Source organism: Phacochoerus africanus, chromosome 3 (genome assembly GCF_016906955.1).
Source record: "Phacochoerus africanus isolate WHEZ1 chromosome 3, ROS_Pafr_v1, whole genome shotgun sequence".
Classification (NCBI taxonomy): Eukaryota; Metazoa; Chordata; class Mammalia; order Artiodactyla; family Suidae; genus Phacochoerus; species Phacochoerus africanus.
Window position 1 is genome coordinate 144,639,793 of NC_062546.1, and position 288,358 is coordinate 144,928,150.

General features: G+C 41.9%; 2 protein-coding genes and 1 pseudogene across 6 annotated transcripts; 2 read left to right on the top strand and 1 right to left on the bottom strand.

Moving 5' to 3' along the window:
* Nucleotides 1–307: 307 nt before the first annotated feature.
* MAP3K20 (mitogen-activated protein kinase kinase kinase 20) lies at nt 308–205,286 on the top strand. Of its 4 annotated transcripts, none has more exons than XM_047772900.1 (20): nt 308–440; nt 14,294–14,486; nt 95,521–95,608; nt 110,075–110,176; nt 114,901–114,966; nt 118,466–118,494; nt 118,871–119,008; nt 128,772–128,858; nt 134,455–134,529; nt 141,759–141,865; nt 150,366–150,501; nt 163,572–163,616; nt 166,162–166,192; nt 166,299–166,438; nt 170,773–170,835; nt 172,189–172,281; nt 192,677–192,793; nt 196,736–196,810; nt 197,592–197,742; nt 204,554–205,286. In XM_047772900.1, exons 2-20 carry the CDS (start codon nt 14,328–14,330, stop codon nt 205,249–205,251), a joined length of 2,400 nt encoding a protein of 799 aa, XP_047628856.1. In that variant the 5' UTR covers nt 308–440; nt 14,294–14,327; the 3' UTR covers nt 205,252–205,286. The 4 variants fall into 4 exon arrangements, with proteins under 4 accessions (XP_047628856.1, XP_047628858.1, XP_047628855.1 ...); XM_047772899.1 differs by lacking the exon at nt 308–440 and adding an exon at nt 13,874–14,123; XM_047772902.1 differs by lacking the exons at nt 163,572–163,616; nt 166,162–166,192; nt 166,299–166,438; ... (4 more) ...; nt 197,592–197,742; nt 204,554–205,286 and adding an exon at nt 154,909–158,152.
* LOC125122337 (heterogeneous nuclear ribonucleoprotein A1-like) lies at nt 120,795–126,275 on the bottom strand (annotated as a pseudogene).
* A 56,514-nt stretch (nt 205,287–261,800) lies between the features above and the next one.
* On the top strand, nt 261,801–276,075 carry CDCA7 (cell division cycle associated 7). 2 transcript variants are annotated; one of them, XM_047772903.1, is made up of 10 exons: nt 261,801–261,917; nt 264,748–264,873; nt 265,292–265,528; nt 268,991–269,227; nt 269,997–270,074; nt 271,157–271,360; nt 271,997–272,134; nt 272,906–273,055; nt 273,926–274,062; nt 275,155–276,075. In XM_047772903.1, the coding sequence occupies exons 1-10, from the start codon at nt 261,897–261,899 to the stop codon at nt 275,183–275,185; spliced, it is 1,359 nt and encodes a 452-aa protein (XP_047628859.1). In that variant the 5' UTR covers nt 261,801–261,896; the 3' UTR covers nt 275,186–276,075. The 2 variants fall into 2 exon arrangements, with proteins under 2 accessions (XP_047628859.1, XP_047628860.1); XM_047772904.1 differs by lacking the exon at nt 265,292–265,528 and having other exon boundaries at nt 275,155–276,074.
* Nucleotides 276,076–288,358: the final 12,283 nt, after the last annotated feature.

Below are 288,358 nucleotides of genomic sequence, written 5' to 3' on the forward strand. Positions count from 1 at the left end.
ACATATGAGTGTTATGTTGTTTAAAAGATGTGAAGACATAAAGGGGCGCAGAGGCACAGCCCTCCCCCCGCTTCCCCACGATAGGGGTGCCATCTGAGGGCGGCAGCAAGCTGTCCTCAGGATGCAGCCGGGGAGCCCAAGCGCCCGCCCCCGCCCGGCTGGCTTTCGGGCGCCTCTGCTCTGCGGCCCGGCCGGCGGGTGTGCGGGGCACCGGCAGGAAGGCCCGGCCTTTCCTCGCTGGGAGGTAGGTGGTGCTGTTGCCGTGACTGTCTCCCTCATTGGCGCCGGGCGGAGAGGCGGAATGTTCAACTCCTGACTCGGGCGGAAGCGTGGAAGCCGCGCCGGCCGCCGTCCTCTCGATCCCGGTCGCCTCCCGTGCCCTGGCCGCGTGCGGGGCCTCGGCGCCCCCGGCTGCTGCTCGCGTCCGGCCCGGGAGCCAGGTAGGGGACCAGGCCGGAGGCTGTGGGGGAGCGGGTGCAGGGCAGGCCCGCCGCGATCGCGACTCGTCCCGGCGTCGCGGGCCCAGGCCTTGTCGGGATCGGGGCCCCCACCGGACACCCCTGCCCGACCTGGAGCCGGCGTCCCCTGCTCCCCCGGCGTTGCGCGGCTAGGAGCAGATCGGGAACTTTGCGCGGGTCCCACGCAGAAGTTGACGCCCGGAAGAGCAAGGCGCAGCGGGAGCGTCCGGGGCGGTCTTGGCCCCCGGAGCGCGGCGCGGGCGTGGGGCGCCCTTCGGACGCCGGGACGCTAGTGTCGCTGGCGGTGACCCGGGCGTCTCTCCGGAGGTGAGGCGAGAGTCTCCCAAATCAGAGCAGGGCGCAGGCCGCTTCCCAGCAGAGGTTCTTGCGTGCGATGCGAGCCCACTAACTTCAGTTTTCCTGCGGGTCGGCCGGGAGCCCGCGTCCCTCCGAGAGCGGCCGCGCCGGCTCTGCTCGGGGCACCGTGGTGCTCGTGCCCTCCCGCACCTCAAGCGTCCCCTGTTCCTTCGGCGGGCGCGAGGGCGGCTCATTTGCCGACCCGATGGCGTTCCCGGGTTCCTGGGCTTGGAGACATGCACCAGGCCCGGAGGTGCAGGCTGAGGCGGCCGCCACGCCTCGCTGGCTCCTGACAGCTTGCAGGAAAACTTTAATCCAAAACTGGTCGGAAGGCATCGAATTGCCTACAAAATGGGGCAGTCGTTGTTAGATTGCTGAAAATGTATGTTTCTGATGCGCCTCCAGGTCTTGCATAAGCACTGTTTATGGGGAAACTTAATTACTATTTTTGTTGGTTTCTTTAATAATGAAAGCAGCACCATTTAGTGGTCTATTCCAATGATATTACAATACGCAGCTTCTCTTGAATGGTAGTGTATTAGAATCAACTTACAGAACTAATTCAACGATTTTTGAGCTAAGGTGGTTGTTAAAGTATAGTCATATTTTAACCCTAAAGCCGTTTTATGCTTTCCTGATGTCAGTTGAACAGCCAGGATTCAGTGGGACCAAACCTGCAGACACATTTAGACAGAAAGTAAACAAGTGATTCAAGACGTTAATGTCTTCTTTGTGATAGGCCCATCTCCACAATGAAATTTCATGTCGTTTTTTGTTTTTCAAAAAATATGGGATGGCTGCGTTTTAATTATAGTTTTAGTCATTTGTGGAGCCTTTGTTTTACGTTCCTGCTGCAATAGTGAGAGATTTGGGAGATTGTAAATGAATGTGAATTTAGTTTGGAAAGAGAATGAAGATAAAGAAATATGGTCTTTTAGAGCAATATGCACTGTTTATTTTAATCTTTCACAATCGAGTTTCTATTATAACTTTTTTGAGATTATTTTGGGAATTTTTTTAACTGAAAAGTACTGTTTATATCAAAAGTTTATGTGACAGTAATTACAAAGTAAATGACCATAATTGCAAGAATTATTTTTTCCTGTCTAGGAAACCAAGTAGATGATTGATCTCTTTTTCTTTCTTTCTTTTTTTTTTTCTTTTTTTTGGGGGGGGGGGAAACACATAAGAACAAATTAAAAAAAGAGAGAGAGATCCAAATATTAAGCACTAAGGATTTGGATCTAAAAATGGATGGTCAAAGATCTTGGGAACTAAGGGACCTTCTTGCCAAATAAGGAAACTTGGCAGGCTGCACTGTGTATTTTAAGTTAGCACAAGAGTGAGTGTTATTGGCAATATATTGGCTGAGTGCCTATCTGGAAGGAGCAGTGAAACTGACTTTGATAGGGTGACAGAATTATAAACAGGAGTTAAGAGGGTGTGTAGTGAATAATCTAGTCATCACAGAAAACACTGGAGAAATTGAAGTTATGTTTCATGAAAAGGTGTCAGCCATGGAGTGAAACTGTTAGTGTGGAGTGAAAGAAAAATGGACAGTTGATTTTAGAAATTGGCAGATTCAGAGAAAAGAGAGAATCAATGATTTAAAAAAAAACAACAGAAAAAAGTGTTTGTGGTGATATAGTACTTCTTGGGATAAGATAGCCCTATGTCTGTATCCAGAGATGTGGGAAATAAAAATCAATTTGGATCATTTGTTTTCCATTTTATTCTACCCAGGACAGATTGACAGGGAGGATGTCTTGTCTATCTAAATGTAATAGGAATAGCAAAGGCACCTTTTGGCTGTACTGCAGGGAAGATTTAGGCTCCTTCTTTGGTGGCTATTAACCTTGTCCCGCTTACACACAAATAAGCAGAGTTCCAGCTGTGACCAGAAAACTGTACCTGTTAAAGAAAGAGAGCTATGAATGCTAGAGCTTAGATTGGTTTGACTGATACACGGGTGCTTTTGTGTCAGACCCTCCTGCGGACAGCTGAAGCATCGATTATGCCCTAATAGCAGTTAAGTAATCCCAACACAGGAGAAGACTGTGAGAACAAAGCAGCTGCTCATTTGACACCCTAACCCCAGCATCACAATGGCTAATAGGACATTAAAGCCTCAAATTGAACTTTAGGTGGATGGTAAGCAATCTAGTAATTACAACAACAACAGTAATAATAATAAAAAGAATTGGTTTAAAGGAAAAAAAAAAGGCAAATTAGAAGGAGGAGGCTGAATGATATAGTGGAAAAAAGGCATGATGTGCTGAAAAAAATGATTTGACCTTGAAGTCAGACCTGAGTTTGAATCTCAATTGTGTCACTTTTAGTTGGGTAGTTGGCTTGGGCAGCTTCTACACCCTGGATCCTCATTCTCCTCACATGCAAATCAGGGACAGTAATCCCTGCTTCATAAGCGTAAGGATATGAGACAGCACATGGAAATGCTTGAACCAGTACCTGAAACTTTAGCTGCCATCACTGAGGGGTAGAGAAGGGGTTTTCCACATTCTCAAGTTATACAGGGAGAAGAAGCCTGCCAGTCTCATCTCTTCCCAGCTAAGGCTTGCCCTTGGTGGCCTGCCCTGTTTCCAAATTGTACTTAGGTGTGTACATAGGGCTAGCAGGTTTTCATAGCTACTCTCCTGCTTTGAGTATAAGGATTTCTAATGCAGCTTTGAGTGTACCTCTGTGTTTATACACAGCTTTGTAATAGTCTTGGGGAAGAATCGGAAATTCGTGCATTTAAATTTGAAGAATTTGGGAGTTGTAGGAATAGTGGAAGATGATGACCTAGAAGACCTACAGTGCAGTTACCTGGAACCATTCTTATAGCACAGATTATCGATAGCACGATTTTGAGCACAGATTATCTTCAGGGACCAACATCCTTCTTTGTGGACTCATCTCTGGACTTGTGTAGAGGAAAACCAAAAAGAAGGCAAGGATTGCTGCCTAAAAGTCATGGAATAAATCTTTGCTTATTAAACTTTTCTACCAAAGTGTCCTGTTGTTGGGGAAGCAGATATTCCTTCAGGGATCTGTAGGTATAGCCATAAATACCCCCGGTGTGAGTGAGCACTTTCTTGAAAATCTTGCATTTAATTTAAAAAAATTCATGGGGGGAGTTCCCGTTGTGTTGCAGTGGAAATGAATCCAACTAGGAACCATGAGGTTGCGGGTTCGATCCCTGGCCTTGCTCAGTGGGTTAAGGATCCGGCATTGCCATGAGCTGTAGTGTAGCTTGCAGATTCGGTTCGGATCCGGCATTGCTATGGCTCTGGTGTAGGCCGGCAGCTGTAGCTCTGATTAGACCCTTAGCCTGGGAACCTCCCCCATATGCCGCAGGTGCGGCCCTAAAAGGCCAAATAGACCAAAAAAAAAAAAAAATTCATGTGATTTTGCATTCTCTTCGATACTGGTTGACTTTGTTGACTTCATTGAACAAGCCACTCCAAACAGATTTGTTTATTCCTCCAAATCTCACAGTAAAATCAATGCTCTAAGATGTGTGTTTATTCACACAACTCCTGCATGGTACTGGGTGCTCCACCTGTGGGAGTACTCATGTTTGAGGAGCCTGGACCTGGTGCTGATAAATGGTACGGCACCGTTAAGCTCCATAGCCCTGCCCACTGTATAGAGTAATGCAACTTCATTAGGCTGAGAAAAGGATCAGGGTCGATCATCATCCAAAGGTTTGTTTTTTTTTTTTTTTTGCTATTTCCTTGGGCCGCTCCTGCAGCACATGGAGGTTCCCAGGCTAGGGGTCGAATCGGAGCTGTAGCCACCAGCCTATGCCAGAGCCACAGCAACGCGGGATCCGCCGCGTCTGCAACCTACACCACAGCTCATGGCAACGCCGGATCATTAACCCACTGAGCAAGGGCAGGGACCGAACCCGCAACCTCATGGTTCCTAGTCGGATTCGTTAACCACTGAACCACGGCGGGAACTCCCCAAAGGGTTTTTATTTTCTGTGGTCATCCTTTGACGTGACCCAAGCACTTTGCGGTGGAAGTAGAGGAGAAGGGAGCGGATGGTTGTAAGGTAGAAATCTGAAATATGCCTCTCACCTTCTCTCAGCCAGCTTGGGAGGAGAAATTTAGGAGGATGCTCCAATCACCTCCCTATCCCCTTCGAGGACTGGGTTCCTCCTCAGGGGAGGGGGCTGTCAATGTCAGGTTCATGACTGTATCCCTGAGAAGGGAAGGGAGAGGTCAGTTAGTCACGGCATATTCATAGGGTGGGAGTGGATCTTTGAAAAGTTATTCATTCTTCTCTCCTAGTCGCTGCCTACATGCCACCTCCCATTGAACACTCAGTGATGGGGAACTCACTGAGGTGGTATGTTTTCTGGTTAGGCAGCTCTGATAACCAGGGATTCTTTCTGTAACTTTGGTCCACAGATAGCATGGCCCCTGGGTCAGTGATACACACTCTAGGGTCTTTCCTTGGTCTTATCTTGTTTTCACACCTCCATTTTTTTTTTTTCTGTCTTCCATCAGAGGTACCAGGTTTTAACTCTTATATTTACCCTTCTTAGGGAACCTTCATTCTAGGTTAATCCAAAAATTGTACGGTTTGTTAGCGGCCAGGAAGGTGCAACACTTTCTGTTTGACAGAAAATGATTCAAGAGTAGACACCAGAGCTGAGTAACAGCAGGATCTAGGGGTGGGTGGGCCTGTGGGTTGAATAAGTCTTGTTCACTTACTAGCAACTGCTCTCCCCCCTCCCCCCGAACTCCACAGCACCCCCAAACACCTGTGAATTCCTCTTCCTTCCAACCCACAGAAATGTGTCCTCCCTGCGCTCCTTTGCCTTAACCAAGCTCTGACCCTTTTCCCTTCTTCATACCTCCAATCATTCGACCCAAGAAGCCTCCAGTTACTCAACACAAAAAGGCCCCTGCAGTGACCCATGTCACAGATTGCACCTTCTTTGTGCTTCCTCTTTGGGCTTCTATTTAAGCACGGACACATTTCCACATAGCATTTCCGTGGCATAAGTGCTCTTGCACCCTGCATTCCCATCTCTCCTGTATTTTGCTTCCAGTAACACCATTTCTGGCAAGAACATGTGTCCTGGAAGTCTGTTTTCATTAACTGAAATAGTAAAGCACAAATAATGTCTCCTCTAATGAGTTCATTTTCATTTTAACCTATGCTTTAGCTGGAGAGTTATGTGTGGTAAAGCAGAAAAGGGAAAAAAAGGGAAACAATAGCTGTTCTATATTTTAGACTCTTCAAGTGGGCTTCTCGCAGTTACCCATGACTGAAGATCTTCTTCCCTGAGTCCAGCAACCTGTTCTGGACACGATAGGCTACTTTCCAGCAGCAGCCTTGGAGGAAGGAAAGAAATAGCACTGGTGGACACAGTACTAGGTAGTTCTATTCATACCTGGTCTTTAGCTAGTCTTACAGATCTTATCTGTCCTGGTCGAACAGCAGTCCTGTTCAGGAATAGAATCTGAATCTTTGACCTTGGTGTTGTGAACAAATACATCAAACCAAAGTTTTCCCCATTTTTTTTTTTGAAGATAAGACTTGAAGGGGGAAAAAAAATTGTAGAACTGTAATCCAAGTGGTATTGTTTTTATACACATGATGATAAAGCACATTTTTATTGGTTTATTCACTAATCTGTGTTAAGGAGGCTAAAATAATACTAGCCTAAATAAATATTAGGGCAGCAAGCTTGGCAGAGGAATTTGTTGAGAGCTGTTTTCTGAAAGTCTTTTTTTTTAAATCATATTCAGCTCATGATAAAACAAATTAATTTTTCCTTCTATATTGCATGAGAAAATAAACTTTTGTGAAGAGAGGAAGAAGGATAGTATAAATTAGGGATAGGAAAACAAGAAGGCTCTGAATTTAGAAATAATAGACCCACATAAACCTAACAGATAGAAAAGCCAGAAAAAAATCTGGTTTATTTTTTAATAAAGTTAGTAATTTTTTATAAAATATAAAAATGATAGTGAAAAGTCTCCTTTCCATCTGTGTCCTCCAGCCATTCAGTTTCTTTCCCCAGATTCTGGTGCAAATATATTTTATGCACAGAAGTATACCCATATATTCTATTTTTCCTCATTGCTTTTTTTCCTTAACAATGTATATTGTTGATCATGCCATATCAGTACATAATACAGATTTCAATTCCCCATGTATAGGTTGAATTCCTAGAAGTGGAATTGCTGGATTAAACATTGTATCTTTTTTTTTTTTTGTCCTTTTTTTGCCATTTCTTGGGCCGCTCCCCGTGGCATTTGGAAGTTCCCAGGCTAGGGGTCTAATTGGAGCTGTAGCCGCTGACCTATACCATAGCCACAGCAATGCGGGATCCAAGCCTACACCACAGCTCAGGGCAATGCCGGATCCTTAACCCACTGAGCAAGGCCAGGGATGGAACCCGCAACCCCATGGTTCCTAGTCGGATTCGTTAACCACTGCGCCATGACGGGAATTCCTTAATGTTATATCTTTTTTAATTTTGGTGGATAATGCTGAGTCATCCTCCGTAGGACAATTTACACTTCTACCGTCATTGTATGAGAGTCTGGTTTTCTCACATTCTCACCATCACATTTTGATCTTTTGCAGGTAAAATAATTGTGATGTGTAATGAAAAATTCTTTTATTGTAAACAAGTTAATCATTTTATAAGTAGAGTTAATTTTTTAGAATTAAGATTGAAAGAAGACAGTGGCGACCACAAAAAGTAGGCATACTCTAGGACCCTTCCAAAGTGAGGGCTATAATTGAATAAAGAAAAAGGTCCTAGAAATCCAAGTATCTTAAAAGTGTCAAATAATAAAAGTATTGTCTTTTGATAACTTAAATATTCTTATGAGCAAATGTTTAAAAGAAAATTAGAATTAACTTACTGGGAAGATAAATCTTGCAAACATGGCCAGAAATGAAACCAGCAAATAGAGGAGTGAGGGGAAAAAAAAAAAAAAGCGGCATGCACAAAGAAACTCAGATAATAAGGATTTAGGGATCAATAGTACATTAATTTATTAATAGTTGCTCTGCCAAAGTAATGGAGATAATAAGACAAAACAGTTCTGAAAACTGAGAGGAAAACTATTGAGGAAAGTATTCCTAACTACAAAGCTGAAAAGGTAGATGGCTGAATGTGCTATCAAGACTTATTAGGAGTTCCCTGTTGGCTCCGAGGGTTGGGGATCCAGTGTTGTCACTGCAGTGGCTTGGGTCACTATCGTGGCATGGGTTTTCCCTGGCCCCCGGAACTTCTGCATGCTAGGGATGCAGTCAAAACAGAAACAACAACAACAATGAAAAGACTTGAAAATAATTAGAAAACCATAGTTTCCATCTATTGAGTATTCTATACTGTGTGCTGGGGGCAGTTCGAGGTCTTTCACAGCATCTCCCACTTCCCAACATCTCCCCTGCATAGGTATTGCTGCCAGTGAGAAAACTGAGGCTGGAGAGGCTCAGTGCCCTGCTCAAGGTCTAACAGCTAGTCAGTTTGGATTTGCTTCTAAAACTCCCTTTTTGCTATTAAAGCTGGGATCTTTCCCCTGGACCATGCTGCTTCTGTGTTGGAATACCTGCTACTTGGAAGTAAGATTTAAATCAAAGGAGTCTGATAATACTATGCAAACATGATAGCTTTTGGACTATCGATTTTGAGACATTTGGTAACAGAATGGCTATTTCACTTATTGGGTCTGGAAAGGCCATGATCTGAGAAAAAGGATTGATTCAAGGTTACTGAGGGATTGAGGCAGAGTTCTAACTCACATCTAGTTCTCAACTTTGTGTGTATTTTTTTAAATGTTAAAACTTTAGCAGGTTTTTTTTCCCCCCTTTTTTAAAAAAAATCTAGGGCAAAATTCCATTTTCTTGTCATTCCACTTTTGCTAATTCGCTGATGGTACTGTAAATGCCTTTAGTAATGTAGTTAATAGTGTTAAAGTCTTTTTAAATTTTAATTTTAAGGAAATTTTTTAAAATTATGAAAATTAGTCCTATTCAGGTACTCATGATTGGATTCAGCCACTGAGTTAGTGATTTTCAACATTTTTGGAATTGTGACACCTTCTTATGCTTTCATTTTTGTGATATCCCTGTTCTAACTGACCCTTCAGTGCTCTTTAATTGATACTTACTAACGTTTAAAACAGCCCTGAGAGGACTTCCAGTCCTGGTGCAGCAGAAACGAGAATCTGACTAGAAACCATGAGGTTGAAGGTTCGATCCCTGGCCTTGCTCAGTGGTTAAGGATCCAGTGTTGCTGAGAGCTGTGGTGTAGGTTGGCAGCTATAGCTCCAATTAGACCCCTAGCCTGGGAACCTCCATATGCTGCAGGTGCAGCTCTAAAAAGACAAGACAAAAAATAAAACAGTTCTGAGAGTTTACAGAACAAAAGTTAGGATGCTATAAAGTTAGGACTGGGAATTGTTGCATGGAGAAAAGTTGCCTTTCTTGTGTAAAAGCTATTGTTTTAACATGGTGGGATGAAAGCATTGTTTGATTGGGTATACTATGTTAATACATTTATATAGATGATTCTTATTAAAATCTAGTGCATTCACTGGAGACCATATCTAAAAAATTAGAACATAATTTGATCAGGTAGCAGTCTTCCCCAAGATGCTCCAAGTATGACTAATCAGCAGCTCAGATGATCCATTCTTCTGGTCATAAGTTAATCCTATTAAAATGATGATTTCAAGGAGAGAAAGCTCAAAGGGAAAAATTAATGTACGTGGTCCCACAGTCACAGAGATGACAATAGGCATCTCAGTTAGGTTTCTCGGCTCAGTCCATGTTGCTTTGCCAAGCTCACTGGAGTTAAAACCTGTATTCATACACACCAGAATTGTTAGTCTCTTCGATAATCAGACAGGACTTAATTTTTTATGGTCTCAATAAAACACTCAAGTAATTATATAGTTCTATTCATACATAGCCAGTTTCCAAATGGCAGGATGTATCACAAAGTGAGTAACAGTGATTCTGGAAAAAGCAGACTGCTTGCCTCATCTCAGCATGAAGATCCTGGAGAATTATATGTCTCAGAGATCAGCCTCCCTCAGGCACCCGTGGGTCAGTTTCGAATGGGACTGATCTTGCCTCAGTTCACCCACCTTCCCTGGACTTGCTCTGCACCTGAGGGTTCTGACTTATTCATACTGATTTCATCCTGATTCAGAGCTCTGTACTTGTTCTACAAGGATTTCCTCCTTCCTTCTCCTCTTCCCCCATGTCCTCCACCCCTTCCCCTTCCCCTCCTCCTGCTCCTCTTCCTTCTCCTTTGGACATAGGGACACCCAATCCTGGAGGTCCCAAACATGTTCTTTTCAGTGTCCCAAGAAGCCTAGGCAAGGAGTTTCCAAATCAGGATTTGCTTCAGAATCCTCTGGGGGGCACTTACTTAAAAAAAAAAAAAAAATTCTCAGATTTTACTCAATCTAATTGGAGTCTTTCCAGCTGCAAAAGATATAACAAAGGAATAGCCTGAAATAATGTATTCGCTTATTTGTTCACGTATTCATTCAACATATATTTTTTAATGGAAAATGTGTGGTGTGCCTGGTTTTGCAGTAGGTGCTGAAGACCCAGGTGTGAATAGACATGCATTTCGCCTTTAGAGAATTTATAGTCTGGTGGAAAGTGAGTGAGAAAGATGAAAGGGTGAAGAAGGGTGCTGTGGCACAGGAGAGGGAGAGAGAGTTTTGTTTGCAAGGCTCAGAAGAGTTGCTCAGGGATTTGCTTGCGTTTGCTGGGCCTGGAAAGGCTTTGGAAGCAGAGACGTTAGCCTGTGCAGTGCAAAGATATGGGGATGTGAGAGCCCATTCTGGGAACTGCACGTCATTTCTCGTGTGTGCCTGGGGAGGGGGGAGACAAGAAGTCGAAGTGCTATAAGCGGTGAAGGTAGAGCACAAGAAAATTTCCCAGAATTAAAAGACATGTCAGCCCGAGAGTGTACCACCAATGAATGAAGAAGGCTCACCTCTTAATGTATCCCATTAATTTCAGGATTCCAAGGATGAGGACAATGTCCTAAGAGCTTTCAGAAAGGAAAAAATAATGTAAAAAGAATGAGTAATCAGAGTAGCTCCAGACGGCTGTACAGACACATTAGAAACTAGATGATGAGGTAATACTTTTGAAATTGGAAGGAAATTATTTCCGACCTAGAATTGCATACTTAGCCAGGCTGCCAATCATGACATTTTAAGACACACAGATTCTCCCAAAAAAGTGCATCCTGGGCTAACAAGAGATGTGCAGGTAGCTAGCAAGAGATATGCATTGTCAAAGTAAGAGAATAACCCAAGAACGAGAAGCCAGGGGATCCAAGGACCGGAGTTCCCACAGAGGAAAAGGGGAAGGCAATTCTGAGGGTGGTGGGGAAGGGAAGGCCCCATCAGGTCAGGCCTAGAGAGCAACCATTCCAGCGTTGACTCAGGGAGAAGGGTGTAGGAGGAATGTCTCCAAGAGAAAATAGAACTCCCCCCTCCCCCCACCAAAAAATTACCTGATTCTTTTAGTTTATTGAGAGGAGTTTTGTGGTTCTCGGAGGAGTCCAATGAGGTGAATAAGTTTTGGATGTATAAAAACCCTAGCGGGAGTTTCCGTCGTAGCGTAGCAGACATGAATCTGACTAAGAACCATGAGGTTGTGGGTTCAATCCCTGGCCTCGCTCCTGGTTAAGGATCCATCGTTGCCATGAGCCGTGGTGTAGGTAGGTTGCAGACGCGGCTCAGATCTGGCGTGGCAGTAGGTGTAGGCCCGCAGCTGTAGCTCTGATTAGACCCCGAGTCAGGGAACCTCCATATGCTGCTGGTGCAGCCCTAAAAAGATAAAACAAAACAAAACAAAAAAACAAACCTTAGTGAACAGCAACAACAAAAACAGAACAACTAGTAACTCTGGGAGAAACAAAAAAATTATCCAAGAAAGGGAAAGTCATTGGGTCCTGCACAGCACTCTTGGGGATAATGTTAATTTCGTCAGCGTATGGTCCACAGTGGCTATTGACTTAACCAAATGTTACAGTGTAGTTGGATGCTTGGAGGACTGGGCAAGTGTGAGGTATTTATTTGTCTGTAAGGAGGTAAAGGATGGGATCTGAGAACTAAGTCCTTATCTTCCACAGGGAGATGATTATAGGTAATTGCTGAAAATGGAACAATCAGGAAATAGCAACATAAACACATTCCTTAAGAAAGATGGATATAAAAATATCATATGAAATACAAATATCAGAATAAAACCCTAAGAGAGTTGAAATTAATTCCTTCTGAAGAGAGAATTGAATGTGGGGAGAGATGAGGCAAGGGAGTTCTATTTTTTATTATAGGCTTTGTAGTCCTATTTTATTTTTTATTCTTTTTATTCTTATTGCTTATTCTTATTATTCATTATTATTTATTATTTCATTATGTATTCTTATTTATTGTTTTTATTCTTATTTTTTATTAAAAATAATGAATAATAAAAATATAGACCTAGCATCAGTAACATGGAGAGACTCATGCGAGTAGTGTTTTGCATTTCATTGAACAAACCTTCTGCCTTTAGGAACAAACTTGCATTATTCTGTGTAGCTACCTTTGGCACATTTTTTAATCTTACCTTTTTTTTGTTAGTTTGTTTCCAATAATGGAATATGAATTGAAGGCAAAGCTAGTAAGGTAAATTGTTGACTCAAATGTGTACAGACTGTATCTGGGTACTGTGTTTATTTATGTAGACTCTAAGCTGTCTCTTAAACCTCAGAGGATAAACAGTCCTCTCTCTTGCCTTCTTCTCAAAGTAGTGCTGAGTTTGACTTCACTTAAGAAATCAGCATTCTTCAGTGACCTGATGTTCCTAAAATGGGATGGCTAGTCAGCTGCACATGAAGATCTTTGAGCTGACTGGGTACATCATTCAGCAAAGTTTTAGGTTGTTTATGAAGAAATGTTGTCAATTTATATTGCTGCAAACTGCTCCCTCCACCATGGTATTTTGAAAATCATCACACCCCACAAAACAATGGAAAGAGTAGCAAGACTTTCACCTAGGTTCACCAGTTCTTAACATTTTTCCTCATTTGCTTCCTTCCTTTCTTTCCCCATTCACTTTTTGGAGGATGAGGGGGCGTTGAACCCTTCTGGCTTGAATTGGAGATCTCATATTTTAATACATCTCCCAGTGTCCCAGTTCTAAGAACAAGGACATCCTTCTACAAAACCAAAATACCATGATTTGCCATTGATAAAATAATAGTATCTAACATATAGTTAATCATCAAATTTCCCTAAAATCCTAGTAATACCTTATATAGTATTGGTGGGGGGGGCAGAATCTATTCAGCGATCATGCATTGCATTTAGTCATGGTATTTCTTTAACTCCTCCCTGCAGTAGAAGCTTCTCAGCTTGTTAAAAAAAACTTTCGTGACATTGACAATTATGAGGAGCCCAGGGGAGTTGTTTCATAGACTGTCCTATACACATGGATTCATCTTTTTGCTTCCTCATTATAAGATTCTGGTCTACAATTTGGGAAGAATATGTACACAAACTTTTATTCATCTGCTTCTCATGCAGGTTCAGAATTTTAGACCTTTGTGTTCTGGTTTGTATGTTTTTGTTTTGCTTTGTTTTTCCTGCTGATCTATGGTTCGGCATAGGGTGTGAAGAATGACGACCCCCCCCCACACACACACACCTGGAGAGCAGGAAAACTCCTTAGACTGCAGAAAATATCACTGTAATAATCTTTGAGAGGTAATCTGTTCCTCTGGAAACAAGCATAATATTTTTTCAAAAAAATTCCTGGCAGAGTTCTCTGGATGACTTAATGTATTGTAATCAGGGGCAAATTTTCTGCTCTTTAATTAAGTTCGGCTCCAGGATACAATCCCGGGAGCCACTTCTGGAAAACACTTGGCCAGCCCTTCTCTCATCCCTTGCTTTTGGAATCCTAGCACCCAGTGCACGTCGAGGTTGCAGCCTTTGGGCCCTCCTGTGCCAGCATGCTCCGATGCTTAGGTTATGTATATTTTGTGGGAAGTGAGCACAAGACGGAGAGATGGCATGCCCCGGATGCCAGAAGGGCTGTGCAAGCCTGCTGCTGAGAGCACATCCTGTTTGTCAGGGCTTTGGGGTAGGAGACCTGGTGACACAGTAGCCTTCAGGCAGAGCTGCTCGGGATGTGCAGGAAGTGTGGCTGCAGGTTTTGTCCGGGGGGGACATCTGAGCTATTTCTCCGGGGCCGGCTGTGTTTCAGAGCCTGGACAAGTGGCTGTTGAATTTTGCACGGGCTGCCAGGGTAAGTGTTTTCATGTTGGTTTGTTTATACTCTTGCTTTTCTTCCTCCTAAGTCACCCAGGCTCTCTCTGGAAGCATTGAGGGGCTTGGCATACCTTAGCCAATGTGGAATTCAGAGGTTTCCTTCTAACAGGTTTATAATCCAACTCTTCTCTTCCTTTCCCTCTGCAGATTTTGTGGAAGTATAATACTTTGTCATTATGAGATGTCGTCTCTCGGTACCTCCTTTGTGCAAATTAAATTTGATGACTTGCAGTTTTTCGAAAACTGCGGCGGAGGAAGTTTTGGGAGTGTCTATCGAGCCAAATGGATATCACAGGACAAGGAGGTGGCTGTGAAGAAGCTACTCAAAATAGAGAAAGAGGTAAGGTCTTTCCCTGCCATCAGAAGGGGTCATGATCGCACTTATGTAAGTTTTTCAACCTGGAGTCAGAGGTCATAAGCTGCCTCGGACCTAGCAAAACCTTTGGGGCTGATCCATGAGGCCGGTTCCCAATTTCCTTTCTGGGAGCCCCATAAATAGCAGTCGGTGCCACGTGTGCTTTAGGGTTGAGTTTTACCAGGAGTCATCTGAACCGAGAGGGTTTCTTTCCATGGCGTGAAAGACCTGAATGTTCTCTGAGCTCTCATCCTGGGGAGGTGAGCTTTCAGGCCTTCCCAGGCTTCAGGCTGTTCCCGGGTCAGCCAAGAGGGGTCAGTAAAGAGTAACATGTAAGGTTTTCATCCTTCTGTTTTCTGTTCATGAATTTGTGGTCTGCAGTTGTCTTTTGAAAAACCGAAAAGCATTATTTTTCTGCTGACAGATAAGCAATACCAGCTTCTTGTATTTCACCTCTCCTTGAAGCCCAACGTGATAGCCTGTTTAATAAAGGTGCTGGACAGAGAGCTGCCCTACTTGTAAAATCAGGAAAAAAAAAAAAAAGTCTTGACTTTCAGAGTCTGGGATTTGTGCTGCTCCTAGTTGAGCTCAAAACTCAAACACAGGCCCTTCATCTTTCTTTGGAAAGTGACACAGCATCGTCCCCACATTCGGTGTTGTACCTAAACCCACAATAAAGCTAATATTGCTCAGCTGACCTGCAGGGGCTCAGGGCATTGATAACTTTTAATAGCCACCCTTTGGAGTTTGTTTTGGTCATTTCTAATGATGTCCTGTCTTGGCTAATTATTGCTCTTTTCAATATCTTTGAAAAGTGAACTTTTCCATAAATATCTTTTCGAAGGGAGGGAAGGAGGTGAGGAGGGGAGGGATGGGCAGGAAGGGGCGCGGAGGGGGCGGGAGGGAGGGCGGAGGGCGGGAGGGAGGCGGGCGGGCAGGGAGCAGGGAGGGACAGTGAATGCTAGGTCACGACGGAAGGACTGGACCAGGGGGAGGCGGTAAGGCGGGAGGGAGGGGTATAAGGGGAACGGGGAAAGAAAGAGAGGGGGAAGGGAGCAGGGAGGAGGGCGGGAAGGGGCGGCGATGTCTTGAGGGAGGGAGGGGCTTCGAGGGAGGGGCGGTATGGCCGGAGACGGAAGGAAGGAAGTGACAGGAAGGAAGAAGACTACGACAAGATGGAAGGAGGCTCGGAGTTATTTGATTCATTCCTTCTTTCTTCTTTCTTTCTCTTCTTTCTTTCTTTTCTTTCTTTCTTTCTTTCTTTCTTTCTTTTTCCTTTTCTTTTTTCATTAACTGCTGCCAGGGAGCCATAGCAACCGATTTGAGAAGGAAACCCACATGGAAAGCACTTTGTGGCATTTCCTCCCAGCACTGCTGTGTGACTGTGTGGTCACCAGCTGTGTTTCCGATTATTGAAGCCAAGTCAGAAGGACTAAGATATCTCTGCCCTGAAGTCTCTGTCACTTGTGGAAAGCTGTAAGAAGTGACAGCTTTGAAAGCCAGTGTCCCCCAAACAGAGGGCATGATGTAGAAAACGTTTCCTCCCCCATTTCTTATTCAACGCATTTTTAAATAGCAGCCGAATAATAAAACCATTTCTTATTCTGGGCTGAGCCTAACTTTTCTGTATCTAGTGAACTCTGAAGCCGTGTATAGGCGAGCATGACTGTGCTTGTTTTATAGATTGGGAAATAGAGCTTTGAGAAATGTATTAAGCAGCCCCCATCAGAATTCCTGTCCTTCAGTTTTTAACTCTGGAACCTCTAGCTGCCCAGGTAAGAATAGAAAAGCTAGCAAATTCCATCAAATTTATATTCCAAGAAGTGTGTAAGTATATTAACATTTTTAAGGCCCAGGCAGTTTCAGTGCAGGGAACATGTTCTTATGTGATGGTTGGATTTGAGAAAGACTGTGAGACATGCAACAGATTTTGATAGGAAAACAGTAGTAGTTGCAACCCATTCACTCCATGCCCCCATTCATTCCCGCTGCGTTTTTTCATTGTGTTTGAGAGAGGCAGGGAAATGACAGGAAAGCACAAGGTTGAAAGCAGGAACTGGTGGCGTTCCCTTCGTGGCTCAGCAGAAGTGAATCTGACTAGTATCCAGGAGGACGAAGTTACGATCCCTGGCCTCACTCAGTGGGTTAAAGAGCGTTGCCGTGAGCTGTGATGTAAGTTGCAGGTGTGGCTAGATCTGGCGTTTCTGTAGCTGTGGTGTAGGCCGGCGGCTACAGCTCTTGATTCCACCCCTAACCTGGGAACCTCCATATGCTGTGGGTGTGGCCCTAAAAAGACAAAAAGACAAAAAAAAAAGAAAGAAAGAAAGAAAGAAAGCAGGAACTGAAAACTGCCAAGTCCTGCTCTTGTGTAGATATTTAACCTGAGTGTCATTCAGAATTGGAGTTGATTACAGCAAACTGCAGGAGCATAACTCATAAACTTGTAAGCAGGAAAAACAGAAACTCAATATCAGCTTTGGGGCTCAGTCAGTCAGTGCCTGTGAGTGAATAAAAGACATGGTAAGTTATTTACTGCAAAGCGTCCCCACACTTACTGATTTAACATGCATTTAAGATGTGAACATTTTGACTAGGGGTTGGCAATTATTGGAAAGGAAATATGCATTTCTTATGTAAATGTTTGTCATATTTTATGAACTGTATATTAGCCTGGTGGCTAGATGTTTTCTCAGTGATAAGATAAAGGTAATAAGCTCTGGATTTTTTCCAATAAATTGACTCGGTTCTGTGTCACTTGGTCATTTTTGCCAGATGAGTTTTAGAAGAGTGGAACATTTAATAATATGTTTGTAGCTTACTCATGAAACTCCTTAAGAATGACCTGAGGAGTTCCTGTTATGGCTCAGTGGTAATGAACCCAGCTAGCATCCATCCCTGGCCTCGCTCAGTAGTTTTAAGATCCAGCATTGCCTCGAGCTGCGGTGTAGGTCACAGACGAGGCTCCGATCTGGCGTTGCTGTGGCTGTGGTGTAGGCTAGCACCTGTAGCTCCAATTCGACCCCTAGCCTGGAAACTTTCATATGCCACTGGTGTGGCCCTAAAAGGACCAAAAAAAAGCAAAAAGCGCCCTGATATTTGATTAAATAAATGTTTTATGAAACGTGGATAAAATATATGCAAAAGTCTTTAACTTTGCTTAGGTGAGAGGATAGAAAATGCTATTTATTTTCACTTTAATTGTAGATTCTCATTTAGTGAGTTTGTGTCACTTTCTTCTGCTTTGGGGGTATATATTACTTTTCTGATTTAGGAAAACAGAAAGAAAAATGGCAGTCACTTAAAATCTCGGTAGTTCTTTAAAACTCACTTTTTAAAATATTCATCCATTTGTTTCATTGTTTTGAGTCCCCGTATAAGTAATATACAGTATTTGTCTTTCTCTAACTTATGACACTAAGCATAGTACCCTCTGGACCCAACCATGTTGTTGCAAATGGCAAGACTTCATTCTTTTTTATGGCTGAGTAGTATTCCATTGTAAATATATATCATCTTCTTTATCAGTTCATCTGTTGATGGACATGTAGATTGTTTCCATATCTTATAAAACTTCATTTTTTAAAAACTTTACACTTGGAGTTCCTGTTGTGACTGGTATCCATGAGGATACAGGTTTGATCCCTGGTCTTGCTCAGAGGGTTAATAAGGATTCGATGTTGCCATGAGCTGTGGTGTAGGTTGCAGACATGGCTCAGATCCCTTGTTGGTGTGGCTGTGGGATAGGCAAGCAGCTACAGCTCTGATTCAACCTCTAGCCTAGGAACTTCCGTATGCTGTGAGTGTGGCTCTAAAAAGACAAAAAAGTAAAAACAAAAACAAACAGCTATATATTTTGTGAAAGAAACTGTAAGGATGGCACCAAGAACTTTAGAATCCCACTAATTAACATTTTGCAACATTTGCTTTCTCTCTATATGTATTATTAATTTATATATATTCATACATATTTTTTACTGAACATGAGAATAACTTGCAGATGCTATGTGCTTTTATTCCTGAATACTTTAGCTTTTCCCAAGAATAAAACCGTAATACAACTGTCAAAAATTTAGCATCAGGAGTTCCCGTTGTGGCTCAGTGGTTAACGAATCTGACTAGGAGCCATGAGGTTGCAGCTTCGATCCCTGGCCTTGCTCAATGGGTTACGAATCCGGTGTTGCCCTGAGCTGTGGTGTAGGTTGCAGATGCGGCTCGGATCCCGCGTTGCTGTGGCTGTGGCGTAGGCCGTCAGCTACAGCTCTGATTCAACCCCTAGCCTGGGAACCTCCATATGCTGCAAGAGCAGCCCTAGAAATGGCAAAAAGACCAAAAAAAAAAAATCAATAGAGTAATATTGCCTATTATACAGGTCCATTTTTCAGATTTTGCCAGTTGTCCCAATAATGGCTTTTTATGGCATTTTTCTCTCAACCCAGGATCCAATCCAGGATACCATACTGCATTTAATTGATACATCTTTTTGGTCTGCTTTGTCTGTAACAGTTTGTCTGCCTTTGTCTTTTAAACTGTGACAGTTTTGAAGCATGCTGGAAAGTTTTGTAAAATGTCTCTCATTTGGGATTTATCTGATTTTCCCTCTCTCTTGCCTAGGTTAAGGGTATGTAGTTTCTGTAGGAAGCCTTCCTTCATAGGGCATGTGTCCTTGGTGCATCTTAATGGAAGACCTACGATGTCAGTTTGTCCCATTATTGGTAATAGTAATTTTGGACCATTGGTTAAGAGGGGATCACCCAGTTTCTCACTGTAAAAATGCCTATTTGCTCATCCTAATTAATAATTAAGCTGTTGGTAGATCCTCGAAATTATATAAATATCTTCCCTCAACTAACATTACCCCAGTGTCTTTTGCATCCATTGGTAATTCTTGTTGGAATTAAGTATTATTATGGCAGTTACTGTGTAGAAAGCAATAAGTTCTAGCATAAATGAGAGCCTTTCTCCCATCTTTCCTTCCTTTCTTATTTATTCATCCATTCATTCATTTATTTATTGTTGCATTGTAGACCTACGATACAGATTCTTTTTCAAATTCAAAATGTTATAGTTCATTACTGTTGTCATTCACTGTCACGCTTAAATTTCCCCAATTTAGTAAGTTAAGAATCCCTTCAGGTTGCCTCCTGTGTCCTTTTGATAGGTCCCCATAATTTTTTTTAGCCTTTCCTTACTACCTGGCACAGAAGGATGTTCCAGGCTCAATTAGTTCCTGCCCATTCCAGCCCATTCAGCCGTTTCTTCAAGAAGCCCTGATTCAGGGGATCTGATTTAGCATATGGTATTTAGAACCAAGATTTGGGTACCAGGTTTCACTTAAAAAAAAAAGCCTTTGTTCTTTGGGGAGAAAGAATGGTTATAGATAAATCTGAGTCTCTAAAGCATTTAATTTAAAATCATACACCTGGATAGCTCTGATCGTTGATACACACTTCTTAGAAATGTAAAGTGATACGCTTTTTAGAGACGAGTTTAGCAAACATATTTTTAAAAATCTTAAAATGTTTACTTCCTTTGAGCCAGAAATTTTACTTTTAGGATTTTATCTGAAGGAAATAAGCAGAGATATACAGGAAGAAGGATGCAATAGGTTGTTCACCTCAGATAAACGACGGTGAAGAATTGGAAACAACTCAAGTGTCCTACAACAAATTATTGTTTAAAGTATGCTACATTTCACTCCCCACCCCCCAAAAAAGTAAATGAGAGAGGTGGTGAATGGGTTTGTTAACTGGATTGTAGGATTCCTTTCACAATATATATACGTATATTGAAATCATCATATCGGATACTTTACATATATTATAATTCTACTTGTCAGTTATACATCAATAAAGATGAAAACATATGCTACATCTGTATCACGGAATTCCATTGTATTTGGAAGAATACTTAAAGAACTAGGAAAATGCTCACAGTAAATAAGGTGTATAATATCATCCCAAAGTGTCTGCTTGGTGTCTGGTGTTTATTTTTCTTATACTTTCTTTTGTTTTTTTGTTAATTTTCTATTATGCTCCCATATTTCTTTTTTCTTTCAACTTTTTATTATGAAAAATTCCAAGCGTAAAAGTTGAAAGGGTTTTATACTGAACATCTGTATGTCTACCATCTCAGATCTGTTATTTACATAAACACTGCTTTATCACATGTATGTCTATGTATTCTTCCATCCATCCATCCATCCATTTTGATGTATCTCGAGATAAGTTGCAGGCGTCAGTACGTTTCCCCTTAAATACTTTAGTGTGCGTATTATTACCAAAGTTCATTATGTATTTGCAGTTTTGTTTTCTTTAGAAGTAAAATGTACATACAGTGAAATACACATATCACTAAGTTTTGATGAACGTAAACACAGTGTAACTCATATGTTTTGCTTTTATGTTCAGAAAAAAAACTCGAAAAAAAAATCACGGACAACCTTTGTCACTTTCTAGGGCTGTTCAAGTGAACTGAGTTTTATAAACCTCCTCAATATGTCACAGATCACACATTTTCCATTCTCAGTATGTGGTTTGAAAATGTTTAATGTTTCCTTTTACACTGCTTTCTCATAGCAGTGCTACAGGATTTTCAGTGGTCATTTAGCTTATGTTAGTTGCAGATTTACTTACAGAGCACTGTTTATTTTTGTTAAATGCTTTCTCACCAGGGGAAAAAAAAATCTGATCTTCAAGGTATATACCAAAGGTAAGAAAAGAAGCCATTATTGTATCTTTTTGGTAAATTCCAGGTGAGCTGAGATAAAACCAAACTTCTTAGAAATTGAAGCAGGGAGAGGTCAGAGAAAGACATGTGGATCCCAGCGTCCTTTCTAACCTCTGACCCACACGAGTGCTTCATCATCTTCACAGCATGAACCAGGCATGTCTGTGCCTGGTGCTTTTTCCTGTGGGGGAGGTGGAAGCTCATGAGCATTTGTGTTAACTTGAAATCTGTTGATCTTGAGCTAATAGTAGGAAACCAGATTTAAGTATGAGATAGGAAGGAAATATGCTGCCTTTTTATTTCCTCAAAAAGATGAAAAGGAAACAGAATCCTCAAAAGGGGAAAGATGAGGCCCTTACTTCATTTGCCTTGCCTTTAGGAAGACATCACTCCCTTTATGTAAAAAAAATTTTTTGGAGTTCCCGTCATGGCTCAGTGGTTAACGAACCCGACTAGCATCCATGAGGTTGAGGGTTTGATCCCTGGCCTTGCTCAGTGGGTTAAGGATCCAGTATTGCCGTGATCTGTGGTGTAGGTCACAGACGTGGCTCGAATCCTGTGTTGCTGTGGTATAGGCTGGCAGCTGTAGCTCCAATTAGACCCCTAGCCTGGGAACCTCCATATGCCACAGGTGCGGCACTAAAGAGACAAAAAAAAAAATTTTTTTTTTCCTACCAAATTTGACTTCTGTAGAAATGTTGAAAGCCAGATAAATTCAGGTTTCGAAATTTTCCCACAAAGTAAATATTTATAGCTAAAGAGAGAAGATCAGAATATCAAAATTGGAGTTACCTGGTGGCTCAGTGGGTTAAGAATCTGGTGTTGTCACTGCTGTGGTGCGGGTTCAACCCCTGGCCTGGAACTTCCACATGCAGTGACGTGGTCAAAGAACAAAACAAAATGGAAAACCCCACAAAAACAAAATATCAAAATTGGTCCTAAGAATAGGAACGGTTAACTTTTTATGTGAAGGGGGAAATGCCCATGTGAGAGAGAAAATACAGTCTTGAAATTGACACACAACTCAGAACCAAAAATAGAGCTTTTAGCAGACAGACTTTATCACCAGGACAGAGGTTAGTGCTTTATAGAATGCGAGTTACTGTTGTCGCTTATTAAGTTGTGGGAGACCCTTTTTCCTCTTCTTTGCAGTTCTCTAGCTGACTTTTTATTCACATATTATTTGCATTTGCTTTAGTTGTAAGAGAGCTATTTTAGTATTTTCCCCCTGTCCCTGAAAACAATAGCGAAGAATAATACTACATTTACTTTCTTTGTAAATCCTTTCTGCATTTGAACGTATCGATGGGACCATGACAAACAAAAATTAAGTATCTTGGATACTTGATGGCTACTGTTGAGTTATGGCAAAGTTTCTGTGATAATTTGTCCAAAATGGTGCTCAAGAATGACCACTTGGTATTTTTAAGCATCATGAGGTTGGACTTAACTCTGCCAGAGCTGAGAGTTCCTGTTGTGGCTCAGCAGTAATGAACCCAAGTAGTATCCATGAGGATGCGGGTTTGATCCCTGACCTTCCTCAGTGGGTTAAGGATCCAGCTTTGCTGTGAGCTGTGGTGTAGGTTGCAGATGTGGCTTGGAGCCCCTGTTGTTGTGGCTGTGGTGTAGGCTGGCAGCTACCAATCTGATTTGACCCCTAGCTTGGGAATTTCCATGTGCCATGGGTGCAGGTGCGGCCCTAAAAAGGCAAAAGGGACAAAAAAAAAAAAAGAAATAATTAACTATGCCAGAGCCCACATTTTAAGTTCTCTTTTCAAGTCCCTGTATTCTCAATACCTAATTTGTCTCTTATAGCATCTCCACGTACCTAGCCTTTCCCTTTTCTCTCAGGAGTCCCTTCATGAGTTATTATTTAAGAAAACTCCATGCAGAATTTTTCTGTCTCCAGTCACAATGGGCTCATTCTGGACTCTATTCTTTAAGGTCAGTGGTTCTCTAGACCAAAAGCATCAAGCATCACCTGGGAATTTATTTAAAAAGCAAAATTCTTGGGCCTCACCCAACTCCTACTGAGTCAGGAGCTCTGGTGTGTGAGGCCTGGCAGTCTGTGCTGTAGCAAGCTCTCCAGATGTTGTACCTAGAATGCAGGCAATTAGTATGTTAACTCCAGTTTGGAGTTTTAGGTACCTTGTGAATGTGGAGAATTTTGTTGTTAGAGGCATTTATTTAGTTAGTTAGTAATCTATCTTTTTAGGGCTGCACCTGCAGCATATGGAGGTTCCCAGGCTAGGGGTCGAATCAGAGCTGTAGCCGCCGGCCTACACCACAGCCACAGCAATGCAGGATGTGAGCCATGTCTGCAACCTACACCACAGTTCTTGGCAATGCTGGATCTTTAACCCACTGAGCGAGGCCAGGGACGGACTCTGTGTCCTCGTGGATCCTGGTGGAGTTTGTTCACTGCTGAGCCATGACAGGAACTCCTGTTAGAGGTTTTTGAGACCTGTGAATTCACCACGTTCAGGTGACCACCTGTGCCCAGGCTCTGCCTGGCACCATCACAAGGCATTGCCTTGAACATCTCCTGGGTGCAGTGAACTCGAGGCAGACTCTGGCCTGGCAAGCATGCAAATCATCAGGCCTGGTGCCTTCAGATTCCAAACCTCCACTCAGGTGGAGATGCAAACTTTCTAGCTTTGTCTTTCATATTCTGACCTGAACGCCACCATCCTATCTAGCCTTTTTTTTTTTTTTTTTTGGTCTTTTTGCCTTTTCTAGGGCCACTTCCCGAACCACATGGAGGTTCCCAGGCTAGGGGTCAAATCAGAGCTGTAGCCACTGGCCTATGCCAGAGCCACAGCAACTTGGGATCCAAGCCGCGTCTGTGACCTACACCACAGCTCATGGCAACAAGGGATCCTCGACCCACTGAGCAAGGCCGGGGATCGAACCCACCGTCTCGTGGTTCCTAGTTGGATTTGTTAACCACTGAGCCACGACAGGAACTCCCTGTCTAGCCATTCTTCCGTCTTGCTTTCCTTCCATTTCTATCACCTTGTCTACATTCTTTCCTTCACCTATAATACCTCTGTCTTCTCTGCCTGGGAGGTCCTACTCCTTCTTCAGCTCAGATTTCTTTCTTCCTTCTCTGTGAAACATCCTCAGGCCCCACCAGCATAATTTTTCTCTTTTTCTTCTGAATCTATACCAGTTAACAACACCCCCACCTCTAATTTGACCTGTGATTAAAGTTGCCTTGTGACCTAGAATTATTGTAATTGCCACTTAACTTTTCACATGAACACAGGGGAAGACTTGAGTAACTATCAGCTGGATTTTCACACCCATACTCTAAAATCAGGATAGCAGATAATGTCCTAGTTTGTGAACATTTCAATTTGTGGGTTCTTGGAACTTAGGTTGAAAAGGAAGGCCACACTTACAATCTGCAGGCAAGAACCATGACAAGGCTCAGCGTGGATGTGGAAGGGCAAGCACGTATGTGCAGTGACATCCACATCCCTGATGTGAGCTCCCTGAGGGCAAGAACAGCCATTGCTTTTGTCACTGATGCTGTCACCATCCTGGTCATCATCATGGGATCAAGTACAGCTGCCATAATGAGCTGATCGAAAGGTTAGGGGATTTCCATCACTGCCCTCTTCGTCTTCACAGTTGTCTTGTAAGATTATAATCTCCATTTGATGGATCAGAAAGTAAGGCTCAAAAAGGGAAACCGGAGTTCCTGTTGTGGCTCAGTGGTTAACAAAGCCAACTAGCATCCATGAGGACGCAGGTTCATTTCCTGGCCCCGCTCAGTGGGTTAAGGATCCAGTGTTGGTTGTGAGCTATGGTGTAGGTTGCAGATGTGGCTCAGATCCTGTGTTTCTGTGGCTGTGGTGTAGGCTGGCATCTTCAGCTCCAATTAGCCCCTACCCTGGGAACCTCCATATGCCATGGATGCAGCCCTAAAAAGACAAAAGACTAAAAAAAAAAAAAAAAAAAAAAGGAGGGGGGAATCCCTGGTACAGCAGGTTAAGGATCTGGCATTGTCACTGCTGTGGCTTGGGTTGCTACTATGGCATGGGTTCGATCCCTGGCCCAGGAGCTTCTACATGCTGAAGGCTTGGCCAAAAAAAGAAAAAAAAAATTTAGGCTCAAAGAGGTTAAGTAACCTGGCTAATAGCACCCTTCTTGCCTGCGTCACAGCACCCAGCACTGTGCTTGCTCACAGTAAAGTGTTTGTTCCATGACACTTGGAATCATATCACAGTAGACTTCCCTCTCATTCAGCAAAGATATCCTGAATTGATGTATCTACATTTACTTCATTTGCTCCTTTTGAGCTGTGAAGAGAATAGAGCACATCTGTATTTACTGTATCACTTGCTTTCAGCTACATAGTAACGGAATTCTTTGTTTGATTGTTATAAATGCCTTTACTTTTATATCTTTTTTAGACTGGCATGCCATTTCTACTTAAGGAGTTTTAAACATTTCTCTGTGCCATGCTTTGACTGCACTACATACATAAATCATCACTTTAAATTAGAAAATAAACAATGTAAAACAATAAAATAACGAATCATTTTACTTAATCATTAATGGAGTCACCATCCAGAGATGTGTGTGTGTGTGTGTGTGTCTCTGTTTGTCTGTCTGTCTAGGAGACATGTTTGTTTTTTTGTTTTTTTGGTTTTTTTTTTTTTGCTTTTTAAGGCTGCACCTGAGGCATATGGAGGTTGCCAGGTTAGAGGCTAAATTGGAGGTGAAGCTGCCAGCCTGCACCACAGCCACAGCAGTGCAGGATCTGAGTCATGTCTGCAACCTACACCACAGCTCACGGCAACATCAGATCCTTAACCCACTGATCAAGGCCAGGGATTGAACCCACAACCTCATGGTTCCTAGTCAGACTTGTTTCGACTGCTCCACAAGGGGAACTCCGAGACATGCTGTTACTGTGAATGTGTAATCGAAGACACCTTAAAGTGAAGGGCTATAAAGAGATATAGAAAATTGGACACATTGAACAAATATGTAAATTAAAAGAGTAAGTATGTACTACGGTGATACTTAAGGTGATACAAACCTTGTGGAAAAGGTGTAAACTTAGACTGAGGAAAAGATATAAGAATGTCTTCCCCCGGGATAAAAGAGAAGTTTAGAAAGTAACTTATAATTATTAATAATTATAAATAATTTTCTTATCATGTTATATGAAATGCAGTTACATTAAGAAAAACATCACTCTGATGTTTCCATATCATAGGTGTGATTATAAAAATGTTTTATTTATAAGAAAAAGCCCCTGTCCTTCTTATTTTTGTTTCTTAGTCATTTAAAAATTTTTGAATCCTTTCAAAACTTTGTTAGATTACATATTTACTTACATGTGGGGATTATTTTTGATTTGCCATATGAGGAACATTATTACAATGGCTATCTCAGCTTTTCATTAGTTATTGTTGATCTCAGTATATTAAGCAATAAACATTTCAGTTAGCTAATCATTTTTCTCCAGCCATGCTCTGAGTATTGTACGGAAATCAAACTAATAAATGTATTCCAGTAAGCTCTTATACCCTGACTAACAGGTGTTATACAAAGCTAGGCTCTTGCTGCAGGAAGAAAAATAGTATGAAGCATGAACTGAATTTATGAGAAACACAAAGCCTAATGTAGAGAGAACAATTAAACTGAAAAGTGGGAGGAGAGCCACTCATGAATATTTCAGAAAGTTTTAAAATAGATATGATTAGTTCTTAGTCTTTAGAATAGAATTATATTATTTAAGTATTAAAAAGGTGCCTAGTATTTTCTTCTCTGCTTTCTAGTGAAGAATGTTACTCACATGAAATTATCTAAGAGAGGCCTCTTATCAGGGTGTGTGTGTGTGTGTGTGTGTGTGTGTATGCTTTGTTCCTACTCCTGGTTAGTTTGAACACTGTTTGAACACTGTCCAGTTTCTGTTTGAACACTGTCATTGATGACCTGTAAGATGCATGTTGTTCAACTTTGGAACAATTTAATTCTTAGAAACTTCTGAATAATACAATGTCCAGTCATGGATACTGGTCTCTTCCTTTTGGGCCACACAGAACAGATCTTACCCTCCTCCTTCCCATGTGTCAATCAATAAATGCATAGGGCATAAGTAAAATAATACACATAATGACCACATCTTAGCTTTCTCTTCTTGTGTAAGATCTTCCAAAAGGTGTTGCTCTTCCTGAATCTGCAGAGGAGAAGAGCCTGCCATTCCTAGTCTACTTCATTCCTAGCCTTTTTTTCCCTCCATGTTTGGCTGATCTTTTGAGCTCTTAATAAACTAGTTTGTCTTTGAATAAAAGATTTTGTTTTGTGGCAGCTAGGCAGGATTTTCCTGGCCGTGGTTCTTATGTAGTTGGTTTTTTGGGGTTTTGTTTGTTTGTTTGTTTGTTTTTGAACATGTTTACATGAAAGGAATTCAAGATGCTTTTTCTTTGCTGCATTAATATCAGATGTTCAGTGATTCATGACCTGAGAGGAAGGTGTCCCGAATGAAATGAGACTGCCAGAATCTTAATGACTTGAAAATATAACTCCTACCCCTGATACTGGTCTTCAGGAAAACAGTGCTTGGTAAAATTAGCTCTATCACAGCAGCCGCACTGATAAGGATGAACATGTCTGGCAAGTGTTTGTGCAGGCTCTGTTAAAGGAGGAGGGGACAGTACAACTGATCTGCCTTTGTAGACATGATATTAATCAGTAAATGAGCAAAATCAGTGTAACTCGCCCAATTTTAAAAACATGCAGGATGGTGCCTCCTTTAGTGGGAACCAGTTGCTTCTGTTACTGGAACTATAGACATGGAGTCCACCTTAAGAAGTAGGTACTCATTTTAGGAGTTCCCGTCATGACTCAGTGGTTAACAAATCCGACTAGGAACCATGAGGTTGCGGGTTTGATCCCTGGCCTCGCTCAGGGGGTTAAGGATCCGGCGTTGCTGTGAGCGGTGGTGTAGGTTGAAGATGCAGCTCATTGCTGTGGCTCTGGCTTAGGCTGGTGGCTACAGCTTCAATTAGACCCCTAACCTGGGAACCTCCATGTGCCATGGGTGTGGCCCTAGAAAAGAAAAAAAAGAAAGTATGTGTTAATTTTAGTTTGCCTCATTGGATGGGTATTTTAAAATATAATACATAGTTGAGTTAACATCTAAACTAACTTCTCCTAAACTAATGAGCTGCCTACCAAATCTTTAAAGTTCTGAAACTGGAGACTCTTTTTTCCCCTTAAAAATCTCAGGAGAGTTTCTTAACTTCAAAATAAGTCCCTAAGTGTAACCTACATTCTTCCTTGGGAAATACTTTATACCCAAAGAAACCTGGGAATTGGGGTTAAGGCCCTGGAATCTGTCTCCGAACAGTGAAGATACATGGGAAATTCTGATTCTAGACAGACTTACCCTAAGTGCTAATCAGACCAAGAACAGACCTTAGTAAGAGAGCAAAGCATTAATAGTAACTGGATTTGAGAATTCCCTGGTAGCTCAGTGGGTTAAGGATCTGGTGTTGTCACTGCTGTGGTGTGGGTTTGATCCTTGGCCTGTGAACTTCTGCATGCTGTGGGCATGGCCAAAAAAAATAGTAACTGGATTTGGGGGTGCGGAGCATTAAAAATTTATACTCTGCCTTTTCTTTTCAAAACAAAGATTGTTGGCAGGTAGAATAAGCATGTTTTTGAGGTTTCAAGGAAGATGCTTTGTACCCAAGAATCTCCTTCACCTGAATGTAGCATAAGGAAATACAAGAAAATGAACATTTCTTGAGTTCTTGTCATTGACGGACTCTGTTCCATTCCATTTATATATGTTCTCTATTTAGTCCTATTGCTGATGCCTCAAATTTTAGTATTGTAATTTCATCCTTTAAGATAGTTTTCCCTCGGAGTTCCCTTCGTGGCACAGTGGAATCTGATTAGGAACCATGAGGTTTTAGGTTCTATCCCTGGCCTCTCTCAGTGGGTTAAGGATCCGGCATTGCCATGAGCTGTGATGAAGATTGCAGGCTCGGCTCAGATCCTGCGTTGCTGTGCTGTGGTGTAGGCTGGCAGGTGTAGCTCTGATTGGACCCCTAGCCTGGGAACCTCCATATGCCATGGGTGCAGCCCTAAAAAGGCAAAAAAATTTAAAAAAATTTTTTTAAAAGATAGTTTCCTTTAATAAAATTGCAAATACCACTGAGAAAGGAAATAAGTTAGTAACACCTCAGAGTAAGTGACATTTGTGATTTTTTTTTTCCTGAGTACACAGCTTTCTAGGAGAGCAGACACATAATTGATGTTGCAGGAAACTGTGTCCTGAACAGATCACAGATTACTAGGAAATCTCCTTTTCTTTCTTTTTCTTTCTTTCCTTCCTTTTTTTTTTTTTTTTTTTTTTGGTCCCTTTGGCCATGCCCATGGCATGTGGTAGTTCCCAGACCAGGGATTGAACCTTCACCACAGCAGCAGCCCGGGCTGCTGCAGTGCCAGTGCCAGATCCTCCTTAACCCATAGTGCCTTGAGGGAACCTCCAGAAACCTACTTTTCTCTGTTTCTGTCATCCAGCAAATATTGAGTATTTATTACATGCCGGGTACTATTCCATATACTCGAGTCACATCATTAATAAAATAGACAAATATTCATGTCCTTTTAGAGGTTACCTTTAAATGTGGGAGATAAAAAAATAAACTCAAGTTTATATTAAAACACTACAAAGGCCTTTACCCCTCTTAAATATGGGCTGAACTTAGTCACTCACTTCCAAAGATGAGAGTATAGAAAAAGAAAAATTATTAACTTTACAGTGGACAAAGCTGGTAAACACTGCCTGAACCAAGTGATCAGTGTTTATATCCCTCATGTTAAGTCATGCTGGGAACCTGTAACCCCAGGATGATGTGATGAGGAAACTGCCTCCTCTCTGTGGTCCTCTTCCCCCAAACTCATAACCCCAGACTAGTCATGAGGAAAACATCAGATAAACTCAAATTGATGGACCTTCTACAGAATACCTCAAAGTTAGTAGGTCTTGAGAAACAATGAAAGACTGAGAAAGAATCACAGGCCAGAAGAGATTAAGGAGGCATGAGGACCAAACATAATATGCAGTATCCTGAATTGGATTCTAGACCATGGTGGGGGGATATCCATGTTGAAAATGGTGCCATCCAGATAAAACCTGGAGGTTAGTTAATAGTAGTGGACTAATATTGGCTTCTTAAAAATGCACCCTGGTGATGCAGCATGTTCAAACTAGGGGAAACAGGGTGAGAGGAATGATCTGTATTATCTTTGCCACTTTTCTGTAAATCTAACGTCATTCCAAAATAAAAATTTTATATTAAAACAGTGAGGAAAGACAGAGCAACGTGAAGCAGATCATGAGGTCCAGTGTGGGGCTGGTGTTGCAAATTTAAATGGGCTGGTCTGGGTAGACCAAGTTGAAAAGGTGGTATTTGAGTAAAAGTTTCAAGTAAGAGAGGGAGCCATATGCTTATGTGGGGATAAAACAGTCCACACGGGGGGAAGTCACAAATGCCAGGTGGGAGCATACCTAGTGTGTTGGAGAAATAGTGAGAAGGCCATTGTGGCAGGAGTGGAATAAGGGAAGGAATGAGAAACAGGAAATGGGACCAGAGAGCTACCATTGCAAAGTGGTGCGGCACTTGTAGGCAGTGATAAGAGCTTCTGATTTATTTATTTTTTATTTTTTTGTCTTTTAGGGCCACACCCACAGCATTTGGAGGGTCCCAGGCTAGGGGTCCATTTGGAGCTGTAGCCACCACCCATGCCAGAGCCACAGCAGTGCAGGATCTGAGCTGCATCTGCAACCTACACCACAGCTCATGGCAGGGTCAGGGATTGAACCCTCATCTTCATGGATGCTAGTCGGGTTTGTTGACTGGAACTCCCAGCTTCTGATTTAAATTGGAAGAAAATGCTGATAGTTTGGAGTAGGGAAGTGGAATTATTTGACTTAGGTTTTAATATGACCACTCTAGATACTCTATTGAGAAGAGACTATATGGGGCAGAGACAGGAGCAGAATGGCCAGTTACGGTTATAACCCAGATGCGGAGATGTTTGTGGCTGGGCCCAAGAAGGTTACATTGGAGGCAGTCAGAAGTAGTGGAATTCAGGGTGTATCTTAGAGGTAGATTTAATGAAATTTGCTCACTGGTTGGATGTGGTGGGTGAAAGTGGAGTCAAGGAAGTCACAAAGATACTGCACTGAGGAGATAGAAGGATGTATTTGCCATTGTGGGAGATGGGGATGAGCAGGTTTGTGGGAGCAGATCAAGAATTCATTTTTGATACAAGCAATGAACAATTGGAATTAGCCATCTTTAAAAAAAATACCATCTACAGTGCAACAAAAATATGAAATAGTTGGAAATAACCCAAATGTCCATCAACAGATGAATGGAAAAAGAAAATATGGTGTATGTATACAATTAAACAGTATTCATTCCTTAAGAAAGAAATTCTGACACGTGCTACAACATGGATGAATCATGAAAACAGTATGCTAAGTGAAACAAGCCAAACACAAAAGGACAAATATTGTGTGGTTTTACTTATATGAGAATAGGCAAATTCAGATACCGAAAATAGAATAGTGGTTACTAGGGGCTGTGAGGAGGGATGAGTTGTTTAATTGGTGCAAGGTTTCTGGTTGGGATGATGAGCAAATTCTGGAAATGGATTAGTGATGATGGCTGTGCAACAATGTGAATACACTTAATGTGTTGTACACTTAAATGGTTAAAATGGTAAGTTTTATATTATGTACCACACGAAAAAATAAATACTATTTCAGAAAACAATATAAAATACTAAATGATACATTTAACAAAAGAATTGTGCAGGATCTTTACACTGAAAACTATAACGCATTGCTGAGAGAAATGGAAGATGACAAAGTAAATGGAGAGATATTACTATGTTTATAGGTCAGAATATATGCTACCAAAATGTCAGTTCTCCTCACAGACTCACAGACTCCAAAAACAGACTTTTGGTTACCAAAGGAGAAATGTGGTGGGGAGGGATAAATTAGGAGTTTGGGATTAACATATACACACCACTGTATATAAAATAGATAATCAACAAGACCTACTGTATAGCACAGGGATCTCTATTCAGTATTCTGTAATAACCTATATGGGAAAAGAATCTGAAAAAGAATGGATATATATGTCTATATAACTGATTCCCTATGCTGTACCCCTGATGCTAACACAACATTGTGTATCAACTATATTCCAATATAAGGTACAAGTTAAATAAAAAGAAAAAAAAAATTGAAGGAGACACAAAGAAATGGAGATATTCTGTGCTTGTGGATGTCATATGGCCTACAACAATCTGCAGATTCAATGCAATCCCTATCAAAATCCCAAGGATATTTTTCGCACAAATAGAACAAAAAATTTAAAAATTTATTTCAAACCACAGAAAACCCCCAAGAGCCAAAGCAAGGCTGGGGAAAAAAGAACAAAGCTGGTTTCACACTCTCTGACTTTATATTATAAAGCTGTAGTAATCAAAACAGCATGGTATTGGCAGGAAGCAATGGAACAGAACCGAGAGCCCAGAAATAAACTCACAAACATGGTCAGTTAATCTATGAAAATGGAACAAAGAACAAACAATGGAGAAAGGATAGTCTCAAAAAAAAAAAAAATGGTGTTAGGGAGTTCCGTCGTGGTGCAGTAGAAGCGAATCCAACTAGGAACCATGAGGTTGTGGGTTCGATCCCTGGCCTCCCTCAGTGGGTTAAGGATCCAGCATTGCCATGAGAAGTGATGTGGGTTACAGACACAGTTCAGATCTAATGTTGCTGTGGCTGTGGCATAAGCTGGCAGTGTAGCTCCAATTTGACCCCTAGCCTGGGAACTTCCATATGCCTGGGTGCGGCCCTAAAAAGCAAAAACAAAAACAAAAATGTTGGGAAAACTGGACAGCCATGTGCCAAAAAAAAAAAAAATTTCATTATATGCTTGGATTACAGTTTGACAGTATCTATATAATTCATTATATACTTTGAGTATAGATTTTTATAAACTCAAGATCCAGTCATTTGTATTTTGTATGCCTTAAATGTATGCAATTTTTATTTGTCAATTATGCCTTAACAGATCTGGAGGCACAAAGTCAGAGGGGAGGATTAAGTAAGGTCCTAAAAATAATCAAGATGTACACCTTAAATCTACATAATTTTTGTCAAATATATTTCAACAAACATTTTTTTTTTGTAAAAAAAAGATGACAGTTCTCCTGAAGTTGATTTGTATATTCATTACAATCCCAGTCATAACACCAGCCAGTTTTGGGTAGAAATTGATAAGCAGGTGGTAAAACATATATGGAAATGCGAAGGACTTGGAATAGCCAAAACAAGTTTAGAAAAGAAGAACCGTTTTGGAGGACTTATACCACTGCCTTGTGTCAGTACTTAATATAAAGCTACAGTTCCCCCATACTGTGTGGTATCATGCTGTTTAGACAGAACTATAAAACAGAAGAGAGTCTAAACGTAGACCCATAGAGATTTGGTCAGTAGATTTTTGAAAAAGGTACAGAGTCAATTCGGATGTGGATGAAACGATGAGGAAAAGATCAACAGATAGGGCTTGAACAGTTAGTGTCTCTATGCAAAAACAGCAACAAAAAAATCGAGAACCACTGAACTAGGGAACAGTGGTTGACTGCTGAGCAGCCATAATGGTGTTTTCTCCGGCTCTATTCAGCTCAACAGGTTCAGGAGTGGACAGAGAATTGGGTAGGAGTCTATGATTTGCCATGGGATTCAAGGGAGATGAAGAGGAGAAGCAGACATCTGGGAAGGGGGTTGCACTGAGAAGGCGTAGGACCTGGTGACTTAGAGGCTTGGGGATTGTTGGAGTCCAGGGAGTAGAGACAGCGAGCTGGAAGTCTAAGAAGTGAGATGGGTGGATTTTGGATGAAGGAGGACGTAGTTACTGGTCCTGCAGGGTCTAGGGTGTGACCAAAGGAATGCATGACTTGGGTGTGATGAAGGATTAGGTTGTTGCCAGACAGTTCGGGGACTTGAGAGGACAAGTGTTAGAGGCTCCTACGTGTGCGTGTGAACATTCCCACACTGTGACATAGGAATCATAATTGGAGAAAATGACAGTGAGCTAGGAGCTGAAATCATCAAGCAATGAAGGGGAGCTCTCTGGAATTGGTGTCTGTTGATGCCTGTGAAGGATGATGGGTGATGCAATCTAATGACGGATTCAACTTGTAGGGAGGGGAAGGGAGGGCTGTCTGGAAGCCGTGATGAGGAGCCAGGAGGACGCTTTGTTCCCTTCCAGGCCTCTTGGAGCGAGTGCTGAAAGAGACAGACTGGCTGCCAATGGGGACGCCTGCAGAGGAGAGCCAGCTCCTGTCAGAAGATGTAGGAAAGTAAACTTTCCTGCATCTTCTAACTGGTGATGGCGTGTGAGGGCATGGTGACAGGGAGGGCTTCAGGGTTGGGGAAAGGTGGGCAGTGGGGTCCAGCTGGAATGTGCGAAGTCCCTTAAGAAGAGATGAGGGCAACCTGGGGCCTGGATTGTCTTGTGGTGATGACATAAACAGATGAGGGGACAGTGAGAGTGCTGGAGTTCTCAAGACACATAGCAGTGGTGGCCGTGGGAGTAGGTGTTAGGGCTCTCCTGGCCTTAGGAGTTTGACAGGAGAGGCTTCAGGAAGATTTTTTGACTATGAACATCTGTCCAGCATCCCAAGAGATTTTTCTTAACTCTAGGTTTTGTGATTAGTGGTATCTGGCATTTGGCAGTGACTCTCTGAGCAGATAACTGAGAACAAAGCCATTCTAGAGGAAGAAACTAGGAAGCCAAAAACCAGGAGCAACTTCTTGCCAGTGTGTCCTTAAGGAAGAATCAATCTAGGGCATCCCCTTTGTGGCCCAACAGTGACAAACCTGGCTGGTATCCATGAGAACACAGGTTCGATCCCTGGCCTTGCACAGTGGGTTAGGGATACGGTGCTGCTGTGAGCTGTGGTGTAGGTTGCAGACGTGACTTGGATCCTGAGTTGCTGTGGCTGTGGTATAGGCGGGCAGCTACAGCTCCAGTTCAACCCCTAGACTGGTAACTTCCATGTGCCAAGGGTGCAGTCCTAAAAAGACACACATACACATACACACACTCAGACAGCGCTTAGGGCCAGATAGATGGAGGGGCACACCACTTGTGTCTACAAAAACCTTTCCTGAATTTCTCATTTCTCATTTCAGGCCCATCTGTACAGTTTCTCCAACTCACCTAGCTGAATTGTCTACCTTCACAAGATACTTCTAGAATTCACTTTCAGAAACACACTTCAGATTTTAGATTTTTGTTTTTCTTCATGAAAAGTATCTTTCAGTTTGGGGCCTCATTTGATACAAGAGTAGCTCTCCTGTCCTTGTAGAATGGGAAACCTAGATGTGGGTGTGAGGTGTGATATATATTTGTCTCCTCTAAAAGAATTTTTTTTTTTAACAGCTGCACCTGTGGCATATGGAAGCTCCTCGGCTAGGAGTCATGTCGGAGCTGCAGCTGCTGGCCTACGCCACAGCCACAACACTGGATCTGAGCCACATCTGTGACCCATGCCTCACCTTGTGGCAATGCTGGATCTCTAACCCACTGAGCAAGGCCAGGGATCAAACCCGCATCCTCAGGGATACTAGTCGGTTCTTATCGTGCTGAGCCACAATGGGAACTCCTAAAGGAATGTTTGATGAGCCTCTTCCTTTTAAGATATTAATTCAATCATAAGACATGATAAGTAAAATCGGTAACCTTTTTAACTTTAAAAAGAAAGCCCCCCCCCCCCTTTTTTTTTTTTTTGTCATTTCCAGGGCCGTACCTGCGGCATATGGAGGTTCCCAGGCTAGGGGTCAAATCAGAGCTATAGCCGCTGGCCTACACCACAGCCACAGCAACGCGGGATCCGAGCCATGTCTGCGATCTACACCACAGCTCACGGCAACGCTGGATCCTTAATCCACTGAGCAAGGCGAGGGATCAAACCCGCAACCTCATGGTTCCTAGTCGGATTCGTTAACCACTGTGCCACGACGAGAACTCCAAGAAAGTCCTTTTTAATACAACTTTTCAATCAAAGTAAGTGGTGTCCCCTTTGACCACATCAGTTCATAAGCCACATAGGATTATGAAGTCTGTTTTTTCCTTTGCTACCACCCCTCAGCACTGTTTTTCACACACCTGCTTAAACCGCTTCATCTTGCATCCGTTCCTCCCTTCCTTGATTTCTGTACCTGCCTCAGTTATTGTCTCTGTCCTGCCTTTGACCATCAACCATCCTGAATGAATAAGGACCCCTGAGCCGACTGCTGACTTTCGCCACTGCTGTTTTCATGACTTTCAGCTCCACTTCCCTTTTGCCACTTATGGGTAAAACCTCATAGCTTAGAACCAACCACCCCACCTTCAGAACAGCAATCTGAGCTTCTCCTCTCTGCCCATAATTTATTTTACCCTGTCTTCCAGCAGCTCTGCTTTTCTTCATCCTTATCATGACATCCAGCCTTTATTCTCGGAGCTCAGCCCTCCGTTTTGGATACACTTGCCTCCAGGCCTGCTGGTTTCCCACCATGGGCTAATTTCAGTGTTCACCTCTTTAATCCTGCTTAATCCCTTTCTTCTTATCTCCTTGACCTGTCCCTTGAAGACAAATGCAATGGCTTTGTGCCTCTCTGCATCCCCTTGCATAAGGTTCATTCTTTTCTCAACAGGCAAACGCATGTTAACATAGCTTGTCAACAGGCTTAGTTTTAATAACCTTTGGCTGCGTTAAAAACTAAACCTGCCGTCACAGGACAAATGTTTACAACACTGAGGAACTCAACTAATGGAATTGTAGGCTCTATAGTTTTAAATCAGGCCTGCAAACTCCAGAGTCTACTTAGAGTAATTTAAAGGAGGAAAGTCAGCCAGATGTCCTCGTACCATGGGAAGGAGAGGGCACTAGGGAAGTGGTGAGTTTGTGCCCCTGCCACTGTGTGTGGCTGTGTGCTAGTCCATCAGGGTTGTCGCTGGTGACCATGGAACAGTCTGGTAGTTCATGGGTGTATCTGTCCTGGAAGTATGTTGCGTGTGGTCCACATGGTATTTTAATTTTAAAAATTGCACTGTCAACATGTAAAACTTAGATAATTTTGTATGAAAATCCAGATTTCTAGCCTCCTTGAAAAAGAGGCATTCTGAGTCCTTGTTGAGTAATGACACTGCTGACTTAATTGAGGGCACGACTCATTCGGGAGTATCAGTTCTAAACGATTTAGTAAAGATCAGTACTATAATTTTATAATTATGCACCATGTAGTAAGATGCAGTTTTTGTTAGCTTTTAACAATGCAATCAATTAAAATACATCAAAGAGTTGGTCTTTTAAAAAACAATTCTCTGTGAAGTATATGTGAAGGACTGAAGACTGTTAAGCCAAATCTCTTAAGAATGCCAAAGGAGTTCCTCTTACGAAGAAGGGCTATGTTCTGGTAAACTTTAAACTTCCTCGTTGTTTTTCTTATTAGAACATCCTGCATGGCATTCTTGGAATGAACTTTTCGCACAGAAACTTAAAGTATCAATACAAAAACAAAATGTAAAACCATGAGCTGAAATGTATGTTTAAGCAAGAAGCAGCTTTGCAGACTACAAATATCATGTCCATGTTTACTGAATTCTTTCTTTCTTTCTTTTTTCTTTTCGGTCTTTTTAGGCTTACACCTGTGGCATGTGGAAGTTCCCAGGCTAGGGGTCTTGTCAGAGCTATAACTACCGGCCTTTGCCACAGCCACAGCAATGCCAGATCCAAGCCATATCTATAACCTACTCCACGGCTCGCAGCAATGCCCTGAGCGAGGCATTAACCCACCGAGTGAGGCCAGGGATCAAACCCACATCCTCATGGATACTAGTCAGGCTTGTTAGCACTGAGCCACGATGGGAACTCCTCCTGAATTATTTCTGATTTGATAGTAGTACCCTTCTAACCTCTATTCATTTTCCCAGACTTTTGACATGGATGATCTTTCTTATGTGACAAAGTGTTAAGACAGTGACTCTTTTGTTTCCCTCCTACATGGCAATAAAGGAATGAGACAAAAAAAAAAAAAAAAAGAACAGTGGTAATGAAAAGATCATTGTCTCTTTTCCATTTTCTTTTTCTGCACGAAGTTCTCTGTTCTGTCCTCAATTATCTCTGTGAGGAAAGCTACTCCAAAAAAAAAAAAAAAAATCTTCCTTTGAAGTTTTTGGAATGATCAGGCTGTGCATATTCCTCTTGTCTTTACTTCTTTTGCTTCTGTGATATCGAAAAGAAGTAAAACATGTAACATTTTATACATAGCAGAATATTATATTTGCAGACATTCCTGTTCCATTGAAAGGTTTTTCCCACCCCCACCTGTTCTGGAAGTTTTTCCCAAAATATAAGGAGTGTTAAGTCCATTGGTCTATTTAATTTTTTATTTCATTGAAGAGAGATTTTTTTTAAAAAATGATGATGTTTGTAACAATAAAAAGATAAAATTTTATATGAGTTGGCTCCTGGGTGATTTACCCATAAATGAAAATAATACCAAGGCTCTTACATGCCTCAACTCTTCTGCTATTTATTTTCTTAGTAAAATTTTTGCCTTTTAGATTATAACCTAAATATCCTTAATTGCACAAGAATTGGTTGATAATTTCCAAGATTGCACAATACAGAAGAGAACAAATGTTAGGGTAGTCTAGAGGAATGCTCATCTACAAAACAGCTCCTAATGAGACAAACAGACATAAATCATTTTTGGCTATGGAAAGTTTTGTTAATCTCTTCTGGCATCTAATGCCAGAGACACTCTCCTCTTTTCCCCTGAGGTATGCTAGGAAAACACCTATGTTATGTAAAGGCCTTCTCTGTTCAGGTAGAATGATGGACCTGCCACTTGTGTCCAGGTAAAGAGAGTGGTCAGGGAGCTGTGGATGCTTTGGGGAGTGGTCAGTGGAGAGATGTGACAACAGGACAGTGTCTAAGTCTCTGGTACACAAGATACTTACCCCAAGGGGGTTTCTGTTCTCTGTAGAGTTATAATCAGAAAATTGGGGAGTTCCCATCGTGGTGCAGTGGTTAACCAATCTGACTAGGAACTGTGGGGTTTGGGTTTGATCCCTGGCCTTGCTCAGTGGGTTAAGGATCTGGCGTTGCCGTGAGCTATGGTGTAGGTCACAGACTCAGCTTGGATCTGGCATTGCTGTGGCTGTGGTGTAGGCCAGCAGCTCTAGCTCTGATTAGACCCCTAGCCTGGGAACCTCAATATGCCAAGCATGCGGCCCTAAAAAAAAAAAAAAAAGCAAAATAAAATAAAATAAAGGTGCCCAAAAGAATGAAATCTGATATTAGTCAGTAGCATTAATACGTCTGGTTGGAAGAGCAGGAACTAACCACGGAGTGTTATGGACCTGTTAATTTTTGGAAATTATTTCCAGATCTTGTCTTTGTGTTATAGTTTTGTGGTAGGGAAGCAATTTAGAAAAGCAACAAGTAAAATAAAGATTTTATTTGTTAGTTCCTTGGATTGTCTTCGCGTCTAGTCTTGATTCCTGGGGCCTTGAATACTCAGGAGACACAAGCATGCACATATACACACAAACACATGCACACAGCTTCCACCTTAAGTTTTCACAAGACGTTGTTCTGGATACGGTGATTCTACAGTTTGAGGCAGGGAATAGAGACTGTGTTTGACAGAGACTGGAATCCATAACGGGGAGGAACTCCTTAATGGGAAGCCTTGACCTGGCAGTTGGTAGTAGTTATGTCTGTTCACCATAATTTTTTGCATCTACATCATGGTATACGGGGCTCGATTTCAAACTTTATTCTTTAACTCAAGAAATTCCAACTTCTTCCTGTTATATACTTAAAATATTATCAAAATAGTGGCAATTAAGCTATAAAAGTGTACCTCTCATTGAGCAGGATCTACTAACCTTACAAATGGTATAATAGAGGAGATGCCTCAGTACAAAACAATAGATTATATCAATTAGGGACCAATCAGGAAAGAGAAACCACACCAGTAATTTGAAAACTTGGTGTTAGAGTTCCCGTTGTGGCATAGTTGTTAACGAATCCGACTAGGAACCATGAGGTTGTGGGTTCGGTCCCTGGCTTGCTCAGTGGGTTAAGGATCTGGCGTTGCCCTGAGCTGTGATGTAGGTTGCAGACGCAGTTTGGATCCTGCGTTGCTGTGGCTGTGGTGTAGGCTGGCAGCTACAGCTCCGATTAGACCCCTAGCCTGAAACCTCCATATGCTGCGGGAATGGCCCTAGAAAAGGCAAAAAGACAAAAAAAAAAAAAAAACAAAAAACTTGGTGTTAAAATTACTTTTTGTATGGAGTTCCCACTGTGGCACAGTGAGTTAAGAACCCAAGTGTAGCATCTCGGGTGGCTGTGGAGGCTCAGGTTCAATCCTTGACCTGCTAAGCGGGTTGAGGATCCTGCATTGCCTCAGCTGTGGGTCAGGTTGCAGCTGCAGCTCAGATTTGATCCCTGGCCTGGGAACTTACATATGTCGCGAGTATGGCCATTAAAAAAAAATTACTTATTATTCAACATGTTACTGGAAATATTAACCAATGTGAGAAAACAAGGAAAAAAAATTTCCAAAATGGTTGGAAATGAAGAAGGCACCATTTACAATATTATCATGTGCAACTAAGTATCCAGTAATAAATTTAAAATTTTTATTGTTGGGGTTCCCTTCATGGCTCAGTGGTAAACGAACCCGACCAGTATCCATGAGGATACAGGTTCGATCCCTGGTCCTGTTCAGTGGGTTAAGGATCCGGTGTTGGCTAGAGCTGCAGCATAGGTCACAGACGTGGCTCAGATCCTGCATTGCTGTGGCTGTGGTGTAGGCCAGCAACTGTAGCTTCAATTCACCCTCTGGCCTGGGAACCGCCATATGCCATGAGTGCGGCCCTAAAAAGACAAATAAATAATAAATTTTTTATTGTTAAATGAAAAAATTAAAAATTAAGAGAAATTGAACTAAAACATACTTTGTTCATTGACTGAAAGAAGTGAAATCACTAACTAGCTCAAGGTAAACTGCTGTTAAAGAGTGAAAGTCTCCAAAGAGTGTCAAAATAGCAAAGATGGGGGCAGGTACCCCCTCTGGACCTAGGGAGAATACCAAAGGAAGGGACAGACTTGGGAGAGAAATTGAGACCTCCTTGGAGTACTAGTAGCTGCAGCCTCCTGGGTGGTGCAGGAGTTTGCTGTGATGTCACAGTCTAGAGCTGGCTCACAGGAAGCCATCTGCTGGGGTTCCAGTGAGGTTCTCAGGGCTACCACAGCTGGTACGCAGGAAGCTACCTGCTGGGGAACCGGTAGGCCTAAGCTGGTCCACTGAGGCGCCCATGAAACGCTTGAGGGTGAGTGACATTGGGTGTCACACATGCTGCTGGCAGCCACAGCCACTGAAAGAAAATCACGTAGGAAACAGGAAGGGACGTACCCTCCTCTGCTGTGTCTTGCAGGGTCTCTCCAGTGCCCTTTATTCAAAGTCTAACATTATGCCCGCTGACCACAGAAAAGTGTTTTTAGAGTCTGTCTCCAGTATCATAAGGCAAGGCAAAACAGTAACTTTTGAACCACCATATAATAAGGAAACAATCTCATTGTTTAGCAACAACACAATTTTTTTTTTTTTTGTAATTGGGATCAATCACTCCCATCAATAAAGGAACCTCTTTTTTTTTTTTTGCACTTTTTTTTTTTGGCTTTTTATGGTCACACCTGTGGCATATGGAAGTTCTCAGACTAGAAGTAGAACTGGAGCTGTAGCCACCAGCTTTCATCACCGCCACAGCAACAAAGGATCCAAGCTGTGTCTTCAACCTTACCCCACAGCTCATGGCAACGCTGGATCCTTCAGCCACTGAGCAAGGCCAGGGATTGAGCCCACATCCTCATGGTTCCTAGTCGGGTTCATTACCGCTGAGCCACAGTAGGAACCCTGAGCCACTCCTACTTCTGGCTTTTGATTCCCAGGTCCATGTATTCTATTTTAGGGGAGTCAGTGGTCTCTGATTCAAAGCATATACTTCATCTTCTGAGTCAGAAATGCTCTTAGGATGTTGTCTCTTAACTGATGACATAGCTGAGACTTCATTAGGCCATTTCACCTCTCTGTTGGAACAGCTGCTTCTGAGTGAAGGGCTGTGTGGTGAGACTAGTCAATTCCATGGCGGCGAGCCCATGGCCCCACTTCTTTTGCTGTGAAGTGGGTTCCTTCCTCAGAAGCAATGTGGTACAGTAAGGGGATACCATAATGGTGAATAAGGCATGCCGTGAGGCAGCTGAGGAAATGTTGAAGGCATTAGTTCTCCTCTGCAGAGGTAGCAGGCCATCCAGACTTAACATGGGAGGTCCATGTTGCTGAGTCTCCATCCCTGCCGCCAGGACCACTCTGTCCATGGGCCCATGGAGCTGGCACGGCAATGGCTGCGAAAGAGGCGGAACACCCTCTGCAGAGCACATGGTCTCATCCATCTGATTATGGAGCACCTCGTCTGCAGTCACTGCCCTTTTTTGAGCATCATATGGGACACAGTCTGTGGCCAGTCTGAGAGGTCCATCCGCATACCTCTTCCCCCAGATTCTTTGTCATCAGTTTACTAATCTCGTTGCTTTTATGTCCCTGATCATTCAAACTGTAAACAGTCACCCATGAGTTAGTATAAATTCATAGTTCTGGCCATCTCTCATTCCAAAGTGGGTCACTAGGGCTACTGCCCGGGTTCTGCCACTGGAAAGATTTTCCTTAAAAGCCCTTCCTTGGGGACCACCCCTGCCTGGGGCTGCAGACGTCTGCTTTGAACACCTCACCCAGACCATTTATAAACTGAGCTCATGCATTTTCTTCCGCAGTCAGCCTGCCGTAGGGAATTTAGCAGTGAGTCAGAGCTAGTGTTTAGTAATCCCTAAAACTACCGGGCAATCCCTTTTCCCCAGTGTACTGTCCATCTAGTAAATGGCAGCAGGTCCCTTTGGTCAACACTCCGAGAAGGATTTTCTATGCCTGTGACAATACAACAGGGCTCGCACAAGGGCACCTGGCCTTCCCTTCAACAGAGGGCTCTGGTCTATAAAGCAGCCTAGACCTGGAAACCAGGTGTGATGTTTGACTCCCGGGTGATGACTTAGAATAGATCATGTAATATTCTAATAGACTCCATGCTGATTTCATTCCTAGGGACACTAGTATCCCTAAGCATTTAGGTTATCTGTACATCCACATCCCTGCTGCCTTATTATGCTAAATGCACCAGTCTTGTCTTTGGCATTAGGTGCAGCTGCTTGGTCTCTGCTACTCCTGTATGTCTTCCTGCCCAAGGCAATCAGAAAGCCTGTCTTGGTGGTGGCCTCTTCTGTCATCAGACCTGGTCTACAGATGTGGTCTACTAAAACCACAGAGGGGTTCAGAGATGCAGTGCTCCTCTCACGAATGTGTTTTTCAGTGTCTTAGTGAAGGGAGTGCCTCTGGCCTTCCTCAGGAGATGGAGCTGGGGTGGGTTGGTATGCAATTTGCTCCTGATAAATCCACTCCAACATTCCTTCCTCCCTAAGCCTTTGGATTCCTTCCTCTGCGTCATGCCAGGGAAGTTCTGGCATCTCAGCCTCATGACATGTTGGCTACCATTGGGTTCAAGTTTTAGTCAACCAATCAAATAAACTGTTAGAGACACTTCCAGCTTCGTAGGCTAACGCATTAAATCTGTAATCTGCAGTAAATGCATCCATATCTCTGAAATCAGCCTTCTCCATATGTTCCCATCCCCCTTTAACACCTTTGATATTTTCTCCTACACACATTCCCTGGGTTTTTTCAATACACATTAACAGAAATATTGCATGTTTTTTGGCCTAAAACACATTTCCTTCTGGATGATACTGTGTCCCCAAGCCCCTGGAGCATGTTGAGATTTGAGGACGGTGAGTGGTTAAGGTAGATGTTGAGGAGAATGGGCATCCCTTTGCAAGGCATGTGCTCCAGGTAAGGCAATCCAGTGAAAGTTTACCAGGAAAAGAAGCCTGGTCTCTTGTGACCTAGGAGGGCAAGCAGGAAAGCCGAAGAGTGATTTTGGGGTTTGAAATTGTCCGTTTCATCTTTTTTTTTTTTTTTTGGTCTTTTTAGGGTCGCACCTGCAGACTATGGAAGTTCCCAGTCTAGGGGTTGAATCTGTAGCCACCAGCCTACCCCACAGCCACAACAATGCAGGACCCAAGCCACATCTGCGACCTACACCACAGCTCACGGCAACACCAGATCCTTAATCCACTGAGCAAGGCCAGGGATTGAACTTGCGTCCTCATGGATGCTAGGCACATTCATTCCGCTGAGCCACAACAGGAAGTCCCAGTTTCATCTTGAATCTAACCACTTACACTGCATTCTTGGCTTCAGGTCCCATTCTTTCCCAATCAGGACACTAACTTCCACATGAGGAACTTGGCCAAGTTGTGAAATCAACTGATGTTGTAATTCAGCAAACACACAATAAACTTTGGTTTTAATTTCCAGAAATATTAGTCCTGCGGCTACTGGAAATAAAACATCCTTTTAGAGGTGATATGGTTCTTTGGTTCTTAGACCAGCAAACTTAGGTCTAAGGCTAAGGCTGGGGATGAAAGGATCTGAGCTGGTCATTTTCTCTTGGTAATGCCTTCAAAAGAATCCATCCTACCCTACAATCCTTATGTTTATCATTACTGCCATAAGGATCAAGGACAGCAACCACTTTGACTTCCAACTATTTCAGTGGCACCTCACCTCAATTAATCACAAACGACAACTTAGTTTTGATGCCACTTTATGCCTTGGATCACTAACATCCTCTTTCTCCTTGATGGGGAACTTAGCACTGCAGTCCAAGTTCATGATTAAACTAACCCTAAAATCCTATTTTTGAAGGTCTGTAACCTGGGATCATACCCAGTGCCAATTCTGTACCAGTCAGAAAAATTAATATAGGTAAATTATTTGCTAGTAAAAGGTGGTTAACTACCCAACAGGGTTAAAGAGACTCAAGAGTAGAAAAATAACAAACATAGGGAGCAGTCACTAATCCTGGATTTGAGGGAGGGAACAGACTTGGAAGAGGTCCCATGCCCCAGGCTGTGGTTGTGACGCATTGAGTAGGCTTCGTGAACGGGGATAGAGTCCATTGTGGCTCCACGGGCTGGAGCTGGTTCACGAGAAGTCGCCTGTGGAGGTGCTAGCAACCATTCACATGGTGCCCTAGCTTGGACTTGTTCTACTCATTGCCCCTCTATGGGTCACCTGTGGGCCAGAGTCGATGAACGTAAAGCCACTTAGTTGGGTGCCAGTACGTCAGAGCTGGCAGGCAGGAAGCTGCCCTTTACGGTGTGGTATCCAGAGCTTATTACAGGAATCCAACTGCCGGGGTTCCAGAGCTGAAGGATGAGCGCCCCTGGAGCCATGGTGTCAGAGGAAGACAGAGCACCAAGGAGCGAGAAAGAGATGTCCCTTGCTTTGCCGTGCCTGCAGCGGCCCTGCAACACCTCCATTCACAAAGCCTGAGGCCACACCCACTGAGGAAAATGGTCCAGCTCAAAGGAGTGTGAGTGCACAACCCCACGAGGCAATTAATTCATAACTGGCACCTATTTATCCAGTTCCAGGTCATTCTGAGAAGAAATGGATATACTATATTTTCTTCCTATAGTGAAAAGCAACCGCCTCATCATTAGTTTGTGGACTATGTGCATTGTAATCCGCCTTTAAATACATCCCTTGTAGAATTGTTCGTATATTACCTTCTAAAAGAAAGCACATTCTCAGTGCAATAAATTCTTGCCTGTGTATGTCAGCCTTCCATCCGTGAGTCCTGAGACCACAACTAAAGAAAGGCTTTTGTTTTATGGCTTTTTAGCTTGGTGAGAGCGCTCATCATAGCAATACAAGGATCTCAGATTACCTTTAGAGCAATCTCACTTGTGTTTTTCTTCCTAGAAACCTTTTTTTTTTTTTTTACCTCATAGTATAAAAATAGGGAGCAAAGTTAAATTTCAGATATGTTCTTTGAAAATAAAACTTTGCGCTATATGCTAGTGTTTCTTGCCTCACCTAAAAATGTGAATACATTGGGGAGGGAAAGAAAGGATGCATTTCTTCATCCCAGAGAGGCGTTTTCTTCAGAAAGCTTTCTTTTCTTTATTTCCTTTTAATTTTCTAGGTTGAAGGATGTACGCTTTCCAATTCTCTTTCTCAGGAAGCTGTACATTATAGACGAACAGAAGATTGTGCTCTAGAATGATTAAAAACAAATGCTTTGAAGCAATATAATTGCATTTCTTTTTTTTTTTTTGTCTTTTTGCTATTTCTTGGGCCGCCCCTGTGGCATATGGAGGTTCCCAGGCTAGGGGTTGAATCGGAGCTGTAGCCACTGGCCTACGCCAGAGCCACAGCAACGCGGGATCCGAGCCATGTCTGCGATCTACACCACAGCTCAAGGCAACGCTGGATCGTAAACCCACTGAGCAAGGGCAGGGACCGAACCCGAAACCTCATGGTTCCTAGTCGGATTCGTTAACCACTGCGCCACGCCGGGAACTCCCTAATTGCATTTCTTTATGGGAGTTTCATATGTTTAATCCAGAGAATGAGGCATTGTCTCTAAATATATATATTTTAAAAGTGCTTTGTGTGATGCTCTTGCCTGTGGCACTTTTATCAGGTTTATATAAATTAGAGAGGGTTGTGGAATTTGGGGTTTCATACTTTATAGTTGGGGCAGGGAAAAGAAAGACCAGCATGGGCAAGAAAGAGATAATGTTGTCATATTCCGGCGGTGATATGGAAGGAAGGGTGGTGCCCAAAGTAACAAAGCAGGCTTCTTTACAAAGAGAATATTCATTTCCTAGTTTGTCAGTCCAGAAGGAAGGAGGACGAGACTGCTCAGATCGCAGACTGCTCTTCTAGGCTATTTGGGGCACTACGTTTGCTTAGACAAACAGGATGCGTATGCAGATACGCAGCATCCACATATTGGACTCTGAGGTTAGCCACTGCAACAAGTAGGAGGTTTGTGTTTTCTGGATTTTAGAAAATGAAATTGAGCCAGTAAGGATCGTTTTCCTAGGTGACAGCCCTGTGGTTTGGGAGTGGACGTTGATTTTCTTGCCAAACCACGATTCTAGCCGGGGTGGTTTTGTGGTTTTCTTCAAACATGCGACAGGAAGTAGGCATTAGCTTTATGACCGACCACTCAGCAAACAGGATTTTGATCACGAAATGAATAAAACAGGAAATTAAAAAAAGCAAGTTTAGGCGTTCCCATCATGGCTCAGTGGTTAACGAATCCAACTAGGAACCATGAGGTTGCAGGTTCGATCCCTGGCCTCGCTCAGTGGGTTAAGGATCTGGCATTGCTGTGAGCTGTGGTGTAGGTCGCAGACGCAGCTCGGATCTCGTGTTGCTGTGGCTGTGGTGTAGGCCGGCGGCTACATCTCCAATTAGACCCCTAGCCTGGGAAACTCCATATGCCGCAGGTGCAGCCCTAGAAAAGACCAATAAATAAATAAATAAATAAAAGCGAGTTTCCATTGCACAGGAACTGCCCAGTGGTCATATTCTTCTCATTACTTCAGCAAGTTTAAGAAAGAAAGAAAAGGAGTTCCCATCCTGGCTCAGCAGAAACAAATCAGACTAGGAACCATGAGGTGGAGGGTTTGATCCCTGGCCTTGTTCAGTGGGTTAAGGATCCGGCGTTGCCCTGCGCTGTGGTGTAGGTCGCAGACGAAGCTTGAATCTGGTGTTGCTGTGGCTCTGGTGTAGGCAAGTGGCTACAGCTCCAATTTTGTCCCCTAGCCTGGGAACCTCCATATGCCGCAGGTGCGGCCCTAAAAAGAGAAAAAGAGAAAGAAAGAGAGAGAGAGAGAGAGAGAGAAAGAAAGAAAAGAAAGAGAAAGAAAGAAAGGAGGGGAGGGGAGGGGAGGGAAAAGAAAGAAAAAGAAAGAAAGAAAAGAAAGAAAGAAAGAAAGAAAGAAAGGATGGGTCCACACTTATGGCAAACTCTGGAGTTGGGTTCTTTCTCCTTCATTCCATTTCCTACCTCATTTAAACATTCTGTTCATATTTAAATAATATAAATAATGATTTTACTGTTCTCTTACCCCTTCTCTTAAGACCCACTCTGCTACTCACAGTGGGGGAAGAGAAGAAAATACTTGAATAAATAATTTGTTTAGGATTTTACATTTGAGGATTCATTTTAAAAGGTGACCTTTAGAATAATAGGCAGCATCTTTCAGATTTAGGAGCCCACCTAAAAACAAGCATGTTTACATTTTGGAGTGTTTTGGGTGGGTTAGAAAGATGATGGGAAGTGGTATGAATGTGGAAAAGCTAGTATGTGCTACTTTTTTTGTAAAAAAATCTGCCAAATTCTGAAGTGAGGTGGGCATGGGAATTCAAAAATGTGGATGTTAGTTTGGAGTATAATGTTAGTAAGATTTATCCTAAATTAGGGCAAAGGCATTAAGAGATAAAGTCAGAAGCCCCATAATTTAGACAAACCAACTAATAATAATATCCACAGTCCTTTATTGAACTCTTTCTTCCTGCCTTTGCTCTATGTGCACAGGTAACACTCCTATGTATTAGAGGTTATTACCAATATGCAGGTGAAGCCTTGAGAAAGGTGAATTTATATTCCCAAAGACATAGTAGGAGGTAGAACTAGAACTTGAAGCCAGACCTTCCTGGCTCCCACATATGCATTCTTCCCACATACACGCTCTTTTCTTCCCACATACACGCTCTTTTCACCTGTACCTCTGTTAACTGAAACGTAGCTGTTTGAAGACCTTCCACATCTAGTTAATAATTTTTTTTTTTTAATCTAACAAGGGAAATATAATGAATTAATTTGGAGGCAAAAAATATGAAAACTCTTGAAATAACGAAAGAAAGAAAGTTATTTTTTTCCTCAAATACTAGGTTTGTCTCACAGGCTGCCTGATACCCTCTTCCACTTGTTTCTTATGGTAGTTTTCTAATTGCAACTCCCAAGAAGCATCCTTGGTTTGGGTTGATGCATTTGCAAATGATCCTTTGACAGAGCAGCAGATGGAAAACATTATGGTTACGTTGACTTTAATTAAAAGTTTCCATGCTGTTCTTTGCATTATTTCTCCCATAGCTATTTGGAGACAGCTTAAGACCATGATTGTAGGATGCCGGGGAGCTGATTCTTGCCTGAAAGTGCAAAATGGTCGATCATTTCCTGCTTGAATAGAATTTCCTTTACGTTCCATTAAACAAGAACCTGTTTTATCTGTGACTGTTTTAAACTGAAAAGTTTTCAACTGTTTTATAATAAAATATGCTTCAGGCAATGTAAACATTCTTCAACTCAATTTCAGAAATCTTAAACATTGAAAACAAAATTATAGAAATAGGTAACGCTGTATCAATGATTAGTAACATTCCTGGTGTGTTTATTAGGGTCAGCTCACACATGTGTTACTTCATTTCATTCTCACCACAACTCTGTGAGGTGGGCACTCCATATTTCATCAAATCTAAGGTGCTTTCAGTTTAAAATGAGCCCTTATTTTATGCACCACTAAGAAAGAAAAGATGCTGCCAATAAAAATGTAAGATGACACCCGTTGTAATACAACTTTGATTTCAGTGATACCCGAATAAATGTACATCTTAAAAATCCATGAGGAGTTCCCGTCGTGGCGCAGTGGTTAACAAATCCGACTAGGAACCATGAGATTGTGGGTTCGATCCCTGGCCTTGCTTAGTGGATTGAAGATCCAGCATTGCTGCGATCCTCTGTATTCCGTGGGAAGTGGCCCTAGAAAAGGCAAAAAGACCAAAAAATAAAAAATAAAAATAAAGATAATCCATGAAATATGTCATTATGAGGAAACTGAGACACAGAGAGTTAAATAACTTTTCTAAGATCATCTAGCTTATAGGTAGCCTACTGGCATCGGAGCCCAGGTCTGTGACTGCGTTTTATGTTCAAACTATTACCCTTTGTGCTCCCACAAATGCTTTCATGAAGGGATTGGGGAGTATTGAGAAGCGAAACTTTACTAGATGATTTATCTATATTGACATTAAAATTAAGTTGAAATTGCCTTTTCAAAATGTATACATAGTCAGAAATTAGAATTGAAACCCACTTAACTAAGCAGGGTAGAGAACTAAAGCAGGGCCAAACACACTAATGTAAAAAAGACATAAAGAGACATTTCACCAGAAACAGACTATTTACTATTGATAAAACTTATGCAAATTTTCACTTCCCTTGAGGGCTGGGGAAATGGATCCTCTCCTGAATTGTTGGTAAAAGTGTAAGTTGACACAGTTCTAAAGTGCATCTTTGTATTCTTTATCAAAATGGGCATACTTTGGGGAGTTCCCATTGTGGCGCAGTGGAAACGAATCCAGCTAGGAACCATGAGGTGGTGGGTTCGATCCGTGGCCTCGCTCAGTGGGTTAAGGATCTGGCATTGCCATGAGCTGTGGTGTACGTCACAGATGTGGCTCAGATCCTGCATCGATGTGGCTGTGGTGTAGACCAGCAGCTGTAGCTCCAATTAGACCCCTAGCCTGGGAACCTCCATATGCCTTGAGTGTGGTCCTAAAAAGCAAAAAAAAAAGGGGGGGGGAGGCATACTTTTTAACTCAGCATTTCCCAACTAAAAATATATGCCGAGCTTATGGGCAAACGAGTGCATCCGATAAGTGTGCAGTGATATTTTTATAGTCATGAAAAGTTATGAACAACATTAATGTTTAACAGTAGAGAACTGGGTAAATGAGTTCTGGTATTCCTGTTCAATGAAAATTAAGCTGCTGTGGAGAACAGTATTCTTGATCGATAATTACTGACATGGAAATTTATTTTAATTTCAATTTTCCAACTTATAGACAGTATATATTTTTCTTAATGAAGAACCATTTTGAGATGATATCCATTGAATTTCCATCACTATCCACAAAAGAAAAGGGATTATGAGACTACATTGGTGTTTTTTATGCTGTCAAGGAGAAAGTAGGATTCACATTTTTTATCCTAGACTCTGAAATGATCCCTTTCACCTTTCTGGGTGAAATAAAAGAGAAGGTTAAAAAATAAAATGGTTAGAATCTTTAAATGCACATTCGCTAAAAAGCAGAATTAAATGTGACACGAGAACATGTGAGTCCCATCCAGAATGTGCTGGTTAACCAAAGTACCAAGTTCAGGTGTGATAGGGCTAGGACATTGCCCAGCACCTCACTAGGTAGGTGTCCTTGTGGGATGGGCTTTGCATTTTTGTTCCCTGCTGCCCACTATCTGGAAGATAAAATGAGATCATCAGTGAGAGAGAGGGAAAGTCAGGTTGATGATTGTTACTGCTATTTGGAGTATCGTCACATCAGTGTAAAACAAAAACTTTTAACTACACTGGGATTCAGAGTTTAACAACATTTTAGAACCTACCAAAACTCTACTGAGACATGAGGCTGTGTCTAAAACAAATAAGATACTTTCAAACACCGAATTTGACTTGTCTATCAGCACCTTTGAAAACAATGCACATGTGGTTTCTTAGGCACTACAATTGCCTCGCATAGTAGTGGCATTTGTGCAGAATTTTGCCTGCCTGGGTCAAACCCTTGGTTGTGTGTGTTAACTTGGTAGAAGTAGCAGAACCAGTGGCAGCCCAGAAGAGCTTAAATCGCCCTTATGTGTACACTCATTTTGTTTTTCTACTCTGGCTTTTATTTAGGAGAGAGGATAATCTATTGTCGCCAGGGAATTTAGAGACTATCCTATATGGCTTAGAATCTAAAGGAGATTGAATAATAGGCACACATGTAAAGTTACATGTATAGCAATTGACATTAGGTGCTCCATTAAACAATGAAATGTCACAGTGTACCAGTTCTTCAGGACATGTTGCCATGGATACCCAGTGTGATGGAGGTGGGGAAAGAGTTGCTTAGGAAATTCAATGATTCCATTTTGAGGTGAAGTGAAAAATAAGCTGTTTAGAGATAGGAATCATTAAACTAGTTTATATATACAAATAGTTGTTTACAAAATTATCGGTCTTTCAAAATGAGTATTAATTAATGACAGTTAATTTATATTGTCTGCTGTGTTGTAAGCCAAAAGTTTGGACAGAATTCTTCATTTCAACTAGGAAACTGTGTGGCATAAAGATAATCTTAAGAGGAAATATTTCAGTCATGGATGGATAAAACAACAAAAAAATCAAGTGTAGAAATAAGAGGGATGGCAGGAGGCTGGTAGGAGGCAAATTCTCCTAGGGTCTTCTCATTGATGCACACAATACTGTGATGAACTCTCAGGCAGCGTTTGGATGGATTACAAAGCAACAGTTTGGGAACGGAACAAGTTTGAAGAATTAATAAGATTCAGAGTTCCCTTTGTGGCTCAGCAGATTAAGAACCCAACATGGTCTCAGTGAGGATTCAGGTTCCATCCCTGGCCTCACTCGGTGGGTTGAGGATCGAGAGATGCCACAAGTTGTGGTGTAGGTTGCAGATGTGGCTCCAATTTGGTGTTGCCAGGGCTGTAGCATAGGCTTGTAGCTGCAGCGCTGATTCGACCCCTAGCCCAGGAACTTCCCTATGCTGCGGGCCATAAACAGCACAAAGAAGGAAAAAAGAAAGGAAGGGGGAAGGGGTGGAGGGAGGGGGGAATGGAGGATAAGATGGAACAGAAACAATAGTAAGGATGGCAGCTGACTAGTTTGATGTGATTTCATGTCCTCCCCTGTGTCTTAAGAGCAGTTTGCAACCAGGATTAATTCTGATTCTTCAATTTCCTGGAGATAGCCCTGTCCCCCTCCCCCAACTCTCCCCAATGGAATTCTCATCTCTAATTAAATAGATTCCAAAACAAGCTCCCTGGAATGGAAGGATGGGGCTCTTGAGGAAATTGGTGTTCATCTTGCTGTATCCTCAATCAAGTATATTTTGTTGACAAAAAGAAGATTTTTCAGAATTGCTGCTCCCTTAATCTAGCTCTTTTTCCCTCAGTACAAGTCATTATTCTCTCTCCTTCCAGCATCTATTTTCCCTTTCTGAGCCATCTGCCATATGGATACACAAACAAACCAACCAAAAGACCCCACCAGCTCAGGTCATGTCATTTTCCCACCAGAATCGTTTGATGGTTCTCTGCTACCTATGGAATAAATCCTCACCCCTTGGTGTGACGTTAGCCCCTTTTTTAAAAATTCACCCTCAGTAAAGCTCTTCAACATCTTCTCCTACTGCTTCCCACCCCCCCACCCCGCCCCCTGGCCCCCTCCCCCACAGGCTGTGTATCAGCTTCATGAGAGGATAGGACATTCTCCAAATGGGCATTGCACTTTCCTGCCTGCAGCTGAAATGCATTTCTACCTGCTCCCAGCCTGTCCTGTTGTCCTTAAACTATCCCTCTTTGAAAGCTCTTTTTGCCTTCTCCTCCTATTAGGGGAGTTAAAGCCTCCCTCTATTTTCATAGAGGTCTATTTACACCTCTACCAAGCCCTTATCTTAGGTTTCCCCTACCCCATCAGGATGTGCGATGCAGTGGTTAGAAGTACAAGCTCAGCATCCTGTCGTGGCTGGAAGTACAGCTTGGAAGTGGTCACCCTGAGTTTGAACCTATCTTAGCTGTTCTACTTATTAGCTTTGTGACCTAGGGCAAGTGACTTAACCATTAAATTCACTTTCTTCATTTGCACACTGTAGGTAAATAACATTGGTAGCTCTCTCATAGGCCTGTTTAGGGAATTAGATAACGCACTGGAAGCATTTAACACAGTGTCTGGCACACAGTAAGCATTGTTTAATTGTGTTAAACAATTGGGGTTTTTTTTGTTTTTTTCTTTTTATTTATTTTATGTTAAATACTTGTTTAACTGGCATTGTTTAACCTTTGTTTAAATGTTAGAAATCTCCACAGTGTATCTTTTTATCTCTTCCACCTCCCGGCTCCCAGAAATATTTTACTTAGAGAGACTCAAAAATATTTATTGATTGAAAACCGTGCCTCGGAGTTCCCGTTGTGGCGCAGTGGTTAACGAATCCGACTAGGAACCATGAGGTTGCGGGTTCGGTCCCTGCCCTTGCTCAGTGGGTTAACGATCCGGCGTTGCCGTGAGCTGTGGTGTAGGTTGCAGACGCGGCTCGGATCCCGAGTTGCTGTGGCTCTGGCGTAGGCCGGTGGCTACAGCTCCGATTCGACCCCTAGCCTGGGAACCTCCATATGCCGCGGGTGCGGCCCAAGAAATAACAACAACAACAACAACAACAACAAAAAGAAAACCGTGCCTCATTTCTATGGAGTCCTCAGTAAGTGTTTCTCTACTGAGCAAGTGATGGAGCTATATAAAAATTAAGTGGCAATATTTTGAAAGGCTTTACCTAAATATTTGAAGAAGGAAGGTATGGTAAAGAATACATATTTTATATGTAAATCCTGAATCTTAGAAGTAAAGCAGTGAAAGCTTTCAAAAGTCCTTTACCCATAGAGCTGATGTCATTGTTTTTATCCACGGTAATAAAAGTGGATATGATCTTGAAACCAGATGGGGTAACATGTAGAGAAATGACACACAATTTGGAAATTCCAAATCGATGCTGACTTCATGGAAGAAGCTCTCTCACTGTAACGGTAACAGAAAGGACTTAGTGGAAGGAGAGACTAGGTCAGAGTTTGATGTAGGGGGAGGACATTCGGGGACTGTCACTTCTGCAGGCTTTAGAATGTTAAATATGGTCATAAAATGAAGAGACAGTTGAGAGCATATACCTTCATGAAATTATAGAATCTTAAGAGTGGAAAGGGATCTCACAAGTCCAGTTTTCCTGATTTGGGCTGCACATCAGAATAACCTGGCAGGTTAGTTAACTTACATATAACTTGGCCCCACTTCCAAAGAGTCTGATTTAGTAGTTCTAGCATAGAACCTAGGTCGCATGCGGGCGTGTGTGTGTGTGTGTGTGTGTGTGCACCCGCGCATGTGTGCACGCACTTAAACATTTATCCTGGAGTTCCTGTTGTGGTGCAGCGGAAACAAATCCGACTAGGAACCATGAGGTTGCGGGTTCAATCCTTGGCCTCGCTCAGTGGGTTAAGGATCTGGCATTGCCATGAGCGGTGGTACAGGTCGAAGACGTGGCTCAGATCCCGTGTTGCTGTGGCTGTGGCTGGCGGCTACAGCTCCTATTCTACCCTTAGCCTGGGAACCTCCATATGCCGCGGGCGTGGCCCTAAAATGACAAAAGACACACACATACACACACACACATACACACACAAGTTTATCCCTGATGTGGAATAGAAGGTCAGTGGTCTGGCATTGGCTTTTATGAACCACTGATCTTCTCTAACCTGAGATTCTTATTATGGATGCTTTTCTTCATCATCTGGTTATCTGGATACTTTAAATGCCACTGGTAATAGAAACACAACAAGACAACCTTTTTTCGGAGTTGCCGTCATGGCTCAGTGGAAACAAATCTGACGAGCATCCATGAGGACGAAGGTTTGATCCCTGGCTTCGCTCAGTGAGTTAAAGATCCAGCGTTGCCATGAGCTGTGGTGAAGGTGGCAGACGTGGCTCGGGATCCCGAGTTGCTGTGGTTGTAGTGTAGGCGAGTGGCTACAGCTCTGATTTGACCCCTAGCCTGGGAACCTCCATATGCCGTGGGGGTGGCCCTTAAAAAAAAAAAAAAGACAACCTTTCTTCTTTTGCACTGTTCTCTTTTAAAAGGCCTTTGTGAATTTGCTACCTTTTAACTCTGCCTGTTGGTTCTGGTACTATCCGCGGGAGCCACATAAATTGACACCTCCTCCATCTGGCAGCCTTCAGATATTTGGAAACAGTTATGATGCCCTTTATAAACCTTCTTTTATTTAGGCTGCAGAGCCATCTCCATCCTTACTATGCTGTGGCCTCAATTCAGAAGCTGTATAGCTATACATTAAGGACTTAATATATGCCAGAACTGTGCTGGATGTTGGAGAAGCCACGAGGATCTTACAGTTGAACTGAAAGAGGCGAACTTGTAAAGGGATACCTTCAGTACAGAGGGAGTGGTTAAAAGTGTGGGTTCTGGGTCAGACTCGTGCTGGAACCCCTAGTTCAGCCACTTGACTAGCTTAGCAGGAAAGCTCTTTGTGGCCTAATTTCCTCATTTCTACAGTGAAGTTACTAATTGGACCTAGCTCAGAGAAGCTTTGAGGGAATTAAAGGATTTCAGTACAATGCTTGGCATCCAGAAAGTGCTCGATACATTTTGGCTAATAGATATGCTAAGAGCAATAATAGTGATAGGAACAAAGAGGAGGGGTTACTACCTGGAAGGCAAAGTTTATCTGGTCCTGAAATAAAGATATTGAAATAAAGTTACCATGTACAAATTAGGTGAATGTGTACATGCTTTTACAAGTATCTAAAAAGCACTTAATTCTTGTGGAATTAAATATACTTACTCATGTCCTTTTTAGCACTTACTTTGATAATTTAAGTAGCATCTGACTCAGATAATAGGATAGTAGGAAAAGTGATTGATGTATAAAAAGTCTCAGTAAGAACAAGAACCTGAGGGAGTTCCCATTGTGGCTCAGTGGGAACGAATCCGACTAGTATCTGGAGGATGCAGGTTCGATCCCTGGCCTCACTCAGTGGGTCAGTGAACTGGCATTGCCGTGAGCTGCAGTGTAGGTCACAGACTCAGCTTGGATACCACATTGCTGTGGCTGGGGTATAGGCTGGCAGCTGTAGCTCTGATTCCTGTTCCCTGAAGCTTGGGAACTTCCATATGCTGAGGGTTCGGTCCTAAAAAGAAAAAAAAAAAAGAACCTGAAAAAAATTTTAACAGCTGACAACAGCAATGAGCTGACAGAAATGAAAGATCTTATACGTGGACTCTGGAAAGCTAGGTGTGGATCGGAAAATATGGCTTAACCGAAGGACATTTTATATTTTGCTTATTATGAGTTAAAATGTGATGTATTTGCGAGAAAACTTAATGTGATTTTCAAACCATGATAAAAGAAGTTTGGGATTTCTGAATGATTAAAGATTATGCCCTGTTCTCTTTAAAAGTTCGAGATCTGCTTTTAATTTGTTCTTATTAACTGAGATGTTGGGCAAGTCGGCTAACTTCTCTGGACTTAGTTTCTTCACCTATAAAATGGGGATAATTCCTACCCAGTTGTATTTCCCTTTGAATTGTAAAGATCAGCTATAATGAATACAAGTGGGATTTTTGTCATTTTAGAGAATTTTGTCATATTTTACTCATGCGGTTCAAAACTTTTTTCCTTGACAGAACTGACAATATCACTATTAACCATCCAGAATTTTAACTAAAATTTCAATTAACTGAAATCTTAGAGATTGTGCCATATACATTATTGTTCATCTTCACATTCAGTAGAAATATGGACATCAAGGTGATTGTTAAATGGTAATTTTTTTTTTTTTGGCCTTTTTAGGGCCACACCTGCAGCATATGGAAGTCCCCAGGCTAGGGGTCGAATAGGAGCTGTAGCTGTTGGCCTACACCACAGCCACAGCAACGCCAGATCTGAGCCGCATCTGTGACCACAGCTCATGGCAACACTGGATCCTTAATCCACTGGGCAAGGCCAGGGATGGAACCTGCATCCTCATGGATGCTAGTCAGATTTGTTTCCACTGAGCCACAATGGGAACGTCAGTAAATTATTTTTTACCTCTTTCAGTTGGTATCTTCACTGGCAAACCTAACTGCACTAAACTGACCAAGGTATTTCAGAATAAGTCATAGTGAAAACCTCCACGGCATCAGGGCTAAGATTTCCTGTGGCAAAAGCAGCACAAACCACCTCACTGAATATCTTGTGTTCTACTTTTAGGGGAAAAGAATACTCCAGGAATATAGGAAAAGAACAGACTCTTTGCTGCTGGTGGTTTGTGTTTTGGGGGGAGGGGGGAGGCGTCCTTGGTTCTCTATCTCTTTCAGCTGTTATAACAACAAAAATACATCATACGGCGATCAAAATCCTGCAGATTACAGTCCTTTCTAATTAGGTTTGAAACCCAAACATGAAAATTAGAATCCTTTTACACACACTATGACAGCTTTCCATCAGCCTTACCGTGACATTTTGTATTGTGTTCTCTGCAGCCACCGAAGAGCCTTGATAGAGAAGGAAAGAGACAGAGGGTGAGAAAGAAAGGGATATGCCAAATGACAGTCTTTTGAATAGTGTAAGTTCAATCCCTAAAACAAAAAGCTCGGTCTTTTTTTCCCCTAAATAATGTGCTCTCCAGCTTCACCTCTCATCCTGCGAAACATGAAAGGGAAAGTAAAAGAGGTGACCCAAATCACAGAGAGCCTTTGATAGGAGAAATTCAGCTGTTTTGAACACTTACAATCAAAGGAAGTGGTTTCCCTAATTACATGAACTATGTGAAATCTCTCAGAATAGCTCTTCCACCCCAGGATTCCTTGCACTTTAGAAGTTTGCATAAAAAGCTCACATGGAGAATCAGATGCAAAGTGTTTGATTCAGATTTTATTAGGCAGAAGAGTGCCCACATCCATCCTGCAGTTTGCCAGCTGCTCGGATTGGGACCACTGTACCTGGTTTTGATGTGGCTGTCTTTCAGACCTGCAACATTAAGATCTTTGTTCTATCCTTTGCTTGCAAGGAGCACCACTTTTCAGGCGCAGTAGCTATGTAAATTTTCCAAAGATGGATCTTCCCAATTTCTCTCTCCACCTAAAGTGGATCCATGGCTGTGTTTGTGAACTTAGCGCAGGAAAAACATGATTCCCTAGGTTCATTGCTGGGTCGTCTTAAAAAATGTTCAATTTATTAAACTCTTCATTGTATTTTACTATTTTAAATATAATCATGTACCATAAAAATTTATTTGCAAAATTCCCCATTTACTATCAGAATCTAGACTAGGAATCTGCAAAAACACTTGGCCTAAAGAATAATAGTGATTATGGCTGTATTAAATCTTTTGTATTTTGATAGTCACCTTGTAATCGAAACATACAGGGTAGTGGAGGTATGTAAAGAAGAGAATTATAGATATCCTGAGTTTTCGGTTTGGTAAGGCAGGCATCAGTATGAAGGTACAAGAAGACAGAAGCATCTGTCTTAATTAAAATGTCAGCTCGAGAAGATTTTGTGTGTATGCAAGGGAGATTGTCTAGTAATCTTACATAACAGTAAAAAAGATGTGTTTTTGTCTTTCCTTTCTTCCTTTCATTGAGTAAGTATGTTGCTATTACTGTATTTTATATTCTGTTGAAAATTTGTGGTTCCAAAGAAAGAAACGGGAGTCCAGGAGCAGAAACAACAGGAAATTTTATTTTGTCTAGTGTTTCAAGTACTGTCTTAATTTGTAACCCACATAGAATTTCCTAATGCTAGGACTCTTGATTCTTGGGCAGCAAGATTTTGTAAAAGAAAAGTACCCTTCAACCAACCAAGCTACGAAAATCTATTTAAACCGTTACATGGGAATTTCTCTGTACTTTAAAAATCCTCATTTATTTCAGATAAACAGCTTGTTGAAAAAATATATACATTGATACATATTTGTCATTTTCAAGAGAATATTTAAAATCTGCAAGCATGCATGACTAGAACCATGGGACTTTTTTCTTTTTTTGTGTGTTACGGACTCCTGGTTATAGACTCATAAGGATTGCACTATTTTGTATGTAGTCTCATCAATATAAGAGATGGGAGATTAGAAAGATGACAAAGGACTGATTCTGTGGTAGGTGTTCTGCTTATTAGGTAGGTTTGCACATAATTGTGAAAACGTTTATCTTAAAAATCTAACCTGATACTCAAGCTAAAATGTTCATAGCTATTTTAGTCCAACAATCCCTAACCCCTACTTCAAAAATCAGTCATTTGAAATTCAGAACCATTTTGTTGGGTAGCAATAAATTCAGTTGTAGGGTCCAGGCCTTCAGTTTGCTAGTTTGGAGCTCTTGTCAGCACACTGTCAAGTTCCTAACTGCGTCTGTTATTTTTAAAACATCATTAAACTGCCTACCCTACGCTTGTTATAAGAGAGAAAGTTAAATATGCTTGAATAATGGGAGTTTGATAATGCTTTAACATTAGCTGTAAAAGGTCATTTTGCTTTTCTTCTTCATAGTATTTCTAGCAACTAAGAAATCGTACCGCAGAAATCATAATTCACCTTGTTGTTCATGATCAAGATTTATCTAAATCCTCCCAGATACTGAGAATTAGGTATGTCATGTTAAAATTCCACAGCTTCTCTGGAAAATCGGTTCTGTGATCCTTACCATTCAGAAATCTGCTTAATGGCTGACTTAAATAACTTCTGTTAAGGTTTTACCTGAGTATTCCTTGAATTATCCTCAACTGATAATAAATAATATGATTCAGATGGTGCCTTTACCATTCACAAAGCACTGTTATATTATTTCCTTTACAAATGTTGAAACAGGTTCAGTATGACTGCCAAAATTACACCATAAAAAACCAGAGCTTAATCTTAGGTTTTTTGGCTTTCTTTACCCATAATAGAATCTCAGCTTTGGAAAAGGCCTTAATTTCCCATGTTTCTTTAAAAATTTTTTTTTGTTATAGTTAATTTACAATGTTCTATCAATTTCTGCTGTACAGCAAAGTGAACTAGTCATATATATAAATATATATACTCTTTCTCATGTTGTCTTTTATCATGTTCTCTCACAAGTGATTGGAAATAGTTCCCTGCACTAGACCATATTTCTGATGCCTGAATTTCCTCTGCAAAATTCCTGCCAAAAATGGGCATTTAGCATCTGTTTGAATTCTGGTTAATAATGATGGAGAATTTACTAACCTCCCAGGACTTTTTGAAAACTGACCATAACGAAATTCTTCTCTGAGTTATTCTGAGTCTATACCACATATTAACAGTATATCTTTGGCCAGTCATAAAAGGAATAATGTAATACTGTAATGTGACTTTTAAAAACAACATTAAAATTATATTCCTCAGAAAAAAACTTACCAAATGACATTTATTAAGTACCTGATTGTCCCCTAACTCTTAATAATAAATAATATATAACTCCATTTATTGTAGCTTTTTCATATTCTGTGAATTCCTTTTCTTTCTTTCTTTCTTTTTTTTTTTTTTTTTTCTTTTTGGTCTTTTTAGAGCCTCACCCGCAGTATATGGAGGTTCCCAGGCCAGGGGTCGAATCAGAGCTGTAGCTGCCGGTCTATACCGCAGCTACAGCAACGTGGCATCCGAGCCACATCTTCTATCTACACCACAGCTCTTGGCAATGCTGGATCCTTAACCTCCTGAGTGAGATCAGGGATCGAACCCGTGTCCTCACGAGTACTAGTTGGATAGTAGTATGAGCCACTATGGGAACTTCTGTTTTCTGTGAATTTCTTAAAGTTTTTTTTCTTGCTTTTTTGGAATCTCTTTCTAGTATTAAAGTGACACAGTTCTTACTTAAGTGAGGAAACCAATTTGGATGTAGTAAACTAATAATAGAAAAGTAGAGTCCTAAATATTATATTTTATTTTATATGCTTCAGTATCATGCCTCCTTTTAAAGTTTATACTTTTATCTGCTTGTTCACTGTGAGCCTGCTATACCTAAAACCAGGTATGTCCATATTATACTTATTTTCATATTTTATTTTTTATATTAAAAAGGTGATACAGGTACATTGTAAAAGAAATCAAACATTACAGCAATGCAGAAAGTAAAAAAGCAGGGAGTTCCCCTCGTGGTGCAGCGGTTAATGAATCCGACTAGGAGCCATGAGGTTTCAGGTTCAATCCCTGGCCTTGCTCAGTGGGTTAAGGATCCAGCGTTGCCGTGAGCTGTGGTGTAGGTTGCAGACATGGCTCGGATCTGACATTGCTGTGGCTCTGGCGTAGGCCGGTTGCTACACCTCCGATTAGACCCCTAGCCTGTGAACCTCCATATGCCGCGGGAGAGGCCCAAGAAATGGAAAAAAAAAAAAAAAAAGCAAAAAATTTCTCCTGCCTACAATCCTGTTCTCTAAAATTTAATCAGTTTGTACATAACTTAGCAGATCAATTTTTTTCTCTGTGTTTATAACTATACTAATATCTGCCTCCCTGCCCATAAAAGATTGATCATCCAAAAAAGAGTAGCATGAGGGAAATTGGTAATATACCTGCCTGTATCTTGTCTGGGTGGTGATCACTCAAATACATGTATGATAAAATTGTGTAGAATTAAACATACACACACGTGTGTAGAAAATTGGTAAAATTTGACTCAAGTATGTGGATGGTATCAATGTCAGTTTCCTGGCTATGATATTTTACTGTAGTTATGCAAGATGTTACCATTAGGGTTGAATTAAATCCATAGCTGAGGCCTATGCCCCGGCCTTGGCAACCCTGGATCTGAGCTGCATCTGTGACCTATGGGGCAGGTTGCTGCAACATGAGATCCTTAACCCACATCCTCATGGAGACTGTCTGGTCCTTAACCTGCTGATCCACAATGGGAACTCCAAAACTTGAATTTTTAACGTGTGACTATTCATAGAGCTACCTCATTCTTTTTAATAAACTTTATACCTTGTGTTTAAATAGTATTTATTTGTTTACATTTTCTTTACTGTACTAAATTATATTTTTGGCCAGTGTGCAATAAAAATTTACTAAGCATGGAAATGTTTCAATGGAAACAAACTGTGAAATAACCCAAATGTTGTAATTAGTAGACAAAGACTTCACTCTTTTTTTTTTTTTTTTGGCCTTTTTTTTAGGGCCATACCTGCGGTATATGAAGGTTTCCAGGCTAGGAGTCAAATCAGAGCTACAGCTGTGGCCTCTGAATGCTAGTTGGGTAGTAGTATGAGCCGCGTCTGCAGCCTACACCACAGCTCATGGCAATGCCAGATCCTTAACTCCCTGAGCAAGGCCAGGGATTGAACCTGAATCCTCATGGATACTAGTCGGATTTGTTTCCGCTGCGCCATGATAGGAACTCCCACACTTTTTTTTTTTTAATTATACTTGATTTACAATGTTGTGCCAGTTTCTGGAATGGCCTACAGCAAAGTGACCCAGTCATACATATACATACATTCTTTTTCTCATATTATTTTCCATCATGTTCTATCACAGAAGATTGGCTATGGTTCCCTGTGCTGTACTATAGGACTTCCTTGCTTATCCATTCTAAACATAATAGTTTGCCTCTGCCAACCCCAAACTCCCGTTCCATCCCATTCCCCTCCCCCTTCCCCTTGGCAACCACAAGTCTGTTCTCCGTGAGCAGACGAAGACTTTAAAGTGGCTTCTATAAACATGTTCAAGAACTTAAAGGAAAACATGGCCAAATTGAGATAATGGAATGGGAAATTTGGCATAGAGAGGGAGACTTAAAATTCTAAACCTGCAAAGCTGCATCCTCTGAAATATAACTTTTACTATAGGAGGCTTAACGTAGATTGGGAAAGACAAAAAGAAGAGCCAGCATGTATAAAGACAGATTAATAGAGTTTGTCAAATCTGACAAACATAAGACTGAAAAAATTGAACCCTCAGTAATATGAAACAATATCAATCAGTCTAATATACATAGAATTGGAATTTATGCATGCAATTGGAATTCTAGGAGAGAAAGGAATTAATAGAAAAAAACTGAAGAAATGATCACTTAAAATTTATCCAACTTTGATGGAGAACATAGCTCCAAAAAGCTCAGCACACCCTAAAAAGGATAAATTAGAAACCATAATCAAAACTTAAAACACTATATTCATTTCATAGCTAAACTAATAAAAATCAAGGTAAAAGAAAACTAGCAAAAATACCCAGAGAAAAATGACACACAAATAAAGGGGAACAACAATACAAATTTCTGATAACTTATCAGAAACAATGAAAAAAAATAATGGAGGCATTTTTAAAGTGCTGGGGGAAAAAAGTACCATCAATTTAGAATGTCTGTATCCAGTTAAAATATTCTTTAAAACTAAAGGTGGAAAGTTCCCATGTGGCTCAGAGGTAACGAGCCGGACCAGCATCCGTGAGGTTGCAGGTTCACTCAGCTGATTGAGGATCCCTCGTTGCTGTGAGCTGTGGTGTAGGTTGCAGACATGGCTCAGACCTGGTGTTGCTGTAGCTATGGTGTAGGCCAGCAGCTGTAGCTCTGATTTGACCCCCAGCCAGGGAACTTCCATATACTGCAGATGTGGCCCTAAAAAGCAAAAACAAAACAAAACAAAACAACAACAACAACCCTAAAGGTGAAATAGACAGACTTTTAGATAACTGAAAATTGGGACAGTTTGTTGCCAGCAGATCTGCCCTATAAGAAATGGTAATTTTTAATATGAGGGTAAATATAAAAGACTATCTTTTTATTCTGTTAATTTCTCTAAAAGTGAACTCTTTTTTTTTTTTTTGGTCATTCCTACGGTGTTTCAAAGTTCCCAGGCCAGGGATTAAACTCATGCCACAGCAGGGACCCCAGCTGCTGCAGTGACAACACCTGATCCTTAACCTGCAACACCAGAAGAGAACTTCCAGAAGCCAGCTCTTAGTAAAAGTTATACTGTCATATTATGGATTTTATAAAATATGTACATTAAATTGTGTAATACAAATGACAAAGGATGGAGGCATAAGAAAATTTCTTACATTTTATATGTGGCACAAAACTAAATCTAAGTAGACTGTGATAAAGATACAGATTGAATTCCTAGAGCAAGAAAAAAAAGTATAGCAAAAAAGCCAATGGAAAAATAAAAATTAAATACTCCCTCCCCAAAAATTATTAATCACAAAAAAGACAGCAAAAGAGAAAAAGACGACCTAAAGAGCAAATAGAACAAATGGAAGAGGTAACAGTACAGTAAACTTTAGCCCACAACGTATTTAATAACATTACGTATAGAAGATTTAAGTACCCCAATTAAGTGGCAGTGATTGTCAGGCTAGATTAAGAAAGCAAGACCCAACTGTAAACTATATGCAAGAGATGTATTTTGTTTTTTAACTTTTAAAAATTATTTATTTATTTATTTTCATGTTTTTAGGGCTGCGGCCACAGCATATGGAAGTTCCCAAGCTAGGAGTCAATCCGAGCTGTAGCTGCTGGTCTACACCACAGCCACAGTAACTTGAGCTGCATCAGCAACCTACATCAGAGCTCACGGTGACGCCGGATCCTTAACCAGTGAGCTAGGCCAGGGATCGAACCCGCAACCTCATGGATACTAGTCGGGTTTGTAACTGCTGATCCACGATGGGAACGCCAAGAGATGTATTTTATTTCATTTATTTATTTTTTCCATTCCATTGGTTTACAGTGTTCTGTCAGTTTTCTACTGTACAGCAAGGTGACTCAGTCACACATACATGTGTATGTTCTTTTTTCTCACATTATCATGTTCTATCATAAGTGACTAGGTATAGTTTCCAGTGCTATAGAGCAGGATCTCATTGCCTATCCATTCCAAAGGCAATAGTCTACATCTATTAACTCCAAATACCTCGTCCCTCCCACTCCTTCCCCCTTGGCAACCACAAGTCTGTTCTCCATGTCCATGAGTTTCTTTTCTGTGGAAAGGTTCATTTGTGCTGTATATTAGATTCCAGATGTAAGTGACATCATATGGTATTTGTCTTTCTCTTTCTGACTTACTTCACGTAGTATGAGAGTCTCTAGTTCCATCCATGTTGCTGCTTATGTCGTTCTTTTTTATGGCTGAGTAGTATTCCATTGTGTACATATACCACGTCTTCTTAATCCAATCATCTGTCTATGGACATTTAGGTTGTTTCCATGTCTTGGCTATTGTGAATAGTGCTGAAATGAACATGCGGGTGCATGTGTCTTTTTCAAGGATAGTTTTGTCTGGATATATGCCCAAGAGTGGGATTGCTGGGTCATATGGTAGTTCTATATATCATTTTCTGAGATACCTCTCCATACTGTTTTCCATAGAGGTTGTACCAATTTACATTCCTGCCAACAGTGTAGGAGGGTTCCCTTTTCTCCACACCCTCTCCAGCATTTGCTAGTTGTGGACTTATTAATGATGGTCATTCTGACTGATGTGAGGTGGTACCTCACAGTAGTTTTGATTTGCATTTAAGAGATGCATTTTAAATATAAAACCTAGATCTGTCGTAAGTAAAAAGATGCAGATATTTTACATAACTGGAAAGCATTTAATGGTGGTATGGTTATACTGATATCTGACAATATTTTTTATTTTTAAAATTTTATTGAAGTATAGTTGATTTCCAATGTGTTAATTTCTGCTGTATAGCAAAGTGACTCATTTATACACATATATATTCTTTTTCACATTCTTTTCCATTATGGTTTTTCACAAGATATTGAATATAGTTTCCTGTGCTGTGTAATAGGATTTTTTTGTTTATCCATCCTGTATGTAGTAGTTTGCCTCTTCTAATCCCAAACTTCCAATCCTTCCCTCCCCTCCCTCCACCCCACTGGCAACCACAAGTCTGTTCTTTGTATCTTACATATCTGTATCAAAATATTTCAAAATACATGAAAGAAAACCAATAGAACAAAAGACAGAAATAGACACATGCATCATTCTGTTTGTAAATTTTAAGCATTCGCCTCTCAGCAAATGAGAGCAAAGGACAAGGGATGTGGGAAGCGATGCAGAGCTTCCATATTCCGTCCACACATCCCACTTTCCAGCACCTCCACGTGTTCCTCTACCCAGAAGCTCTCTGAACCCTGTTCTTTTGATTATATAGACAGGATTGACTAAATCATTGGCATTCAGCCTTCAGCCCCGCTGCCCTCCCTGAAGGTCAGGGGGATGAGACTGGAAGTTCTAAACCTCTAATCAAGTGGCCAGGGCTCCTGGGGACCAGCCCCCATGCCTAGAGTTTTTTTAAGAGACGTTCATTAACGTAACAAAAGACACCTTTGTTGCTCTAAGTATTTAGGAAATTCCAAGCCTTTTTAGGAGCTCTGTACCAGAAATGGGAAAGGAGACCAAATATATCTTTTTTTGTAAATCCCAATATCACATACTTTATTCCTTTTGTTGCCAAATAGTATTCCATTGTATGAATATAGTACATTTCATTTATCCATTCATTGGTTGATAGACATGTGGATTTTTTCTGCTTTCTGCCTATTATGAATAATGCTGTTGTGAACATGTGTGCATGGATTTTTTTTTAATCTCCTTGGGTATATACTTAGGAACAGAATTGCTGAGTCACACTACCGTATGCTTATTATTTGAATAAATGTCTAGCGGTTTTCCAAAGTGGCTGTACCATTTTACATTCCCAACAGAAGGGAATGAGGGTTCTAATTTCTCCACATCTTCACCAACACTTGTTCTTCTTTTCTTTAATTATAGGCATCCTAGTGAGTGTGAAATGGCATATATGGTTTTGATTTGCATTTTTCTAATAAATAATGATGCTGAACATTTTTTCTTTTCTTTTTTTTTTAGGGCCACACCTGTGGCATGTTTAGGTTCCCAGGCTAGGGGTCGAATTGGAGCTACAGCCGCCAGCCACAGCCACAGCCACAGCAATGCCAAATCTGAGACACCTCTGCAAATTACACCACAGTGCCTGGCAATGCCGGATCCTTAACCCACTGAGGGAGGCCAGGGATTGAACCTGCATCCGCATGGATACTAGTCGGATTTGTTACCACTGCACCACAATGGGAACTCCTACTCCTATATTTTCTTCTGAGTTGTTTGTTTGTTTATTTGTTTGTTTGTTTGTTTTTTTAGGGCCGCACCCTTGGCATATGGAGGTTCCCAGACTAGGGGTCAAATCAGAGCTGTAGCCGCTGGCCTACGCCATAGACACAGCAACACAGGATCTAAGCCACATCTGTGACCTAGACCACAGCTCACAGCAATGCTAGATCCTTAACCCACTGAGCAAGGCCAGGGATTGAACCTGTGTCCTCATGGATGCTAGTCATATTTGTTTCCTCTGAGCCATGACGGGAACTCCTCTTCTAAGAGTTTTATAGTTTTAGCTCATTTGTGTCTGTGATCCATTTTGAGTTACTTTTTCTATGTGTGTGAGAAAGGAGTCCAACCTCATTTTTCTTTTGTATGTGCATAATATCTTGTTACATCTTATTAGTCAGAATTTTGTTATATGGCCACATTTACCTATAAGGGAGTTTGAGGCATAAAAGTTGTGGTTGGGGACATTGCTACCCTAAACAAAATAGAATGCAACCAACAGCAACTGCTGCAGTATTTACTTTTGACCCCAAGTAATATTCCACCAAACTACATGAAGAATTATCCTAATCTCTCTGAAATATGAATTTGATCAAGAGACATTCTATAACTGGCTTAAAAAACACTTACGTTTTTCTGGATTATATGTTCGTTAATAGTTTTCCAGAAGGAAATGTTGAAAACTGAAAAGAAATGCTATTTATTACAATTGAAGAATTTATTTCACTCTGCTTTATGCCTCCACTCAGCTATCTGCTCACTATTACTTGCAAGCATGCACATGCGCACACACGCACACACTGTAGTTTTTGCCTGCTAACATTGCAGTGCATAATGAGTTTAACAAACATACCCTTAAGAACATGTTGGCCTCTCTACTAAAAAACAACTCAGAATATCTCCCTGGTTCTTGGGTCATAAAAATTTCTGAACACTTCTTAGTAAAATGTTACGCTGTGAGAGGCAGAATGTTCAGTGGCTTTTGGTACCAGTTCAGCTCCAGAGCTTTTCCTTTGTTTTCTACGTTGCAAGGAACCTGGACTTTATTCACCATTTCCTGATGTTGTTGCCATGAGTTGTATGTGTAACATGGATCCTGGTGGTTTTCTCCTAGGTGCATTAACAAGCTCATTGCACTGAGGGGTGAAGAAAGTTTCACTCTCCTGCGTGCACACAACCCCCCACCCCCCACCCCCCCACCTCAAGTCATCTTATCGTACTTCCTAATGTTTAAAAGCTGTGTGCAGACTCTTTGACAGGAAGAGTATACGTGTTGGTCACTCTCCTGATTCCTGTGGAATGGTCCCTCTTGAATTTCATGGCTTCTTTGGCGGTGGAGCTCTAGGACCCAAAATTGACATTTGATGATGAAGTAAAACCAAGGTGGCTTCTGAGCTTCCATGGATGCCTCTGCCTTCTGTCTGTCTCTTGTCTTTCCTGCTCTCCTAATCTGAGCTGCGTCTGCTGAGTCAGTTGGTTAGAGCAAGGTGGTTTTGAAGATTTGGTCAAGGGCTAACTCTATAAAGCTGACTTCTAACAGAGAAAATTGTAGTTTTTTGTAGAGGAATTCTGAACCCCAAGCAACTCTTGAAGACATGTAGAACTGGTCACATTGTAGGAGAGGCATAAATGTTTATTTATTTATTTATTTGTCTGTTGTCTTTTTAGGGCCATACCCATGGCATATGGAGGTTCCCAGGCTAGGGGTCGAATTGGAGCCATAGCCGCTGGCCTACGCCACAATGCAACGTGGGATCTGAGCTGTTTCTGTGACCTATACCACAGCTCACGGCAATGCCAGATCCTTAACCCACTGAGTGAAGCTGGGGATTAAACTTGTGTCCTCATGGTTTCTAGTCAAATTTGTTTCTGCTGAACCCCGACGGGAACTCCGTATAAATATTTATAATGACAATGTTCATAACTCACATTTGGAGCTTAATACTTCTCCGTTTTCTTGGTGCTTTATATGCATAGACTCATTTAATGGATAAAATACTAGATTGTATTCTAATACTTCTTTTCATTTTACAATGTGTTTTCACATTAATCTGATTTTTATTAAAACCCTGTTATATAAGGCCAGGGGAGACCAGGGGGACGTAACCGCTCAATGAGATGTGGTCTCTGGAGTGGATCCTAACACCCCAAGAGGACATGAATGGAGAAACTGGTGAAAGCTAAAAACGTCTGGAGTTTGCTTAATAGTAATGTACTATCGTAACAGAAGATGTTAAGTGAGTGAGGGCTCTACAGGGCCTCTGTTATTGTCTATGACTTTAGCTGCAATCCAAAACACAGCTTTTTTCTGAATCCAAAAATTACTCCAAAATAAAAAATTCATTTTTAAAGTTTTTATCGTCTCTCATTCCACAGATCTCTCACGTTGAAAGGCCACGGAACTTACTGTGTAGCACACAGGGAAGTTAATTGGTGGAAAACCAGGACTTAAAACCCTAGTCCTGGCGTTCCTGGTGCAGTGCCTAGTTTCTGCTCCAGGCTGCCTCTGTAAGCATGGGCTTGATCCCTGTGTCATCCTCCCAACAGCCTTTTAGAGCTGGGGACTGATAGCCTCGGTTTACAGGTCATAGATCATTTGGTGATCCATCTTCACTCCTGGCAAACTAAGTCAAAAATATTTTTCCCATTGACCTTGAGCCAGTAGTCTTTCCATATTCGAATGGAGGATGCACTATATCTATTGGGCTCATTTGGTTAACACAACAGAAACCTCATGATAATGAATGACAGCCAGGGCCACGGGCAGCTGTTACGAAAAAGACTAATGGTATACTGTGCTCTTCTGTGACCCCTGACACAGAGATCTGAGAATGGGCAGAAAATAGAAACAGAAGAGCTGCCCCACCAAATCCACATTCCTTCTGCAAATGCAGTAATTGTGAGGCTAATGATGGGACGTCAGATTCCTTACCCTGTGCGTGGAAAAGAGAAGTAATGTTCACGTTCTTTCAGCCGGGCACTTTATTTTTAAAATCGTAAGGGACTTTGAGAGATTTATTAAGAACTTGTAAGAACCGGGCTTAACAGCTTATCTTGGTATGTTTGGGTCTTTGGATTTAGAGAGTCTTCTGCCAGCTGTGGGGTTATCTGAATAGGCAGGATGACATGTACCTTCTCTCTCTTCCTGTCTGTATTCACCAGACTCTCTGTGGTCTGTGGTCACTGTCCTGCCCACTCCTCTGTTTTGGCCTCTTCTCTCCTTTGTGAGTTTCACTGCGCTGGTGCAGTCAGTCTTTGGATCTGTTTTCCAGCAGCTCATAGTTCTAGCCAATGTTCTGTTATGAGCTAGTTCTGTATATTTTTTGGCGTGTGGAAATTCCCAGGCCAGGGATCAGACCCGAGGCACAGCAGTGACAATGCCAGATCCTTAATCACTAGGCCACCAGGGAACTTGGGAACTCCTACATATCTTTTTAAAAACGTGTCTTTGTGGAGTTCCTGTTGTGGCTCAGCAGTTAACGAATCAGAGCAGGAACCATGAGGTTGCGGGTTTGATCCCTGGCCTTGCTCAGTGGGTTAAGGATCTGGCATTGCCGTGAGCTGTGGTATAGGTTGCAGACGCGGCTCGGATCCCACGTTGCTGTGGCTGTGGTGTAGGCCAGTGGCTACAGCTCCAATTAGACCCCTAGCCTGAGAACCTCCATATGCCACGGGAGCGGTGCTAGAAAAGGCAAAAAGACCAAAAAAAAAAAATGTGTCTTTGTTCATTCTAGGTACGTTTTCTAGGAGCCTAGCATTTATTGAGGAAAACCATATACCTAGCCTGTACTTTCCATGTATGTTTGTCCTTTAATACTTTTTTTTAATGATTTTTATTTTTTCCATTATAGCTGTTTTACAGTGTTCTGTCAATTTTCTACCATACAGCAAGGAGACCCAGTCACACATACATATATACATTCTTTTTTCTCACATTATCATGCTCCATCATAAGTGACTAGATAGAGTTCCCAGTGCTAATATACAGCACAAATGAGCCTTTCCACAGAAAAGAAAATCATGAACTTGGAGAACAGACTTGTGGTTGCCGAGGGGGAGGGGGAGGGAGTGGGATGGGCTGGGAATTTGGGGTTAATAGATGGAAACTGTTGCCTTTAGAATGGATCAGCAATGAGATCCATGAATGTTCAGCCTCAGAGCTGTGAAAGAAGATACTAGTTTTTCTATTTTATAGATGGAGAGCAAGCTCAGTGACATTACGAGACTTGCAAGGCCAAACAGCTCATACATGATGAAGCTGCAGTTTAGCCCCAGGGGTTCTGCCTCCGGAGTAATGAGGCTACCACTTAGCTTGCCACAGAGCCACTCTCTAGGCCAGTGGATCTAAATCCTGGCTGTACATTGAACTCACCTGGAAAGCTTCTGAGCTGCCCATGTCCGGGGCCTCACTTCATATCAGTTAAATCAGACTTAAGTCAAAGTGTTAAAAAGGACTTTAGAGCCTGTCCATTTTACTTCCACATACTGACATTTTATCAGTAGGTAAGCTGAGGCCCCAAATCACACAGGCATCAAGTGTCAGAATCAAGACTAAATGTAGGTCTCTTGATTCTGATTCTAGAGTTCTTCCCATCCTCAGATCAAATAAGTATGTTAGAATATTTTACTATACTAGGCATATGGATAGTCACAGATGAGTTTATTTATCCGTATGTAATATATAGAACTATGTATCCTTGTACATGTATGTGATTTTAAAAATTGACATTCATCGTGTACGTAAATGTATGACTGGGTCACTTTGCTGTACAGCAGAAATTGGCACAACATTGTAAATCACCTCTAATTTAAAAAAATTCAAGGAGTTCCCGTCATGGCGCAGTGGTTAACGAATCCGACTAGGAACCATGAGGTTGCGGGTTCGGTCCCTGCCCTTGCTCAGTGGGTTAACGATCCGGCGTTGCCGTGAACTGTGGTGTAGGTTGCAGACGCGGCTTGGATCCCGCGTTGCTGTGGCTCTGGCGTAGGCTGGTGGCTACAGCTCCGATTGGATCCCTAGCCTGGGAACCTCCATATGCCGCGGGAGCGGCCCAAGAAATAGCAAAAAGACAAAAAATAAATAAATAAATTCAAAAAAAGAATAACAATCCTCCTTCCAAATTAAAATTTTGATTACTCTTATTATGTGTAAACAAAATAAAATTAGTTATATGAAAAAAATTGGGGGAAAAAATGACATTCATTTGTGAGAGAGGCAGTACTGAGATATGGTCTAAGTCATGGGCTTTATAGCCAGCCTGCCTAATCCAAATCTTGGCCTCACTGCTTCTTAGCTCTCTGACCATGAGCAAGTTACTCAGGCCCCTGCTCTTTAGTTTCTCAGAGATAAACTGGAGATAAAAACTAGTACTTCCTACTTCATGGATTAAATACATTGATGTCTGTGGAGAAATGAGGCAGTGTTGAAACACAAAATGTCCTCTGTAAGTGTTAGAGGAATGTTGAGAGATGGTGTACTCAGCTTACAACATGCGCAACTCAATAGTTATTACAGTCATTGACAGCAAAATGAATTATAATAATGATAATATCTATATGATCTTGTTCATCTATATCAAATCCCTTTCTCCCAGACTTAATGAAATTTATATAACTTTCTGTAGGCTCTTAACAAGTTTCATAACTATAATCGTCTGTTCACCTCCTGGAAAACATGTTCTTTTTTTTAAATTATTTTTATTATAGTTGATTTACAATGTTCTGTCAATGTCAAGTGACCCAGTTATACATATATGTGCATTCTTTTTCTTACAATATCCTCCATCATGTTCCATTTTAGGGGATTAGATATAATTTCCTGTGCTATACAGCCAGATCTCATTGCTTACCCACTCCAAATGCTGTAGTTTGCATCTACTAACTTCAAACTCCCAGTCCATCCCACTCCCTCCCTCTCCCCACAAGTCTGCTCTCCATGTCTGTGAGTTTGTTTCTTTTTTGTAGATAGGTCCATTTGTGCCATATATTAGATTCCAGATATAAGTGACATCATATGGTATTTGTCTTTCTCTTTCTGACTTACGTCACTTAGTGTGAGAGTCTCTAGTTCCATCCATGTTGCTGAAAATGGCATTATTTTGTTCTTTTTATGGCTGAGTATATATACCATTGAGTATATATACCACATTTTTTTTTGTCTTTTTGTTGTTGTTGTTGTTGTTGTTGCTATTTCTGGGGCCGCTCCCGTGGCATATGGAGGTTCCCAGGCTAGGGGTTGAATCGGAGCTGTAGCCACCGGCCTACACCAGAGCCACAGCAACGCGGGATCCGAGCCACGTCTGCAACCTACACCACAGCTCACGGCAACGCCGGATCGTTAACCCACTGAGCAAGGGCAGGGACCGAACCTGCAACCTCATGGTTCCTGGTCGGATTCATTAACCACTGCGCCACGACGGGAACTCCATATACCACATTTTCTTAATCCATTCATCTGTCGATAGACATTTAGGTTGTTTCTATGTCTTGGCTATTGTGAATAGTACTGCAGTGAACATAGGGGTGCATGTATCTTTTTCAATGAAAGTTTTGTCCAGATATATGCCCAAGAGTGGGATTGCTGGGTCATATGGTACTTGAGGTACCTCCATACTGTTCTCCGTAGTGGTTGTACCAATTTACATTCCCACCAACAGTGTATAATGGTTCCCTTTTCTCCACACCCTCTCCAGCGTTTGTTATTTGTAGCCTTGCTAATGATGGCCATTCTGACTGATGTGAGGTGGTACCTCATGGTAGTTTTGACTTGCATTTCTCTAATAACCAGTGATATTGAGCATTTTTTCATCTGCCTTTGGCCATCTGTATGTCTTCTTTGGAGAAAAGTCCATTCAGTTCTTCTGCCTTTTTTTTTTTTTTTTTTTTTTGGAAAACATGTTCTGATGCATTTTCTTCTTTCTTCTGTACCCATTGTTGGACCTCACTACTCAGTGAGGCCCCTTATCTCTGGGCTCACTATTCCATCACAGCTACATTCAGCAATGACATTGTCCATGAATGTCTTGGGCTACCAGAGTGTTGCTGTGCTCGGTACATGGCATCCATCATCTCCAGGTTTATATTTTTTACACGTAAAATGATTCTTGTCTCTTGAGGGTCATTTGCAGTTGAGAAACATTATATATACAGAAGATTTTGAATTATTTTCTCTGAGACTTTTAGTATTGTTGCATGAGAAGAGTCACACCTCGGGAACTCAGAATACTAACTGAGGCCTGTGTTTGATCTCTCCAGGGTTCCAAGTATTGTTTCATGAAATAAAAGGAATCAGTTACACAAACACTGCTTTGGTCAATAGGCATGGAAGAATGGATCCGGTTACAGTATTGAATGCCGTTAAAGGGGCTCTTTTTCTTTCTACTCGGAGGTATCAAGGTATTAAGTACAGACACAGTCAGATGAAGGACACCAGCTGACTCTTCATGCAAAGAGAAAAATCAGAATTGGGGGTGAAGTGGTGTTTGGAAATGAGATAAAACTGAGAGCAAGCAAGTTCAAGGAACACAGGAAGTTATATAGGTCAACTCAAGTAATTCGAGACAATAGAATCGGCTACCTTGAAAGGTAGTTTCCTACTGTAAGAGATCTAAGGCTCCCAAGGATGTAGTGAAGGCACCTCCTAGGGCAGACCGGTAGCTGCCTAGTAGGGGAGCGTCTGCTTTATGGGTTTAGAAATTTCGCAGTTGAGTGGATGTGGGGCACTAAATCATATTGGACTGCAACTGAAGAGTAAAATCAACTTGCTAATTTTAAAACTTTCCATTTGTAGGTGAGTTCCATGACAGACATTGACAAGGACATTGCTTTATGAGTGTGGTTTCAGAAGGAGAGGGGTTAGTAATGGGCTTTGACTCTGTTCTACTGCTACGTTCTGCTGATACTCTGATAATTGGCCCTTCAGCAGGAGGATCCGCCACATTGGGGAAGTGATTATGCCTAACCAGCCTCCCTCCCTGTGCTTAGTATCTCTAACTATTTTCTAGGCCATTACGGCTGACCGTCCCTCACTAAGTAGACACATATGTGCATATGCCACACACATGTATCTTTACTTAGTATGTTAATACTTTCAGTGAAGTTACCTCCCACACTCTTGGCTTGGAAGGATCTTTCCTTTCACAGTGACTGTGTGTCTCTGCTTTCACCTGTTTAGGTCAATCATTGCCCAATCCCCAGCGATATATCACTGCTTTCCTGGGGTTAACCTGACCTTGGGAGTGTTCAGTCTGAGGTGGGATGTCTGTTTCTTAGAATATCACTCAGGGGGTTCCTTCATTAGAAAGACAATTGGAACAGATGACCTTTCAGTTCCAACTGGTGGCAAACTCATAATTCTTTTACCTCTGCAGGCCTTGCTGAAAGGTCTGTTTAAATGTTAATATGTTTTCTTACTTTTTAGGAGGTGCTGAAATTCAACCCGAACATCAGCTTGGCATGTCTTGTCGTGTTGCTGTAGATTTGCAGGTCCATCACTTCTCTCTCTTGTACATATACTCCACGTTCCAATCGAACAAAAGTGCTCCTGTTTCTCAGACACGCTGCCCCATGCTGTCTCTTCTACCAAAGCTCTTGCTATGTCCTTTGCTTGCTTGGAATGTCAAGCCTCCCCAGCTATTGATCAAAATCTAATTCATTCTTCATTGTCGAATTGAAGCTTTCCATTATCCCCCAACTTCACCTAATCTCCACATGGATGCTCCACAATACTGTGTACTTCTTGTGGTGGGTTTGTGTTGCATCTTGTTATAATGCACTTTTATTTTCCCCCTGATATCATGTAAGTCTTGATGATAGGGCTTTATTTTTATATAACTTAATGCCTGTAACTCATCCCTGTTTTCATTCATACCAGGATAGAGCACAAGTATAGATGCTAAAGTTAGTATCAGAATGTTGGGGGGGGTATATTTAACAAACACGCAGACCAAAACCTATAAAGTGTATTTAAAAGAAAAGATCAGGGAGTTCCCGTCGTGGCACAGCAGAAACGAATCCAACTAGGAACCATGACGTTGCAGGTTCGACCCCTGGCCTTGCTCAGTGGATTAAGGATCCCGCATTGCTGTGGCTCTGGTGTAGGCCAGCAGCTGTAGCTCTGATTGGACCCCTAGCCTGGAAAACTCCATATGCCACGAGTGCGGCCCTAAAAAAAAAAATGAAAAGAAAAGATCAGAATTGAGAGTTACTTAGGGAAACTTTAACAATAGAATAAAAATCCAGCCCAATATAATGGGATTAAGAATTCCTTTCTAGCAAGGAAACAGAACTTAGTGTCAAGTATTATTTCCATTATTATTTTGATATTCAGGAAAGTGGTTTGAGAAGGAGATGAGGGTCAAGGAAAGTTTTTTGTCTCTTGGAGAGATGAAACTCGAGCATTTTTTAGGCCTAGAGGACAGGACTAGAAAGAGATTTAAAGACACTGGAAAGGTTATAATTAACAGATCATAATGTCCTGAAGGACGAAGCGGAGATAATAAGGAGCACAGGTGTCAGGGTAAGGTCTGCGGGGAGGAAGGATACCTTTCTCTCTGAAGCAGGAAGAAAGGCAAGACGTTCCAGGAAGGAATGCTGAGGGCAGTTATGCCTCCTTCCCCAGTGTAGCATATTCAGAGTAACCTGAGCCCGAAAAGGCAAGTGGAGCCAGAGCCGAAGCACATGAGAAGAGTTTATTGTAGCTAACTCATAAAAACGATCTTGTTTATTATGTGAAATCATCATTGTCTGTCTTCCTCTTCTAGATTGTAAGCTCCATGAAGGCAAGAGTTTTGCTATCTCATTCATCACTATCCTCAGCACAAAAAAATAATGCCTGGCGCAGAGTTAGGCTCTCAGTAAATATGTGTTGGGTTAATGGAGGATGTAGAAGGGAAGTAACTGGAGATACTCAAAATTACTGCTACCAACTTTTAGCTTTCAATAAATGAGGATATAAGCAGAAGTCATTGCACAAAATTGCTGACCTGAAAGGACACTCTTAGGCACTTTTCTCCTTCCTGCTCCCTGGAGTCTGAATATAATGGCTGGGAACCTCAGTGGTTGTGTTGTGACCATCAGGTACCTCAAGGCTGCAGACCAGTGCTCAGGATGGTGGGACACAGTGTAATTGTGGAGCTGCTGTGTTGGGCTTTGTGCAGCCTTCATATTTTGAAACAATATAAACTATTTAACCTATTGTTATTTTGGATCTCTGTTGCTTTCAGTGGAATCTAGTTGATTAGAAAGGAATTAAGGGAGCAGAGACCCAATATGGTCAACTGAAGAGCAGGTTTAAGAGGACTAAGGCCAAGAGGTTGAGGTCAAAGAGGGGCTTTTGAGTTTGAGATGGATGCATAATGAAATGACCTAAAGGAGGGTCATAAATTGCTAAAGCTGAATGCTGGTGAAGGCTCATGGAGGAGAAAAAGCCAAGGAAATAGTATCTGTGTGCCCAGATAAATAACCAACAGGTAACCCTTTGATTAGAGCGTTTGAGTTTTCACTTGATGGACCACCAAGGATCTATCTGTGGACCCCTGAAAGTTTATCTTGAAGACTCCAATTTGAGATATACCATAGAAGACTGTTTTATTATATGACCTTGCCAAAATGACTTAAGGCAGCTAATAATTGTGAGGTCTTTAAAAATTAAAATAGGAAAATGGGGCAAAAGCGAAACATGGTAGAAAGACAGAATGGAAGCAGGAATGAAGTAAGGGTGATAAAAACATGCTCATGAGGGTCTTTATACTTTCTAGATGTAGGCAGCAAATTTGGGTCTCAATGTTCTAAGCAGTCAACTTGAAAAATGTAACATGGTAGATTGTTGAGCAAAGGGATAAAAACAAACCAGTTGTTCAGAAAAATACTCCTTTTGCTAAGACCATTTTACTTAAATTATAACCTTATATGATTAACTAAAGAACATCAAACAATTTCTTTTTGATGGAAGGAATACAAAGATGATTTTGAGGAGAGCCACAATAACCAGGCTTACACCATACCCCTGTGTCAGGCTCACAGTGGATACATTCAGTCAGGTGGTTTTACCAAATACCAATTACTTAAATACGTTTTCAGAATGACTGATGTCTTTGAATACACTTAGGTAAAATAACTCCCAAACTTGAAAAATAAGACGTATGAAGAAAATTGAGTCGTTCTCGTTGTGGCTCAGCAAGTTAAGAACACAACTAGTATCCATGAGAATGCAAGTTCAAACCCTGGCCCCACTTGGTGGGTTAAGGATCCAGCATTGCCATGAGCGGTGGTGTAGGTCACAGATACAGCTCGGATCTGGTATTGCTGTGGCTGTGGCTGTGGCTGGCAGCCTTAGCTCTGATTTGACCCCTAGCCTGAGAACTTCCCTCTGCCACAGGTGTGGCTATAAAAAGAATTTTTAGGCTTAAGAAAACCTATAACGTAAACTTTAACCTTCAGATGTTATCTTTCACTATCTCCACCAAACACAAATAAAGGCTTACATTCCAGCATGAAGGTTAGTAGAAAAAAAAAGATCATCTCGGAGTTCCCGTCGTGGCGCAGTGGTTAACGAATCCGACTAGGAACCATGAGGTTGAGGGTTCGATCCCTGCCCTTGCTCAGTGGGTTAAGGATCTGGCGTTGCCGTGAGCTGTGGTGTAGGTTGCAGACGTGGCTTGGATCCCGCGTTGCTGTGGCTCTGGCGTAGGCCAGTGGCTACGGCTCCGATTCAACCCCTAGCCTGGGAACCTCCATATGCCGCGGGAGCAGCCCAAAGAAATAGCAAAAAGACCAAAAAAAAAAAAAAAAAGATTATCTTGGTTGGTGGGGATGGTTAGTAATATTGGAGGATTCGCTTCAGTGGAGGTTACTCTTTTCATCAGACCTTGAGGGGAGAAATGATCTTAAGAATCTGTGAATCCATATTATTTTTACTGTGTATTTGTTGGAGTTTGGTACTTTTTTTTCCCACTCAGAGTCTGGGAGATCACACACATGCCTTTGTCATTAGTTATTGTTTGCGTATGCTGACAGCATCCAGAAATAGTGAAATCATTGATTTAGCTGAAGAATCCAGATATGTTAGATACTGTCTACAAGATATGAAAGGACTTTTCAGACTGTTTAAAAATTAAATTTGCCTGAGTTCCTCTAAATGATTTTGCAGATTTCCATAATAAATGTAGCAAACATTTCTCTTATGGGATGTAAATAATCAAACTCTGTTGCACTGTAGAGTAATATTATAAAGCACTTAGCTAATCAGATTGTGAGAGTCGCTCCAAATTCCTAACCATGTAATTTTTGCCTAGAGAGAGGGTGCTTCATGCTGTGCAATTAACTGGTTTTATTAGCTATAAATTTGGTCGTTGCCGGCTGGCCTGATGGTCTAGTGCCTGTGGAGAATTAGATCTTCGTTCTTGACTCGATCTGGCACAGTTGAGTGTCAGGAAGGCATGGAAATCTGGCAGTGGGGGCAGCGGCTGAAGCCCTAAGAGGGAGTTGACGAGTTGTTTCTCACGCTTCTGTAAGTAACTGTTGCCGGAATTCAGCCTCTGTCTCCTGGTGCTGAATTGAAATGCAGAGACAGAGTTTTGGGTAAAGGAGAAAAAAAATAGCTTTATTTCTTTGCCAGGCAAAGGAGGGTCACAGCAGGCTAATGCCTTGAAGACTGTGTCCTCCCTAAAAAAGAATTGCAGGAGTTCCCGTTGTGGTTCAGTGGTTAATGAATCCGACAAGGAACCATGAGGTTTCGGGTTTGATCCCTGGCCTTGCTCAGTGGGGTTAAGGATCCGGTGTTGCCGTGAGCTGTGGTCTAGGTTGCAGATGCGGCTCGGATCCCGTGTTGCTGTGCCTCTGGTGTAGGCCAGTGGCTGCAGCTCCGATTAGACCCCTAGCCTGGGAACCTCCATGTGCCTCGGCATCAGCCCAAGAAATGGCAAAAAGACAAAAAAAGAAAGAAAAAGAAAGAAAGAAAGAAAGAAGAAAGAGAGAGAGAGAGAGAGAGAGAGAAAGAAAGAAAGAATTGCAAGGAGTTTTATAGTAAAAAGGAGAAAAACAGGTTTTGAGATAGGAATCAGGATTGGGACAACATGCATTCTTCTTTCTTTGTCATCAAAGCTGGGGTCAGGAGATGTTCATGATGGTGTCTTCTAGGTCATTGTCTAGAATAACAGTACTTGGGAAACATATTGATCAGAGATTAGAACAAACTAGGAAAGTTCCTGAAAAACATCGTATGCTAATCACCTTTAACCCACAGGCAATTATGCTCAGAGTACCTGATCTTTAGCTAATGGGCGATTGTGTTCAGGGTGCAATTAAGTCAAGGAGAAGGACAAGGAAGGACTCTCAGCTGTTCAATTTCAAAGTATTCCTTTCAAAAAGATGTATAAGGAATATAACTTTCCTTTCAGGGGTATGAGGCACCTGCATCATAACCAAAGAGAGAGCGTTGGAATTTCCTGTTGTGATTTTGGGATGTTCTATAAATTAACATTCCATTCTATATTCAAATTAGGCTTGTAAAGTAAAATGGGTGATTATAACCGGGGCTTTGACTTAAGACGACCTGTGTTTAAACTACCCGGCTTTGCCATTTTCTGGGCCCTTGGGCAAGTTTTTAAAGTTCTCTGAGCCTAGTGAAGGGCAGAGTAGAAGACCCTCACTCATAGTTTGCTATGAAGATTAGAAATCTCAGTCTACCAGTGGCGTATATATATACGCATCGGGCAGAACGATCTTTACGTCAGTCACCTTTCAAAAATATGATTATTTTCAGCAACTTCCACCCCTTCCATTTCTTCCTTTAATTTCTTCATCCTATATGTATTCGAAATAAAGATAAATAAGGTTATTTTGTGGTGCAGCAGGTTAAGTATCTGGTGTTGTCATTGCAGCAGGTTAGGTCACTGCTGTGGCACAGGTTCCATTCCTGGCCCTGGAGCTTCCACATGCCTCAGGCACGGCCAAAACAAACAAACAAAAAAGACAAATAAGTACTTGTGCTCCAAAAAGTATGCAAGTGATTTAGAATTATTTTATGTTATGCTTTAGTTCTCCAGATGGATTCCGTCACTAAATAACATTAGCGAATGTATTCACAACAAATATAAAACATTTCAGAATAAATGAGCAAGAACACAAACTGAAAAACAAACAGAAACATTTAAAAAAAAATTCAGGCTTTCCCGTCATGGCTCAGTGGAAACGAATCTGACTAGTATCTACAAGGACATGGGTTTGACTCCTGGCCTTGCTCAGTGGGTTAAGGATCCAGCGTTGCTGTGGCTGTGGTTGTAGGCCAATGGCTACTGCTCTGATTGGACCCCTAGCTTGGGAACCTCCATATGCTGAGGGTGCGGCCCTAAAAAGACCAAAAAAAAAGAAAGAAAGAAAGAAAGAAATTTAGACTATATGAAGTGCTTGGCATAGCAGGATTCAGTACATACTAGCTATTATTATAGAGGAATCTACAAATTGGAATCTCCTTGAGCAGAGGCAGCTTTTAATTAAAAAAATACTTAGCTGAAAGGACTCATATTTTTATTGGATTTTTTTTTGAAGACAGAAAGGGGGAAATATATAAAAAGAGGCAAAGTAGAAGACCTAGATTCCAACTTTATTACAACATTTACTGGACTTCTGGAGAAATGGGAGCCTGAACAAATCAAATCAATGACCCAGTTTTCTTAACTCTTAAATATGATAAAATACTTAATTTGTGAGAATCAAATAATGTAAGAAAGTGCTTTGGGGATGTTAAAGTGCTATGTTTAGGTAAAAACATAGATAAACATGAGAAGTTGAATTTGATAAATATATGACACTAACTAAAACAAGCCAATTATGAAGTTAGAATTATTAAAAAAATTTTTTGAGTCATCCACTGCTGAAAGAGATTTGAATCTTTGTCCATAAGCTTGACTTGACTCTGAATGATAAATTGATTATAAAGGAAGGGGAAAGCTGTCAGAGAAAAGAATTTGCATTGGTTAAGCACCTGGTATTTGCTAGATACTGGGGTAGGGTTACTGTTCCCATTTTACAAATGAGGAGACTGGGGCCCAGAGAGGTTAAATAACTTACTCAAAGTCACCCAGCTTAGAGGTGGCAGAGCCACAATTCATGCTCCAGCCTGTTTGACTCCAGAGGATGTCTTAGCACACCATGGTTAATTACCTCAGTTCACATTACCAAATATTTGTTGAGTACCCACTCTGCATAAAGCACTGTTAATATTACATCAGTTTGTAGAGTTCCCATCATGGCTCAGCTCAGCAGAAACGAATCTGACTAGCATCCATGAGGACGCGGTCCAATCCCTGGCCTCGCTCAGTGGGTTAAGGATCCGGTGTTGCCATGAGCTGTGGTATTGGTCACAGATGCAGCTTGGATCCGGTGTTACTGTGGCTGCAGTGTAGGCTGGCAGCTGTAGCTCCAGTTCGACCCCTAGCCTAGGAACCTCCTTATGCTGGAGGTGCAGCCCCCCCCCCCAAAAAAAAAATACACACACACACACACACATATATATGTATGTATGTATGTATGCATATACACTCACACACACATTTGGGGGGTTTATTTTTCATAGAAATGGATAGAAATTTAGAGAACGAAGGCATCTGGAAGAGAATTTTGTCCAACCAAGTAATTTTCTAGGAACTAAAAACAAGGTCCGGAGTGACCAGGTGGCTCCAGGGCCATCCATTTCTGAATTTGAATTTAAATTTCCACTCACCTTAGTATTTGATTAAATTATATTGCTTTTCTTTCTTTCTTTCTTTCTTTCTTTCTTTCTTTCTTCTTTCTTTCTTTCTTTCTTTCTTTCTTCTTTTTCTGTCTTTTTAAAAGCATAATCCTTCATTAGTTCATACTTCAAGTCTTATTCAAGGGCTTAGTTCTGAGGGGTTTTCTGTGTAATTTTATTTTATTTTATTTTATTTTTTTGGTCATGACTCTTAGTTTATTTTTTTTTCAGGTTATCCTTACATGTATACATTACAATTACATTTTTTCCCCCACCCTCTGTGTAATTTTAGTTCCAAGTGATCTCTTTGACCAAGTTACATAAATTGCTTTGTTTTGTTTTGGTTTGTTTGTTTGTCTTTTTGCCATTTCTTGGGCCGCTCCCGAGGCATATGGAGATTCCCAGGATAGGGTTCTAATCAGAGCTGTAGCTACCAGCCTACACCAGAGCCACAGCAACACGGGATCCGAGCTGCGTCTTCGACCTAGACCACAGCTCACGGCAACGCCCGATCCTTAACCCACTGAGCAAGGGCAGGGATCGAACCCGAAACCTCATGGTTCCTAGTCGGATTCGTTAACCACTGTGCCATGATGGGAACGCCCATAAATTGTTTAGTAGAAAGTTGGGTGTTTGAATGTGCTTTTGTCACTCAAACTGAATACAGGTTGCTTACAATATATTTGACTTTTTCATGTCATCGCAGTGACCTTCTATTGTGAACAGAGAGAATGTAAAATCTCCTAGCCTTTTCATGCCTTGGAGATAGCTCTTAATCCCTGTTCATAAATCTTCACTATTTATTTCATTCAGTTTTAGCCACCCTTCCATCCTGCCGGGTTAGTCTGTCCTTAGTTGGGGATGTACTTATCTAGAGAGCAGCAGCCTGATCGCTGGAGGGGAGCCCAAGCTGCTGGCTGTCCCAGCAGCTGCACGTGGTGACGTGGTGAGTCTGCTGCAATCCACCAGGAAAACCATTGAGCAAGAGACTTCCCAGCACCAGTGGCATGGGGAATGCATCCTGTATGACTCCCTCTTGGCTCTTCATGAAGAGTGAGCAGTATAACTGGTGCATTTTTCCTTCTTAGTATTTCTAGCCTTTCCCCCACAAAAGAAAAGTCTTTGTGATATCAAACACCATGAGGAATGTAGGATGTATTAAATTATGGAACCTAAATTCAGTTCATTTATCCTTTCTTTTTGTCTTTTTAGGGCCACACCCATGGCATATGGAGGTTCCCAGGCTAGGGGTCTAATCAGAGCTATAGCTGTTGGTCTACACCACAGCCACAGCAATGCCCAGATCCAAGCCGCATCTGCGATGCTGGAACCTTCACCCGCTGAGCAAGGCCAGGGATTGAACCTGCATCCTCACGGATGGTAGTCAGCTTCATTTCTGTTGGGCCACAATGTGAATTCTCATTTATCCTTCTTTATTTCCCTGAATACCTAAAAAGCCACATTTAACCTACAGAACTGTGAGCTTTGCTGCTTGTCATGTGACTGTGTGGTTGAATGGGTCTCATTAAGCCTAAAGTGATTCCAAGAGCACAACGTGGGTATGACTCTTGATTAAATAAATACAGGACTGAAAATCATCTAAGCCTACTTTTGAAATTGTTCTATAGCACTGAGCTTTTAGGAGTGGCCGCTGGTTTTTTCATCTTGCCATACATGTAAGAATCGCATTTTTATTTTAGGAAAACGCCCCTGGCCATGATATTCTTGGAGTAAAAATGCAGGGAATGAAACAGTATTTTCTTGTTTTTGACCCTGGTTCCCGTGATGTGATACATATAAATCTGATTACTGAGGGTGAGCATTCTGCCTCAGTTATCTTTATAATCAGAGCCTGAAATAGTCAGAAGGGGAGGGACAGTCTGCCCACTTCTTGCCTGAGAGAGCTGGGTGTTTTGCCTCATAGATTTGTAAGTACTGTTTTAGGAGGGTTGGTTGGTTTGTTTGTTTGTCTTTTTGCCATTTCTTGGGCCGCTCCCGAGGCATATGGAGGTTCCCAGGCTAGGGGTCCAGTCAGAGCTGTAGCTGCTGGCCTACACCAGAGCCACAGCAAGGCGGGATCCGAGCCACGTCTGCAACCTACACCACAGCTCACGGCAACACCAGATTGTTAACCCACTGAGCAAGGGCAGGGATCGAACCCGCAACCTCATGGTTCCTAGTCGGATTCGTTAACCACTGCGCCATGACGGAAACTCCTAGGAGTTGGTGTTTTTTGTTTTTTTTTTTTAATTACTCAAATGAATTTATCCCATCTGTAGTTATATCCTAGGAGTTTTTAAACCAAGAATTTCCCCTTGTCCCTAACATCCCACTGTTAAATACAGTAGTCCTGAGCTCTGGGGGATAAAGATAAGAGGTATGCTCTACTGGGAAGATTGGTGTGCCTTGTCTTTTCAAGCCCGTCCTGTTCCTAAGAGGCCTGGTTCATTCACTGCACACTTTTGTGATACCAGCCCAAGCCTAGGAAGAGGGCCGTCTTAGTCTGTTCAGGTGCTGTAACAGAATGCCAAAGATGGAATGGCTTGTAAACAACATTTATTCCTCACGGTTCTGGAGGCTGGGAAGTCGAAGATCAAGTCATTAGCAGATTCGGTTTCTGGTGAGAACCCACTTTCTGGTTCACAGATGGCCGTGTTCTTGCTGTATCCGCACATGGCAGGAGGAGGGGGTGAGAGAGCTCTCTGGGTCACTTTTATAAGGGCACTAATCCCATTCAGGACGGCTCCACCCTCATGACCTGATGAACTCCTACAGGGTCCACCTCCAAATACCGGCACATGGAGGGTTAAGTTTCAACATCTGAATTTGGGGGGAATGTAGTCAGTCCGTAGTAGGGAGCCTGCGTGAAATGTAGCCCCACTACTGAGCATCAGGGCTCCCATTTCTCAGGGTGTGGTAGTGGAGCATCTTGCATGGTGAGTATGGGAAGTGTGGGCTTGACAAGAGGTTGGCTTACTTGCACCTGTGATTTGGGGAATGTATATGGTAAAATGCAGGAGTTGCCATTATGGCTCAGCAGGTTAAGAACCTGACATAGCCTCTGTGACCTCACTCAGTGGGTGAAGGATCCAGTGTTGCCACCAGCTCAGATCTGGTGTGGCTGTGGCTGTGGCTGTGGCCCACAGCTGCAGTTCCAATCAGCCCCCAGCCTGGGAACTTCCATATGCCGTAAGTGTAAGACCAAAAAAAAAAAAAAAAAAAAGGAAGGAAGGAAGGAAACTGTACAATGCATTGGGTAGAAAATTGGAACTTCGGAACTGGAAAGTTTAAAACTAAGCAAGCTTCTGCATTTGGAATCTGAAAAAGTACAATGAGGGTATGCTTGAGAGTAGCCAAGCAGGGAAGGGCTTTCAAGAAACTGTGCCCATTTGATTGTTGCAAGCTATAGAACCTGCAAGAGGCAACTTGTAGCCATCATTCTGAAAGTTTAAGTCAACAATGAGCTGGTGAACATAATTTCGGTGTGGCTTCTCCTGTGGTTATGTAATGTATTGACTTTCATTCTTATGAAATAGTAGCCTTAACTCTTATGGGTGTGAAAAGAACAGAAAGAATATTGGAGCAAATCCACACCCATGGGCATTTTACTCTTCTCGCTGTCCTGTTCAGAATAAACATTTACCTACCATGAACTCTCAGTGGCAGTTATTTAAACACAATGTTACTGTCGTCAAATGCTATTTTTTTATCCACTCTTTGAATATTATTGCGTGCTGCCCACATACGTAAGGTATCTTCCTCCCTCATGCGATATTGTATTAGATATTTTGCAGGATGAGCACAGTAGGAAAGCCTTCTCTCAAGAGCAGCAGGCCACAGGAGCAAATGGCAGAAAGGAGAGGAAGATCATTTAATAAAACACTGAGCCAGACTCTGAAGCCGTGTACTCAGTGTCCAGCACCTTTGTCTCATGGTCTCAGAACACATGGCTTTCTTCAAGAATAACCCAAGTGAACACTAGTTTGTTCTGGAGCCATGTCAAGAGAAACTCATATCTCAGAGGTTAACTAAACTAGTTTTTATATGCCTAGGGTAGTTCTGGGAAGGTTCCTGATCCAATCCTAGGGAAAAATCAGAATTTCCACGCAAATCAGTATTTTAAATGTTATATTTATATGCTCTGGTCTTTACACAACATGCTTTATTGCTTTTTTTTTTTTTAAGAGTAGTTGATTTACAGTGTTGTGCCAGTTTCTGCTGTACAGCATAGTGATCCAGTCATTCACATACGTACATTCTCTTTCTCATGTTATCTTCCATCATGTTCTGTCCCTGGAGATTGGATATAGCTCCCTGTGCGGTGCAGTAGGACCTCATTGCTTATGCGTTCTAAATGGAATAGTTGTCATCCACTAACCCCAGACTCCCAGCTGATCCCACTCCCTGTTCCCTCCCCTTTGGTAACCACAAGTCTGTTCTCTATGTCTGTGACTCTGTTTCTCTTTTGTAGATAGGTTCATTTGTGCCATGTTTTTGCTTTTTTCTGATTAAAAAATTACATAGGTTATTATAAAGAATTTGGGGAATATGTAAAAACTTTAAATCATTTGTGATTCTTTTTGCTACCTAGAGATAACCACAATTCATATGTCATTTTATTTCTTCCCCATCTCTCTCGTTATACATATAATTCTTTTTTTTTTTTTTAATCATGTCTTCTTGAACTTTGAGGGACTGTACTGACCCTGGATCAGATTGATATTCTGGAGACAGAGCTGTCTTTGGAGAGAGACTTTGACCTTGAGTGCACAGTGTAGTAAGGAGACTGCTTCCTCTGAATGATGGGATGAACCACTTTTCTTTCTTTGACTATCATACTCTGATGGAATCAGAATCTTGGAATTGCTGAGGACCTCAGAGATCAGGGTCCATGGGGATCGGGGTCACGGACTCTGGGAGACACAGTTCTGCAGCTACATAGAGGCTGTTAACCAGGGAGAAAAGCCTATTCCTAATATAAGACGTAAATGGAATCTACTAGCCTCATGATATGAGTCTTCATAACCTACTGGTTCATTTTACAGTAATCAATAGAGTGATGTAGGTATGTTTGCTTTGTTTCACAAAAAGAAGTGAACTCCTTTTATTCATTTTCTTTTTTTTAGCCACACCTGCGGCATGCGGAAGTTCTCGGGCCAGGGATCAAACCCAAGCCACAGCAGTGACCCAAGGCACAACAGTGACAACACCAGATCCTTCACCTGCTAGGGAACCAGGGAACGCCTCAACTTTATTTTAAATATGTTATCACATAAATACATATAGACTGAATCAATGGAATATTTTTAAATGTAAAGCAAGCTTTACTTATTTTATTTTTACTTCAATTAAAAGAAACAAAAACCACAGAATTTTTAATGATTCTGTCGCAGCTCTCCAGGATCAAAGAAACAAATTAAAAATCGGGGATTAGGTTGAAAAAAGTTTTGAATTGAGGGAAAGGGATTGTTCAGAAGAAGAAGACACTAATTAATTTTAAATCTTATTATAAAACTGTTGAAAATAGTTTAAGGGAAGGGAATTAAAACTTAACTTCCCCTGAACTTAAATTTAGTTAAATTATGATATTCAGCTTCTCTTATTCTCTCTGATTGGATTAGCCATTTACAACCTGCTGGTCAGCTTCTGGAACCATAGCCAACTGAACTAATGACTCATCTCCCCACATAAATGCATAGAATTGCCAGTTAAAATAAAACTAACAGGAGTTCCCATCATAGCTCAGTGGTAATGAACCCGGCTAGTATCCATGAGAATGCAGGTTTGATCCCTGGCCTCACTCAGTGGATTAAGGATCCAGCATTGCTGTGAGCTGTGTGGTGTAGGTCGCATACGTGGCTCAAATATGGCATTGCTGTGGTTGTGGTTTAGGCTGGCAGCTGCAGCTCGATTGGCCCTGACTAGAAACAATGGGAGCAGACACATACCTTGTTGCAAACACAATATCTGTATAGACATTTTTGTGCTCTAATAAGGACATTACTGTTAGACATTCTTATGAATGTCTACTTTTCTGTCACATTAGGATTCTTTATTTAATGGAGAGTCTTTGAGCCTGAGTTAAAATTGCTATAGTCTGTCCCATTCTTTCTTGAAATCCTCAGGTCCTACCTAAATAAACTACTTATGTATCCCAAGGATATTTAGACCTTGGGTTCTGTAACTTTGGGATGATTAGTAAATAGGCTGTGATCATTCATCTCTGCAAAAGTCTAGAATAACTTTTTAAAAACATTTTTAATGATGGTTGTGGTAAAATACATATAGCATAATGTTTGTCATTTTAAGCATATTTAAGTATACAATTCAGTTGTCATTAATTATATTCACAGTGTTGTAACCAGCCATGACCACTGTCTATTTCCAACATTGTTCATCAGTCCAAACAGAAACTCTCCACATAAGAGATAACTCCCCATTCCTTCCTCTTCCAGGCCCTGGTAACCTCTAATCTCCATTCTTTCTAATCTCTGAATTTGCCAATTGGAGATATGTCCTATGAGTGGAATCATCCAATATTTATCCTTTTGTGTCTGGCTTACTCCACTTAGCATAATGCTTTCAAGGGTTCATCTATGTTGTAGCAAGTATCAGAACTTAATTACTTTTTATGACTGAATAATATTCTATCTATATATTACATTTTATTTATCTCTTCAACACTTGATGAGCACTTGAGCTGTCTCTACCTTTTGACTGCTGTGAATAATGCAGCTATGAGTGTTGACATACAAGTATATGTTAGAGTCCCTACAATAGCATTTTGCAAATTGAGAAATAAATGTAAATTCTTTGTGTGTGTGTGTGTGTGTGTGTTTTAGGGCTGCATTCAAGGCATATGGAGGTTCCCAGGCTAGGGGTCTAATCGGAGCTACAGTTGCCAGCCTACACCACAGCCACAGCAATGTAGGATCCGAGCCACGTCTGCAACCTACACCATAGCTTATGGCAACGCTGGATCCTTAACTCCTGAGTGAGGCCAGGGATCAAACCCACAACCTCACAGTTACTAGTCGGATTCATTTTCGCTGCACCACAACAGGAACTCCCTAAATGTAAATTCTTTACACAGAAAAATTAAGTCATCTGGATTTCCAGTGTTGACTAAAATTATTAGTTCAATGTAATTTAAGTATACATAAATACAAATCTAAGTATCTCTTTATTGTGTATCGCTCTTATAAAATCAAAATCAATTTTTCAGTTAAATAAAAATGCAACCATAAAATCAATACAATAGAAATGAACAATTTTCATCAAATTATATGTACTAAAAATTAATGTTTTGTTGATTTTAATAGTGTAAAAATATATTTACATTTTTTGGCGCAATAGAGTGTTATTTTAGCCTTCATCATTAATGGCGAACTTTTTTGAACCACTAATCCATTATATTGATAGGCAGTCCATTTGCTAGAGTACCCCAGAATTTCAATCAGGAAAACAACAATTAAAGAAAAAATTATTTGGTGCATATTTACTATAACAGTTTTCATTAATGAATTGTTGGCAAGCAGGTAATTATAAAGGCAAGTCTAGCTAAATACATCGCCTTGCCATCAGATAGTGGCTGCTATAGTGCAGGTTTTAGTATCTCAGTTAATTCCAGGTATTTCTGTTGAGCGTGTTTGAATTGCTAACATGGTATCACTTGACCTTCAGTTACTGCAGATACCACTTACTTATTTAATCTACCTCTGCTTGTTATTAGCCCATTTCCATGAAACAAGTACAGCACTCTAAAGTAGCATGTCGTTTTCATGATGTTAAATCAAATTCTTAGTAAAAAATTGGAATGTAAAGTCTTATAAAGTATCTTTTACTTGTAAATTATTTGGAAGAGTTTTTCATAACTGTAAAAAATTAAAATATGAGCACAACAAAAGGACACAAGGTAATGGTTGTTATTTTGTCATTAGCATATGCCTACTCAAGAGCTGCTAGACATGTTTACCAATACTTGGAGAGATAAATTCTCTCTCCAGGGTATCATTTGGCAATATCTCTAATGTAAACACAAAAACTAGCTGGAACACTGAAAATCCCATGTGCTGAATTATGAAATGGTCATCCAAGGATTCAGAATATTCTTTTTGTTGTTGTTGTTGTTGTTGCTTTTTTTAGGGCCACACCTGCAGCTTAAGGAAGTTCCCAGGCTAGGGGTTGAATCACAGCTACAGCTGCTGGCCCACGCCACAGCCACAGCAATGCAGGACCCAAGCTGCGTCTGTGACCAACACCACAGTTCACAGCAACACCGGGTCCTTAACCCACTGAGCAAGGCCAGAGATTGAACCCACATCCTCCTGGATACTAGCTGGATTCATTTTCACTGAGCCACAGTGGGAACTCCCAGAGTATTCTTGAATTTATTTTTTATTGATACAAACACTTTTAAAGGTCGCAGGATTTTGATACCCCAAAGAATATACAAAATATGCCGAAGGCTAGCACTCCCCTATTTTGACCAATACTAGCCCCAATATTATTGCTTCCTCACATTGAACTCTCATGCTTTATTCACAAAGATTTGATCTGCCACTTATTACTATTTACAATAGCCAAGACATGGAAGCAACCTAAACGTCCAATGACAGATCAATGGATAAAGATGTGGTGTATACACACACACACACACACACACACACACACACACACACAACGGAATACTACTCAACCATAAAAATGAATGAAATGATGCCACTTGCAGCAACATGGATGGACCTGGAGATTATCATTTTAAGTGAAGTAAATCAGATGAAGACAAATACCATGTATCACTTGTAAATGGAATCTGAAACTTGATACTTATTTGCAAAACAGAAACAGAGTCACAAATATAGAAAGCAAACTTCTGGTTACCAAAGGGGAAAGATGGGAGAGAGGGTTAAATTAGGAGTTTGAGATTAGCAGATACAAACTACTGTATATAAAAGATATAACAAGGTCCTACAGAGAGCTATACTCAATATCTTATAATATGTCATAGTGGAAAAGCATCTGAAAAAAAGGTGTGTGTGTGTATATATATGAATCACTTTGCTGTGTACCAGGAACTAATACACATTATAAATCAACTATGTTCCAATAAAAAAAAATAGAGGGCTTGTGATTTGCAAACTTCCCATGAACCGTATTTTTACAATAAAATTCATTTATGATTATTTAATGAGAAATAAAATTGCCATATGGATGAATAATTGTATTTATTGCCCAACTAATACATTTTCTCCCTACTTGGAAAAATAAACTATGAAAAGTTTGATGAAGACAGAACCTCTACACACAGTGGACACTCAGAGAATCTTAAGGAATCATTTTGATAGCCCCCTTCAATCCTTATAAGAAAAACTATCAAATCCACCTTGATAAATGTCTCATTTAATCACTGATAATGTTCCGTCCTCATTTTCCCGTATTGACCCCATGTCAGCCCTCAAACTTCTGTTTTCTACCTAGTCACACCACCTTCAAAACAGATTTCACAATATTTTTAAAGAAACCCCAACTCTTACAATGAAAAAAAAAAAAGGTATAATAAATAACACTAATTCAGTATGCAGAGTCCCAAAGGGGAGTCTCCTTTCTGACCAAGACACCTCCATTTTCATTAATTGCTGACATTCCTTCACTGTACTTATAACTCTTGATTGGCCATATTTTATCTCCACAAAAGTAATAAAAAATTTTTTGTCTTTTTAGGGCCACACCTGCAGCATATGGAAGTTCCCAGGCTAGGGGTTGAATCGGAGCTATAGCCACAGCCACAGCAATGCCAGATCTGGGCCAAGTCTGCAACATACACTACATCTCACAGCAAAGCTGGATCCTTAACCTGCTGAGCAAGGTCAGGGATTGAATCCACATGCTCATGGATGCTAGTCAGGTTCGTTAACCACTGAGCCACGATGGGAATCCCAAAAGTAATAAAATTTTAATGACTACATGTGATTTAGTTAATCTAGAGAATGATATCTCTATTTTTTTGCATTTTCTTTTTTTTTTTTTTTGGTCTTTTTAGGGCCACACCCACATCATATGCAGGTTCCCAGGCTAGAGGTCAAATCAGAGCTGTAGCCCCTGGCCTACACCACAGCCACAGCAACGCCGGATCCTTAACCCACTAAGCGGGTCCAGGGATCAAACCCGCAACCTCATGGATGCTAGTCATATTTGCTTCCGCTGAACTCCTTTTTTTTTTTTTTTCATTTTAAGAATTAAGTTTAATATCAAAACCAAACTAGCAGTTACCAGAGGGGAACATTGGGAGGATAGATTAAGAGGTTGGAATTAACATATACACACTGCTATATATAAAATAGATAAGTAACAAGGACCTACTGTATATCACAGGGAAATCTACTCAATATTTTGTACTAACCTATATGGGAAAAGAATCTGAAAAAGAACAGATAGATATATATATATATATATAATTGATTTACCTTGCTGTACGCCTGAAACTAACACAACATTGTAGTCAACCATACTCCAATAAAAATTTAAAAATTAAGTTTAATAAACACTTTTGTGTGTGTGTGTGTGTGTCTTTTTAGGGCCTCACCCTTGGCATATGGAGGTTCCCAGGCTAAGGGTCGAATTGGAGCTGTAGCTGCTGGCCTATGCCACAGCCACAGCCACTTGGGATCTGAGCTGCGTCTGCGACCTACCCCACCTCTTATGGCAGTGCTGGATCCTTAACCCACTGAGAGAGGCCAGGGATCGAACCCGCCACCTCATGGTTCCTAGTCGGATTTGTTTCCTCTGCGCCACAATGGGAACTCCAATAAACACTATTTTTTACCATGACACTCTGCAGCACAGTTTTCTAACATATAATCCATTTCAAAGTATAAGTATAGCTTCTCTATCAAATCACCACCAAAGGTCAAGAATCTACCTGTCTATCCTTTACAATACCTTGCATACACACAGTGTAAGAGCAATAATCTATTTTAAATGAATGATTAGATAAATAATATAATTGGGTATTACCTGAATCTATTCCAGTAATAGTTAAGAAGCCCTACCTCAATTTTTTTGTTTTTTGTTTTTTGTTTTTTGTTTTGCTTTTTAGGGCCGCCCGAGGCATATGGAGGTGTCCAGACTAGGGGTCCAATCAGAACTACAGCTGCTGGCCTATACCACAGCCACAGCAACACAGGATCCTTGCCGCATCTGTGATCTACACCACAGCTCACAGCAGTGCTGGATCCTTAACCCAGTGAGCGAGGCCAGGGATCAAATGCACAACCTTTCTGCTGCACCACGAGGGCAACTCTCCTACCTCAATTTTTTGTGACTGTTCAGTAGAAGTTCAGTCTTGTTGCAGACTCCCGGAGGAGACATTATGCAGAGAAAATGGACTTGACTCTTAGGAAGAGGGCTTTGACTGTAAATAAATATGGTATCTTCCCTTAGTCATCCTCCTCTGCTGTCAGTCTTGCTAACTTGCTGATGGGTAACCTCTTCTATTGCCAATTCACCCCAACTTCTTTTTTAAGTTTTTCAGGAAGCCTCAATATAAATGCTTAATTTGTCAAGAATGCTGCCAAAGACAGTTTTATCAGCATCACATACTTGCTGAACACATATACATCTTTATAAATGTATGTAAAAGAAAATCGAATAGGAAACCTAATTTGTGAGACTTTTATAAATTTTATGCAATTTTGTGTTTGTTTTTTTTGTACAGGCAGAAATACTCAGTGTCCTCAGTCACAGAAACATCATCCAGTTTTATGGAGTAATTCTTGAACCTCCCAACTATGGTATCGTCACAGGTAGGAACTCGTTTGACTTCTTTCTTTCCCTGGTTACCTAGCTTTAGATTCTTTAATATGCTAAAATGCTTAATATTAGGTTCAGTCATGAATTGTGTGCTACTGTCAGGTGTCACTTTTGTTGCTATAAAGCATTAATAAAACTGATTATATCAATATAATTAAGAATGGTGTTTCCACTTCTACCCATGTTTAATTGTGGTAATTATATCTGCGTAAATGCTATTTAAATGCACTTGCAGCTGCAATACCAATATTTAAAGGTGCCGTTTAACTAAAATTTCATTTAATTAGTTGAAATGAGCGATGTTTTTTGTAACTCTGTGACCTTTTACAAATTAAGATTTCTTGAGCTCTTCATGTTGTAATTCTTTGCAAGACATTTTAATCCCATTAGAGTATTCTTTCTTCAAGGTCTCTGACATGAGAATAATATTTTTCAGGTTTGGTCATCTGGGTTGGTAATGACCTTCATCTAAATTATCACACAATTTGGAGCAGCAGTTTATAACTGATGGAAATACCCTTTCTAAAAAGGGGCACGCATAAAATTCTGCCATATAAAAATACACTGAAAGGCACATATTTTTAGTACTTTATACCTTCACCTGTATAATCCAGTGAACAACTTCACATCTATGATAAGTATAATGTTCAGTTTTACCATAAATAACTTTGATCAAGTTCTTTATCATGGCAGTTCTTTGATTCAAACAAAACACACAAGAAAACCTTGAAAGATGAGCCCTATTTTCTACTCTAGTGGTAAGAACCTGGATTGTCTTTGTATAAAATAACAAAGACACCCTTAATAAAAAGGACTCACAATTATCTCATCTAATATTTAGAATAATCCTATGAGATAGATAAAATAATTTCTATTTCATATAAGAAACTAAAACTCGACTGGGTCACTCTGCTGTATGGCAGAAATTGCTGCAACATTGTAAATCACCTATACTTTAGTAAAAAGAAAAAAATTTTTAAAAAGAACCTAAAAACACTAAGTATTTTTTCAAGGTTACCCAGCTAGGGGTAGAATCACAGTGGTATAAATTTCTTGATTGATTTTGTGCAGAATCTCTTTGTGTGTACAAACTAGATTCTGGAAGACTTGAGCAGAGCATAGATCCAGCAGATATGGAGGGGGCTGACTGTACTGCTCCATTTTATATAAGTTACTTGAGCATCCGTGGATTTTGGTATCTGCAAGCGGTCCTGGAGCCAGTCCCCCACAGATACTGAAGGAAACATGGGCAAACTGAGTCAAGTTCGGAAGATCAGATGGATTAGGGATGATAAATAACACTTGCCCTGCTTCTTGAAATGAACACAAAGAAGTCTTCATATGGGGAGGTTAAGACAGAAAGAGAGACAGACAGGCACGCAGATCTTGATCACTCAGCCTGGCCAGCTCCCCCTCTTTAGAACCTCATCGTCTTTCTCAGATGTTGGGGTTCTGAATATATTCCAACTTGAATGTACTTGTTAGTAGAAAAGGTTATTGTGGCAGGCAGCTGTTGTCACTCATACTGAGGACTTGAAAGAATAATTTATCAGGGTGATGGAATGGAATGAACACCGGGATAGGAATTGAGACATGTGAGATCTTGTCTTGATTCTCCCGAAGCTGCACATATGGGTCACTGAAGATCTATGGCTCAGTTTTCTCATATGTGAATGATGGGAGTAGAATTGATGACTTCTGGATGAGAGGATGTATGTGTTATGTGTGCACCTGTGTGTGTGTGTTTGCTGAAACTTCACATCACAGAGAAGATTTTATAAAACCGGCTTATGAGAAGACCTGGGACAGAGTCCAAGAGGCAGCCGCCACTTTATTTCCCTTGAAAGGAAGTGAACTTCTTTCCTCCAGGTCTACAAAGAAATGGGGTGACTAGACTCTCAGACTCCAAAGTCAAAAAAAAAAAAAAGATGTAAGAGTGGATTATCTTTTCTTTGATCTTTGGAAACCTCTTAATTGTGTACTACTCTCAGTCTTTTAACTTTTTTTTTTTCTTTACTAACTAAATACTTCAGAGCTAGGAATGCGATGGTAAGATAACCCCTGGGGGGGGTGGGGGGGTGGCTATAAATGGGAAACTCTTAGGATGGCCTCCTTGGATTTGATTAAATGCTGGAGCAGCTCACAGAACTCAGGAAAATAGTTTGCTTACTAGATTACTGGTTTTACAAAGGATATTAAAGGATAAAAGTGAGCAGCCAGCTGAAGAGATACATAAGGTGAAGTCCAGAAGGGCCCTGAGCACAGAGATGTCTGCCTTTGGAGTGAGCCACCCCCTCTAGCATGTGGATGTGTTTTGCCCACCAATATAGAACCTGTCTGAACCCCATCCTTTTGGATTTTTATAGAGATTTCACTGTGTAAGCATGATTGATTCAATCACTGACCATTGGTCATTTTTAGCCTCCTGTCCTCTCCTCCCTCCTCAGAGGTGTGTGTATTTGTTGGGGGGGGCACGGAGGGGCAGGTCGGGGGTGGGGGTGGGGGGAGTAGGCTGAAAGTTTCAACCCTCTGATTGCTTGCTTTCTTCCCCTGGCAACCAGCCCCCATCCTTAGGGGCTTTCTAAAAGTTACTTCATTAATGCAAACTCAAATGTGGTTTTGTTGTGAGTAAAAAGATTCCCCTTTCACCTTTATGGCTCGGGAGCTATTTCAGGAACCAAGGAACAAAGACCAAATATTATAACAAAAGATGTTCTCATTGCTCTTTTTGCTTATTAGTAAATTACAAGGATTTTAGAAGACTAGTGCCAGAAACAGGAAAAAAACAAATATATATATATGTATATCACAGTATCACAAATCATCTTTCCTGTAGTCTAAGATGTTCAAAATATAGTAGTTTTTGCTGCTCTGTAAGATGCTGTCTTTGGATATTTATCTCAATACAAGTGCCCAATGGCATAACACTAGGATTTTGGCTATTTTAGTCCCATGAAGTATGTTTACAACCCTAACTATCACTTTTTAAAGCGAACTTTAGAAGACCTATTTTTAAGGACATCCCACACTTGGCAATTGAGAGCTCACAGGTCCATAAATAATCACTCTGTGTTAAATTTGGTTGTCTCTTTTGTAGTTGTAGTTTCTTATTCATACAGGTGACCTCTGTAAGCCTTTAAAAACTAGCTTTGATGTAATCTCAGGCTTAGAGATTTTTTTTTCCGCAAATATGTTTTGTTCTTCCAAATAAAGTGATTGAGGAGTTCCCTGGTGGTCTAATGGTTAAAGATCCAGTTGGTACTGCTGTGATTCAGGTCACTGCTGTGGGGTGAGTTCAGTCCCTAGAACTTGCGCATGATGCCAGTGTGGCCAAAAAAACAAAACAAAACAAAACAAAGCCCAAAAGACCTAAAATAAAGTAATTGAGAGGGCACCCTATAATATGAGAAAATTTAGAAGTATCTGAATATGAAGTTTCCCACTTTTTTCTGAGGGATAATTTTTTGGTGATGAAGGTGAATTTTGCTTTATATTTGGCATCCACAGTACCTCTTAAAGGATATGAAGCAGTCGTCTACCAAGTGCTATTTTAGTAATGCAGAACTATTTGGTATATCACCAGAGATTTTTTTTTTATTTATAGAAAGCAGCTTAATTGTCTAGAGTATTTGGTTGTATACTACCTATTAACCTATTAGTATAGACTACCAATGCATTTATTGTTACATTGGACCGAACTACTTTATAGTAAAATTTTATTTATTTATTTATTTATTTATTTATTTTTGTCTTTTGTCTTTTTTAGGGCCGCACCCATGGCATACGGAGGTTCCCAAGCCAGGGGTCTAATCGGAGTTGTTGCTGCCGGCCTACGCCAGAGCCACAGCAACTGGGGATCCGAGCCGAGTCTTCGACCTACACCACAGCTCATGGCAGTGCCAGATCCTTAACCTACTGAGAGAGGCCAGGGATAGGACCTGCAACCTCATAGTTCCTAGTCGGATTTGTTAACCACTGCACCATGACGGGAACTCCTATTTTATAGTAAAATTCAAACTCTTCACTTGCTTGCCATTCCTTTACTCACGTAAGATTATTTTTGTAGTTTTATGCTATTTGGCTGATTCTTCTTACATAACTTTGATGTCAAGATAAAAATTAAATAAGAACAAAAAAATGGGAATGTGAGTCTTATCACTGAGGTAATTCATGTTTTGTTATAAGCACTACTATTTTTCTCAAGGAATAAATTCTCATAAATACATTTAATTGCATGAATTGACTGTAGTTTCAGAATATTATTCCTGCCTTATGTTTTCAGAAAGAGGAGAAATTCTTAAAAGCTATTTGTTGAAAATGTGGACATTATCATTATGGCACTGAAATTATAAATCATTAAACTTGAGTGGGTTAATTCTCAGCCTTCTAAAATGAGGCTCATCCTTTCTCCAAACTGGCCTTTAATATAAAAGGGAGTTTTCTGGGAGGGACTTCCAGCTATAGATGAATTACGAGGTCAGCAAATCCTCTCTCCAAAAGCACCTATAAATCTGGATAAAATTTTGGCCCTCTGGAAATTGGCCAAAGGCTAACAACAATCTGAGACGTGTTTGTGTGTGAAAAACTGCTGACTTTGGGTAATGGTAGTGGGAGTCAGCAGTGCTCTTGGCAGGGGTTGTTCTCGTTCTTTTTACCTGCCCCCCATCCCAGCTCAGTCAGAACCAAAGGCAGGCCATAGCTGAAGGGTGCTCACCAGATTGGGAACAATGGGTAATGCCTGCATCCAGCAGCCTTGTCAGTGGAAGTGATAATCCTGGTGGCAGGTGAGCAGGGAGAGCCAACAGTTCTACTAGCCTGAATAAAGGGTTGTGACTGGGGCAAATGCATTCCTGGCTGAGGCTGCACACATATGCAGACTGGAGAGGGCCCAAGCCATCTCCATGCTCACTGTTAGCCCTGAGGCTGTATGAAAAGGAGGCAAAAAAGGCCTAGTGGAAAGTAAAGACTAGGGTGAATTTCGAATGTGCTCTCACTACTTAGCACACAAATCTTTCAGCCCAGGGTATTTAAGCACTTCTTGTGTATAATTATTGGTTGATCATTTACTTATACAGATATAAGACAGGTCCTATAAAAGTCCAGGCTTAGAAATAAAAACAAGATTTAAAAACAGCAACAAAAATAAATATATGATCAACAATAAATAAATAAATAAATAAACACAAACAACAACAACTGAGCATGGACATCACTAGGGGAACACTGTAGGGTAGATAGATTTCATAAATTTAGCCCAAGCAAATTATTAAACAAACAAAATATAAAGTACAACTTCTGGAGTAGGGGGAGTCAGAATCTAGAGGTGCTACAATCCGTTATCCAAACTGCTCAATTTTTTAAAAAAATTATAAGACATGTAAAGAAACAAAAATATTTGATCTATATTCAGGAAGGAAAGCCATCAGTGGAAGTCGTTTCTAAGTGTCCCCAGATATTGGAGTTAACATACAGAGATTTCAAAGTATCAATCTGTTTAGAGAAGTAAAGGGAACTAAAGAAGCAAGGAAAAGTATGAAAACAATGAATAAAAATAGAGAGTCTCATCAAGTAAGTGGGGAAAAAAAAGGTTTTAAAGATCCCATGGAAATTCTGGAGTTGAAAAAGACAGTAATTGAAGTGATAAAATCTCTAGAAATATAACATCAGATTTGAGATAGCAGAAAAAAAAATCAGTGAACTTAAAACTGGATCAGTAGAATCTATTCAATCTCAAAAGAAAAAAAAAATTTAAGAGATGTACAGAAACTATGTACTAATATCAGGTATACCAGTTAACAGCAGAGAAAGGAGAAAAGAAGGGTAGAAAAATATAACAATAGAAAATAGAAAAATACTTGAAAAAATAATGGCCAAAAAAACCAACTTGAATTTGATAAAAATACATTCATCTACATAATTGAGAAACTTGACCAACTCTATGTGGGATAAATGCAAAAGAACCCACACCTAGATACATCATGGTCAAACTGTTGATAAAGATAAAGTGAAAATCTTGAAAGTAGTAAGAGAAAAACAACTTCTCAGATACAAGGGAACAAGATGTAGGAAGTGACTAACAACAGAGGCCAAAAGGCAATAGACTTTTTTTTTTTTTTTGCTTTTTTTGAGGGCCGCACCCGCAGCATATGGAGATTCCCAGGCTAGGGGTCAAATGAGAGCTACAGCTGCCAGCCTATACCACAGCCACAGCAACGCAGGATCCAAGCTGAGTCTGTGACCTAACCAAAGCTCACAGCAACACCAGATCCTTAACCCACTGAGCAAGACCAGGGATCAAACCCGCAACCTCATGGTTCCTAGTTGGATTCATTTCCGATGCACCACGATGGGAACTCCAGCAATAGACATTTAAAGTGCTAAAAGAAACAAACCGTGTCCAGCACAATTACCTTTATAAATGAAAGCAAAGCAAAGACCTTCTTGAATAAAGGACGAGAGAATTTGTTGCTAGTAGTCCTTCCTTGTGAGAAATAGTAAAAGAAGCCCTTCAGGCAGAAAGAAAATGATACGAAATAATAATTCAAACCCATAGGGAGAAATAAAGGTGCTGGAAACGATAAATGTGTGGGTTAACAGAAAAGAATCCATATATATTTTTGTTCTCATTTCTTCTTTTTTTTTTGTCTTTTTGCTATTTCTTGGGCCGCTCCTGCGGAATATGGAGGTTCCCAGGCTAGGGGTCGAATCGGAGCTGTAGCCACCGGCCTACGCCAGGGCCACAGCAACTCGGGATCCGAGCCGCATCTGCAACCTACGCCACAGCTCACGGCAACGCCGGATCGTTAACCCACTGAGCAAGGCCAGGGACCGAACCCGCAACCTCATGGTTCCTAGTCGGATTCGTTAACCACTGCGCCACGACGGGAACTCATTTCTTCTTAACATCTCCAAAAATATAAGATTGTGAAAAGCAACAATCGTAACAGTGTTTTGCTGACTTTAAAAATATAAATACAGGAGTTCCCGTCATGGCGCACTGGTTAACGACTCTGACCAGGAACCACGAGGTTGCGGGTTCGATCCCTGGCCTTGCTCAGTGGGTTGGGGAGCTGGCGTTACCATGAGCTGTGGTGCAGGTTGCAGACGCGGCTTGGATCCTGCATTGCTGTGGCTCTGGTGTAGGCCGGTGGCTACAGCTCCAATTAGACCCCTAGCCTGGGAACCTCCATGTGCCGCGGGAGTGGCCTAAGAAATGGCAAAAAGACTATGTGTATATATATATATATATATATATATATATATATATATATATATATATATACACACTGTGGTCATAGCATAGTCATAGCATGGTCATAGCATAGTGATGAAGGAGGAAATAGAGCTATGTTAGAGAAAAGTTTTTATATTTTACTATAATTAAAGTTGTATTAATCTGAAGTACATTGTGCTAAATTATTATACTCCCTTGTGCTGCCACTAAAAAAGTTGACTCAAGAAATATAGAAAAAAGGAGTTCCCGTCATGGCGCAGTGGTTAACGAATCCGACTAGGAACCAGGAGGTTGTAGGTTCGGTCCCTGCCCCTGCTCAGTGGGTTAAGGATCTGGCATTGCCGTGAGCTGTGGTGTAGGTCGCAGACTCGGCTCGGATCCTGCGTTGCTGTGGCTCCGGTGTAGGCTGGTGGCTATGGCTCCGATTGGACCCCTAGCCTGGGAACCTCCATATGCGTGGGAGCAGCCCAAGAAATGGCATAAAGAAAAAAAAAGAAAGAAAGAAATATAGAAAAAAATCAACTGAGGACTTAAAAAAAGATAAATAAAAAATATTAACACAGAAGAGGGTAGCAAAGGAGAAACCAAAGACTATGAAAGACAGGAGACTTGCAGAAAATAAGGTGGCGAAAATAAATCCAGCCATATCAGTAAACACGTTTATTGTGAATGGTCTAAACACCCTAGTCAAAAGATGGATATTGTCAGATTGGATAAAAAACAAGATTCAACTATATACTGTCTACAAGAGACACAGCTTAGATTCAGAGACACAAATAGTTGAAAGTAAGAGGATAGAAAAAAAGACATGCCATGCAAGCAATAACCATGAGGGAATTAGAGTAACTAGACAAATTTCAGACAAAACAGACTTAAGAAAAGACATACTGGGAGTTCATGCTGTGGCTCAGCCTTAACAAACCTGACTAGTATACATGAGGACATGGGTTCGATACCTGGCCTTGCTTAGTGGGTTAAAGATCTGGTGTTGCTGTGAGCTGTATTGTAGGTTGTAAACGTGGCTCAGATCTGGGCATTGCTGTGGCTGTGGTGTAGACCGGCAGCTCTAGCCCCCTAGCCTGGGAACCTCCATATGCCATGGGTGTGGTCCTAAAAAAACAAAACAAACAAAAAGCAAATTTTCTAATTTCATAATGATAAAAGGATCAGGAGAATATAGCCATCGTAAATGTATACGCAGCTAACAGTAGGTCTTCAAAGTACATGAAGCAAAAACTAACAGAACTTAAGGGAGAAATAGTCCATTCAACAATAACCAGTTTTTGGAGTTCCCATTATGGTACAATGGAAACGACCCCAACTAGGAACCATGAGGTTGCAGGTTTGATCCCTGGCCTCGATTAGTGGGTTAAGGATCCAGTGTTGCTGTGAGCTGTGGTGTAGGTCGCAGATGCGGCTCAGATCCCGCACTGCTGTGGCTGTGGTGTAGCCCGGCAGCTGTAGCTCCGATTGTACCCCTAGCCTGGGAGCCTCCATATGCCACTGGTGCTCTAAAAAGCAAAACGAAACAAAGCAATAACCAGTTTTAGTACCCCACTCTCAATAATTGATAGAACAGGGAGTTCCCGTCGTGGCGCAGTGGTTAACGAATCCGACTAGGAACCATGAGGTTGCAGGTTCGGTCCCTGCCCTTGCTCAGTGGGTTAATGATCCGGCGTTGCCGTGAGCTGTGGTGTAGGTTGCAGACGCGGCTCGGATCCCACGTTGCTGTGGCTCTGGTGTAGGCCGGTAGCTACAGCTCCGATTCGACCCCTAGCCTGGGAACCTCCATATGCCGCAGGAGCGGCCCAAGAAATAGCAAAAAGACAAAAAAAAAATAAAAAAATAAAAATAAAATAATTGATAGAACAACTAGACAGAAAGTCAGCAAGGATATAGCAGACTTGACACTCTCAACCAGCTCTACCTGACTCACATATAGAGAACACACCACCTAATGAAGAATATGTATTCTTTTCAAGTGCACTAAAACATTCTTAGCATACATGATGAGTTAAACCATGAAATAAATCTCAGTATATCTAAAAGGAGTGAAATGTTCTTCGACCAAAATAGGATTAAATTAGAAATCCTTGCAAGAAAGAAACTTGGAAAATTCCCATATATTTGGAAATAAAACAACATACTTCTAAATACTCAATCAGTCAAGAAACCACAATGGATTTAAAATGTTTCCGACAGGGAGTTCCTGTTGTGGCACAGTGGTAATGAATCGACGAGTATCCATGAGGACACAGGTTCGATCCCTGGCCTTGCTCAGTAGGTTAGGGATCCAGCATTGCTGTGAGCTGCAGTGTAGGTCACAGACACAGCTCAAATCTGACATCGCTGTGGCTGTGGCATAGGCCGGCAGCTGTGGCTCTGATCCAACCTCTAGCCTGGGAACTACCTAAAAAAATAAAAAATAAATAAATAGGAGTTTTCATTGTGGCTCAGCGGAAACGAATCCAACTGGGAACCATGAGGTTGTGGGTTCGATCCCTGGCCTCGCTCAGTGGGTTAAGGATCTGGAATTGCCCTGAGCTCTGGTGTGGGTCGCAGAAGCAGCTTGGATCCTGAGTTGCTGTGGTGTAGGCCGGCAGCTGTAGCTCCAATTGGACCCCCCTAGCCTGGGAACCTCCTAATGCCAAGAATGCGGCCCTAAAAAGCAAAAACAAACAAACAAAAAATAAATAAATAAATAAATAAAATGTTTTGGACAGGTGGGAGTTTCCAAGGTGGCACAGGGGAAGCAAATCTGACTAGTGGTATTCTTGAGGATACACGTTTGATCCCTTGCCTCGCTCGGTGAGTTGGGGATCTGGCGTTGCTGTGAACTTCGGTGTAGGTCGCAGATGCGGCTTGGATCCAGCATTGCTGCGGCGGTGTTGTAGGCTAGCAGCTATAGCTCTGATTCGACCCCTAGCCTGGAAACCTCCATATGCTGTGGGTATGGCCCTAAAAAGCAAAAAAAAAAAAAAAAAAAAAAGAAAAAGAAAAAAAAGAAAATGAAAAAAAATGTTTCGGACAGAGAGAAAATGAAAATGCTGCATATGGAAATTATAGGTGGTAGATAAAGTTATAAGGGGGAAATTTATTAACTTTAAATATCTATGTCAAAACAAAAGGTCTAGAATTGATCTTTAAGTTTGAACCTTGAAAAACTATAAAAGGAAAAAAATAAACCCAAAGCAAGCCAATGAAAGGAAATAATAAAGATTAGAGTAGAATGTAATAACATAGAAGACAAAAATAATAGAGAAAACCAAACTAAAAATTTAGCCTTTGAAAATATCATTAAAAATAACAAAACTTTAACTGGATTGAACCAATAAAGAAGAAAATACAAAATTAGCAAAATCAAGAATGAAGGAAAGGGATCCGGCGTTGCCATGAGCTGTGGTGTAGGTTGCAGACTTGGCTCAGATCTGGCGTTGCTGTGGCTCTGGTGTAGGCCGGCAGCTGCATCTCTGATTAGACCCCTAACCTGGGAACCTCCATATGCTGCAGGTGTAGCCCTAAAAAGCAAAAACAAAAAAAAAAAACAAGTATAAATAATAAAAGAATGAAGGAAAGGATAGCATGGGGGTCCCTACAGAAGTTTAAAAGGAATATATTGGAATATTATGACCAATTTTATACCAACATATTAGATAATTTACATGCAATGAACAAATCCCTAAAGAGATACAAATTATCACAACTGACTCAAGAAGAAATAGAAAATCTGACCAGACTTATCAAAAGTGAAGTAATCAGATTTCATAATTTAAAGTATTTCCATAATGAAAAGCCCAGACCCAGATTATTTCACTGGTAAATTCTATCCAATGTTTATAGAAAAAAATAACACCAGTCCATCCCATACTCTTTCAGAAGACAGAAGAAAGAACACTTACCAACTTGTTCTATAAGGCCAATATTATCCTAATACCAAAGTCAAACAAAAACGTAAGAAAACTACAGACCAGTATCCGCTCTGAGCACAGATGCAAAAAGCCTTGACTCCATATTAACAAACTGAATGCAGCCACCAATAAAAAGGATTATGTGCCACAACCAAATGGAATTTATCCTAGAAATACAAGGTTGACTTATCTGAAATCAGTTAATGTCAAACACCATACTGGATAATGGAATAAAGACAAAAAGCCATTTGGGATAGACAACACTCGTTTATAATAAGAAATCTCAAAAGACTAGACATAAAAGGGAATTTTTTTCAACCTGATGAATAGCATCTGTTAAAACCCACAGCTAATGTAATATTTAATGGTGAAAAATTGAATGCTTTACCTCTAAGATTAGGAACAAGAGTGAGGTTTGCTTGTACCACATCTTTTCAGTATTGCACTGGAGGTTCTAGCCAATATAACCAGGCAAGAAAAAGAAAATAAAAGGCATCTAGATTGGAAAGAAAGAAGTAAAACTGTCCTATATGATGTGATTCTGTAAGAATCAGAAAACCCCAGGAATCCACCAAAAAAATACCAAAACTAATAGACATGTTAATAAGCAAGGTCACAAGAATCCAAGATCAATATATAAAAATCACTTGTATCTCTACATACTAAGAATGAAGAGTCTAAAAATGAAATTTAAAATTATTTCCATTCACACTGCTATCAAAAAGAACAAGTATTTGGGTATTAAATTTAACATAAGACTTGTGTAATAAAAGCACAAAACAATACTGAGAGAAAATAAAGATCTGAATAAATGGAGAGATTATATGTTCATCATTTGAAAGACTCAATATTGTCAAGATGGCAGTTGTCCCCAAATTGATTTACAAATTCAAAACAATTCCTATCTAAATCTCAGCAGACTTTTTTGTAAGAAATTGACAAGATGATCCTAAAATTCACATAAAAATGCAAAAGGCCTAGAATAGCCAAACCAGTTTTAAGAAACACCTGGAGTTCCCATCGTGGCTCAGCAGTTAACAAACCCGCCTAGTATCCATGAGGACGGGGGTTCGATCCCTGGCCTTGCTCAGTGGTTTAATGATCCGGCATTACCGGGAGCTGTGGTGTAAGTTGAAGATGTAGCTCGGATCCTGAGTTGCTATGGCTGTGGTGTAGGCCGGCAGCTACAGCTCTGATTCAGCCCCTAGCCTGGGAACCTACATATGCTGCGGGTACAGCCCCAAAAAGACAGAAAAAAGAGAAAAGAAACATCTAAGTCTAGAGTTTCCTTGTGGCACAGTGGGTTAAGAATCCAGCATTGTCACTAGTGGCTTAGGTTGCTGCTGTGGCACAGGTTCAGTCCCTGCCCTCGGAGCTTCCACATGCTGCAGGTATGGCCAAAAATAAAAAAAGAAAGAAAGAAAGAAGAAAGGGAGGGAGGGAAAGAAGGTCTAAGTTTAAGGACTTTGCCTCATTTCAAAACTTATCATGGGAGTTCCCGTCGTGGCGCAGTGGTTAACGAATCCAACTAGGAACCATGAGGTTGCGGGTTCGATCCCTGCCCTTGCTCAGTGGGTTAAGGATCCGGCGTTGCCGTGAGCTGTGGTGCAGGTTGCAGACGCGGCTCGGATCCTGCGTTGCTGTGGCTCTGGCATAGGCCAGCGGCTACAGCTCCGATTAGACCCCTAGCCTGGGAACCTCCATATGCTGCGGGAGTGGCCCAAGAAATGGCAAAAAGACAAAAAAAAAAAAAAAGAATTTAGGGAAAAAGAGTTCCCATCGTGGCTCAGCAGTTAACGAACCCGCCTAGCATCCATGAGAATATGGGTTTGATCCCTGGCCTCGTTCAGTGGGTTAAGGATCTGGCATTGCCGTGAGCTGTGGTGTGGGTTGCAGACGTGGCTAGGAGCCTGCGTTGCTGTGGCTGTGGTATAGGCCGGTGGCTACAGCTCTGATTGGACCCCTAGCCTGGGAACCTCCATATGCTGAGGGAGCAGCCCAAGAAATGGCAAAAAAGACAAAAATGAATAAATAAATAAAAAGGTACAACTTCCTTGGAAAGCAGTTTGAGAGTTTCTTAAAAAGTTAAAGATAAACCTAACATATGATCTAGCAATTCTACTCCTAGGAATCTACTCAAGAGAAGTGAAAATAGATTTCCACACAAAGATGTGAACACAAATGTTCTTGGGAGCATTGTTTGTAATAGCCAAAAACTAGGAGCCATCCAAATGTCTATCAGTCAATGAATAAATAAATCCATACAGTGGACTATTATCCGACAATAGAAAGGAATGAAGTACTGACACATGTTATGACATGAGTGAGTCTTGAAAACATACAAAGAGGAAGAAGTCAGATCCATTTATGTGAAACGTCTAGAAAAGGCGAGAAAACTGATCACAGGGTTGGGGTTGAGAGTGGTGATTAACTATGAGTGGGAATAAGGGAATTATCTGGGATCACGGAAGAGTTCTAAAATTGGATTGTAGTGGTGGTTGCCCAACTTTCTAAGTTTACAAAAAGAATCATCAAATCGTGCACTTAAAGTAGGTGAATTTTATGATACTAATTTATATCTAAAAGCAATTTTTAAGGAATTTTCTTATTTTCTTGGCTTTTTGTGCTTAAAAACTAAAGGGCTCTTCCAAATCCTGAGGCAGCAGATATTGATTTGCTTATATTGTCACATAAACCCTCTGCCTTATATGTTTCACCTTATGTATCTGATGAAAGTTTTTAAAAGAAATACCTATATTCATGCCTGCCTTTGTTTCAAATACATTCTTGCAACACCTCTGTGTTTCTCAGTTCTATCAAAATGCTTTTTTAAATTTTTATTGAAAAATAGTTGATTTCCAATGTGTTGCTTTCAGGTGTACAGCAAAATGGTTTAATTACACACACACACACACACACACACACACACACACTGTGTGTGTGTGTGTGTGTATATGTAGATTCTTTTCCATTATAGGTTATTATAAGATGCTGACTATAGTCCACTGTGCTATATAATAAGTCCTTGTTGGTTATCTATTTTATGTATAGTAGTGTATACACTTTAATCCCAAACTCCTGATTTTGATTGTTTCATTAGCTGAAGTTCATCATTCATTCTGTTAATGGTATTGCCTTTGACAGATTTCTTTCCAGGATGATGTTAACTTGTAGAAAGCACAGTATGGAACAAATTTTCTAGGCTTTTGATGTCTTTTGTTAAATTCTTTAACATGTTTTCCCAATGAAACTATGAAATCTTGCTTCCGAAATGTGCCTTGGTTTTAATGATATGCTTATCTTTCCTTTGCAAACAGAATATGCTTCTCTGGGATCACTCTATGATTACATTAACAGTAACAGAAGTGAAGAGATGGACATGGATCACATTATGACCTGGGCCACTGATGTAGCCAAAGGTAATGCTTCAAATTTTCTTACAGAATTGGTGGAGGGCACCCTGACCTGGCAGCTTAAGTAGGAAGATTTCTTATTCTGTGTCATAATGTTCTTCTCTTTTCAAACCCAAAGTACCAAGAATTCTGCAACTTACTGTGCACATAGTATTCTAGGTCATTGCTTTTCTAACTCCTGCATTCCTTTTCTCTCCTTTCCCTTATTTATTTACCAAGTTCCAAGAGTATCAGTGGCAACCGTGGGAAGCCACTTTTGCCACATTTTGTGATGTAATTGGCCAGCTTGTTTGACACATGAAATGGAAAGACCATAATTCTGTGTTGTTCTCTACTTAGACACAGTATCCAGAAAACATGACTTATTGTAGGAATTAGTTCTACTCATTTTAGATACTTAATACTACCTTAAAAAATAGTAATCCGTTGCAAAAACCTTTTTTATTTGCCCTGCCATGGGAAAGCAATTCAGATTTTATTTTAGATTTAATGTAAGTTTGGAAATCATCCTTGGAATTGAAATATTTTTGATACACAAAAATCCCTAAACAAGGTGCCTGGTTCTTTTTCCCTCTTAAATTCCTGCATAGACAAATGCTTTCTGAAGCAATTTAAATTCCATTTATTTTCGTCTTTTTATTTTCCATTTTCCTAACTGAATGTTTCTAAATTTTATTTATAACTGTCACAGTTGTTTTGGAAACCAATTAATCTAAATAATGAATGCTGATAGTTACATTTGTATTCTAGCAACCCCTAGAAAGCAAGTGTGTCCAAATTTTACTGGGGCAATTAACTCCTTTGCATTTTGCTACTCCAATCTGTACAAACATTTCTTTACAAAACGAATACAAGGATATTTAGCCCTCAATGAGGAAAACACCTCATACTTTGCTTTCACTGGGACGTCGCACAGAGACTTCCAAAAAGTAATAGTCTTTCCTTTGGGGAATTATCTTGTCTGTTTAAAGTTTTATCAACACCTGCCAAATTTTTCAAATAGAGAAAGTGGAAATTAAAAAAAAAAGTTTCATGCTAAATGCTGCTGCTTGAGTGATACTTCATTACCTTATAAGAGTAATAAGCGCAAGGTTTAGGATGGTGTACTTAAGGCTTTAGCTGTGTTAATTAACTTAATTGTGTATTCATGCATCAGACATCTCAAATCAGCCTTAAAATTTCACATTCTTCAAGACATTTTCATGTCACAGCATAGCCACTTCTCTCCATGTCAGGAGTACACAGGGGCCACCTGTTTGTAAGCAGGGTAATGTGCTCTTACTGGAAATTGCCTGAAGCATTGTGGAAAAAGGAATACACTTACATAAATGTAAGCACATAACACAAGCAGTCCTTGACTTAAAACACTTCACCTTACAGACATTTGCATTTAGGGTGCTCAGCCAATTACACCCATCTTATTACTTAATGGCACTTAGGAAGGATAGATAGCAAACAAATCAGCTGATACCAGTCACTCGGCTTCCTGTTGTGCACACTCGGCTTAAGCTTTCCTGGCCTCCAACCTGTAAACCTCACCCCTCCTGGTCCCTTCCCCTGCAGCAGTCCCTGCAGAAGGGACAAGTCCTTTGGCTCCAGATCAGCTGGGTCATTCCTGGAGTTTCTCAAGAGCCCTGGCACTTTGCCACAGAAGGACAGGACGAGAAGGAACAGGACTAAATAAAAACAGGGATGGAGAAAATGGGAGTGAACCATGGGACAGTGTCCAGAACTACACAGTAATCAAATAATACACCACTGTCTGGTGGCTAATGAATTAATCTGAAAAGAAAGTTCTAATGTGTTTGGCCTCAGGTAAAAAGAGTGAGGCAGAGAAGAGACTTGTTTATTTATAGTCGCAAGTAATACTTAATATTTAAAGTAGCCTACTAAAGGAGAAAGAAATCAGTGCTTTCGGAATGACTTCGGCCTCTCCGACAAAGCTATGTGTAGAGCTTAGAGAACATGTGTGAAATCGGAAGGCTGATCGTTGTTGATTCTGTTTTGAATTCAGCCATGCCCTTTGGTTTCACTGTGATTGAAGCCACTGAAGCAACAAGATATTGAGAAATCAGAGAATGAATAATTCATTTCAGATAAGAGTTGATTCATGCATTTTGAAATAGGCATCGCTTAACGTCACTGCAGAGAGAATTATTCCTCCAAGGCAGAAAAAGATGCTTTTCTTTCTGAGTGGAAAGAGGAATGGAGGGCAGACCAGCCAGTATATCTGAAATTGCTACAAGTCAGTCAGCAACCTGTAAAAGGAACAATGAAAGCAAATAAACCTGGATCCAGTCTCCAAATGATTCCAGATCTCCCCAAAGTGACACCTGTCAAATCTCTTTAAAGAAACCTTCTGTCCTAAAATTGATGGAGATATTTTTCAGCCTTCTTAATTGTTTGCAATAAAAATAAGGCGGAGTTGTAGGAAGCTCTATAAAACCATTACATAGAATTTTATATGATTGTGATTACAACTATTTATGTACACTAAATATTCTAAAATGTATACTATGTGTTCTACACAAATAATGTATGGTACTTTTTCTCGTAACATCTGCATGAGGAAGAAAGTGTCTATATTTAAAGCTTTTGTACTTGAATGTTTATTGAAATTCTTTTTCAGCAAATATAGAAACTATCTAGCTCTACCTCTAATAATAATTAAACAGTTTCTACCAGAAAAAATATTCAGGAATTTGATTTTTTTTTTTTTAAAGGCTGCGCCTGCAGCATATGGAAGTCCCCAGGCTAGGGGTCAAATCAGAGTTGCGGCTGCTGGCCTACACCACAGCCACAGCAATGCCAGATCCAAGCTGCGTCTATCTATGACCTACACTGCAGCTCACAGCAATGCCAGATCCTTAACCCACTGAGCGAGGCCAGGGATGGAACATGCATTCTCATGGATACTAGTCGGGTTCATAAACCACTGAGCCACAATGGAAACTGCAGGAATTTGATTCTTTTTTTTTTGTCTTTTGTCTTTTGTCTTTTTTTAGCACCTCACCCACGACATATAGAGGTTCCCAGGCTAGGGGTCCAATCAGAGCTGTTGCTGCCAGCCTATGCCACAGCCACAGCAATGCCAGATCCAAGCCACATCTTTGACCTACACCACAGTTCACAGCAACGTCAGATCCTTAACCCACTGAGCGAGGCCAGGGATCAAACCCTCAACCTCATGGTTCCTAGTCGGATTCGTTTCCGCTGCACCACAACAGGAACTCCAGAATTTGATTCTTAAAGCAAGAGAGAAATAACTATGAAATTCAGTTACAGAAATTATTAAAAGTTACTCATGTTGTAACTAGTGAATTTTCACAGCTTGGACTATGTAGGACTTATTACTAGAAGAAAGATTTCCTTAGTTCCAGTTACATCTTATTTAAGATCATTTGAATTACTAATACTTTTGTTGACTCTTTTCAGTAATATCCTTATTTGGTAAGAGTTTAAATTTTTAAAAAATTTTCTTTGTTCTTTCATGATTCTTCAAAATATAATCATCAGAACAGTAGAAAAATAATAGATTATTTTATTATTTTTTGGAATTCATATTATGGTCTATTTTTTTGTTATTATTTTCTTAATAGTTATGTCCCCAATACAATTTTTTTTTCTACTGTACAGCATGGTGACCTGGTTACACATACATGTACACATTCTATTTTCACACATTATCATGCTCCATCATAAGTGACTAGACATTGTTCCCAGTGTAGGTTATTTTTTAAATTAGCCTTTGTAAAACTAAAATTTTCTATGTACCTAAAAAAGGAACCAAAGCCTAGTTATTAAATTATGTTCATTAACAAAAGAAACCTGTTTTATTGGCGTGGGGGGGATGTTTCTTCTGCTGTTTAGAAAACACAACTTGAGAAATAAAGAGAAAATATTTCAGTAGAAAATGTTCTTTTTTTTTATTCTAAGGGGGTAGACAATACATAAATACAGAGAAAGAGTCAAACACTACCTAAGGGGTAACTGTGAAATAGGTGTCTTTTACAGTATAATTTTTTATTCAAAATAGTAAAACTCTACTTAATTTATGTATCTATCCAATTTAGTGAAGTAATTTGATTGGCATTCTCAATATGTTGTAGAGAATTTTAGAGTACATTTAAATGTAGATTATCTCAAAGATTTATCCTTGTAAGAAGAATAAAATATCTTGTAACTACTGTATATTTTTCTATCTAAGGATCACCAAAATCCTTCACCAGTCACACCTACTGAATTAAACCAGTTCTCCTCACCCTACCCTACCTCTCCTCCCAGGGTCTTATTAGAATGAGGACTGAGAAGATAAACCAGACATGCAAATGAAAACTGAAATTTTTGGTCAGAACTTTGGCTGATTTGGTGGTGGAACACCTTAGTCATTGGAGCATTTCTTCCAATGGTATCTGTGCTATTTTGGGACAGACTCCAGAAAATTAAGGTGTCCTTATTGGGTATTGTAAGAAGCTAGCTTTAGCCACAATCAGATTCCAAATTCAGAGAGGTTAAAGCACATAAGGTTTCCTTTTCATATAAATTTTCCTGATATAGACATATCCTGTCTCTGATCCATCACGGAAGAATAGAACACATGAATTAATTTTTGCTATGAAATCCTTTGCAAAAATATGAAAAATAATAATGATGTTTAAAATAGAAAGGTAATGCTGATGCAGTATTGAAAAATTATATTAATAGGACTTTCTTCCTTCTTGTATGAAAAGGAATGCACTATTTACACATGGAGGCTCCTGTCAAGGTGATTCACAGAGATCTCAAGTCAAGAAATGGTAATGTAGTCATATCTTTTTATTTTACCCACTTTATTATAAAATATATGCACCTCTGTATAGAAATAAGCATCATACTTTCCTTATCTTTTGTAGCCAACTATTTTGACTCACTGCTGATACCATGAAGATCTTTCCACTATTAATAAATGTCAAAATCCTCTACATTATTTCAAGAGGCTGCATAGTATTCCACTGTATAAATAGCACAGAACGTGGACATTTGGGTTGTTTACATTTTTTTTCGCTGATAAAAAATGTTGAGCTTAATACTTTTTAGTAACACTTTTCAACACATCCCTAATTATTTCTCTGGGATCATTTTCTAAAAGAGGTATTGCCAGATCAAAGTGCTTAGTCGTGCCTTTCTAGTTTTCTATTTTTAGATGGCTCTCTGTACTAGTAGTTTTGAGTTTTGTGCTTGCTGTTCCTGAATTATTTGGTGTAAGTTTTTTATGTCACTCATATTACCTGGAGGAGTGCCCAAAAATGATCAGCTTTTTGGAAAATAAAGGCTTTCTTTTTCTTCTTCCTCGTCTTCTGTAGGTCCTAAAGTTCATCTGTGATCCTGCATTTCATCATTCATGGAAGCAAGCACTTTTAAATGACTTAAAGGGTTAAATGTTACCTTCAAGTAGGAGTGGCAACACAATGCTTCTTCCCTTACATCACTTGAGGGTTAACAGAGAAAGGCAATGGGATTATTTAGCTAGCCAGCACTCAGAGTTTGCTACTTAAAAAAAAAAAAACAAAAAAAACCCCTACTCTCAGTTCATTTACATTCTTTTATTATTTATATACTTTCTAAGTGATTCTTCTAAGTATAGAGGCGGAGAACTATTTTTTTTTAGGAAATCTTTAAATCACTGCAGTTAACCTGGGTAAGTCCTGATAGTGTGATCCTTAAGTAGGTAGTCGTGGTCAGTGGAGGAAGAGGACTAGGGAATTGCCCAGTGGCCCAGGCCCATGGTGTTTGTCGGGATGGGGAAAGGGGACCTGTTGGCCGTTCAGTTTGGGCCGTCACCCTGACCCAGACAGTCAATTCCAGCTGATTGCTCTTGCCCTTTTTTAGGTCATCGCTTATTCTTTGGCTCTTCATAAGCTTCCTGGGGCTAAATCCTTTTGATATATATTGGCCAGCAGGAAGTCCTTAGGAAATGATCTAGAATCTAATAGGAAGTATCAGAGATTTATGACTTCATAAATTTTCAGTTCATGCTCAGAATTTCAATCTACATAAGTCATTTAGCCTCTCTCCTTTTCATGCTTTATATCAGTATATCCTCAATATCCCATGAGAGGAGAACGGTAAAATTATCCCTGCTGTCCTTATGAAAACTAACAATGGAGAATGATCCCATTTTTTAAAATTATTATTTATGCAGTTACTTGATGGGAAAATGCATATACTTTGAAACAATATAGATCTAACCTTTAGCAATTTGGGGGGGGTTGGAGAAGAGGGAATAATAGGACTTTTATTTTTGAAGTTATATATTTTTATAGTGTTAGATTTTTTTAATGAATTTAATCATCTTATAAAAAACAGTAATTTTTTAAATAATTGAATATAGTATTAACAGTATTTATATTTTTATTTGAAAAATGTATAGCTTCTTATACATAGTATCAGATTTACCCTTAGGCTATTTCTGTGCATTAGATCATGCAAAAATTATTTTTCCCACTTACTGAAGTCCTTAGTAAGAGTTAATAAATGTTGATAATCTACCTCATTCAAAGCACTGTGTGGCTTACAAAGGAAATGCTAGAAACATTTCTTCAGGATTCTGTCCTTGGCCTCACACCTTCTTTTGCTCTTACTCATTCCCATAAACGCTCCATCTACATCTTATCCCTCTCAAATAGATCACAGATTGCAACTTTTATTTATTTTTTTAATTTTTTTATTTTTTGCTTTTTAGGGCTGTACCCACAGCATATGGAGGTTCCAGGGCTAAGGATCGAATTGGAGCTACAGCTGCTGACCTACACCCCAACCACAGCAACGTCAGATCTGAGCTGAGTCTGTGACCTACACCACAGCTCACAGCAACGCTGGATCCTTAACCCACTGAGCCAGGCCAGGGATCGAACCTACAACCTCATGATTCCTAGTCAATGGATTTGTTTCCACTGAGCCACGACGGGAGCACCACAGATCGCAACTTTAAAACTATCTATCTGCCTACTGAACATATTCACATAGGTATTTCATATAACCCAAAATATACTGTCTCCAAATTGATCTTTTCATCTTCTCCTACCCCCTAAAGGATTATTCCTGCTCTCCCTTTCTCAGTGAGCGGCAATACTAGTTGCCTAAGCCAGAAATTAAATAAAAGGGATTACGGGTTGATTGCAGAGCTCCTATTGTAACCGCTATCTGTGTTGCCTCTATTTTATCTCCTCTGTGACTCCTCCTCCTCCCACTCCTGCCCCCCAACCCCCCATGGCCAGTTATCCAAACCCAGCTGATCCTGCTTCCAAGCCATTTCTTGACTGGGTCCACTGTAGTTTGCCACAGCCTTTGTGCAGGCACCCCCATCACTCTTGGACTGCAACACCTGCGTGCTCATTGAGCTCCTGGCCTGCATTCTCTTCCCCTCTGCATATTTGCCCATTTCATTCCTCTCTTCGAAATCATTCATTGGCTTTTCGCTTCTCACAAAGGCTCTTCTGGACCTGGCCCGTGCCTTCCAAAATTGCATGCCTTTTCCTCTGCTCCAGACCTTTTCTACAAGTTTGCTCTTCTACCTCGAAAACTGCTTTCTTCCGCCAGCTCTCCTCTTTCTGGGGAACCCTAATTTGTTCTTCAGGTCTTAGCACAGCGTTGGTTCCTCCAGGAAACTTCCTCTGACCTCTGTACACTTAGACTTTAGGCTGCTCCTTGGCTCTAGCGCAAGCTCCATGTCTCTCATCATGGAACTTATGTCCCTTTATTATCAATGTTTGTTTAATTGTCTTTACCATTAGACTGTCAGCTCCACCAGAGCGGAGACAATGCCAGGCTCTCTCACCTTCCCCTGCTAGAACCTAGTGCTTGTCTTGCCCATAGTATATGCTCAACAAATATCTGTTGTATGAATGCATGAATAAATAAATATTATCTCTGCCTTCAAGAAAATTATTCCGCGGAAGGAAAAACCATATATACCAAGAAGTAATAATGCTAATAACTTACATGTTGACAGCCTAGTGGCAGAACCCAAGTAGAAATTTGGTTCTCTTGAATTCTACTAATCTATAACTTTTTTACCGGACAGTACTGCATTTCAATTAAACCAATGTCTTGAAGCCTTTTTAATTGGCACCTTGTAGAATTAGTTTTTTGTTTTTGTTTTAATGTCAGCTTCGTCTTGAAAAATCTTCAATGCAGTAAATACTTTGATTTTAACTTTCATAATGCATGTGGAAGAGAGAAATAGAAGTTTATGATTTTTTTTTTCAGTGTAACTCAATTAGATGATTTTCACAATTTATCTTTCTTTTCTTTTAGTTGTTATAGCTGCTGATGGGGTGTTGAAGGTAGGACTCTTTATTTTCATTTTTAAAATTTGTCTTAATTGGGGAGTTCCTATCATGGCTCAGAGGTTAATGAACCCGACTGGTATCCATGAGGATGTGGGTTTGATCCCTGGTCTTGCTCAGTAGGTTAAGGATCCAGCATTGTCATGGGCTGTGGTGTAGATCATAGATGCAGCTCAGATCTGGCGTTGCTGTGGCTGTGGTGTAGGCCAGCAGCTGCAGCTCCAATTCAACCCCTAGCCTGGGAACCTCCATATGCCATGGGTGCGGCCCTAAAAAAAAGAAAAAAAAAATTGTATTAATGGCAGATGTAGGTTTTGTGACTGAAGATTCTTTTACTAGTAAGTAGAGTTGATACTCATTGCTCTTTTCTCAGATCTGCGACTTTGGCGCCTCTCGGTTCCACAACCATACAACACACATGTCCTTGGTGGGAACTTTCCCATGGATGGCACCAGAAGTTATCCAAAGTCTCCCTGTGTCTGAAACTTGTGACACATATTCCTATGGTGTGGTGAGTTCATTTCTCATTTTTTTGTTGCTTAAGGAAATACAAAAAGCAAACAACCTATAGAAGCGGGGTATAACAATTTAACACAGTTTTGAAACGCTGATGCTTTCTGGTGGAAGACCTAGAGCCCTGGCAACAGAGAGAATATTTTCTAATTACTAGAAGGTTTACTTTGATCATGTTTATGCATCTGAGTTATTTTGTTCTGTGTTGAAAAGAAACCCATGTCACTTCCAAGAAGCAGATTAGATGGAAGCTAAAATAGCGTTGGGCCTAATGCCCCCCCTATGAAAGTGCCTTCCTGGCTGGACAGAGACCTGAACATCAGTGGAAATACAGATCATTGGGAACAGGACTTCATTGTAAGGAGTTACTCAAACACTACCAATAGATCTGCCGAATGAGTTAATAAATGAGGAAATACTGAGTGTCAGCGATTAAACAGATGAGTGAGTTTCTGGAGACTACAGAAGAAAATGTGCTTATCATTTAGTGCATGGCCTTCTCCAGGTCTGCTGTACGTCTTACGAAGCCGTGGCTATCTGAAACACGACTCTGAGGACTTACATAAGAACAGCAGAGCACCGGAGTTACAAGAATAGAATGATGGGGAGGTTGCAGGGGGTGGGATGCTCAAGGAATGAAGCTGTTAAGGAGCAGAAGCTGCTACAGAAGATTTTTTTTTTTTGGTCTTTTTGCCTTTTTTCTAGGGCTGCTTCCCGTGGCATATGGAGATTCCCAGGCTAGGGATCTAATCGGAGCCGTGGCCACCCGCCTACACCAGAGCCATAGCAATGTGGGATCCGAGCCACGTCTGCGACCTACACCACAGCTCACAGCAACTCCAGATCCTTAACCCACTGAGCAAGGCCAGGGATCGAACCCACAACCTCATGGTTCCTAGTTGGATTCTTTAACCACTGAGGCACAAAGGGAACTCCTGCAGGAGATGTTTTGAGATGGATTGTTCTTGAGGAATAAGTTGTATCTGCATTAGCAGAGGGAGGAAGTGGGGGCAGTGTGGAGTAGAGAGTGGGAAGGGAAAGTGAGCAAGGTAGTTTTTTGGTGGAGGAAGGAATTCATCTGTTACCTTTTTTTTTTTTTGTCTTTTTTTCCGTTTGCTGCACCCACAGGCATATGGAAGATCCTGGGCCAGGGATAATTCCAACCTGCAGGTGCAGCAATCTGTTGCCCTTTTTAGAGGATAAGTTTTTATCCCTAAACATGCTGTATATCCTTTCAAAAGTCCAAAAGAGTGTTTGGAACCCCCTGTCCTCACATCTCATCTCCCAGTCATTCTGCCTCTCCGTTTATTTTTTTTTTCTTTCTTTCTCTCTCTCTTTTTTTTTTTTTTTTCACTTTTTAAGCCCATACTCATGGCATCTGGAAATTCCCAGGCTAGGGGTCAATTCAGAGCCACAGCTGCCAGCCTACGCCACAGCCACGGCAACATGGGATCTGAACCACATCTGTGACCTTCACCACAGCTCACAGCAACACCAGATCCTTAACCCACTGTGTGAGGTCAGGGATCGAACCTACATCCTAAGGGGTACTAGTTGGGTTCCTTATCACTGAACCACAATGGGGACTCCCCATTTTTTAATTTTTTTTACAAAAGACACATTGGCGTTCCCGTCATGGCTCAGTGGTTAACGAACCCAACTAGCATCCGTGAGGACTTGGGTTCGATCTCTGGCCTCACTCAGTGGGTTAAGGATCCGACATTGCCGTGAGCTGTGGTGTAGGTTGCAGAACAGAAACTAAAGTAACCTGTTATACAATTAGTCACAAATACAGTCCTTGAGGGTTTTTTGCCCATACACATGAGTATCGTCTAAAGCATGTCTTTGTAGCAGCAAGGCCCTGCCACCACTGTGCTTGGCTGAGTTCACAAATCTGTTATAACCTGTAGCTTTGCTGTCACTTCTCTGGCTCTCCTCTCTTGCTAGGCTTTGTTTCCTGGAAGTAATAATGAAAACCTTCTGCCACTGCCACAGCTACTGCTGCTGTTGGAACCACCATAGCCACCTTGGTTTTGTGGTTTGGCAAAGTACTGGCCTCTACCATCAGAGGGGCCAGAACTTCTGCCTCCAAAATTTCCTCCTTTCATGGGTCCAGAATTTGAAGATTGGTTGTTGCAATTGCCAAAATCATTGTAGCTTCCATTACCTCCAAAATTGCTTCCATCATTGCCAAATCCATTAGAGCCATCCCCACTGCCACCGCATTCACCACCACCACAGCTGCCACCCAAACCACCTTGACCAGTGAAGCTTCCCCCACAGCCTAAGTTGTTGTTTCCACCAAAACCACCTCTATAACCACCACCAAAGTTTTCCGAACCACTTTAGCCTCTTTGGCTGGATAAAGCACTAACCGTCTTGCTGGGATTGGGCTTTCCTTACTTCACAGCTGTGGCCATTCACTGTGTGGTATTTCTTTCTTTCTTTTTTTTTTCCTTGTCTTTTTTTGTCTTTTTGCCTTTTCTGGGACTGTTCCCTTGGCATATGGAGGTTCCCAGGCTAGGGGTCTAATCGGAACTGTAGCTGCCGGCCTGCACCACAGCCACAGCAACTCGGGATCCGAGCTGCGTCTTTGACCTACACCACAGCTCACAGCAATGCCGGATCCTTAACCTACTGAGCAAGGCCAGAGATCGAACCCACAACCTCATGGTTCCCAGTTGGATTTGTTAACCACTTGCCACAACGGGAACTCCTACTGTGTGGTATTTCTGAATGACAGTCTTGTCTACCGAGTCATGGTCATCAGAGGTTACAAAAGCAAAGCCTCTCTTTTTGCCACTGCCTCAGTCAGTCATGATTTCAGTGCTTCAATTTTCCCATACTGTTCAAAATAATTCCTCAGGGGATGTTCTTCAGTGTCTCGCTTAAGGCCACCAACAAAAATCTTTTTCACAGTTAAGGGAGCACCAGGTCTTTGAGAATCTGCTCTTGAGACAGGCCTCTTTGATCCCACAGCTCTTCCATCCACTTTGTGTGGCCCCGCATTCATGGCTGCATCCACCTCCTCCTCCACGGAGCATTCATAACAAACCCGAAGCCTCTGGAGGATTTGGCGAGCCTTCCTCATTACTGCACAGTCTGTGATTGTTGCCCATTTCTCAGAATGGCTCCTCAGACTCTTATTCTGTGTGTTTCTAAGAATGAAGGCTATAAGCTATTTCAGACAGTTAGCAAATAATTCTTATCAGAAGAAGGGAAGAACCCCACATGCTACTGAAGAAATATATTCTTTTCTCTATTTTTTTAAATTACAGTTGATTTACAATTTTGTGCCAATTTCTGCCATACAGCAAAGTGACCAGTCATATATATTCATTCTTTGCTTCATATCATCCCCCATCATGTTCTGTCCCAAGAGATTGGACTCAGTTCCCTGGGTTGTACTGTAGGACCTCATTGCCCATCCATCTTACATGTAATATGAAGAAATATATTCTAAAGCTGATTCCATATGTCAAAACTTACTACCTTCTAACCATCCTGAAAATCATCTTCTGGGAAGTCTGAAAATGGGGAATATTGTTACGATATAAGACTCTTTGTCAGATTATTTCCTCTTATAAAATTATATGCCTTCATTTTTTAAGCAAAAATGTATTTATTGTGTCAGGCACTGTGCTGGAGACCAACTTAGGGCAATTTAAGTTTTACTTTGCTGGATCCTTGGGACCAGTGTCTCATTTTATTCTATGGAATCAGGACCCAGCAAACCTTTTCTATAAAGAACCAAGTAGTAAATATTTTAGACTCTGAGGGCCACTTACTATTTCTATTGCATATTCTTTTGTTTTTTTATAACCCTTTAAAACTGTTAAAACCACTCTGCTGTAGCAGGCTCTCTTGTGAGACCCCTCTTGTTCCAGGTTGGAAGAGAAGTAGCACGGCTAAAGACGGTTCCTAGTGCTTTGACAAGAGACCACAAGTTTCACTCCTTCCACTTGCATGTGGATAGAAACATACTTAGATAGTTCAAGTTTTTAAATTATTTTGCATATTTATGTGAATGATAAAACTTTTGAGGCTCATTTTAGCGCTCTACAAGTTCTTGTACAGTGCTTCTACTTTTAAAATTCTCCCCGAGTCTTGGAATTTCCCTATCTTAAAAATTTTTTGACCAGAAAGACACAACTATGAGTTCTATATAGAGTGAACTTCTGGTTTCAGTATTATTTGCGTTGATGAAAGCACTTCACGCTGCCTTCTTCCAGAGCCTTAACAGTTGCCAGAGACTTTGTTGACACGCACCCACCTGCTTTTCCTTAGCTGAAATGGAATTTGGTCCCAGTAACCTGGAACAAATTCCTTCCCCCATGTAAACGATAAAAGATGTTAGGAGGAGTTCCCATTGTGGAACAGCAACAAATCCGACTAGGAGCCACGGGTTGCAGGTTCGATCCCTGACCTCGCTCAGTGGGTTAAGGATCCGGCGTTGCCGTGAACTGTGGTGTAAGTCTCAGACTCAGTTCGGATCTGGCATTGCAGCAGCTCTGGTGTAGGCCGGCAGCTGCAGCTCCAATTTAACCCCCAGCCTGAGAACCTCCATGTGCTGCAGATGCGCCCCCTCCCCCAAAAAAAGGTTAGGAGGTGATATTGTTTGAGGGGCTTAGGGTCTTTCCTATATCTTTTTGTCATCCCTTTCACTCATTCTGGATTTACTCCGCCCTCCTCAATATTAAACATAGTTTGAATCAACATTTCTGAACCTGCAGGTGTTCTGCTTATTTTATTAAAAAGCTTTTCCTTCAAGTGACTGCTCACTCCTTTTCAGTAGACAGGCCTTGAACCTTTCTCTTTGCAAATTAGGTGTACTGTCTCCTTGTTTACTGACTCTACTTTTGTTTTGCTTTGAGAGGTTAACAAATCCTTAACAAGGGAGTTCCCGTCGTGGCGCAGTGGTTAACGAATCCGACTAGGAACCATGAGGTTGCGGGTTCGGTCCCTGCCCTTGCTCAGTGGGTTAACGATCCGGCGTTGCCGTGAGCTGTGGTGTAGGTTGCAGACGCGGCTTGGATCCCGCGTTGCTGTGGCTCTGGCGTAGGCCAGCGGCTACAGCTCTGATTGGACCCCTAGCCTGGGAACCTCCATATGCTGCAGGAGTGGCCCAAAGAAATAGCAAAAAAGACAAACAAACAAAAAAACAAATGCTTAATAAATCATTCTATCAAGTAAATGAACTTCCAGCAAACTATACAGCCAGTCACTGATTATATCCAGTGTCACTCTGTATTTACATACCTGACACTGCTCTTCAGAACCTGTTTGCCTCAATCACATGCCTGTGGATATCAATTCTACATTCCTGTTAGAGTCTTCTTGTAACTGGTAGAAGAAAAAAAAAGCCTGTTGAGTGAATCTGTTCATTTTAAAACAGTATCTGCTCTTTTACTATATTAAAGAGAGAGGCTGACTTGAAATGCTGGTTATTCTTATCCCATAGCTGCATCAGCAGAATTCCACTTAGAAAAGTGCACATATGCTAATTGAGTTATAGAGGACAAATCTGGATTTTATTGGATTCTGACCCTTCCCATTCTACCCTCAATTAACTCCATTAGTGAAAGAGAAAGTACAAGGCCTGCTTTATTGAGCCTTTTTGTTTAAACAATCACAAATGTTTTTAAAATGAAGAAAGCATTACATGCCCAAAGTAGGTATTCCCCAAAAGAGCAGGAGAGGACAGTTGTTAAGATAGGGGCAATGTTAGTTTTAGAAGTTTGTGGTCCAGGGAGTTCCCATTGCGGTTCTCATTATGGCTAATATCCTTGAGGACACAGTTTCGATCCCTAGCCTCTCTCAGTGGATTAAGGATCCGGCATTGCCGTGAGCGGTGGTGTAGGTCCCAGACAAAGCTCAGATCCCACGTTGCTGTGGCTGAGGTGTAGGCCGGCAGCTGTAGCTCTGATTCGACCCCTACCCTGGAAACTTCTATGCTGCAGGTGCAGCCCTAAAAAATCAAAAAAAAAAAAAAAAGAAGAAGAAGAAGAAGAAGTTTGTGGTCCATGAACTTTGGAAATAATATCTATCCAGAAAACCAATGCAGTTATGTAGAATTTTTAATGTCCTTTCAAAATAGGCAAGTAACCCGAGCCATGTCAGTAGGTACATCCGTTTGCCTAAAATGTCCCATAGTTCCTTGAAAGTCTATTCTGTTAATTGAGGCCACACACACACAGCTGTCACATGCAAATGAATAAGACCATAAAAAAGTTGTCCCTTTTTGAAACCCACCCAAAAACCCCAATATATTTTCCCTTTTTATTTTTCTTTCTCAGACTTGCTGAGAAAGTCCTTAACAGTCTCAAAAGTCCCTGGCCTCCCCAGCTTAATTAACCTGTGTTTTTTTTCTTAACACATGGTGAGACTGGCCAGCTTTGTACAGCCTTAAAATAAATGTGCTGGAAACTGCCAGAAATGGATCTTGTGATCCTTGCCTCTACATTGGTAAACTTTACTAGGTAGCCAGTTGTTTCTCTTTCTATTTTATAAGGAAGGAGATTTTTCCTATCCTCTTCTGATTACTTTTCTTAAAAGACCAAACCAGAAGTGTTTAGAATTTTATCCACGAAAAAGAAAAGACTTCAGGAAAGCCAAAATCACTGAAGAATAAGCCTTCTGAGAACCCAAGGCCTAGACACTCTTTAAAAACAAAGCTCTCCTAATGGCAGTGCAGAAAGGATTACCTTCTTAGAAGCTTCTTAGCCAAAACCAGCTTTGAAAATAGAGTGGCTTAAGAGCAAGTGTCACTGCTTCGCTTGTCTGTGAGCCCTGTTCCAGAACCAGCCCTGCTCAGGTAATGGCTTTCCATTGTTTGTAAAAGAAAAGGCAGGAAAAAGTACACAGCTTTGTCCAAGTTTCTCTTCTGGAAGCCGAAAATAGAAATTTTCCTTGCAAAGTGCAGTTTAAACGTGGGGACATCTCAGTATAAAATGAGTTGGAAAATATTTTTAAGGTGAAAGATCACAATAACGTTTGGCCTGCATCCCCATAACTGATATTTTCAGGCATAGTTCAATATATTTTTAGACCTCTGAGTGACTTCCTCCACAAAGTTACTGTTTTGTGCCAAATGTCATTTTGTTCAGCAGAAAACACTTGTTGTCCTCCTATCTCATACCACCTACTTTCTGGCGAATAATTAATAGGAAATCATGAGACCTACTGATCCTGGGATGAAAGACCTCATTTGGGCTTCGGGACCCAGCGGTTAAGGACGACGGCCCCGCCGGTTTCACATCCGTCATGCAGCTCCCTCAGCTGTAATAGCTCTTCAGAGACACAGAGAGGGAGGAGAAGGAAACTACCTTATTTTTTTCCCAGGGTTAGAATCCTTGGAGAAATATAACTCGGATCTCAGTAGATGTTGGACACTTTCCACCTGAATATGTTGGGACGAGCGTGACATAAATCTTTTCCCGGCGTCATTCCCCAGGCTCTTGGTCTTGTGTTGCACGCCACAAAACCCAGGCAGCCTTTGCGCATGCGCTTGGCGGGGGTGGGGGGGTTGCGGGGGAGCGGTGTATGGTGCAGGCAGGACAAATCCCAAAAGGAGGGGCATGAGGCTGCTCCTCCCAACATCTTGGGGTCCAGAACATTTGATTTGTTTGAGGTAGCATCATTCTTGGCATTCTCCTTAGGAATACCAAATCCATTCGTGCACTTGCTCTTCATACCCCATCCCTCCCCAATCCCAATACCAGAACAGTGGTGATTGCCGAAAACTGAGGGCCTTCATTTCCTGCCCAGCCCTCTCCCCTGTGCAAACCCTGTGTCAGAGTGACCCCATACCTGTTCTGGTTCCCACCCTTCCTGTACTTGTGTGGGCTAGAGTCATCCCCTTCTGAGATGCCCCTTACCTTCAATCACTTCTGTGACTGACTCAGAATTATTCAGCAGCTCTTCTAAAGAAGTACCTTATACACTTGATTAAAAGCCCAAAGAGCCTTCATTGAATTTTTTTTCTCCTGCTTGAGCAGCATCTGCCAATTTCCCTGATTTTCCTGCTAATTATATTCGTATTAGCCAGAATTCATTTAACATGTTACGGCTCGAATAAGACAGAGCACTGGCTGAGAAAATAGTGGATGTAGGAGTTGCTTGAATAGAATCTATATCCTCAAATCTACATTCTTTTTTAGAAATGGGTTTTTGGTTTTAGAACAACAGAAATGTAAATCAGAGGTGCTGAATTCCTTTGCTTCTGCCATGGCTTTGTACCTAAATCAGGGCCCACTGCAGCCTCTCTCATACCGTAGCTCTTCCCTCTTTACAGTTACCTGAGGTCATGACCTTGACCTTTAGGGTGAGACAGCAGGTTCATAGGCCAGCTCTGCCATCTGATAACTGAGTGTATTGGGGCAAGTTTATTTAACTCCTAAAGCCTTAGTTTCCTCATCTATACAATAAGAATGCTATCTACCTGATAGGATTGAGATTAATCATGATAATATGAGTAAAAGGCTTAACAGAATGCCTGGAACATAATTCTTAATAGATGATAGTGGTTTTTATTATCATGGTTATTGTTGATAAAATCATAACGGTTTTTGTACTTCACAAAGTACTGGTAGACTCAAATCTTGATAGTCATTTGTATCAGTAGGGAAAGTGGGTGTAAAAATCTCCATTACTCAGGATTTAACGAATATAAAATCAGTGGCTGTTTTCGGCATTTCAAGCATCATTTTGCTTGGTTGAGGCATTCCAGTGCAGATTTATTAATCATGCTTATCTCAAGAATTGCAGAAAGATGAACACATACATAAATTTGCACACACATGCACATATGTATGCACACAGCCTATATATGTACATAAGGTGTTTATTACATTTTAGAATATAGAATAATAAATTGTTGGGGGGTTTTTTGTTTTTGTTTTTTTGCTTTTTTAGGGCCGCATTCACAGCATGTGGAGGTTCCCAGGCTAGGGGTCGAATCAGAGCCGCAGCTGCCAGCCTATGCTACAGCCACAGCAACACAGGATCTGAGCCACTTCTGTGACCTACACCACATCTCACACAACACCAGAGCCTTAACCCATTGAGCGAGGCTGGGGATCGAACCCGCAACCTCATGGTTCCTAGTCAGATTCGTTTCCGCTGCACCATGATGGGAACTCCAATAAATTGTTGTAGATGAATGAAAATGAATTCCTTCAACTGACTCATTTTGAGAGAGATTTCTCCAAAACGCAAAATCTAAATGTTAGCGTCTTGCAAGTACCTACCATTGTGGAGTTTAACCAGTGCTTTGGGTATGGGGCTTGATTTTTTTTTTTCCTTTTTTATGAAAACATTATTGAGCCTTTGAAAATATTGTTGAATCCCCAGTTATTATCTTAGAGAAATTTATCAGAGATCGAAGGTGGAAAAAGTTTTGACTAACACATTATAAAATCTAATTTGTGGTGATACATGAGAATTCTGTTAATTTATGAGATGAAGTTAAATCACTTAGGCCCCTCGGTTTTATAAAATCTTAAGTCTAGCTCTAAATGTTCTAATTTCTAAACCAGATCTTTTTAAATAAAAAAGAACAGCAACAACAATGAAAAAAAAAATGTGTATATAAAATATGTGGAGGAAGTCCTGTGCCTGAATATATACATTTTGCCCAAGTTTCTCCAGATGGAGTTGGTTGTGTCTAGTAATTGGATACAGTTAAATGTTAGATAAAGTTTCAATAAAATACCAAAAATATAAAGTACAAGAATAAAAATTCCATTTCCTTTTTGTTCCAGGTTCTCTGGGAGATGCTAACAAGGGAGGTCCCCTTTAAAGGTTTGGAAGGATTACAAGTAGCTTGGCTTGTAGTGGAAAAAAACGAGGTAAGACTACGATTCTCCATTCAGGTACATAGATCAGAAAACAGTATTGGGGTTTTGCAAAAGACTTTTTCATCTTCTTCAAATTGAAAGTAAGTTCACGCTTATGGAAAGATTAGCAGTAGGAGCTAACACAAAGGGTCAAAGTGATGTTATTCCTCATGAATGGACCCTTTACATCTAATTGTTGCAGCTTCACGTCGTGATGCTGTAGATCAAAAATTGTACAAGTACTGTACTAGTTTCTCAGTCTCAATTGTAAAACCTAGGGGTTTGTTCTTAGTGATGAAAGAAGCCATTGCGTCCAAGGTAGGGGAACAGTTTAACTCCATCTCCTGCGTTTAGGACATCTTTTTTACTGTCCGGGAGTTGATATATCTGTAAGAGACCTTCAGCTACTTCAACTTACCTCTCCCAGCAGGAGTCACTATAGTACAAGAAACTGTCGCTTAGATGAGAATTTCAAAAATAAAAGAAGAAAAAATAGTTTCAAAAAAGGGAAAAATTACAGTTTTGCCACCTACGTTGAACACTACATTGAAGATGAGCTCCTCACTGCAATTGGCGAGGCAGTGGCATAACTGTTCCCTTCTTCATGCAGAGCCTTTCCATTTCAAAAGAACTTCAGTGGCGTAAACACCGTTTGTGCTGTGTCCCCAGCCTCGCTTTTCTTCTTCCCACAAATTGAGGCTTTCAGTTAGTTGGACCTATGAGCCTACATCAGAGAACATGGTACATTCATATCAAAGAGAGCAACTACATTTTGAAAGGTTTAAAATTGTGACTGAAACGCACAGCCATGGAAATTCTCAGCATAAGGATGAAGCATCCAATATCAAGGTATTATGAGAACTTAGATCAAGTAATGGAAGCACGCAATTGTCTTTGCGACGCTGCAAAACAACTTGATTTCACAAAACATCTTCATTTCCACATCTTAGCCGTGCCCTCCGCAAAAGGTACGGGTGCAATCTTAGAATAAAATAATTTGCAAAAAGGTGCATATATAGCAGCAATATGCCCTTTTTAATGCTTAAAAGAACTAGATTGATTCGCTCCCCGTGTGGGGACAGAAACAAACTAGATTAATCAAAAAGCTGCTATTGACTGAGAGAAACCAAGTGTCCATATATTAGATCACGTAGTCCACGGTTTCCTTATTAATTTGTCCCCCTGAGCCATTGAGAATGGATGAAATGTTCATGATAGCTGAACTTAATGGGAGAGAGCTGCCAATTTCAGAAAAATGAAAAGGTGTTATATTCCAGAATGTGTCTTACTCATTGTTTCCCAGAGGCTGTTCTGTTTTAATTAAATGTGATGGTTATTCCTGGTGTGCTATTAAATCAGACCTCACACACAGGATAACTGACTCTTTTCATGGTATGGAAACCCTCTTCTTTCTGTTCTGTTTATTTTGCCAGTGAGATGATTACATATTTGGTTCCGGGTTTGCAAATAGAGTGAAGGAAATTATTGACCTTCTGTTGACTTTGGAAGAAAGTCATTTTTTTTTCCCTCTATATCATTTCAAGATAAACTAGAAGAAAGTTTTTTTTTTTTTTTTTTTTAAAGCTGAGCGGACAATTCCAAATACGTAAAGACAGAATACTTAATGTTGTAAAATAATATTTCACTTAAAAGATGGCAGAATAGGTATGAATTTAAAGCACTCTGAAAACATTGGAATGTCCAGCAAGGATTTTGAAAGCTGATTTAGAAGGTGCCTTTGGGTAGTTGACTTGAGGGTTGGGAATGACCCAAGAACAGCCTTCAGATCCTCCTCATCAGGTGCACAAGGAGGCTGTCTCCCCCCTCTCTGCAGGGATCCCCTAAAGGAGGTGTACTGTTTTTTCCATTGTGTGATCTAATGTTCAGCTAATAACAGAGGGAGACTATTCAAATGCCTCCCATGCTGTGTTTATTAAAATTAGTATAACAGTAAGTGAATCTGCATGGTGAAGTAAGTTTTCTCAACTTACCAGTGAACCGAAGGAAAATTGGATGTTACAAGGCTTTTTGTCTTTCTGTTCTCATTCTGTACAACATTTATTTCATTTATCAAAAATAGGGAAATTAAGTTCCAATGTAGCTTCCATTGTCATCATTTAAGAAGATGTCTTCATTTTAACCTCGAAAATGGAGGCGCTTGTTACCAAAACAAATTCTGTTGCGACAGCATTAAAATAATTCCCAGGGATTAATTTCATTTCATAATAGAATTGAGACTCTGATTTAAATATAATTTATAAAAATCTCTTCAACTTCTAATTATTTTATTTATTTTTACCCTGGAATACCATGGGTTATTGAGTTGAAAAGAGAAAGCTGTATTTTTTTTCTTTAAATAGTCCCCATTTCACTAAAGAATGACATGTTTAGACTTTCTGGGAGACATTTTAATGTGAGCTAGTCCCCCTAGAATGCTAGTCATCCTACACTTAGAGAAAGTTGCAAAAATATTACAAAGAATTCTGTGTACCCTTCACAATAATGGGTGAGATACAGGTATGGTATAATATCAAAACCAGAAAATTGACACTATTCCTTACTCTTAACTAGATTCTGGACATCATTTGGTTTCACCATTTAGGATTGCTTTTTGCATCTATAGGAAGATCAATACTTCCTAAAAATTATATCTGAAGGCCTTTGATGCCAAACCTTTAGTAATGAAATAAGGTCTTCCAACAATAATTTTTTTCTACTGTTAAGCCCTATTAAAACTAGACTCTCTAGAGGCCTGTTAAACTTTACAAAACAAGCAATGAACCCTTATAAAGGGCATGAAATTAAGAGGTTATTACTAATAAATTTTTAAAAATCTTACCTATATATATCTGCCTTTATAATTTCCATAAAACTCAATTAGTAGTCATTCAGGATGCTCTGGCAGTATAGTTTCTATATTTATCAATATTTAAATGTGTTTTCTTCTAAGAAAAAAACTAATACTCTTTACTAACATAGAAATCCTCAAAAACTTAATCCATTGTTCTTGACTACACTTTAGAAAAAGATAACAAACTTGACTTAAAGCAATAATTATTGCATCTTATGTAGAATATGGTGCATAAAAGATTATGATCTCTATGAGCTCTCTTGTGGCACAGCAGGTTAAGGATCTGGTGTTGTCACTGCTAAGGCCTGGGTTACTGCTGTGGCACAGGTTCGATCCCTAGCCTGGGAATGTCCTCATGCCGCAGGTGCAGCCAAATAGAAAAAGAAAATATGGTCTCTTAAAAAACATCATGCCTATTTAGTGATTGAGAAATATTTTAAGTTTGAAATTGTTTTAAAGTATTTGTTTTAAGTAGTGTGGCAAACTTGATGCTAATATCTGGTTATTTCAGAATAATGTTTTAATGCATTAGGAATGCCCACAGTTATGTAATCAGGACTTAAATATTTTGCATTTTCTTTTAAAGTACTTTTTAGTGCACCAAAATAATCCCTTACATAATGTGTCTGAGTCTAGATTTAACTGATATTTGACCATGTAGGATAATTTAAAATAATCATGTCTCCTTTGTAATGTCTTACATTGGTATCTAAAAAGCTTGTCAGGGAGTTCTCTTGTGGTACAGCAGGTTAAGGATCTGGCATTGTTACTGCAGCTGCTTGAGCACAGGTTCAATCCCTGATCCAGGAATTGCCACAGGTGCGGCCAAAAATAAAAAAAAATAGATTTTTTAAAATAAAAATAAAATGTTTGTCAATAAGAAAAAGTCAACATCCATATTCATCCAGTTTACAATTCAGTTCTTGGAAAAACATGCTAAAGCTACACTGAAAATGTTGCCTTTTATGAAAACTTCTTTTTCATTGCACATGGAGTACATTCATTCTCATAACTGCAAACACTGGTTTTATCAGTTGCCCTCCCTAGCCACCTTACTTTTATTTTTTTGAAGTAAACACCTGATTTTCCTTTACCCTTCATCTAAAGGTTTCCAATTCACATTACAATAAAATAATAAGTACTATTTCCTACATCTTTCTCTATTCTATGAAACCATAAGACCAGAAGTTTAAAAATGCTGAATGTAGTAACCTCTAACTAGGAGAGAGTTTTTTGTTTTTCCCTTTACTTTTTTTTAAAATGTTGGTTTATTTTGATTTTAATTCCAAATATAAATTGTCTGTTTTCTTGCCAAGGCGACTGTTTTTCTAGTTTTACACGTAGCTTCCCCCCACCCCCCGCCCCAGTCCAGCTAAATTCAGTTTTAAGTTTATTTGCAAACCTTCTTGGCAGACAATACTGTAGAAAAAAATCTTACTACAGAGGTTCTCAGCTCTGTCACACCCAGTGATATCTGTATAACTGTTGTGTTAATGGTCCCACTTCTTCCCTGAAATGAAACTCAGAGGTAGCACAACCTACCTACACAATTGAATTTTAAGTAAACATAATGCCCTGAATGTAATATCAGGAGGAAATAAATATGCATTGCCATATGTAAATGCTCAGGCATGACAACAATAGAGGTGGTAATGACATAGTTTTAGATGCTTGTACCTATGGATAAATAGAATTCAGCAGCTCCGGATGCAGAGCAGAGATGGGTTATATTAATGATCCAGTACTATGAACAATGTACTGTAGGTGACACTTGTCCAAATTTTGGCAAGGTTATGAATAATGCAAAAATCAATTTTTATTTGGTAGTTGTATTCCATTGAAAGTTCAGTGTACTTTTGAAATATTTGAAAAATACTCTATAAATAAGAGACTGGGCTCAGAAAATTATAAACTTCATTGTTTGCTTGTTTTTACTTACATGATGCACATGAGGCATTTGAAGTTTGGTAGAAGGCAGACGACTCTTAGTTAGAACCTTACCATATGTTGAAAGATGGCCGGTGTTCTTGACCTGCTCCACATGCAGCCCTCCAGTCTTTAGGACAAAAATGCCTCTGTAGATTTGTAAACTGCCTCTGGGGAGATTACCTGTTCATTGAGAAGCATTGCTGCAGAATGTTAGAACAGGACTGATCCTCACATGATGATCTTTGTTCTATCAAGTCCTTGGAGTTTATGGGTTTGGCCAAAACGAAGCCATAATGAGTCATCCATTCAGAATGTCTTGTATGCTCATGACAAAATGCACACTTGTTGAAAATTATCTCTGTGATCATCTGAGCTCAAGATGTTTTCAGAAATTGTACACCTATTGCCAAAGCTGAACTGATTTCCTAGTTACTTGGCCTGTTTGCATAGTTCATAGTTGCCTATAAAAATACAGTGATAGATCTGTGGTTTTTGATTTAGTGTTTAAGTTCCAACGTGCCCCTCTCCCACTGCAGTTTCTCTTAGACTTGATTCTGTATTTCGTTGCATTGGTTGTACTGAACGTGATTTCTTCATCCACTGTGATTCCTCTTTGGAGGAAAACAATGAGTGTCTTTAGAGATGAGATACTGTGAATCTAGACATGAATTCTCCCCAGTCACACATTAACCACCAGAAGCTTTAAATGTAATGTCTTGTTTATGCTACCAAATTAACTCTTTTATACCTTTCAATTAGTATTCCCTTCCTTTAATGAGTCAACCCTTGTGTTTTGTTTTGTTTTGTTTTTTACTTTCCCTCTTCTAGAGATTAACCATTCCAAGCAGTTGCCCCAGGAGTTTTGCTGAACTGTTACATCAGTGTTGGGAAGCTGATCCCAAGGTAAACAACTATTTTGTTGCTCTGAAATTTCACTTGTTTGATTGGCTTTGAGTTTTAAAACTCGGGGTAGTCAAATTCATTACACAGCAAAGCTCAGCTGCGGCTCCTCTGAGCCCCAGACTGATTGTGAAGACTTTCTCTTGACGTGTACTTGCTTTATCCCTAGGAATTCATCATTGGCTCTTTCTTACAGCACTCTGACATTCTTGAGTCAATAAAAAAGAATTGTGTTCCCTTCTTTTTAATCTTTAGTAATAACTCTTGCACCTTCATGTTATAAAAATGCTAACATACAGTGCTTATTGAATGTCAGGCACTGTTCCAAGAACTTTATGTGTATTAACTCATTTATTCCTCGGGATATCTCTGTGACCTATGATTATCCTCATTTTATTTATTTATTTATGGCCACATCCACGGCATGTGGAAGTTCCCAGGCCAGGAATGAAACCTGAGCCATGGCAGTGACACCACCAAATCCTTAACTGTGAGGCCACCAGGGAACACCCATCCTCATTTTATACATGAAGAACCAGGGCACACAGAAGTTGAGGAGTGAGCTCAAAGCCACACAGCTCATAAGTGGTGGAGCTGAATGAGAACCTTAAAAAACATCCCTGAAACTCCACAGGGAGTGCATATCAGGAGTCTCTACAAGTCCTGCTTTTGCCTGGTCTTTGGTTCACAAGGCAATATGGGGTAGTGGTCAAGCCCAGGGCCTCATGTCAGTCTTTCTAACCGAAGACCAGGCGAAAGTAGGACTCACAGAGAATCTTGATATGCACTCCCTGTGGAGTTTCAGGGATGTTTTTTAAGCTATCACAATAGAGTTGGAGAAATTCCAAAATTAAGGCTTTCATCTGGTTATCACATTCAAGCATGAATGGTCCATTTCCTTTCCCTGCAAAGATCAGTTTAAAAGACTCTCACATACATACGAAAATGTTTATAGATAAAATGATAGGCAAGTGTTGGATTTGCTTCAAAATGAAGTGAAATGGGTGATGGTATAGATTAAATAAGATGGGCCATGGCGGGTATGTGGAGGGTCATTATATTGTTCTCTCTCTACTTTTGTGTGTATTTGGAATTTGAGGTAATAAAAAGTAAAAAATGAAGATCATCATAGATTAAATATAAGAGAATAAGAGAAATACACTCAAGAAAGGAACTAAGATTTTATGGTTCAAATTTGCCCGGTTTTTCATGGAAATAGGTATATTACAAACTGACCTTTTAAATAGGGGTCTAAAAACAAAGACTTCAGCATGGAATTCCTTCCTTAATTTAAACCCTCTATGACCCCAAGAAGAATGAATGATGAAGACATACAGCTGTCCCTCAGAATCTGCAGGGCATTGGTTCCAGGATCCCAGTAGAATTCACGGATGCTCAGGTCCCCTAAGGCGTAGTTCAGACATGTGGTGCCTCCCCAGCTGCAGGTTCCACTTTCACAGATTCTACAACCTGCTTGAACTTCGGTAGGTTGAATCCACGGATAAAGGAATCTGTGGTTTGCCTGGTGGGAGGCACTCACAAACAATTGGTGAGTATGGGAATTGTGCTGCCGTCACACAGACTTCATGCTGAATCGTACCTAGTGTTCCCTGGCACATTGTCCACACCACCAAGTGAGAACAGCTGGACCCCAAGCCCAGCAGGCAGCAAGAGACACGGATCCGTGAGGCTTCTCCACTCCACAGGCTTCCTGTGGGCTGGGGTGGCTGGTGCTTTGTCTTAGAAGACTTTGTGGTTGGTTCTTCCCAGCTGGTGCCTCTCACCTTTGCCCTGATGAACCAGCAGCTTCAATCCGTGCTTTCACTTCAATTCATCAAACTACCTTCACACTTTAAAAAAAAAAAAAGTCCTGTATTTACTTAGTATGGTTCTTTAATTAAAGATTCTAACATTTTTTAAACTGTTAGTATTTTTACTTAGGATTTTTATTGCTTTTATTAGTTTTTTTTTATGACAAAGTTGATAGGTTTTGAATGGTCTGCTCTGCCCCTGTTTAGGCTGTAGTTTAGTGTGTGATTTTTCAGAATATGGGAATATTTTTTGTGACCACGCCCACAGCACGCAGGAGTTCCTGGGCCAGAGATCAAACCTGCACCACAGCAGTGACACCACCAGATCTTTAACCTGCTGAGCCATGAGGGAACTCCCAGAATATGGGAATTTTTAAGCATTAAGAAAAATGCAGAGTTCCCATTGTGACGCAGTGGTTAATGAATCTGACTAGGAACCATGAGGTTGCAGGTTCCATCCCTGGCCTTGCTCAGTGGGTTAAGGATCTGGCGTTGCCATGAGCTGTGGTGTAGGTTACAGATGCGGCTCGGATCCAGTGTTGCTGTGGCTGTGGTGTAGGCCAGTGGCTACAGCTCAGATTGGACCCCTAGCCTGGGAACCTCCATATGCTGTGGGAGCAGCCCTAGAAAAGGCAAAAAGACAAAAAAAAAAGAAAAGAAAATAAAGAAAGAAAAATGCACTTTGAAACTAATCCATTCGAAACTGTAAGTGACTATGTACTATTTGCAAGCTTTCTCTAGAACTTTTTTTTTTTTTTTGTCTTTTGTCTTTTGAGGGCCGGAGGTTCCCAGGCTAGGGATCTAATCAGAGCTGTTGCTGCCAGCCTACACCACAGCCGCAGCAACACCGGATCCTTAACCCACTGAGCGAGGCCAGGGATTGAACCTGCAACCTCATGGTTCATAGTCAGATTCGTTAACCACTGAGCCATGACGGGAACTCCTAGAACATTTATTTTATACTGTTAAAATACTATCCTTTTCATTCTCTACCAGTTACATGTCCGTTGTGGCATATTTTGTAATTTTAGTAGTATTTTTCTCTCTGGTACTTAAATAGAAATTTCACCCAAAATTATTGACACTGAACTTGCGGAATGCAACTAGCTCTCTGTAATTGTCATTATATTTCAGTATGCCAAGCAGGTTTTGAATTTCTTCATCAGAAAGTCTGTACAACATTAACTAAAATTTGAAGAATCTGCCTTTATGGTATATTAATTAAATGATAGTGTAAACACCTACACAAAAAGGACATTAGGTCCAGAATTGATGCCACAAAGTTGCTGTGTCTTTATTTAACATGTAGTAAGCTGGCCCTTCTTTAGGGCCAGAGGAATGTTGTGTTCTAGCCAGGTGCAGTATGAAGAAAGTTTTGAGATTGGTTTTTATTTCCTAAATTCATGGCATTTTATTCTGCTGCAACGAATACATGTCCTCTTTGGTTGATCTGATTGTACATCCAGCTCAGATTTCCAATTTCATTCCTATCTCCTCTAGACACACCTTTCCCCACCTTCTTTATCCCCTGAACATATTCTTTGCCCTGTTTTTCTTTTCTCCCCTGATTACTTCATCATCAAGCCTTCCCTGGATGTTCTGTTTACTGTCAACCATACCAGGTATTCCTTTTCCTAAATCACAGTCTGAGCTACAGCCTCATCTTGTGCTGTTGCATTTTTTTTTAAGGATCTTTTTTTTTCTCTAAGTGGGTTATAGGCTCCATGGGGGAATAGAACTCATTTTTCTGTTTCCTTATACTACCTTATATAAATTTAGTAAGTAGATGCACAATTTGTTGTTGACTAAAGTAGCCAGGTTTGTTTCCTGAGAGGCACATTGTAGTTCTCTGGCTAGAAGGACATTGTAGGTCAGCCAGCAGTTGGCACCAGTCCTGTGCCCACAGATAGAACAGTAGTTGGTTAAATTACATTTTCTTTCTTTTTCTCAGTCCTTGGATTTCTAGAGTATTAACACAGAGATTAAATGTTCGGCTTACTTATGGAAATAGCCTCTTTTGCAATAAGGAGGGAGACATGTATATGACAAAGCTGCTAACAGCAGCTTTGGTGGGGGTGGGGGGTCATTCTAGTGGCCTCCACCAGGTGCTCAAAATGTTTTATTGAATAAAAGAGGGAAGTAAGGGTGGGTATTGGTTCAAGTTCCAAAATGACTTTTTTGTTTTGTTTTGTTTTGTTTAGGGCCGCTCCCGAGGTATATGGAGGTTCCCAGGCTAGGGGTTGAATCAGAGCTACAGCTGCCGATCTACACCACAGCCACAGCCACACCAGATCTGAGCCAGTCTGTGACCTACACCATAGCTTGGGGCAATGTCGGATCCTTAACCCACTGAGTGAGGTCAGGGATCAAACCTGCATCTTCATGGATACTAGTCAGGTTCATTACCGCTAAGCCACAACAGGAACTCCCCAAAATGACATTTTTAAAAGAAGAAAAAAATAATAGTTAAAGCCATGAGTTTGATAGGAAGTAATAATATCTTATCCTCATGTGGTAAAACATTTTGAAGAGTTTAAAAGCATCACCCCTGGTTCTGTAACTTGCTTCCTATGTGATACTGGGCAATGCCATATACTGAATATTGAGACTGATTTTCCTTATCTATAAAATAAAGGTAACAAATAATGTATGCAAACGCTTAATAAATGGTCATAGTTGTGCCTTTGTAAGTAAGCAAATCCTACGTAATACATAGCAGAAACTTAAAGCCCTTCAGAAGAAGATTCCAGATGAAATATTATATCCTGGAGTTCCCATTGTGGCTCAGCGGTAACAAACCCATTTAGGATCCATGAGGACGAGGGTTCAGTCCCTGTCCTTGCTCAATGGGTTGAGGATCTGGCATTGCCAAGAGCTGTGGTGCATGTCACAGAGGCGGTTTGGATCTGGTTTTGCTGTGGATGAGGCATAGGCCAGCAGCTTCAGTTCTGATTCCACCCCTAGGCTGGGAACTTGCATATACCACAGGTGCGGCCCTAAAAGGACAAAAAAAATGTGTGTGTGTGTGTGTGTGTGTGTGTGTGTCCTGGAATTGGAATACTCATAAAATATCATTAACACAAAATTCTACGTGGTTGTTAATTTCTAAATGTTCACATTGATAATTTCCCTCTGGGAGCATATCTAACTGTAAAAATAAGATTGTTCCAGGGATACTTACCATCCAATTACAAAAAAGTTTCACCTTATCTCAAGAATGATTAAGTGCAGGGAAAAATATTTTTCTTTAAAATTTATTACCTCCTCCTGCTGCTTTTCCATGAAAATGAAAATCCTATATGTATTATATAATCAGTCCCTGGGCACACAAAACATTTTTCCTTTTGGAACCTGACACGTGGTGGGAGAAATTTAAAATGGTAACAAGTCAAAAGAAAAAGACAAACAATTTTTTTCAGGTTTCTTACTGAAAGCATCTTCCCCTTTGCTTCTTAGAAGGCTTTATGCACACCAGTGACATTTAGCTACTTCTGCCCTCTTTTTAAAACACACCCACCTGCATGTACACACACGCCCATGAAAGACTACAGTAATGGCAGAACTCAGAATAAATATCCCAGTATTATATTCCTAAGAGAAATTGCCCTTCTTAATGTAGGAAGCACTCAAGTCCTGAGAGCAAGCCACCTCAACATTCTTCCTTCTTGTTTTTGTGCTCCTAAATTAAAATGCATGTTTTAATTGCTGCAACTCTAATTTGTTCAGAAATGGTATAATTATGAGGCGTGATGAAGAGAGAATGCGCATCATCGTTTTATTATCTTCCTCAGTTTTTGTTTTAACCTTTTGTCTCAACCTTGGCTAGAGTCTAAAGAGAGAGACTAGTGTAGTTTCTGATAGCTAAAGAAGTGACACCTAAACACTGCTTTTTCAGTTTCTAGTGAACAGAACCAGAGAGCTTCCTAGCACCAAAGCTAGTTGGTTTTTTTGTTTGGTTGGGTTTTGTTTTTTGTTTTTTTTTTTTTTTGCTTTTTTTTGTTTGTTTGTTCATCTTTTTAGGCCTACATGTGCAGCATATGGAAATTCCCAGGCTAGGGGTCAAATTGGAGCTGCAGCCACAGCAACACCAGATCTGAGCCCTGTCTGTGACCTACACCACAGCTCATGGCAAGGCCGATCCCTTAACCCATTGAGCAAGGCCAGGGATCCTACACACATCCTCGTGGATCCTGATCGGGCTCATTACCACTGAGCCACGATGGGAACTCCCAAAGCTAGTTGTAATGTGGAATAAATAGATGTTGAAACAGTGATGTTAGGATGGCTTTAAAATTGGGAGATTTTTTGGAGTTCCCGTCCTGGCTCAGTGGTTAACGAATCCGATTAGGAACCATGAGGTTTCGGGTTCGATCCCTCGCCTTGCTCAGTGGGTTAAGGATCCCGCGTTGCCATGAGCTGTGGTGTAGGTCGCAGATGCAGCTCAGATCTGGCGTGGCTGTGGCTGTGGCATAGGCTGGCGGCTATGGCTCTGATTAGACCCCTAGCCTGGGAACCTCCATATGCCATGGGAGCAGCCCTAGAAAAGGCAAAAAGACAAAAATAAAAATAAAATTGGGAGATTTTTCTCTGAGCCACTGGTTTAAGAAATTGTATTAGTTCCAATAGACTGATAAGTAGGTCTTCCCCAACGTTTTACTTATTTTGTTTTATTTTTTTAATTTTTTTTTTTTTGTCTTTTTGCTATTTCTTGGGCCGCTCCTGCGGCATATGGAGGTTCCCAGGCTAGGGGTTGAATCGGAGCTGTAGCCACCTGCCTACACCAGAGCCACAGCAACTCGGGATCCGAGCCGCGTCTGTGACCTACACCACAGCTCACGGCAACGACGGATCGTTAACCCACTGAGCAAGGGCAGGGACCGAACCTGCAACCTCATGGTTCCTAGTCGGATTCATTAACCACTGCGCCACGACGGGAACTCCCCAACGTTTTATTTTAAAAATTTTCAAACATACAGAAAAGTTAAAAGAATTTGCCGTGAACACTGGTATGTATACCTGTCACTCAGACTCTACCATTAACTTTTAATCTACCTGCTTTATCACATAGATAGTTTTTTTTTTTTTAAGACCTCACTTTTTCCTTTTAGGAATCCTTAAACACACCCAAAAGAGAGAATTAATGAGTACTTTCCTTACCTGAAAAAAAAATACTATAATCATTCCAACCTCAGGCCACAAGATAGAAAAATGATATCTGAGTCTATTATGAATAACTGATTGAAAATAAGAAACATAGTTCCCTAGACCTGAGCAGTCTGACTGTTGTAAAGTAATGAAATCAGGACATTATATCATATTTTATTTTGTTATGATGATTTGAGTTTATTACTATGCCTGTGAATTTCCTCTTAAAGAACCACTTTCTTAAGTCTCAACAAGTCATTCTTTTTTCTTCTTTAGAAACGGCCATCTTTCAAGCAGATCATTTCGATTCTGGAGTCCATGTCGAATGACACGAACCTTCCTGACCAGTGTAACTCATTCCTGCACAACAAGGCAGAGTGGAGGTAGGCGACCTCACACCCGAGTCACATTTTTTTTGCTTTAAGGGACCGTGACTAGCTTCAGCCAGGAAGCGAACCTGAGAGCTTGATGACAATCCTAATTCCTTTGAAATTGAGGCTTTTTGTGTGTGTGTTTTATGTTATTTTTGGAGCTCTGAAAAGCCCTCCGTCTCATATGTAAGCAAAGAATTTTCCTCTGAGCTTGTTGCCTCATCATATGTCTAAGTATTTAGAAAGCACATCGAAACCGTATCTTCTGAGACAAAAGACAGTTACCAGACATGTCTCTGTATATACTCCGTGTTAGGAAACCTTGGCCTCTGTCCAGTAAGAAATAAAAATACTGTCTGCTTGGAACCATGCAGAGCACTCTATCTGTTGGTAGAAGAGGTAGGGAAATTGTAAAAACACTTTTCAAAGAAAACTTTTGGTGGTGTCAGTCCTATTAAATTTTGTTGTGTGTAAACAAACTTGGTAATGAGAATTGTATTGTGTGAGTGGAAGCAGTAAGGCCGGGGTGAGACGTTCAAGCCAGGTCACATGATGCATGAATATAAATAGCATGTTTGGGAGCTGACATTATTCCTCCCTGACTCAGCAGAGATTTAAGTAACCCATCTCTGCTCCTGAGAGCTGTGGCAGCAACGTGACCCCTGACGCCACCTGCCGATGCCAAAGGAATACTGCAGGCACTTACAATGACGGAATCGATTATGCATTTCTTCGGGCTTTCTGTTTAATTGATGTTTGACGGTAACCTTCTTTATGTTTCATTCTTTGGAAATCTCAATCTAGGACCAGTGAGTTAAAAGAAGTTTTATTTAGTGACACAAAAATAATACTTTGTGTTCAAGTCTGTAATAATTTGTCCTGGGGTAGAATAATCAACCCAACAAAACATGTAAGTAATATTTGTTTCCTACAGTAAGAGATCAGCACAAATCTAATCAGATTGCTCCCCTTTTAAATCCATGTAAGGGGCTCCTGGTAATCTAGGACAAATGCCAAAATACTTGAGAGTCACGACACCCTCTGTGCTCTGGCCTCAGCAGCCTTATCTTCAGAGCATCATTCTACCCCTTCATTTTTGACTTTGGTTCCTCAATGTCAAAATGATGCATATTTCTCCCGCGTTCAGAGTCCTTGCAAATGCAGTTTCTCCTGTTTAAATTTCATCCCCTTTCAGCGGCACACCAGCCCTGATGTCCACACCCAACTTGGCTCCTACGTGTCATTCAGATAGCAGCTGAAGAAGGCACTCCTTCAAGGCGATGCTTTCTGACCCTAGACCAGATGTGGTTCTGTTCTGTGTACCCTGAGAACATCTCCTTCTGCCGCAGTCAGAATCAATAAGTAATTCTTCAGTTTGTTGTTTAACCTGTGTCCCACTGGCTGAAATGTAAGAGGGTCGCATCATCTCCTTGGTTCGTCATCTGCAGTGTGTCCTGAACAGAGCAGTTGCTCAATAAATATTTGGGGAAGGAAATTCCATGGTGGTGAGAATATTAAAAGACATCACAGCGTGTTACACAGGAGAATATAAATATGTGAGTTGTTTGCTTTGACAAATGTGCTTCTTACATTCATTCATTTAGATATTAATTACACCTCTGTTGGGGAAAGATGCCCCTTAGGTATTGAGCTGTGGTGATGAGCAGAACAGTCCCAGTGCATGTGGAGTGTCCACTATTAGATTACTGAATACAGGTATACAAGTGACTCTTTCATTACTATGTTGATGAGCATTGTGACAGGAGTACTGGGCATCTGAGAGTATATAACCATGAAATCTAATCTAGTCTGAGGATTTAATAAAAGGATTTTCCGAGGAACTGCTGTTTCATCTGTTAGCCAAAGGATTAGGAGGATTTTAATAGTACTGTTAATACTCATGAGATAGGGAGTCTTAAAATATGTCAACGAAATCAGAAAATAGGGGGAAAGTTGCTAAGTTTTCTCCATAAAATGTGGAAACTCCCTAAGGCCAAAAGCCATACCCACCATAAGTAAATTCCCAAAACTATGCCGTCCTGTTACAACTTTTTCTCCTGGATGATAAATCAGCTGTTCTCAGAGTTTGGTCTCAGGACTTCATTATGCTCAGAAAAATGATTGAGGACTCCAGAGGGTTTTTGCTTAAAGGACTTAGTATATCCCACATTCATAATTAGAACTGAGGAAAAAATTTAAATATATACTTATGGATTCATTTAAAAACAATAGTAAATCCTACTTCTGCATTCAGCCTATGGCGCTGTCACATGTCATGGAGCCCGAGGAAAGTCTTACAAGTGCACTTGTAAGAGATAGAATGGAAAAGGTAAATCAAGTCTTAATGCTATTCTGAAAACTGGTTTATCCCTTCCAATCCTTTGAAAAGCTCTCATGAGTTCCCAGATCACACTTTGAAAACCACCATGATAGGAGTTCCTGTCGTGGCGCAGTGGTTAACGAATCCGACTAGGAACCATGAGGTTGCGGGTTCGGTCCCTGCCCTTGTTCAGTGGGTTGACGATCCGGCGTTGCCGTGAGCTGTGGTGCAGGTTGCAGACGCGGCTCAGATCCCGAGTTGCTGTGGCTCTGGTGTAGGCTGGTGGCTACGGCTCCGATTAGACCCCTAGCCTGGGAATCTCCATATGCCTCAGGAGCGGCCCAAGAAATAGCAAAAAGACAAAAAAAAAGAGAAAGAAAACCACCATGATAGCTCTTCTGTCTTTAAAAAAAAGAAAAACATTGTAACTAAAATATCATACTAAAGGGCATGAAATGACATTTTAGAAAAGGAAAAATCAAATGACCAATAAACATGTGAAAAATATTCAGCCTCATTTAGCAATCAAATAAAAGAGAGCATAATTTACCATCAAGATTGGCAAAAACTTAGGAGTTCCTGCCGTGGCTCAGCAGTTAGCAAACCCAACTAGCATCCATGAGGACTCCGGTTGGATCCCTGGCCTCCATCAGTGGGTTAAGGATCTGCCATTGCTGTGAGCTGTGGTGTAGGTCACAGAACCAGCTCAGATCCGGTGTTGCTGTGGCTGTGGTGTAGGCCGGCAGCTAAAGCTCTGACTGAATCCATAGCTTGGGAACCTTCACACGCCACAGGTGCGGCCCTAAAAAAAAAAGAAGATTGGCAAAAATTTATATTATGAAAATATTCAGTGTCATAAGTGTTCTCACACTTTGCTGGTGGGAAAAAACCACCTTTCTGGAGGACAGTTTGGCTATATAGATCAGAGACCTCTATCACTATCATTTTATTTCTAAGAAAATAAATGGGAAGGTTGCGCAAGGGTATATGGGCATTTATTTGTTTATCACAGCATCATTGGACTTGTAAAACAAGTAAAATAAAAGATTTATTTTCATTTTATGTAGTTTTTATGGTTTAAAAAAAAATTATGATGCCTCCAAACACAGAAAAGTACGGAGCCCGTCATGATAATACAGATTGGAAATGAGTTTAAAATGGGGGCTACAGTCCAGTATGTTTAGATTGATTCCGTTTTTTTGGTAAAATAGACACCTATTTATGTGTGAATGTATGCATACCTAGAGAAAAGTACCCAGGTCAGTGTTCAGTTGGGTAGTGAGATCATAGGAGAGTGTTTTCTGTGTGGATGTCTTCATTTTCTACAGTAAACCTGGATTAGTTGCAAAACAATTTTTTCAATGCTTCAAGCTGAAAAGATGAGGGAAATAAAATTGGTCATACGTTAAGGTATTTTAGTAAAAGGCAAAAATTGCCTACGGGGCTTCCTCATTGATTCTCTCTCAGGAACTAGTTAATCCTGGGCGCTGGTGAGAAAATGTATATCTTTATGTGAACCATTAAAGCACAGTTTGAGAAGGAGCAGAGCTATTTTAATTAAACTTGGCAATTGATTAAAAACATAGAGAATAGGGAGTTCCCCTTGTGGCACAGCATTAATGAACCTGACTAGTATCCCTAAGGATGTGGGTTTGGTCCCTGGCCTCGCTCAGTGGGTTAAGGATCCCGAGGTGTTGTGAGCTGTGCTGTAGGTCGCAGACCCAGCTCAGATCCCGCATTGCTGTGGCTGTGCTGTAGGCTGGTAGCTACAGCTCTGATTAGACCCCTAGCCTGGGAACCTCCATGTGCCCCAGGTACAGTCCTAAAAAGCACAAAACCCAAAAAACAAAAAACCCACCATAGGGAATTATTATGATATCAATGACAGCAATAATAACTTACACAGCTGTCATTTATCACATTCTTACCCAGATTCTTGTACTTTCTTTGGATTATCTCTTTTAATCCACCTCGCATCCCTGACTTAGACCTCAGGTACAGAAACCAAGACTGTGGACAGGTTGGACCACCTGCCCAAGATAGAGCCAGGACTGGAACCCAGGTGGCCTGATCCCTCAGGCCTGCGCTGGCACACTCGCTGTTCGGAGCTGTCCCTGGACTTGGGCCAGTGTCATGCCGTCTACTCGTTAGCACGCAGCATTCACGTGACCAGATTCCCTTCTAGCAAAGAGAAGTATTACAAGGCCTGATGGTTTTAGGTATGGCTATCCCACTCAACATGCCATGTGCCAGAAAGAAGTAAATATTTGTCAGGCCATCTGGATATTTCAAAGGACAACACATTCGGTCCTCCTCTTTTCCCCCGACTTTTATCTGGTGTCTGAAATCGGGTGTTTAGGGTCCAAAGTGTGCGTAGGAAGCTGGCGTCTCAGTGAAGTTGGCCTCCAGTCCTGCTCTGGCATTTCTGGCAGATGCTTGTTTGCTGGCGGAGCTTCCTCTCCCCATAAACCAGATGGAACGTCGAGTCTTAGAAAATTACATGAGGAGTTCCCGTCGTGGCGCAGTGGTTAACAAATCCGACTAGGAACCATGAGGTTGCGGGTTCGGTCCTTACCCTTGCTCAGTGGGTTAAGGATCCGGCGTTGCCGTGAGTTGTGGTGTAGGTTGCAGCCACGGCTCGGATCCCACGTTGCTGTGGCTCTGGCGTAGGCTGGTGGCTACATCTCCGACTGGACCCCTAGCCTGGGAACCTCCATATGCCGCGGGAGCGGCCCAAGAAATAGCAAAGACAAAGAAAAAAAAAAGAAAATTACATGATTATTCTGAGACCCCCTTTTAAAACTAGGTTATTACAGATCCCATAAACTTGGTCCTTTTCTTTGACCTAATAAATAATAGGAAGGAAAATTGAGCGTCAGACCTTTCCTGGCTTATCACATCTTTAGCTTGTTTCTCTTCCTATTGCCTTACTAGCAATAGTGGCCCCGAGTGTTGCGAATAGAAAACGCATGGTCCTCTTGGTCCTGTTGTCAGTTCTCATTGCCCCGGGCGACTGTCTGCAGACCTGTGGTCCCTGCGCTGAGGAAGCCCTGTGGCGCTTTGATAGAGCATCCAGGCCTCTCTCTGTTGGTTGTGTTCTTTCTCGGTGATCAAAATACTCTCACTGTGGCATATGTCCTTAAAAACAAAACACAAATTTTTAAAAAATTAATCTTTGCAATGTGAGTTTTAACACAGATCATTTAATGTGTAACACTGAGTTTGACACACATATGATCTGTTTCTCATGTACTGAATGTGATATAGCTGTTCTTATGAATTGATCTTTTATTCCAGAGTAAGTTTCCATCGAATAAAAGAGGAGAAATATAGTTCATGCCTGTTTTTGACATATGGAAAATTGAAACGAGTTGAAGTCAACCTTGGTTGGATTTGGCTTAAGAGAAAAAACATAATTTTCATCAGCTAAAACACTTAAACTATATTTTTAGAACAGGAACGTTATATAAGTGCAGCAGCCAGTTCATTTGGTGCAAAACAATGCATCAAGAAAAACAGCAGGAACAGCCAGGGGAGCAGCTGTCTCTGTTGCTCTCCGGGTTTGGGGCATAGAACCTGGACCTCTGCTGTCAGGATCCCTGGGCATGGGCGAGGCGGGGGGTGGGGGGAATCGTTTTTACTCAGTGTTTGTTTTTCTGTGTCACAGCCCTCAGCTTACTTAACTGTGGATCTCCTTTCCAGAAGGGCTCAAAATCAGAGTGGGCTCTCAGAGCTGGAACTTGAGACGAGTGCTTGGCTTAAGTTACAGATGAAATTGAATGTGTTGGCCATTTACTTTGATCAAAAAGAACATCAGTGAGCTCAGTCTCCCTGGCAGGAGAGTTGGGACCGGGATTGGCAAAAGCACCCCAGGCAGCAGCCCAGGCCCCTGCTGTCTCCTGCTGAGCCAGCCAGACTCTGCCGCCTCCTTTTCTCACCCTCCCCCCGCCTTCCTTTTTCTGTCTTTTTTGTCCTTTTAGGTTCGCACCCATGGCATATGGAGGTGCCTAGGCTAGTGGTTTAATCGGAGCTACAGCTGCCGGCCTGCACCACAGCCACAGCCACAGCCACGCCAGATCCGAGCCACATCTGCCACCTACACCGTAGCTCACGGCAACACCGGATCCTTAAGCCACTGAGCAAGGCCAGGAATTGAACCCGCAACCTCTTGGTTCCTAGTTGGACTCGTTTCCGCTGCGCCATGACGGGAACTCCTCTCACCCTCCCCTTTACTGAAGATGGCTCGTTCCTTCTTTCCTTTCTGTTAGAAAAGTTTAACTTAGGGTTTTTCACCCTGAGCTTTTCTTTCCCCCTCAATCCGCCATTTGAAAAATAAAAACAAACTTGTGTACAGGTGGGCATAATATTTTTGTCAGAAATATCAGGGGTCAAGTTTGGATTTTATGATAGTCATAATTCTGAAAGGTTGCTGACTTAGTACCTTTCTTTAGGGACTCTAGTGTGACTATATAATTTTCAAATGGCACCAATCAATGGGACAGAGGGTTGATAGCAGATGCTTTTGCACATACATTCCTGCCTCCGTTGCTCTGAGATTCTTTGCAGACAGTCAGGGAAGTAAAACACAGGGCCTAATTCCAGATCCACCTCAGTAGCTGTTCCCTGAGTAGGGTTTTGCCAATTAACACCAGAGCCTTTGGGTTTTCATTTATTTACTTCTCATCCACAAAGGCATTGGGATAAGCTGTCCACTTATTGGGATTTTTCCCTGGACATAAAAAGGCAGACTTCGGCTGCAGAGATTCATTAACTTAGATCCGGGGGCTGCTGCCTTCTGTAGTCAAGGTCTCAGCCAGAATCGCACCGTCTGACCTGCAGGCTCCGGAAGCAGCTGTTGGCCCAGCAGTTAATCTCCAGCCCGCTCCTCTCCCATCCCCGCCTTCTTCTGCATCCACCAGCCCTCTGTGCCTTCTCCGCCCTCCCGCCTCCCTCACTCTGCTCCCTCTCCCCCTCCTCTCCCCGCTTCTCTCTCTCTTTCTCTCATGACTGTTGCTTTTCTCACAGAAACTCAAGGGAAAGAACCTCCAACTCTCAGAACGTAAATTTAGACTTAAAACCTGATGACAGCCCTGAAAGAAAAAAACTTGCTCTGAGCCATCTTACCCATTCAGTCTATGTAAAGGACAGGTTTCTTTAACTGAACAAACCATTCGAGTGATGTGGTTGGTCAGCCCATAGAGATTCAGGAAGGAACTAACTTACTTTTAAAACTATTAGAGATGGAGTTCCCATCGTGGCGCAGCGGAAACGAATCCAACTAGGAACCATGAGGTTGCAAGTTCGATGCCTGGCCTGGCTCAGTGGGTCGAGGATGCAGCATTGCCGTGAGCTGTGGTGTAGGTCCCAGACACAGTTCAGATCTGGCATTGCTGTGGCTGTGGCATAGGCCTGCAGCTGCAGCTCCGACTCGACCCCTACCCTGGGAACCTCCACATGCGGCAGGTGCAGCCCTAAAAAGCAAAATAAATAAATACAATAAAATAGAGTTAAAAAGAACTTTAGGAGTTCCCCGATGGCACAGTGGGTTAAGGATCCCAGGTTGTCACCACTGTGGTTTAGGTCACTGCTGTGGAGTGGATTTGATTCCCAGCCAAAAACAAAACAAAAATCCGAGTTGCACAGGTGATTATTCGAATCAGGCAAGTTGTGAAGCCCTGTCATGAGATAACCCCCACCCCCATACAACTGAGGAAGCCAGGTCAGCTTAGTCAGTTGATTGCTTGAGTTATTCTGCCAGTGAACAAGCCAGTGTGAATTTACTAAAAGTGTGATAGTGAGCATCTAACCTGAGTGTCATTTTTCCATCTCTCTATATGAGATTAGTACCTGTTTCTTGGGGCTGTAATAAGAATAAGGTGAGATAATATAAGAGAGTCAGAGGACCATAAGCATTTATTCAATGGCTAGACCAAGACACCTACTCCATGGCTCAGGCTCCACCCAGTGGCTCTTCGCTGCTCTGTGAAAGTATCGCCAGTTTATATTTCCGAGCTAGAAACTATCTGTTGATTTTCAAGGATATGAAAGATCTCTTCTTCTCTGCTAGTTTAGTGTTTGGTTTCCAAGCACAGGTTTGAGCCTGTCCCTTTGGTTAAGCATTCTGATGGACCCCTAAGCATGCAACACCTCTTAAGCAAAGTTGAGAGTCTTAAACCCGTTATCCTTGTGCAGGTGCGAAATCGAAGCAACTCTTGAGAGGCTGAAGAAACTAGAACGTGACCTCAGCTTTAAAGAGCAGGAGCTCAAAGAACGAGAAAGGCGTCTGAAGATGTGGGAGCAAAAGCTGACGGAGCAGTCCAACACCCCGGTGAGTGTTCCCCGCAGGGCCCACTGATCCCCCACTTAGGAGACTGGCTGAGCATGGCAGCATGGCACGCCCTCCCCTGCCGCCTCCTCACTTCCTGCCTTGTGCCCTTACATTAAAGGGCCTGCATTGATACTCAAGTAGCACTCGGATCTCTTTTCAATTAACTAAATACCAGAGATTTAGAAGAAAAGCTTATCCTATTTCTGGCTCTTTCCCTGAGAACTGTTATTCTCTCAGTGTGTTTGTATATTAGAATTACAAAAATAAAATTCAGTGTACTTTCACACCATCTGTTAGATCCCCAGAGCATGTGCCTAAAAGCTGATTAACTCTTCAGACTGCATCAGAAATTAATACATGTTACACCGAGGCAGCTAGCTGTCTAAGAAAGTCATTGAAGTGTCAGAACTTAACCGAGTTTTCCTTCTAAAAGAAAGCTGACATAATGACCTAAAAATGACAAGAATTAGTCTTCCGTACTCAATTTAGGGTCATGATCATGGGCAACAAAAGATTAGAAAAAGGCTTCTCTCAGGACAGACTTCCAGTTTTTTCCAAGCCTTGTATTTGGAGTAAGATGAAAATTCTTTTTAAGGATTTTGCTATTTGTACACTTATCTTGAGCTTATATATTGACCTGATATATTAAAGTCTAGTCAAATTTCAACATTCTTCCCTATTTTAAGTGATTTATCATTTCAGGAATTAAGTATAAATTTGTCATTGGTTTTCCCAGAGATTTTAAGGGGCAGTATTTGTGCACTTAAGGATCACAGCAATGATAAAATTAAAAGTAAATTTGTTATATAGTTTAAATTCATCTTTCATAGTTGCTATGGTGATTTTACCAAAAAAGAAAAAAAAAATACTTAAAGGCCCTTCACTTTGTGATCTTCAAAAAAACTTTCCAGAGTTCCCATTGTGGCACAGCAGAAACGAATCCAACTAGTATCCATGAGGATGCGGGTTCCATCCCTGGCTGCACTCAGTGGGTCAGGGATCTAGCGTTGCCAAGAGCTGTAGAGTAGGTCGCAGATGCGGCTCTGATCCCGTGTTGCTTTGTCTGTGGCGTAGGCTGGTCTCTGCAGCTTCAATTCATCCCCTAGCCTGGGAACTTCCATATGCCACAGGTGCAACCCTAAAAAAAAAAAAAAAAAATTTTTTTTTAAACTTTCTTATTTTTGCAAGTCTTAATCTTAGCCAGTGCCCAATTGCAGAGTATTTGCCAGTGTTCCAGTGTCTAAAGAATAAAAATAGTTTGTCTCCTTTTCCAATTTTTATGGAAAAGAAACCCTTTATCCTAAAAAAGAAAACACGGTGAGGTTAAATATCATGTTATCAGATTTAACTTTTTCAGAAATGACTTTAATTATCCAGGGAATCCCGAAGTAAGAACAGAATTGCTATGCATAGGACTGTCATGGGACATTAAGACGGTACCACATCTTATCAATTTAGTGAATTTAAGTTGACTCTCAAGAAAGACGTGAAGGAAAGTTTCCTGTTCTGGTTGAGCTGGGACCAGCAGGCAGTCTCAGAAAGCACACCCTAAGGATCTGCAAGGGAACATAGCTTCTCCCAGAGCTGATGAGCAGCGAATATATGGCCATCTTCTGAAGTCTGAGACTTGTGGGGTTTTTTAAGTACTCTGAAATCTTAAGCTATAAAGCACTGCATGGCTTGCCTCTTTCTAAATGTAGCATTGTGAGGAAAAAAACCTTAAAGTACCCATTAGAGTATGCTTTAGAACCTTTCTTTGGTTTCCCGGCATTAGTTTTGCTAAGAAATTATGGGCTGCCTTGCACATATTACTGCTATTAGTAACCCGGTTGTATAATAAATAATGGAAAACTCAGTGCACAGTAGGCTGTATACTTGCATTTTCACTGCAAAAAAACTTTCTGTAAAGGAACTGCTCTGAGGGCTACCATTTAACAATGGACAGCAAGCAGCACGATCTCAATGAGATTTTTTTTTTCTTAGGAAGGCTGTTTTCTTTCTTTACAGTACTTGCTTTTAACATCTCTTCTGCTTAGAGCCAGTATTTCTGAAGGAAAAAACTTTTGTGCTCAGGTATCTTATAAGTAGGTGTTTTCTTTTATCCTCACATCAGTTTCTAGTTGACTGTAAATGAGGTTTCTGAGAGCTGGATAAAATAAACCTTTTTAAAAGGAAGTGGCTCCGGGTTGACGTTTTCTCGATTTAGCCTCCTCTTAATTATAAAAGCTTAACATTTAAGTAACCTCATAAAAAATGATCTTATTGGATTTAGTTCCAGGAAGGACACTGTTTTCTTTCCTGAAATTAAAACAGCAGTTAAAGATATCTGGGAACATGAATTCTCCATACAGAAATAGGAACAATGCTCAACCCCATAGCTTGATGTAAAATTTTATTTCTTTTAAAAAATAAAAGCTTATTTGAGAGGCATTTGTTAAGATCTTAATATGACAACCCATGAAATAATAAAAGAACCCATGAGATAATAAAATAGATAAGCAACAAAGAGACCCTGAGAATATCTAACAAGGGAAAACAATTTGAGAGGCTGGGAAATGTGACTGCAAGGAAAATAATAGCCTATTTCCGGTGTTAAAGGATCTAAAGCAATTTCTTTCTTCCATGTTACTGGTGCTTTTTAGCTGACTTATATGAGGTTCTTATTGAACTAATAACTGCAAAGGTCTTTTCCTAATAAAGTTAAGATAGTTAAAAAAAAAAAAAAAAAAGGAGTTCCCGTCGTGGCGCAGTAGTTAACGAATCCAACTAAGAACCATGAGGTTGCGGGTTCGGTCCCTGCCCTTGCTCAGTGGGTTAACGATCCGGCGTTGCCGTGAGCTGTGGTGTAGGTTGCAGACAAGGCTCGGATCCAGCGTTGCTGTGGCTCTGGCGTAGGCCGGGGGCTACAGCTCCAATTCGACCCCTAGCCTGGGAACCTCCATATGCCGTGGGAGTGGCCCAAAGAAATAGCAAAAAGAAAAAAACAAAACAAAACAAAAAAAACACTCAATTCCAACTTTAATTAGGAGTTCCCGTTGTGGCTCAGCGGTTAAGGAACCCAGCTAGGATCCATGAGGATGTGGGTTCGATCCCTGGCCTTGCTCAGTGGGTTAAGGATCTGGGTGTTGCCATGAGCTGTGGTGCAGGTCGCAGATGCGGCTCGGATTCCACATTGCTGTGACTGTGGTGTAGGCTGGTGGCTGCAGCTCTGATTGGACCTCTAGCCTGGGAATCTCCGTATGCCGCAGGTGGCCCTAAAAAGGCAAAAAGACCAAAGTAAATAAATAAATAAATAAATAAAATTAGGAAATTGACCCTAAAAAGTACTTTTACACACAGAATGTAAAGGTCATCCCTGACAATATAATAACATACTATTTGTACACTGTTTATCATAAATTTACCCTTATTTAAATGGCATCAAAACGTTAACCTTAATTTGCTTATTTCTCAAAAGAAGAGGCAGTAACACTTTCAAATCCTGCCAGTTTTACCCCTGAAACGTGTATGATAACAACATTTATGGCAATGGATGGCTGTTTAAAATCATAATGTATGATTGAAAACAAGTGTATCCACTATAAGAAGGAGACTCCCAGAAAGAAAGGAAAAAAAGAAAAAGAAAAACAACTAAAACTGTTAAAAGAAGGAAACGTGTAGAGAATAGAAACAGAGGTAACAATCTAAATTAATACAGGTCTCTTTTCCCCTTTTTCACATATATTTACATACTTGTTTATAACTTGAATGTTAGAGATGATCTGGAATGTGTTCACAAGTGTATTGTTTCCTAAATTGAATAACTAGCTTCTATCATATTTGGCTTAATAAATAGTAAATGGCGGCAAGTGAGTTCTATACTCATTTTTAGTTTATAGTCAGATAATCTAGCTAAAAAGGTAGCTAATGACCCGAATCTCCCTAGAACCATATGACTGCTGATTGGTTTTGTGCTTTGCTTCTTGGGTACAAGGTTTCTTGATTTTTTTTTTTTTTTAAGCAAGATTTAATCTTTAATTATTTTCTTTTTCAATGTAATAGTTAATTTAACTAAGCATTCTCATATGAAAATGTAATTGAAAAAATTAAAAGAAATTCTAAAAATGACCTTGTTTAAGCAAAATGAGGGCTTAAAACGTACAACAGCCTTCCTAGTTGAAATTCGGCTTGCTGTGGTGCTTTGCAAACTTTTGGTTGTGATTTACCCTGTCATTTTTGAATTATGGTAACCACGCTGGAGCCAAAACCCGCCATTAAATAAATTCTCACATAATTCCCTACATTCGTTTGTTTCACTAATCACTTACCTTCTGTGCCGCACCCACTAATTTTGTGGTATCTTGTTTCCTTGATTTAAATTGGTCCTAATTTCTCTTTTTACTTCTGTCCTTTCTTCCCTCATGATAGCTTCTCTTGCCTCTTGCTGCAAGAATGTCTGAGGAGTCTTACTTTGAATCTAAGACAGAGGAGTCAAACAGTGCAGAGATGTCATGTCAGATCACAGCAACGAGTAACGGGGAGGGCCATGGCATGAACCAAAGTCTGCAGGCCATGATGCTGATGGGCTTTGGGGATATCTTCTCAATGAACAAAGCAGGAGCTGTGCTGCATTCTGGGATGCAGATAAACATGCAAGCCAAGCAGAATTCTTCCAAAACCACATCTAAGAGAAGGGGGAAGAAGGTCAACATGGCCCTGGGGTTCAGTGATTTTGACTTGTCAGAAGGTGACGATGACGATGACGATGATGAGGATGAGGATGGTGATGAGGATAATGACGTGGATAATAATAGTGAATGAAAGCGCAAAGCAAAGTAATACAATTGAAAATGTTTGGGAAAACAAAAGGAACTTGTTATCTCAGTCTGTACAAAAACCAGTAAGGAGGTAGAAACCCAAGCACTGCATTTTTAGGCCAATCACATTTATACGACAGTCATTTCTTTACGATTTTACTTTTGATTTGTCTTTGCTTATAGTAAAAGGGGGGAAGGGAAGTAAACCCAAAAGGTCTAGTTCATGAATCAGCAAATGTGGTGCCTGATTATAGAAATTTGTGATTCTATATGCAATATCGTGTTTTTTAACTAATGACATTTCTGGCTTTTTTTTTAATGAATATAGTTTGTGTTTGATTTCATTTGACTTAATTTCATTTGAGCAATCTTCAGTTGCTTTTAAAAAATACGTAGATTTTGAACAAGGACTCAACTCCTAATTCTTCTTTGACTTTGGGTTTTCTTGTAAGACACTACTTTTTTTTTTTTTTTTTCTTAATGGCAATGTACCACACTGTCAGAGAAGATTGTGGCTACAAAACCCAACAAAAATACTGAAATGAAAGGCGGTTATAGCAAATACTTCTTTAGAAATACCGAAGTGCTAAGTGTATTTTTAATACATAATAGCACAGCTACTGAAAGTAAAACTCAAGAGTTGTTCTCAAAAAGTGCATTTACAGGAGAAATACTCTCATTTGAAACAAACAACAGATGTTGAAGGCTTTCATACCAACGCTCGCCCTAGAAGCTTCTTCACGACAAACTTCACCTAAGGCTTAGCTTATACTTTATACAAAGAGAAATATATGGTCTTAAAGGTATACTTCCAGGCAGTGTGAGTGTTAATACAGGGCAGGAAGGGTGTGTGTATGTGTGTTTGTTGTCCAGAGGGGCATGAGAATCCTGGATTCTAAATACATGTAAAGATAGGAGTTCCCATCCTGGCTCAGCAGAAACGAATCTGACTAGCATCCATGAGGACGCAGATTCAATCCCTGGCCTCACCCAGTGGGTTAAGGATCTGGCATTGCCATGAGCTGTGGTGTAGGTCACAGACTCAGCTCGGATCTGGCATTGTTGTGGCTGTGGAGTAGGCCAGCAGCTACAGCCGAGTCTAACCTAGATAAGCTATCCTTACTTAGGCACAAGTGCAGGATGAAGGGTCCCTTTTATATTAGATCTGGCCTTCCAGGCGTGTCTTTTTTTTTAACCCTGACTCAGCCACGCTAGTGTGAAAGAGAAGTGAATGTAGGTGCTGCTCTGAAAACCTAGCTAGCCAGAGAGATATTCTAAGAATGTTATCACAGATTTGTCAGAGCTCGTTTAAACTATAAAACACTTTTAAAAAGAACTATAAAACACTTGTAGTTATATATATACAGAAAGGCAAAAGAACAAAGACTTTTTTCTACCCTAAATTAGAAAGCAGTGCCATTCATTTGACTGTTAAACCAAAGTACTTTTGGTGGTTCTTTTTACAGAAGATTTAAGAAAGAGTATCATCACTGACATTATCTAATACTATTTCCAAGTTTATTTGATCATAAAAACTTCTTAGAATTTGAAGCATGACATGCTTCCAACCCTGTTAAGGGCAAAAAATACCATAAAATGGTCACTACACCGTGCCAGCTTTATTTGGAGAAAAATAACTTATAAAATATTCTGGGTGTGAAATGTAGACCAGTCTATATTGAATAGTGATAAAGAGAAGGATCTGAAGTCAGAGCATGATTCACAATTGCCGTGCAATCTTGAGCAAGTTATTTAACTTTTGTGTCCCTTTGCTCATCTTGAACATGAGAATGATAATAGTACCTACTTCAAAGGATTCTTGTGAGGATTAAGTGAAATGATACATGTTAAGCATTTAACACAGTACCAGGCCCATGGTAAGTAGTCAGCTAGTGTTAGCTACTCTTAACTATGCCAGGGAAAATACACTGGGAAATAAGTGGTTTCCATAACCTGGAAAACTAAACTATCAATTTCAAGTGCTATTTGTTGGGTAGAATAGGGTGAAAATTAAAGTGAATAGCTCTCAGGAAAGATGAAGAGAACATCTTTAGAATGGAAGCTATATAAGTAGATCTATTCTGTCATTCTGTGAAGACCATGCTAGTGGCAAGGTTTGCTTAGTCTGAAGTATTTGCCAGCCTTGCCACCACCCATGGTCCAGAAAAACACTCTGCCTAGAAGATGGGTTCCTCTCATACCCAATTGGATATTTTTCTTGTGTCTATGCAAACATAGATACATACACACCACAATAGAGTGCTGATGACAAACAGGTGCAAACATAAATAGGCATCCTGTCGGTGCTCAGACCTAGAGGAGTCTGGCCTGATTCAAGCTGAGCCACTCAAACAGAAGATCTCAGAGTGAAGCAGAAGGGATGGCCTTCAGCTCTTGCCTTCTCAGCATGCCATGGGGCTCTGCAGCCATGCAACCTGAAAGAGCACCAAAGACCAGATGGTTCAAAGCCTCTTGTATCTCATCTGTTCAGGCCAAGGTCAAGTCAGCTATCCCACCAGTACTCATTGAGCCCCTTCTCTGTCCCCATTACCATTCTAGGGAGCAGCTAGATGAAAATCTTTACACTCATGGAGCTTCCATGCTACGGAGCGGAGATGGACAATAAACAGACCAAATGCATCATACAGTAACACTGGATAAGGGCACGTGGGGAAACCAGCGGGGAGGGAGGATGAGGCCCATGCTGTGCTGTGGACTTTAAGGTGTGGTCAGGAAAGGCCTCACTGCTAATGGAATTTCTATGGGCTAATTTTGGGATCTGTGTGCCTTGTGTGAGAATGTGTGCCCTGGCTCTCATTTGAGAGTAACCAGCAATAAATGTAGAACATACGAAATGCATGGGGTGGATTTTTTTTTAAAAGTACATGAAATAAAAATTTATAATAATTAAATCTACCATGATTATACCTAAGGTTTTGGTGCCTTAAAAACATGAAAGCAGCCAAAGAGGGCCAAAAGAGAAAGGTAATAGCCAAGCCCAAGGTTTACTGTCATTTCAAGTAATAATTCTCTAATCTCTCAACTGCTGCTATTTTCCTAACTGATATTCCAGAGATGATCAGAGCTCAATACCCTACCATCAGGAAACTGCAGAGCCTTCAGATACAGCAGATTTGATAACCTCAGTGAAAAGCTTGAAATGTTCTCTGCCTAGAACTGGGCTCCAGATAATTACCATATGGCCTGGTCTGTTTTACTTTCTCTTCCAAATCAATGTCTTTCTAGGGTTTGGAACACTCCTGCATTCTGAGTCATGAGCAGAATCTTAAAATGGTCTCACTCTGTCTGTGAAGATGATTTAAAAGACTTTCGACTATATTATTAGCCTTATTAATTTTAAAAAGAAATACATATTATCCATGTACAGAATGTCTAATCATGTTAATTGTGCAGCTTTTAATTCATTTTTTCGGCTCAGTTTTTGAAAGGACAGATTATTGGTGGTGGATGTATTTCCAATGACTTGACTCACAAAAATGTACATTTATAAAGTGAAGAGTTAAAGAAACACATTCATACTGAGAATTGAGACTCTAAATTGTGGTAATAATTATCGGAGCCATACAACTGAAACTGTAACTACTCTTCCATCTTTTCTCCTTTACTCATAAAGTTGATCATGTAGAACTTGATGACACCCTCTTGGTGGTTCTCAACCACAATAGTGCTGTCACCAAATGGTGGTTGGTGATGCTAGGGCATAGTTTTGGTTGTCACGTGACTGGGGGTACATTTAGTGCCCAGTGTCCAAAGTGGTAACATCCCTTGGGCCAGGGACAGTCCCACCCTATAAAGAATTCCATCCAAAATACCCATAGGATCGTCCCTTCCTCCACAGAGAAACTTAGCTAAACCTGGCAGTTTTAGAATTCCACATCTTATTTTTTCCCCCTGACACGAACTTACCCAAGTCAAAAGATGCACTTGCAGGAGTTCCCATCGTGGCGCAGCGGTTAACGAATCCAACTAGGAACCATGAGGGTGCGGGTTCGGTCCCTGCCCTTGCGCAGTGGGTTAACGATCTGGCGTTGCCGTGAGCTGTGGTGTAGGTCGCAGATGCGGCTCGGATCCCGCATTGCTGTGGCTCTGGTGTAGGCTGGTGGCTACAGCTCCGATTCAACCCCTAGCCTGGGAACCTCCATATGCCGCGGGAGCAGCCCAAGAAATGGCAAAAAAAAAAAAAATGCATTTGCAGAATTACAGCCACTTACACATTCTGAATTTGGTAGATTTGTGCCATTTATCTTAAGGCCTCTCTTGTGGAAATGGTTTTTTTCCCCTTAAGCACACTGGTGGAAACTTGATCAAACAGCTCGATTTAGCAGGGGGAGGGGAGGGTGTCACTCTCTCTTTGCCCTGATTCCACTATAAATTTTTAAAAATATCACTGAGGTACCTATAATTCTGCAAAGTAGCCAGGATAATTTAAAAGGACCTGTTTCTGAACAGTCTTTTGATGTAAGCAAGATCACATTTTAATATTTTGCATAAATAAGCAATGGGAAGAGGTGGGAGGCACAGAGCACACTTGTTTTCAATGCTCTGGAGATGTTGAGGGCCCATTTTCAGCCAGTAGTTTTATTTATTTATGTTTTCAGCCAATGATCCTAATATGCAGTGGGTCTATTAGCCTTTACGACCACTTGGGGAATTCCAACTTGATCCCAGGGAAAACTGAGGAATTGGGGTGGGGCGGGCAGTTTAGAATAGATCAGAAATGATATCTCATAGCGCTACAATGTACACAACTGAATTTTTCAGAGTCTCCATTGGAGTGGTCAGAATTTCATGAAAGGTAATTTTAAAACATTCTGAGTTAAATCTCGATCCTTTTTTTTTTTTTTTTTTTTGATACACTAGACTTGTTGCTGCCTTTGAAACTAGCAGAGTGTCACTCTGCCACATGCATCATAGAGCATAATTTTTCTATAATCAGGTGCCTTTTGCTGCTTTGGGGTAAGACTGTTTTCTTGTTTATATTAAGCGTTGCCAGGGAGAAGCATTGGTTCTGTTCTTTCAATGGTAGCATAGCCTGCTAGCCCTGGATGTGGCTTCCCTGATCAGAAATGAGTGTCCACCAGGACACCTGGGGGACTAGCCCCGTTTCCTCGGCCTCCAGCTTAGTTTGCACTCCATAGCCTGTGAGGAGCTTTCTGGCGTGGGATTATTTACTTCAAACCTAGAGTTTCATGCACCTACATTAACTATTTTATATCATGTGCAGAATAACAGGTTTTTTAATGTCAGATACTCTATACACTGCACATATTGCTTTTGCACTGTTTTAAAGATTTTGTACTAAATGATAGAAAATATTTATATTCTTTGAGTGTGAGCTTTGAATAGATGGCATTATCACTTTATTGTTTAAAAAAAAAAAAACGGTTTTCTCAATTATTCTATAGCAATGTTATTCTAAACAAGTCCTATGCCAAAAATCTTGTATCGTGTTTGTATGGAAGATTAAAATTTTACTAATGTGTGGTAAGACTACTGAGTTACTGACTTCATGGTTGGAATTTGATATTCCAGCCCAAAGTCCACAATGTATCCAGAAATCCAAGTTGGTGTCATACATTTTACCTTGATGTGAACTTCTCTTTGCTTTCCTTTGTTTTAAGACTCCATTTTGCAATAAACGTTTTGACAGTAAATCCCTTCGTTATGTGTTGCTGTGTACATCAGAGCTTTGTTAGATCGGATTCCCAACACACTTTGAAGGAATCGTTGTCACACGCGTGCCCATGAGTGTGGGCTCTTCTCTCCTGAAATCAATTGGAGTGTAAATAATGAATTTGTAAAGTGATGGGGCAGTCACAAGGTGGGTTTTTTTGTTGTGTTTTTTTTTTTTTTTTAATCCCCAAAGAGAGACAGAAAGGCTTAGAAGTCACCCTACAGCCCATACACTGATATGTTAACAAGGTACAGCCAACATAAAGGATATGGGAAGCCGCTCTGTGGCTGGAGATCATTAACTCTTCTCCCCTGTCCTGCCACATTCAAACCGTGTTGAAGCAGTGCCTGGCTCCAGCCTTCCGCTCACTGATCTTTGCAAGCCTCGCGCAAGAATCCTGCCGCAGCGCGTCTCAGATTGAACCCGGCACCTTTCTCTTGGCGTCATCCCCATGAGCCTCCTCAGACAGCAAGAGACTCGTCTTCTCTCCTTCTGACAGGAAAACCAAAGATGTTGGTTGTGATTAGTTGTTTCATTTACCACCTTTATTCCATCCAAGAAATAGTTCTCGATGTCGTCCAGCACAACATTTGGGAACTGTATGAAAATCAAAACATTCAACATACCCCCTCTCCCCCACACCCTCTAAGAGCCAGCCTTGATGCAGGACACATCTCTGCAACGCAGGCTGTTGTTTCTTGACCTCATCAGACAGGTTCCTTGTTTGATATTTGTTTCTGTGATGGGCAAAGGGAATGACATACTTCTGCAGCTATATCCAGCTGCCCCGTGAAGAAATAAAACTTGTCGTGTCTTTTCTCTGATCGAGTTCAGTTGTAGAGTCTATTTCTCAAGTCACTTGCCTTTCTGCATTGTTAAAGCAGGTGAGTGCCTGTGACTGCGGACACCGGGTATTTCAGAGGCGGGAAGGGGCAGTTCTGTGGGAATCAGAGTACATGAGGGTATAGCAGAGTTCGTCTAGGGTGGTAGCAGTTTATACCCTCAGAACTTAGCTGTACTGCTCAAACTCTCTGCCTTCAGATTTATTGTAACCAGTGGGTTTTTTAAATACTTCTGCCTGGCCCCCTAGAGTTGGCCTCTGTTTCCCCTTAGCCTCGGACCTGCGCACACAGGCATCTGGAGCTCGGGTCAGGCAACTGTATGGGGCTCATCCTTCCTTCCTCCCCCGCCACCACCACTGCCAGGGTCTTGCCTTGCTGCCTCTCCTCACCAGGACTCACCTCTCCTCCTTGCCCTGCTGTGCTGGCTCAAACCACTATGTCTTCCATCCCCCATCTGAGTCTCTGAAACCCTCCCTTTTCCGTGGTAAAGCCATAGCCATTGAACTCTATACCAGAGAATTTAGCATGGAGGGAAATGCACCCTTCAATTAAAATTTTGCTAGGATTTGTGTGCCAGGCACTCTGCTGGGCACTGAGGAAGTGAAGATGAAGGTGGCCTTAAATTCCTCCAAAGGTATAATCCATACCAACCTCCCTCCAGATTAAATGAAAATCTCTTTAAAGGCAGGGGCTTGTCTTTCCTAGCAAGGTTTTGAGCATGTGAATTTCAAATACCGGCAGATTAGAAGGATTAACTCATCCATCCTCTGATTTTTACACTAATTGTAAAAGTAACCAAATCCAATTTCTTTTTTTCAGCTCACCTACACACACACACTAAATGTTTATTTGAAACATGTTGAAGGACATTTTGCCCTCTTATCTCATGAGCAATCCAACCGTTTTGGCAAGACAAGTTAGTTAAAACTAATGGTTATCACAAACAACTTCAAGTCACAAGACACAGTTGTTGTTTGTTTTGTTTTGTTTTGTTTTCCAATGATGTAGGGGTTTATTGTTTAGTCTGTGGCCATGGAGCCTATATTGAAGTGGGTAGCAGACGGGAGCCCTCTTGCAAAGTTGTCTTTTGTGTTTGTGTACCTGCCAGGGAGGGAGGTTAGTTTAGTTTTAGTTAGAGCAACTCTGCAACCAGGGTTCTTTAGGACAATTGCAATTTCACTTGTCCTGATAGCATTTGGTTTTAAAAATACAGTGCACATGAGACATTTAGTCAAACTCTCATAAACCCCCCTCTAAGAATATGCATATAAGACATCTGGTTACCAGGTAGTTGCTCGTGAATTTTCACTAATAATCTTAACGGTCCTTGAGTTGGCTGAGAATTCTAAAGAAGGCGCTGGTATCTGACAAACGTCAGAAATTCCTTGACTGCCAAGGCCCTGTTGTGGGAGATAAAACTACCCTCGGTTTGCCACGTACCAAGAGAAAAAAAAACCCGGATGTACAGAGTCCCATTGTAACGCCTCACCGAGCTCGATAAATTGTGACAGAGCGGTTGATACACAATGGCTTCTGTGGGCAGCATCTTTGGAACCCTGTGAAATTCCTCTTAAGGTTGAAAAAATTGGTTTCCGTTCAACGTAACCCGTAGGAAGAACCAAGCCAGGGCAGAGCAGCAGCTCCGAGCTAAAATACTGAAAAGAGAGGATAAACAAAAAAAGACAATGATAATATTCCTTTTTTACCCCCCCCATTTCATTCATATTTCCCATGCAGCTGCTGCCTTCCTTTGAGATTGGTGCTTGGACGGAAGATGACGTGGTAAGTTGCTTCTCTTAATGACTCATTTAACCTGGGCAGGTAGTTCATAAATTTGTCCACGAGTTAAAATGCGGTTAGAGGGGTTTGAGCCTTAGGAAAGCCTAGCTAGGAAAGGTTAAGAGATTCCATGTTTTTCTTTCTTTTTTTTTTTCTCTTTTGGCCACCCTGAGGCATATGGTTGGTTTCTGGGCCAGGAAACAGATCCCAGCCACAGTTGCAAACTAAGCAGCAGCTACGGCAACACTGTATCCTTTAACCCATTGTGTCAGCTGGGGATGGAACCTGTGTCCTGATGCTGCAAAGATGCTGCTGATCCCATTGGGCCACAGCAGAAACTCCCCAGGCTTTTCTATTTTTAATGCAGTAATGATTTAAAATAAGGCCTCCGGGGTTCCCAGGAGGTCTAGTGGTTAGGATTAGGCGCTTTCACTGCTCCAGACCACGTTCAATCCCTGCACATCAAGCTGCTGCACACTGTGGCCGAAAAAAAAATAAAATAAAATGAGGCCTCATAAGCAAAGCAAGTAACTCTTCCAATCTTGGAAGAGAATTCCTCCTCCCTATTTGCTCTGAAAACTTTTCCAGAATACAGTAATGAATACAAGTTAAAAGGAGAGTCCAGGATACCAAATGAACACACTTGGAAAAAATTATCTTAAGTTTTCCTGAAAGACCAGGAATGGACTTGAACCAGAGTGGAGAAAAATCTGGCTAGGGCAGTGGTTTAGCCCTGTCCATTTTGCCATCTTTCCTCTGACCTTCCCCGGAAAGAAATGGACACGAGCTTCCAGACACTCTCTGCAACTGGAGCTGGAGAGGCTTCATGCCTGGGGGGGAGGATGTAACAGACTATTTAAGTCCAAAGGAAGTCCTACACCCTACACTCTGGGTAGAAATCATGAGGAATAATCCTACTTAGCCTGTTACATCTCTGTATCTGTTTCCTTAGGAGAAAACAGGTCTAAGAGGCCCCTTGAGGCTCAGCGGGTTAAGGACCCCGCATTGTTGGTGCTGTGGCTCAGGTCACTGCTGTAGCAGGGGTTCAGTCCCTGGCCCGGGAACTTCTACATGCCTCAGGTATGGGCAGAAAAAAAAAAAAAAAAGATGTAAGAATTTTTGATCAGAGACCTCAGGTGTGTATGCCTATCTAGGTCCATCCTGTAAGTTCTGGGTTTCATTAAATAAAGAAAAAAAAAAGTTTGTATGCCAGCCTTAGCAGGCTTACACCCGGAAACGCCAAGGTGCAAACTCACTACGAGAAACTCCTGGGAAGGTCTTTGGAAGGTTTACCAAATTCAGTCTGGTTTCAGGCCGTGGCATGTCCCTCCCTGCCCTTGGTATTCTGGTGAAGTAATACTGCTCTCAGCAAGAGCTAACCTCTGTGGCTTCTGCAGGGCAAGGACGCTGGCTCTGGTTGCCTCTGCTTCTTCCACTCCCTGTGCCCCGATGACGCTAAATTTCCAGCCAGCCCTGCTTAACAAGGAAAGAGAACTTAGGATCTCCTGTTTTCACAGGCCTGGATATAATCCCTTTATCCGCAGCTGCAAAGTTGTCCCATCTCATTTGAGAAGAAATGTTTTAAAAGGCATTGAGCTCTAACAGCTATTTTTAGACTTTGCTCTGAGGTTGAAAGTTTTCAAGCCATTTAAATAAATTTCCAGGAGTTCCTGGTGTGGCCCAGCAGAGACGAATCTGACTAATATCCATGAGGACGCAGGTTCGATCCCTGGCCTCCGTCAGTGGGTTAAGGATCTGGCGTTGCCATGAGCTGTGGTGTAGGTCGCAGATGCGGCTTGGATCTGGCATTGTTGTGGCTGTGGCGTAGGCCAGAAGCTATGGCTCCAGTTTGCCTGCTAGCCTGGGAACCTCCATATGCCTCGGGTGCAGCCCTTAAAAGCAATAAATAAACAAACAAATAAATGTCCAGGGTCAAAGGGGCTCCCCAGAGAGTTGGTGGGCCTGGGTCTGGCCCCCCATTCTGTCTCCCTTCACTCAGGGAATGTGAGAAGCTGGGGTAAACCTGTGCCTAACGAACTTCCAGTGAAGTCAGCGGGTCCAATCTCATTCTGTAGAGCAAGTCCTACAGCTAAACTTGTCTTGGGCCACAAAGCTACTTCATAAGCAGGCCTCGATCAAAGGACACATGCCACCATTTTTCTGTCCACTGCTATATGGTCTTCATTACTCACCCAATTACTGGGTAAACCAGGGCCCCTCAATAACCCGGGGGACCCCTGGCACATACGTGGAAAAGTCCTTATGAGTAAGAACCTTCTTGAAAGGGTTTTTTAAATATCTTTCAAATAAAGAGGAAAACTAATGATCCTTTAAGTGTCCAAGACTCCCCCCTCCCCACCACCCCCAAAGGGATGGATGTCTCCAAATTTGAAAGCTGGAAGGTTTAAAACTGAAAAGAGCAAATCCTCTGTTTTGTGGTTGAGTGAGAATTAAAGATATTTTAATCCATTGAAAACTATGTGTTTCACTGTTACGTCTGACCACTGCCCATGAATCTTCAAAACCCTGTGTGTCCTCTCTTTCGCAGTATTTTTGGGTTCAGCAGCTCGTCAGAAAAGGCAAGTGGAATTACTTACCTTCTTAACTCACGCAGTTAACTTTGCTTGGGATACAATTGCGTCTAATTTTTTTTTGTTTTTTCGGCCTTCAAATCACTCCCTTCAGGTGACTCGTCAGCAGAGATGAGTGTGTATGCAAGCTTGTTTAAGGAAAACAACATAACGGGAAAGCGACTGCTGCTTCTCGAGGAAGAAGACTTGAAAGACATGGGCATCGTCTCCAAGGGGCATATCATCCATTTAAAGGTACCTCAGGGAGTTCCTGTCGTGGCTCAGTGGTTAACGAATCCGACTAGGAACCATGAGGTTGAGGGTTCGATCCCTGCCCTTGCTCAGTGGGTTAAGGATCTGGCGTTGCCGTGAGCTGTGGTGTAGGTCACAAGCGTGGCTCGGATCCCACGTTGCTGTGGCTCTGGCGTAGGCTGGCGGCTACAGCTCCAATTAGACCCCTAGCCTGGGAACCTCCATATGCCACAAGAGCGGCCCAAGAAATGGCAAAAAAGACAAAAAAATAAAAAATAAATAAATAAATAAAGGTACCTCAGGAAGGGGCTCATTCAATCAGCCAGTCTTTATGGAGCACCCACCTCGGAGCTGATCCTGTGTCATGTTAGAGGCTGAGCTGGATGGCATTGTGCAGAAATACTTCCTACCAGCTGATCACCACCTGCTGCCCCCAGGGACCCCTGCTCCCTCCTCCTAATCCCAAAACCAAAGGGTTCATGCCTGGCCCTGCAGAAGTCACTGGATACACCTGCCGATCAGACCCCTGCCCTCAGGAAGTCTCTAGCCCTTTGAAGAAGACAGGTGTTATTCATGCAATAACGGTAAAATGACAGGTGTAAGACACGCCACAAAGGAGAGGTGAGGTGGGGCTGCGGAAAGGCTTGGATGAAGGAGAACTGCAGGACCGGGAGGTGTGAAGGGCATAGAAGGGCATGCGGAGGAGGTTTTCTGGCGGGAGGCACAGCCTGTGGAAAGGCCTTGTGTGGAGCTAAAGCTGGCGGGAGGCACAGCCTATAGGAGGAAGCGTCATGTGCAGCTAAAGCTCTGTGGGCCTGCAGAGCCACCATCCCACCCAAGAATGGCAGGGGGCGCCTTCCTGTGAAGCCAGAGGCTGGGTATCCAGCAGGAGCCCTTGAAGATGCCAGACTGTGTCCAGGGGCTGAGTGAGGCCATCACAGCACCTAAAGCCATGGGGATGTGGGCTCAGTCTGCAGGCCTCCAAGCTTTGACCTGGAGCAGATACCATCCTGTGTGTATTCTCAGCCCTTGTTTTCTCAGGAACTCCTAATATTTCCCCTCAAATCTTCAGTTTTGAGTGCTTTCAAAGCTAAACTTCGGTTTCTGTTGCTGTCGTGCTTTTTGTGTGTGTGTAGTTTTGACACCAGATCTGGTTTTTTGTTTCTCTGCTTTGGTTTGCTTCTTAGTTCCACAAACGAAACGACACTCGCCGGCCTCTGTGGACACCTTGTTATTAACCAGAGGCCTGTTTCAAGAGAGCTCTTATGATAAGATCGGGTTTGCTCCCCAAACCTCCTCAAGCCCAGTGTGGATAGACAGAGGGGTGGGCACAGGTTAGAAAGAAGAGAAATATAAAAGAGATGGAAATGTAGACAAGGCCCCTTCTTACTCAGATCCACATCTTTTTATTATTACTATTTTTTGTCTTTCTTTTTAGGGCTGCACCCATGGCATATGGAGGTTCCCAGGCCAGGGGTCCAATCAGAGCTATAGCAGCCAGCCTATGCCACAGCCACAGCAACTTGGGATCCGAACCTACAGCTCACGGCAACGCCGGATCCTTAACCCACTAAGCGAGGCCAGGGATCAAACTGGTGTCCTCATGGATGCCAGTCAGGTTTGTTAACCGCTGAGCCACGACGAGAACTCCTCAGATCCACATCTTGACAAAGGCTCACCCCACATGCAACAGTTTTCTCTTTGCCTCAGTTGGAGCTACTGTACCAGGCTTTCTACAGAAATCCTCCCATCCACTCCTGTCCTGTGAGCCCTGGATCCATGTAAGAAACACATGGATGGGCCCTCAGCATCCTTTGGACAATGGCTTAGCCTTAACCCACCATCTGTTCCCTCTCAGGAGATGGGCAGGAAACCTCATGCATAAACATACACCTCAAAGGCTGGAAAATAATTTCATCTCGACCCCTAGCTGCAGGCAAGTTCATCCTGAAAAGCAGTGCTGGCTTAAATGGGCCACAGTAGGGAAAATTCTTTTCTCTGGTACGGAGAAGTTGCAGGGTTCTAAGAGAGAGATTTGATAAATCGTGTCCTATCTTGCAGATGCTAAATAAGATGCTCCCACTTCCCTTTTGCCTCTCCTGCCTTGAAAAAGGACCAGCATCCCTTAAGGAGCAGTCGAGAGGACAGGGCTGGCAAGCCGTGATGCTCCCCGACAGCCACAGTCATTTAAAGATTCCCAGACCAAAATCAACGATAATGGAAAAAAATGAAAATTGTAAAATAAAATAATAAAATAAAAGATATGGATGAATCCATTCAAAAATAAAATAAAATAAAGTAAAATCGGAGTTCCCGTCGTGGCGCAGCAGAAACGAATCTGACTAGGAACCATGAGGTTGCAGGTTCGATCCCCGGCCTTACTCAGTGGGTTAAGGATCTGACGTTGTTGTGAACTGTGGTGTAGGTCGCAGATGCGGCTCAGATCTGGCATTGCTATGGCTGTGGCGTAGGCTGGCAGCTACAGCTCCGATTAGACCCCTAGCCTGGGAACCTCCATATGCCATGGGTGCGGCCCTGGAAAAAACAAAAAAATAAAAAAGTAAAATAAATATCCCCAGACCAGAGTTCCTATCATGACTCATTGGGTTACAAACCCCATTAGTATCCATGAGGATGTGAGTTTGATCCCTGGCCTTGCTCAGGGGGTCAGGGATCTGGTGTTGCTGTGAGCTGTGGTGTAAGTCATAGACGAGGCTCAGATCCCATATTGCCATGAGCTGTGGTGTAGGCTGGCAGCAGCAGCTTCAATTCAACCTCTAGCCTGGGAACTTCCATATGCCGCAGGTGTGGCCAAAAAACCCAAACAAAACACTAAAGAAATCAATAAACATTCCCAAAATCGGCTTAGGCCAGTGAAAGTGCCCCTCCATACTGATTAGTATCACTAAGGCAGGCAGTGTCCAAACTTGCCAATTATCATTCAACAAATTCAGTGGATGCATACTAATCACAGTACTGGGCCTGTGAAGATACAAAGAATCCTGCCCTTAAGGAATTTACATCCTAGAAAAGAGATAAAACATGTATATACAACTTCTCCTGATTCGGAGTCTTGGCAGTTTGGAGCAGTGTCTGTCCTGAGCCCCAAAGGAGGGGCATAGCCAGCATCTGTGTGGGGACCAGAGACCCCCTCCTCTAGCTCCTGGAAGAGTCTGCATGTGCACAGAAAGTCAGTTCCCAGAGGGCGAGTCTCAAGAGTCAGGCTGTGGGCCTTCCACCTCTGTGGAAGCCAGGGCCCTGTTACAGAGGCGCCCCAGGGGTGGGGGGTGGGGAGCACCGTCCGAAGGTGACCTTCTCTTAAACTCAGCTGGGTCCTGGGTGCCTCTGACAGACAAGGTCTGGGAGCATCCTGCCTACGCTGTGTGTCCAGCTGGGCCATCTGGCACGGGACACCGCAAGGGCACCTCCGGACCGGGGGAGGGAGAAGGTGGCCTCCGTTCTCTGCTCTCTCGCTGAGGAAGGCAGGGCATTGTTGCAAACCTCAACGAGGCTGTCAGCCCACAGATTGGGGGGTCATAAAACTAGAAAGTCAGTCCACCTAGCCTTTTGCTACGAGGCTGTCCCTTTCGGCCTGTCCTGGCTCCCTCCTGGCCCCAGCCTGGAAGCCCTCATGTGGAGGAGCCCTGTGGAAGGAATAGAGCTGAACATCCGGTAGGTGCTCATTACATTGTCAAGTGTCAACAGCTTACATTTCACTTTTAAAAAAATGCATCTAATTTTTCTCACATTGGCTCTTTTTGACTCTCTACGTGATATGTTCAGTTCACAGAAAAGCTGGATTATACCTGATGCGTATAAAAAAGAATCATAATTTAAATTGTCCTCCTTTCCTTTAAGAGTTCTTTGTGCTCCTTTAGGGGAGGGAGCGTTAGGACATAAACCCACGGAAAGGCCCTTACAATGCAGTAAACCCTTTAGTGAGATTTCAGCCCTAATGAAAGCCTCTGGTGATATATTCGTGTTCTTTGTTGTTTTCCCCACAGTTACTCAGGGTGACAACGGCATTCTGTACACTAGAATATTAACTTGTCACTGCTCTCCTCCACCACTATTTGAAGAATGGTTTTATTTATTTTTTAAACTCTGAGACTTAACATCTTGAAAATATCTTCCTGTTCCATTAAATAATTATAAACTACCCATAGTACTTTGAACAATCAGGTTCATTCTCAATAGATGTTGGATATTAACATCCCCAAGGTATTTTATGAACTATATAAATAAAGAATGCCTTTGTATGTGCACAATAATTTTAATCCTTTCTTGGCATTATCGGATCATTAATAAAGATCATGTGATTTTTTTTTCTTTTACAGTCAGCCATTGAGAAATTAACCCACGATTACCTAAACTTGTTTCACTTCCCACCACTTATTAAGGTAAGCAAGCTTTTTTTTCTTACTGAGAATATGCTGCTTTTATTGACGTATGCACCTGCCACATCCACACCTGAATTTGCCGATGTCGGCAACTGTCGTTTGAAGTGAAATTTAATCATATGTCTCCAACAAAAGGCCCTTTGAGAGAAGCTTGGGATGTGCAGAAATTGAATGCCCTTGTTCTTTATGAGTTGAAATATTAACGATATGGACATGATAAGAACACACATGTCACCTTAGCGGCTTGGGGATGTAAGTGCCAACGTTGCAGGCAAGGACCTCTGGCCTCCCACCTGGCTCGGGAGACTTTTGTCCAACATGAGAGTCAATGAAGGAATTCGCACGCTAGGCTCTGGATTTACCATTTGCATTGAGGGGTAGGAGTTTTACCGTTTGAATAACGTATTAGTATATTTAACATATTATTTTGGAGATACTCTAAAGGTATATGGCATGGTCTGTTATAAAATTAATAAAAGTCCCCATTGTAGCTCAGTGGTAATATCCGTGAGGATGCAGGTTCGATCCCTGGCCTTGCTCAGTGGGTTAAAGATCCTGCGGCTGTGGCATAGGCCGGCAGCTTCAGCTCCGATTCAGCCCCTAGCCTGGGAACCTACATATGCTGTGAGTGTGGCCCTGAAAAGCAAATAAATAAATTAAATTAAATTAAATTAATAAAGTTAGTGGATACTTGCAGTAAGTACCCAGAACTCTTCTCTTTCACTGTGTTCCTCTGCTTGACCCTCCATCCATGATGCTCTAGGAACTGCGTTTCTTCTTTGGGAATAGCTTGTAAATACCTTGAGTATTGCAAAACTCTTCAAGGTGGAGTCTTCGTGCATCTCTAGGGACTAAGTGCATCTCTAGGGGAAAATTGCACAATGTAAGATGCATCGTGAGAAACGTGAGACGGTGACATTCAGTTTGTAGTGCTTGCGACAGAGCCTTTAGCAAAGTTCTCAAAACCTTCGTATGTCTTTTCTCTTGCTCTAAGCAATTATAGGTTTAGTGTAATCCAAAATAACCAAAAACTAACCAGTAGATTAGAATGGAAAAACTAGTGCTAAGAAATCATCTCCTTTACATGAGAAGTAAAAGTACAAAACACCATCTAGAATAAATGGTGCCTTTGGAGAACAGATAGTGACTCACGGATTTTGAAAAACTTCTAGTTTCCAAAGGAGACAGGTTGGGGGGTAGAGGGATGGGCTGGGGGTTTGGAATGGAAATGCTATGCAATTGGGTTGTGATGAAAAGTCTATATTTCATTCTGCAATTTAAAAATTAAAAAAATATTCTATTTAAATGTGTTTTTTAAAAATAGAATAAACGGTGCTTGGCTTTCTATTTTAGGACTCAGTAGGAGAACCTGAAGAAAATGAGGAAAAAATAGTGAACCTTGAACTTGTTTTTGGTTTTCACTTGAAACCAGGAACTGGCCCACAGGTAAATCACGTTTTAAATCCTTTGGATAAATTTCAATCTAATTTACTTTTTCTCTCCTGGAACTCTCTGGTTTTATATGCCCCCTACCAGCTGGTTACATGATTCTGAGTAAACGTATAGACTTTATAAAATAGAATTTAGTTGAAAGGCTGCCAGCTGCCTCTGTCAGCCAATCTGGGAAGCTTTCTCATTCAGCTAAAGAGCCCTGTGTGCCACCCAAACCTTCAAGGAAGCTCACTGCAAACCATGGGGGCAGGGGTAGTGTTGGTTAAGGTGGAGGGCACAGACTCGAGAGTAATTGTTTATACTTCGTGGCATCCCAGCTTCCTATTTTCCTGTTTCTTTGGATTGTTTTATTCCTCCCTTTGTTTGTTTTTTTTTTATCCTTAACCCACTGAGAGAGGCCAGGGATCAAACCTGCAACCTCATGGTTCCTAGTCGGATTTGTTAACCACTGAGCCATGACGGGAACTCCGTAAATGGGAATCACTTATAATATCAAGAGTAGAACAACACCAAGAATGCAACTATAGGCAAAATGGAAACCCAAATTATCAGCTCTAAATACGGTGGCAGGACATTTGACAAGTTCTCATTGAGTCAGGCTGTGACTTTATGTTATTTTTAGAGTCTGAGCAAATTGTGTGGGCTTGGTGGCATATGAATTGAAATCATAATGGGTGTGTGTTACTTCGGATGACTAGGAATTGCTAGTAATATCGGTCACGTCTATTAATTAAACACTTACTGGGCTCCAGGCACACAGGACTCCAGTGTAGATGCTATTTCCCCCGCATTTTACAAATAAGGAGACTAAGGCTCTAAAAGGTTAAATAACTTACCCAAGGGTTGCATGGCTAGCAAGCAGCAGAAGGATCTGAATGCAGGCCCCTCTGACCCCAGAACCAAGCTCTTTACTACTGCACTATGGGTGCCTTTCCTTTGACGCAGCCAAAGAGACCTTGGAAAAACAGCTCCTCACAACCTGAGCCCGTTGCTCTGCTAGAGCTGGTGGGGCTCTGCTGGCCCAGCAGCCCTCGCTAATTAAACCTCGCTTACCCCAGGCCACTCCTGGAACCAGCGTTTGGGAATGATTGGAAGTTGTTGCAAGGGGTTGAGTTTCTCCTGGGGCTTCAAAAGATGCTCTCTCTAGACACCTGCCAGAGTGTTTTACCTGCACCACTGCAGGTATATTGATGCTCTTGCTGAATGGAAATCTTAACCTCCCTTGTATGGGCCACAGAACTTGATTGAGTGAAAGCCCCTCTGACTGCAGGTGTCTAGTATAGGGACACTTTTCTTTTCCCTCTGAAAACAAATCACTGTCTATTCATTCTCCTTGTTAGAAGCAGCTATGGAAAGCGGAGCAGGGGAGTAATTTCCTCTCCAACAACAACCAAGGGCCCTTCCAGTCCTGAGATTCTGTAGCTGTGGGCTCACCAGGTCTATCTAATAGGAAACACCTTAACATGTTTCAATTTGCCTTCTTTAGGATCCTCAGTTCCATTGAACTTAATTTATGAGCACTCTGTGTTTAAACACTTTTATGGTTGGTAGATAGTATAAGAAGAGGGAAGAATTTTCTTGAAAGAGACTTGTCAGGAGTAGTCTCCACCTTGGGTTGTGATGATCGTTGTACACCTATAAATGTCATAAAATTCGTTGAGTAATAAAAAGTTTTAAACAACTGAATGCATGGACATAATGAGGAAAATCTGGAAAGTTGCTTTTCATGTACATGAAAGCATTAAAAGCTAATAAATCAAACTCTGCATTAAAAAAAAAGGAGTAGTCTCCACCAAGAAAATAATTTTCACTTAACAGGGAAATGAATTGTTAATGTGGAAAACTGAAAAGAAAAAAAAATATATATATATATATATTTTTTTTTAGTAAAAATCAGAGACTCTAAAAGATATTTGAGACCAAAGATAGTGGTCTGTTTTTGACCATGACGGAAGAGACTTCTTGAGTCATTGGTTATCCTCAAGGCCTAAAATCTCTGCAGCTTTTGATTATCTGCTCATCCTTGGTCACCCATGCAGAGTAATAAGTTCATCCATTCACTCAGCGCATTTACTGAGGACCTACTGGGTCCTATGTAGATGCTCAGAGTGCAACTTCAGAAAGTATGGAATTCCTGTTGTGCCTCAACGGGTTAAGGACCTGACTCGTATCCACGAAGATGTGGATTTGATCCCTGGCATCGCTCAGTGGATTGAGGATCCAGCGTTGCCACAAGCTGTGGTTTAAGTTGCAGATGTGCCTCAGATCTGGCATTGCTGTGGCTGTGGAGGAGGCCAACAGGTGCAGCTCTGACTCACTCCCTAGCCTGGGAACTTCCATATGCCATGGATGTGGCCCTAAGAAGACCAAAAAAAAAAAAAAGTATAGTATGCCTTGCAAAGAACCCATAGTTAGAAAGAAATAGACAAAATCAATTAATGGTTTTAAATAGAAAATGATGCAACATCATGAACATCATTTAATGGAAGCGCAGTGGATGAGCAGTGAAACAGACGCAGAAAGGGCTCAGAGGAGGAGCTTTACGTCTTCTTGGTAGACGTAATGTGTGAACTAAACTTTGAAAACCGTTAGGAATTATTAGGCAGGCAGAAGACATGGAAGGCAAAAGGAACAGCATGTGCAAAATCTCAGAAGCATGAAGGCAGGAAAACACAGGCAGCTCTTCTTTGGGCTGATTTCTATGGGACCTCACAACTCGACTCAAGCATCCATCCCTCTGGGAAGACTTAACACAAAGCAGGTGGAAAAGTGTGGTGAGAGTTAAGGCCAGAAAAAGAAGGTCTTATGTGCTAAGCTAAGGAGTTTGAAGAGTTTTAAGCAGGGTGTAGATAGAATTCTACTTTTTTTTTTAAGAAGTCTACTTTTTTTTTTTTATTTTTTTGTCTTTTTCCAGGGCCGCACCCATGGCATATGGAGGTTCCCAGGCTAGGGGTCGAATCGGAGCTGTAGCCACCGGCCTATGCCAGAGCCACAGCAACTTGAGATCCGTCTGCAACCTACACCACAACTCACGGCAACGCCGGATCGTTAACCCACTGAGCAAGGGCAGGGACCGAACCCACAACCTCATGGTTCCTAGTTGGATTCGTTAACCACTGCGCCACGACGGGAACTCCTACTTATATTTTTTAAAGATCTCTCAGGAGTTCCTGTCATGGCTCGGCGGAAACGAATCTGACTAGGATCCACGAAGACGCAGGTTCGATCCCTGGCCTCACTCAGTGGGTTAAGGATCCGGTGTTGCTGTGAGCTGTGGTCTAAGTCACAGACCTGGCTCGGATCTGCCATTGCTGTGGCTGTTGTGTAGGCTGGCAGCTGCAGATCTAATTTGACCCCTAGCCTGGGAACATCCATATACCATGGATGCGGCTCTTAAAAAAAAGACCAAAAAAAAAAAATCTCTGAAAAGCACAGAGAAGGATGAATTGGAAAGGACTCAGAGATAGAGTGAGAAAGGCCTATGAACAGACAGTACAGACAACCAGGTGAAAAGGGACAAGGAGCTGAGGCTATGACAGTGCCAGGGAAGTGCCACGCACCCAAGGACACCGAGACGGAACTGATCAGAGTGTCACTAGCTGGAGATGGGGAGAGAGGGAGGAGCCAGGACTGTGCCCGGGTTTGTAGTGTGGCTGGATAGGTGACCTTATCATGCAATAGATATAAAGTGAAATATACAATGTGGATGTAACACCAAGGTGCTCAAAGTGTAAAGAAATGACTAGAATGGGTGAGGTTAATCAGGAAAAGCTTTTTTGGAAGAGATGAATTTTGAAAATGGGCTTGGGTTTCCATCGTGGCTCAGCGGAAACAAATCTGACCAGTATCCATGAGGATGCAGGTTCAATTCCTGGCCTCACTCGGTAAGTTACGGGTCTGGCATTGCCGTGAGCTGTGGTGTAGGTCACAGATGCAGCTCGGATCTGGTATTGCTGTGGCTGTGGTGTAGGCCAGTGGCTATAGCTCTGATTCGACCCCTAGCCTGGGAACTTCCATATGCTGTGGGTGCGGACTTAAAAGGACAAAAAAAAAAAAAAAAAGAAAAAAAAGAAAGAAAGAAAATGGGCTCAAAGAGACTCATGGTCATTTGCAAATAATTTTAATTTTCTGAATATGCTGTTTAAAGCTTATGCTTAGGAGTTCCCATCATGGCTCAGTGGTAGTTAATGAACCTGACTCGTATCCATGAGCACGTGGGTTTGATCTCTGGCCTTGCTCAGTGGGTTAAGGATCCGGCGTTGCCAGGAGCTGTGGTGTAGGTTGCAGACTCGGCTCGAATCTGGAGTTGCTGTGGCTGTGGCATAGGCTGGCAGCTACAGCTCCGATTAGACCCCTAGCCTGGGAACCTCCATATGTCTCAGGTGCAGCCGTGAAAAAAACAAAAGACAAAAAAACAAAACAAAACAAAAAACCCCTTATGCTTAGAGAATACCTCTTTCTGAAAAGCTCAAGTTATTTCATACTTGTCCTCTCATTTATCCCCTTGACATTTCTATGAGCTGCATGAGGCACACCGCATTGTCATCCTTGATTAGAGAAACTGTGTTACCAGCTCAGGATGACGAAGAGATGGAGCTGAGACCCGACATTACATCTTCATCATCACCTTGATATGAAACATGTGCTAGCTCTCATACTTGGCCCAAGATACTTAAGCTATCTGCAAACTTTCACAAAACAATCCTAGAATAAATTATCATCCAGGTTGAAACTACCCCAGACTGAGATTTCAATTTACAGCATATTGGCGAGAAGTGATTTCATACTGTTAGGCTACAGTCTGGCATAATTGGGTAGTTTCGACCTGTTACCTTGACCCTTCGAGGTAGAACCCTAGAAAAAAGGACATCCTCAAAAGCCCAATTAACTGACTTCCCATAAACCTATCTTCATGGAAAATGTGGCGCCTTTCCTCCCATCTCACTTGACTGCTTCTCATCTCCTTGACTGGAATAAGTCATACGAGAACACTGGAGGATTGGAACTCTCCAAATCTGAGTTTGCATACCAGGAAGATCTGCTTGACCATTTTGATTTTACAATTCAAATGAAAGATGTGTTCTCGTGGCAGCCATGGGGAATAAAGCATGGCAGTGACTGTATCATGAAAACAGTAGCTGTGTTTCCCCATTGCCTCTGAGAAGCACCACCAGCTAACTACCACTTAAAAATGGTTTGTCACTTCAGTAACTAGCCTACTAACAGGAAACAATGGAAATAATGACCTTATACACAAACACACAAATGCAGGTAGAAAACAACACCTTTCCTTGTAAGACCTGTCAGCCGTGACGATCAAAGCATTCAAATGAAAGAAATCCTTTTTTTTTTTTAGCCTCATTTTACAACCAGATGCATTATCGCACAAAAGTGAGGTTGATTCACCAGACCAAGGAAAGCCATGCACGCCTGAGAGCCTGTGCCTGCTCCAGGGGTCCAGAGCCCCTGAGTGACCCCCTGCCCACGAGCTTAGTCTTTGCTGCCCCTACCTTCTCAGGATGACCAGGCCCTCACCAGACTCGGTACCATGTGATTCAAGAATTCATCCACAGGAGTTCCCATCGTGGCTCAGTGGTTAATGAACCTGACTAGCATCCATGAGTTATGCAGATTCAATCCCTGGCATTGCCGTGAGCTGTGGTGTAGGTTGCAGTTGAAGCTCTGATCCCGAGTAGGTGTGGCTGTGGTGTAGGCCAGCAGCTGTAGCTCTGATTCGACCCCTAGCCTGGGAACCTCCATATGCCACAGGTTCGGACCTGAAAAGACAAAAGAAAAAAAAAAAAAAAGATTTCATCCACAAATGAAAGAACCATTCTGGAGTTCCTGTCATGGCGCAGTGGTTAATGAATCCGACTAGGAACCATGAGGTTGCGGCTTCGATCCCTGGCCTTGCTCAGTGGGTTAAGGATCCAGCATTGCCGTGAGCTGTGGTGTAGGTCACAGATGTGGCTCGGATCCTGCATTGCTATGGCTGTGGTGTAGGCCAGCAGCTGTAGCTCCAATTTGACCCCTAGCCTGGAAACCCATATGCTATAGGTGTGGCCCTATACAGCAAAAAAAAAAAAAAAAAAAAAAAAATCCATGTAGAATGGTTAAGCAATGAGGTCCTGCTGTACAGGAACAATATCCAATCATTTGGGATAGACCATGATGGAAGATAATATGTGAAAAAGAATGTATATATGTGTATAACTGGGTCACTTCACTATATAGCAGAAATTGACAGAACATTGTAAATCAACTATACTTTAAAAAAAATAAAATAAATGAATTGTACATTGAGGCAGCCTCAAAGTTGAAAGCGGTATTTGCAGAAATTGGATCGTTTTCAGCACAAATTTCCTGTGCAAGGGGCCTGGAAAGCTTATGATGAATCTTTTTTTTTTTTTTTTTTGTCTTTTGCCATTTTAGCACCACACTCAAGGCATGTGGAAGTTCCCAGTCTAGGGGTTGAATCGGAGCTACAGCTGCCGGCTTACACCACTGCAACGCCAAATCCGAGCCACATCTGTGACCTACACCATAGCTCACAGCACTGCCGGATCCCTAACCCACTGAGTGAGGCCAGGGATCGAACCTGCAACCTCATGGTTCCTAGTCAGATTTGTTTCCACTGCGCCACGATAGGAACTCTGATGGTTCTTATCATCATACCTCAGCCAGACACTGTGGCAAGTACATTGCAGACATTTTCCTGGTATATGGTTACCACCCACCCTCACAGGGAGCATTATGCCCATATCAGGCCCAGGAGGAGACTGAGAAGAGCAGAGAAAATGTTTCTCCCCCAGACTCCCTACTGCTTAGAGCAGGTCCTTCCCAAGAGCTCAGCCACGGTGTCACACCGCTTCTTTTTGGAAAGCATCATCATCTCCCAAAATTGGTATATTGGTAATAAAAAGACAAAAAAAAAATGGTCAGTTAATACTGAACCATCACTATTTTTGTTTCATATTGAGAGCGCCTTGCGTTTGGTCATCTAAGGCCTCTACTTGGTACAGAAGGAAATTGGCTTCCAGAATCTCAGGCAGCTTCATGCATGTCTCAGGATGGCAGCCACCCTTTTTTATTGAAATGTTCAGCTCCACAGAGTTTATTATTATATCTCTTATAGGCTCACCAGTCAAGAACTTTGATTTTCAAATTGCCAAGGAATAAACTATCAAATCATCCAGCAGTTTTCTCACCAAGATCCTTTTGAGACTTGGTGTCATAACAATTCAAAAGCAGAGTTTTGAGGGAACTCTCTGAGGAGCTGTCCATTCCTCCTGAGTGCTGGACCCTCACAGACTTTGTCCCTTGCGTCCTCGGTCCCCCCTCTGCCCAGCGAGGCCGGGAGACCTGATTGAAGCTGGGTTCCTGTGGGTCTAAGTGGATCACCTGCCACAGAGGAGAGACCAGGCTTAGGGGAGAAGCCTGGGAACTGACACCCTGGCTCCAGCGGACCTTTAACTAGACTCAGGCTTCCAGACTCCAGCCCCCTCCCTCCAGCTGACCATCATTTCTGATTTCCTTTTGACAGTTTTTGGTTTTGTTTTGTCTTTTTCATTTTTGGCCGCCCCGTGGTACATGGAGTTCCCGGACCAGGGATCAGATCCTAGCCATAGCTGCAATCTGTGCCGCAGCTCCAGCAACACCAGATCCTTTAACCCACTGTGCCAGGCCAGGGATCGAACCTGCATTCTGGTGCTTCAGAGTTGCACTACAGCAGGAACTCCTCAAGAGGTATTTTGAAGGGGCAAGAAAAATAAGAGGAACATTTGGAAGAGGTGGAAGCAGCACAAACTACCCCCATCAGAGTGGAAGGCTTTTCCCATCCACCTCGCCTTCTCCCCCCTTCCGCCCCATCACTCCCACTCCCCACCTGAAGAAATTCACTGAATAGTTCTGTTTCTCTGCTTGTTTCATCTATAGGTTAAAAACGGCTGCTTTTTACAAATATCCCACTTATGATTGTGTGTTTTATGTCTTTATTAGATTGCTTATAAAATGTGGCATTTAGTAAACGTAATTGAATCTCCAGGCCCTTTCTCAAAGCACTATAAATATCAAAAATTGTCAAATAGGGCTTTTTTTCCTATTGTGTAGTTTTTATAAATGGGTAGATAAACATGAATACAATAACAGGGCACAAAGGAAAGGATTTTGTAAGGAAGTAAAAAGCCAACACCTTTTGTAAATTTCAGAAGCACTAAAAGGCAGTGCTTTGCTTTACTTTGCTATGTCTTGCGGTTCTTAAAAATTCAGTGCCGGCGCTGCTATATAGAAAATAGATGAGCACCAAGGACCTACTGTATAGTACAAGGACCTACACTCAAGATTTTGTAATAACCTATTGAGGGAAAAGACTCTGAAAAAGAGTATATACATACATATTATATGTATGTATAATGGAATCACTTTCCTGTACACCTGAAACTAACACAACACTGTAAATCAACTATACTTCAATTTAAAAAAAAAAATCAGTGTAGGGAAGTTTATTTCCCATGACTCGCTATTTTGGGGAAGAACATATGTGCATACACATGTGTTTGTGTGCTTAAGTATACAAGCTTGCAGTGGTAGGGGTCTGTGAGAAACCCAAGTTTTAATTGACAGCAAAGGAACAAATGCACTTGAGAATTTGACTACATGACTTGCTGCTGATTTCCAACTAGAGGTGGCAGTGTATTTTGTCAAACAGGTCAGGCGGCTTCCTAGAGAACTAAAAACTGGGAGAGGTGTCCCATTCATCCTTGGTGATGGATTGATAGTCATGTGTAGAAATGGCCTGCCAGAAAATGTCTAATGACTGGAGAAAACAATCCTGACTTGTAGTGTTTGCAGCTTTCCATGCTGTCAATACTCCCACCATGGCCAATTTCAAACTGCCAGTGTGACATCACCGAAGTTGGGAAGAACTGAAAGCCATCAGCTCAGGAAGCCCGGCTTTAGCACATTCTTGGACCACTCTTGGTCTTCTTAACCAAGATTATGAATTCCTTTCAAAATCACGAGTAGCAAGGAAGTAAACGTGATGTAACGTAGGTTTAAGTAAATGGCAAACACATGATTGCTGGTTTCCAGCCATAGGAAGATGTGTCCTTAGCTCAAAGAGAGCTCCTGTCTCCCAGTGAACCCATGGTTGGCTTAGATGTCCTTGAGTTGCTCTTGTCTCATCCAGCTACACTGATCATAGTGTGTGAATCACAGGTTAGGAGTTTATATAAAGTAAGACTATGAGAGGAGAGTAAGTTTGTAAAAAGTAAGAGAAACAAAAAAAGTTGTGACTGCCTATGGCCATGGTTGGTGACTCCACGATGACAGGCAGAGTCGTTGATCATATTAGAGACCTTTGCTTTTAGAAGCAGGCTTGGAGGTCTCTGGGAATCACTGTAAGTTCTGTAGAGAGAAGACCTCGATCACTCCCAGTGACTTGTGTTTTCGGAAATAAAAATTAGATCTTGAGCATAATCAACTGTATAAGCACAGATTACTTGAAATTAAAATGCTATGTTAGAAGAGCAAAGATGTATGACCACCATACCCACATTAGGATTTGGACTGATAATAAACAATGCCTACTAACCAGACAGGTTTTTTGTTTGTTTTTAATTGTATGTCTTGGAGTCATTTCTGGAGACATGAGAGGTAGGAGAACTGAGGAGGTAGAAGAACATCTTTTTGTATTTTGAGGGACCTGGGGAAAAGTTTATTTGCAGCCCATTTGCCAGTATTAAAAACATTTTAAGCAATAGTTAGATAAGCCATACCACCTTATCTGTTGGTTCAGAAACCCAGTCTGACTGAGAAAAGATTCTTAATTATTCAAAAATCAGTAGCGAGACTTACTATTCTTTTTTTTCCCAAGATAAATACCTAGTAGCTTCCCACTTTAAATATTGTTTAAAAATAAGCAAGTAAGAAAACCCTTTCCAAACATGGCAACTCACATATGAACCATTTCAGGTGGTCAAGTGTGTAACGCATCGTATGAAAGCCCATCTCACTTGATTTGTTCCACTTTATTGTAACATCATCCCTAAAGTCCTTTTTTCATACATCACTCAAATAACAACCCCCCAAAAGGCAAGAGAACAACCTTATCTCCACTGGTGTCTACTTGGCACCAATCTGCCCTGACCTTAGACACAAGCCATTGTTAAGGGTATAACGCATTTACATATTTTGCAATAAAACATCAGTTATTTGCATTACTGTGTCAAGTTTTATTTGATTCTTTCACCTAAAAATGACTCATTTTCCTTTCTTGTATTTTAAAAACCAACTACTCTAAGCTTGTTTGAGAATAATCAAAAATTGCCCATTTAGCTAGAAGTCATTTTCTTTTCAAAAGGCAAATGTTATTTAATCTTTCAGCTGTTCATTGTGCCATCATAAATACTTTCTTTTCAGCACAGTTGTGGGGACTGAAATGAGCCCACTAATTGCCTCCCATTTCGACTGACATGTGGTGGTTTAGTGGAAAGAGAACACAGCAGGGAGAAGGAAATAGGAGGCTGAGAAAATGAGAGCTAATTATTTTCACTGCCTCATGTCAGGCTCTGTGTCAGCCTTGTTTTTACAAACTGGAAGGTTTAGCACTAAATAAAACAAACTGGCGTCATGTTTTTATATACTGGCAGTGTCATGGAAGCAGCTGCACATCTCAAAGACAATATAATGCCTGCGTTCGCATGGACACCATCTGACAGACACTGTGAGCCACGGCTAATGAGGACATCACAGTGGTGCCAAGTGAAAGGTGCTGAATTATGTATGATTCTTCATCAGTACAGCAATAGTCCTGTACATCATTATGAGACATTGTTTTGCTGGAGAGATTAAAACATTCTTAGTTCCAGACCCTGCAACCTATATGCGCTGAAAGAGGTTATTAATGGAATTTTGAGGGAGAGTTTCTTGTGGATTTCTTTGGGGTTGAAAAACAAATCTCGTGGGACAAAGCCACGATGGGTCACGACACTGTATAGATAAAGAAGAGAAGCAAATTAACCATACTTGCATTATCTTCCTTTTAAAGGCGGCATAATAAAATAGAGTGTAGCCGGGTTATACATAATGATAAATAACCCAGGTGCTATGGCGGGATGTTCCACTCTCCTGCCTTTAAAACAGCGGGTTCCCGCAGCTGAGCGAGATAATAGCAACACATGCAAAGGAGCCTTCGGAGGCCTAAATCATCAACATCTTACTACTTTTAATACCAGCATGCCTAACATTTCTGTCGTAATTTTATTTCATCTTGTATGACTTCTTACATTTCAAAATAGTCCGTCGCCTGCCATGAGACTCTTTCCCTTTTTCCCCCTTCTTGAATCTTAAAAAGTTGATTCCAACCTCTGTATTTTAGATTTTAAAATGTTTCCTCTGTACGGGACTTTTTTTTTTTTAAAGGTGGAAGGGCCTCTTTGCTAGAACCCTAAGCATTCTCGGTGATTTTACTTTGTCTCTGATCACGGGGAAGGGGTGGGATGGCGATGGGGAGTTTAAAAACCAGTGTCGGGGAGTTCCCCTTGTGGTTTAGCGGGTTATGAACCCAACTAGTATCCATGAGAACCTGGGTTCAATCCCTGGCCTCACTCAGTTGGTTAAGGATCCAGTGTTGCCGTGAGCCATGGTGTAGTTTGCAGACGCGGCTCAGACCTAGGGTTGCTGTGGCGGTGGTGTAGGCAGGCAGCGGCAGCTCCTATTCAGTCCCCAGCCTGGGAACTCTCATATGCCATAGGTGCAGCCCTAAAAAGCAAAACAATATATATTTAAAAAAAATAAAAACCAGTGTCTCCTCCATTAGCCTGGGCTTGCCCAGTGCGGCTAAGTGAACTTGCTGCAAATCTCTAACACTTTCTGAGCCTCCTTCTGCTCCTCTGTAACATGGGGGCAGGGCTATCTAACAGGGTAAGGCTGTGAGGGCTGAATCTCAAAAGCATTATGGCCTAGTGAAAGGATCCAGACACACACAAGTGCATACTGGAAAATCCCAATTTTGTGAAGTTCTAGAGCAGACAAAATTAATCGATCAATGGTGGTAGAAACTGGAACCATGGTGCCTTGGTTGTCGAGGAGATATCAACTAGGAAAGGGCAAGAGGGAATTTTCTAGGTAGCCGAATTCTTCCCTGTTTGGGTAATGACCTTGGGATATACACTTGTTAAAATTCATTGAACTGTGCACTTAAAAATCTGTACGTTTTATTGCATGCAAATTATACCCCAATAGAAAATACACTTAAAAAGTTTTAATGACTGTAATGTTTGGGTAATGCTGACCTGTCGGAGCCTGAAAGCCCAGTTTGGTGGTGGGAGGGGTCTGTTTCCTTCTCAAATATCCTGAATAATCTTGGCCCTACATTTTTTTTTTTGTCTTTTTGTCTTTTGTTGTTGTTGTTGCTGTTGTTGCTATTTCTTGGGCCGCTCCCGCGGCATATGGAGGTTCCCAGGCTAGGGGTCGAATCGGAGCTGTAGCCACTGGCCTACGCCAGAGCCACAGCAACGCGGGATCCGAGCCACGTCTGCAACGTACACCACAGCTCATGGCAACGCCGGATCGTTAACCCACTGAGCAAGGGCAGGGACCGAACCCGCAACCTCATGGTTCCTAGTCGGATTCGTTAACCACTGCGCCACGATGGGAACTCCTGGCCCTACATTTTTAAAGATTGATGTTCATATCTGCAACAAAATTTTGGTAGAAAAAAAATAGAAAGTTGGTTGTTTCTGAATTGTCCAGAATTTAATAAAGTAGAATTTTTATGCTACTTTCTTTTAAATTTTCTTTTCCTTTTTTTTTTTTTTAATTGCTTTTTAGGGCCAGACCTGCTGCATATGGAAGTTCCCGGGCTAGTCATTGAATTGGAGCTACAGCTGCCAGCCACAGCCACAGCCACAGCAACATGGGATCCGAGCCGTACCTACAACCTATACCACAGCTCAGGGCAACACCAGATCCTTAACCCATCGGGTGAGGCCAGGGATCAAACTCACATCCTCATGGATACTAGTCAGATTCTTAACCCACTGAGCCACAGTGGGAACTCCTTTATGCTACTTGCAATCACTTTTTCTATTTAGAAAATTTACCTCTGTCTTGACTAGTTCTTTTTATTTCTTTCCTTCCATCTTTTTTTTCCTTTTTCTTTTTGTGGGAGGGAGAAAGGATGTTTATGTTTGGCATCACATGTATTAGCCTGGAACTCCAAAGAATTTTAAACAGCTTGCAGAGAATGTAATAGTGATTTCTCACAAAGAGATACTTAATTTAGCATTAACTGAGTGTTGTTTAGGATTTTATTTTCACAGTATAAGAGTTTCTGTTTTACTTGGCCAGTTATCTTAATTCAGAAAAAATTTTTCACATAATTGGCAATGCTGAAGCAGTTCAAACCGAGTACTTTCTCAATCTCCATTAACTACACACACTTGCTCCTAAAATTATCCAGGTATTTCAGCAGCTGCCCAGATAAAGGGTACATATCCTGGGCACTCAACGGAATTGTCATTTTTTTCATCAGTTTCAAATGCAAAAATTCCCCTCAACAGAATCCTACTCCTTTCTTGTAGATTTGCATTGAGGAGCAGATTCTCTAGCTAGAACCTATCTGTTTTTCACTATTCATCCCAAGGGAAGCACTTCCTAGGACCCAGCTCTGCACGTGTGTCAATGCTTTTTCCCTATTGATTAGAAATTAGTGGAGTTCCTGCTCTGGCTCAGCGGTGAATGAATCCAACTAGCATCCATGAGGATGCAGGTTCGATCCCTGGCCTTGCTCAGTGGGTTAAGGATCCGGCGTTGCCGTGAGCTGTGGTGTAGGTCACAGACGTGGCTCAGATCCCGCATTGCTATGGCTGTGGCTTAGGCCAGCAGCTGTAGCTCAGATTGTACCCCTAGCCTAGGAGCCTCCATATGCTGAGGGTGCGGCCCTAGAAAGACAGACAGACAGAAACAAACAAACAAACTAGCACTCCCCAAAGATGAGCATCAAGGTACAAATTTGAAGAGTGGGAATGTCCTCTTGGGTAGGAATCTAGTTAGGAAATAAAAATCCATGGAAGTCAGGACCTGTCTCCATGGTTTTGCTCTGCAAACAGACGGGAGAGTGTTGTTTGTGCTTTGGAAAGTGGCAGTCCTGCCTAGCTACAAGCCTAGGCCAGGGCTGCAGGGAAGTGTTTGTGATTCCAGCTCTTGGCCCAATCGATCAAGAAAAGGAAAGTACAGACAGTAGAATGGCACCAGATGCACTTTTGACAACCATCTTTTTCAATACAGGAGGGGAAACTGGCTATGCTGGGCTTATTAGAGACTCAGTATTTCAGTCTCTGCCATGGAAACCTCCTCAAGAGAATTTTTTGTTTAATTTTATTGGAGTATAGTTGACTCACCATGTTGTATTAGTTTCAGGAGTACAGCAAGTGAATCAACGATACCCATAGATATATCCATTCTTTTTTCCCGTTAGGTTATTACAGACTATTGACTAGATTTTCCTGTGCTATCCCAGTACGTTCTCGCCAAGATAATTTGGACTACTTGTTGACTTCGGAAGGTGGAACGCCTCTGTACTGTAATCCTTACTTTTGTTAACCCGTAACAAGGAGAGGTCAGGGTTCCAAAAAGACTGAGGGGAAACCCGCTCCTGATGGCACAGTAGGCCCCCTTGGTTCAGGTCTGAATTCCCCCAATGGCTCTCTGCATGATCTTGGTCAAATTACCTCAGCCCTCTGCGCTTCAAGCATCCATGATAAGGCTCTCTGGCTGTCAGTCACATTTCTTAGCCATCGTCCCTCCTGACATCCGCTGGTTCCCACTGGTAGGGCTGCAGCAGGATCTGCTGAAATAGGAAAGGGCAGAATCGGTGCTATCTCCCCATCTCTGTATGAAGATATGCCTTCCTTCTGCTATTTCATGGAAGCCATCCTTGGTATGTTGCCACTTGGCTGCACCTTCTTCTTTTCAACACTGATCAGTCCTGGCACCAGAGTTATTCGGTGCCCTCTGGGTCCCCAAACCCCTGCCCAAGAAGATGCTCTGCCCCAGCCTGCTCAAGCCAGGTGCCTATTCTAAACATTCTTTGGAACTTCCTGCCTGTCAGAGTTCACTTACCTTCTGGCCCATTCCCTTGAATGGCTGCTTGACAACAGGTCGGCTAACCTAAGAGCAGATTGGAACTCTGTTGGTGACCACTATGGGTGACAATAATGATTACTTATTTTTGCGCTCCTAATTGAGCTTTGGCACAGTGCTGGTTACTTTATTTATGTTATCTCATTTAGTCCAAATACAACAACCCATTTGTAAATAAAGAACACTAGGATTCAGGCAGGTTATATAACGTGGCTGAGATTGAGTGGGAAAGCGGCAAAACTGGGATTCCAGCTCAGGCGGTTGGCATTTAAACTTGTGATCTTTCGCCTCACCCCTCTCTTGCTCCCCCAGTTATATTAAACGTCTGATCTTTTTCTTCTCTTCCTTTTTTTGCTTCTTGTCTTTTTTGAGGGCTGCCCTCATGGCATATGGAGGTTCCCAGGCTAGGGGTCCAATCGGAGCTGTAGCCACTGGCCTACATCACAGCCACAGCAACACCAGATCCGAGCCGCGTCTGCAACCTACACCACAGCTCACGGCAATGCTGGATCCTTAGCCCACTGAGCAAGGCCAGAGTATTGAACCTGTGTCCTCATGGATGCTAGTCATATTCATTTCCACTGAGGCACAATGGGAACTCCTGATGTTTCTCTATATCATTTCCATTTTGATATGACTCCTCAACACCTTAAACCAAATGAGTGAATAACAGAACCATTGCATATTGCCAGGGGTGAAATGGTTTTGGAAAAGGAGCCCTCCAAGGCCCACGGGAGGTCTCTTGGAATACAGAGTTTATCTGCCTTTGATTCCTGCCTGTCAGGATTGAGCGTTGTTCACAGACATCCAAAGTGACTCTTGAATGTTTCCGATTCAAAAATCAATACCCACATTTCTGTCATTCACATCAAGCCAAAATCAATAGTTTACTCTGGGAAAAGTGAATGGTTTTTAAATCAGAGCCCATATTCTCACTATCTGTTCCCTGTTACTACCAAGAAACTGAAAAGCTAGCAATTGCGCTTGTAAAATTCTATATTGGGTTCATAAATAATGTGGAATTGTCATTTTAGTGAAATTATTGATGATATAATTCTTCTTATTCATGTGAAAACCTTTCCAGTGATTGATTAGTTAAGAACTTATGTGGCATTGTCCGCGGTTGGGTCCTATGGAATTCAGTAACTTGTTTAAATCTTGGGGAGTTCCCATTGTGGCTCAGTGGGTTAAGAACCCAGCTAGTATCCATGAGGATACAGGTTCAATCCTTGGCCTTGCTCAGTGGGTTAAGGACTTGGTGTTGCTGCAAGCTACGGCATAGGTCACAGAGGTGGCTCAGCTCCTGCATTGCTGTGGCTGTGATGTAGGCCTGCAGCTGCAGCTCCAATTCGGCCCCTAGCCTAGGAACTTCCATATACCCTGGGTGTGGCCCTAAAAAGACAAAAAAAAAAAAAAGGACTTCCTGTCGTGGCTCAGCAGTTAACAAACCCATGAGGATGTAGGTTCGATCCCTGGCCTTGCTCAGTGGGTTAAGGATCCGGCATTGCCGTGAGCTGTAGTGTAGATGGCAGGCGCAGCTTGGATCTGGCATTGCTATGGCTGTGGTGTAGGCCGGTGGTTCCAGCTCTGATTCAACCCCTAGCCTGGGAACTGCCGTATGGCTTGGGTTCGGCCCTAAAAATACCAAAAAAAAAAAAAAAGGAAAATTAAATCTTGGGAACTGTGAAGACTGTTCCATGGACACCTTTGGTTTACTCAAGTAACAAAAATGCCAGCAATACCTTAGAGTAATTTGAAATTGAGCAGAATTGAAAGAATTCCATTACTTTGTTTGGAAATTACTTTTCTTAACTAGACAACAGTAAAATCATAGATGCCCTGGAGTTCTGATCATGGCACAAAGGAAACAAACCTGACTAGGAACCTTGAGGTTGCGGGTTCGATCCCTGGCCTCGCTCAGTGAATTAAAGATCCAGCATTGCCATTAGCTGTGGTATAGGTCAAAGATGTGGCTTGGATCCTGAGTTGCTATGGCTGTGGTGTAGGCCGGCAGCTGTAGCTCTGATTAGCTCCCTAGCCTGGGAACCTCCATATGCTGCAGGTGCGGCTCTATAAAAAAAAATCATAGATGCCCTGAAAAATGCCTAGGAGTTCCATCAGGGCCTTGACACATAAGGTTAATAATTTGGGTGAACGCTGCATATTTTTCTTTCTTTCTCCGCCAGCTTTGCAACAATCAGCACCTACTTTTCAATGAATGGAGAATGCCCTTTTTGTCTTGTAGCTTCTCTGATTATAGTTTTATTGCTACTGTAGCCATCATCTTTTATGATTCGGGGAAAAGGCTATCTTTCAGATAAGAGAAAAAGAGAAGAAAAGATAAAAGGCGTGTATATGTAGATCCTGTTTCTCCACATTGGACTTTGGGGAACAAAGCTGTGGCTGCAGGGACGGCCCTGGGGCTGCTTGGCTTTTCATTTTATCAGCCAAGTCTTCTCCTTCTGGCCTGTTGTCAATAGCTGGCCCCATCCTGGAGCTCCAACAACCACGCAGTGAGTCTGTCCTGCCACCCTTGGTATCTCCTTCAACTTCGGAGCCAGGCAGCCTTGTGCAGGTCTAACCTTACCTCCACCACTTATTGGCTGGGAAACCCTAGAAACCTCCTTAATCTGCCTAAGCCTCATTTTTCTCACGCACCTGATGGGAAAAGAAAGGTCACTTGTAGGGTCATTGGGGATATCAAATAAAAGAGCACAGTAAGTACCCAGCAGCACGCTTAGTAAGCACTCCAACATCTTGCCTTGCCTTGCCTCCTGCCAGCCCCTTCTCCAAGCCACGAGCCCTTGAGCCTGTGCCCGGCAGGGTCTGAGTGAGGCCTGAGGTCACAGAGGAGAACGGAGGGGATTGGGCGTTTGCACCACAGTTCAAGGTCTTTAACTTAGCTTTTGACCAACTTCATTGCAAAATGTAACAGGCGAAAGAAACAGAATTATGTAAACTTGTCTTTTCTTTTTTTTCCATCTTCTTTTTTTTTTGTCTTTTTGCCATTTCTTGGGCCGTTCCCACGGCATATGAGGGTTCCCAGGCTAGGAGTCGAATCAGAGCTGTAGCCACCAGCCTACACCAGAGCCACAGCAATGCTGGATCCAAGCTGTGTCTGCAACCTACACCACAGCTCACAGCAACACCAGATCCTTAACTCGCTGAGCGAGGCCAGGGATCGAACCCTCAACCTCATGGTTCCTAGTCAGATTTGTTAACCGCTGAGCCAGGATGGGAACTCCAGTAACTTGTCTTTTCGAAGGCTTTTTATTCCAGCCCCTCCCTAGAGGAGGCTCTTGTTATTTCAGAGGAGAGCAATCATACTCCAAAGAGTCATTATCCTGCCCGATTATCTCAGGGCTCACGTTGCCAGGGTAGCAGTGGCGCCAAAACAAAGAAATACTGAGAGATTTGTCAATTCCCAGTGACTAGTTTGACTTAGGTTAGCCAAGAGCTAGGTTGTCATCTTACTGAATAGACCTTTTCCTTCGCTAATTGGCTCTCCGTCTTGTGAATGTTACTGGGCAAAAGGGGTCCCTCCCCTCAGGCCTGTGCCCTTTGTGGTTCTGCAATCAGTCTAGAAACTTTCCTAAAACATTAAGGTTTCCGCTGGCTTCCTGTTGAAGCCAACAGGTTCTCACCAGCCTCTTTGTCAGTGCTCTTCCATAATAATTGTGTCTGAGCTTGCTCAGGGAACATTCCAGGTGAGAGCATGCCAGTTTCAGTATGTAAGGTGCTCAGTGAATTCTCCTTAATCTCTCAAAAGAAGATGAATTTATGATCCAGGGGTCAAACACAGACATGGGTTTCTTCCCCGCACCCCCAGCCTTTTTTTTTTGCCAAACCCACAGCATGTGGAAGTTCCTGGGCCAGGGATCGAAACTGCCACATCCTGCTGTGTAGCACAGGGAACTGAATCTAATCACTTGTGATGGAACATGATGGAGAATAATGTGAGAAAAAGAATGTATATATGTGTTCGGAGTTCCCTTCGTGGCTCAGCGGTTAACGAACCCGACTAGGATCCATGAGGATGTGAGTTCGATCCCTGGCCTCACTCAGTGGGTTAAGGATCCAGCATTGCCATGAGCTGTGGTGTTGGTCACAGATGCGGCTCGGATCCCGAATTGATATGGTTCGGAGCCTGCATTTCTGCGGCTATGGTGTAGGACAGCAGCTACAGCTGTGATTGGATCCCTAGCCTGGGAACTTCCACATGCCACGGGTACAGCCCTAAAATAGCAAAAAAAAAAAAAAAAAGTATATACATGTATAACTAGGTCACTTCACTGCACAGCAGAAATTGACAGAACACTGTAAATCAATTACAATAAAAAATCTTTAAAAAAAAACAAAAAACGAAAGAAACTGAACCACAGCAATGGTTCAAGCTGCTGCAGTGACAACACCAGATCCTTAACCCACTGCACCACAAGACAACTCCTTGTTTTGGTTTTAATTTACATTTCCCTGGTGACTAATGGTGTAGAGCACTTTTTCATTACATAGTGGCTTCACTGAGATTTTAATTAACATACCATCATTTTAAAAATCAATAAAAATCAGATACTTTTCCTGAAACATAAAAGGACCTAGCAAGACTAGGCTTATATTCCCACATGGGAACAATCAACAGACCCTGAGTGGTGGCTGTCCCTTTAGGGGATTGACCTTTACATCCCCAGAACTCCTGAAGCTTCCTGTGACCCCCCCCCCCAGGCTTTGGGCCAATTACCAATTGCCATTCATCCTCACATTTCCTATTAAGCAGAAAGGGAGCCATTTCTTGAACCCATGTCATTATCAATACTGGAAATGTGAAAGGCAGATCAAGTGGGAAAAAGTGGGAAGACCACATTTCTCTATGTCAAAGGAAAAATGTCCCTACAATGCTTAATATATAAATTAAATGGGTCTGTTTGGAAAGATTACAATGTAGGGCTCTATAATGAAACTGTCTGACTTTATTCATTTTTATCTGCCTGGCCCCTTTAGCATGTTGAGCTTGCAACGCCTGGAGTAGAACACTTACTTAGACTGATAAATGGTGTCTCAAGATTGCCCCACCTGGGGGTTATTTAGATATATAAAGAGATCTAATTTCATGTCCTTTTATTGATAAAGAAAAAAAAAACGCGCTCCAATAATACTTCATTTAAAATACTTCATGTGTTGTAAAACATTGGGACTGAAATAATTTGTTTTCCTTTCTCAGCTTCTATAATTGTGCTTTTAATTCCAGGATTGTAAGTGGAAAATGTATATGCAGACGGATGGGGATGAAATTGCAATAACGTACATCAAAGATGTAACATTCAACACTAACCTGCCTGACGCAGAGATTTTAAAGATGACAAAGGTAAGGTTCTATTTACGGCTTAAAGGCTTTTTCGAATTCACAGATATCAAACAAAGACATTAAAATACCCCAGCAGTGTGCTTTTGTGCTTGTGATGCTCATACCGGCTCAGCCTCTAGCTGCCTGTTGAAAGGCACATTTTATTTAGCAGATTGAGATCATAATAGTTTTTTGTTAAAATTCCACTTTTGCTGTGTGAGCCAAAAAGTGCTACAAAAAAGTGTCATTTTATTTTTTTAAACTTTCTCTTACATTTCTTTATGCGTATTATGTCACTTATTAAAGGAAAGAAAATGCTAATGATGAAAATATTTACCTCGAATTTTGGGTCATTTTAAACTTTTTAAAACTTGCCAGGAAAAAGCTTTCTTGGTGGTGTTCAATTTCTTGAAGGACCGAGATGAGATTAACCTGCAGGCACGTGTGGAGGTCTCTGTGGCTTCCTTGAGTTCACACCTGTAAATTCCCAGAGTGGCCAGAGAGCATCTTACTACTTTGGGGTCAATGAAAGTAGCACGTTCAGGGGTTCCCATCATGGCGCAGCGGCAACGAATCCAACTAGGAACAAAGAGGTTTCGGGTTCGATCCCTGGCCTTGCTCAGTGGGTTAAGGATCCGGTGTTGCCGTGAGCTGTGGTGTAGGGTGCAGACATGGCTTGGATCTGGTGTTGCCATGGCTGTGGTGTAGACCAGCGGCTACAGCTCCGATTCAACCCCTAGCCTGGGAACCTCCATATGCCGTGGATTTGGCCCTAAAAAGAAAAAAGAAAAAAGAAAAAAAAAAGTAGCACATTTATTAGAACATGGAAGACAGACAGAGAGATGCTTAGCTTCTCTTCAAAATGGAAAAAAATTCAATTCTGTCCAATCATACTGAAAAGATACATATAAAACAGAAATGTAAAGCAAAGTTAAAAAAAATAAAACGACACTTTTTTGTAGTACTTTTTGGCTCACACAGCAAAAGTGGAATTTTAACAAAAAACTATTATGATCTCCATCTGCTAGATAAAATGTGCCTTTCAACAGGCAATTGTAGAAGATCAAGAAGTCAGATAAATACCCATGATGTCAATAGGACCGTCACCCTACATTTTCACATAAGCCACTAACTCTAGTAGCCATTAACTGTGTATTTGGTTTCAGTCAAGAAAATGGGACTGGCAGCAAAATGGAGATGTGGTTCAAACACAAGTGAAAAGAGTTTTCCAGGGAGTTCCCGTTGTGGCCCAGTGGAAACGAATCCGACTAGTATTCAGGAGGACACAGGTTCGATCCCTGGCCTCGCTCTGTGGGTTAAGGATAAATTGTTTCCATGAGCTCTGGTGTAGGCCGGCAGCTGCAACTCCAATTCGACCCCTAGCCTGGGAACCTTCATATGCTATGCGTGCTGCCCTAAAAAGACCAAAAAAAAAAAAAAAAAAAAAAACCAAAACAGTCTTCCAAGCCACAACATTGGACTTGCATATGTGTTCCTTTCCCAGGCGTAAGATTGCTAACCACCCAAGTCCTTTGAATTTATAAGAACACTCATCAAGTAGATCGATTTGATATTGCCTGTAGGATTGCCCTGAACACCTGGAAGTTATGTCAGTGGTGTTATTTGTCTGTAAAGGTTATGACCTGCTTTCACCTTTCCCTTATTCTTTTGGGACAGACTGTGTTTGGGGGTCTTGGAGACTGGACACACACTTTCACTTTCCTCCCCACCTGTGCTACCCCTGGTTGTCACAGTTTGTGGCCTCAATGTCATTGAGAAGCAAGATCCAAGTCATTGGAAGTCACTCACCGCAGAAAACAACAGGGTGGAATTATAAATCTGAATACAGGGGTTTCTGCTCTAAGCCCCTACATGCATTCCAGAGAAACCATATCATCTGCAAAATCATGCACCAAAATTAATAGGACTTATGGGAAAAATTGGATTGGGGCAGACCATTCAAAATCTGTAGAGCTTTTTATTTTATTTTATTTTATTTTATTTATTTATTTATTCACTTATTTATTTATTTTGCTTTCTAGATCCATATCCGCAGCATATGGAGGTTCCCAGGCTAGGGGTCCAATTGGAATTGCAGCTATGCCACAGCCACAGCAACACAAGATCCGAGCCATGTCTGTGACCGTACTACACCACAGCTCACAGTAATGCCTGATCCTTAACCTATTGAGCAAGGCCAGGGATCGAACCCTCGTCCTCAGGTTTGTTACCACTGAGCCACAATGGGAACTCCAAAATCTGTAGAATTTTTTAATATCAACAGAAACAACAACAACAAAATTCGAATTAAGGAGAACAACAACAACCACCAAGGAAGATTGATTCTTCTTGCAGGAGAGACTGGCAGTTGACTCCACACCCAGACTTTGGTCACAAACTTTGTCACAAACTATCCTGCTTCCCGTGTTTTCCTCTAAGGGACCATTCATTTTCCTAAAAATCATTCACTCTCCCCTCAGAGGCTTATATACTGCTCTTTCCCTTTGTCTATTAAGATGGCATTTAATCCTGAATTCTTTGAATTAACTCATTTTTCCCTGCGTGTCTCCAGGGTATACATGAGGTATACACATTAATAAACTTCTCCTTGTTTTACTCTTGTTTTTTTTTTAATCCCCAGTTAAATCTCTACTTTGTTTACTTTGTACCTGTCTCATCTCATGGTCAATCAGTCATTTGCAGCCTTTAAACCAGAATGAAGGATTAAGAGGGTGGGAAGAGAGTGGAGATTCCCTTTTTTTTTTTTTTGGCCGAGCCTGCAGCATGCAAAATTTCTGGCTGCACCACAGCAGTGACCCAAGCCACAGCGGTAACAACACCAGGGAACTCTGGAGATTCATTTCTAATAAAGACCATTTTCATCAAACTTAAAATAGAGTCCATTGGAGTTCCTGTTGTGGCACAGCGGAAACAAATCCAAATAGTATCCATGAGAGTGTGGGTTCAATCCCTGGCCTCACTCAGTGGGTTAAGGATCCAGCATTGCCATGAACTGTGGTGTAAGGGCCAGCAGCTGCAGCTTCGAATAGACTCCTAGCCTGGGAACTTCCATATGCCAGGAGTTTAGCCCTAAAAAAAAAAAGACCAAAATAAATAAATAAATAGAGTCCAAGGCATAGGCTTCTTCATTATTTCTTTATTTTAATACAGTGAGGAAATGTCTCCCCCGTTTTATTTGTCCTCACAGCGTGGCTGGATAGCCTGATATAGCTAGAAAGCAGAGAGGTTATGAAGCTGCTAAACCAGCCACAACTGGCACTCAAAACAGGCACTCTGGGGTCTTCTTATATTGTTAAGGCTTTCTCTGAATTGTGAGTAAACTCTCTGCTGAGGCTTCCAAATTTTAGCATAAAGGGGAGTTCCCGTCCTGGTGCAGCGGAAATGAATCTGATTAGGAACCATGAGGTTGCAGGTTCAATCCCTGGCCTCGCTCATTGGGATCTGGTGTAGCCGTGAGCTCTGGTGAGATCTCAGATGCAGCTCAGATCTGGCATTGCCGTGGCTTCGGCATAGGCCGGCAGCTGTAGCTCCGATTCGACCCCTAGCCTGGGAATTTCCATATGCCGCAGGTACGGCCCTAAAAAGCAAAAAGAAACAAACAAACAAAAACAAATATTAGCATGAATGAATGACCTAAAGATAAGATTGAGTGATATATCGGAAAAGAGGAGATCATAGGACACCAAGACTAGCTGTTCACAAACATAGGAAAGGATGTCTTTTGAAAACCAAACCCCCAAACATTAGACATTAGCATGTTGTGAATAATCATGTGTGAATGAACATGACTTTCCTAACAATCCAACATCATGGCTTTCGTGATAACCTGACATCATGCCCTATCTGCCAATTGTGTGTGGCCCAGCCAGCCTCAACGAAACCATCGATCTTGCAAAGCAGGCTGTATTATGCCACTACCTACACCTAACTTTTGTTTTTCAGCCCCCGTTTGTGATGGAGAAGTGGATTATAGGAATACTGGAAAATCAGACTGTAGAATGCACTGTCACATACGAGGTAAGCTTGAGGGTGGAGGGTTGATGGGTTTCACTATCAGTTTCCTAGCAGGGATTTATCTGCTCCCTCAGAGTGCTTAAAATGTATTGGAAGAGAAACTATTTAACCAACATGAATATGGGAAGATCAATGTAATTATTCTAGCAAAGTGTTGGGAAGGAATGAGAACAAAATACACTTACTTAGAGATAGAGGAAGTCATTCTTGCATTCATCAGTTAATGATTGAGCACCTTCTGCATACCACGTATGCACGTATGAGGTACCAGGGATACAGAACAATGACCAAAAACAGAGCTTTGCTTTCTTGGTGCTTAGAGTTTAAGGGTGAGGATAGCCAGCCTAATCCTACTCACCCAGTTACCTGGATGATCACAGGCAAAATGTGGTCAGATTTTTTTTTTTAATATAATGATTTTTATTTTTTCCATTATAGCTGGATTACAGTGTTCTGTCAGTTTTCTACTGTACAGCATGGTGACCCCGTGACACAGACATGTATAGATTCTTTTTTCTCATATTATCATTTATTCAACAACATATCTTTTTTTTTAACTACTATAAGCAAACGACCTTATTTTTCATTACTTATTAAATGGTCAAAATTTTTCTTTTAATCATATTACCACATTGAGGCAAACTGTGCAAATATTTTACCTACCGCATTATGATAATGTTCTAAGGAGTTACAGTGAAGGTATCTGATAACCTGATTTTCATTCCTTCCTATTTTATAAACCTGAGTATTTGGTTGTGGGTGTCTTACTCGCTTTTTTTAACAGAACGACGTTAGAACTCCAAAAAGCACTAAACACGTCCATTCAATTAAGTGGAGTAAAACGAAACCTCAGGATGAAGTGAAAGCCGTCCAGCTTGCCATTCAGACGTCATTCTCCAACTCAGAGGGCAACCCCAGAAGCAGGTCTGACTCAAGTAAGTTAGCTGCACACGAGACAGATTCCAAATGGAAATGTCGGACTCACACCAGGGATAAGTGCCCCTCCGTGAAGTGATCAAGATTTCTAATGTAATACTTCCTTCTTCTGACTTTATTTATTTATTTTTATTTTTAAATTTTTTATTACAGTTGATTTACACTGTTCTGTCAATTTCTGCTGTAAAGTAACCCAGTCGTGCATCTATACACACCCTTTCTCATATTATCTTTCATCGTGTTCCATCACAAGTGATTGGATATAGTTTCCTGTGCTGTATAGCAGGACCTCATTGCCTATCCATTCTTTTTTTTGTGTGTGTGTTTTTGCTATTTCTTGGGCTGCTCCTGCGGCATATGGAGGTTCCCAGGCTAGGGGTCTAATTGGAGCTGTACCCACCGGCCTACACCAGAGCCACAGCAACTCGGAATCCGAGCCGCGTCTGCAACCTACACCACAGCTCACGGCAACGCCGGATTGTTAACCCACTGAGCAAGGGCAGGGACCGAACCCGCAACCTCATGGTTCCTAGTCGGATTCGTTAACCACTGCGCCACAACAGGAACTCCTGCCTATCCATTCTTAATGTAACAGTTTGCATCCTTTAACCCCAAACTCTGCGTCCATCCCAGAGCATATGGAGGCAGCATATGGAGGTTCCCAAGCTAGGAGTCTAATCGGAGCTGTAGCCTTCAGCCTACACCAGAGCCACAGCAACTCAGGATCCAAGCTGGGTCTGTGACCTACACCACAGCTCACGGCAATGCCAGATCCTTAACCCACTGATCAAGGTCAGGGATAGAACCCACAACCTCATGGGTCCTAGTTGGATTCATTAACCACTGAGCCACGACGGGAACTCCAACATGCAGTATATTTTTGAATGAAAGTTTTGTCTGGATATATGCCCAGGAGTAGGATTGCTGCATCATAGGGTAGTTACTATATTTAGTTTTCTGAGGAAACTCCATACTGTTTTCTATGGTGGTTGTACCAATTTACATTCCCACCAACAGTGCAGCGGGATTCCCTTTTCTCCACACCCTCTCCAGCATTTGTTATTTGTAGTCTTATTAATGACAGCCATTCTGACTGGTGTGAGGTGGAAACTCACTGTAGTTTTAATTTGCATTTCTCTAATAATTAGTGATGTTGAGCATGTTTTCATGTGTCTGTTGGCCATCTGTATGTCTTCTTTGGAGAATGTCTATTTAGGTCTTCTGCCCATTTTTCAATTGAGTTGTTCGTTTTTTTGCTGTTGAGTTATATGAGTTGTTTGTATATTTTGTAGATGAAGCCCTTGTCAGTTGCATCATTTGCAAGTGTTTTTTTCCCACTCTGTAGACTGTCTTTTTGTTTGTTTGTTTTGTTTTTATGGTTTCCTTTGCTGTGCAAAAGCTTGTAAGTTTGATTAGGTCCCACTGATTTATTTTTGTTTTTATTTCTATTGCCTGGGGAGACTGAACTAAGAAAACATTTGTATGGTTGATGTCAGAGAATGTTTTGCCTATGTTCTCTTCTAGGAGTTTGATGGTGTCTTCTCTTATATTTAAGTCTTTAAGCCATATTGAGTTTATTTTTGTGCATGATGTGAGGGTGTGTTCTAGTTTCATTGATTTACATGTAGCTGTCCAGTTTTCTCAGCACCACTTGCTGAAGAGACTTTTTCCCATTTTAAGATTGTTAGATTTTTTTTTTTTTGTCTTTTTGCTATTTCTTGGGCCGCTCCTGCGGCATATGGAGGTTCCCAGGCAAGGGGTCCAATCGGAGCTGTAGCCACCAGCCTACGCCAGAGCCACAGCAACGCGGGATCCGAGCCGCGTCTGCAACCTACACCACAGCTCACGGCAACGCCGGATCATTAACCCACTGAGCAAGGGCAGGGACCGAACCCGCAACCTCATGGTTCCTAGTCGGATTCGCTAACCACTGAGCCACGAGGGGAACTCCCTTTTTCCCATTTTATGTTCTTGCCTCCTTTGTCAAAGATTAATTAACCATAAGTGTCTGGGTTTATTTCTGGACTCTATTCTGTTCCATTGGTCTGTATGTTTTTGTACTAATACCACACCACACTGTCTTAATTACTGTAGCTTTGTAGTATTGTCTGAAATCTGGGAGAGTTATGCCTCCTGCTTGTTTTCCCCCCCCCCCCCTCAGGATTGCTTTAGCAGTTCTGGGTCTTTTGTGGTTCCATCTAAACTTTTGGATACTTCGTTTTATTCTGTGAAAAATGTCAAGGGTAATTTGATAGGGATCACATTAGATCTGTAGATTGCTTTGGGTAGAATGGCCATTTTAAGGATATTAATTCTTCCAGCCTGGGAGCATGGGATATCTTTACATTTCTTTGAATCCTCTTTAATTTCCTTGATTAATGTTTTATAGTTCTCAGCACATAAGTCTTTCACCTCCTTGGTCAGGTTTATTCCTAGGTATTTAATTTTGGGGGGTGCGATTTTAAAAGGTATTGTATTTTTATATTCTTTTTCTAATATTTCATTGTTAGCATACAGAAATACAGCTGATTTCTGAATGTTAATCTTGTATCCTGCTACTTTGCTGAATTCATTGATCAGTTTGAGTAGTTTTTCGTGTGCAGTCCTTAGGGTATTCTATATATAGTATCATGTCATCTGCATACAGTGATAATTTTATCTCTTCTCTTCCAATTTGGATACCTTTTATTTCTTTTGTTTGTCTGATTGCTGTGGCTAGGACTTGCAATACTATGTTGAATAAAAGGAGTAAGAGTGAGCATCCTTGTCTTGTTCCAGCCCTGCAGCATATGAAGTTCCCCAACCAAAGATGAGATCCTAGCTGCAGGTGCAACCTAGCCACAGCTGCAGCAACGCCAGATCCTTTAACCCATTGTGCTGGGCCAGCGATTGAACCTATGGCCTGGTGCTGCAGAAACACCAGCAATCCCGTTATGCCACAGCAGGAACTCCTCTTTCCTCTGATTTTATTTTATTTTAATTATTTATTTTTGGAACTCATGGAAAATATTTTTATTTCTCATAAGCGTTTCCTTTCATTGTTATAACCTGAAGGACTCTTTCCACTGGCTGAGAGTGACCTGATTTTAGAATATTGATTTTCAGGAGTTCCCGTCATAGCTCAGTGGTTAACGAACCTAACTAGTATCCATGAGGATGTGAGTTTGATCCCTGGCCTTGCTCAGTGGGTTGGGGATCCAGCATTGCCGTCAGCTGTGGTGTAGGTCGAAGATGTGGCTCAGGTCCCATGTTGCTATGGCATAGGCCAGCAGCTACAGCTCTAATTCAACCCCTAGCCTGGGAATTTCCATATACCTCAGGTGTGGCCATTAAAAGACAAAAAGACAAAAAAAAAAAGAATATTGATTTTGTAAACAGATTACATGGAAAGTAGTATTTATGAGCTTGAAAATATGAGCATGCTATAATACAGTTTGATATTTGGATAATTATCATAGAAGAGGAAAATTAATAATTATGTTCCATTGGTAAATAAAATATGTATTTATGTTTATACATATATATGTTTAGTTACCAAAATTGTAGCTAAAGAATCATCTTTCATGTCCGGCAAACATTCCTATGAAATCACCGCTATCTCTGGAGCAACCTCTTGAGTCCTGAATGCCATGCATCCATCAAAGCATAACCCTGATGACCTAGCAGTTAAGGATCCATCATTGTCACTGCTGTGGCATGAGTTCAATCCCTGGCCTGGGAAGTTCCACCTACCACAGGTGTAGCCCCCCCAAAAAGCCTAAGAATGAAGGGAAAAAGAGGGAAGGGGAAATAAAGGTAAGGGAGGAAGGAAGGGAGGATGGAAAAAGAGAGAATGTGAAAGGCATCTCTGCTGGATAGTGGTGATAATAATTGCAGATGCCACAAAGAAACCATTTAGAAATAATATAGAGGAAGACAGGCCAACTTTCTGTTGAACTGGTCATTATTTGATGGCTTCAGGAAAGAAGTTCTGACCTATACCTTTGCAGGTCCAGAGACTTTAATACAACCCAGAGTCAGGCTAACAAACATGTGGGCGATGGATGCATAAACTCCCATGCAAATCATCTTTTACCATGAGAAACATACCTGCCAAACAAACCAGAAATATGTGTTTTCTGATCAGTGCCCTTTGTCCCCAGAAAGAAAATATACCTGAGAAGCCATATCAGAAGGTTCTTTGGTGGCATGGAAACAAAGTACCTTGAAGGCTAGTGTCACTGAGTTATGAGAGCCTAGCCTCTGTCTTTCACTATAAGGACTGGCTTGCCAAGCAGACCAGGTATTTTTAAATGCCCACCAGCCAGGGGGCCCTGGATCCTGGTAGTACTCTAAGCTCACCAACAGAATCTTTCACGGCTTGCTGGATCGGCCTTTCTTTGTCAACACAGTTGATTTAGTTATTTTCTTTCTCATTCTAAAGTCCTTACGGAGGAGAGATAAATTAAAAGTTTGGGGATTAACATATACACACTACTATGTATAAAATAGATGATCAACAAGGATCTACTATAGCACAAGGAACTCTACTCAATATTCTATAATAACCTATATGGGGAAAGAATCTAGAAAAGAATGGATGTGGTATAACTAAATCACTTTGCTGTACACCTGAAACTAACACAACATAGTAAATCAAGTATAGTGCAATCGAAAATAAAAATGAGGAAGTTCCCGTCAAGCACAGCAGGTTAAGGATCCAGCGTTGCTGCAGCTGTGGCACAGGTCACCACTCTGGTGCAGGTTTGATCTCTGGCTTGGAAACTTCCACATTCATTAGGTGCAGCCAAAAAAAAAAAAAAAAAAAATTAAATTGAGAAAACAAGCAAACAAAAAAGTTCTTAAACCACAAATCACAAAACTTATTGTTTTCCATAACAAGAAGTCACAAGAGGTCCAGTGGTAGGTGGGCTCCAAGTGCAGTTAAGCTACTCAACCACGTTAAGGAGGAGACATGGACCTTCCCTTCTTTCCACTCTGCCATCCTCAAAATGTTGCCTTTGCCCTTGACCTTGCTCCTCTTATGTTCATAGTCATCACATACAGATACGATAATGCCCACAGGAAATAAGAGGTCAACCCTTCCCCTGTTCTCATGTTTCTGAGTGAGAAAGACTTGCTTAGAAACCCCCTGCAGGCTATCTTTCAGGTGGCTTTGGCCAAAGCTGAGCACCTTGTCCATCACTGTGTCTGGCTTGAACTAATCAAAGTCTGCCTTGGAAATCCTGTGAAATCAGATCATTATGATCATTATACAACTACAGATGTGATAAGTTCATTTGAGTAATTTAAATAAATAAATAAATAAATAAATAGAATTTGGCCCAAGGCCTCAGAGTGAACTCATATATTAAAAAAAAGAAAGAAAAAAAAAAAAAGGCTGCCCTGGAGCCAGAATGTGATCAGCTTCCCTGATGCACACAGCTCCGTGGAGGGGGTTGGACACTGAACAAAATCAGGGTTCTGTTGGAAGCTGAGAGTTCAGAGAGGTCAAGGTGAAGGAAAGAAGGTATGTGGTGACTGAATGAAGCCTGTGAGGAGTGTCTGAACACAGGAGGTCACCTGTATCTGGATGAGTCCCTCACCTGAGAGGCGAGAGTCACCTGTGCAGAGCAGGGAGAGAGGCTGCTTGCTGGCAGAGGGAGGTGAGCGTGCTCTGATCCTCTCCAGAAGCTCCATCTGCACCAGCAGGGCCAGAGTAGCTCAGGGAGGACACTGGGGGCCTCAAGCATGTGGGCAGCTCAGGTCCTGGGAAAAACAAAGAAGATTCTAGGTGTAAGGAACTTGCTTAGTCACTGAAATATAGCTTACCAAATGGCTCTTGTTCCTTCACCACTTTCTTTAACCGTAACATCTTCCTGTTTGCCATGAAGCTTCTTTTTTCATGCAGAAAACATTTCTCCTTCCTGACCTCAGGAGCTTTTCTTTACTGGAGATACGAACCGCCTTTCTTCCAAACAATCTGTAGCTGTCTTGACCATTAGAACCCAGTTTCTTTTATCTGCATTCAGGGTTCTCGAAGATGTAAAAGTGCTAGTTGGCAAAAAGCCTTTTGTTTACTAAACATGCCCCTGCCATGCAAAGAGACCTCAACGGCAATTTCCAGACGTGACCACATGGCTACATGGGAAGAAGATGGGATTTAGTTGCCGAAGGACCTGGGATTATTAGCTAAATGTCTGTCTGTGGGTCCGGTTACCTGATCGCTCAAGGTTCAGGCTCCTCATTTATAGAATATTATCAGTATTTACCTGAGAAGGTTTTTGGAGAGTTAAATGAGAGACTGTAAGTAAAAAGGTCTTTGAAATAGTGCCAAGCATATAGCATGAATTCAGTATGTGTAAATACCCTTATTTAAAAAAAAAAAAAAAAGTATTTATAGGAGTTCCCATCGTGGCGCAGTGGTTAACGAATCCGACTAGGAACCATGAGGTTTCGGGTTCGGTCCCTGCCCTTGCTCAGTGGGTTAAGGATCTGGCATTGCCGTGAGCTGTGGTGTAGGTCGCAGATGCGGCTCGGATCCCGCGTTGCTGTGGCTCTGGCGTAGGCCAGTGGCTACAGCTCCGATTGGACCCCTGGCCTGGGAACCTCCATATGCCGTGGGAGCAGCCCAAAGAAATAGCAAAAAGACAAAAAAAAAAAAGTATTTATAATAGTAAAGGAAATGTCCTTACACCTAGCTTAGAATTTCAATGAATGGTAACGCTTAGGGCTTCCCAAATAGGTTTGAATGATCCTGAGACAAGCTTATGAATGGGGCATGCAGCTTCACTATGGCTTGAAAGGTGCTTCTTTCCGTTTCTCCGGCAGGTGCCGACTGCCAGTGGTTGGAGACTCTGAGGATGCGGCAGATTGCATCCAACACGTCTTTACAGCGCTCCCAGAGCAACCCCATCCTGGGGTCACAATTCTTTCCCTACTTCCATGACACGGACTCCTATGCTGCTGCTGTGAGGCGGACTCAGGTGCCCATTAAGTATCAACAGATAACACCTATAAACCAGTCCAGAAGCTCCTCTCCCACTCAGTACGCACTGACCAAACACTTCTCTTCTCTGCACCTCAACTCCAAGGACAGCAGCTTTTCCAGTCTGAATTCTAACTCTTTGGAGAGGGGGCGATATTCAGGTAGAAGCAGGAACAAATATGATCGGGGTAGCGTATCACTCAATTCTTCTCCCAGAGGAAGATACGGGGGGAAAAGTCAGCATTCCACGCCTTCAAGAGAAAGATATTCTGGAAAATTCTACAGGGTGTCTCAGTCAGCCCTCAATACTCACTCGTCGCCCGACCTCAAGAGGAGCCCCAATGACTCCCAGCAGCCCAGGACCATTCCGGGGATGCCCCTGCGCATCGACACCGAGTCGAGAGCCAGTGAGGAGGAGAGCAAAGTCAGCGAAGGGGGCTGGACGCGGGTGGAATACCGCAAGAAACCCCACAGGCCCTCTCCGGCCAAGACCAACCGAGAAAGACCCAGGGGAACCTACCGTGGGAAGAGAAACTTTTGATGAATCGAATCTGTTGAGTTTTTCTTAGCCAGGTTTTCGGGGGTGTTTTGGTGTTCGTTTGTGTTTTAATGTAATGGATTTCGATAACACACACTGCCTTCTGTTAGAATTAACAAGAAAAGGCAACATTTCCATTTTTTGGATTTGGCGAAATCCCTTCCAAGTGAGACTGTAGCCAAAACAGGACCAAAAATTATGGATGTCGATTGTCCAATGTACATAACTAGACCTAACTGTATGTAATTTCCCCCGCTCAATCCACATCTTTAGAGGAGGGAATATGCCATTTTATTACCCTAACCCCTGCCATTCTGGTTAGGCAGGACTAGGGTGAGGTTAAATGGAATTATTTTAAATGGGGCACTCATCTTGGGTGCAAAATTTAAGGGGGAACCAAAGTGCTCAGTAGTCAGGGTAAATAATATTCTAGTGCAATATTTAAATAAACGAAAATTAACACAAAACATTGCAATAAAAAATCAAAATTCTAAAGAAAGACAGAATCAGTATTACTAATTTTTCTTCTTAGAAAAATAGGGCTTAGCAAGGCACTGTTACTGATCCTGTCTTTAAAATTTTTGATATTTTGATCATCATGAATTTTTTTTGTCCTTTTATGGCGGGACCCATGGGATATGGAGGTTCCCAGGCTAGAGGTCGAATTGGAGCTGTAGCTGCCAGTCTACACCGCAGTCACAGCAACTCGGGATCCAAGCTGCATCTGTGACCTATACCCCAGCTCACGGCAACGCCAGATCCTTAACCCACTGAGCGAGGCCAGGGATAGAATCTGCATCCTCATGGATGCTAGTGCGATTCGTTTCCACTGAGCCACGATGGGAACTCCCATCGTGAAATTTTTGCATTAATTTTCTTTTTAAAAAATATTGCATTAAAATATTTATCTTGATGACCGAGGCGGTATTTTTTTGGTTTGTTTATTTTTTTAAAGCCTTCTTAAATTTTGTGCCCAAGGTGAGTGCCTCACTGTCTTACCCAATCTTCACACTGCTGGTTAGTATTTATTTTTGTAAGATATTTGGGTTTTTCTCATGGTCAGAGATGAACCGATTTGGCTTGTCATTTTTAGGCATTAGAAAAAGTTATTGGGAAGTTCCCTTGTGGTGCAGTAGGTTAAGGATCTGGCTATGCCACAGCCGTGGTGCAGATTGCAACTGTGGTGTGGGTTCTGTCCCTAGCCTGGGCATTTCCACATGCAACAGGTGTAGCCAAATGAATAAATACATAAAATAAAAAAGGTTATTGAACCTAATATTGATTATAATAAATATCTCATTTATTAAGTCTCATCAGAGGAGTTCCTGTCATGGCTCAATGGTTAACGAATCCAACTAGGAATCATGAGGTTGCAGGTTTGATCCCTGGCCTCACTCAATGGGTTAAAGATCAGGCATTGCTGTGAGCTGTGGTGCAGGACTCAGACGCAGCTCGGATCCCGCATTGCTGTGGCTCTGGCGTAGGCCAGTGGCTACAGCTCCGATTAGACCCCTAGCCTGGGAACCTCCATATGCCGCAGGTATGGCCCTAAAAAAGACAAAAATACCAAAAAAAAAAAAAAAGACTCATCAGAAACCAAAGATCTAAATTGCCTATGAGATTTGTGATTATTTCTTTCCCAAAGCTCCTAGGGACTGCCCTTGAATTTTTTTTTTTTTTCCTGCATTTTACCAAAGAAGGAACAAAGCGGGGAAAACAATAGTCCATAACATCCTCTTGGGAAGTCAGTACTCTAAAATCTAGAAGAAAACAGACATATAGAAGGATGATAATGTCACAGGTTGAAAGCCAGAGAAATTTTAAACTACCAACATCCTTGTTAGAATAAGACAGTAAATACCATCCTTGCAGCAAGAAAGCTCTAAGCAGCTGGGGGTGAAGAGGTAAATGGTGCTGGTGGGAGGAAGTTGCCTTCAGTTTAAGAATAAGAATTGTGGGATCCAGTTTGGAAGACTCTTCATATTGACAAAGCAAAAAGTCAGATGGTAACAAACTTATCATATGTCAAATGAATAAATGTTGCTTTCAATACATTCTGAGATTCTGTTCAACATTTACTAACTCTGAATATCAAATGTCCTTTGCCCTGCAGAGGATTCACAATGCTTTGTACAAATCCACATGACACACTGGCAATTCTATGGGGTTGAGTCCTCTTTTAATAGAAACCAGTCATCAAGTATGTGCGTATATTCCCAGAGTAGCTGCCCTGTTCTAATACGGTGCTTGGGGCCTGATGGGAAAAAAACTGCATTTGGGCAGCATTAAAGTCAAGCTTATAGGAAATGACCTTTACTTGGAAGGGAAGCTGTGAAGTAAACATCCATCCAACAACTTACTTGTATAGCTCTTATTGTTTGCCCTCTGCATTTACAAGCAAAAGCAATGAGAAATGGTGACATCAGACAGCAAGATCCTCTTTTCCACCTTGGATAAGGTGGAAATTATTTAAGACTCTGGTTTAAAAGGTGGGATGTCAATGATTGCAAATTCTCAATGGTTATAAGCACCACAGTGATCCTTTCTCACGAAGCTTATAGCAACCACAGCTTATTTTCAATTATCTTTTTCCCTTTGTTCGTGCTTAATTTTTTTTCCTTTTTCCTTTTTTTCTTTTTTTTTCTTTGTCTTTTCTAGGGCTGCACCCGCAGCATATGGAGGTTCCCAGGCTAGGGGTCTGTTTGGAGCTGTAGCTGCCAGTCACAGCCACGGCCACAGCCACAGTAACGCCAGATCCAAGACATGTCTGTGACCTACACCACAGCTCACGGCAACGCCAGATCCTTAACCCACTGAGAGAGGCCAGGGATCGAACCTGAAACCTCATTGTTCCTAGTCGGATTCATTAACCACTGAGCCATGATGGGAATTCCCATGTTTAATATTTTTAAGTGAGCTAATACAAATACACTATCTTCATATCATGCTGCTTCCAAATAAGCAATAATATATATATACATATTGGCTTTTTAGGGCTGCACCTGTGGCATGTGGAGGTTCCCAGGCTAGGGGTCTCATTGGAGCTGTAGCCACTGGTCACAGCCACAGCCATGACAACTTGGGATCCGAGCCCTGTCTGTGAACTACACCACTGTTAACCCACTGATTGAGGCCAGGGATAGAACCCAAGTCCTCATGGTTACTAAGTGGATTGGTTTCCACTGAAACACGACAGGAACTCCTAAAATATTTTCTTTGATTAGAGTTTTTGGATAAATGGCTGAATGCAGTCTTAACTGGGTCACTCTGATGGGAACACAAAGCATGGGTTTAATCATTAAACTAAATGTGCACTCTGGGAAATTATTTAAGACTTTGGTTTAAAAGGTGGCATACCAATGATTGCTTGTTTCTTGCTGTTTCCTCTCCTCTTTCTTTCTTGGGATATCGGTAGAGAATCCAAACTGGTAGTAAAATGTCTCAATGATCTCATTCCTAGTTTGTGCAATAACTGATCACACAGAGCTTATTCCAACAGTGCACAAAACTGACCACTTCATAAGATCTCATGAAAAACTACTCGTCACATCAATGATCCCAGTCAAAACCAAAATAAGAACATCTGGAGTCTGCTTCTTGGTTGTAAAAAAATAATAAAAGTGAATGTTATTTTTTTTCTAATAATGCTTACTCACCAAAAATTGCTTGCCCTGTTGAAAGATGAATTTAAGTCAAGAACAGAGCAAGGATTAACAGGATTTTTTTTTTCATCAAGTGAAATCAGTTGCAAGAGGCTGAGGTTAATAACAAAAATAAAAAACAGCAGCAAAACCATCAAGGATATTTGAAGGGAAAAAATTGTAGGAGGAACTAATTAAGAAAGTACCTTTTGGGTTGGGCGCTTCTAAGGGTAGGGATGTTGTGGACAATCCTTGGCTTCTGACCACGTCTGGAACAGCTGAATCTATCTTGGTTGCTACCAAAGAGGCAGTCGTTACTGCAGGCATAGCCCAGACAAAGCAGAATGTTTTGCTCTTTGCACAAAGTCACTAGATTAGCAATTCCATGCAATTAACCTGAATAGTTGAATAACCTTAAATATGTAAAGGAGAACTAGAGGTTATTTATCGAGGATACTTTAGTAATAAATATAACTAACCTAGTAATTATTTTCAACCAATTCATGAATATAGTTCATAAAAATAATAAATATTAAACTGTCATGTTTAGAAGTATTCATAGTAAAATTTAGGCCAGTAAAATCTGACCTGGGATAACTGGATTAAGAAACATGGTCACAAAGGAAGATTCAGAGTGGCACAAGTGATCATTGATAAAATTCGATATGAACAACAGGAAAATTGATGTATAAAATCGTCATTGTAAAATTTGCACTGCAAAGAACTGACCCCAGAGTTCCCCCTGTGGCAGAGCAGGTAAAGGATCCAGTATTGCCATAGCTGCAGCATTAGTCAAAGCTGTGGCTCAGATTTGATCCCTGGCCTGGGAACTGTGCGGCCAGGAAAAAAAAAAAAAAGGAACTGAACTTTTTTCCCATGGAGTTGGGGAAAATGAGTACAACAAAAAAATTTTGATAAAAAATGGGAAATAATTTTTTCTGTTAGATAGAATATTAGGGAATTAAATTGGCATAATGATATTCTTACTTTCTTTTTTGGCCACCCTGCAGCACATGGAGTTCCTGGGCCAGGGATCAGATCCAAGCCAAAGTTGCAACTTATCCATGTAACTGTGGCCACACTGGATTCTTTAACCCACAAAGAATCAAATTGTGCTGAGCTGGGAATCAAACCTGCTGAGCTGGGAATCAAACCTGCGCCCAGGCATGCAGGGACACCTCCGATGCCATTGTGCCACAGTGGGAACTGCGTGACATTCTTTCTTGACACAAACATTTCTCAACAGCTATATAGTTCTGATCACAATATTCTATTAATGAATATAGAATCAAAATGTCCTAGTGTCAAAACATCAAGATTAGATGGAGTTCCATGGTGGCTCAGCAGGTTAAGGATCCAGCATTTTCACTGTTCTGGCTCTGGTTACTGCTGTGGTGCCCGTTTGATCCTCTTAAAAAAGAGATTAGAGTGTCCAGTAGTTCAAAATGGCAGGGTCCAAACATCCTGGACACAGCTCAGAGCATTCTGATTTAAACTACAATCTTCCAATTCAGAAATACCAAGGATTTTATAAGCCTTCTAAGTATTGTCTCTATAATTTATTCTTTCACCTCAACAAGTTGGTACAGCTATGGCGTGCTTCTGAAACTCTGACTCTCAGAACAGCTCAGTTACAAGATGCCATATCTTGGTTGTGCCAACTTGTTCAGGATGCAACATCATGAAATTTTCAATTACAGACGCTGCAATGAGGAGGCTTATAAAATCTCCTGCCATCAGTGGATTTGAGAAGCTGCAGTGAAGCCAGGATGGCCTGGGGAAGTTAGAGCATAAGATCTGGACCCAGGTGTCTATTTGTTACTCCTGGAACTGGTATATGGGATGGCATAGGGGAAAAAAGGCCAGATCCTTCCAAAGCAACACAAAAGAATTTCTGCTTGTTTGATCAAGTAAGAATGTCCTTTGCAGATTTAGATTTCATGTTTCAAAATCAAAAGCTGGAAAGCAAACATTGTACAAAATCCACACCCACCAGCGAACAAATAGAACTTTACCAGGCTGCCTGAAAGGAGGCTAATAATAAACACTATGACTGTAAAAAAAAAAAAAAGAAAAGAATGCCAGATCCATGGTCAAAATTGTCAAGGCTTTCGTGTAGCAGGCACCAGTGACTTCCCACTCAATTGCCCTTTCTCTTTGACTCACTGGGTGGCCAAATAATGCATGAGCTAATCTAGAGAGGTGAAGAATGAAGTAGACTTATGACCTCATAGTTTATGCAAAATTAAATCGAAATTTACTCTCCATAACCAATGCTCTATTTACTCAATTGTCCCAAAGCAATTCCTTCCCTCCCACTTAGATGAATCTCACTCCACTCTCAAGGTCCAATGGACATCCTGATCCAGCTGACATCCTGCTTCCCCAGAGGCCTCCCTCCACAGTTCCAGCCACTTTCTGTATTGTGTACTCCTCTTGGGGGCTTTTTATCACATCCTCTTGCACATATTTAATCCTTGTGTTACCACACACCTGAAGGTGCTCTGTGAGCACAGGGCAGTGCTGCCCAAGAACTTGATGACAGAGAAATAAAACTAACCTCCAAGAATTCATCAGTGGAATGGCCACAAATACTGCAATACTCCCCAGGCCTGAAGCACATGTTTATAAATCAGGCTAGAAGCATGAGGCAATCCAAAGAGAGCCTGTCTGGAGTTCCCGTCGTGGCACAGTGGTTAATGAATCTGACTAGGAAGCATCAGGTTGTGGGTTTCCATACCTAGCCTTGCTCAGTGGGTTAAGGATCTGGTGTGGCCATGAGCTGTGGTGTAGGTGGCAGACAGGGCTCCAATCTGGCGTGGCTATGCCTGTGGCGTAGGCTGGCAGTAACAGCTCCGATTAGACCCCTAGCCTGGGAGCCTCCATATGCCGTGGGTGCGGCCCAAAAAAAACAGAAGACAAAACAACAAAACAAAACAAAGAGAAGCGGTCTTCTAGAGGTGGGGGGATGGGGTGTTAAGAAATTGGCATGGGGACGACCAGAGGTGGTCAGCCTTGGAAGCCCAAATATACCTGCTCTGAAGATGGTCATATGATCTGGCTCCTGTTTGCCCTTTCTTTTATCTTTTTTGGGGGGTTGGGGCTGCACCTATGGCATGTGGAAGTACCCTATCCAGGAATCAAACCCTCACCACAGCAATGACATGAGCCACAGCAGTGACAGTGTGGGATCCTTAACCAGCTGAGCCACCAGGGAACTCCTGCTGCTTATCTTTTCTATATCACCGTTTGCCTCTCCCCATGGCAATCCAAATGAATCACTGCCAACTTCTCTCTTATCTTCAAACCTTTTACTCCCTCCATCCAGCTTGCCTGCATTGTCTGGCTAAGTCAACATTTAACTCTCTGCTAAGACCTCATTACTTCCAGGAGACCCTCCCTAAGCCTGGGTCAGGCGCTTCCTCAAGTTTCACAGAGGACTTTTGGTTAATCATATGTATCTCCCTTTGTTTAAATTGTCCCCAACTTTGCTTCTCGGGGTTTCTCACTAGACCATCAGCTCTATGAAGGCAGCGACTGTGTCTATCTTGATCATCAGTGTGTCTCCAACACAGAGCTGGTACTCAGTCTGTTTGTTGAATGAATGCATTAATTGATTAATCAGGCTAACAAACCATCAAGTCATCTAAATTCTTGTTCTAATCTCATGCTCATTAAGGGACCTGAACAGGAAACTCCAGTCCATTTTAGAGTTATGTTTCTAGTATTAAAATAACTGCCATTCTGTTTTTATTATTATTTTTTTATTTATTTATTTGTCTTTTTTTGCTATTTCTTGGGCCGCTGCCACAGCATATGAAGGTTCCCAGGCTAGGTAGGGGTTAAATCGGAGCTGTAGCCACCGGCCTACACCAGAGCCACAGCAACGTGGGATCCGAGCTGCGTCTGCAACCTACACCACAGCTCATGGCAATGTCGGATTGTTAACCCACTGAGCAAGGGCAGGGACTAACCCGCAACCTCATGGTTCCTAGTCGGATTGGTTAACCACTGCGCCACGAGGGGAACTCCCATTCTGTTTTTATACATTGGTCTCTTGTGAGCTTTGCCATTGCAAGTTGGCCCCTGAGAATAACTCTGAGACAGTGATTAAATCTGGGGGCGTATCACTGAGAGCAGATTCTGGGTATGGCAAGGCCCCCAAAGTAAAGGCCAGCCTGTTTTTCCCAAGGCAGCCCCTTGTATCACAGGAAACAGTGCTCATTTTTCATTTTGAATTTCGACACCTAATAGAGCACAATAAACACCAGATCTTAATAAATACTTGTCACAGGAATAAAAAAGAATAGAAATATTATGTATGTTCAAGAAATTCACACATAGACATCGTCCTTTTGCTGTGGCTCTGGTGTAGGCCGGTGGCTACAGCTCTGATTCAACCCCTAGCCTGGGAACCTCCATATGCCGCGGAAGCAGCCCAAAGAAATAGCAAAAAGACAAAAAAAAAAAAAGAATCTCACCAGGAGTTCCCATGGTGGCGCAGTGGAAATGAATCCAGCTAGGAACCATAAGGTATCAGGTTCAATCTCTGGCCTCAATCAATGGATTAAGGATCTGGTGTTGCTGTGAGCTGTGGTGTAGGTCGAAGACGCGGCATGGATCCCGCGTTGCTGTGGCTGTGGCATAGGCTGGCAGCTATAGCTCTGATTCAGCCTCTAACCTGGGAACCTCCATATGCCGCAGGTGCAGCCCTAAAAAGAAAAAAACAAATCTCACCAAATGGCTTTCCTTCTCACAGACTCAAAGTTCTTTTTCTTTTTAATTTTGTTAAATGAATATCAATTATTCCTGATCCTATTGCTTTCTATAGTCCTGCTATGACTGCTTCTAAAAGCACAAAAAGTTTTACTAAAAGTCTGACCTGGCAGTTTTCCTTTCTCCTGCCCATAGGCACCAGGCACTCTGCTGATGCCAGATGATGCCTGTTCTGGCTGAGACGGGGGAGGCTTAGCCTTGGTGCAGGGACAATTCAAGATTTGTCAGCTGGTTGTGGCTGATTATCAAGATGTCCAAACTGGCTCCTTTGCTATGTGTAAGCAATTTAATTTTGTGCCTAATTTTAATCTGCAGTGTACTGTATGTCTGCATCTGCTGTGTTCAAGCATTCATTAGCATTTAAAGGGGGAGCTGATGGTATTGATCACTCTTATTAAAACCAAAGACAATCAGGCAGCAGTATCTGATGAGCATTCCCTTCAACCCCTGAAGTCATGGCCAGAGTTTATGGACTGAAAACACCGGCAGGAACAGAAAATGTGACATTAAAGCAGGGATATCAAAGCGCCATCTGTTATAAGCATTTATGATTTGCCACCGTCCCCACACCCTCAGCTTTCCAGATTAGGATCTTCTTGAAGATAGGAAACTTTATTTTTTTCCTAAATTTCTACCACCTGGCATAGTGCCTGGCACAGAATAGTTTCGCGATAAATTTTCTGATGAATGAATAAATTAACAAGTGAAATTGTTCTACAAGAACAACTGTATTTTGGGGGGCGGGCTGTACCCACAGCATATGGATATTCCCCAGCCAAGGATCAGCTCTGAGCCAGAGCTGCGAGCTATGCCACAGCTGCAGCAACTGTGTTAAGTGGGATCCTTAACCCACTGAACTGGGCTGGGGATAGAACCTGCACCTCCAAAGAGACAAGCTGTATCATTAACTGTGCCACATCGAGAACTCCAACTGTACTTTCCTTATAAATGCTCTAACAGCTATGTGCTGCTATTTAACAAACCAGCCCAAAACTTAATGGCTTAAAACAAGAATAAACATTTGTTGGAGTTCCCATCATGGCTCAGCAGTGAGTGAATCTGACTAGCATCCATGAGGACCCAGGTTCGATCCCTGGCCTTGCTCAGTGGATTAAGGATCTGGCATTGCTGTGAGCTGTGGGGTAGATCGCAGATGTGGCTTGGATCCCGAGTTGCTGTGGCTGTGGGGTAGGCCCGCAGCTACAGCTCCAATTCGATCCCTAGCCTGGGAACCTCCATATGTCTCGGGTGCAGCTGTAAAAAGACAAAAAAAAAAAAAAGATGTTCACTTCAGCTGCATTCGTGTGAAGGCTTGAATGGGGCTGGAGGATCTGCTTCTAAGACAGTTCTATCACGTGGAACTGGTCGTTGGCATAAGGCCTCAGTTGCTCCTCTTCTGGATCTTTCTACATGCTTAAGTATCCTCGTGACACAGTGGCTGGACTCTTCCAGAGGGAGAGATCCAACAGATAAGGTGAAAGCCACAGTATCTCTTCTGACCTCACCTCCGAAGTCACACCCAGTCTCCCTTAAAATCCTACTGTTTACACAGGTCAGCCCTATTCCATATGGGAGGGATGACACAGGGGTGAGAAATCCAGGAGGTGACAATCACAGGTCCCCTTGCAGGCCGGCTACCACAGACACCATTCAAAGCTATGTACTCCCTCATTATAAATTGATAGCCCCTCTCCTGAGCTTTGCCTTTTTCTGCTTGTTTTATATTCTCCCACAATCTGGGGAATTCCCTTGTGGCACAATGAGTTAAGGATTCAGGGTTGTCACTGCAGCAGCTTGGGTCATTGCTGTGGTACAGGTTTGATCCCTGACCTGGGAACTTCTGTGTGCTGCAGATGCAGCCGAGGGGAGAAAAAAAAAAAGGGACTACTATATTTTCCCACAATCTGATTGGTTTTTTGGTTGCTTGGTTGTTTAAGGGGGCTGTAGCATACAGCACCTTAATGTGGAATCTCAGTTCCCACGGATTCAATCCAGGCCGAAATGGTGAAAGCACCGAGTCCTAACCACTGAGGCCACCCGGGAACTCCCCCACCATCTAAGTTTTGAACCTGAGCATACTTCACCTGAGTGTTAGGACAGGAAAGATCTTGAAGACCGTCTCCCAAAGTTCACTGTCCTCATTCTGCAGAGGAAGAAACCACAGCTTGTAAAGGTGAACTGCCTGCCTAGACACTCTTACAGGCAACATGGCACTCAAGGCCCCTGCCTCGGCTCTTCCCTACGCTGTTCTCATGGAAACCTGCTTTGTGAAATGTTGAATTACCTGTGGAATTGGCATTTGGGAGGTCTAGCAGTTGTAAATTAACACAGTTAATGTTGGGGGGGGAGGTTGGGGGAGGTTTTTTTGGTCTTTTTACCATTTCTAGGGCCGCTCCCGAGGCATATGGAGGTTCCCAGGCTAGGGGTCTAATTGGAGCTGTTACCGCCAGCCTAGGCCAGAGCCACAGCAACTCGAGTTTGGCTAACAAACTCGGCATTTATGCCGAGTCACATCTGCAGCCTACACCACAGCTCATGGCAACGCTGGATCCTTGACCCACTGAGCAAGGCCAGGGATCCAACCCACAACCTCATGGTTCCTAGTCAGATTTGTTAACCACTGAGCTACCACGGGAACTCCCATGTTGGTATTGTTGAACCTCTTAGGTCTCCATAGAGATTGGGAGAGTCATGTGGACTAGCAGGTGTGACTAAATGCTTCTGAAAACAAAACTTCAGGCAATTATATTTCCTCTTCTTTCATCAGGCCTGTGTTGTTCTCCTTTGGATTTCGTGGTGGTTTAGAGAAAACACTAGTTTTATGGAACAAGTAGGTCTAACAAAATTGTCTGCTAAGTACATTTTAATGCTCAGTCCAGTCAGGGAAATGTTTGCTTGTGTCTTAAGCACTCGCCCTACATTCTCTCAGATTTCCAGTGTTAATTCAGAAACAAGTTTCAGAGGTAGGGGGAATTATTTCCCTATAAACTAGAAACTTGAAAAAAAGACTGAAACATGAAATGCAGAAAGACATGAATAATGAGACAGAACTAAATTTCCCTCCTCCTCTGCCTGTTTTTTGGTTCCTACTGCATATCACCCGTTCCTCTGACTGTGTCCAGTTCATCCTTGCCTGGTACTTAATAATACACATGAACCGCATTTATGCCAAAACTCACTGCATTCAGTGGTTTGGTTTCCCGGTGGCTGGAATAGACGAAGAGGATGACAAAATTTGTATAAGTGAGGACACTGTACTTGTGGTAGAAACAGAAACTTAACTTCAAAACACATCACTCTTGGAGTTCCTGTCGTGGCTCAGTGGCTAACAAACCCAACTAGTATCCACGAGGACACAGGTTTGATCCCTGGCCTCACTCAGTGGGTTAAGGATCCACTGAGGTGATGGTGGTGTGGGTCGCAGACGTGGCTCAGACCCCGAGTTGCTGTGGCTGTGGCGAAGGCTGGCAGATGTAGCTCTGATTCAACCCCTAGCGTGGGAACTTCCATATGCCGTGGGTGTGACCCTAAATAGACAAAAGACCAAAAATACCCAAAAAACAAAAAAACTTAATTCTTGGAGTTCCCATTTTTAGGGCCGAACCCACAGCACATGGAGGTTCCCAGGCTAGGGGTTGAATCAGAGCTACAACTGCTGGCCTACACCACAATCACAGCAATGCCGGATCCTTAACCCACTGATCGAGGCCAGGGATCGAACCCGAGTCTCCATGGATACTAGTTGGGTTCATTAACCACTGAGCCACAACAGGAACTCCTGACTAAATTTTTTTTTTTTTTGTCTTTTTGCTATTTCTTGGGCTGCTCCCGCGGCATATGGAGGTTCCCAGGCTAGGGGTTGAATCGGAGCTGTAGCCACCGGCCTACGCCACAGCCACAGCAACGCGGGGTCCGAGCCACGTCTGCAACCTACACCACAGCTCACGGCAACACCAGATCGTCAACCTGAGCAAGGGCAGGGACCGAACCCGCAACCTCATGGTTCCTGGTCGGATTCGTTAACCATGGAGCCACGAGAGGAACTCCCTAAATTTTTAATTTAAGTATATTTGACGTATTACTTTGTAAATGTAAGGTATACAACATGTTGCTTTGATACATATATATATATATTATATATTATATTATATTATTATATATTATATATATATTATAATGATTGCCACTGTAATGATAATTAGCACCTTTATCATGTCACACAATTATCATTTCTCTTTAGCAGTTGGAATAATTAAGATATAGTATCTTAGGAGTTCCCGTCCTGGCACAGTGGTTAACGAATCTGACTAGGAACCATGAGGTTGCAGGTTCAATCCCTGGCCTTGCTCGGTGGGTTAAGGATCCGGAGTTGCTGTGAGCTGTGATGTAGGTCGGATACCGAGTTGCTGTGGCTCTGGCGTAGCAACTACAGCTCCAATTCGACCCCTAGCCTGGGAACCTCCGTATGCCACGGGAGCAGCCCTAGAAAAGGCAAAAAAAAAAAGATATAGTATCATAGTAAATTTGATGATTATAATAGAATATTGTTGTCTATGTTCACTGCAGTGTGTATTTTATCTGCAGGGCTTATTTACTACATTACAAGTTTATACTCAAACATCTCTTTTATCCCACCACCCTCTGCTGGCTAATCCCCCCTTTATTCTCCATTTTTATGAATTTAGCTTTTTTTGAATCCACATATAAGGGGTATCATGCAGCATTTGTCTTTCTGTCTGACTTAACTCACTGATCATGACCTCCTCAAGATTCATCCATGTTATTGCCAATGACAGGATTTCCTTCATCCTCACAGCTGAATAATATTCCATTGTGTACGTGTGTGTGTATATATATATATATACACATATATATGTATATATCTATATGTATATATATGTGTGTATATATATGTGTATATATATATGTATATATCACATCTTCTTTATCCATTCATCTATTGATGGACATGGTAGGATGCTTCCATATCTTTACTATGGAAATAAAGCTGTAATAAACACGGGAATGCCTGTATCTCTCTTTTTTTTTTTTTGGTCTTTTTGCTATTTCTTGGGCCGCTCCCGCGGCATATGGACGTTCCCAGGCTAGGGGTCCAATCAGAGCCGCAGCCACTGGCCTACACCAGAGCCACAGCAACGCGGGATCCGAGCCGCGTCTGCAACCTACACCACAGCTCACGGCAACGCCAGATCCTTAACCCACTGAGCAAGGCCAGGGATCGAACCCGCAACCTCATGGTTCCTAGTCGGATTCGTTAACCACTGCGCCACGACGGGAACTCCCTTTTTTTTTTTTTTTTTTTCTTCCTGTATCTCTTTAAGAGCTGTTTCCATTTCCTTTGGGCACATCCCCAGAAGTGGAATTGCTGGATTATTCAGTAGATCTCTGTCATTTATTTTTTGATGAAACTCCATATTGTTTTCCATCTTCTTTTTCCTGTCTTTTTTTCTCTCTCTCCCATTCTCAGCAGTAGCAATAATTAAAACCACAATTTAACGATACCTTGTTATGTGCCCAATGCTTTCATTAGACTCCTCAGATCTTGAATTGTCTTCAGTTTTACCATGTTTACCATTTTGTTTTTCCCACGTCTTTGTCTTGTAGAAGTTTCTATAGCTGGGCAGCTTTTCCAGATGAATGACTGCTGAGTGTTCCTGAAGGGTGGCGCTTTCAACCTGAGTCAGGCTATTATGTCTACTATGGGAATCATGAATTATTAATACTTGCCCAGTCATTATCTTGAGAGCTTTTTGTTGTCCTTCATTTTGGTTGGGATATGATGGCCGTGATTTGGTTCTCAATAAAAGATGGAAATTTCCAGGCTAGGGGTTGAATTGTAACTGCAGCCGACAGCCACATCCACACGGGATCCAAGCCGCGTCTGCGACCTCCACCACAGCTCATGGCTACGCTGGCTCCCTAAGCCACTGAGCAAGACCAGGGATCGAACCTGCATCCTCAGGGATGCTAGTCAGTTTCCTTTCTGCTTAGCCACGACAGGAACTCTGAGTATCTCAAATTTTGTTATTAAGATTATTTTACTAAAAAAATTTAGGCATGTCTAAAAGATACATTTGTTCTGTAGGGTGCATTGATATATTATCAAGATTGAAAAGAGTGACTTTCCATGGTTCCAGTTTAAAAACAAATGGTTAAGAACACAAAAACATAAAAAATAAAGCAATGATTATGAATATACTCTCAATTTCAAATCATCATTCCTGAATTTGTTGAGCGCAACATTTGAAAATCAAAACCTTACATTAAAATGCTAGGGTGTGGAAAATAAATTCCACTGCTTTCTGCACTTCTGGGACTCGACCTGTAACTTTGGGCGAATTTGTAAACTTGCCAAAGTCCAGCTGGGTTGAGGGTGGGGAGAAGCCCACCTTCCTCCGCTGGATATAGGTTCATTTACTAAAGTAAACAGAACTGTAAAGACTAAAATTCAACAACATAAAGATCTCTGTTTTTGTTTTTCAAGAGGTCATTCTGGGAGTATATTTTCTTCCCCTTCCTGAATGTACCACCCCAAAATATGTCTCTTTGGTTTAAGAATTATTTTGAAGGGTTTATTTTTTAAAAACTGCAGATGCAAAAGAAGCTCCAAACACAGTGGCAGTTACCCTTTGGTAAAGGGAAATCGACATTTGTAAAGAAATTTACATTAGAAAGGGGGCGTGGACCAGGAAGACGGCGATTACCAGACAACTTTTTCACCCAAGCGATTAACCAGCAGTGGTAGCAACCTTTGTTTACCTCCCTCTTCTCTCCTTCCTCTGAATTCCCTCCCCCTTTGAGGCCCCAGCCCCTATCTCTGTCCTTAGTTCAGGTTGATATTTAAATCTCAATTGCGGAGTTCCCATCGTGGCGCAGTGGTTAACGAATCCGACTAGGAACCATGAGGTTGCGGGTTCGGTCCCTGCCCTCGCTCGGTGGGTTAACGATCCGGCGTTGCCGTGAGCTGTGGTGTAGGTTGCAGACGCGGCTCGGATCCCGCGTTGCTGTGGCTCTGGCTATGGTTGCCGGTGGCTATGGCTCCGATTCGACCCCTAGCCTGGGAACCTCCATATGCTGCAGGGGCGGCCCAAGAAATAGCAAAAAGTCAAAAACAAAAACAAAATAAATCTCAATTGCCTGGCCGCCTTTTGAGTCTCAAATTTTAGCCTTCAATATGAATGCACGTAATTAAAATTGTTTTATTTTTCTCCTGTTAATCTGCCTTTATTATGAGGAGGAGGGGTCTTAGCCAAGAGCTCAGAAGAGCAGAGGGGAAATTATTTTATTTGTCCCACATCATCTTAGAAGCAGAGTCCCTAATGCTTATTTTACTAGGATACCTCCATGGTAACGGTGAGATAAGTATCTTTGAAAGATAAAAGGGCCTATATGTAAAAGATCGAAACTCTTGGCTTCTAGTCGGATTTGTTTCCGCCGTGCCATGATGGGAACTCCCAGTATTTTATTCTATTTTAAAACTCACATTAAAAGGCCCAGACCTGGGAGCTCCCATTGTGGCACAGCAGAAACGATTCCGACTAGGCACCTTGAAGTTGCGGGTTCAATCCCTGGCCTTGCTCAGTGGGTTAAGGATCTGGCATTGCCCTAAGTTGTGGTGTAGGTCGAAGACATGGCTCAGATCTGGCATTGCTGTGGCTGTGCCATAGGCTGGTGGCTACAGCTCCAATTCGACCCCTAGCCTGGGAACCTCCGTATGCCTTGGGTGTGGCCCTAAGACAAAAAAAAAAAAAAAAAAGAAAGAAAGAAAGAAAGAAAGAAGGCCAGGCTTGAGATAGAAGGGATAAAACTATACTCTAGCTACCTCACAGGTAATTACCTGTTTTAGTCTTTTCATTAACCTTTGTTTAAGCCATTCTCAGCCCTCTTATTTGTTTTGTTCGGTTTTCAAATTACTTTAAGGATATCGGGTTAGTAGTGTACCAATTTGTAAATTCCTTGAAATTTTAGAATCCAGTCACATCCACCCCCACTAGATCAACATACTTAATGCCTTCAGGCCTTGGCTATTTTAAAAGGATATATAGCTGGGATTTGGTTGTATAAGTTTGTATCTTCCTAGACACTACATGCCATGATGGCTTGGTAAATTGAACAAAATTCTGTAAATTTTTGATGGATCCTCACTATTCCCATCTGATATTATTACATGAAAAAAATCAACTTAAGGGTCCAGGAGGGATGGACTGGGAGTTTGGGATTAGTGGATGCAAACTATGATATATAGAACTCATAAAAAACGAAGTCCTGGGGAGTTCCCGTCGTGGCGCAGTGGTTAACGAATCCGACTAGGAACCATGAGGTTGTGGGTTCGGTCCTTGCCCTTGCTCAGTGGGTTGACGATCCCGCGTTGCCGTGAGCTGTGGTGTAGGTCACAGATGCGGCTCGGATCCCAAGTTGCTGTGGCTCTGGTGTAGGCTGTTGGCTACACCTCCAATTAGACCCCTAGCCTGGGAACCTCCATATGCCACAGGAGCGGCCCAAAGAAATAGCAAAAAACAAACAAACAAACAAAAAAAAACAAAGTCCTATAGTACACACAGCACAGGGTAATATATTCAATATCCTGTAATAAACTATTATAGAAAAAAATATGAAAACGAAGTCACTTTTCGGTACAGCAGAAATTATCACAACATTGTAAATCAACTATACTTTGATAAAATAAATTAAAACTGTTGCCAAAACTTGACTTCTGTTCACCGTTACAGAATAGAAATTTGGAGACAGAGTTTTGGGTGAAGGAGAAAAAAATAGCTTGATTGCTTTGCCAGGCAAAGGAGGGTCACAGTAGGCTAATGCCTTAAAGACGGTCCCCCACCCCACCCCCTGCCCACCGCCACCCCTGCCCCGGAAAGAATTACAAGGTGCTTTATAGTAAAAAGGAGAAAAACAGGTTTTCAGTTAGGAGTCAGGATTGGGACAAACATGCATTCTTCTTTTTTTTTTTTGGCTATTTCTTGGGCCGCTCCTGCGGCATATGGAGGTTCCCAGGCTAGGGGTCTAATTGGAGGTGTAGCCACCGGCCTACGCCAGAGCCACGGCTGCAACCTACACCACAGCTCACGGCAACGCTGGATCGTTAACCCACTGAGCAAGGGCAGGGACCGAACCCGCAACCTCATGGTTCCTAGTCGGATTCGTTAACCACTGCGCCACGACGGGAACTCCCATTCTTCTTTCTTTGGGGGGATCTTAGTCATCAAAGCTGGAGCCAGGAGATGGAGGCCTGATCGTGATGGTGGTTTTCCGGGCTATTGCCTTGAATAACAGTACTTGTGAAAAGGGCATATGGATCAGAGATTAGAACTAGGAAATTTCTTGAAAAATATCACAGGCTCATCATGTTTAACTCACAGGCAATTATGCTTCAGGGTGCCTAATCTTTAGCTTAAGGGTGATTATGTTTTGGGTGCAATTAAACCGGGGAGACGGACAAGGAAGGACTCTCAGCTGTTCAGTTTTAAAGTATTCATTTCTAAAAGAAGCATAAGGAATGTAACTTTTCTCTTAAGTGTATAAGATGCCTATATCATCATGTGTATCCCTTGAGAGGGAACCAGGATCCTGCCCCAAGGCTGTACTATTTTTTTCTTGACTGTTCCTCCCTGGTCTCTGCATCCCCTTCCTCCCCTGATCAGCAACTGTCTGAACCTGCCCCTTAGAACTCAGGGAAGGTCATGGAGGCTGAACGATGCCTGTTTCCTAAGAACAAGAAATGGAGGACACAGAAAGGCTTTTGGGCCCAGGAGCCCCATAGGGCCCTGTTCAGTTACAAAATAAACAAAAAAATTGACTTAAAAAAAAACCCCAACAGGAGTTCCCATCATGGCACAGCAGAAATAAATCTGACTAGGAATCATGAGGTTGCGGGTTTGATTCCTGGCCTCAATCAGTGGGTTAAGGATCCAGCATTGCCATGAGCTGTAGTTCAGTTTGCTGGCATTGCTGTGGCTGTGGCGTAGGCCGGCAGCCACAGCTCTGATTAGACCAGGCCCTGGCCTGGGAACCTCCATATGCCACAGGCATGGCCCTAAAAAGCTTTTGTTTTTTTGTCTTTTTGCCATTTCTTGGGCCGCTCCCGTAGCATATGGAGGTTGCCAGGCTAGGGGTCTAATCAGAGCTGTAGCTGCCGACCTACACAAGAGCCACAGCAACGCGGGATCCGAGCTGCGTCTGTGACCTACACCACAGCTCTGGCAACGCTAGATCCTTAACCCACTGAGCCAGGGATCGAACCTGAAACCTCATGGTTCCTAGTCGGATTTGTTAACCACTGAGTCATGACGGGAACTCCAAAATATTTTTTTTAATTAAAAATAAAATTTGAAAACCTCAACATTTTCCTGTGTGTATGAGAAAAAACAACATCTGGACGGATATACCATAAAATATTAACTTTGTCTCTAGGTGATTAGATAGTGGATGCTTCCTTTTATCCTTATTTTGCTTACTTGTATAATACCTTAAAAATGAGGGTGAATAACTTGTATCATTTTTTTAAACAGGTATTTATGTAAATATTATAATTTAATATCTTTAGATAAACTTAACCAGAGAGAGTTTTCTATCTCCTCAGCACACTGAGGTCTTTCTGTATCTCACTAGACTCTGAAGGAATCGCATCAGTTATCCATGATGTGCCCAGGTTGCTGTTTTCACCCTTAATTCCAGCCAGGATTTTCAAGGGGTAACCAACAATTCTTACTACAAATCGATTCCACTCTACCAAAGAGGCTCTCTGAGCTCTTGTTCCCTAAGATGTGAGCTGACAGTTTCTTCTTTAGGATTGAGATAGCCTTCAGTTTTAATCCATCATTTAGGGGGTGAATCATGTCGGACACAGGTTATCAATCTACATAATCTATGGGGACAAGAATCCTGACTTCACGAGATGGTTATGATTATTAGGGATGAGTGTAAAACTCCAAACGGAGTGCCTGGCAAGAGCCAGCATTCAACACATGGCAGCTGTTCTTATGAGTCTGTAGGCGAAAGAGCAAATGGTACTTTTCCTTTCTTTCTATCACCTCCTAAACATAAACATCTCTGAAAGGTAGACCTCCTACAGAGCCAGCTAAGGGGAATCAGCCTGCACTCCTCTGGTATTGAGATGATAAAGATGCACACAGGTACCTCTTAAGACAATACTATTTCATGTATCTGTATTTTACATACACACATGTATAGATAGATCTGTATTCTATCTAAAATCTGTATTCTGCTTAGCTGCTTATGGTGATTGAGCAGCTGATTAAATGACTACCAAATTATAAATGTTACTGCTAATCTCTGAATAATTGAGCTTTTCTTCTGCTTACCCTTCTAATTTATTAGCAGATGTATTCTTTTCTTTCCTTTTTTTTTTTTTTTTTTGGCCACAATGGCATATGGAGTTCCCAGACCAGGGATCAGATCCTGGCCACAGGTGTGAGCTACGCAGCAGTTGCTGCAGTGCTGGCTCCTTAACCCACTGTGCCAGGGGAACCTGGATCCCAGTGGTGCAGAGATTCGGCTAATCCAGTTGTGTCACAGCATGAATCATACAGGTGTTGTTTTTTTTTTGGCCTTTTTAGGGCCACAGCCGTGGTGTATGGAGGTTCCCAGGCTAGGGGTCGAATTGGAGCTGTAGCCTCTGGCCTACGCCAGAGCCACAGCAACGCCAGATCAGAGCCACGTCTGTGACCTACACCACAGCTCACAGCAACCCTGGATCCTTAACCCAGGGAGTGGGGCCAGGGATTGAACGCACAACCTCATGGTTCCTAGTCGGATTGTTTCCACTGTGCCACTACAGGAACTCCTCATACAGGTGTATTCTTAAAAACCTTCTCCCTTTCAAATAAAGTTGATAAAGTTGATAAAAGTACTTCTTGGGCAGTGTTCATTTTCAGATTCCTCAAGATCTATGAAATTTTTCTTTTAACAATTATCTTCTAAGTTGGTATTTCTAAGACTCTAAAGGCTGAAGCCAGAGGCCTCTCAAATCCGACTGTCTCACTCAATTTCCAACTCACCGATTTGAGCTGTGACAAGTTGTTTAACCCCACTGTTTTTCAGTCTCCTCAACAGCATAATAGGATAATAATAGTACCTACCCTATCCCATAAGGTAAAGTGCTTAGAATAGTGAGAGCCTAGCATATAGCAAGTAGCTATTAATATGTGATCAATATTACAGAAGTGAAAGACACTCCATGGACGTTTGCAACTCCATCTATCCATGAGAATGGCAAACTGCCTATGTGCATGATTCTCTTTTAAGTCATGATTACTGTCAGAAAAATCATTAAATGTACATGCAATTGTCAGCAAAGAGCATATCAGGCACATAGACAGCCTCTAAAGTAATTTCGGCACGACCCACGTTACAGGAAGTTGAGCGGCAGAACACTTTTCCTCCAAGTATGGAGAAACTTGGTTTGAGGGTTTCCAATAAGCTACAGTAATAACTATTTGGCACTGCCACCAGTCCAGTTCAGTCATCTCAGATGTTTTCCAACGATGCTTAATCCCCCGTTTCCTCTCCTTTGTTCCAGCCTTCCCCCAGGAGATGTCCGCACGCATGGGGCAGTCCTTGAGCAAGGCCAGCAGAAGCATACCCCACAAGGGGACACATCAAAACTCTTACCTGCCCATTGTCTAGAAACTTGTTGAGCTGATGGCACAAAGTTTCTCAGATATTCTTCGCTCCTCCCCACTCCCCCATGTGCAATCACTCAAAACCAGGATCTCTTCAACCCTTTGCCTTTTAAGCCTGTGTTTTCCACAAACCCAAGGATACTGAAGATATGCTTCAAAGATACTCATTTAAATTTTTACTTCCTTAATGGGATGCCCTCTGACCTAATTACTATTATTACTGCCAGCCAGAAAAGATAAGTTGCTTTATTTGGAAATTGAGAGAAAAAACCCCGAGCCCAGAGTTCCCGTCTTGGCGCAGCAGAAACGAATCCGACTAGGAACTATGAGGTTTTGGGTTCAATCCCTGGTCTTGCTCAGTGGGTTGAGGATCTGGTGTTGCCATGAGTGGTGGTGTAGGTTGCAGACACACCTCAGATCTGTCATTGCTATGGCTGCAGTGTAGGCTGGCAGCTGTACCTCCGATTATATCCCTAGCCTGGGAAACTCCATATGCCTTGAGTGTGGCCCTAAAAAGCAAAAAACAAAAACAAAAACAAGCCTGAGCCAGAAAGACCTCCTGATATTTCACATCAATTTAAAAAAAAAAAAAGAGAGAGCGATTAGCAAAGATACTTTGTGATGGGCTGCATGCCACCTGAAAATACTTTTGTCTCTTTTTTTATATTAATAAACTTTCCAAAGTCTGAGAATCACACTGCTGATTGTGACAAGCCGGAGGTTATAGGGGAGGAGTTTTACATGTCTAAAGTCTGTGGAGATTATATTTAACCATGTGTAAACATCTGGTATGACAAAAGAGAATACTCAGCCATAAAAAAGAGTGAAATTGGAAATCCTGATATTGCGCAGAAGAAACGAACACTAACTAGCATCCATGAGGATGTGGGTTTGATCCCTGGCCTCCTTCAGTGGGTTAAGGATCCAGCATTGCCATGAGCTGTGGTATAGGCCGCCAATGAGGCTCGGATCCTTCGTTGCTGTGGCTGTGGTGTAGGTCAGCAGCTGTAGCTCCAATTCAACCCTAGCTGGGGAACTTTCATATGCTTCGGGTGCAGCCCTAAAAAAAGCAAAAAAAAAAAACCATTTGCAGCAACATGGATGGACCAAGAGATTATCATACTGAATGAAGGAAGTCACACAGAGAAAGACAAATAATAATATCGCTTATATGTGGAAGCTAAAAATATAATACAAATGAATTTATTAACAAAACAGAAATAGACTAACAGACATAGAAAACAAACTTAGAGTTACCAAAGGAGAAAGGTGAGGGGGGAGGGGTAAATTAGGAATTTGGGATAAGCGGATACAAACTGCTGTATAGAAAAGAGATTAAAAAAAGAGATCGAAGAGATAACAAGAGATAAATAACTGTGTAGCACGAGAAACTGTATTCAGTATCTTGTAATAACATAATGGAAAATGATCTGAAAAAGAATATATATATATGTATATATGTACAACTGAATCAATTTCTTTTTTTTTTTTTTGTCTTTTTGCCATTTCTTGGGCTGCTCCTGCAGCATATGGAGATTCCCAGGCTAGGGGTCTAATCGGAGCTGTAGCCATCAGCCTACACCAGAGCCACAGCAACGCGGGATCTGAGCCGCGTCTGCAACCTACACCACAGCTCTCGGCAACGCCGGATCGTTAACCCACTGAGCAAGGGCAGGGACCGAACCCGCAACCTCATGGTTCCTAGTCAGATTGGTTAACCACTGCGCCACGACGGGAACTCCCCAACTGAATTAATTTCCTATACACTTGAAACTAATACAACATTGTAAATGAACTATATTTGAATAAAAACTTTTTAAAAATAAAACAAAGGAGGAGTTCCCGTCGTGGCTCAATGGTTAACAAGTCTGACTAGGAACCTTGAGGTTGCAGGTTTGATCCCTGGCATCGCTCGGCTGGTTAAGGATCCCGCGTTGCTGTGAGCTATGGTGTAGGTTGCAGATGCGGCTCAGATCCCGAGTTGCCATGGCTGAGGTGCAGGCCGGCGGCTACAGCTCCGATTCGACCCCTAGCCTGGGAACCTCCATGTGCTGCGGGTGCGGCCACAGAAAAGACAAAAGACAAAAAAAAAATTTTTTTTGTTAATAAAATAAAACAAAATAAAGGAAAAGAAAAAAGAGAATAGCCCCAACATTAGACTGAGCTACAAAGTACCAGAATACTTTGTCTAAAGACTGCAGGGGCAGCCCCACTGTCCATTTGCCTCTCTTCCCTAGGTTGATTATTTTAATATGGAATATGTAATAAAGTGTTCAAACGATCTCATTATATTGTAGATTAGTCTTTTCTCACTAGATAGCATCTCTCTCTTCATCATGGTCCTTGATAATATCCTTTGACCATCCAATCACTCCACGAAAATCACAGGCACAGAGCGTCACAAACTATCAACTTGCCTGAAATGATGATCCAGGATAAAAATATCAAATGTCACCCCAGCTCAGCCTACTGTTTCCAAACACTTGTCTAAAGGCAAACAAAACATGTGCTTCATGAAACAAAATGTACATAAATATTTAGCTATTTAGTATATTATTCTGATGTGGGAGAAAGATATATTTTTTTAGTTAGGTGACCTGGTTTGCAATACCAGCTCTGCAAATTATCTGCGTGATCTTGAGCAAATCTTATAATCTCTCTGTGCTATATTGTCATTAGTTCAGTGAGTCAGTCATTTAACAAATCTTTCCTTGATATTTGATTTGTACAGAACATGGTGCTAGAAAGGGATACAAAGGTGAATAAGGTTGCTTCAAATCTACCTTCCAACACACAAAGCAAGTTTTTCATTTCTGGAATTTTGTTTGTTTGAAAAGCTTTCCTTTTGTTGTGCTCTGAACACCCCCTCTTGTTTAAAATCTCATATCTGCTGATATTAATGTCATCTTTTTTTTCCAATGTTCATTTTCCCTCCAGAGTCTTTGTTCTTACCAAGTTGGATTTTCTCTATTTTTGTTTATTTTCTGTCTCTTTCCTAATACATGCTTTCCTCCAAGATCATCTTTTAGAGGAAGAAAAGCTGATAGGAAGCCCTGAACACTTTTCACTGTCTCTTATTAGCTATGATCTCACCATAGGGCTGGGGCTTTCTATGAGTCTTGAACAAGTGAACAGTAAGAAATGCATTTTAGGAGTTCCCGTCGTGGCGCAGTGGTTAACGAATCCGACTAGGAACCATGAGGTTGCGGGTTCGGTCCCTGCCCTTGCTCAGTGGGTTAATGATCCGGCGTTGCCATGAGCTGTGGTGTAGGTTGCAGACGCGGCTCGGATCCCACGTTGCTGTGGCTCTGGCGTAGGCCAGTGGCTACAGCTCCGATTCAACCCCTAGCCTGGGAACCTCCATATGCCGCGGAGCGGCCCAAGAAATAGCAACAACAACAACAAAAAAGAGAAAAGACAAAAAAAAATGCATTTTACACAATAACCATGTGTGTGTGAATGTGTGTGTCTTAAGTTTCAGCATATGTTGACTATACTTTATTACATGTGATACATTCCCATAGTTTCTTTTCCATTTTGTGGACACAACCTACCCCATTGATTTCATGACATATGTTATCACCATAAGTCAAAAAGCATCAGTGGAGGTGATCTAGCTGAGCTGTTTTCTTGAAGAATCCTGGTCAGAGCTCTCTTGGACTTCCGAGACAAGTACCCAGAAGACACTTTTTCTTTTCCCTGCATGGAGAGTGTCAACTGAAAAAAATAATAATACAGCAATCTGCAAATCAGAATAGTTTATTTGGGGTCTTAAGTATCGCAATCCAAGAGACACAGATTTGGATAATGCAGAAAGAGTGTTCTGAGGAAGAGAAAAAGCCAGAGGCTTAAAAAGACAAAAAGCCACAACATTGCTGAAATTTGCCCATTGAGACTTGTAATTGACTTCAACTCGAGTCTGAAAATATTTGTTTTTAAGAAATCACAGGCGAGAGTTCCCGTCATGGCTCAGTGGTTAACGAATTCGACTAGGAACCATGAGGGTGCGGGTTCGATCCCAGGCCTTGCTCAGTGGGTTAAGGATCTGGCATTGCTGTGAGCTGTGGTGTAGGTCACAGATGCGGCTCGGATCCCGAGTTGCTGTGGCTGTGGTGTAGGCCGGTGGCTACAGCCCCTATTAGACCCCTAGCCTGGGAACCTCCATATGCTGCGGGTGTGGCCCTCAAAAAAAGATAAAAGACAAAAAAAAAAGAAAGAAAGAAATCACAGGTGTTCCCGTCACGGCACAGTGGAAACGAATCCGACTAGGAATCATGAGCTTTCGGGTTTGATCCCTTGTGGGTTAAGGATCCGGCGTTGCTGTGAGCTGTGGAGTAGGTCACAGACCCAGCTCAGATCCGATGTTGCTGTGGCTGTGGTGTAGACCGGCAGCTGTAGCTCTGGTTGGACCCCTAGCCTGGAAACCTCCATATGCCATGGGTGCAGCCCTCAAAAAAAGATAAGACAAGCAAACAAAAAAAATCACAGGTTGTTTTTGAGTAGGGTTCTGATCTGCATGTAGACTGTCATGTGTTAATTTAGGGTAAGGGCCTGATAGGTATTTTGAGTTTCTAGCAGATGTTTGGATGACTTCATCATGTCAAAGGTCAGATTCCAGTCAGGGTGAGACATGCATAAGTCACAGGTCCTCAGTGGCCTCCTGGGTCTCATAGCAATACCAACTCCATCTTGATGTTCTTTTCACAAGAGTTAATGCCTGGTGGCCAGAAATTGGGAGTCAAATTGGGTGGAAGCTGCAGGCCTTGATCTTCAACATGTGAATGGTTGTTAATCACCCAGTTTTCAGGGTGTGGTCCTTCACTTCAGAAGCCCTTGGTTTTTGTTTTTTTTTCCATAGCTTTAGCCACTGGCCTACGCCACAGCCACAGCCACGCCAGATCCGAGCCACGTCTGTGACCTACACCACAGCTCATGGCAATTCCGGAATCCTTGACCCTCTGAGCGAGGCTAGGGATTGAACCCACAACCTCATGGTTCCTAATTGGATTCATTTCTGCTGTGCCACGATGGGAACTCCCAGAGGGCCTTGATATGAACATCTGCAGATGATAAACGTTAGGCTTTCTCCAGGGAGAGGAAGCCACTTAAGGGTTCTTCTGGGGGAGTGGCCTGGAGCTCCAACTGCTCCTGACACTGAATTTCAGCCCTGAGTTTCATCCTGTTTGTAGCTTACTTGTATCCCTCTTCAGGGAGGTTTATGATGTTGCCTGCTTCTGGGTATTTGGGGAATTCTGGCCTGTAAATAGGCATTCCTCACTGCTTGTTAGCATTCCCGCTTGTTGGCATTCCTAACTGCTGGCTAAGGAATATATTTTCTTAAGATGGTTACCATTTCTACCCTTTCTTTTTTCTTTTTTTTCTTTTTCACAGCCACACATGTGGCACGTGGAAGTTCCCAGACTAGGAGTCAAAACAGAGCTGCAGTGGCCCGCCTACGCCATAGCCACAGCAGCACCAGATTTGAGCCGCATCTGTGACTTAGGCCTCAGCTCGCAGAAACACCAGAGCCTTAACCCACTGAGTGAGGCCAGGGATGGAACCTGCATCCTCATGGGTACTATGTCGGGTTCTTAAACTGCTGAGCCACAACAGGAAGTCTCCATTCTACCCTTTCTTTTTCAACTTCTAAAACATTGTTGCTTTTGTTTCCTCTCTTAACTTCTTTAATCTTGTGGTTGTCTGTTTTATAAACTAACAAATAACAAAGGAAACTCCTGTTACTGGGGGTTTTGTGGAGCGTGGGTAGGGAGTGTGGCTAATCACTGGTATTAAAGCCGATATATAAACAAGCCTTCATATGCAATTTCTTGTGTGTGTGTGTGTGTGTGTGTGTGTGCGCTTTTAGGGCCACACCTGAGACATATGGAGGTTCCCAGGCAAGGGGTCGAATTGGAGCTGTAGCTGCCGGCCTATACAGCAACACAGGATCCAAGCCATGTTTGCGACCTCCACCACTGCTCACAGCAATGCCGGATCCTTAACCTACTGAGTAAGGCCAGGGATCAAACCTGCATCCTCGTGGATGCTAGTCAGATTCGTTTCCGCTGAGCCACGACGGGAACTCCTCATGTACAATTTCATATTCTCTTTACAAATTTTAAATTTAACATTATAATCATTCTCCTGTGTGATTACAAATGTAATGAACATCATTAAATTTTTGTTCATATGCCACTCTCTTTCTTAATAATTTGCCCCTTATGGACACTGGACTAGTTTCCAATTATAAATAAGACCATAAGGAACATATTTGTGTACAAAAACATGTCCCAATTTTAGTTATTTCCTGAGACTTGTTAAAAAAAAAGATTATTTAAAAAAATTAAAATAATTTTTTAAGGAGTTCCGTCATGGCTCAGTGGAAATATCTGACTAGCATCAATGAGGACCAGGTTCAATCCCTGGCTTTGCTCAGTGGATTAGGGGTCCAGTGTTGCCATGAGCTGTGGGGTAGGTCGCAGACACTGTTAGGATCCCGCGTTGCTGTGGCTGTGGTGTAGGCCGGCAGCTATAGCTCCAATTGGACCCCTGGCCTGGGAACCTCCATCTGCAGCGGCTGTGGCCCTAAGAAGACAAAAAGACAACAAAAAAGAAAAAAGAAAAGAAAAGAAAAAGATTCAGCTGAATAAATTTTTTTCTGTTTGCCTTTAAAATAATTTCTTAAGGAGTTCCCGTCGTGGCGCAGTGGTTAACGAATCCGACTAGGAACCATGAGGTTTCGGGTTCAATCCCTGGCCTTGCTCAGTGAGTGGGTTAACGATCTGGCATTGCCGTGAGCTCTGGTGTAGGTCATAGACTCGGCTCGGATCCTGCGTTGCTGTGGCTGTGGTGTAGGCCGGCGGCTACAGCTCTGATTAGACCCCTAGCCTGGGAACCTCCGAATGCCACGGGAGTGGCCCTAGAAAACGCAAAAAGACAATAAATAAATAAATAAATAAAATAAAAAAAAATTTTTTAAAAGTTTATAATGATTTTTTTTTATTTTAACTAGTTTACGATGATCTGTCAATTTTCTACTGTACAGCAAGGTGACCCAGTTACACATACATGTATACATTTTTTTTTCTCACATTATGCTCCATCATAAATGACTAGGTATAGTTCCCAATGCCATACAGCAGGATCTCATTGCTGATCCATTCCAAAGGCAATAGGTTGCATCTATTAACCCAAAATTCCCAGTCCATCCCACTCCCTCCCCACCCCCTTCAGGTCCATGATTTTTTTTTTCCTGTGGAAAGGTTCATTTGTGCCATATATTAGATTCCAGTTATAAGTGATGCCATATGGTATTTGTCTTTCTCTTTCTGACTTCACTTAGTATGAGAGTCTCTAGTTCCATCCATGTTGCTGCAAATGGCATTATGTTATTCTTTTTTACGGCTGAGTAGTATTTCATTGTGTATATCTACCACATCTTCCTAATCCAATCATCTGCCAATGGACATTTAGTTGTTTCCATGTCTTGGCTACTGTGAATGGTGCTGCAATGAACATGCAGGTGCATACGGCTTTTTCAAGGAAAGTTTTGTCAGGATATATGCCCAAGAGTGGGATTGCTGGGTCATATGGTAGTTCTATGTATAGATTTCTAAGGAACCTCCATGGTGTTTTCCATAGGGTTGTACCAATTTACATTCCCACCAACAGTGCAGGAGAGTTCCCTTTTCTCCACAACCCCTCCAGCATTTGTTACTTGTGGGCTTATTAATGATGGCCATTCTGACTGATGTGAGGTGGTACCTCACAGTAGTTTTGATTTGCATTTCTCAAATAATCAGTGATGCTGAGCATTTTTTCATGTGCTTGTTGACTATCTATACATCTTCCTTGGAGAAATGTCTATTCAGGTCTTTTGCCCATTTTTCCATTGGGTTGTTGACTTTTTTGCTGTCCAGTTGTTTGTATATTTTAGAGATTAAGCCCTTGTCAGTTGCATCATTTGAAAGTATTTTCTCCCATTCTGTAAGTTGTCTGTTTTTCTTTTTATGGTTTCCTTTGCTGTGCAAAATCTTGTCAATTTGATTAGGTCCCTTTGGTTTATTTTTGCTTTTATTTCTATTGCCTTGGGAGACTGACCTGAGAAAATATTTGTAAGGTTGATATCAGAGAATATTTTGCCTATGTTCTCTTCTAGGAGTTTTATGGTGTTTTGTCTTACATTTAAGTTTGTTTGTTTGTCTTTTTGCCATTTCTAGGGCCGCTCCCTCGGCATATGGAGGTTCCCAGGCTAGGGGTTGAATCGGAGCTGTAGCCACTGGCCTACACCAGAGCCACAGCAACGTGGGATCCGAGCCGCGTCTGCAACCTACACCACAGCTCACAGCAACGCCGGATCGTTAACCCACTGAGCAAGGCCAGGGACCGAACCCGCAACCTCATGGTTCCTAGTCGGATTGGTTAACCACTGCGCCACGACGGGAACTCCACATTTAAGTTTTTAAAGCCATTTTGAGTTTATTGTTGTGCATGGTGTGACGGTGTGTTCCAGTTTCATTCATTTACATGCAGCTGTCCAGTTTTCCCAGCAACAACTGCTGAAAAGACTGTCTTTTCCCCATTTTATATTCTTGCCTCCTTTGTCAAAGATTGACAGTAGGTGGCTGGGTTTATTTCTGGGATCTCTATTCTGTTCCATTGGCTTGTATGTTTGTTTTAGTATCAGTATCACACTGTCTTGATGTCAGTGGCTTTGTAATACTGCCTTAAGTCTGGGAGAGTTATGCCTCCTGCTTGTTTTTTGTTTCTCAGGATTGCTTTAGCAATGCTGGGTCTTTTGTGGTTTCATATAAATTTTTGGATGGTTTGTTTTAGTTCTGTGAAAAATGTCATGGGTAATTTGATAGGGATTGCATTGAATCTGTAGATTGCTTTGGGTAGAATGGTTATTTTTACAATATTAATTTTTCCAACCCAGGAACATGGAATATCTTTCCATTTCTTTGCATCCTCTTTAATTTTCTTGATTAATGTTTTATAGTTCTCAGCATATAAGTCTTTCACTTCCTTGGTCAGGCGTATTCCTAGGTATTTGTTTTTTGGGGTATGTATTTTTGAATTCCTTTTCTAATATTTCATTGTTAGTGTACAGAAATGCAGCCGATTTCTGACTGTTAATCTTATATCCTGCTACTTTGCTGAATTTGTTGATCAGTTTGAGCAGTTTTGGGTTTGAGTCTTTAGGGTTTTCGATATATAGTATCATGTCATCTGCATAGAGTGACAATTTTACTTCTTCTCTTCCCATCTGGATACCTTTTATTTCTTTTGTTTGTCTGACTGCTGTGGCTAGGACTTCCAGTACTATGTTGAGTAACAGTGGTGAGAGTGGGCATCCTTGTCTTGTTCCAGATTTGAGTGGGAAGGCTTTCAGCTTGTCTCCACTGAGTATTATATTTTCTGTGGGTTTTTTGTAAATGGTTATTATTATGTTAAGGTATGTTCCCTCTATACCCACTTTGGTAAGAGTTTTTAATCATGAATGGATGCAAAAATTTTTTATTATAGTTGATTTACAATGTCCTGTCAATTTCTGCTGTACAGCAAAGTGACTAGGTATACATATATGTACATTCTTTTTCTCACACTTTTCTCTATTGTGTTTCATCACAAGTGATTGGATATAGTTCCCTGCGCTCTGCAGCAGATGAGCTGAATAAATTTACAGATCTAATTGGCTTAAGTCAAGGATTCATCAATCAGGCAGCATGAATCAGGTGGAGTGGAGCTCAGAGGAGCCACACAAAATGGTAAAAAGCAGCGAGGAACAAGGGAAGAGCGTACTGTTTCAGGCAAGGTCATGGGCCTTTGGGGAAGGAAGGGGTCTGGCCAGTGGATGACCTCATTAGTGCAGACCAGGTAATTCCAGATTGACTAAATTTACATTCCTGGGAGAGGCTGAAACTGCGCCTAGGTTAGGTATTGAATTTTGGTTTGCTGATGTGAAGCTCAACTCAGGTGAGTCCATGTGGGGCCTGTTGTTTCTTTTTAACAGTAAATTCCCAGAAGGGGAAATATTGTGCCAAAAAAGAGAGAATGCAAATTTAGCAAAGAGCAAATCCTCAGAATAGGATTTTAGTTGCCTCAGAATAGCCTGGAGGGCTGGTTAAAACAGCCTGCTCAGCCTAGCCCTAAAGGGAAATGAATCCGCACCGTCTAGGGCGGGGCTAATGATAATTTGCATTTTTAACGAGCTCCTAGGCCTTGGCGAAAGCTACAGTTGGGAATGACACTGAGAGAACGCAGGTCTAAACCACAGACAGAGAAAAACAGTCTGGAACAAGAGCAGGGAAGGATGTAAATCAAGAATACGTGAAACTTCAGAGGTGTCTGTTTGTTGGTGGAAACTAGGCGCGAGATTGCATCTTTATTTCCGACTGAAATAGGAGGTGGAACCCTCAGCCAAAAAAGAAGGTAAGAGCAGAGTAAAAGGTTGATATAAGGAGTGAGAGGTTTGGCTAAGCCTCGGTGGGATTTAATGAAGAAATTGCTTGAGACCCTATAAAGTGTTAACGGAGGGCATTGAAAACCTATTTTTTTGGGGGGCACCCTCGAAGCACATGGAAATTCTGGGGCCAGGGATTGACCCTCCTCCACACAGCAGTGACAATGTCAGATCCTTAATTTGCGGTACCACCAGGGAACTCCAAAACCCCATCTGAAGTTAGACATCACACACATAAAATGGTGACTAGTTTTCATCATCCTACGATCTTCTACAACTGTGCTCAGCTGCCAGAGGAGGTCTACAGAGTGTGGGGCAGCCGCCCAATGGGGTGAGGAGCTAGGCTAGTGGTGAGAGAATGAAGTAATGACTGTGGGGTCTAGGCTAGAGATGAAAACTCTAACTATGCCAACTAATTTGCCAGAGAGCAAGAAAAGAAAGCGTCGAAGGACAGTAGGTTTGATAAAGTGTAAAGCAGGCCTTGTGGAACTAAGTGAGTGAAAAAGCTGGAAACAGGATAGGTGATTGGTCTGGAGTCAAGCTATGATGAGCCTACCTTTCTGCAAATGGAGTGGTTCAGTGGTGTGAGAAGAATTTAGAGGAGTTCCCGCGGCTCAGTGTTTAACGAATCTGACTAGAAACCATGAGGTTGAGGGTTCGATCCATCGCCTTGCTCAGTGGGTTAAGGGTCCGGTGTTGCCGTGAGCCTGTGGTGTAGGTCGCAGACGCGGCTGGGATTTGGTGTGGCTGTGGTGTAGGTCAGCAGCTACAGCTCCTATTGGACCCCTAGCCTGGGAACCTCCGTAGGCTGAGGGTGGGGCCCTAGAAAAGACAAAAAACCAAAAAACAAAAGAATGTAGACATCCAAGAGAAACCGTTGGAGGAAGTCTGATGGTAAACTGTTAGATGGGTCTTGTGCATGGGGGTTAAAATTTCTGAGGATAACGGCAAATCCCTGGTCACCCAGAGGCTGGTAAATAGGTAACCCAAGGGCTTAGTGGAAGAGGTGGACGAAGCCTCAAAAGGCTTTTGCATCCAAGTTGGAGACTGCTGAGCAGAAATCAGTTATGGAGAGCTAGAAGAATTCATATACTGTCCTCTCATTTGCAGTAGGTAAGGTGTGGGAAGCTGATGGGTGTCAGCTAGAGTTGGCCAGGTGGTTGTGAGGAGGGTGCTGAGCCTGCTAAGAGTTGCAAGTGCTGAGAGCTTTACTAAAGAGTCATTCCTGTAGAGGCTGCAGGTTCCCACAGAAAAGCCCACAAAAGGTTGTTGGTCCCTAAAAACCTAGACCTCTCCGATCCAGGATGAAGGATAATGTTAATGGCCCACCGTGCCGGTGAACTCATTCTTTTTTTTTTTTTCTCTTGTCTTTTTAGGGCCCCACCCACGGCATATGTAAGTTCACAGGCTAGGGGTCGAATCAGAGCTATCGCTGCTGGCCTAAGCCACAGCAACTCGGGATCTGAGCCGAGACTGCAACCTACATGGCAATGCCAGATCCCCAACCCACTGAGCAAGGCCAGGGATCGAACCCGAGTCCTCATGGATACCAATCGGGTTCGTTTCCACTACGCCATGATGGGAATTCCTAAATACATTCATTCTGTGGGGAGAGGGAAATTTACCCCTTTACTCCTTTAGAATCCGTGTGGCTGTGAAACTGACAGTATTAACAGCCTGAACCTAGCCAGAACACAGATTGGGACTTGAACCCACGTTTTCACTCACCCGTTGTCTGGACTTACTGAGGTTCAGGTTCTTTATGCCTCTGCGCAGAAGGAATTCTGGGAGAGACAAAGTGATAGGCAAGAAACAGATTTTTTAGGATATAATGCTTGTGAGAGATGCAAGCCGGCAGGCAAGGAAGCTCTGCCCCCAGGATCTAGCTACCGTTTTTAACAGCCAAGGGGAGTGGGGGTTGGAAAAGTCCCCCTTTTCCTTTCTGGGAGTAGTAGCTCCTCCTTAGTATCAGGTAAGGTGTGTATTCATATCTGCAGAAGGGTGGTCCTCAAACTCTTGCCCTTGGTCTGAATATGAATGCAGGCTTAATCCCATCCCCCCCACCCAATGACCTGAAGCAATTCTCAAGCCTCCACTAAGGAAGCAAGGCTGCCTTGTGCATGTGGCTTTCTTGAGCAATTTATTAACTCACAGTGATCTCCCAATGTACCCTAAGTTTCCCTCTTTAAATATGGTCCTTTCTCAGGACTTCTATAACTACCTGTGCCTACTCCATCCCTATCAGCTAGACTAATAATCAAATTGACATAAGACAGACGAACAGGAGGAAAAGGAGTAAATTTTAATTCAGGTGCATGCGATTTTCATAGAAATGGGACCTGACAAGTGGCCAAAGGAGGCACCTTTTATACTTTTTAGGGAAAGAAAAAAATTTGTGAGGAATTGAGAGGACAAAGGAATTTAGGTGCCCAATTAGTAAAGAATCAAAATAATTTGGGCTTGGGGTAGTAACTAGGTTTTTTAAAATAGACTTCTCCTAAATTCCCTCTGTTTAGCAATAAGGGTGTTTTACTTCCAGACAAGGGATGTACACCTTTCACAGGAGAGATTTATTACCTGCCTTTAGGGAGACAGAAAGGAGAGTCAGTGTCCTTTTGTGTTGCCAATTTCTCGAGAAACTTTAATTCAAAATAATTAATATGCCATTGAGGTACATTTTGGGGCAGCCTGCTCTGGGCCCCAACAATTCCTATTAAGCTCTAGAGTTGGGTGTCTGCTGTTTTCTGTTTCCCCAGGGTCAGGGTCATTATCTGTGCTCCAGGAAACCACCACTAATCTGTTAGTCTGCTCTCAAAAATGAAACTCCCTTGGTGTTCTTGTGCTAGGCATTGGGGATGCCATGTCCCTCCCTGTTCGCAAGAATTGTAATGAGTGGGGGTGAGGACAGGTGTGTGTGTGTGTGTGAAGCAAGTCTTGATGCGGGCTCAGAAAGGGACCACCTAAGTCTAGAAAGTGTGTTAGGAAATGACCTCTCATGTAGGTCACAGACGTGGCTTGGATCCCAAGTTGCTGTGGCTGTGGCACAGGCTGGCAGGTCGACCCCTAGCCTGGGAAATTCCACTTGTCGCTGTCGCCCTAAAAAAGCAAAGGAAAAAAAAATGACCTCTTAGAGAACATTTTATGAGACAAAAGCTCTTTGAGACAGGTATTTCTTAGGGAGGAAGTTTGTTTTTGAAAATGCAAATAAACCGCTTAAGACCAAAGAATACCTATTGTTTCTCATTGTTTATTTCTGGCCCACTATCTGAGAAAAGACTTAGCTTAGGGCTAAGTGAGAAAACTTAGGAGAAATTTGTAGCTGGGCTCTGCTGTACCACAAAGGGGGGGACCCTTTGCCAGTCCTAGAGCTGCTGGCTTGTAGGGAGAAAGGTTATAAACAAAGACACTGCTCTTGGATGTCATCTACCCACACTCTGCCCCTGAAATGATTCCCTTTCCTCTTAAAGAGAAAGACAAACCTGGAGTTCCCACCATGGCTCAGCAGAAACAAATCTGACTAGCATCCATGAGGACACAGGTTCAATCCCTGGCTTTGCTCAGTGGGTTAAGGATCTGGCATTGCTGTGAGCTCTGGTGTAGTTTGCAGACCCGGCTCGGATCTGGCATGGCTGTAGCTATGGTGTAGGTTGGCAGCTGTAGCTCCAGTTCAACCCCTAGCCTGGGAACCTTCAGATGCTGTGGGTGTAGCCCTAAAAATATTAAAAAAATAAAGAGAAAGACAAACTGAACCCTATAAAGACTCGGCCCCCTAAATGGGTGAGCAGAGGGCGACCCGGAAAAGCAGAGGAAAGAGGCAGGCAGGCTTGGTGTGATTGCAGAGAGTGTGTGGATAGAGAGGCACCTAGAACAGCCCTCAAGAGCACCGAGGTCTTTGGGCTGGGTAGAGGAAGTGAGATAGATGGCCTGGAAAGCTGGCTCCTGGGCTCCTGGGAAAAGGGGACCCATTCCATAGCCTGTTTTGGTGAAGGAAAAAAGTACACCCAGGGACAGAGAGAATGGTGGATGGTGGAGTGTTAAGATGGAGTGAAAGACAGGCCTTCATTGGAAAGGACAAAGAAAAAAAACCAAAGAGTAACTGAGCAGGGCTGAAATTATTGTTTGTTTGTTTTTTTTTTTTTTTGGCTTATGTCTTTTTTTTAGGGCTGCACCTGTGACCTATGGAGGTTCCCAGGCTAGGGGTTGAATCACAGCTACAGCTGCCGGCCTACGCCACAGCCACAGAAACACTGAATCCGAGCCCGGTCTGCGACCTACACCACAGCTCCCGGCAACCCTGGATCCTTAACCTACTGAGCAAGGCACATCCTCCCTCACAGATACGTTGGGTTTGCCAACCACTGAGCCACGACGGGATCTCCTGAAATTACTGAATTTTTATTCAGTAGCAGGTGGAGAGCCATTGAGGAATGGCAAGTAGGGGAAGGAGGTGGTTGTCTGCGTTCTGGGAAGAAGCTGGGTGGGTGGGCTGGTGACAGTGGGGCTGGAGGTGGGGAGGTGATTCAGCCACTCCCTACGGCTCTTTCGTTCTTTGTCTGTTATTTAGTTTTTTCTCTTCCTCTCCTTATCAGAAGAGTCTAAAAATGCCTAGTCCAGAGACTTATTTTTCCTCCCAGGCTGTGTGGGGTGAGTTCTCCTTTCTGCAGCTGTCAGAAATGAAAGTGACAAACGGAGCCTCTTTTCTCCCTGAAAGAAAAGAAGACTTGCTCGGTTTTGACAAAAAGGGAGATTGTCAGAACAGGGATGTTATTGTCAGAACACGGATGTTACAAGTACTATAACCAAGAAGCTCTCAGTTGGCTGTCTTGGCACCCTGGGTATTAGCCTGATTCATTCAACATTTACTACATGTCAGTGCAGAGGAGGATAATTTTGCCTGCACCCCTCCAGGTTCTTGCATGAGACTCCCCTGTAATAAAAAAGACAGATTAACAAGAGGAAAATTTAATTCTCTTCCTATATGCGAAAGCCCCTCAAAGAGAATGAAAGACGTGACCAGAGCAGGAAGCTTTTATAACTTTTAGACAAAGGAACCATACATTGGTGAAGAACTGACAAGACTTCAGTTTGGGCTGGAAGAAGTTAATGCGTAAGGAAGCCACAAAGTTTGTTTATCCAGGCTTCTTGGCCCTCGGTTCCCTGGATCTGGTGGTGAGGATGCCTTCTACGCTCCGGGTACAAGAAGGGTACCTTTCCCATAGGAGATTCATCTCCTGCTTTCAGGGGGACAAGGCAGGGTCCAGAGTGTCCTTCTTGTACCGGCTGTTCCTCAAGTATCTTTAATTCAAAACAAATGCCAAAAAGTGGCAAATTTGGGGGGAACATGTTCTGAACCCCTATGCCAGCTATGGCACTAAAATCAGGACCATGAATAAGACAGAAGAGGTCTATGCTCTCTCTCCTAGAGTTTACATTCTAGGTAGGGTGTATATGATTGTGTGTGTGTGTGTGTGTGTGTATGTTGGGAGTAGTGGATGAGACAGGTTGTAAACAAATAACCATGAAAACTTAAGATTCCAAGAGGGGCCGTGAAGACAACAGGATCCTGAAATAGAACCACTGAGCCATGATGGGAACTCTGACGCATGGATTATTTAGATGTGTATTGTTCGATTTCCAAATATTTGAGATCTTTTTTCTCTAGATATCTTAATGTTATGATTTTTAAGTTTATTATATCTAGTGGTCAGGTCAAGGAACATACGAGGTACAATTGCTATTTCTTCTGAAGTTTATTAAGATTTATCTCATGACCTAGAATAATGTGTATCTTCATGAATGTTCCATTTGCACTTCTGCAAATGGAACGCATATTCTGCTACTCTACAGGTGCTGGATGAAAGGTTTTTATAAATGTTAATTACTTAATTAGGTAAAGTTGCTTAATTGCGTTTTTCAAATTGTTTATATTCTAGTTTTTTGGTGTGTGTGTGTTGGTCTAATTATATCAATTTTGAGGTGGGATTTTTAAAATCTTCAACTATGATTACGAGTTTCTCTACTTCTCCCTTTAGCTTTGTCAGATTTTTCTTAATGTGTTTTGAAGTTCTGTTATTAGTTTCATGTACATTTAGGACTGATACATCTTGCTGGTGAAACAATTCCTTTATCATTATAAAATATTCCTCTTTATCTCTGGTAATAATTTTGTTTCGAGGTCTAATGTGTCTCCTGTTAACACACCTCTTCCCAAAGTGGGTCTCCTCTTGGTAGCACATAGTTAGGTCTTTCTTTTTTATTCAGCTAAAAAATTCCAGACTTTTATTGGTTTGTTAGGTTCATTTACACTTGATGTAATTATTGGTATGTTTAATTCAACTCTGTTTTTGCTATTTGTTTTCTATCCATTTCAATTGTCTTTGTTCTATTTTCTTCTTTCCATCCTTTTGTTTGGGAAATTACATATATATATATTTTTTTAATTTTAATTTTTTTTTAAACCATTCAATTTTAGTTCCTCTACTATTAGCCCTGACATCTTAAACCATTTAGGAATGATATGTCTTCCTGGTGAAATTCCTGGTGAAATCTTCCTGAAGATAACTGCTTGAGTTCTAGCTGTTCCATGCGCTCTAGACATGGGAACAATTGTATGAATGGATCTCATCTGGTGAACCTAGTTCCCTTGTAAGGCATAGGTGCCCCTCCCATTTCTGTTGCTTTGGCCCCTCTCCAGCATCTGCAAATAGTTGTTTGATTACATTTTTCCAGATTTTTTTTTTTTTGTCATTTTTGGCTGTGCCCATGTTATATAAAGATTCCCCGCACAAAAAATTGCCCAGCCAGGGATTGAACCTGCACCATAGCAGTGACAATTCCACAGTCTTAACCCAACTGAGCCGCCTACGTCATAGCCACAGCAGCACAGGATCTGAGCTGCGTCTGGAAACTACACCACAGCTCAAGGCAACGCCAGATCCTTAACCTACTGAGCGAGGCCAGGCATCGAACCGAAAGCCCATGGTTTCTAGTCGGACTCGTTTCCGCTGTGCCACAATGGGAACTCCTGAAAGTCTTACATCAATGAGAAAGCCTCAATCTGATGTCGTTATTTAATGTCACCCTTTTTGTTTGGTCCAGAGATCATGTCAGACTTTGGAAGACAATAACATCTAATTAGCATTTAACAAGTTCTCTTGTGGTTCAGTGGGTTAGGGATCTGGCACTGTCACTGCAGTGGCTTGGGTCTGCTATGGTACAGGTTCAATCCCTGGCCAAGAAACTTCCATATGCCATGGGTGTGGCCTAAATAAAAAATTTTAACAATCATGTTTCATATTTTATCCATGGCCCATTATACTGCTTTGCTAATTGTAGCTATAATTTTAAGTTGTATACACGTAAAACAAGTGAGAGTCAATGTAAAGAAAACTAGTAAGAACTAAGGGTTCTTAGAGGTTATATAATTAATGCAAAACAGGAGACAACAGGGCTGGGAATGCTGAAGTTAGGAAAATGCCCTTTGGCAACACACTTCCTCTGACCCAGAGACAGCAGTGAATGGAAGTCTAGAGTTAGGAAGAGAAGTCTGGACAGGAAATAGAGATTAGAGAATTCAAAGGCTTACGACCTTCAGTCCAGTGCCATTGTTAGAATCCGGTTTTCTGGTTTTCTAACTTCAATGTAAAAGGTTGTTGAGAAGACAGCCATTCTAAGAGGTTCTATCTTTGGTTCCCTAAGATGTTTTTATCCTTACAGGCTGTTAAACTTTATAAGAATCAGTATAACCTGTTCAATTCCACTTCTGATTTATGTTTTTTTATTTGATTTTTGCTTTCTATTTCCACCCATTGTGAAGGTAGCTTTAAAATACGTCTATAAGTTCATTTGTTTGAATGTCTCTGATGAAACTTCAATTTCAGAAATGTCTATTGTTACCTTTCTTTTTCTTTTTCTTTTTTTTTCCCTACATTGATCTTGATCCTGAGGAGAGTTGTAAAATTTTCTTTTAAGTCATCTGACTCTAGTCCCAGATCAGGTCGATATCACCTGAAAAGTAACACTTTTGTTATCCAAAGAATATAAAGAAAATAAACCCCCAGGGAGGCAGCATTGACTGGAGATTAGAAAAGGGGGCTGTCAGGATGATAATCCAATTTAATCAGCTATCATTTTTCTAAACTCCCCGCTACCAGTCCTTTCTACCCTGGCTTTTTAAGGGTTGATATGACTACCTGGCGCTAATACTTATTTATACAATGAAAGTACAATTTCATTTTCTTGAGTAACTAGGTTTTAGTCCGTTCACTGTGGAGTAACTGGTTCTTTGATCTATTTTGAGAAATGGATTGAGGAAAAAAATTCCTGCTAATTCTGTTAAGGGGCTCATGTCATGGACATGATCCTCACACTGTCTTTTCTGGCTGGTGGTGTGCTAAAACTGAATTAAGCTAAAGTACAGATTTTGGAATGCTAAATAACAGATACTTGTGATGGGAAGTCAGTAGATATTTGTGTTCTTTTGTTTATAATATATATTTTTAAAATTGCTTTTAAGATTTTTTTCTGTTCATCTCTGGCTTTCAGAACATTTACTAAGGATGTCACAGATGTGGTTTCTTTGTATTTATCCTGCTTGGGGTTCGCCGAGCTTCTTGAATCTATAAACTTGGGAAATTTTCAACCATTATTCCTTCAACTATTTTTTTCTGCCTCATTCTCTCTGTGCTTTCCCTCTCATTTACTCATATACTAGAATTTTTTATATTGTTCCTCTAGGTCACTAAGTTCCTGTTCTATTGTTTTCTTTTTTTCTCCCCAATCTTTTTCCCTCTGTTCTTTAGACTGGATAATTTCTAATGATCTATATTTAATGCTCATTTATTCTGATCATAATTTCTAATGATCTATATTTAATGCTCATTTATTCTGACATATTTCCAATAAGCCCATCCATTAGAATTTTTAAGTAGGTTATTTTATTTTTTAGTTCCAGAATTTCTTCTCTTTTTTTTTTGCCATTTTCTTGGGCTGCTCCAGCGGCCTATGGAGGTTCCCAGGCTGGAGGTTCCCAGGCTAGAGGTTCAATCAGAGCTGTAGCTGCCAGCCTACGCCAGAGCCACAGCAACATGGGATCTGAGCCGCGTCTGTGACCTACACCACAGCTCACAGCAATGGTGGATCCTTAACCCACAAGGTTAACGATTGAACCTGAAGGGCAGGGATCAATCCCGCAACCTCATGATTCCTAGTTAGATTCGTTAACCACTGTGCCACGATGGGAACTCCTTAGCTCCAGAATTTCTATTTGGTTCCTTTTTTTTTTTTTTTTTTTGGTTGCACCAATGTCATGCAGAAGTTCCCAGGCCGGAGATGGAACCACACCACAGCACTAACCTGAGCCATAGCATTGACAACGCAGGATCCTTAGCCCACTAAGCCACTGGGGAACTCCCATTTGGTTCTAATTTTATATGTTTGATTTCTCTGCTGCTATCTTATTTGTTTACTACAAGATGTTTTTCTTAATGTCTTTGAGCTTAGTTACAAAGTTGTTTTATAATCTTTCTTTGCTAACTTCAACATTTGGAGAATCTTGAGGTCAGTCTGCAATGATTGCCAATGAGTCATGGGTTTTTTCCTCCCTTGTCTAAAGATTTAGGTTTTATTTAAAACATTATAAATAATCATTGCAGAGACTCTGGATTCTGTTCGGTTCTTCCAAAGAGTATTATTTATTTTAACAGGAGGTTCACTAATCCTGTTTCAGACTCCACACTCACACTGCCCTGCTGCTGGCAGCAGCTGAAATCTGTTTAGTTTTTTTAGATAGGGATGAACTTCTTGGATCTCTCATGTACATGTATTGTTTAGGAATCAAAGATTTGGGCAGAATTTATTTATTTATTTTATTTTTCTCTTTTTAGGACTGTACCCACAGCATATGGATGTAACCAGGCAGGGGTTGAATTGGAGCTGCAGCTGCCAGCCAACACCACAGCCACAGCAATGCCAGATCAGCAGATCTGAGCTGCATCTGCCACCCTACACCACAGCTCACGACAATGCCGGATCCTTAGCCCACTGAAAGAGGCCCAGAATCGGACCCACACCCTCATGGATTCTAGACTGGTTTGCTGAAAATTGTGAATGAAAATTCACAAGCAGGTTTTTGTGTGGACAATAGTCTTCATATCTCTGGAATAAATGCCCAGGAGTACAATTGTTGGGCCAGAGGTGGTTGCATATTTCGTTAGTGTCTGTATCATTATACATTCCCACTAGGAATATATCCAGTTTTTCTCCATTCTCACCAGCTTTTGGTAGTATTACTATTTTTAATTTCAACAGTTCTGATACGTGTATAGTGCTAATCTCATTCTAGTTTTATTTTGCATTTCCCTAATAGCTAATGATACCAAATTCTTTTCATGTGCTTAATAGTTATGTATATATTTTTTCCTTCTTTTCCTATGAAATGTCCCTTCATGTGTTTTGTACACACTCCAATTAGATTGTTTGCTTTTTTACTGTTGAGTTTTTGAGAGTTGTTTTATACTTTAGATACTAGTCTTCCCACATACACAGTTTGGAAATATTTTCTCTCAGACTAGCTTGTCTTAATTTTGTAAACATTTGGTAGAATCTCTAGTGAAACCATGTGGGCCTGGATATGTCTTTTGTGGGAGTTTTGAATTTGCACATTTAAGTACATTAAGAGTTACAGGGCTCTTCAAATTATCTATTTCATATTGGGTAAGTCATGGTATTTGAGAAATTGGTCCATTTCAATTAGGTTGTATGTGCATAGAGTTGTTGATAGTGTTCCCTTATATCCCTTTGTCTGCAGGATCTGTAGTGATAGCCACTGCCTCATTCCTGACATTGGAAATTGTGTTTAAACCTCTTTTTATGTCTTATTAGAGCATATTCAAGTTTAAGGGTCTTTTCAAAGAACTATTTGTTTCATTGATTTTCTCTATTACTTTTCAATCTTCAGTTTCATAATTTTGCCCTAATTTTTAAAAACTTATTTCCTTCTGATTGCTTTGAGTTTAATTTGTTATTCTTGAGGTTCTTAAGGTGGGAGCTTTAGTGATTTGAGATTTTCACTCTTTTCCATCGTATGAATTTAGTGCTATGTATTTCCCTTTCAACACTTCTTTACCTGTGTCCCTCAAAATTTGATATGTTGTATTTACATTTTCATTAAGTTCCTTATATACTAGGGGTCCAGTTGGAGCTGCAGCTGCTACCACAGCCACAGCAATGCAGGATCTGAGCCATGTCTGTGACCAACACCACAGCTCAGGGCAACACTGTATACTTAACCCACTGAGTGAGGCCACAGGTCAAACCCGCACCCTCATGGATCCTAGTCGGGTTTGTTACCGCTAAGCCACAATGGGAACTTCCCTGTTATTTATTTCTAGCTTGATTCCATCACAGTTACACTATACACCCTGTATGATTTATGCTCTTTTTAATTTCTTAAGGTTTGTTTTATGACCCAGGATATGGTCTATCTTGGAATATTTTCTCTGGACACTTTCAAAGAATGTGTATTGGAGTTCCTGTCATGGCTCAGTGGTTAAGAAATCTGACTAGCATCTATCAGGACACAGGTTCAATCCCTGACCTTGCTCAGTGGGTTAAGGATCCATCGTTGCCATGAGCTGTGGTGTAGATTGCAGACACGGCTCAGATCCTGCATGGCTGTGGCTGTGGCATAGGCTGGCAGCTACAGCTCTGATTTGACCCCTAGCCTGGGAACCTCCATATGCCTTTGTATGGCCCTAAAAAAAAAAAAAAACAGAGAAAAGTAAATAAATAAAATAAAAGAATGTGTATTATTAAGCTGTTGTTAGATGGAGTGTAATATGAATGGTGATTAGGTTGGTTGGTCGTGTTGAGTTCTTCTATATCCTTGCTGATTTTCTGTCTGGTTTTCTCACTTGTTGAGTGAGGAGTGCTACAGTCTCAATTATAATTATGACTTTATTTCTCTATTCATTTCTTCATTTTTTGCTTCTTAAATTTTGCAGCTGTATTGTTGGATACATCCACATTTAGAATTACTGTTCTTGATGGATTAACCCATTTATCATTATACAATGTCCCTCTCCTCCATCTTTGTTAATTTTATTTACTTTGAAGTCTACTTTACCTTATATGATTATAGCCATTCCTACTTTTACCAATGTTTGCATGCAGTATCTTTTTTCATCTGATAATTTAAGTAAGTTTCTTATAGACAGCATGTAGTTGGATTGTTTCTCAAAAATCCACTCTGCCAATCTCTGACTTTTAATTGATATATTTAAGCTATTTACATTTAATATAATGATACATTCAGGCTTAAATCTGCCATTTGTTTTTTTCTGATTTCTTGTGTTTCTTGAACATTTTGAATATGTTAAAAATATTTCCTCTGCTTAAATTTAGACCCACATTAGACATGTTGTACTTTTTCTTCAACCATCAAACACAAATTAGAAAACTCAAAAGGAAAAGAAGTGGTACCTCCTCCCCGTGCCTCCCGACCAATATATGTACTTACCCTAATACTCAAGCCCTATGAGTGTTATCTTATTTAGAAAAAGGGTATTGGAGTTCCCTTTTGGTGCAGGAGGCTAAGGATTTGCTCTTGTCACTACAGTGGTTTAGGCTGCTGCTATGGCATGGGTTTGATCCCTGGCCCAGGAACTTCCAAATGCTGTGGGCATGGCCAAAAAAAAAAAAAAAAAAAAGAAAAAAAGAAAAGAAAAGAAAAAAGGGACTTTACAGATGTAATTAAGGTAAGGATCTTGAGTGAGACCATCCTGGATTACCCAGGTAGGCCCTAAACCCAGTGACAAGTATCCTTATAAGAGATGCCAGAGGAGGAGTCACAGACACAGAGGAGAAGGTCATGCAAAGATGGAGGCAGAGATTGGTGTGAGCAACTCTTTAAGACAAGAAATGAGGACAACCACCAAAAGCTGCAAGAAGGAAGGACCAGAATCCCTCCTAGAGCTTCTGGAGGGAGCACAGTCCTGTTGATAACTTGATTTCAGACTTCTGGTCTCCAGAACTGTGAAAGAATAAATTTCTAGTGTTTTAAGCCTCAAAGTCTGTGGTAGTTTTTTTATAGCAGACACAGGATACCCCTATAACACCATACTTCCAGGTTCTGACCTGAAAAAGAGGGGTCTAAACAGAACCAGATCTTATCCTAGCACTGGGATTGCCATCACAACTCTGGTGACAATCTAGATTTTTTTAGACTCATACTCTGTAAGACAGCAACTAGAATAACCTGTCTTTACCAACTTCTAGTTAGTATTCATAATTTATGGAGCCAATGCTATAGATTGAATGTGTCCCCCACTGCAATTCATATGTTGATGTTTAATTCCCAGTGAGATGGTATTTGGAGGTGGGGCCTTCAGGAGGGTATTAGGTCATGGGGGTGGAGCCCTCATGAATGGGATTAGTGCCCTTATAAAAAGAGACGTGAAAGAGCGTGCTTTTCTCTCTGTTCTTCACTATTGGAATACAAGAAGAGGGCCATCTACAAATTGGAAAAGCAGGCTCTCACCAGACACCAGATCTTTTGGCACCTTGATTGTAAACTTCCCAGCTTCCAGAATTATGAGAAATAAATGTTTGTTTAAGCCACCCAGTCTATGATACCTTTGTTATGGCAGACTGAACTAAGCCAGTTTTTACAGTAGAACATTTTCTAAGTTTGGATAGTTCTTCTCATTTCCCTAAGCAACTCTATTTTCTTTTTTGGGGGGGCTGCACCTGCGGCATATGGAAGTTCCTGGGTTAGGGGTCAAATCAGAGCTGCAGGCCTATATCACAGCCACAGCGACACCTGATCCGAGCCACATCTGTGACCTACACTGAAGCTTGTGGCAGCACTGGATCCTTACCCCACTGAGTGTGGCCAGCAATCAAACCTGCATCCTCACAGATACTATGTTGGGTTCTTAACCCACTGAACCACAAGAGGAACTCCAACCCTGTTTTCTTACTGGCCATTTGGTCTCTTATGATTCCTTATAACAATGGCTCACAGTAATCTTTGGTCTGCCATGGACTCAGAGCTTCATTTAATGGCCTTTATTTTCACCATTGGCCAATGTTATCTCTTGGTATTAACAAGAGATTAACTAAGCTAAGAGAAAGAAAGTGACTGGCTTAAGTTCATCCACGTATATGTATGTGTATTTGGGACCAATAAGGTATTATGGACCAGCGGCCCTTATGTCAGATGTCTAATCTGTGGTAGCTGGGAGCAGGGAATCATTTTTACCTGGTATCAAAGTGATCCTTAGGCAGGTGGGGCTGGGTATTCAGAGGCTGTCTGGCATAATATAATGGTATAAAGACTGTGGGCTCTGCCAGGGTCGAAATGGTGGAATAGCTCTGCCACTCACCACATATTTTATAACCTTGCTTAAGTTAATGTCTGTTTTTGTTTATCATCTGTAAAGTAGAGAGAATGAACAAAGGTCTGCTTATAGAGTTGGTGTGAGGATTAAATGAGTACCTGTCTGGCATATAGTAAGTACTCAGTACATTTTAGATATTATTATTATTTTGTCTTTTTTTAGGGCCGCACCTGTAGCATACGGAGGGTCCCAGGCTAGGGTTGAATTGGAGCTGTAGCTGCTGGCCTACACCATGGCCACAGAAACACGGGATCCGAGCCATGGTGACCTACACCACAGCTCATGGCAACACCAGATCCTTAAACCACTGAGTGAGGCCAGGGATCAAAGCCTCATCTTCATGGATACTAGTCAGGTTCGTTAACTGCTGAGCCACTGCAGGAACTCAGGAACTTAGCTATTATTATTGAGCCTGTCAAGCACATAACTTTTTCTCATCTGCAGTTCCAAAGATGTCCCAGTCTAACATGATTCAAATATCACTTTTTGGATCAGAAACTCATATTCCTAGGAGTTCCCATTGTGGTGCAGGAGTTTAAGAATCCAGCATTGTCTCTGCAGTGGCACAGGTTTGATCCCTGGCCCAGCGCAGTAGGATAAGGATCTGGTGTTGCCGCAGCTATGGCATAGGTTGAAGCTGCAGCTTGGATTTGATCCCTGGCCCGGGAACTTCCACATGTCATGGGTGTGGCTGAAAAAGAAAATAAATTCCTATTCCCAATTTTTTTTTTTTTAAAAAGCTCCTAAAACCATAACCAACTACTGTATCTGGAGACAATATCACAGGGCAATATTAAGGTGCTTCTGAGTCTAAGAGTTCACAACCTCCTAGCACTATCCACCTTACCTACAGTTCTGCTTCAATCCTTTCTTGATATTCTACAAACTGGAAATAAATGGTGACTTTAACCACCATCAACACTACTGACATATTATTTAGATATTTATTATTTAACCACTTACTAAAGTACATGAAAGTATGTAAGCATATTAAGTATATTAGGTATCCGTTAATGAGGAAATCTAAAATTTTTCTAAGAATTGAAGTAATTAATTGTAGGGATGAGCTCAGCTAACCATGAGCCTTGCCCCAAGAAAACCAGATCCCCTATTTCCCTGCCTTGTATTAATATATGTTAGTACAGCCCTGGACACATAGTGGATGTTTACAGGTAGAGCAAGGACATTAATGTGGGGTCCTTCTTATACAAGGGGTCTTTTTTTTTTTTTTTTTTTTTTCCCTCTCTTTAGGGCCCCACCCGTGGCATATGGAGGTTCCCAGGCTAGGGGTCCAATTGGAGCTACAGCTGCCGGCCTACGCCAGAGCCACAGCAACGCAGGATCTGAGCTGTGTCTGCGATCTACACCACAGCTCACAGCAACACCAGATCCTTAGCCCGCTGAGCGGGGCCGGGGATCGAACCCACAACCTCATGGTTCCTTAACCACTGAGCCATGACAGGAACTCCCAACACCAGATTCTTTTTTTTTTTTGTCTTTTTGTCTTTTGTTGTTGTTGTTGCTATTTCTTGGGCCGCTCCCGCGGCATATGGAGGTTCCCAGGCTAGGGGTTACATCGGAGCTGTAGCCACCCGCCTACGCCAGAGCCACAGCAACGCGGGATCCGAGCCGCATCTGCAACCTACACCACAGCTCACGGCAACACCAGATCGTTAACCCACTAAGCAAGGGCAGGGACCGAACCCGCAACCTCATGGTTCCTAGTCGGATTCGTTAACCACTGAGCCACGACGGGAACTCCCCAACACCAGGTTCTTAACCCACTGAGGGAGGCCAGGGATCGAGCCCGCATCCTCATGGATCCTAGTCGGGTTTGTTAACCGCTGAGGCACGAAGGGAACTCTCCATAATCATGTTTTTAATGTTTCACATAGCTTCCCAAATATATCTCTAAATTTATAGAGCATTACAAATATAGTTCATTGGCTTGTTTTTTGAGGACATCAATGAGATTTTTTTTCTTTTAATGACAGCACTGTAAATGTCTTAATCCTACCATTTTGTCTTCTCTCCCACTGGTTATATTCTTGCTCCCTCTGACCTGGTAAATATCTCTGACATCCTGTTTTATTCTCACCATCAGAACAACAATTAATTTAGGCTTTCCTCATTGTGTATCCTAGATAGCTGGAATAGCTTCCTGTTTCCCCAGCATTCCAGCTTCCTTGTCCCTCTTCCTGCACATTCTTCATCCTACAGACAGAGTGATTTTTCTAAAATGCAAATTTTATATGGTTCCTTTGCTCAAAATCCTATTACCTTCAGGATGCAGCCCAAACTCCTTCAGCCTTTCCAATTCTAACCCAGTGGGGTCCTGTGATCTCCCCTTGGTTGCCATAGTTTACTTGTCAGTGTCTCTCTTCTGCTCCACTGCCTGTAGGTCCCACTCAGCAAAGCTCCTAGCTAGTTCTACTCACACTGTCCCATTGTTCCCTGACATTAATGCAGATATTTAGTGGCACTTGCAGTTGCAGAAGCTGGTCTTGCTGACCCAGGAAGAGACCTCCTCCCACCCCCTCAACTTTTACAATTCTTTCATTAAGTGTCCATTCTGAGTTACAGCTCCAGGAGGGACAAGTTGCATCAGCTGGTTTGTAGACCATTTCAGTGGAATCATTGTGTCCTACTCCAAAGCATCTCTTGGGGCTTAAAAATCACTAAGTAGTCCAGGAGCCTCCCAGCCTGGCCTGAGTCTCCTACTAGAGTCATTCCTCTCATACTTGGTGACAGGGATGCTGCTTCTCCCAAGGCTGGACCTCTGTGCACTGGGCGAGGGTGACAGTGCCAGATGTTTTCTCATTTCTTTCTGGTGGCCCATGGAGTGAGGACACGTTTGGGAGTACAGAGATCATATGACATGATTGTGAAAAGTATTATTATTATTATTATTATTTTTGTCTTTTTGCCTTTTCCAGGGCCGCACCCATAGCATATGGAGGTTCCCAGGCTAGGGGTCTAATTGGAGCTGTAGCTGCCTGCCTACACCACAGCCACAGCAACGTGAGATCCGAGCCACATCTGCAATCTACCCCACAGCTCATGGCAATGCCGGATCGTTAACCCACTGAGCAAGGCCAGGGATTGAACCCTCAACCTCATGGTTCCTAGTCGGATTCGTTAACCACTGAGCCACGACGGGAACTCGGTGAAAATTATTTTTGTTTTTGAAAACACTCTTGCAGCAAAAATGAGCTGTGCATTATGATGACTTTATGGGCTATTAATAATTCTATCACATTTTTCCACAGTAACTTCCTCTCTCTAGAAATCTGGAAGAGGGAGGGGTGGGAATGTGGTTTCCTTCTCACTCTCAGCACCTTTAATCTGACCCCACAAATCCTTGCGGAATCCAGATTTTTGGCGAGCGGTTTTGTTATTGCTGGTGGTTTTTTTTTTTTTTTTAATTGCGGTAAAATGTACATAAAATTGACCATGTCACCCATTTTAAAGTGTACAACTCAGTGGCATTAAGTGCATTCACCATGTTGTGCAACTATCACCACTGCCCATTTCCCAAACTTTTTCATCTTCCCAAGCAGAAACTCTGCATATGTTAAACAATAATTCTCTCCTTCCTTTCAGTCCCTGGTAGCCTCTATTCTACTTTCTGTTTCTGAATTTGCCTATTCTAGGTACTTCATATAAGTGGAATCATGGACTATTTTTTTTTTTTTTTATGTCTGGCTTATCTCAATAATGCTTTTTATGTTCATCTAGATTATAGTATGTATCAGAATTTCATTCCTTTTAAGGCTGAATAATATTCCATTATATGCATATACCACATTTTTTTTCTATCTATCTGCTAATGGACATTTGTCTGGTTTAAACCTTTGGGCTATTGTTAATAACACTGCTACGAACATGGGTGTACAAAACTTCTGTCTGAGTCCCTGCTTCAGTTATTTTGGGTATACACCTTATGAGTGGAATTGATGGATCACGTGGTAATTCTGTGTTTTAACTTTTTGATGATGGCTGATGGACTAGTTTTTTTGTTTTGTATTTGTTGTCTTTTTAGGGTCGAACCCATGGTATATGGAAGTTCCCAGGCTAGGGGTAGAATTGGAGCTATAGCTGTCTGCTTACGCTATAGCAACGAGGGATCCTTACTTAACCCACTGAGCAAGTCATGGATCGAACCCACATCCTCATGGATACTAGTTGGATTTGTTACTGCTGAGCCACAATGGAAACTCTAGGACTGGTTTTGACTTCTATATGTCAGTGTATAGATTAGGTCTTCTTTGGGGCTCTGACCAATATCTTGAATTTTTAACCAATCTACAGTCAATCCCAAAGTCTCCTTTTAGCTAACAGTTAAACTTCTTCTTCCTATAGCAATTCTCTTTCCACAGAGTGGCTTAAAAGAAACAGATCTGAAGAAGAAATCAATGACCAGAAAATTCAAAACTAGGATGGTTTAGAATAAGTTGTCTATTGGAGTTCCCATTGTAGCTCAGTGGAAACAAACCAGACTAGTATCCATGAGGACATGGGTTAAATCCCTGGCCCTGCTCAGTGGGTTAAGGATCTGGCGTTGCCCTGAGCTGTAGTGCAGGTTGGCAGGTGTGGCTCAGATCCTGTGTTGCTGTGGCTGTGGTGTAGGCCAGCAGCTTCAGCTCCAATTTGACTGCTAGCTTGGGAACTTCCATATGCCTTACCTGCGGCCCTTAAAAAAAAAAAGTTGTCTATGCAGTGAACACAGAATAGAGGTTTTTTTTTTTTTACATCTTTTTTGGTACACCCTAGTTGTTTCCAGGGGTGGCTGGAAACACCTCTTTGAGTAAAAACAAACAAAAACTTGGCTAAGTGCAAATTTTTTTAAAAAAGTTACAGAAGGAGAGCAAATTAGAGGAGTGTTTGGATCATAAAAACAGAGGCAGAGTTAGGGTATGGCTATAACTCAGCTTCCATAATGTTGGAACTGACTGATGCACTAATTAAAACATGACTTTATCTCATCCAGTGTTTCGTGGTCTTTAACACTAGCAATCAAGTATTTCACAGTGGCAATGCTTATCTTTGAAAAAAACAAACAAATATTTCCTCTTATTAAAAATGGCCAGATTTGCATATATGCTTTCATATTCCATTCTCAAATCAGGCATCAGATATCAGCCAACTGACCTACTTAAAGTGGTGCTGACATATGATGACAAGCAAACATAGCAGTATGGTTCGGAGCGGTTGTGGATCTAACTGGGCCCTCCCGCAGAGCTGGCCTCTGGCAGCAGAAGGGTAACTTTAGACCCTTCCGGTTTCTTGCCTTTGTGCATCCTGAAAGCAGGCGCTGGGGAGGTAAATTGATAATTAGGGGGTTCTCTAAAATAGAGATTTGTCACCCAACTGCGGCCTGTCTGTATCCGCAAACAGTGAAAACTCTCCCCAGCTCTTTGTCCCTGGGTGTATGGCATCTACTGAAGGCTTCTAGTTTACAGAGCTGCTTGGGTTCAAGTTACATTGCCTGAAAGAAGGAAAGGCGTGAAAGACATAGAGCAGCACACCTACTGGGACATTAGCTTTGTTCTGAAATCTAAATCTAAAAATGATACCTCTTATTAATTGTTGCATTCTTTGTCCTAAAACTAAGCGTCTTGAAGTCAAAGTTGACTTCAGCACACCTTGATGTACAAGGGGCTGAGTGCTCAGAACCTGAGTCAATTATCAAACTTAATAGTAGAAAATAGGATTCTTTGTACAAAGTGAATAAGAGCTAGGGGGACAGCACAACCATCCTGAAAGTTCATGGTAGCTCAAGGAATTCAAAGCTCATTTAACAGGAGACTGGTATTTTAGAATGTCCTACAGATTTAAAATTCCTTCTACGATGACTCTAGTTACTGAGTCCTTGCTGTATTTACAGCCTTTGTACCCGATACTGTCTGTGTATGTCAGGTATGTGTCTATTACCTGTTTGGTCTGTGCCCTCATTCTTAGCACACTTAGTTTCCATTCTTACTCATTTTGTGTCTTTCATTCAAAATGATCACATTTACCGGTATATGATTACCATAATAACTTAAAACCTTTATGAGGCAGCTAAAGTTATAAGATTAGCTGGCATTCCCATTTATAGGACCCTGTAAAGGGACTGCATATTTAACACTACAATGTATGTCTCTCTCTCTTTTCTTTCTTTTTTGGCTGTAACCCTGGCATGTGGTAGTTCCGGGCCAACAAATTAAACTCACGCCACAGCAGTGACAGTGCTGAATCCTTAACCACTGAGCTACCAGGGAAGTCCCTAGATGTCTTGATTGACAGAACAGATGTTTCAAAATTAAATCTTTTTTTTTTTTTTTTTTGCCATGGTGTGCAGCAGCTTAATGTGGGCCAGACTAGGGACTGAACCCTGGCTGCAGTGGTGAAAGTGCCAAGTCCTAACCACTAGACCACCAGGGAATTCCCCTCAATTTTTTTTTAATCATAAAATGTTTCAGATACCAAAAAACCCCACAGAAAGTGAAAATATAAAGGACTCATATTTCTACCACTCACATTTAGCACTTTGCTCTTTTTGTTTCATGCCTTTTTTTTAAAGTTTTATTTTATTTTATGGCTGCACCCATAGTATGTGGAAGTTCCCTGGTCAGGGATTGAATCTGGGCCACAACTGCAACCTACCCCAGAGCTGTGGCAGACTGGGTCCTTAACCCACTGCACTGGGCCGGGGATCAAACCTGCATCTCCACAAAGACCCAAGCCACTATAGTTGGATTCTTAACCCACTGTGCTACAGCAGGAACTCCCACATTATTTATTTTAATTTTAATTTTTTTAAGGGCCGCACCCGTGGCATAGGGAGGTTCTAGGCTAGAGGTCAAATCAGAGCTGCAGCTGATGGCCTGAGCCACAGCCACAGCAACGCCAGATCCAAGCCATGTCTGCGACCTACACCACAGCCCACATCAATGCCAGATCCTTAACCCACTGATGGAGGCTAGGGATGGAACCCGAAACCTCATGGTTCCTAGTTGGATTCGTTTCCACTGTGCCATGATAGGAACTACGATACCGTTTATTTTTAAAGAAAGCATTAGTGACCCTCCCCTCTTTCTTCCATTTTTCCCTCTTCAGAGTTAACCTCCATCCTACTCTAATTGCCCATGTTTTTATACTTTCACACTTTATGTTCTGTGTTTTTCTTTTTTTTTTTTTTTGTCTTTTGTTGTTGTTGTTGTTGTTGCTATTTCTTGGGCCGCACCCGCGGCATATGGAGGTTCCCAGGCTAGGGGTTATATCGGAGCTGTAGCCACCGGCCTACGCCAGAGCCACAGCAATGCGGGATCCGAGCCGCGTCTGCAACCTACACCACAGCTCACGGCAACGCCGGATTGTTAACCCACTGAGCAAGGGCAGGGACCGAACCCGCAAGCTCATGGTTCCAAGTCGGATTCGTTAACCACTGTGCCACAGCGGGAACTCCTGTTCTGTGTTTTTCAAATGTGCACAAGAGGCAGACTTTACAGAGATGTCTGCAATCTGCCTTTTCATTCAACATTAAGATTCACTTACATTGGCGCAAGTCAGCTGCGCTGTACCTTGGAGCTACTGTTCAAACTCTATTATGTGAAAAGACAATCCCATTGTATGTATTTACCACTATTCGTGTCTCCATGCCCCTTCTGAGGGGCACTTAGGTTGTTTGCAGGATTTTACTGTGATACCTAACACCTAATATGAACAAACCATCCATTCCCCTGGTCTGGTTAGCTCTACCTTCAAAATAATACATCTTAAAATCTGACGACTTCTTCCCATCCCAGAGTCACCCTAGTCCAAGCCATCATTTTCTCCTCCAGGGGCTCCCAGATGTCTCACTCTGGCTCCCCTTTAGTTTATAGTTCATCCAGCCCCGGGAATTTGATTGGGTCTTTTCTTCATCAAAATCTTTCCCATCATACCTGGTATAAAATCCACAGCTCATCCCATGGCCAGGGACACCCCACATGATCAGTCTCCCCTTCTCTCTCCTTCCCTAACTCTCTCTAGTTCAGCCCAGTCTGGTCCTGGGCTTCTGTTCACTGCTTTAGAGCCTGTGAACTAGTTGTTCAGTCTGCCTCACACCAGCACTTTCTTTTGTCTTTTTTTTACCTTTCCTAGGGCTGCACCCACAGCATATGGAGGTTCCCAGGCTAGGGGTCCAATCCGAGCAGTAGCCACTGGCCTATGCCAGAGCCACAGCAACGCGTGATCTGAGCCATGTTTGCAACCTACACCACAGCTCACGGCAACACCAGATCCTTAACCCACTGAGCAAGGGCAGGGATCGAACCCGCAACCTCATCATTCCTAGTTGGACTTGTTAACCACTGCCCCACGACAGGAACTCCTCACCAGCACTTTCTTCATCTTCCAATGGCTTCCTAACTTTTGTTCTGGTTCCTGATTAGATAACACCTCCTTTCCTGTTGTTGTTATCTGAATTAGTACCTCTTTTGTTTCCTATTCCCTTAACCCCGCTTTTGTCTTCTCAGAAGTTATCACACCTGAAATTATCTGTTCACTTCCACTCCACTAGAATGTAAACTCCCGGGCCTTCATGTCCCAATTCTCAGAACAGGGCTTGGTCTCATAAGCCTTGGCAATCCTCTCCTGAACGAATAAATGAGAGGGCAGCAGTACAAGACTCATTATGCATCTTCTCCAGGACAGTATCTTGGAAACTTTGTTGACGGTGAAGCACAATAAGAAAAACACGTTTTGTACAGCACACACACAGACTAGACACAAGAGCTTCAGGAAACAATACTCACATTTGCCCTCTTACATTTGTAATTCTATTTCAAAAAGAAGGAAATATGCTAGTTGTAACCCACTAAGTTGATTTCACAATTCACCAATGGGTTCTTACTTGCTGTGTGGAAAACTTTGTTTTAGGGTATATATCTGGAGGTGATTTTGCTGGGTTTTACTATATATTCCTGAATTGCCCTCCAAAGTGAAAAATTTACAGTAATAATATCATTGCAGGGATTTCTGCATATCTTTACCAACACATAGTCTTAACAGGCTTTACATTTTTTGGCCAGTTTGAGTGAAACTGTATTTCTGCTTTAATTTGCATTTTCTTGATTACTAAAAAGACTTATGGACCAATGATCTTAACCTTAAAATATATGTAAACTGTATTCTGGTGCCCCAAGAAAACTAAGAATTTTCTTATCAGAACCTATAGGCAAAGTGACTGACTTAATCTTAGCCTACTTGATGCGGCTTACAAGAAATTTTCATTTATTTAATTTTAGTGGCACAAGATTGTATTTCCAAGGACACAGCACTAACGATAATTTTAGGTCATTCACCATTCATGCAGTCGTTTATTTACTCAACAAATATTCATCCAGAGCCGGCTACTGCCCGGAATTTCACCAGACACACCAACAGCCTCTCCTGGCGCCTACCTTTCAGACCGTGAGTTCTTTGTCCCTTGCACTGTGGCAGTGACCATGGAACAGGCAACAGGCATCCTTTAGAAAGACTCCAAGACTCTGACCAAGTCCCTTCCAATTCCAATTCTCTCGCATTGCTTGTTCATAAGTTTGTGTATTCAACTCACCCAGAGAGGAAGGCAGTATGTTCACGCATGCTCTCTTCCTGCAAAGGAATTATTCCCGAGAGAAAGTTTTGAAGTAAGGAGAAAGCAAATGTTTTCATTTCAACCACTTGTTTTAAACACAAGATGTTAGGCTCTTTTAAAGCAAATCTATTTTACATTTTCTTCTAAAAGCAACGTTTCCCCCTGCTCTCTAAAGAAATTTTTTTTTCAAAAGCTTCGCACTTTATTTCGTTGTAATGTCAGGTTTGTTTGAAAGGGCAATGAAAATCTCAGATTCATTGGGATTCAGGTAATTCTAAATTTTGACCTAAGAAAGTATTTTCACAGGAGCACGGCCTTTAGCTTCTTATCCTGAACAGATAATCTCTAGACTTCATTATCCCATTATCCCAAGTCTTAACTAACTGCAGCCCTTTTTTCAAAATTTAAAACCACAAGTCTTATGCAAAACAACTCCGCTTCCTGGGTTTTCCGGAAAAACCGGGATTTAACTCACTTTACTGCTTCATATAATTGTGGTTAGCAGATAAGAGATACTACACCAGGGACAGTGCCTGGGCTGATAAAGGGTGGAGTTCGTATATGATTCTTTGATTTTTATTTTTAATAATGGAAACCGCACGCTGCAGTGAAAGTGTGGAGGCCGGCGCCGCTCTCCATCACCCCCATCTCCACTTTTCCTCTCCCAGCCCCAGAGTTCATGCAAATCAGCCCACTAACCCCCGGGGGCAATACGACCCATTTTCGCGCCATTCGCTCGGGACTGTGCAGCTGTGTAAAGAGTGTGGTTCTGAAGCTCCCAAAGTGCCACTTTTCTAAGGTGGATTTTAAGGAATTGCTAGGCAATCGCCGGACTTCAGGGTATGTGGGGGACCGCTTTTTTTTCCCGGGGCCCGGTGCGTCTGTCACGCGGGCGGGCAGTTATCACAGCTGGCAGGACCTGCGCCCCAACGCGGGAAAGCGGGCTGTGCCCCGCCCCTCCGGCCCGGGCTCTGTGCGCCCCGCCTGCCGGCCCGCGCGGCTTGAGCTCTGGCTCCAGCGCTGTGGGACTGCGGCGCGCGCGAGGCTGCTCTGCTTTCCCGGCTCCCAGCGCTGGCCGTCAGCATGGACGCTCGCCGCGTGCGGGTGAGGCTGGGCGAGTGAAGCGCGGGTGGGGCGCGGTGGGTGCTGGGTGCGGGCAGACCCCCTCCAACTCCGCCTGCGGAATACCCTTATCAACTGGTGACAGTCCTGGGTGGCTCCCTCTTAGGCAAACCCCAGATTTTGTGCACTCGGGAGGTAATTCGGGTACACTTAGCAGTCCATAGATTTGAGAGGTTTGCGGGATGTTTGCCAGGATAGGGGAGCCCAAGGCCACGTGCGCCCGAGGTGCACGTGGGCTGGCCGCTCCCCCATTGTGTCCGGTGGCCGGAGCCCTGCCCGCAGGGCGCGGAGGAGAGCGCCACCCTGCAGCCTCCTGGCCCTTTCCCGCGCCCACCCCCTGGCGGGTGGGTTCTCACTGCGGCCCCACCTGCGTGCAGTGGGGACCTTTGGGCTCACTTCCCGACCGCTTTTGCCCAAGTCACAACAGCAGGCACTTCTAACCGTTGATGGTTGGTGGGTTTGGGGTTTAAGGATCATGCAAACAGCTCTCTTTAGATTGGGTTGCGCACACTTGAGGGGCATTTCCAGCCCTAGTTGGTGATTTAGTGCAATGAGAGGACCTGGTCGTCTATACAGTTGGCTGACCATTTGCTCTTTTCCCACTCCCTTCCGCACCCCACCCCCCAATGTTGCAGCTGCAGGACGTTGCCCTGAATGGGACGTTACTTTTTACTCTAACGGAAACCGGAACGGAGGGTCAGCCCCTGGAGAGGTTAGAGGGTGGGGGTTGGGTGAAAAGGAAGAGAGTGACAAGCTTAAAATAATTATCAGGGGTAAGGGACCCACAGGGGGAGGAGGGGGCGTGTTGGGGGCGTGGTTTCAGAGAGTTCCTCCCCGAGGGACCTGGGCGTTGGCTTGTCTGGCTGATGAAAGCCAGAGTATAGCTGGATTTGGAATCTGAGGTGCCTGGGTTCAAGTTTGGGCCATCGCGGAACTTAAATAATCTGTTTCACCGCTCGGAGTCTCAGTTTCCCCATTTGTTACGTGGGAATAATGATAATACCTTTGCTGCAAGGATTCAACATAATGTGAAAGCATGCTTAGTGCCTGGCATAAAAAACACCTACCAAGTGGTATTAGTTACTACCTGCCAGAAATGCCCATTTCATCCGTGACCATTTGCCTTGCTTCTTTCTGTGTCTTTTCCTCCAAACATACATTTGCCTGATAACTAACTCTTGGCATGTGCTGACTTGTTAAAGTGTCCAAGTATTTCTCTGAGCGCTTCCAATAGAATTGCCTCCCTTGAGGCTGTCTTGGGCATCTGGCTTGCTGGCAAGTAGATTGATGAGTAAATGGTGATAATTCCTGCAGTAGTGCATGGAGCTCTGCTGTTTTAGGAGGTCGCAGACCCCTTGCAGCCCTGTGATCTTGGGCAATCTAGTTTACCTTCCTGGAGACTTAATTTCCTTGTCTGGAAAATGGGGAAGCTTCCAAGATCACCTGTTAGCACATTTTCCTGCCTTCCTAAAAGGATGAAAGACAAACTTTGTAAGATGATTAAATGGAGTCTATTTAGGAGCACTGGGTGGTTGGGCACCATCAAAATTAAAATTTTATTTTGCAAGGGACTAAAAAATACATATGTGGGATGTGGAAGGATGGCCAAGAATGTTCTGTTTACCTGACACCTACACCTTGGCATTATTTTGTGGGACCCATAGCAGAGCTTTCCTTCTCAAAGTTTTCAGCGTAAGGAATTACTTCTGTTATTCTGTGGCCATACTTCAGAAAGTAAAAATAATAGAAACTAATACAGTGTTTAAGACGTCTTGGAGTTCCCTTGTGGTGCAGCTGGTTGGGGGTCTGCTGTTGTCACTGCAGCATCTTTGGTCACTGCTGTGGCTCGGGTTCAATTCTTGGCTTGGGAGCTTCCATATAACGCAGACTCAAAGAAAAGGAAAAAGGAAAATCTAAATATTAAGAAAAGGTAGACACTGCCAGCTTTTTTTATATGAGGTAGATGCCAATTGCATAGTCTGATGAGAAGTGCCAAGGCTGTTCAGTGTTTATGAATGAAGCCTTTTCACATCTACAGGCCATTTGTGCCTTATGAAAAGTCTTCTGAAAACTCAGACTTGTACAGCAAGGGCATTGCAGAGAGAGTTGAATGTATGACCAGCCTAATAGAGTGCTAAGTGGAATCAGAAATTCTACCTGGGTTTGGAGGGTTGTTTGACCTTTCCCTTGGCTCCTTGTACGTTTGTTCACTGGATTGATGTATTTGATTTGTAAGGCCCTGTGCTGAAATCACTATACCCCTCCTGATTGGCACAAGGCCTGTTTGAAAGCCTGCCATCTTGAAGTAGAGGTGCTGCCCAGTTTTTATAGTTTGGGAAATTAGCATCACAGTACAGAGCCCAAAGCTGACATAGAAAGACTTCATTAGCTTGATTTTGGCCGAGGGAGAGAAATCACTCTACCATTTTGTACTTTGAAGCACCGTCTAATTTTTTTTTTAAAAGGGGCAGATTTTAGGAGTTTGGCTTTTAACTCCTTGGGAGCTCAGTATAATGCTAAGAGTTTGGGAGCTCTTAAGGTGGGTAAAAGGGTAGCTCTACAGGTATTTGAATAAATTGATCAATGTCATTATAATGTTCCTTCAAAGGGATCTCTGTAGCATTTTGCCTAGTTTTGAAGTGTGTGTGTGTGTGTGTGTGTGTGTGTAGCAGTTGCAAACCTCTGTTTTCTGTGTAGGGTATAAGAAATGGATATGTCTCCTCTGTGCTGTTTGAACCTACTCAAGAGTGAATCTTTGGTTAGATACTGCAGTAAGCATCCCACTTAATAGTATTGCCATTTCCATTTGCAGCAGAAGGATGGCAGAGTAAAGAAGAACTTCAAGAAATTCAGATATGTGAAGTTGATTTCCATGGAAACCTCGTCATCTTCTGATGACAGTTGTGACAGCTTTGCTTCTGATAATTTTGCAAACACAGTAAGTGCTGCCTGAGAATAAACAGAATGGAGTCTGCAGTGCTCAAAATGCCCCAAATGCTTTGTGCGTGATTAAAACTGCTTGCTTTTTGCCTACATTTCTATACAGCCGTTATGAAAATACAGTATGCACTGTAATTTCATTTCACTTTTTTGCTGTGGTTCTAGGTAGTAATTGTTGGAGGTAGATTAGCTACTTATTCTATCCTTTTGAAATGTCGCCTAACCTAACATGCCTGATGATTTGCCATAACAACTCAGAAATCATTTGTAAACCTCTGAACCATTTTTCTTTGTAACAAAAGCTATTCTCTTGTAGTGCACTTGTAAATGTGATTTGCTCTCTGCACGGTTTATGGAAAATTGGTTCTTGAAAAAGGAAAAAAATGCACAACCACATTTATTTATTTATTTTACAGAAACCTAAATTCAGGTCAGATATCAGTGAAGAACTGGCAAATGTTTTTTATGAGGACTCTGATAATGAATCTTTCTGCGGCTTTTCAGAAAGTGAGGTGCAAGATGTGTTAGACCATTGTGGATTTTTACAGAAACCAAGGCCAGATGTCACTAACGAACTGGCCAGTATTTTTCATGCCGACTCTGATGATGAATCATTTTGCGGTTTCTCAGAGAGTGAGATACAGGATGGAATGGTGAGTTTGAGAATTTCACCAATATCAAGAAATAAGGTATATTTGGAGGCATGACCTAGTTGCTTAAAAAATTTTTTTTTGCCCTTATGATTTTCTTTTCAGTCATGCCAGAAGATTTTGTTGATCTTTTAAAAAGTTTTAAAGAGTATTTTCTTCATGTCTTAAAGCAGTTTTTTACTCATTTAGGTCTACTTCCAAAGCTTGACTATTTTGGGGAGTTCCTGTTGTGGCACAGCAGAAGCAAATCTGACTAGTTACCGTGAGGTTGCGGGTTTGATCCCTGGCCTCGCTCAGTGGGTTGAGGATCCAGCATTGCCATAAGCTGTGGTGTAGGTCGCAGACATGGCTCAGATCTGGCATTGCTGAGGCTGTGGTATAGGCCAGCATCTGTAGCTCTAATTCAACCCCTAGCCTGGGAACCTCCATATGCTGTGGGTGCGGCCCTAATAACAGCCAAAAAAAAAAAAAAGCTGGACCATTTTTGTAGGCTCTGAAAACCTTGGAAACTTTGTAAAATTGGCCAGGAGTTCCCATCGTGGCTCATTGGTAATCAATCTGACCAGTATCCATGAGGATGAAGGTTCGATCCCTGGCCTCCCTCAGTGGGTTAAGGATCCAGTGTTGCCATGAGCTGTGGTGTAGTTTGCAGACGCGGCTCAGATCCTGCGTTGCTGTGGTTGTGGCATATGCCAGCAGCTATAGCTCCGATTCAACCCCTAGCCTGGGAACCTCCATATGCTGTGGGTGCGGCCCTAAAAAGACAAAAAGAAAAAAAAGGCCAGCCTGCAGATTTCTGTTGCCTCAGATATTCAGCCCAGTTAGAGGAAGCATATATGTCCTCAAGATGAGCCACATTCACATTTAAGTTTAAGTGCCCAGCCCAGGGCCTGACATAGAGTAGGTGTCTATGTTGGGGCTCATGGTGGGTCTGTGCCTGCATCTGGAACGCCTGTCTGATAATTCGCATGCAGGAGCTTGAGCCTAGGCAGTGACAGTTAGGGCCCTGCCTGCTTCCACTTTTACTCCTTGGCTGGCTTTTCCTGTGCTTGCTATCTCACCTTTATCCTCTGCTGCGGCTGATGCACCTGGGTCCCACTCTGCCTGAGCACGCTGTTTCCTTCTGCACACGTTTTCCTCTTAGCAAGACTTTCTCAAAGGAAACAAGTGTGTTGATTTGTCGTCAGGTGCATGCTCTTGAGCTCCTTGTGGTTGGACAGGGGCCCTCTGCCTGGGGCCACACTTGAATGGCACTGACAAGAGTGAAAATGCCTGGCCTGGGGGTGCTTTAATCACTGTCTAACTTCACAGTCATGTAGTATTTCCTCTAAGAGGTGATTGTTGGTCTCAAATCAGTGCATTTTGCACTTATTGGCAGGGGCTGGTCTGCAAACCTGGATGTGACCCAAACTTTTCTGGGCAGCATTTCAGCTCTTTGTACATATTGTTTGTTGCAATTGATAAAATGCCAATTGATGAAAAGGCTAAAAACTCATAAAAGTTATTTTGTCATTTTATATTCTCTCAATCCATGCACACTAAAAGTACGTGAAGAATACTAAAAGTAGTGTGGATTTGGGAATGTTAAAAAAAACTGGTCTTCCCCAGGGAACTATATCCAGTCTCCCGGGATAGACCATGATGGAAAATTACATTAAAAAAAGAATGATATAGGAGTTCCCGTTGTGGCTCAGTGGAAACAAATCTGACTAGCATCCATGAGGATTCAGATTCAATCCCTGGCCTCACTCAGTGGGTTAAGGATCTGGCATTGCCATGAGCTGTGGTGTAGGTCGCAGACACGGCTCAAATCCTACGTTGCTGTGGCTGTGGGTAGGCTGGCAGCTACAGCTCTGATTTGACCCCTAGCCTGGGAACCTCCATATGCTGCGGGTGTGGCCCTAAACAGTGAAGAAAAAAAAAAAAATGATATATGTGTATGACTGAGTCACTTTGCTGGACAGCAGAAATTGATACAACATTGTAAATCAGCTGTGCTTTAATTAAAACAAAGAAAAAGGTGTCTTCCATTTCTGAGACTTTATAGGTGGTATTTTTTCTTCGTTTATTTTTTCTGTTTTCAACCATCACCAAAGTCAATTTCACGATATTTTCATCACTTCCAAAAGAAACCCTGTACCCATCAACAGTCACTTTGCATCTTTTCTCAACACCCTCAGTTCCTGGCAACTGCCAATCAATCTATTTCCTCTCACAGATTGGCCTCTTCTAGGCATTTTGTATAAATAGAACCATATAATATGCAGTCTTTTCTGACTGACTTCTTTCACTTAACACATTTTCAAGGTTCTTCCATGTGCCGGTACTTCATACCTTTTATTGCTGAATCATATTCCGTTATGTGAATATACCATGTTTATCCATTTATCTGTTGATGGATGTTTGGGTTGTTGGCACCTTTTGGCGATTGCAGATGATGCAGCTGTGAACACGCATGTACATCCTTCTGTGTGGCCGTATACGCTGGAGAGTATATCACTAGGAGTAGAATTGCTGAGTCAGGTAGTATGTATGTTTAACCTTTGGAGCAGCTTGCTAGACTGTTTTCCAAAGCGGCTGAACCATTTTACACTCCTACCTGGGTGTATGTGGGTTCCGGCTTCTCCACACCGTTGCCATCCTTGTCGATTTGGCTCTCCCAGCAGGTGTGAAGGGATACTTGTGATTCTGATTTTTGCATTTCCCCAGAGGCTCATTGCTCTGAAATTTAAAAAATTTTAGCTTTACGAAAGGTAGATGCGAGAGGGAGGTGGTCAAATTCATAGAGACAGAAAGTAGAATGTGGTTGCCAGGGGTTGAGGGAGAGGCAGACTGGGGAGTAGCTGATGAATTCACGAGGATGGCATGTCAGTTTGTGAAGCTGAAAAAGTTCTGGAGGTGGATGGTGGTGATGGTCGCAAAACAGCGTGAATGTATTTAATGCCACTGCACTGTCATTTAAACGTGGTTAAAATGGTAAATTTTATGTTAGGTATATTTTACGACAATTAAAAAAATAGATGAGCACATCGAGACATCTTTGATACAGTCTGATATTGCCGTAAGCATTGAAATCATGATTGTGAGAGAACACACATTTGACCCTATGGGGATTCTTTGAAAATACATAAAGATCTATTTTTAAAGAAATGAAGAAGGAAACCAGGATTTTCACCTTTAAAAAAAACAAGGCTCGAAACCACTGGCCTAGGGACTGTGAAGGTGACTTATGACAGTGTGTCCCAGGCAGGCTCCCCGAGTTAAACGACACCCGGGTTCTTGTCATTACTTGTAATGCCTGATTTTGTGACCCAGAGCTGTCAAGTAAACTTGACAATTAAAGTGTTCAGTGGACATGTATTTGCTGCAAGTGTCTTTTGCTCCAAAGGCATTTTGTAGTTGTACTGGTACAGCCTGTGTGACAATCCGCAGGTCATTAATGCCTCACTTGCTCTGATTGACCAGAGGCTGCAGGCAGACCGTGCCGGCTGTCGGACCCGCAGTCAGTGCAGACGTTCCGGACCCCTCCGAGTGGCCATGAAGTTTCCCACTCGAAACTCCAGGCGAGCAGCCCCCAAGAGAGCAGCGCCCCCTGAACCCTCAGAGAACTCTGTGACCGATTCCAATACTGATTCAGAAGATGAAAATGGCATGAATTTTTTGGAGAAAAGGGCTTTAAATATAAAGCAAAACAAAGCAATGGTACGTATCTGACCGCAAATGTGTTAAAAGTAACCCTTCCTAGCTTTTCTCTAAGCCACTTGTTTCTTCTGTTTGTGTTAAGAATTATTTTCCATGTAGCTCTGGAGTTTTTATAATGTATGCTTTATTTTAGTTTTTGTCTTCTTAGGGCCACACCCACAGCATATGGAGGTTCCCAGGCCAGGGGTCAAATTGGAGCTGTGCTGCTGGCCTACACCACAGCCACAGCCACGCCAGATCTGAGCCGTGTCTGCGACCTACACCACAGCTCACGGCAACGCCGGATCCTTAACCCACTGAGCAAGGCCAGGGATCGAACCCGCGACCTCATGGTTCCTAGTCGGATTCGTTAACCACTGCGCCAAGACGGGAACTCCTAGTGTATGCTTTAAAATGAGTTCCTGGAGTTCCCGTCGTGGCGCAGCAGAAACAAATCCGACTAGGAACCATGAGGTTGTGAGTTCGATCCCTGGCCTCGCTCAGTGGGTGCAGGATCCGGTGTCGGCTGTGGCTGTGGTGTAGGCTGGCAGCTATAGCTCCAATTTGACCTCTAGCCTGGGAACCTTCCATATGCCGCAGGTGTGGCCCTTAAAAAAAAAGTGTTTATTTCCCTGAACTAACTTTTCTTTTTTAACTTATTAAAGTCTTGGAAAATGTATAGGGTGGATCGGAAGCTCTTCGAGACATGCTACTGTGATTTCCAGGATTTGCTTGTTTTCAGCAGTTACTCTAAACCAATAAAATTGTGTTTAATTTCCTCCCTTTTTAGCTTGCAAAACTCATGTCAGAATTAGAAAGCTTTCCTGGCTCCTTCCCTGGAAGACGTTCCCTGCCAGGCCCCAGTTCAGTAAGTACAAATCCTTTTTTGTCTATTTGTTTATTTGTTTTTTTAAAATTTTATGACCATACCTGCGGCATATAGAGGTTCCCAGGCCAGAGGTTGAATCAGAGCTGCAGGTGCCAACCTACGCCACAGTCACAGCAACGCCAGATCCAAGTCACATCTGCAACCTACACCACAGCTCATGGCAGCACTGGCTCCTTAACCCACTGAGCGAGGCCAGGGATTGAACCTGTGTCCTCATTCATGGATACTAATCAGGGTCTTAACCCACTGAACCATAACAGGAACTCCCTTCTTTTTTATATAGTAGTGTTTTGGGCAGGTCTGAGGTAGACGTGTTACGATATTTTAAAGCCCGGGTTTCTTTGGTATGGTTTTGTGGAGGTGATGGAGGAAACCTTTGGACAGCTCTCTGGGGCCTCTTCCTTGCACCCCAGGCCAGATGTGCCTCGCCTCCCAGGTGTCCCATACTGAGCTCCTGTGGGGCTCAAACCCCTTCTGATTGGCTATTTCTCCCCCTCCCACCTAAGTAAAGTGAGCCCCTCGGGCGGAGAGAATAAAGATCAAAAATGGCTTTTTTTCCTGTATCCCTAGCATGAGCACATTCCATCTACAGGGTAATTGATGTTTTTAAAATCTGAGAATGAGAAAAGAAAGAAAAAATTTTTTAACCAAGTTACAGCCTAATACATGTGATGATATTCTGAGGAGTGAAGCTGGTGCTTCTCAGGGGAATGAATACAGTGAGTCTTTTGTGCTACAAAAGATCCTTCCTTTCCCACCCCTCCCTGAGCAGCACTGCAACAAGGAAAACCACACTATGTCTCAAGGCTCCAGAGGTGGCATAGAAAGGGCTGTTTTGGAAAATGAGAGTCTTTCTTACATCTTTATTCATTATGTAAAAGAATACATAGATCATCCCCCAGTTGGAGAGAAACCGGGCTTGGTGTTAAAATTCTGGGCTCATTTCCCATGCCGTAGAGAAAGGACGAAAACATTAGAAAGTGGAGCGCTCCTTTTCCTTAAAAGAAAACCTGCTTCGGGAGAGAGTGCCAGTTCTCATTCTCATTCTGTGTTTTGTTCAGCGTCCAAAGACACCCCGAAGGCGCACGTTCCCAGGTGTTGCCTGCCGCAGGAACCCCGAGCGGAAGGCGCGTCCTCTCACCAGGTCAAGGTCCCGGGTCCTTGGGTCGCTTGGCGCCCTGCCCACTGAGGAGGAGGAAGAGGAGGAGGAGGAGGATAAGTACATGTTGGTGAGAAAGAGGAAGCCCACGGACGGCTACCTGAACGTGAGTTCTCTGCGTTTGGGCTGGCTCTTAGTTTGTCCCCTTTGTGGGCCCAGGATCACAGGCACAACACCAGTGATCCAGACTAAACATCCTTCTCACGCTGCTCCGAGTTGTTAAGGTCATCAGCTTACTTTGATCATTTTTGGTAGCAGGTGAATCAAAGTTTTCTTTAGGCTTTTTTTCCCCTTAATTTTTTAATTACCATATAATTGATGTACAGTCTTTAGTTTTTCTTTCTGTTTTCCTTTTTTTTTTTTTTTGGTCTTTTAGGGCTGCACTCATGGCACATGGAAGTTCTCAGGCTAGGGGATGAATCCGAGCTGCAACTGCCGGCCACAGCCGCAGTCACAGCAACACCAGATCCAAGCCAGGTCTGTGACCTACAGCGCAGCTCATGGCAATACCAGATCATTACCCCCGAGCCACAGCGGAAACTGCAGCTTTTCTTTAATGCAGGTGTCATTGCTGAGATGCTGTCCTGTAATCCTTCGTAGAATTATGACTAGCCCCTTCTCTCTAAGCTCTCAGAACCTTTTCCAGGTTGGATTCTCTGTGAAGCAAAGACAAAGCAAGTGTCTGAGCCTCCAAGCTGGGGAGAGCCAGGAAGGACACTGTTCCATGATTCTCGTTATGCAGGAAGATGACATGCCTCGAAGTCGTCGCCCTGGATCCATGACCCTCCCCCATATAATCCGCCCAGTGGAAGAAATCACAGAGGAGGAGTTGGAGAACATCTGTAGCAACTCTCGAGAGAAGATCTACAACCGTTCGTTGGTAAGAGCCTCTGAATCATGGCTGAAAATGTCACACATCTCTTAGAGACATTTTGGTATTGTCCTGACATTCTTAGTGTATGGAATATGTACCAGTGTTGTTTTGGGGTTTTTTTTGTGTAAGATAAGAAGAGCTTTGAAGAGCATCCTTAGGATTTAGCTTTCTTACTAAAGTTTGCAGTAAGTCTTCAGTAGCGTTAAATCTTCTCTCCTAATGTAGAAATTGATTCACTCAGCATATCTATTGATGTGTGCCTACATAGATAGGTGCTGGGATATGGCGGTGCACTAAAGATAAAAAGGATTTGGGCAGGGTTTCTTTTGCATGATAATTTTTTTTTTCTTTTTGATTTTTAGGGTAGAACCCTTCCCATATGGCAGTTCCCAGGCTAGGAGTTGAATGGGATGGGAGCTGTAGCCACCAGCCTACACCACAGCCATAGCCATATGGGATCCGAGCCATGTCTGTGACCTACACCACAGCTCACGGCAACAGCAACACTGGATCCCCAACCCACTGAACAAGGCCAGGGATCGAACCCCCATCCTCATGGATACTAGTTGGGTTCATTTCCGCTGCACCACAACAGGAACTCCCATAATAAGATCTTTACTTAATGTAGTTGTGGGATAAAATGAGATACTACCTCTTCCAATTGAATGAAATCACCATATTTGAGATACTTTTCATGCCCTGGCGCATACATGTGTATGTAGATGTGAAATAGGATTCAAAGAGAAAATATCAGACTTACTTTCCTATTGTTTGCAGGGATCAACTTGTCACCAGTGCCGCCAGAAAACTATTGATACCAAGACAAACTGCAGAAACCCAGAGTGCTGGGGGGTTCGAGGCCAGTTCTGCGGACCCTGCCTGCGAAACCGTTATGGTGAAGAAGTCAGGGATGCTCTATTAGACCCAGTAAGTGCCTTGAAGGGGTGGTACTGGGGGTTCGAACATCAGTTGTGAGATGATAGGGCCAGAAAGAGACTGAGACCTTAGTTCTGTGGGGCGTTCATTTGGGGGAAGACAGCTGCATTCTGGGTTGGTGCTGGCTAGATGCGAGCCCTTCTGGAGCCCTTGGGACCCAGCCATGTAGAGGGAGTCAGTTCTCCATTTACCCCTGCTAGTTACTGTGTAACTTTCTCTTCAGGGTTTCCTGAGGGGGACATGATACCTGGTATCAGTATCATGATACCTGATACTAATGGATGTTAACCATCTTATGTTAACTAATGGATGTTAACCATCTTAACAACTAATGGACGTTAACCATCTTATGGGTTTTTTTGTTTTTGTTTTTTGGCCACACTTGCAGTTTGCGGAAGTTCCTGGGCCAAAGTTCCCATGCTGAGTCCTTCACCACTAGGCCACCAGGGAACTCCTGTTATGATTTTTTTTTATATATATATAATTTTATTTTTATTTTATTTTATTTTTTGTCTTTTTGCTATTTCTTGGGCTGCTCCCACGGCATATGGAAGTTGCCAGGCTAGGGGTCGAATCGGAGCTGTAGTCGCCGGCCTACACCACAGCCACAGCAACGCAGGATCCAAGCCGTGTCTGTGACCTACACCACAGCTCACGGCAATGCCGGATCGTTAACCCACTGAGCAAGGGCAGGGATCGAACCCGCAACCTCATGGTTCCTAGTCGGATTCGTTAACCACTGCGCCACGATAGGAACTCCTGATTTTTTTTAATTAAAAAAAAAAAAGATTTAAATGCAATTGATGTTAAGGGTGAGGGTGAAGTTTGATTTCATGGTGCCTTTTCACGCTTCTCCTGCAGAATTGGCACTGCCCACCGTGTCGTAGGATTTGCAACTGCAGCTTCTGTCGGCAGCGAGACGGGCGGTGTGCGACTGGGGTACTCGTGTACTTAGCCAAGTACCATGGCTTTGGTAATGTGCACGCTTACTTGAAAAGGTAGGGCTGGTTTTTCTGTCCTCCACATCCAAATCTTACATTTGTTTCTATACCTTAATAAAAAGATGGCAGAAATCAGATAGTGGTCATGGGTAGGGCAGGAGAGCACAGGTGTTGCCTGGAAAGGGGCACACGGGGATCCTGGGAATGTTGGGGACATTTTATATTGTCATCTGGTTGGTGGTGACCCTCATGGGCACCGTGTGTAAAACTTCAAGCTGTATACTTAAGATGTGTGCCTTGAACCATGTATTCGTTACCACTCAGAAAAAGGTTTTTAAAAGAGTGAAGTAGGCTTTCCGAACAGAATTCTTTTTAAAAAAAGCTTTTTTTTTAATTGAAGTATAGTTGATTTACAATGTTTTGTTAGTTTCAGGTGCATAGCAATTGATTCATATATATATTCTCTTTCATTCTTTCCATTATGGTTGATTGCAGAATACTGAGTATAGTCCTTGGCACTATACAGTAGGACTTTGTTCATCTGTTTTATATATTGGTAGTTTTTTTAAAAAATTTAATTTTGTTTATTTTTTCCGCTGTACAGCATGGGGACCAAATTACACTTACATGTATACATTTTTTTTCCCTCCCTTTGTTCTGTTGCAATATAAGTATCTAGACATAGTTCTCAATATATTGGTAGTTTTTATTGACTAATTCCAAACTCGTAATTTATTCCCCCATCCCCCCCGCTTTCTCTTTGGTAACCATAACTTTGTTTTCTATGTCTGATTCTGGTTTGTAAATGAGTTCATTTGTATCATATCTGAGATTCCATATATAAGGGATATCGCGACACTGGTCTTTGTGTGACTTACTTCACTGAGTATGATAATCTCTAGGTCCATCCATGTCACTGTAACTGGCGTCATTTCATTCTTTTTGTATGGCTGAGCAGTTGTCCGTTGTATGTACATACCACATCTTCTTTATCCATTCTTCTGTTGATGGACGTTTAGGTGGCTTCCGTGTCTTTCTATTGTGAATAGTGCTACTGTGAACATTGGAGTGCATGTATCTTTGCCAGTTTTCAGAAGAGAATTCTTAGGCTGAAAACCGTATCCTGACATGTTCCCTTTTCTCTTTCAGTCTAAAACAGGAGTTTGAAATGCAAGCATAATATTTGGAAGATCCACTACCTGCCTTCCACTTGGCAAATCTTCTTTGTTAAAGTGTTCAATTTTGTCATGTGATTGAAACTCAAGATAAGAATTTGGATGATCAGTCTGTCTTATAGGCAAATCAAGTCAATCTCATTAGACATGCTCACATGTCGGTAACACGGAGGTATAGCGCCTGCCTGCCGTACTCTACCCTCCTGCAGCTCCTTCTTTGCTCCCCCCATGCCTCCTCCCCCCTCCCCCACCAAGCCCCCTCTTATTTCCACTGATTCTCTTCCATCATTTAGTTTCCGTATTCTTTTGAAATGACAATTTTATGAAAGCATGTCTGATGCGACTGGTGTTGAACCCTGGACCCCACCCATAAAACCAAGCACTTAGAAGCACAGTAGCGGTGTTAACTAGCTGAATCTACTGAATTCCAGAGACTAGCCCTCTGATTTTCTTACATGAAAACAATGGGTCTGATTTAGTGTTCATACTAGTTGACTTTTTTTTTTTACAGAATCGAGGCATGCGTTAGGTTAGCTGTTGGCAAGTGGTGTACATGACTTGAAGGCCTCTCATGAGAATATTCCACACAGTGTGGTTATCATTCCAGTTGTCCCCCCGTTGAGACTCAGTTGCTGCTGATTTCTCCTACTATGTGCATCTGGCCCACAGGTCAGGACCCAAAGGTTCCTGGGCAGCGCTATGCTTGGAATCATTGTGGAAAAGCCATCCTGGGGATGCGGGACAGTGAGGCTTTGGGACCAGACCAATTTGAATTCATGGGATAAAACTTCAGACAATCAAGTTTCTTTCAGTTCATAGCAGAAGGTATTTCAAATAAATTTTTTTTTTTTTTTTTGGTCTTCTGTCTTTTTAGGGTCACACCCGAGGCATATGGAGGTTCCCAGACTGGGGGTTGAATCGGAGCTGCAGCCACCAGCCTACACCACAGCCACAGCAACGCGGGATCCGAGCCACATCTGTGACCTACACCACACCTCATGGCAACATCGGATTCCTGACCCAGTGAGCAAGGCCAGGGAATGAGCCCACATCCTCATGGATACTAGTTGGGTTCCTTAATCACTGAGCCACGATGGGAACTCCTCAAATTCTCGATTATGTTGCATGGAAAATGAATCCCTGGACTCAGCTACAATTCTTTGCAGCTTTTTGCTTTCTTGAAGAAATTATAATCCAGGAACAGGGTTCACGTTCAGCTTTGAAGCACTTTTATAACACTGAGAAGTGCCTTTTTGGAGAAGAGTGACTTTCAACAGTTTGCTAGCTTGACAACCCTGCCAGTTCAGTTTCTGGGCAGATTCCATGTGTCGTCGCTCCCTCCCCCGGTTTTGGCATGAATCAAATGGTTTGGTAGAGGTGGAATCTTAAGTGTGTTTGTGTGTTCATGTTGCTTTGCATGTGCAGCCCGTAGCTGTGCCTGATTAGTGTCTGGGGCATAATTGGACCTTGAATCAATAAATGTAAATAGAGCTTTTGATCTGTTATGCTTTTTATACAAAAGTTTTTTATTTTAATAATAAAATGTTTTGTTATAGCTTGTCTGTTTTTTTTTTTTCCTTTTAATCTTTGACACTCCATCTTACTGCATCGAATCCTAATTTTTTCCCCCTGTTTGAAAAAAGATCGTGTCTGCCTTTTTCTAGCGTCTCCCTTTTGGCTTAAGTTTCTGACTGTCAGGGGCCAGCTCTTTTGAGCAGGGCCTGGCTTGGTGATAGGACTAAGACCTATGATCAGAATCAGCTAAGATAGCTGCGTTGCCAGATAGAAGAAAATGTGGGCCCATGAAGTTTTACGATGTTTTCTTTTCCTTGACCATTTGCCAACCCAAGAACCAATAGCGATTTCACAATACCTGGCTTGCTTTTATCAACCGTTCAGCTATTATAGGCCTACTATCCCTTGAGGCCTGTTCCAGAACTAGGAGAATCAAAAGACAAAAAAAGCATGGTTCAAAAGTTCTCGTACCCGATTCTTTAGTCCAGACTACAGCCTGGGGGCCAGATGCTGCTGCAGCCTATGTTCGTATGGCACATGAACTAAATACAGTTTTTCACATTTTTAGAGGGTTTTTAAAAAGATGAAGCATGTGACACAGGGACTACAAAGCCTGAAATGGAAATTCCCATCAAGGCGCAGTGGAAACGAATCCGACTAGGAACCATGCGGTTGCGGGATCGATCCCTGGCCTTGCTTGGTGGGTTAAGGATCTGGCGTGGCTGTGGTGTAGGCTGGCAGCAACAGCTCAGATTAGTAGACTCCTAGCCTGGGAAGCTCCATATGCTGTGGGTGTGGCCCTAAAAAGACAAAAGACAAAAAAAAACAAAAACAAAGGCTGAAATGTTTACAAGCTGGCACTTCATAGCAAGTATGCTAATTCCTGCTGAAGACTTCCTCTTCAAAATCATGTTTATCCCACACCACATACTTACTTCAGGAGAAGATCAAGATAAATGAAGTTGGAGTTCCCGTTGTGGCACAGTGGTTAAAGAATCCGACTAGGAACCATGAGGTTTCGGGTTCGATCCCTGGCCTTGCTCAGTGGGTTAAAGATAGGCATTGCTGAGAGCTGTGGTGTAGGTCACAGACGCGGCTACAGCTCTGATTCGACCCCTAGCCTGGGAACCTCCATATGCTGCGGGAGCGGCCCAAGAAATGACCAAAAAAAAAAAAAAAGATAAATGAAGTTACATAATTGTCACTGTATTCTGTATAGGTCCAAAAGAAATGGGTGTTTCTTTTTGTAAACTCTTAGAATCTGAAGAACCCAAATTGGCAGAGTTTCTGTTGTGACTCAGTGGGTTAAGAACCCCACTAGTATCCATGAGGATGTGGGTTCGATCTCTGGCCCTGCTTAGGGGATTAAGGATCCAGCGAGCTGTGGTGGAGGTCACAGATGTGGCTCCGATCCCGGCGTTGCTGTGACTGTGGTGTGGGCTGGCAGGTACAGCTCCAATTTGACACAGCCCCTTCTGTGTGCTACGGGTGTGGCCCTAAAAAGAAAAACAGACAAACAAACCCAAATTGTCATCCAACCCTTTCCGGAGACAATGTGGAGGCTTACATTTTTGGAGTTAATCAAAGTTGGTCATTATTTGGAACATTTTTGGTGTTAGCATGTTTTTATATTATGAAGTGGAACTAATGTGGTTTTCATTAAAAATATGGCTAGCAACAGTTGAATGTGAGGCCTTACACCTGGAAAGGATTTACGATCTAGGGGAGGAACTAAGATGTAAGTCTAAAAGTGATGTTCGGGAGTTCCCGTCGTGGCTCAGTGGTTAACGAATCTGACTAGGAACCATGAGGTTGTGGATTTGATCCCTGGCCTTGCTCAGTGGGTTAAGGATCCGGCGTTGCTGTGAGCTGTGGTGTAGATCACAGATGCGGCTTTGATCCCGAGTTGCTGTGGCTCTGGTGTAGGCCGGTGGCTACAGCTCCAACTAGACCCCTAGCCTGGGAACCTCTATAGGCTGCAGGTGTAGCCCTAGAAAAGACTAAATAAATAAATAAATAAATTAAAAAAAGTAATGTTCTGTAGGAATGGAGAGAGGAAAAGCAACTGTTGGCATTTTCTTCCTAGCAAGAGTTTTATAGCATTGATAGGCAGATCTGCTGCTCTGTCTTAGCCTTGACTGTGGGACCCTCAACTTTCTTCTACACACCCCACTGCAAAGCTCCACACACCATCCTTAGGATTGAGAGATCTCAGGCTTGGACAGTTAGATATGAACAGTAACATGGAGTTCCTGTCATGGCTGAGCGGAAACGCATCTGACTAGCAACTGTGAAGATGCAGGTTCGATCCCTGACCTTGCTCAGTGGGTTAAGGATCCAGCATTGCCATGTGCTGTGGTGTAGTTCGCAGATGTGGCTTGGATTTGGCATGGCTGTGGCTGTGGTGTAGGTTGGCAGCTGCAGCTCCGATTCAACCCCTAGCCTGGGAACCTCCAGATGCTGTGGGTGCAGCAATCCTCCCCCCCAAAGTGAACAGTAAAGTGAGGGTATTTTTGCTCCCATTGCCTTTCTATTTGTCTCTGCTCTGGGTCCTGAAGGTAGAGATGGTATCCACCTTTATCTCTACCTATTAAGTTGAGAAAGGAAATAGAGACTATAATTGAGCTGAGTAGTTTCCCGGGAGGAGCCAAGGTGGAAAGTGCTGCAGGAGGGGGTTATTGGTGTTTTATTTTGCTTTTAAAAAAATAACGGAGGGAGTTCCCTTCATGGCGCAGCAGAAACGAATCCAACTAAGAACCATGAGGATGCGGGTTCAATCCCTGGCCTCGCTCAGTGGGTTAAAGAGCTGGCATTGCTGTGAGCTGTGGTGTAGGTTGCAGATGTGGCTCGGATTCCACGTTGCTGTGGCTGTGGTGTAGGCCGGTGGCTACAGCCCCTATTCGACCCCTAGCCTGGGAACCTCCATATGTCTCGGGTGCGGCCCTAAAAAGAGAGAAAGATAAAAAATAAAAATAGGAGTTCCCGTCATGGCCCAGTGGTTAACGAATCCGACTAGGAACCATGAGGTTGCGGGTTCGGTCCCTGCCCTTGCTCAGTGGGTTAACGATCCGGCGATCCGGCGTTGCTGTGAGCTGTGGTGTAGGTTGCAGATGCGGCTTGGATCCTGCGTTGCTGTGGCTCTGGCGTAGGCCGGTAGCTACAGCTCCGATTCAACCCCTAGCCTGGGAACCTCCATATGCCTCGGGTGCAGCCCAAGAAATAGCAACAACAACAACAACAGCAATAATAACAACAACAACAAAAGACAAAAAATAAATAAATAAATAAAATTTTTTTAAAAATTAAAAAAAATTAAAAAAGGGCGCTCCTGACACTCAGGGTCAAGTAGAAAATTGAGTTATTTGCATATCAGGGGAATGGACTAAGGGTTCAGTGCTTTGGAGCATGGCTAGAGAGGATCAGGTTCTGAGAGGAAAGTGACTGCAAATCCTGAGGGGAGCAAAAGGGGAGCAAATGTGATTCTGTGTTAACATTAACTGCACATTTATAGCATAGTAGCTCAAGGATAAACTAAATCCAGAGAAGTTAAGAAAAGCACCCAATGCCGCACAGCTAAAGTAGCCAAGCTAGAGTAGAGTATTCTAGGGAGAGACTTTTTTTTTTTTGTCTTTTGAGGGCTGTACCTGAGCCATATGGAGGTTCAAAGGCTAGGGGTCGAATTGGAGCTGCAGCTGCCCAACTACACCACAGCCACAGCAATGTGGGATCCCAGTCGAGTCTGCAACCTACACCACAGCTCATGGCAATGCTGGGTCCTTAACCCACTGAGCGAGGCCAGGGATTGAACCCATGCCCTTATGGATGCTAGTTGGGTTTGTTAACCGCTGAGCCATGACGGGAACTCCCAAGACTTTTTTTTTTTTTTTTTTTTTTTTAAACCTGCCTTAGGAGTCAGAGAAGCAGAGGAAAGAGTTGATCAGGTTGAGTCAGGGAGGACAAGGGGTCATCTTGGGCTCTGGGGCAAGCCTGGCTGGGGTGGCTTCTGTGGAAACCCTGCTGAGTAGGGAGACAGGAGGGCTTCTGTGGTCAGGAGCGGTAGGGAGTGGGATTCAGTAGACCTCATCCTTGGGGGTTATGTTCCAAGACCCACGGTGGATGCTTGAAACCACAGATACTACCAATCCCTGTACATCTGGTACTTTTTCTAGTACATTCATACTGGATAAAGTTCAACTTATAAACTAGGCACAGTTAGAGATTAACAGGGCCTAATAACACAATAGAATAATAGTGTAGTAAAAGTTATGTGACTACATACTTGCTCTCTCAAAACATCTTACTGTACTGCATTCTTACGCGATGGAAGAGGATAAAATGCCTGCTGATGAGATGACATGAGGGGAATGCCGTAGGTATTGTGTTGCTGTACGTGTTAGGCTGCTGTTCATCTGCTTTTAATGATCCTAGACCACGGAGCCGAGATGATGTTGATGATTGGATGTCAGGAACCGGCCATGTGGTTGGTTGGTGGATCTCCCAACAGGACAGAGCAGGGCAGCACAAGATGTCATCTCACTACTCAGAATGGTGCACAGTTTAAAATTCGTGACCTCTTTGTTTCTGGGATTTTCCCTTCACTATTTTCAGACCAAGGTTGACGTCAGTAAACTTAATCTGAGGAAAGAGGAACGATTTACTGTAATAGGAAACCCAGGTATTGGATCATCCAGCATAAATGTTAGGAAGCCCTGAGGCTCCTAACTGGGGGCATTGAAGCCCTGTGGGTAGAAGATCCCTGTGTTAGTTAAAAAGGCTAAGGAAAGAGGAGGAGAGGAGAACTTTTATGGACTCTTGGCTGCAGAGAAATTGGTGTCCTCCAGGTAGAGACTTTTATTCATGATAATATCCAGTTGATGAAAGACTTGTTTGTGGCAATGAGCAAGAAACACCACTTAAAGCTTTAAGTCACTAACGTCTTGGTTTTTTAAAACCTTCCCTGCATTTTGTTTTATATGGTAACATTTATCCTATATGTACAACTTCTGTAGTATTAAGAATGTCAAAAGAGTACTTCTACTGTGGCATAGTGGGTTAAGGATCCAGCAGTGTCACTGTGGTGGCTTGGGTTGCTATTATGTGGATTCAGTCCCTGGCCTGGGAATTTCCACATGCTGTGGGCATCCCCCCTCACCCCCCAAAAGAATGTCAAAACTGGAGTTCCCATTGTGGCTCAGTGGTTAATGAGCCCAACTAGTATCCATGAGGACATGGGTTTGACCCTGGCCTTGCTCAGTGGGTTAGGGATCTGGCATTGCCATGAGCTGTGGTGTAGATTGCAGACGTGGCTCGGATCCCACGTTGCTGTGGCTGTGCCGTAGGCTGGAAGCTACAGCCCTGATTTGACCCTTAGCCTGGGAACCTCCATATGCTGTGGGTTCGGCCTGAAAATGACAAAAGACAAAAGACAAAAAAAAAAAAAGACTGTCAAAACATTTAAAATGGTTATATAGGACTAACCACTGTGATGCAGTGGGTTAAGGATCGGATCTGGCATTGCTGCAGCTGTGCTGTAGGTCGCATCTGTTGCTTGGATTTGATCCCTGGCCTGGGAATTCCATATGCCGTGGGTGAGGCCAAAAAAAAAAAAAAAAGAAATCACTATAGAGTATTTGTATGAATGGTCCATACTTTACTTAATTCCCATTCTTGGGGTATCTGGGTTGTTAATCATCTTTTGCTCTTATGGGTAATGCTTTAGTTAATATTGTTATGCCTTAATCTTTGGTTAAAATAGATTGCTAAGCAATACGGTAACTCTTAGGTACAAGGGTGAAGAAGGGTAGGAGATTGAGAATTTTGGAGAGTGTAGAGCAGGTCTATAGACCTGAACTTCCCAGAGCTCTAGGTGAACTGAATGTAGCTCAAGGGTGGGGCAAGGAGAGGTAAGCGACTTGACTAGACACCAGAGTGGGAGGCATGGCTCACTGCAGGTGAAACCGACCTGTGGGACTGCAAATGTGCATAGCTAGTCATATAGGAAACACTGTTTTATGTAATCCTGTGCTTTGAATTTAAGGAACTTTGTTGGAAGGGTCGATTGTCTGATGAAAGTACCTATTGATAATGCATGATTGCAGCAGTGTTTAATCCAACATTATAAATATTTGCCATATAGTTTCCAAAGGAGACAGGTTGGAGGGTTGGGGGGATGGGGTAGTGGTTTGGGATGGAAATGCTATAAAATTGGGTTGTGATGATCATTATAAAACTATAAATGTAATAAAATTCATTGAGTTAAAAAAAATGAAATATGATGCACAACCACTAAAAGTTAAACAAGCAAAAAATATTTGTCAAAGGAGGGATACTAACTGTAGTTAGTTGAGCACCTCCTAGGTACCAGACACAGTGCTCAGAACAAGTGTGTATGTCAGCTCTTCATAGCAGGTGTTTTAGAGATGAGGAGACTAAATGAGGTTAAGTAACTGATGAAAACTCAAGAGCCTATGCCTATTCTCAGCCTGAGAAGAGAGATGTTAGAAACTGTATACCTCTGGTAGACCTGGACATATACCTTGATAATAACACATAATATCAGCCACTCACAGTTATGTGTTTTCGTTTCTTCCTTCATAAGACTGAAGTTCTGGAGAGCAAGACCATCTTTGATCAAATACCCTTATTGTATACTAGGTAATGAGGAAAGAATTTGTATTATAAGCCACAAATGAGCTCAAAAAGATAATTTTAGATATATTAGCTCTAAGTGTTATCCATTTGTTGGAGGAAAATTTTGGTTGCAAAAATTGAGTGCATATGGAGTTCCCATTGGGGCGCAGTGGAAACGAATCTGACTAGGAACCATGAGGTTTCAGGTTCAGTCTCTGGCATTGCTCAGTGGGTTAAGAATCCGGTGTTGCTGTGAGCTGTGGTATAGGTTGCACATGCGGCTTGGATCCCATGTTGCTGTGGCTGTGGTGTAGGCCAGTGGCTGTAGCTCCGGATAGACCCCTAGCCTGGGAACTTCCATATGCTGCGGGTTCGGCCCTAGGTGGAAAAAAAAAGAAAGAAAAGAAAAAAAAAAGTAGAGTGCATAGAAGTTAAAAACTTTTTTAGAGAGAAGAGACCCTCCCCTGCTGTGCGTGCCCATTGCTAACTTCAGCAATGATCAACTCAGGTCCATCCTGCTTCATCTCTACTTTTAATCCCCCCGAGTCCCTTGAATTATTTTGAAGAAAATCCAAGACATTATGTAACATTCATACACACTTAAGTATTTCTAAAAGATAATGACTCTTGGAAATCCCATCGTGTCTCAGTGGTTAATGAATCTGACTAGGAACCATGAGGTTGAGGGTTCTGTCCCTGGCCTCGCTCAGTGGGTTAAGGATCCGGCACTGCCATGAGCTGTGGTGTAGGTCACAGACATGGCTCAGATCTGGCATTGCTGTGGCTCTGGCATAAGCTGGCAATAACAGCTCCCATTAGACCGCTAGCCTGGAAACCTCCATACGCATAGGGTTCGGCCCTAGAAAAGACAAAAAAAAAAAAAAGATAATGACTCTTTTTAAAACCATAATAAAATATTATTACATCTATATAAAATTAACAAGAGTTTTTTTTTTTTGTCTTTTGTCTTTTGTTGTTGTTGTTGCTATTTCTTGGGCCGCTCCCGCAGCATATGGAGGTTCCCAGGCTAGGGGTCCAGTCGGAGCTGTAGCCACCAGCCTACGCCAGAGCCACAGCAACTCGGGATCTGAACCGCGTCTGCAACCTACACCACAGCTCACGGCAACGCCGGATCGTTAACCCACTGAGCAAGGGCAGGGACCGAACCCGCAACCTCATGGTTCCTAGTCGGATTCGTTAACCACTGCGCCACGACGGGAACTCCTTTTTTTTTTTTTTTTTTTTGTAAAATTAACAAGAGTTCTTTAATATCAAATAACCAGTGTTCAAATTCTCACTATCTTACCCTTCACTGTCCATTTATACAATTGTTTTGAGTTCAAGACTCTTAACTTGTATCCATTTATTTATGAGACCAGTGCTCTAACCCTGAGCTATGCAGCCCCAGCTATATTCATTTAAAGTCTCTTTTAATTATTAGGTTTCTGCTCCCTTTATTCCCCTTGCTGTTTTTTTTTTTTTTTTTTTCCGGGGGGGAAGTCATTTTTCCTGAAGAGATTCTCACATTTTACTAATGGCAACCTCATAGTGTCATTTAACATGTTCCTCTGTCTTTTCTGTTAGATCAGAAGCTTGATCAGATTCAAATGCATCAATACTTTGTTTTGTATATTGACAATCCTGTATTGTGCACTTACTATCCTGTTCTCCTTTTTTGTACTGTTAATGGTCTCTGATGAACATTTTCTGTAAATTCTCTTTTCTTCATTAATCGACTGGAAACTTTCCCTCGTCAACTGTTTAATTACACTAGGTAGAGTTTGTACATAAAAGGTATATTAAAGAATTTTGGGGGGGCTTCCCATGTGGCTCAAAGCATAACTACTTGGTATTGCTTCTGCGGTAGCTGTGGCTCAACCCCTAGCTTGGGAACTTCCATATGCCACAAGTGTGGCCACTTGTAAAAAAAAAAATATATTGATAAAATACTTTTTTTGACCAGTTTGAGAGTCAAAAGTTAGTTCTCTAATATCTTCTAATGGTACCTACCAAGGGATTTTTAAAAATTTGTTTCATATGAATGCTTGGATTTTTTTACATATTTGTGTTTTAGACCATAGCAGTTATTCTTACTGATGCCCAATTTTGACCCATTGGGAAATGTATCATGTAGGCTCCTGCATCCTTCTGGTGTGACCCTGGTGGTCTCTGATAGTTTCCTTTGTTTTCTGGTAAGACAAGATGTTTAAGACTCCATTTTTACATTTTCTGCCCCAAACCTAAAATCACCTACTTCTCCAAAATGTTTTGTTTTCAAAACATTTCTTCTGTATTTTCTGTATGTTACATATACACATAATTTATGTGAATGTTATATAAGCATTTATATAAGCATTTATATAACATATATAAGCAAATATAAGCAATTATATATTAGCATTTATATATAGATATGTTAGTAACATCATTATATGTAACCATATATATGTTTCAGAATAATAATACCAATATTTTCATAAATATTAGTATTTAAATATTAAATATTTACTGAAAACAGTTGAATATTTCTTGTTTGTCCTTTTTGTATAAGTCCTTTGGTACATATTACTTCTTTTAAAATAATTTTAAACTCCATGTGGTTAAGCCACCAACTTCACACATTGTTAGGTTTACTTGTATTTTGCTTTTGTTTTTATGTTATTAAAATTTTTTTTTTGTCTTTTTGCTATTTCTTTGGGCCGCTCCTGCGGCATATGGAGGTTCCCAGGCTAGGGGTCCAATCGGAGCTGTAGCCACCAGCCTACACCAGAGCCACAGCAACTCGGGATCTGAGCCGCGTCTGCAACCTACACCACAGCTCACGGCAACGTCGGGTCATTAACCCACTGAGCAAGGGCAGGGACCGAACCCGAAACCTCATGGTTCCTAGTCAGATTCGTTAACTACTGCGCCACAACGGGAACTCCAAAAAAAATTTTTTTTTGTCTTTTTAGGGCCACTCCTGCAGCATATGGAGGTATCAGGCTAGGGGTTGAATTGGAGCTGTAGCTGCTACACCGTAGCCACAGCCACATGGGATCTGAGTCATGTCTGTGACCTACACCATTTGGCAATGCCGGGTCCTTAACCCACTGAACAAGGCCAGGGATCGAACCTGCATCCTCATGGATGCTAGTCAGATTCCTTTCAGCTGAGCCATGATGAAGAACTCCTGCTTTTGTTTTTAAAGATTGCATTTTAAAAAATTAGAATTCAGGAGTTCTATTGTGATGCAGAAGTCAGGTTAAGGATCTGGCATTGTCATTGCAGTGGCTGGGGTTGCTGCTGTGGCACAAATTTGATCTCTGGCCTGGGAACTTCCATGTGCCATGGGTGCTGCCAAAAAAATTAGGATTTAATTTTGTCTTGTAGTGATGTAAAACTTACATATTTCTGAAGTCAAGCTTCTAAAATTAGATGTTTTTAGTGAAGTCTAGATTTTATTCCTATCCTTCCATCCTGATCTTTCTCTTCCCTGATAGGTAAATATCTTAAAAATTTTTATGACTTATACTTTGATTTTCAGAACTATATGCAAATACATATATATATATATATACATGATTGTACCCTCTTTGTGCTGTCTCAAATAAATGATAGCATTCTACTTATTACATACTTTTTAAAATCTTGCCTTTTTGACTTATATATGAGGGTGTTGGATGTAATTTTATTATACAAAGAATCCTGGGATATACTCACATATATGAACATGGAACTAAGTCTTAAACTTTCGGAGAAAAAGATATTATAGAAAGTAGTTTTCTCTCCTGCTCGTACGTCCAAGGAGAGACTGTTCTGTGAGCTTATGCTAAGATAGTCACATTCTCTTTTCTTTTTTTTGTCTTTTGTCTTTTTAGTGCCACACCCGCGGCATATGGAGATTCCCAGGCTAGGGGTCAAATCGGAGCTACAGCTGCTGGCCTACGCCAGAGCCACAGCCACGCCAGATCTGAGCCACATCTGCGACCTACACCACAGCTCACAGCAACGCTGGATCCTTAACCCACTGAGCGAGGCCAGGGATTGAACCTGCAACCTCATGGTTCCTAGTCGGATTTGTATCCACTGCACCACAACGGGAACTCCCACATTCTCTTTTCTTACAGGCTTAGTAGGCAGCCACATCAGCAGGAACCAGTATTTCAGTTTACTCTTATTTTTATTTAATTACACATTCTTTAATAGACTGAGCCTCAAGATTGTCTTAAAATTGAATAGCTATAAATATTTCTCATTTGTTGAAGACCATTCATACGGCTTTTAAAGAAGTAATAATCCCCATTGGAACGTGCCTGAATTTCCAAGAAATGACCGTTTTGAATATCATAGTGCCTAAGGAAGAAAAATATGTAAATAAAATTCCTTTCTGCAAATGCTTTCTACAACTCTCATTGCCAGTAAAATTTTTCATAAATCATGATAAACAGATGCTACTGAACTAAATGACTAAGTAAAATTATGGAGATAGATTCTATTTATTTATCTTATTTTTCAGTATTGGGGAAGAAGAAAAGGATGATTAGGGCAGACATCAAGAACTCTATTAATTGATTTTAGTCAAGTGAGATGTGGGATTCTTAAGAATTGGAGTGAGCTACCGAGGTAAAAGAGAGGTTCTGTCGCAACTTAGCTGGCTTTACCAGAAAACTGGGTTTTGGAAACAATCTATTATCAAGCTTGTTGAGTCTTTGCCTAGTGTTTAGCTTTGTGTTACTTTTTTTCTTTTTTTTTTGTGTTTTTTTAGGGCCGTACCTGTGGCATATGAAAGTTCCCAGGCTAGGGGTTAAATCAGAGCTGCAGCCACCGGCCTACGCCACAGCCACAGCAATGCCAGATCCGAGCCAAGTCTGTGACCTACACCACAGCTCATGGCAATGCCAGATCCTTAACCCACTGAGCGAGGCCAAGGATTGAACCTGTGTCCTCATGGATGCTAGTCAGATACATTTCCACTGAGCCACAATGGGAACCTTTCTTAACTTTTAGAAAAGATTTAAGTAAAATTCACATAACCTAGAATTTATCATTTT

What these genes read in the sequence shown, in the direction of transcription:
- MAP3K20 (XM_047772900.1), top strand. Translation starts at nt 14,328, where the DNA reads ATGTCGTCTCTCGGTACCTCCTTTGTGCAAATTAAATTTGATGACTTG. An exon ending in GGCCACTGATGTAGCCAAAG is followed by an intron (nt 110,177 to 114,900) that starts GTAATGCTTCAA and finishes TTGTATGAAAAG; the next exon opens with GAATGCACTATTTACACATG. An exon ending in GTTGGGAAGCTGATCCCAAG is followed by an intron (nt 134,530 to 141,758) that starts GTAAACAACTAT and finishes TTTCTTCTTTAG; the next exon opens with AAACGGCCATCTTTCAAGCA.
- CDCA7 (XM_047772903.1), top strand. Translation starts at nt 261,897, where the DNA reads ATGGACGCTCGCCGCGTGCGG. An exon ending in CTGATAATTTTGCAAACACA is followed by an intron (nt 264,874 to 265,291) that starts GTAAGTGCTGCC and finishes TTTATTTTACAG; the next exon opens with AAACCTAAATTCAGGTCAGA. An exon ending in TAAAGCAAAACAAAGCAATG is followed by an intron (nt 269,228 to 269,996) that starts GTACGTATCTGA and finishes CTCCCTTTTTAG; the next exon opens with CTTGCAAAACTCATGTCAGA.